The sequence below is a fragment of the Engystomops pustulosus genome, chromosome 7 (genome assembly GCF_040894005.1).
Source record: "Engystomops pustulosus chromosome 7, aEngPut4.maternal, whole genome shotgun sequence".
Taxonomy (NCBI): Eukaryota; Metazoa; Chordata; class Amphibia; order Anura; family Leptodactylidae; genus Engystomops; species Engystomops pustulosus.
The window spans coordinates 38370968-38659325 of record NC_092417.1 but is presented as its reverse complement, the minus strand read 5'-3'; the positions used below and the strand labels follow the sequence as shown (position 1 = coordinate 38659325).

At 42.6% G+C, this 288358-nt stretch overlaps 13 protein-coding genes and 2 long non-coding RNA genes across 18 annotated transcripts; 7 read left to right on the top strand and 8 right to left on the bottom strand.

Annotated features, from left to right (window-relative positions):
- Positions 1 to 5532: 5532 nt before the first annotated feature.
- On the bottom strand, positions 5533 to 13296 carry LOC140069621 (uncharacterized). The gene is made up of 2 exons (XR_011848824.1): positions 12952 to 13296; positions 5533 to 7648 (listed from the first exon to the last, which is right to left on the bottom strand). It is a non-coding gene; the product is annotated as an uncharacterized lncRNA (long non-coding RNA).
- A 5994-nt stretch (positions 13297 to 19290) lies between these two features.
- BAZ1A (bromodomain adjacent to zinc finger domain 1A) lies at positions 19291 to 44768 on the bottom strand. Of its 2 annotated transcripts, none has more exons than XM_072115513.1 (28): positions 44625 to 44768; positions 44241 to 44371; positions 40920 to 41198; positions 39322 to 39438; positions 37977 to 38078; positions 35986 to 36073; positions 35440 to 35565; positions 35275 to 35353; positions 34323 to 34489; positions 33375 to 33470; positions 32683 to 32821; positions 32441 to 32587; positions 31096 to 31191; positions 30534 to 30758; positions 30104 to 30269; positions 29614 to 29721; positions 28608 to 28726; positions 27135 to 27665; positions 26784 to 26944; positions 25821 to 25966; positions 25414 to 25562; positions 24408 to 24500; positions 24073 to 24320; positions 22752 to 22939; positions 21491 to 21993; positions 21113 to 21258; positions 20897 to 20984; positions 19291 to 20141 (listed from the first exon to the last, which is right to left on the bottom strand). In XM_072115513.1, the coding sequence occupies exons 2-28, from the start codon at positions 44351 to 44353 to the stop codon at positions 19957 to 19959; spliced, it is 4605 nt and encodes a 1534-aa protein (XP_071971614.1). In that variant the 5' UTR covers positions 44354 to 44371; positions 44625 to 44768; the 3' UTR covers positions 19291 to 19956. The 2 variants fall into 2 exon arrangements, with proteins under 2 accessions (XP_071971614.1, XP_071971615.1); XM_072115514.1 differs by lacking the exon at positions 44625 to 44768 and adding an exon at positions 44487 to 44511.
- Positions 44769 to 56320: 11552 nt separating this feature from the next.
- On the bottom strand, positions 56321 to 68211 carry LOC140069617 (uncharacterized). Its single transcript, XM_072115510.1, has 8 exons — positions 67823 to 68211; positions 66746 to 66867; positions 65706 to 65844; positions 64465 to 64586; positions 63374 to 63484; positions 61502 to 61608; positions 59976 to 60066; positions 56321 to 56486 (listed from the first exon to the last, which is right to left on the bottom strand). The coding sequence occupies exons 1-8, from the start codon at positions 67986 to 67988 to the stop codon at positions 56370 to 56372; spliced, it is 975 nt and encodes a 324-aa protein (XP_071971611.1). The 5' UTR covers positions 67989 to 68211; the 3' UTR covers positions 56321 to 56369.
- Positions 68212 to 68239: 28 nt separating this feature from the next.
- Positions 68240 to 79331, top strand: SRP54 (signal recognition particle 54). Of its 2 annotated transcripts, none has more exons than XM_072115509.1 (16): positions 68240 to 68459; positions 70617 to 70718; positions 71750 to 71841; positions 71981 to 72065; positions 72199 to 72303; positions 72389 to 72455; positions 72910 to 72967; positions 73077 to 73227; positions 74880 to 75028; positions 75632 to 75732; positions 76359 to 76445; positions 76863 to 76936; positions 77564 to 77672; positions 78272 to 78442; positions 78626 to 78721; positions 78848 to 79331. In XM_072115509.1, the coding sequence occupies exons 2-16, from the start codon at positions 70641 to 70643 to the stop codon at positions 78937 to 78939; spliced, it is 1515 nt and encodes a 504-aa protein (XP_071971610.1). In that variant the 5' UTR covers positions 68240 to 68459; positions 70617 to 70640; the 3' UTR covers positions 78940 to 79331. The 2 variants fall into 2 exon arrangements, with proteins under 2 accessions (XP_071971610.1, XP_071971609.1); XM_072115508.1 differs by having other exon boundaries at positions 68241 to 68459; positions 70612 to 70718.
- A 9568-nt stretch (positions 79332 to 88899) lies between these two features.
- On the bottom strand, positions 88900 to 93338 carry LRRC14B (leucine rich repeat containing 14B). The gene is made up of 2 exons (XM_072114144.1): positions 92393 to 93338; positions 88900 to 90662 (listed from the first exon to the last, which is right to left on the bottom strand). Exons 1-2 carry the CDS (start codon positions 93310 to 93312, stop codon positions 90020 to 90022), a joined length of 1563 nt encoding a protein of 520 aa, XP_071970245.1. The 5' UTR covers positions 93313 to 93338; the 3' UTR covers positions 88900 to 90019.
- Positions 93339 to 103241: 9903 nt separating this feature from the next.
- LOC140068744 (TOG array regulator of axonemal microtubules protein 1-like) lies at positions 103242 to 105175 on the bottom strand. Its single transcript, XM_072114143.1, has 4 exons — positions 104692 to 105175; positions 104506 to 104611; positions 103662 to 104163; positions 103242 to 103436 (listed from the first exon to the last, which is right to left on the bottom strand). The coding sequence occupies exons 1-3, from the start codon at positions 104727 to 104729 to the stop codon at positions 103813 to 103815; spliced, it is 495 nt and encodes a 164-aa protein (XP_071970244.1). The 5' UTR covers positions 104730 to 105175; the 3' UTR covers positions 103242 to 103436; positions 103662 to 103812.
- Positions 105176 to 118677: 13502 nt separating this feature from the next.
- Positions 118678 to 120743, top strand: LOC140068743 (metallothionein-2-like). The gene is made up of 3 exons (XM_072114142.1): positions 118678 to 118890; positions 119738 to 119803; positions 120315 to 120743. The coding sequence occupies exons 1-3, from the start codon at positions 118860 to 118862 to the stop codon at positions 120404 to 120406; spliced, it is 189 nt and encodes a 62-aa protein (XP_071970243.1). The 5' UTR covers positions 118678 to 118859; the 3' UTR covers positions 120407 to 120743.
- Positions 120744 to 125794: 5051 nt separating this feature from the next.
- LOC140068742 (metallothionein-1-like) lies at positions 125795 to 127149 on the top strand. The gene is made up of 3 exons (XM_072114141.1): positions 125795 to 125924; positions 126206 to 126271; positions 126783 to 127149. Exons 1-3 carry the CDS (start codon positions 125894 to 125896, stop codon positions 126872 to 126874), a joined length of 189 nt encoding a protein of 62 aa, XP_071970242.1. The 5' UTR covers positions 125795 to 125893; the 3' UTR covers positions 126875 to 127149.
- Positions 127150 to 134417: 7268 nt separating this feature from the next.
- Positions 134418 to 137198, top strand: LOC140069614 (metallothionein-1-like). Its single transcript, XM_072115507.1, has 3 exons — positions 134418 to 134603; positions 136825 to 136890; positions 136981 to 137198. Exons 1-3 carry the CDS (start codon positions 134573 to 134575, stop codon positions 137070 to 137072), a joined length of 189 nt encoding a protein of 62 aa, XP_071971608.1. The 5' UTR covers positions 134418 to 134572; the 3' UTR covers positions 137073 to 137198.
- A 2317-nt stretch (positions 137199 to 139515) lies between these two features.
- Positions 139516 to 146904, top strand: FAM177A1 (family with sequence similarity 177 member A1). Of its 2 annotated transcripts, none has more exons than XM_072115511.1 (5): positions 139516 to 139702; positions 141121 to 141297; positions 141714 to 141789; positions 143616 to 143713; positions 146136 to 146904. In XM_072115511.1, the coding sequence occupies exons 1-5, from the start codon at positions 139688 to 139690 to the stop codon at positions 146340 to 146342; spliced, it is 573 nt and encodes a 190-aa protein (XP_071971612.1). In that variant the 5' UTR covers positions 139516 to 139687; the 3' UTR covers positions 146343 to 146904. The 2 variants fall into 2 exon arrangements, with proteins under 2 accessions (XP_071971612.1, XP_071971613.1); XM_072115512.1 differs by having other exon boundaries at positions 139524 to 139702; positions 141723 to 141789.
- Positions 146905 to 152738: 5834 nt separating this feature from the next.
- On the bottom strand, positions 152739 to 163389 carry PPP2R3C (protein phosphatase 2 regulatory subunit B''gamma). The gene is made up of 14 exons (XM_072115505.1): positions 163250 to 163389; positions 162015 to 162083; positions 161066 to 161187; positions 160694 to 160798; positions 159837 to 159949; positions 159656 to 159753; positions 158585 to 158655; positions 157226 to 157358; positions 156405 to 156460; positions 155649 to 155724; positions 155297 to 155433; positions 153570 to 153707; positions 153421 to 153480; positions 152739 to 153240 (listed from the first exon to the last, which is right to left on the bottom strand). The coding sequence occupies exons 2-14, from the start codon at positions 162061 to 162063 to the stop codon at positions 153052 to 153054; spliced, it is 1347 nt and encodes a 448-aa protein (XP_071971606.1). The 5' UTR covers positions 162064 to 162083; positions 163250 to 163389; the 3' UTR covers positions 152739 to 153051.
- A 156-nt stretch (positions 163390 to 163545) lies between these two features.
- PRORP (protein only RNase P catalytic subunit) lies at positions 163546 to 213992 on the top strand. Its single transcript, XM_072115504.1, has 7 exons — positions 163546 to 164736; positions 168533 to 168580; positions 173441 to 173573; positions 190035 to 190142; positions 204262 to 204410; positions 212480 to 212675; positions 213789 to 213992. The coding sequence occupies exons 1-7, from the start codon at positions 163775 to 163777 to the stop codon at positions 213918 to 213920; spliced, it is 1728 nt and encodes a 575-aa protein (XP_071971605.1). The 5' UTR covers positions 163546 to 163774; the 3' UTR covers positions 213921 to 213992.
- Positions 197442 to 276153, bottom strand: LOC140069613 (uncharacterized). Its single transcript, XR_011848822.1, has 3 exons — positions 275859 to 276153; positions 251932 to 252047; positions 197442 to 197707 (listed from the first exon to the last, which is right to left on the bottom strand). It is a non-coding gene; the product is annotated as an uncharacterized lncRNA (long non-coding RNA).
- On the top strand, positions 221584 to 236431 carry PSMA6 (proteasome 20S subunit alpha 6). The gene is made up of 7 exons (XM_072115503.1): positions 221584 to 221743; positions 228777 to 228871; positions 231919 to 232000; positions 233587 to 233742; positions 233980 to 234158; positions 234970 to 235064; positions 236280 to 236431. Exons 1-7 carry the CDS (start codon positions 221668 to 221670, stop codon positions 236335 to 236337), a joined length of 741 nt encoding a protein of 246 aa, XP_071971604.1. The 5' UTR covers positions 221584 to 221667; the 3' UTR covers positions 236338 to 236431.
- On the bottom strand, positions 245917 to 249000 carry NFKBIA (NFKB inhibitor alpha). The gene is made up of 6 exons (XM_072115506.1): positions 248547 to 249000; positions 247581 to 247689; positions 247263 to 247470; positions 247084 to 247172; positions 246703 to 246963; positions 245917 to 246406 (listed from the first exon to the last, which is right to left on the bottom strand). Exons 1-6 carry the CDS (start codon positions 248789 to 248791, stop codon positions 246356 to 246358), a joined length of 963 nt encoding a protein of 320 aa, XP_071971607.1. The 5' UTR covers positions 248792 to 249000; the 3' UTR covers positions 245917 to 246355.
- Positions 276154 to 288358: the final 12205 nt, after the last annotated feature.

Here is a 288358-nt window from a genome sequence, read left to right as displayed (position 1 = left end):
ACGAACGCACCATGGCCAACGAATGCACCATGGCCAACGAACGCACCATGGCCAACGAAGGCACCATGGCCAACGAAGGCACCATGGCCAACGAACGCACCATGGACAACGAATGCACCATGGCCAACGAACGCAGCACAATGGCCAATGTATGCAGCACAATGGCCAACGTACGCACCATGGCCAACGAATGCAGCACCATGGCCAACGAACGCAGCACCATGGCCAACGAACACAGCACAATGGCCAATGTACGAGCACAATGGCCAACGTACGCACCATGGCCAATGTACGCACCACCATGGCCAACGTAAGCACCACCATGGCCAATGTACGCACCACCATGGCCAACGTACGCACCACCATGGCCAACATACGCTCTATGACCAACGTACGCTCTATGACCAACATACGCACCATGACCAACGTACGCACCACCATGGCCAACGTACGCACCACCATGGCCAACGTACGCACCACCATGGCCAACGTACGCACCACTATGGGCAATGTACGCACCACCATGGTCAACGTACGCACCACCATGGCCAACTTACGCACCACCATGGCCAACGTATGCACCATGGCCAACGTACGCACCACCATGGCCTACGTATGCACCACCATGGCCAACGTACGCACCACCATGGCCAACTTACGCACCACCGTGGCTATCATACGCACAATGGCCAACGTACATACCATGGCCAACGTACACACCATGGCCAACGTAAGCACCACCATGGCCAACGTACGCACCATGGTCAACGTACGCACCATGGCCAACGTACGCACCATGGCCAAGGAACGCACCACCATGGCCAACGTACGCGCCACCATGGCCAACGTACACGCCACCATGGCCAACGTACGCGCCACCATGGCCAACGTACGCACCACCATGGCCAACGTACGCACCATGGCCTACGAAAGAAGAAATTGACCCATTGCTATGAAATTATCAAATGGTCCTATGACGCTGTTGAATGATTGTAAAACAGCTCAGCATGTAACCGCCCTTCTTTTGGGTATATAAGAAGATGTATGCTTAATAAAGTTTCAATTTTATCCCGAGTTCCACCCTGTGTTCTTTTTTAATTACTCCCGAGCTTCTTGCCGAACACACACACTGGCAGCCCAACACAAACACACACTGGCAGCCGAACATACACAGTGGCAGCCGTGAGATAGTCATAAGAATATTGATAAACTGACCAAGAACCTGTAGTGTAGCTTATATGCTTGGCTTACTTAAAATGGTAAAAAACATATTTCTTATTTCTTTGTTACTTATTTTATTTTGTCTTTTGTTCGAGGCACGTTGCTCAAATTGCTACAGTTGACAATATGACATAATGCCATTTCGTACTCAGGAAACCCACATACTTCCACCCTAGCTTGCAGCTGCAGAAATAGAGAAGTAAAGAAGATTGAAGATTCCACCCACTAAGATTTGTTCTGCGCATGATAAGAGGAGAATGGCACCCTCCATCAAGGACAGCGCCCTAGAAGTTTGTTAACTGTTGTGATTGGATAATATCTGCTGTGCTGTGACGTGGGAAACCACAATAGGCTTGTGCTTAGTATAAGATGCACTGAATACAGGAAGTAGGCACTCTTGTTGACTGCAAGTGTCTGGGAACTAGATTACTGGCTTTGTCTAGGTATTGAGGTTTCAGGTGCACACAGACACATAATATAATTTGATCTCCCAAACTGAGAGGATAGTTCATAGTTCTTGATCTGGTTGAACACAACATGGCCAACGAATGCACCATGGCCAACGAACGCACCATGGCCAACGAACGCACCATGGCCAACGAACGCACCATGGCCAACGAACGCACCATGGCCAACGAATGCACCATGGCCAACGAATGCACCATGGCCAACGAACGCACCATGGACAACGAATGCACCATGGCCAACGAACGCAGCACCATGGACAACGAACGTAGCACCATGGCCAACGAACGCAGCACAATGGCCAATGTACGCAGCACAATGGCCAATGTACGCACCATGGCCAACGAACGCACCACCATGGCCAGCGTACGCACCACCATGGCCAGCGTACGCACCACTATGGCCAATGTACGTACCATGGCCAACGTACGCTCCATGACCAACGTACGCTCCATGACCAACGTACGCTCCATGACCAACGTACGCACCACCATGGCCAACGTACCCACCACCATGGCCAACGTACGCACCACCATGGCCAACGTATGCACCACCATGGCCAATGTATGCACCACCATGGCCAACATACGCACCACCATGGCCAGCGTACGCACCACCATGGCCATCATACGCACCATGGCCAACGTACACACCATGGCCAACGTAAGCACCACCATGGCCAACGTACGCTCCATGGTCAACGTACGCACCATGGTCAACGTACGCACCATGGCCAACGTACACACCATGGCCAACGAATGCACCACCATGGCCAACGTACGCGCCACCATGGCCAACGTACGCGCCACCATGGCCAACGTACGCACCATGGCCAACGTATGCACCATGGCCTACGAAAGAAGAAACTGACCCATTTTATCAAATGGTCCTATGACGCTGTTGAATGATTGTAATACAGCTCAGCATGTAACCGCCCTTCTTTTGGGTATATAAGAAGATGTATGCTTAATAAAGTTTCAGTTTTATCCCGAGTTCCACCCTGTGTTCTTTTTTAATTACTCCCGAGCTTCTTGCCGAACACACACACTGACCAAGAACCTGTAGTGTAGCTTATATGCTTGGCTTACTTAAAATGGTAAAAAACATATTTCTTATTTCTTTGTTACTTATTTTATTTTGTCTTTTGTTTGAGGGACGTTGCTCAAATTGCTACAGTTGACAATATGACATGATGCCATTTCGTACTCAGGAAACCCACACACTTCCACCCTAGCTTGCAGCTGCAGAAATAGAGAAGCAAAGAACATTGAAGATTTCACACAGAATTGTTCTGTGCATGATAAGAGAAGAATGGCCCCCTCCATCAAGTGTACTGGGAATTTCCAAAGGACAGCGCCCTAGAAGTTTGTAAACTGTTGTGACTGGATAATATCTGCTGTGCTGTGCTGTGGGAAACCATGATAGGCTTGTGCTTAGTATAAGACGCACTGAATACAGGAACTAGGCACTCTTGTTGACTGCAAGTGTCTGGGAACTAGATTACTGGCTTTGGTTATTGAGGTTTCAGGTGCACACAGACACATAACATAATTTGATCTCCCAAACTGAGAGCATAGGTCATAGTTCTTGACCTGGTCATACGTACACCAGTCTACGATAGGGATGGATTCTATAACCCCTTATACATCCTTTTATTGAGAGCCTATTTGTCTTATTTGCCTTAGTTGTGCTGAATAAATAAGGTTTCATAAAGAACATGAATAATGATCTGTGTAGATGAACAGAATGAACTTTGATCAGTTATTAATTTGGGAACTAGCTGAACCTGGCTCTTAATGGAAAAATCAATAAGCTACTTATTAAATATAGTGAAGAAACTGACCAATTGCTATGAAATTATAAAATGGTCCTATGACGCTGTCGAATGATTGTAAAACAGCTCAGCATGGCCAGCGTGCACACCACCATGGCCAATGTACGTACCATGACCAACGTACGCTCCATGACCAACGTACGCTCCATGACCAACGTACGCACCACCATGGCCAACGTACCCACCACCATGACCAATGTACGCACCACCATGGCCAACGTACGCACCACGTACACGCCACGTACACGCCACCATGACCAATGTACGCACCACCATGGCCAACGTATGCACCATGGCCTACGAAAGAAGAAACTGACCCATTGCTATGAAATTATCAAATGGTCCTATGACGCTGTTGAATGATTGTAAAACAGCTCAGCATGTAACCGCCCTTCTTTTGGGTATATAAGACGATGTATGCTTAATAAAGTTTTATCCTGAGAACAACCTTCTGTTCTTGTTTAATTACCCCAGAGCTCGTTATCATCCTGAATATGGCTACTCTCCAATATACTGACTTGTCCCTTTGAGGGCGAGCAAACCCTGCCCCACACTTGGCAAACTCTGCCCCACACTTGGCAAATCCTTTCGTACACTTGGCCAAACCCTGGCATAGCACTGGCACACACTTCTGCACACTCGGCATACCACCGGCACACACTTCCGTACACTTGACATGCCACCAGCAAACACTTCTGTGCACTTGGCATGCCACCGGCAAACACTTCCGTGCCCTCGGCATGCCACCGGCAAACACTTCCGTGCCCTCGGCATGCCACCGGCACACACTTCTGTACATTTGGCATTCCACCAGCAAACACTTCTGTACACTTGGCAAACACTTCCGTACACTTGGCATTCCACCGGCAAACACTTCCGTACTTTTAGCATACCACCAGTATACCCCCCTGTCCCCTATACAGAGGATCCTTTATATATAGATTACACCCCCTGTCCCCTATACAGTGGCTCCTCTATGGGTAAATTACACCCTCCCCTGTCCCCCATACATTAGCTGCCTCTGCCTTTCTATGTATATATATTACTGTTGAGGAGTGACGAGTGTACTTTTTTTTCCCCTCCTGCTGCCAGCAAACCTTTGTCTCTGTCCACTATTGTTTCAAGACAAACTAGTTCAGCAGTCACCACTTAGCATTACCTAATCTCACCCGTGTGTGCAAAACCTGAGCAGCAGGTGAGCTGAGGTTATATAGCTGCACCTGATTAACCCCTTCCCGACGCGCGCCGCACTAGTACGGCGTGCGCCGGGTCCCGGTGCATGGAGAGGGCTCGCGGAACGAGTCCTCTCCATAGCCGGTAAGTCTTTGCTGCATATTGCAGCAAAGGCTTACCGGTAACACCCGCAATCGGTGCTAGCACCGCTCGCGTGGGGTTTTCACGTCGATCGTCGCCGGCAATGCTGCCGGCGGCTTCAAAGGGATGGCGTCACGGGGAGCGGCAATCCGTTGCCATGACAGCTTTGGGTCTCACAAAGGCCCAAAGCTGTCTCGTTTTAACCCATTCATTACAATGTGCCAATTGCTTATTGTAATGAAATTTTTTAAATTAAAATACCTAAAAATTCAAATCACCCCCCTTTCCTTAGAACTGATATACTGTATATATGAATAAACTGCAAAAATTACAAACACATTAGGTATTGCCGCATCTGAAAATGCCCGATCTATCAAAATATAATAACGGTTTTTCATTGGAAAATAGCGCCCAATGACGAAAATGGCAATTATTTGTCATTTTGAAAAATATTAAAAAATTTATAAAAAGTGATCAAAAGACCGTACAGTCGTAAAAATGATAGCAATGAAAACACCATCAAAAGTCTCAAAAAATGACACCACCCTCAGCTCCGTACACCAAAGTATGAAAAAGTTATTGGCGCCAGAAGATGACAAGATCCAAAAAAAAAATTGTACAGTAGGTTTTAATTTTTCAATCCAAGAAAAGCACAAGAGTGAACAATGGTTCCTACAAATCGAATCATACGAAGAGGTTCCTTAAAATATTCCATTCTTTATTGAGAATTAATATTAAAAATAGACAAACAATTTACAACATTTGTGAATATCTACAAGTTATTAGTTTGGATCGTTCTTAAAGGTCCAAAAAAGTCCATCACTACAATACCAGTGTTTGTAATTACATGAGACACATGCTTGTGTGTGCACTGCGATAACTGCCAGTATTATGTCAAGTGCAAAAAAATGCAAATGTAGATTGTCGCTCAACCCCCCAGAATAGAAAAGTGCCCATGCATGAAAAAAGGAGTCTATATATACCAATGGGTACAGTAAAGGTGCAAAGTTGCAATAATTATATGTCTAGAAGGAATCAAAAATAAATTCGCTTACCCATGGTATACGTGGTATGTAGAATGGAGAACCCCGACGCGTGTTTCGCGTGCCACCGCTTCCTCAGGGGGCCTGTGTCGGTGTGTGTGCACTCTCTTGTTTTTTATGTGAGGGCAGCGTGTCACGTGAGGGAGTGGGAACGCCCGCCTTATCGGCCGGAACCAGACACACGGAGACCACCATGCCCACGACCGCGTCATCGTGGGGGCGGAGCCACCGGTGTCACATGATCCCGCCGAGTGCGGACGTCACTCGCATCTCCCGGCCTGTCTCCTGGTACCGCCCCAGCATCAGTGGTAAGCGTAATCGCGAGTCTGGGAACATGTTACCCAGAGATCGCGAAGCGCCGCCACAGACCGGAGGGCAGAAAAGCAGGAGACCAGGTCTAAGTGCACTCTGCATTTAAAAGGTTTCTATGTGGAAGAATGAGTGTGGGGAGGGAGGGGGAACCCTGTGAAGAACAGGGAAAAACCAAATATATCAACGGAGGGGGGGGGGAGAGAGGGGGAAGCCTAAAGTGTATCCAAAATCCATTTAAAGTTCTGGGTGAAAAATGAAGAATGTACGGTGTAAGAATATTAGTAGAGAAATGAAAGAATGTAAGGGGAATGTATACCAATGGGAAAGAAAAAGAGTCTTTGAAAGGATTTTAAAGTGACAGTGCATGATTTGACCACAGTGTAATAAAGTGCAATAAGTGTAGATTGTGAACTGTGATTCACAACCACAATTAATGAATTGTAAGACTGATATTAGGATCCATAAAGTGCCTAGTGCAGTGATGGGAAACCTTTTAGAGACCGAGTGCCCAAACTACAACAAAGACCCACTTATTTATCGCAAAGTGCCAACACAAAAATTTAATTTGTGATTTATACTCCCTACTCTGTCACAGTTTTCATTGATACCAGCACCTGAGGACACCAATAAAGCAGAAAATAGTCCCAGGTAGAGCTGTCACTTTAAAATAGCTTTGTGCACAGCAAGTCCTGGGCTGTCTGGGACTGTAGGAAGATACCTGGAGTCATCTCTGGTAATGGCCTGAGTGCCCGCAGAAAGGGCTCTGAGTGCCACCTCTGGCACCAGTGCCATAGGTTAGCCATCACTGGCCTAGTGCATAGTGTACATAATGTAATCTGATAAACATTAAACACAGTATTAAAAAAATTCAGTTAGGTGAACGAAATTTATATATACAATTGTTGCATTCCATGCTGTGCAAGGTGGCCACCATAAATTATGGTCGGCCACCCAACCCAGCAGTAGACATGCTCTGAAGCATATGTGTGTGAATCCAAAAAACATTTAGTGCAAAAATACAGTGATTTCATTAAAAGTGCATGTGCAGAAAGGTGCGATAACGTGCAATGAAGTGCCTTATTTTTACTTATACATTTTTGTTAGACTACCACTCATACTACCACACATACTACCACTCATACCTTAGCATGAACCCTATATTTTAGAGTTGGTTTATAAATTCAGTTAATTCATAAGTCCATAGCAAAGGGGAAAAAGACTAACAATTTGGAACCATATATAATGCAAAAAAAGAGAAAGATATTGAAAAGGATATTGATGAGTCCCAGGTTATTGCAACCAAAAAAGTCCATGATTATATAAAAAGGTTTTTTTTTCCTTTTTTCTTTTCCCACTTCTTCTTCCACTCCACCGGTGTTCGTCCGGTATTAGTTCTTCCACAACTAGATCGCCACACACACGACACAGGTAAGTACATCATGATGGTGTTTTCATCTATCTACAAAGGAGATTTCCAAATGTTTTTAAAAATTAATATTCATATAAAAAAACACACATAAAAATAAAACCAAAACACAAGCGTGGGAAAGGTTTCAATGGTCAATATAACATAGTTGGAATTCTGAAAAGCGAGCGGTGGAACAGGGCAGTCCCAGATATAGTACCCAAAGCAAAAAAGGCAATATTCAACCCTACGCTCTATAAAAATGGGGAAAATGTTAGTGTCTCATTCAAACCTTTTGGGATCTTAGTATCCAGGAGTACAATCCAGTTGCATTCTCTCTGTGCTAGCAGTTTTCTAGTGTCGCCGCCTCTAATACCCATATGGATCATCTCGATCCCGCGGACTTTGAAGGACTGAGGGTCACCATTGTGGTGTAATTTAAAGTGACGGGGTATTGTTTTTAGTTGACTTATCTCCAATGGGGTCATGGTTTTTTGGACTTTAATTATGTCCCTCACATGCTCTCGTGTGCGAACACGTAGCTCCCTGGTAGTCAACCCTATGTATATTAAAGGGCAGCTACATGTTGCATAATAGATCACGTTTGTACTGCTGCATGAGATGTATTCTCTGATTTTAACCTCTTAACGTTCAGCGTCCGATATATCGGACGCTGAGCTCAGTGACTTAGCGCTCAGCGTCCGATATATCGGACGCTGAGCCGATGCCGGTTCGGCTCAAGATTTGAGCCGAACCGGCATCGGGAAACACGGGGTGCCGGCTGTGACTGATAGCCGGCACCCCAGTGTAACACCCGCGATCGGAGTTGTCTCTGATCGCGGGTGCTTAACCTGTTAAATGCCGCGGTCATCGCGACCGCGGCATCTAACATGCATCTGGGGTGTCTTTCCCCCACGATCGCCCCCCCCGAATCATTTTCGGGGGGCACCGATCATTGCTACAGTATCACTGGGGTCCGATCTGGACCCCAGTGTTACCTGCAGGAACTGCCGGTAAGATGGCGTCTGTGACGTCATCTTCCTGGCAGAGTGCCAGCCTATGCAAGTGCATAGGCTGACACTGATAATGCCCTGCAATACATAAGTATTGCAGGGTATTATTATGAACAAGCAATCAGATGATTGCTTGTTCATTTCCCATGGTATAAAAGTGAAAAAGTAAATATATTCAATAAAAAAATAAAATAATAAATCACCAAAAAGCCCCAAAACATATAAAGAGACATATAACTAAAAAAAAAGTCTAAATCATAACACAAACCCCACATATATAGTATCACTGTGTCCGTAACAACCCGTAGAATAAAAATAAATAATTATTGAACCCGCACGATGAACGCCCTAAAAGAAAACTGTTATAAACCCTCCAAAAATTATGATTTTTACCTATTCAATCCCACAAAAAATGCTATAAAAAGTGATCAAAAAAACATATGTACTCTAGAATGATACTGGTGCAAAGTACAACATGTCCCGCAAAAAACAAGCCATCAACCAGCTCCGTAGCCAAAAACGTAACAATGTTATGCCACTTGGAAGATGGCAATACAAAAATGATAGATTTTTCCCCACAATAGGGTTTTATTTCACAAATTAAGTAAAACGTAAGAAAATATATTCGTGTCTGGTATCCCCGTAATCGTATCGACCCATAGAATAAAGATAACATGATTATTAGTCTATACGGTGAACACCACAAAAAAAAGGAAAAAAAACCAGTAGAGAATTGATGCTTTTCTACTCCTGCTCTCAAAAAGAAGTTCCTAAATTTTCAACAATAGGGGATACCAACCCCAAAATGGTAACACTGGAAAAAGCATCTCGTCCCGCAAAAAACATGCCGTCACATGGCCCCAATAACGCAAAAGCGAAAATTTTACAGCCTTCAAAAGAGGCCAATGAGGAAAGTAAAATCCTGGCAGCTGTAGGGCGCTCCTTCCCTTCTGCGCCTCACTGTGCGCCCATAAAACAAGTCACAGCCACATGTGGGGGGTCTCTGTACTCGGGAGAAATTGTTGAACAAATTGTATGGTGGGTTTTGTATTTTTATCTTTTGGAAATGTGTAAATTTTAGGGCTAAATGAACGTATAACCGGCACAATTTGACTATTCTAAATTTCGCCTCCATTTTGATGTAATTACTATGAAGATCTCAAGGGGTTAACAATCTTCGTAAAATCTGTTTCTGATAGCTTGAGGGGTGCAGATTTGAAATTGGGTTGGTTATATGGGGGGTTTTGTTGCTAAATATGTAAATTTTCATTCAAAACTGTATTTATCCCCAAAATAGTCAATTCTGAAAATCCGGAAAAGCGATATTCAATTTGTAAGCCGCGTGACATCAAAATAAATTATCCAAACATTTCAAAAATGGTGAAAATGTAAAGTAGACATATGGGAAATGTTATTCAGCAATTTATTTAGGTGGTAAATCTATCTGCCTGAAAACGCAATGATTTCAAATTTCAAAGATGGCAAATTTTTCAAAAAATTCATCATATTTTCTTTTTTTTTGTAAATAAACGCAAAACTTATCAGTCAAAATTTACCACTAAAATGAAGTACAACATGTGGGTAAAAAACAATCTCAGAATCGTTTTGATAAGTAACAGTGTTCAAAAGTTATAACCATATAAAGCGACGCATGTCAGAATCCAAAAAATGGGACTGAGCCATAAGCTGTAAAATGGCTGCGTCCTTAAGGAGTTAAAGGTTCTATTCCCATCCGAGGTAGTGAACTCATGTGTTCTGAGAATGTTTCTGCAGGACAGGCAGTCTCCACAGGGGAAACACCCCTGTCTCTTATTTCCCTCTCCAAATGGTTTTTCAATCTTGGGCATATAGTGACTCCTCACTAATAGATCTTTCAGGTTTCTGCTACGTCTGGCAGTCAGGGCTGGTCTGTCTTGTAAGACTTCCCTCAATGTGGTGTCAGTCCGCAATATTGGCCAGTGTTTTGCCAGAATCGATCTAATCTCTGGCCACTTCTCATTGTATGTTGCAATAAATCGAACACAGTTGTCTTCAGTCGATTTCTTCTGTTTCTGTGCGGAGCCCGATATCAACAAGTCGCATCTCGATTGTCGTCTTGCCCTATTGAATCCTTCTTTGATACATCTATTACTGTATCCTCTATCCCTAAATCTGTCTGTTAGGTCACGGGACTGCCGCCTAAAATCTGCGTCTGACGAGCAGAGACGACGGGCCCGTTTTTGTAAATGTATGAAAGCATTATAAAACATATACAAATTTGGTATCCCTGTGATTATTCCGACCCAAAGAATAAAGTAGACCTGTCATTTGTAGCGCACAGTGAAATCCGTAAAATCCAAGCCCACAAGAAAACGTTGCAAATGTGTTTTTTCACCATTTTCACTGCATTTAGAATTTTTTTTCCTGCTTCCCAGTACATGGCATGGAATATTAAATACCGTCACTTTGAACTGCAATTTGTTACGCAAAAAATAAGCCATCACACAGCTCTTTTTGTGGAAAAATAAAAAAGTTATAGATTTTTGAAGGTGGGGAGTGAAAAATGGAAGTGGAAAAAACTAAAAAGGGCCAGGTCGTTAAGGGGTTAATGGCCGGTGATGCAGAGTTGCAGCCATGAGATTTCTGATATATGTGTTACCGTACCTCCCAACATTATTACTAATAATCATCATCTCATCTCCATAATACTAAGAATAAAAATCCTCTCCATAATAATAATAAAAAAAGCTTTACCCAGCTTGAGATCTGATCTCACAAACTCTACAATCCACATGCAATAGAAATCCAGAGCCTCTATCCACTAGACTAGGCTATTGGCTTAGAAGATATCCATAGTGGGAGTTTATGTAACTAAGACTTTTACTGTTACACTGTGACACAGGCTCCATGCACTGGTAAATACATCTTCTCAGAGATTATTATTGTAATTATTGAGACGACTATTATTATTATTTTTATTATTAGCATGGAGATGATCATTATTATTATTAGTTTATGATAAACTCAATAATAATAATAATAATAATGAAAATAATCATCTCAATCTCAATAATCTCAATAATAATAATCTCAATAATCTCTGAAAAGATCCCTCTCTATATATCAGTGTGCAAGAATATCACTGTAACAGTGAAACTCTTAGATACATAAAATCCTCTCATTGACATCCCCTGAGCTTATGGTCTAGGTCAGGGGTCAGGAACCTTTTTGGTTGAGAGAGCCATGAACGCCACATATTTGAAAATGTTATTCCATAAGAGCCATACAATATGCACATTCCCCCCAGTAGATGGGTAGCCACAGCAAAAAAATAAAATAAAAATGAATATACACCTACCTGCGCTCCCTGCAGCCAGCTCCTCATCGCTCCCACGCTCTTCTCTTTGACCCAAACTTAGACGATGGCGGCGATGGGTCGCACAAAGGACACACACAGCAGCCATCGTTATTTATTAAAGATCTGTCTGAGAGCCAGATGCAGCCAACAAAAGAGCCACATCTGGCTCCTGAGCCATAGGTTCCCTACCCCTGGTCTAGTGGATAGAGGCTCCTATCTCTATTGTAGAGGCTGTGGGTTCAAATCCTTGGCTGGGCATAAATTTATTAAATTAAATAGAGACCTTGTGGGGGGAGCCCTAGGAGATGTGGAGACCATTTATGGACAGATGGTGATGTCTCCGTGATGATGTGCTCTCTGCTAAACTGACACATCTCTCAAAGTATTCCCTGCCCAACGTCTGTAGAAGTCATTCAGTATCGCAAGTTCTGGCTTTGAAAGTATATACTAGGCAGGACACAGACCCAGGACAACCCTGGAGGGAACATTCTCCCAGCTGCCTGTGACCACGGGAAAGAGATAAACAAATGGGAGTGTCCCGGCCAATCTGGGACAGTTGGGAGCTATGTGGTTACTTGTGTATATTGTAAATTCCCCTTTATTTTAAACAGGGAGACTGTATTGTGATTATTTTTTAATATATTCTTCTTGTAAGAAATGTATCTTTTGATGTTTATTGTTTAAGGTGCAACCCAGGGGTGTATCCCTTTAAGACTTTAGGAGTCTGGGGAAATAGTTGGGTATTTAATGACACCTGTGTGTACATAGATTGTCTCTAGGTCAGAGTGTCTGATCTGACCACAGGGGAGCTGCTTGTTCCAAGGTAGCTGCAAACTGACCCCTGAATTATCAACATTTTTGTTATTGGTATGTTCTGTTTAGTTTAGTTTTTTTGTGCAAATAAATACTAGCTTTTCCTTGGACCTGAAGCCTGAGTAAAGACCTTTTTTATGGCCAGAAGATCCTACATCTCAACAATTACTTCAAAATAATAAAAGTTCACTCACCTTTCCAGACGATCCCCCGCAGAGCTGACAGGATGATCTGCTTGCAGTGTGGAGACACAGACAGCGGCATCTATGAGTGATAGACCGGCGGTCTGTGGAGGACAGCTGCTAATAGAGTTTAGCAGCCCCATACTTAGTAGCAGAATCCTATGGGGGCCACGATCTGACCGAGTGTGCAGGGCCGGATCTATAATGCCAGATGCCGGGGCCCATAGAGAAAGGACAGATCCCGGAGCCAGGCGCAAGTGTTCCAGGAGCACCGATGTAGATCCGGCCCTGAGCTATATGAATACCTCTGTACTGCAGACAGAGCAGCTGTAGGAAAGGCTAAATAACCTGCAACAAAGTATCAGTTGTTATTACAAAGTGAGCGCCTGGTTAGGGGAGAGTCAGCGAGATGATACTCTGTAGCTATGGGAAGCATAATAAATGTTGTGATCAACACTGACATCTAGTGTCAATATTTAGCTATTGTGCATCCAGTGTATAATCCAGCTAATGAGCTTTGCATTTATACCTCTCTAGCGCTACCAAAGATAGAAACAGACACTTACACCGAAAGGTTATATATAAAAAAAATAAAAGATAATCACTTTAGTAACAACTGTATTAACTCCACACAACACATTGGGCTTTTAAAACTTTATTTACCTCAAAATCTTTTATCTGAGATTGAATAAAAGTTATATTTTATTTTACTTTTTTGGCACTTGGATATGGGATGAAGCTTCCAGAGACTGCAGATGGATTTTATCCAGCTACCAAAAAGTGGTACGTAGGAATACGTGCCTGTGTGCATTGATCTCTTTCCAGGGTGGCCAGAAGCTTTTCCCATGACTAAGGCTACTGCCAGAGCTGCAGCCAAGAAGTTGGTGAGTGAGATTTTTCAGCAGGTTTGGACTCCCAGACCATAGAGTCCGGTCGCAGAACCCACTTGACTGAACAGAAAAGACTGAAACCTTGTCCCTCCTGTGTAGAACAGGCCCTGCACACCCCTTTTCTTTCCCAAACTAGTGGTGGTGTTAAGAGACAAAATGGCACTCTTAAGTTAGAGATCCGGAAGGCCATAGAAGTGACAGGGAAACCATGGCCCAAGTGCCTTCCTGCTGCCCACCATTCAGTCAGGACTGCCCTCAACAGAGAGAAGGGATTGTCCCCTTTTGAGATACGTTTTGGCTGTGCACCCAGACTAGGCCCCTATTTTCCACAGACCCTATAGCTGACCAGGTGGAATATGCCATACAGTTGAGCCAGGCCTTGGAAAAGGCGCAAAAGTTTCTCTGATTCCTTTCCAGATCCAGACAGAGACCTCAGGACTCATAACCTGAAGCCTGGAGAATACTTGGTGGTAAAGAGACATCAGAGAGAGAGTCTTGAGCCTCGCTATGACGGTCCTCTCCAAGTCCTGCTGACCAGCTCCATGTCCATGAAGCTAGAGGGAAGCCAGCACACTTGCATACCTCCCAACCGTCCCGGTTTCAGAGTGACAGTCCAGTTTTTTGGGCTCTGTAACGCTGCCACAGGAGGCTGGGAGAATGTCCTGGGCCCCGCCCACTTTGTCCCGCCTCCTTCAGACCCCGTGGTTTAGAGCTGCAGAGCAGCGGAGGCATGGGGGCCGGGAGGAGGCAGGACCAGCCCCTGCTACCTCCTCACATGATGTCTGCACGAGTCATGTGAGGAGGTAGCTCCACCCCATCTGACCACGCCCCCTCCGTGAGTCAGTCGGACTCCAGGGGAGAAGATGGAATGACTGCAGGTAAGAACCTGAGGGGACAGGGGGCCACAGGAAGAGGAGCCAGGAGGAGGCTGGGGCACAGGAGGAGGACAGGGGGGGCTGGAGGCTACAGAAGGAGGACAGGGGGGGGTGGAGGCTACAGGAGGAGGACAGGGGGGGCTGGAGGCTACAGGAGGAGGACAGGAGGGCTGGAGCACAGGAGCAGGACAGGGGGGCTGGGGCACAAGAGGAGGACAGGGGGGCTGGAGGCTACAGGAGGACAGGGGGGCTGGAGGCTACAGGAGGACAGGGGGAGGCTGGAGGCTACAGGAGGACAGGGGGAGGCTGGAGGCTACAGGAGGACAGGGGGAGGCTGGAGGCTACAGGAGGACAGGGGGAGGCTGGAGGCTACAGGAGGAGGAAAGGGGGGCTAGAGGCTACAGGAGGAGGACAGAGGGGCTAGGGCACAAGAGGACGACAGAGGGGGCTGGGGCACAGGGGGAGGACAGGGGAGGCTGGAGGCTACAGGAGGACAGGGGGGCTGGAGGCTACAGCAGGACAGGGGAGGCTGGAGGCTACAGGAGGAAGACAGGGGTGGCTGGGGCACAAGAGGAGGACAGGGGGGCTGGAGGCTACAGGGGTGGCTGGGGCACAGGAGGAGGACAGGGGAGGCAGGAGGCTACAGGAGGAGGCTGGGGCACAAGGAGGACAGGGGGGGCTGGAGGCTACAGGGGGGGCTGGGGAGCAGGAGAGGAGGCTGCTGGGGAACAGGAGGAGGCTGCTGGAGGACAGGAGGAGGCTGGAATACAGGTGGAGGATGCTGGAGGACAGATGGAGGCTGAGGACAGGAGAATGCTTGAGTAGGCTGGAGGACTGGAGAAGGAGGAGGCTGCGGGACAGGAGGAGGCTGGAAGGCAGGTGGAGGACAGGAGGAAGAGGCTGCGGGACAGGAGGAGGCTGGAAGGCAGGTGGAGGAGGCTGGAGGACAGGAGGAGGAGGCTGGAGGACAGGAGGAGGCGGCTGCGAGACAGGAGGAGGAGGCTGCGGGACAGGAGGAAAAGGCTGCGGGACAGGAGGATGAGGCTGCGGGACAAGAGGAAGAGGCTGCGGGACAAGAGGAAGAGGCTGCGGGACAGGAGGAGGCTGGAAGGCAGGTGGAGGAGGCTGGAGGACAGGAGTAGGAGGCTGCGGGACAGGAGGAGGAGGCTGGAAGACAGGAGGATGCTTGAGGAGGGTGGGGGACAGGAGGAGGCAGCTGGGGGACAGGAGGAGGCAGCTGGGGGACAGGAAGAGGAGGCTGCGGGACAGGAAGAGGAGGCTGCGGGACAGGAAGAGGAGGCTGCGGGACAGGAAGAGGAGGCTGGAGGGGGAGGACAGGAGGATTCTGCAGGGGACTGTGGGACTGGAGGAGGATGCTGAAGGAGGAGGCTGGAGGACAGGAGGCCACACCATGTGAGAAGGTGTGGGGGTAGGGGTACAGATAATATTATGTGTAAGTTTGGGGAGAAACGAAATGTAAAGGGAGGATAAAATTAAAGGGGGGTATTATACGGGTCCATGGGGGGTGGCCAAAGTAAGGGGCATTGTACTATGCCGGGACCGTCAAGGTCTTTATTATACTATGCTTGTGGGTGGGACAATGGGCGTGGTTTAGAAAAAGGGGGAGGGGCTTTTGTCCCTCTTTCTCTCGTCCAAAAGTTGGGAGGTATGCACTTCCATGCTTACTATTGCAAACTTACTTATTCTTCTTGCTAGCCGATCTCTTCTGACTGACTGTATGCTCAGGGACACCCCAACCATGTAACTAGAGGGCTGACCAGGATGCCCCAGGGTAGGAGACTTTACCTACAGTTGGTGCAACAAGACAATGACCTTCTTCAACATTGACAGCACAGGTAACCCTGTATTAGCAGTGTCTGATGTGTACTGGATTTGTGGGGATAGGAGAGTCAGGTCAGGCCTAGAGGCTGGGAAGGTGAGTGTACGGTGATAACTCTTCTGCATTCCTTCCCCGTGACCCCAGGGATAAGTTTGATTGGACACCAAAAAAAGAAAAAGTATCCCAAGGGATTCTGAGGATCTGCGAGAGAAGCACCTAGATGACAATTATACAGATACAGTAGGAGTACTAAGAGGGGTCCCTGATGGGTACAAGGCCCACAATCAGATATGGGCAGGTCTAGAGTCCATTATTCCCCAGAGAGCTATGAAAACAAATGTTGATTGGGTTAATGGTTTTTATTGTAAATCAACAGAGATTTGTGAATTATATCCGAGATGCTTCCCAGTCCCGCATGGCTTTGGATATGACCCTTGCTGAGAAGGGAGGAGTCTGTAAGATGGTGGGAGCGGCTTGTTGCATGTACATCCTGAATTATACTGTCCCCTATGGATCCATTACCCAATCCTCTCGAAAAGTTTGAAGGACTGTCCAGGGAACTCAAGAGAAACTTTGGAGTGGACATTTGTCCTTCACTTTGTGGTTGGGAAACTGGAAAGGAATCCTCTTCCAAGTAGCTGCAGCTTTGTTAGGATTTCTGATTATATTGCTCCTGATCACGGCCTGTACTCTCCCGTTTCAAGAAGCTGCTAACTTTGCTCTGTGGATGGCCTAGCCCCAACGATGCCCCTTCTGTATGATAATATAGAGACACTAGAGAACCCCTTGGAGGACATACTGATGAGAGGGAGCCGTGAGTCTGTGTATTAGATGTAAGGATGAAAGGCATAACCCACTGAGAATGGCCAGACCCTAGATAACTCAAGATGAGGGATACCGAACAAGTCTTTAGGTCTTCCCGTTCAGAGAGCCAGGAGCTGTCAGCCGCTGCTTCTGGTGTCAGCTCCATTCGTGTGCCGGAGCCAGAAGCGGGACGTTATAGCATGTCGCGGTGTGCAAAGTATTTAACGTCCAGGTGCGTGTAGGGGTTAAAATAGTAGAAAACATAATTTCTTCATTACTCATTTTGTCTTTTGTTTGAGGGACGCTGCTTAAAGGGAACCTGTCACCAGGGACCTAATTTTCACTAAAGACAAATTGCAGAAGCCCATGACACCTGCAGTGCACATCTGCCTTTCTGCATTTTCTAAGCATCTGAAAAGGTCACACGAACGCTGGTATACTATAGGGATGCATTCTATTTCTCTTATTTCCCTTAGTTCACTTTAAGAGAATTGTGCTGAATAAATAAGGTTTCATAAAGAACATGAATAATGATCTGTGTAGATGACCAAAACAAACTTTGATTAGTTATGACTAACTTGTTCCCCTTATGGGCGAACCTAATATATAGGTACACGTGGACACTGGGCGCGCGCACACACACACACACACGTATACATAGATATATTTTTTGTCTTTTCACCTCAGAATATAAAATTACATTTTATACATTTTTATGACTACATTATTATTACTATAATACCCCGTATCTACAAGAATATAACTACTAACTATAATACTACTCTCTATGTACATGAATAACACTTCTATAATACTGCCCCCTATGTACAAATACTATAATATTATATAGCATTGCACAGGGTTTATAAATCCCCGCTTGACGATACAATAATTCTAAGAAAACGCATTGAGCATCATGATACTTCTCTGGGGATCGTATTGCACTAAAAGTTAGGTACAACCCAACTTCAGTATGAAATGCAAATACTATTCAGTAATCCACAGACTAGGAAATCTCCTGGGGTGTAGTCCTAAGTGTGCACTCAATAAGTCTGCTCCAATGTGTCATGCCACATAACACATCTCTCCCTGTGTTTGGGATTCCTTAGAAGTTGAGAGCATATAACACATTAAAAGTTCAGTTTTGCTCAGTGGTACAAACAGGTATAAACAGAGGTTAAAAAAAAAAAAAAGTGCCAAAAAATTCAAGTGTCACTGACGACAAAAAAAGGAAGGGTCCAGTGGTCAAAGCAGGCCACCATTAAAGTGGGTCCCATCATTTTTGGCTGGGATAGAATGTCGAAGAGGAGAAGTACTGGAGCAATGCAGGAAATGGGCGTTGTGTCACAGCAAATACGCTTTCTTTGGCAGCAGAATTCCTGGAAATGCTCCTTAAAGGGGTTTTCCCACAAACTTAAGTTAGGCCCCATCCAGGGGATAGAGCCCAACTTGCTGATCAATGGGGCTCATAATGCTGAAACCCCCACAGATCACAAAAATGAGGGGTCCGATATGGTCCCATGTACCTCCGTTGGACTCCTGGTCGCTCCGTCAGACTAATGGAGCATACGGCCGCGCATGATCATTCTGCTCCATTAATCTCTATAAAGCTTACGGAAATTGCTGAGCGTTGCACTCACAGATCTCCATCAGCTCCATGGAGATTAATGGATCAGAACGGTCATGCACGGCTGCCTGCTCCATTAGTCTGAAGGAGTGACCAGGGGGGTCTGACGGAGGTACGTGGGACCCCATCAGACCCCTCGTTTTCACGATCTGTGGGGGCTTCAGCACCGAGACACACCACCCCACTGATCAGCAAGTTAAGATAGGGCCTACCTTTAGTTTGTGGAAACCCTTTAATGGACTAGCACACACATACGCACTGTAGGATATAGATAGTGATACATTTTTCCCCTAAATGAGAAAGGCATCAGAAAAATGGGAAAAACAACAAACATTTTTATTGCTTTTAAACACAGGTATCTGCATAAGAAGACCTCCCTGTGCTAGTAACCTGCAACAGCCCTCAAATATGTTGGTCACATGGGGGGGAACAAAAGGTAGAGAGAGATTTATATCTGGAAAAGTTTGTCATAACAAACAGTTAAACCTCAAATACAAAAGATTCATAAATACAAAACAACTCAAACATAGGTTGTAAATGCTAAATAAATAGCTAGGATTTGCAAAATACTCTTTTAAGTGTGTATCGTCCATCCCACAAAAATATACCCCAGTCTATTCAACTCAAGTAGTGTTCAGGTAGAAAATCTATAGTCACTTTTTTTTTTCTTCCTCCTCCTGGATATAAACAGTAAAGTTTCAACGAGAAAATAACAAAAAAAAACCCTACATGAACAAAGTAGAAAAAGACATGGCAATAAACAGTACGCTGTACCTCCGATATACATATAGATACGTCTATAAACATACATGTATGTGGCTTGGACCATATTGAGCAGTTGGTGCTTTTGCCCTGAGTGCTGAGGTGTGAGGAGTCAGTGCTTGTTATGTGGATGGCCAAGTGTCTGGCCTGGCGATTGAGTTCAGCAGGACATCAGTATTATAAATAACCTTGCTCGCCCCCGACACAACTTGTCCCAAGTCAGATGCGAGACCTTTTAGCAGGTGGAGCACCTGGGGTACTTTTAGTGATCTCCAGGCCCAATTTCTGAGCTTCTTCAATGAAGAAAGATTGCAGCCGAACTCCAGCTTTAGCCTCGTTGCTAGTCACATGGTTATACTCAAAGCAATTGGAGAACATCAACTCGACGTCAGCTACAAACTCCGCTGTAGGCAATAGAGGAAAAAAACAAAACAAAACATCAAGCATAGTTTATACCCAAAACAGAAAAGTTACAAAAAGTATGAAAGCAAGATGCTTATGTCATTATTTGCTACATGAGAATGGACCCATGTCCTAGTCATATCCCACAGACCGAGCACTGTGCCAGGAAATATGATGCAAGAACTCCATGTTTGTGTCAACGCATCTGTTCGGCCAGCAGATAGTGACATATGATGCAAGGACTCCATATCTTCTGGCCGAACAGTTGCGCTGACACTATCAGGGAGTCCTTGCATCATAGTGAATTGTATGCAAGGGCTCCTTGTCTAGTTCACTGCGCACACAATTCCGTTACCACGGAGAGAGTGCCTTTATTCATTATATTCCGCATTATATCTAATTGCATGGCATATTACATTGCATTGTATTCCACTATGATGCAAGGACACCCGTCCAATGCACTGAATACACACGTCTGTTCCCGCAGAAAGAGCACCTTCATATAGGTAACCTGACACTTGTTGGTGCCAAAAATAGGCTGCCGTGGTTAGATGCCACGAAAACACCACTGAAGCCTGTATGCCAAGAGTGACCACCAACAATAATAGCTGTGTGATATGACGGAAGAGGTAAAGTTTTGATTTTTTTGTTTCACTGCATCCCCTGTCCGTGCCTAGAAACAACTTGGTCCTGGACAACTTCTACAAGTCAACCAGCCATTGTCACATTTTATGATACGATAGGTTGATAAACTTACATGCCGTCTTATATTCACATTTGTTCACTTTCTCACGGATTATATTTAAGGCAATGGGTCTCTTGATGATGTCGAAGTAATCTGGTACCTATAAATGAACAACAATGGGGTGAACTACACTAAGCTACCTCACAGAATGTACAGTAATAGTTCAATGGAAGCCAAATGGAATGAAGCCAATGAAACCACAGAACTTATATTTTATATTTTACTTACCTGGACCTTGGACACTAGTCTCATGAAAGGCCAGCTGTCATCGTGCCTCACCAACTCTACCACCAGCTGCTCACAAGCTGATAACTCATGGACGCCCTGGTGTCTGCCAGAACTCCTCCTGCTTGCTGCATCCACTGGGGAAATCTCTGGAGATACAAGCGGGAACAAAGGTCAGGAACATAATCCCAGGCCCAGAGTATGACATAACACACGGCTTATTATCTGCTAGTAGCAGGACTATCATCCCCACGGTTGAGAGAGAGTGGTCATCTCGGTCCACAACCGAGTGCCTACTCGCTTATCTCATATTGATAATCCAATAACATCAACTCCTAACTATCTGGATCAGTCCCTCTACTCCAAATCCAAGGCACTTACCAGTGGTTATAAGTCTCTTGCCCCTTCCTCTGGTTTCTCCAGGAGTAGGGGTTGAATTCTGGGATTGCGACCTTCTTCCTTTGGGCGTCTGCTCGGCATTATCAAGGGTAAAAGGACGGAAGGCGAAGGGGCTTCCTACAGGCGTGTTATCAACAGACGCCATCTTTTTTCCCCTGCCTCGGCCTCTGCCCCTTCCCCTGCCCGGTCCATTATCCGTCACCAGCTCCACAAGGGAAGCCTCGTGCATTTCTGCATTTGCTTGTGAAGTGCTAAGGGATAGACGTGAACTTGTCTTCCTTTCCATTGGGGGGGCTGAATTGGCCTTTTTGCCTCTACCTCTTCCTTTCGGAGACTGCAAACTGTTTTTGGGGGTGACTTGCTGATTTTTAGGTGTCTTGCCAGGCTCCTTTTTGCTGGTCCCCTTTTTGGGTCCTGGTTTTCTACCAGGTTTGCCTTTAATCTTTAGCGGTAACTGTAATTTTCCTTTCCCCTTCTTTGTTACGCTGAAAGAAAAATTTTGGACTAAAATTAATGCAAAGCTTAAAAGGAAAATCGCCATCAGAATCTATCAGGATAAACCAGGGGCGCTTACTCAGACTCGTGAGCTGTGGTAATCTTCATGTATTTGTTATCTCACATAAAAGGGGGAATCCTCCTCTACATTATAACATGGATAACAGCAGGCAGAGGGAGGGAGAAGAGCTGGGAGAGGAGAGGGTGAGAACAGTGTAACAGCCTGTGAAGCTGCAGTGAGAGGCGCACTGGTAAAACCCCCCAGAAGCCCTTCTACCTCATTAGCATAATGTTGAAAGTTTTTTAGTTGAAATTTTAATAGGAAAGAGGTAATGGATAACAAATATAAGATAAGCACAGTCACAAGTAAGTAAGTATCCCTGGTATAACATGCTTTATTTTGATGGAAGATTTATTTTAAGTGATGAATAAATAGATTTTTAAAAAAATCATGGAAAACCCATGTAAGCATTAGCCTTTAGTTACATGCACAATGCCCTTTCCCAAATGGATAGGAGATTGCAAAGTGTGAACAGAGAAAAAAAAAAACCCTCAAATACGAAGTCGGCACCGAAAAGTCTGCAAGAATGTGCACAGACAATGGGACACATTCATTGAAATGGACCCATTTCACAAGCAGACATTAAATCTGTTGCTATAAGAAACACATCCAGCTTTAATTTACAAGGTTCATTGCATTTTAGGTGCTAATGCACATGGGGACACAAACCACTCATCTGGTTCTGACCTTTCTTCTTCTGACACGTCCATCTCCTCCTCATCTTCAATTTCAGACTGCTCCTCCACTTCATCATCTTCTAGCAGATCTTCTTCCTCCTCCTCCTCACTATCCATTGAAGGTCTCTTACGATTAGGCCTGCGTGTCCTTTCCCTCGGTTTGCAATCTGGACAGAACCAGTCGCCATCAGGAATAAACTGAAGCAAAAAACAAATGGCATCAAAGAAAAAAAAAAAAAAAAGGAAAGTACAAATGACAAATATATCTAATCAATCTATGCGCATATTTTCTAGAAAACGCAGACCTCAGCTAAATAAGACCATGGGTACTGCAAAACTCCATTACGCTGACGGAGCAACGAGGGGTCTGACGGAAATAAATGGGACCCCTCGTTTTCTTGATCTCTGAGGGTCGCATCACAGAGACAACCTCTGATCACCAAATTAGGCCCTATCCTCTGTTCGTGGGAAAAATCCCTTAGGAGTGCATTCACACGTGGCATTAAGGCAGGCGTTTAAAAAAAAAAAAAACACATCACAGCAGCTGTGTAGAGGAGATTTGCCCAATTACAATGCTGTCAACATAGCGTTTACAAAACCCTTTCTAGAATTTGTGAAATGTCCCTCATTTACCTATAAAGGAACTCAAAAGTCATATGAAAATGCACAGAGGAAAGCCATACTTTGCCCGAGATGAGTCAAGTTTAGAGATTAGAGGGAGAGAGCCACTTCAGATGCCCCCACCTTTTGTTCTTTAGCACCTAGAAACATGCTTTTGATGCCATATCAAAGTGTGAAGAATTTCATCAGGTTTGTGGATCTGAACTAAAGAACCAGAGATAACCAGGCAGTTAAAAGCTCACATTCTCATCTTATGATTTTACCTGCCAGTATCTCTGGTTCTGCCCACAATCCTGAAGTGATATGAAAGACGAAATTATTTTTATCTTAAAAATGACACCAAAAGCTCCGCAGCCTCTAAAGAGGACCTGTCACCTAAATTTTCGTCACTAGGAGCTGCTTACTAAAGGTTTTCCGGTAACGCTATCACTATAACACTGCGGCGTTTGATCGAGCACTAGGAGCTGCTTACTTTAGTAAGCAGCTCCTAGTGCCGATAAATTGGGTGACAGGTCCTCTCTAACATGACTCATCCTGCATAATTCTTTTCTGCTCATTTTCACATGACTTTGGTTGAGAAACAGCCTGAGATTTCACATAATTGAGAATTCTAGAAAGGAATTTTCATACCCTTACTGAGGACGCCCATGACCCCCATTTGACACATAACTGGAGCTAAACTATATTCCAAATGCGGTGAGACCAATTACCTTCAGCTTAGGCCTCACGCAGAAAATGTGGTGCCCTCGCTCACAGCCGTCACACAGGACCATGCTCTCGTTATCTCCTTTCTTGCGGCAAACCTTGCACCTGGCATTACGAATGGATCGGGACCACAAGATGCTGCGATCCAATGTGGATAAGTGGAGAAAGATCTGAGATAAATTGCTGGACGAAAGTAAAGACTCTCTCCAGCGGTCCAGCACTGTTCTCTGAACGCGACCGCTCTCACCTGCATCTGAAATGAAACAACACAGTCAGCATTTTTTTTTTTTAACCGAGGTTTCTTCTTGTGAAGCCTTATTTCCAACAAAATGTTGCTTACCATCTCTTTCACTAATTTGATCTTCATCCTTCTTTTTTTTGTCATCCTTCTTTTTATCTGATTTAGAGCTCTTCTTATTGTCTTCCGCATCACCTGTATAAGAGATGACCACCAAAAAAAAAAAAGTGAGTCTACTAACAATATAATACACGAGGCAAAGATTATGAAAAATATAGATATAACATATATTACAATATGGGAAATCTCAATCTCACAATTTAGCCATTTGTACACTGTGTACAGTGATTTCCATTAAAAGGAGTTGCCTTTGGGCACACAAATCAAATTGAAGTTTTTGCCCCCCCACCTCCCCTATGAAGGAGGAGAACAGCCACCCAAAGTGTCCCTCAAAGTTAACCCTGTGGAAACACCTGTATAAGGCATATATTACAAAATACTGACCCGAATCAAACCATGAGAAAAAGGCCAAAGAACCAGTAAATCTTTATAGACAATAATATACTAAAAATACTAATCTAATAAAAAGAACAAGCTAATTACTATAATGCACAATAGGGGAGATATTTTAAGTCAGGCTTAGTGTGTCTGCTTTTTTTTTTTTCTGCTGGACACCCGAATATTGGCTCAGGTAGATGCTTCCGAAAGCAAGCAGCTGCCTAACACTACCCCAGCCTTATTGGATCATACCCATAAAGCTAGCAAACACTGCACAGCATATCGCTTCATGAGGGGGTGGCCCGAGGAACTCCCCCCCCCCCCCCTCTGCTTTTCCTTGGACAGCCCCTCCCATACCATAGGACGGCGGTGACTGCCAGGCTTTATGAAGCCTCGGACCGTCCCATCATGAATACGCCGGACCGCTGTGAGCTTGGTCTGTTGTTCTGAGGGCTATGTAGTGCAGCATTTCCTAGCTTTATCGGTATGTTCCGATAAAGCTAGCGGTTTAATACTGCTATGATCTCAAGTACAAACAAACAAAATAAAAGTCACAAAAGAAGAAAAAAAACAATACAAAATAGAAGAAACATGTGCCCAAGTAACTTACCAAGAGGAGCTTTTAGGTATTTGCGCTCCACTCCTTGCTCTATTTGCAGTAATGCTTGTGCCAGATAATGCACAGAATTTGTGGCTGGCTGGGGAGTGCTGGCATTCGTAGATGTGGCACTTTGATTTTCTGTTTTCAAACTCTGAAGCCTGGAGGAAAAAGATCAAATTATTAAGTTTCTTTTTTCAGCATCATGCAATAGGCCTAGAGTATATGGTGATGCCAACTAATGGTGATACCATGGGGCAGATATCATGGACATGGGGGGGGGGAGGGGGGTGACATAGTGCCCATGAACAAATAAAGCTTCTGGTTACATACGGATAACCACTTCATTCATTATAATAGTGGGTCACAGCATTTAGACTATTTATTTATTATAAATATTTTTACTAAGAGTGTCAAACCTGTCCTTGCCACTTTGACTTGTGTCATTTTCCACCTCCATGCCATTATCCTCAAATTTTATGCTCCCATTTTCTTTTGTTTCATTATGCAAAGGTTCATATGAGCTGTTCTGAAGAGCTGACCTCCATGTCTGTCTGTCAGGCACCTGGATTATTAAAAAAAAAAAAAAAAATAATATATGATATGGGTCTTAAACCGCCAAAATTCACTTAAAATGCCCTGGTAATTAAAAGCTTTTTGAGGCCACATTGCTAAGGAGTTAAAAATCACGAAGAAATCAAAATATGAATAATATGAAACGTTCCTGGTTGGTCACATACAGGCAGAGAAAACACTGCTCCGCTACATCCATACACTCACACACTGCACTACTTCAACCAGGCAAGGACCTTTTAGTGATGCAAATAATAACACGTGTTCAGTCACCTGCTTCTGACATCACTCTAGGTCCTGCAGTAAGGATGTATTCACACATGGCATTAACGCGTGCGGTTTCAAATGCATCACAACAGCTAAGAGATTTTCCCCGATTACATTGCTGTTAACATTGTGGTAATCTTATATATCTTAGCCATGGCCTCTTATCTTCTTAAAATCAACTTTGAAAATGATGCTTATAAGCCTGAGGAGCTTTACAGGCTGCTACACTGTCTCACCCTCCCCCTGCTACCTCAGCACTTGTGCAGGGAGAACTTCCTGTTGTGCTGAGGGAGCAGGGGCGTGGTTGAGACAATGTAACGGATCGATCACAAAGGGGCTAGGGCAGCCCCTCAGGCTCATTATTATTAGTACGATTATAAAAGTTGATTTTAGAAGGAAGGAGGCTATGGATCTAAGAGTAAGTGTCCTGGGTTTATCATGATGGATTTTGATGGTAGATTTCCTGTTAAGTATATAAAGATTTGAGTAAAAAGCCTATTTAACAAGACAAATGCTGGGATCTTATCAATCAGTTCTAATACCTTAACAGAACCAAGAGTGCCCTGGTAAATCCGTTCTTCAATGTCCAGGAGGAGCTCACAGAGTCTGAGTTCTAGTTGCTTTTCAGCAGAGGTCTGTGTGGGTTCATGCACCTTTGATGGTCTTCCCCTTGCAGGTTTAACCTCTGTTGGGCCTGGACTGTCTACAGAAGTGACAACTATTATAAAATCTGCAATCCACACATTTACTGAAAAAGTTAAAAGAAAACTTTACAGGTACTATAATAAACATAAAAACTCTGAATTGTGTTATTAACACTGAATCGGCAGTAATAGTTCACAAGAATAGAGTCTCAAATTCCCCATATGAATGGACTTCAGCTAAAGCAATACCTGATATATGGAAACGACTTGCTGGGAAATTGTTCAGTCTCTGGCAGATCCTTATCTTTTCTTGTACCAGCATGTCTTTCAGTGTACTCTCTCTGTATCCTCGTGTGTTCAAGCACTCAATCAGTTCATTCAGCTGTTCTTCTGTGCTGTAGTAGCTCCAGCGATTCGGCTTGTCTACAGGTTTAGGGACCTCCACTTTCTCCTCCTCCTGCTCTTCTTCTTTTACAGGAGAGTCATGACCATTCACTTTAGGGCTATTTTCAATTTCCCTTTCAGAAAGTGGTTTTAACATATCCTCAGTTACACCAGTATAATCCTCCTCCACAAAGAGCCCGGGTATGGAAAAGAAAGTCCAGAATCGCCTGTACCAGCGGTCCCGACCCAGAGGGATTATGTTGGTGCAGGATGTGACAAGTTGCATCTTTTCCAGCAGTTCCTGCTCCTTTTTCTCCTGTTTCTGTCTCAGGATTTCTTCCTCTGCTGCTGGATGCCCTTTCTTTCCCAAAGATTCTGTATTTTTATCTTTCTGACCTGTGAGGTTTAAGCAAAAGACAATATTTATAATACCAAAAAAATTGGAATCTGCAAAATCAGCAACAAAAACAACATGTCCTGTGCGACAATACTGCTTTCCTAAGTCCTAATTCCTAACAGGCAGCTTAAAAGACTTTGCAGGAGCATCTGCTATGGATCCAGATGTGGAGCAAGGGAAATATATGCCAGATTAGAATCCAACTGAAAATCTGCTGGAATTTTACACTACAAAAAGCAGCACATAGAATTAATGCAGACAATTTTCTGCCTTATACAAGGTGTGTATTTTATACTGCACAATGCATGCTTAGGAACGTGCGCATGCTAAACACACACCTAAACAGAATGGCTCAAGAACTTACCCCAGCGGTAATTCCACAAGCATCACAAAAACAGCTGAAATCCTCTTGTTTATGATGTGTTTTTATGCTTCGAAAGGGACGCAGAACTCAACATTTGCATGGAATTGTACAGGTTGAGTTCTGCAGAAGGATCCATAGCAGCTGCGGATCAGGAATTCGCACAAGAAAAAAAAAAAAAAACAACCCAGGTTTCTCTGCAAAGTGTGTATGGGATTTGGATAAGTCCTATACACTACACTGCTACAGTATTAAACTACAGATTTTTTAGTTTCAACAAGGTTTTATTGAAATGAAAGCATAACAGTGCCTTACAATAGGTCATGGCATAACATATGCCCCTCACAGGGGGATCTCATAGAAGCGATTTCAGAATGATGCATAATCAGCAACTGTATTAAGCAAACTGAACAAACTACAGATTTTTTTGAGTGTGAATTATGGTGTGTGTGGGCACACATTGTATAATGTATGCAAATGAGCTCTCAATAAGGAAGAAAAAGGTCTTTGGGGATAGGCACATTCTGCATAGAAATATGGTTGGTTGGTTGGTTGTATGATAGTAGCCAAATGCATTTACCTTTTCTTTTTTTGCCTCCAGGTGCTGAACCTTCTTCATCCTCCGCAGGCATTTCCTGGTCTCCCTGCTCAGAAGTTTTATTGTCTGCGTTTTCCTCCAAATCTTCCTGTTCTTCATTTCTAGGTTTCAAGCAAAAGGACTGGTGTGTTACGAAATGCATACAGTATCATACATAAAATATACATTGGTGGGGGTGAGGGGCAATTTTAACCAAAGCCAAGTAAAACAGTGCTGGAGGACGGTTACACTAAACCTCACACCAAGCCCATGATGCACCAAAATGTTCATTTGCAGAGAAATATATATTCTCTCTACATTCAGACCACAGAACTGTATTGTTATACTTGTGTAAAAAGGTATCATTATAATTATGGGTGCTCCATCTATGACACCCCAGGTTTTGTTTAAGGATGAAATGGGAACTGACATTCCCCCTTTAAAGGATCCACCATCAGAATCCATCATGATACGCCAGGGACACCAACTCAGATTTAGACACGGTGAATGTGGTAATCTTCTTATATTTGTTATCCATGGCCTCCTTCCATCTAAAGTAAATTTTTAAAAATAATGCTGAATGAGCAAGAAGGGCTCCAGGGGGAGTTACCAGAGGCAGAGGGAGCAGGTTAATAAAGTGTAACACTCTGTGAAGCCAGAGCATAGAGGGGATAGGGTGGTCCTTCAGGCATATTACCATAATTTTAGAAGGGAGGAGGCCATGCACAAATATAAGAAGAGGGTCTTAGCTGATGCTCACAGAACCCCTCAGGTTCATTCACATATTTTATAAATCGTTTTTCAACAAAAACACACACTACGAGAATGCACCAGATGAAACAAACATGTAAGAGTTCATTGATTCTCATGGTAGATTTTCAGTGTAATTGATAACGCAGATAACCCAATCTGTGCAGATTTACTATAATATCTATATAATTCATGTTAACTTGAGACAATTTTGAGTTTTTCTCAGTATAGAAGAGGCTTCAATATCCATGGTGCTCACCCTGCACTCCTAGCCGAACTGCTATTTTCATCTTCTCTCAGTTTATCCTCCTTCTCCTTCATCTTCAGCTCTTGCTCCTTCAGCTTCTCCTCTTTCCGTTTTCGAATCCTTAAATAACATTTGATGTATTTATTATCAGTTTATGGTTATTTCTGGCATACACAGTAATCACAATTTTAAATGCACTGTTAAATATGTGTTCACATCACATCCATACATACTTTTTGGTCTGCAGATGTCAGGGACATCTATATATTCACTTAGATGGTCAATTACATTTTACTGGAGCAATCAATAGGTAGGTACAGAGAAGACTTAGATTGATATAGTGAATCTAGTGTTTGAAGCTGAAGTGACAGCAGCTGATTAGTAAACCTTTACAATGATCAGCTTCTTTGCTCTTGACTTCTCTGTACTGTAAATGCCTTAAATCTTAGCTGTTTTGTTTAATGTTTCAGTATGTTGCGATTTTCTTCATTTCTATACAAACCTAGCAGCAGCTTCTTCCCTTTCTTTACGGTTCTGTTCAGCTTTTAGTTCTCGGAATTCCTGTTTTGCTTGGCGCAGCTCTTCAAGACAATCTTCAATGTAGTCTCTGGTGGAAACTAATGTAAGCAACTTTCCACACAGGGCATGGAGAATTTTCAACTTTTCATCTAAAAACATAGATGAACCAATATAAAACAACCAAATATGACAACACAGCAATATCGGCAACACAGAAAAAATTTCTAAAGTTATGGCGGCCGTGGGTAGTAATTTTCTGTAAATCCCAGAACTTGAAGGACCTTTTTTTCCCTTTCTCGATTGTTGTTACTTTTAACAAATTGATTGAACTATAAAACAACCAAAATATCTTTTGTTTCTTTGTTAATGAAAAGAAAAAAAAAAAAAAAGTCAGTATAATCAGCATTTCTCACCAGGTAACAAGTCATATACTGATGTACTGGACAGCTTCTTTAAGACTGCAGGGTTACTGATGCGAAGCTCCAGACAGGCATCATCTGTTGCAATAAAGCCGCCCTGCTTTTGGTACCGATATTTCGCATTGGCAGAGTTTGATTCCGTTCCAGAAGCCAAAATGTGTAAACGGAGAATTTCTGAAAGAGTGCAACTGTCTAAATCCAGTTCTTTCAGGCTGCAACCTGAAATAGAAAAGCAAGAAAGTCCTCTCTCATATAATAATTCTATAAGTGTTCTTTTGAATATATTATTTATTCATAACCATCTTATACTTGCAACCTAAGATGTATTTAACAATGTCTTTTAGGGAAGGGGCCTTATCAAGAAAATGGTCAGGTTCAATAACATTGTGCAAGACTAAATCTGTAATAAGAATTTGTCATAAGGTATTTCATTGTATAATTTAAATTCGTTAGTACCTTCAATGAATTTTAGTTTAGTGACTTGTATGTAATGAATCAGTCCAGGGAAATAAACTTTCTTGACGATTGTACACACGGTCGAGCACAGAAAACCTACCATGATTTAATTGGGGCCAAGCTGCTGCTAAAGAGGCTACGGCGTAAAGAGCAGACTTCGTTGTGTTGGCGTTTTCACCCAAAGCCTCCATTAATCCTGTAAAAGATAAAATACAAAAATCAGTCTAAGGTCTATTGCCCACAAGAGAGTTTGATGAAAATAACTTGCGTTGTAAGCTTGCCTGAATGTCTGTCCTGAACCTGCACTGACATGCGGAGTTCAGTCCCAGTCTAAGCGTTTGGGCTGGACATTCAGGCAAGCTTACGATGCGAGTAAATCACATCAACTTGTCCGTGGGCAATAGGCCTAAAGGAGAACAAATTAATTTTAGTAAAAAGTTAAAAGAAAAACAAAAAAGCAGGTTTATGGGCGTTACAATGGACTAACACCCATTTAATCCAAGGCTGTAGCTGCATCTGCAAGTGCTACATGCAGGGGGGCTTCATCTTGAAAAGCTTCTAGAATCTGCTCAAGTAAAAGATGAGGGAATCGGCTGTGAAACTTCCCACTAACATTTGCCCGCCGTTCTGTAGCACAGCGGCCACACGTCGGCGCTGGGGAGAGAATCATGGGGCACGGCACCGTTCCGTAGCCGGGGAAAGATAGGACATGTCCTATCTTTCCCCGGCTACGGAACGGTGCCTTGCGCCCATTGCCGTCTATGGGGGACGTATATATGCTATATATACAACCCCCATACGGCAATGTGAATGCAGCCTAAGGATGCAGAATTTACTTAGAGCCGCCTTTTACCTCAATTGAGTTTAGCCCAACTAATTCTCACTCTGTGCGATTGAAAACAGAAATGCGATTTCAGTTCAGTGATTTTATGTTCAGACCAGTAAATCCAACATGTGCACATAGAAGTTTGTTGGACCAACCAATGGGCTTAAAAATTTCTTTTTTTACGGACCTGCTACTATCACCTATGTACATACAGGTACTTCTATTTGCATTGTAAGCAGCCGTGCATGGTTAAAAGAGCGGACAAATTCACAAGAAAACTGCGTTCACATGATACACTTGCTTTTCTCCCAATGCATTTGGAATGAATTTCAAAACCAAATGTATGCACTTGGTAAATAGCATCTTGTATTTTGCCTTTGGTAATAATAATCATTATTATTAATGTTCAAACACATTTGCTGACGCGATTCGCCTGATGCATTATGCAATGTAAGCGCATCATGCTGTGCATCTTCAATAATTGTGAGCAGAATGAGCATACATGAGCTTGTTCAGCCAGCAGGTACAGAATGTAACAGTCTCAAAGTACACATTTAGCCTGGCCGAGAAGGTGTAGATTACCAAATGTATGGGTCTTATTAATGAGCATATCAAATACTTTTTGCTTCTTTGTCTGTTATTTGGTCATTGGCCACATCCTCCTCTTCTTCTGCCAAGGCCTGGAATATGGCACTCAAGAAAAAGAAAAGGATCTCACAAAGTGGCCCTTCGGGATCATTGCCGACCAAAGCCTCCTCAAGGACTTCTATCAAAGGAACAAAATACAAAAAAAATTTATTCAGGGGGAGAAAAAAAAAAAAATTATTTTAAAAAGTTACTTTGGGACTAGATGCCACTTACCAAAGCTCACTCCTTCTGGAAACTCATCCTTAAGGTCAAAAAGATCACCAAATGCATGAAGAAATTCTAAAACCATAACAGCATCCCCAAAACAATCAGGAGGAAGTTTCGTTTTCACTGGAATAGGAGATGGAAGATCCTAAAGATAAAAGAAAAAAAAAGGTAAATACCATGCATGCAAACTATATGTAGGCTGCAGTTTTGGTTTGACACCAGAACAGCTGAACTGAAAGGACAAGGAGTTGGGAGTCTAAGGGATGAGACATCTACTGATTACAACAATGGAGGTCTGTTGTACCCCAGATGAATAGAGCAGAAAGTCTTGCATCTGACCTGTTGCTCTTTAAATCTCTATGGCGCTGATGGAGATAGCAGAGCATCGTACTAGGCTAGATAATTAATAGAACATCAGCACTGGGGCGCAACAGGGGGTACAACAGACTCCAGTTCTCTTGATCAGTGGCGTTCCCTTCAATGCGATAGGGGCTAACTTGTCACAAAAACCCCTTGAAGCCAAGTCCGTCAGATCAAACTTTTCTATATACAACCACCCTAACTTAATTTATAACTTCTAATGAAATACAAATGCCCATTTTATCCTAAGAATGTTCTTGTCCTCCATTAAGTCTAATTTCTAGCTAGCTCCACTTTCTGTGTGCTGGATCCTCACCGTTTCACTTCAAGAAACTTACCTTTAAGTCGTCACACTCTATGTCATCTCGTCGCTGATTCCACATTTTTAAGCGTTCTGCATATTTACGTTTTTCTTCGCGTATTTTCTCTCTTTCCTAAAACAAGAACCATATAGATTTGAAAGTGTATATAAGAGCTAGTGAGCCATTTACCTCTTTTACCAAATATACATGACACAATCCGAGTCAGAAAACCAGGCTCTGAAAGTGAGACACTTGACTAATTTTCTGTCGATTAGGCCATAGATGTCCAACTAGCGTGGTCTGGACTCCTACCAACCTCAAGAGCTGAAAAGAACCTGCACAAATGTTTTTTTTTTTTTTATTGCTGGGACTCTGACTAATTGAATGAAGCTGTAGGTTAAGCATGCGTCATGCCGCTCCTTTCAATACTAGAGGAGCATCAAGTATTAAACACAGCACTTGGTTATCTCCGGCACTCCCACATGTTTGACCTGCCACAACTAGCGAGAATAGGATCCCCCATTCCCATGAAATGCAAAGGTCCTTTCTCATGATCAGTGATCGATAACTCTTGTTAACTACTCATAACTCTTTCCACAACAAAGAGATGCAATTACAATTTTTCCCTTGTAAAGGAGAAAATAATAAACAAAAAAAAAAACAAAACAGACAATTAACCACAGTAGCACGGAGTCCGACCTTTTAAGCGCATTATGGAAAAACTGGTTAGGCCCAAGTTCATACTTGCATTGAATTAAATAGGGAGCAGAAGGTTTTTAGGATTTGTTACACCCTAATAAAAAGATAGTGTTATGGAAGCCCTCGACAACAACATAAACTAGGTCTTAGTTTGCTCAACATTCATAAGTGGTATAGCATGGTAATAAATCTTTATTTACTGTACATAGCGCCATCAACTTCCGTAGCGATTTACAAATACAAAGAGCTTTCTGGGTTAGCGTTTGCTCCAAAAGATTGTGTTACCTTTTCTCTTTCGAGCTTTATCATCTGTTTTTCTTCTCGTTTTTTTAGCCGTTCTACCTGGACGGTTTTCTTAAATTCTTCCCTCAGTACGCCTTTATCCTGCTTTTCTTTGTTCCTGGATTGTATACGTTCAGCGCGTTCCTTTCTCAACCTTTCTTTTTCCAATTCTAATTGAGAGAAAAGTTCATATGATGAGAAGGTCGGCCCACGTTATATATATATTTTTTAAGCAAACGTTGTTTTCTATGACTACCAGGCTGCTCTCATTAAAGCTAGTTTAGCTCCTATAAAGCATCTTTTTTTTTTTTTGCAGTAATGGTATGCTCAATGGTGGAAATAGCTCGAAGACAAGTCTTCTCGAAGGCCAGAAATTTTAGTATCTCTCCAACTTAAATAAGGTGAGCTTCACTCTGGAACTTTTAATTTGCCAAATATTTCTTGTGGGTATAGCAAATAGCTGGGTGGAAAAAGGGAGGCGGAGCGAGTGCAAGCCAAGACAGCAAAATATAGGACATGCCCTATATTTATGGCACAGCCGAGTCATGCTGTAGTGCTACACTGCGTGCTTTCCGCAAGTTGTGTGGTCGTATCAGCGGCCCCCATACGGTCGTTTGCATGGGGACTCACTCCTTTACATGCGATTCTATAGAACCATAATACTCAGACTGTCTAGTAGTCCCAATGATAATTCAGCCCTTTCCACACCTCTTTGCTCCTCCAAACTCTGCTGTATTGACAGCCTGGGTGCCCACAGTGAAGGCTCCCAGTGCCAACTCTGGCAGCCATGTCATATGCCAGTCTGGTATAAAAGTATACTTAAAAATTACTTGGGGAAGTTTGTTTTCTTCTACAGATATATAGGGCTCCATAGTTTGCATTTCTTTTAGTGGTTTATTAATGTGATGAAAGGATGGAGTGCAGGATAAGAAACAGGAACTAGCAGAAACCCTACCCATTGCTTTCAGCTCTTTCTTATGCTGCCGTATCCTCTCTCGTTCCCTTGCAGCTGCAGCCTCTCTGGTTGCATGTTCCTAAAGCAGCAAGAATAAAACAATAAGTTAAGAAGTGATATTGCTCGATCACCAAAACCAGTTCTTCCTTTACATTTACCACTTACCCGTCTCAGGTGCCTTCTGGCAGCTGCTGCTTTTTTTTCTGCCGATAACACAAATCTTGGAGGCTCGTCAGGAAAGAAATGGAAGAAATTTTTCCCCAAGATCTGATATTTTGCAATACTGCTTGCCTACAAAATAGGAGGAGATATTGGGGTCAATAATCAGTGACATACGTGGCGTTGCTCTATTCTAGAGATTTCCAGACTTTCAATGGGAATCTGGTAAAAATCAAGTAGCTGCAAAACTATCCCCCACACTAATAGAGCACCAAGACTTGACGCAGAAAGTAAAAAATGTTGTATTCTGTAAATATAGTTGGTTACCAATTTGCAGTCAGGTAAACGTATATAAGGATAATAGAACTTCAGGGTTAAGAATTGAAGAGGTACAGCGAGATCCACAAATAACACAAGCGAAAGACGCTTAGAAATGCTCACATGCCTTCAGGTGACGAATAAAAAGTGGCACAAACTTTGCTACATGAAGCACAGGAATAACATTTTAGGAAAATGAGCACACTATAGATAATACTAAGTAAAATAAGTTACCTTGGGCTTTACCATCCCATTCTGTATTTCGCAGTGAAGTTTCAAGAACTGTTTTAGTCTCTCTTGTGAGAACATAGATGGTTTACGACTATGTAGAAAGAATGAACACAAATAGTCACATTTAATCAAATTAAATATTGTTTTGTGGTCGTTTACGTTTTAGATTTTTAAATAATGAATAGAACATCAGAAAAGACAATATATGTCTTCCCTGAAATGAATAAGGCATATCTATCAGCAAATCACATAATATCCAGAGGGGTAATACCACCCATGGAAATGTTGACCAATACAGATATGGTCCTGAAATACCATAACATAATTGCTCACTGGACTATGCCATTTCCACCATCATTTACCTTAATAAAGTTACAGAGAGGGTCTTAAACTCCTGACCACCTTTAGTAGTGCAAAGATAGGGCTATTCCTATGCCATACACAATGAGTGGCTGAGTAAGAAACAAGTTAAAAACCAAACTTGAGGCAAAACTTGTGTAGACTTGAAGACACATAGAACCACATTTATCAAAAACAGTGCAAACTGCCTGTAGAGGGTGCAGTGTACGACAGATTCATGAAATGTGTTGCCCAGTCTTCTTGAATCTGGCGCCCCCGCACCGTTTAGGAAGTGTGCACCATTTTTTTTTTGTGCCCTTTGTTCATGCTGCAGAATTGTGGCGCACGTCAGTAATAAATGTGGCACACGGTCCGACTAAGCTGTAATAGCCCCTGTAGGTGCACGTTTTTTTCTGTCTTGTTGGACACAGTGCAGCTTCAACACAAAACTGGCGCAGACACTTTAGAAATACATGTACAAGCAGTGTGAACATTCTTTCTAATGTAAAGCCAGACAGAAAACAGGCACTAACACTTTAATAAATTTGGGCCATAGATTTAGATTTTATACATGTTTAGCTGTACAATTACAATTTACATAGTTCCACAGATTTGTACATGTGAGCCATGTCGGTCTTGTCAGCAGGAATTCATAAATCACAAAATGTACCTATTTTCTACTACATCCTATGCAGACAGTTGTTTAATCATGATTGACAGAGATCTATACATACACACCTGATACGTGTAGTTATTTTCAAAAGTTCAATTTATCCATAATAATGCCCACAACTCCCCATTAAATGCAGTCACAATTCTCAACATACATCAGAGTCCCATAGGGGGTATCGACATCGGGAAGTTGTGGCATATCCTATTATGGAATAAATGTCCAAGAAAGAATATCCCTTTAAGACACATAATGGGCCAAGAGGCTGCCATAATATAGATTTTACAGTGTAGCTACCGTATATTCCGGCGTACAAGACGACCCCCCTACTTTCCTGTTAAAAATATAGAGTTTAAGATATATTCGCCGTATAAGACTACCCCTTTTCCAACAGCCAGCTCCCCCTGTATATTGCCAGCCTGTACCCCCAGTATACAGCCAGCCCCGCTGTATATAGCCAAACTGCCCCCCCCCCCTAGTATACTGCCAGCCTGTACCCCCAGTATACAGCCAGCTATTATACAGCCTGGCGGCCCCCCAATTGTGCAGAATGCCAGCCCCCCCAGTTTGCATCCTGCCGCCTCCCCCTCTATATAGCCAGCCTGCTTGGCACATTAATAATACAACAGCTTCTCACCTTTCCCGCGATCCACCGAAGCTCCGCTGCTACACTCCGGCCGGCGGTGACAGCTCATTGAGCACTGGCGGCTCACAGAATATGACGTCAGCCGCGTGCCGACGTCATATTCTCTGCGACGCCGGCACCCACGGTGCTGTCACCGGCGGCCGGAGAGTAGCAGCGGAGCTTCGGTGGATCGCGGAAAAGGTGAGAAGAAACATTACCGGCGTATAAGACGTCACCAGACCAGACTGAAGATTTTTCAGTCTTCAAAAGTCGTCTTATACGCCGGTATATTATAATGTAATGTAATTTCTGGTTAACAAGTAAATATACTTCAGTTGTGGCTTACAGCAGTATACATACCTCACTTGGCATTGTCTGACAGTAACAGATTCATACATTTCCTGTACAACAGGTTTAACTTTGTACTTTATTAAAGTTGGATCAACTGGCTCCTTTTTCTTCCTGCATGGGAGGAGAAAAATCAATTACCATTTTTGTCAGTTTTATACAATATAGTGGGGTACATTTACTAAGAACAGTGCAGTTACCTGTGTAGTGCACAGAGGGCACCAGATTCAGGATGTCTGGTGCACGTTTCTCATGAATCTGGCGCCCCATGCATTGTTCTGACAGAGTGCACCACTTTTTTTTTTTGGGTGCACTTTTAACATGGGTCGTGTGACACACTCCTGTCGGATTTTGCATCTTTAAACACAACAACAGCTAGAAATACCCACCTCCACTAGTCTTGACATACTGGGATCACCTAGAAAAGAAAATTATAATTAGCAGTACAAAGCACATGGACAAGATGTCCAGCGCTCCGGGCCGCTAATTATACACGCCCTCGCCCCTCCCTCTCCAGGAGGTGAACTCAGTCCTCTCGAGTAGGGTCACCTCGCTCTCCCATGCGCCTAGCATGCATAATTAGCAGGCTTGAGCCGTGGACATCTTGTTCCTGTGCTCCACAATGCCAATTATAAGTTTATTTTCTAGGTGATCCTGGTGGGTCAAGACAAGTGAAGGACAGCGCCAGGATACAGATGAAGTAGAGGTGAGCATTTCTAGCCTTTTTTTTTTGTTTAAGTGGTTGATTCACTTTAAAACTATTGAGCTGTAAGCCCTATAAAAAGAGAATTAAGTGACAACATGCATGCATAAAGTATATTTAAATGTTTTTTTTGTTTTGTTTTTTTTTTTTAGAGATGGGGGTCTCAGCAATCAATCACCTATCGCATATATAGGTGATAAATTATGAATGTTGGGAAAGTATCTCATATGAATTACACTAAACTGTGCACTTGAACTACAAGGACTACACAAGGCCAGTGACGGGCTGCAGCAGTTTTATGTCATCGATAGCAGCCTGTAAACTTAGGGTGCGTTCACACGGTCAGTTTTTCAGATGCTGTTTTTTGACACCAAAAGCAGGTGTGGATTATAATGGTTAAGAACATAAATGAGAAGAGTTACCAATCCTATTTTCTGCTCTCCGCTCCTACTTTGGACATCAAAAACTGCATCTGAAAAATTGAACGTGTGAACGCACCCTTAAGATTGATATGAAACCAACCAGAGCCTCTGTTCGGGATCATCAATTTAGGACATTTGCAGAATGTCAAAACAATTGATAACCCCTTTAAATATAACATGCCAGGATCTTTATATAGAGACACCATTATTATATTTAGAGGTTTATAATCACCAGCTGTCTGTAACTTCATCATCACTGTCACTGATGACAATTGTGTCGCTGTCGTGTCCATTCGTCATCCCGTTCTCCTGCGGTGGAAGTTTAACTTCCAAAACGGTACACTCCAACCTAACAAAGACAAGAAGATCGGTAGTAAACCCTCCACGGAAGGCAAGTTTTAACAAGTTGTCTCTGCTGGAGGCATGCTCACAAACACACAAAGGCTGCTAATATAGCATACAGCTGGCACTGTTGTGTCCTTTGTTCTGTACCACGTGCAGCACGAGGGGGGGAAACAACAATGAAGACTTTCATGAAAACTTGTTGCACATCATGTTTTAGCTTTCTACTGTGATGAATGTGAAATTAGCTTGTTCAAGGCTGTAAAATCAACTACAGGGAAAGGGTGAGCAGAAAACCATAAAATATGCTGTTTCCTCTATGGAAACTAAAAATGAGAGATCACGTCTGCATGTCTGATATATGATGGTCAGAAAAATTGTTTGTCCTCATACACACACTGTACTTCTGCTTCATGACAAATCTTTGTTGAAAGGTAAAAGGGTTTGTCCAGTTTAGGTACATAAAAGTTATTGTTTGAATATTAAAATGTTGTACAATTTCCCTGTAGAATTTGTGTATCAATTCCCTACAAATTTCTAGACCGCTGCTTTGTCATTTAATGTAAACCTCCATTGCTCTTCTCCACCGTCATGTAATAGACACAAAGGTGCACAGTTCCTCAGGAATGAGAATTGTGGGCTCCGAAACGTCACATCTATTCATCCTGCAGCTGCCAGGCTGGAGGGGGGCACAATTCATACACCTACATCTCATGAACCGCCGCACCTAGAAAAAATTCTGGAGTCATATTAAACAGGAGAATCTCTCCTATGATATAGATAGCAGGATTGCATACAGAGGCTTCACATAACTGGAGATAACCACTCTTAAAATTACAAACTGTCATTTTGGAAATAGAAAGCTGTATATAAATATCAAAAGTTTTTAATACAACTTTAAGGGCTCTTGGACACTAACACGCGTCCACCCGGCCTAAGCTGTACGGGCACACTGGAGAGGAGAAGAAGCGAGCGCTGCTCGACCCTCCTCTCTCCATAAAACCACACGGCCGTTATTACGGCCAAAGATAGAGCACACTATCTTTTTTGCGGGCACAGCACAGTACGACGAACACACATTGTATAAGCGGCCGTAAATATGCCCCCCTTATGTTAGTGTGCATGGACCCTAAGAATGGATCTCTCTGGTTCTATGATCCATACACAATCCACATATTAAAGAGGAGGTTCTGTTTAATATGACACCAGAATTGTGTTTCTAGCTCCCAGAGTACAGAAGACATAGGTGATTAAAGTTTCTAAACGTCCTTTATGCACTGGGCATGTGCAAATAGGACGTATATAGTCATATATACCACTTCATACCCTATACGAGGATGCTTCTAGTTTTGTGGTGTAAAATCTGGGGATAGGTTGCTTTTAGTAACTTTTTTAGCTTAACCTGACCAAGCAAAAAGTTGGAGGGTCAATGCATATGACAACATTGCAACAGGTAACCAGACACTTGTATTCACAGTCGCACCTCACCTTGCACCACTGTTTCTCACTACAGTCACAGTTTCACCGATAAAGAATCGCTCCTTCACATAATCATAGATGTCATCAGACAGATCTGACACCCTCTGATGGTTGGCGAGTGTGGCGAGGTATAACACGGGCACGACTATAGGCTCAGGGAAATTCAGCAAACTTTTTTTCACTTTCTTCTCAGATTCCAGTGCCTCTTGGTAAGTAAGTCCAGATTTCCCAGTGAAGGAGCAGCTCCATACGAGACTGTTGCATAGGATTGTGCGCTCGAAAAACTCGCTGTAATAAAGTAAATAGTTTAAATGTATAGATTATAGCAAATATTGCTAAAATAATCATAACAACGACCTGGGCCAGTGCCAAGTATTCAAAAATATCTCTTACAACATGTGCAGTCAAGCAATGCTGTATTGGAAACACATGGCAAGATATCAAAGCACCAAAGAGGTCTCCAGGAAAACATATAGATCCTCATGTGTGCAAAGTGTGATAGTAAGGTAGTATTGAGGTTAAGAGCCGGTTCACACCTCAGTTACTGCATCAGTTATTGTGAGCCCCCAAACCAGATGTGGACTCTACACAGAGATCCAGAATGATGGAAAGATTTCCCTTTGTGCTGTGTATTCTGGATTATCCCCTCATAACCGATTTTTAATCTATACTAAACTCAGTTAACAAATACAAAAAACCCAAAAGATGTGCAAAAGCTTTAGAGTATATAAATTGAGCATACCTTACAAAAACCCTAAAAGAAACCTCTGGCCCCGCAGTATATCTGTGAGTTTTAGAAGCTGTATTTTATAATCCACAAGAGAAGAAAAAAGAAAAAAATCCCACACAGATTAAGACACGGAGGTCGTGTTCACACGTTGCACTTCAAATGCAACGGGAAGAGGTTTGTCCCAGTGACAAATATGTTTCCATAGAAACAAATGTGTTCGGTAATCGCACCACATGTTTTGTTTACACGCACATCATGTGGTGCGCACTCCCAATTGCATGGGTTTCAGTGGAAACGCATTTGTGACAGGAACAAGCCCCTCCCCGTTGAACTGCTTAAAAAAATGTCATTGAAAACACAACATGTGAATGGGGCCTGAATGACATACTTATGGGAATAGAAAGAGGTAGTTAAATTGAATAAGTGTTCTTCAATACAAAAAGGGTAACATGAATCGGAACGTTCATGCAACAGGTAATGTCAGAAACTAAATATAAGAAAACTAGTTACACAGGATCATGGGCTTTACCTGAACATGAAAGAACTTTTACAGATAAAGCGCTGTCCAGATTTGCTTTTCAGTTTTTTTTTCCCCTTAGGTAAAAGAATCAAAATATTGTTGGAAACGTCAATGGAGGGCATTGGGGCAGCTGGTGCCAACATGTGACATGCAGCATTGCAATAACTTTTATTTAATGCAGGTGTTAAGCTACTGAAAAGAGCAAAGAAAAAAAAAAGAAATGAAATCTAAAAACCCACATGAAAACCAGACTCTCTCAGAAAACAAAAGAAAGCAGAGCAAACAATAAGTCCTGTCTCCAATTACACCCGGGCTTTGTGCATTCAGCTGCTTTTCTCCCCAGCACTAGGCTGCAGCGCTCCCTGCATGTGTGTCCCTCTTAAAAGAAGCAGCAGACAGTCGCGGGGATCTGTCTGTCTGAAACAAAAGCTGCTGAAAACAAAAGGAGCAGAAACATGGCCAGAAGGAAAACACAAGGGACTCTCAAAGTTTAGAGGAAGCAGAACCAAGACTGAGTGCAAAGAAAAACTATTCACACAATGAGACTAAACATCCCCCGTCACATGTCGCTGTATTACTTCCCTGGAATTGTATTGTTTTTCTTAGTGTCATGTAAAATGACCAAGCATTTCCATTAGTTAGGGTCTTAGTTGTTTATTACCCAATTCATATTTTTAAGCCTACGTGCACACAAACTTTTTTTTGTTGTGGATGATAAATTACCCCTTAATGTGTCAATGTATCATTATGTGCCTCCTTAGGACAGTTCTATGTCTGCCTTTGTAGCTGCTGCCGACCGGATTTATTAAAGTGGTTTGTACCCTTTAATAAATTAGTTTGAAGTGTTCTTGTGCAGTGTCAAAAAAGTTGCATAGTGCATAAAAAGACACAACACATATGTCACTGAGGAACTGGAGAGCTTCAAGTCAAATCTTGCTCTGCATGGCAGTGCACCAGATGTGCTTCTATCAGCGCAGCGCTCCAATCACAGCCTGACATGGTAGTGCCTGACTATATACCATCTCTACAAGGACACAGAAACGTCATTGCTGTGTCATACTTTTACTTCTACATAACCAGTAGCTGTGTGCAGTCATGGGACAAGGAGGGGTATTCCAATCTCCGCTATGATCGGAATCAAAGTATCCAAGTATGTGCAGCTGGGGGTTAGCCCCACATCCACTGGGAGATGAAAATCTGTCTAGAAGTTTTCTGATTCATTCTAACACTGATGGATCTGATCTGTCATCCATGAAGACTTTGTCAAGTCTCAAAGGAGCAATAGATGTAAATCCACTTGTGGCAGATGTTTATACAACTAAACGCGCACATGGATTCTACAAGCTCCATTCAAAGTGATGGCAAGTTTGCAGAAAATCTTGACCAATTAAACTTAGCAGTTCACCTGACAGATTTCCGATTGCACTACGTTTGGAGAACACCATTGTTTGAGTTTCTGCTACAAAACCCATGTTTACCTTTGCAGATTGTTTATTTTGCTTAGGATCCGACAGGAAATTCCTCATTTTCGTGCAACATTTGGATGAAATTTTAGAGGGGTGGTCCATTTTCAGCAAATAATAAATATTTGTGTAATAAAAAAAAGTTATACAAATTTTACATTATACTTTCTGTATCACACCCTCACTGTTTTCTAGAGCTCTGCTTGCTGTCATTCCACTTGCTGTCAAGTCATCTACCTGTCTCATCCCATGACCAGGGACTGGTGTTTATCTACAGGAAGTAAACAATGAAACTTCCTATATAGAATGACAGCAAGCGGAGATCTAGAAAACAGCAAGGAATTGATAAATGAAGTATATTGGAAAATTGTATAACACTTCACAACAACAGCCCTTTAAGTCTTAAGCATTGTAATGTACCATACCATGTAATGTAACCCTGTAAATCCACATAAAACAGACACATATAGTGATGAGAGTAAAGACTTTGGAATAACTCGCACAGTGTGGACAGAGCCTAAAGAGTGGGACATAAACACAGTCCTAACAGAGAACATGATGCATGTGACCGGCACCATAACAAAGAGCGGTGCGGCCAGGCGGCTCCGGGCTCTTACTCATAGTCTCTGAAGATCTCGTTGGTGACCCGGCAGTAGAAGAGGCGCTCGGCGGGGTCCAGGTCTGCCGGCGGCGGGGCCCGGGTGAAGGGCTTGCGGTGGAGCAGCGGCATGTCCTCTCCGTGCTCACACTGTGGAGACAGACAGCACAATCAGCGCCGCCACAAGCATCAACAAGCAAATCTTTATTCATAAAACTCAGCACAGAAGCCCGCACGTAATGTCACTAATAAACGGGCAACTGACCGGCCGCTACAAGGCCCGGGATCCGAGCATACGGGGTATTACGGTAAAGGACCCCGGACCGGGGAGCCGGCCACGTGACTCCGGGAAGACTAAGAAGAAAGAGGGTAATGTGAGAAAAACCCGCATAGAGGCCGCTACCCATGTAAACAGCTGCCAAGTCCTCCAGTCAACCGCCAGGCGTTATGGGCGCGCTGTGTGTCCCGCCGCCGGGTACTTCCGGTTGTGAGGAGGTGGCGGGAGCGGGAAGTGAGCGCCGGATCTTCCCCTATTGTGTTGTGTTGTGTGTGACACCGGCGCCGCTGATTGGTGCACGATACAGTATGAGGACGTGGGCTGTGCCCACACTGACTGGAGATATAGCTATATATATCTCTATATAATATAGGGGGACTGGATATATATCTATACATATCATTTACAGGAGATATATATAATAGGGAGACTTCATGTAGATCTATACATATAATATACAGGATGCCCAATGTCCCCTCACAACAAGAAACAGAAACTGAAAAATACTGCCTTTAGTTTTATCATAAAATCCAAATAATTTAGGAAAAAAATCAGACCTACAACGCGTTTCATGCCCACAGGATGTGCCTGGTGTTAGTATTATATTTCCAGGCTGAGAGGAGCCTTCATCAGAAAAGTTTGGCTGGAGAAGGGGCCGGTGACATTACTTGGTCTGATGGCAGACCCCTGACCTGTCCATCTGCTGCCTTTCTTACATCCAGCAATGGCCGCTGTTTGAAGGGAATTTTTTTTTTTTATATGCAAATGAGACTGTGGGGCTCTGGGGGTGTCAACGATGGCCCTCCGCACTTGGCTGTCATTTCATTTATTGCTCTTGATTTACTTGTCTCCTCCTTTGCCTCCATCCTCCTCTCACTCACACTCCACGTCTGCCAAGTGTTTTATGTCACCTTTTCATCACGACGATCACAGGACGTTTTGCAGCTCCAATTGCTCTTCTTTAATATTGGAGGGAACAAGCTGGGCTTTGCTCTTCATGAACATTTAGGCCTCGAGGGTCCTGCTGTCGGACTTTCTCTTAGTACTGACCACAATGAGGCCTGTCATCAGGAATTTTCTCACCACACTTTAGAGTTTTGAAGACCCCTACTGGAAGCTACTTCCCGCAATCAGACGTACTATTATTTCCAGCTTCTGACACCTCCTCACAATCTGTCTCCAACCGCCCAATGTCTTGCCCCTAGGGATTGGACCCACCGCGTCGCTAACCGGGGGGATTCGATCCTCTTCATAGCAGCCCTGAGGTCTACAGCGGGCCCCAGGGCTGCCCTATGTCTCCTGCAGTCAGATCCCTTTCGGGTCTGACTGTAAACTGTCTGCGCTTGCGCCTGCATGGTCAGACAGCTTACCTTACACTGCAATACATAAGTATTACAGTGCAGTGTCTTGGACTTGAACTAGCCATCAGAGGTCGAAGTTTGTATAAAATAAGTTTAAAAAAAAGTGAAAAACATTAAAATAAAAAAAATAAAGTTTAAGTCTCGCAATCATACATTTCCATATAAAACCTATTCACATAGAAGAAACTTTACAATTTTATTCCTGTTTTAGCATTTGTAACGCTTTAACATATCCAGGGTATTATGAGATTCTGGTCACACAATTTACTTCAAACTAATAGAAAAATTTTAATTATATCTTTTGTGATGAAAAAAACTAAAATTTGGCAAACATTTCTAAAAACTATTCATCTTCAAAGTTCTACATTTTCTGCTTTTCAAGCAGATGGTCATAGCACCCAAGTAACTGTATAACTAACATTTCCCAAATGTCTGCTGTGTATTGGCATAGGGGTTTTATGCATCCTCTTGTATCTACGTTGTTAGGAGGTTCAGAATTTTGGGTGCAATTTTTCTCATTCTTTAGAGCAGTGGTTCTCAACCTTTCTAATGCTGTGACCCCGCAATACAGTTCCTCATGCTGTGGTGACCCCAAACCATGCAACTCGCAGTAAAAACACAGTAAAATTTCTGCTCCGATGGCTTTAGGCGACCCCCGGTTTTGGTCGTTCGACCCCCGCTGGGGTCCCGACCCACAGGTTGAGAACCACTGCTTTAGAGGAACCTGCTCAAATTTTGAGAAGTTTGTTAAACCTTTTAGTTTTTTTTTTTTTTTTTTTATATAGGAGTTAAAACTAAATGGATGTGTGGTTTAGAAATTGTCATTTTTTTCTGGCCATTAAATAAATTTTTTGCAGATTTGCATTGTCACATTTCACAGGCTATGATTTTTTTTCGTTTAATGTGGACATATGGGGTCTTATTTTTTTGCTGGACGAGATTCAGTTTTCAGGTACATCATTTTGGAGCATCCATAGCTAATTGATGAGACTTTATTAACTCTTTCTTGGTGGAGGAACTGAAAATCATCAATTTTTGTTTTGGCCATTCACCATACCATAAAAATATGTTATTTGCATTCTATGGGTCACCACGATTACGGTAATATCTCATTTATATAGCTTTTTTCATTTAGTCCCAATTTTACTGAATAAAAACTAATTTGGAGAAAATCTTGTTAATTCTAGCATCACCATCTTTTCAGAGGCATAACTTTTTTTTATTTTTTGGGTGACAAATCTGGTTAAGGGCTTATATTTTGCGAGAAGAGTTTTTTTTTTTAGCGGTCTTATATTTGGGCGTGTAACATTTTGTGAGCATTTTTTAAGGGTATAAATGAAAAGTAATTTTTTTTTACGGAATTAACTGTGCGGATCCAATAATGATTCTGTTTTATTAAGTAGATTGTTATTGACGTGGCGATGCCAAATATGTGTGTGTGTGTGTGTGTGGGGGGGGGGTATTTGTGTTTCTTCTATGTGAATAGGTTTTATATGGAAATGTATGATTGCAAGACTTAAACTTTATTTTTTTTATTTTAATGTTTTTCACTTTTTTTAAACTTATTTTATACAATCTTAGAGTTTGTATAAAATATGCAAAATGTGCACTCATATATGCAAACTATATACATTTATACCCTTATACAGTCTAAGGCTGCATTCACACGACTGTATAAAAACGTCTCTATGCTACCCGTACCGTACCGTCTTTTTAGGGGTTCCATACGGTCACATTCATGTCAATGGACAATACGTCTGACCATTTATATTGCCGTTGTTAACTCCGTTCCGTACCGTATACTAGCCGTATAATAGTATAGAGCATGTCCTATTTTCTCCCGTATTTCAGTTCCGTATGCCCTAGAAGTCTATGGGAACGTATAAAATACGGGTTACATAAGTGCTGCATACGGATGAAAAACTTCATGTACATACGGGCTCATACGGCACGGAAATACGGCACTGGAGAAATCACACGTTCGTGTGAATGCAGCCTGAGCCTTTTGTTCTTATAGGAGAAAAGCCTCTCCTTTCCCTTATAAGGATAACTCGGCTAATGTGTGTGCTCAGCCTAACGGCCGGTTCCCATTTACGCTTTTGCAGTTTACGCTTAAAAACGGATGGAAAACGGACCACTTTTTCCCATTGTTTTCAGTGGACTTACAATGGTGTTCGTTAGTATCCACTTTTACATCTTCCGTTATTTGAGCGCATAGTTGGATGCAAACTTCTGTAATTTCCGAGGGCTAACAGCAAACTCCTTTTCATCATAATTTTTACTTTGTTTTCTATGTAAGACGGATGGTCTTGATTTGTATCGGTTTGTTTTATCAATTATCCATGCGCTTTTTCATACTGAGGATTCTCTTATTTTACATTTAAGAGTTTCCATGCTCTCGTAGCCAAAGCAGAGAAATTAAAAAAAAATGGATGGCTATCAAATATTGAAAAACGTAATCTAACTGACATTCATGGAAACCAAGCTGTCCTTTAAAAAAAAACAAAAAAAACCTGATCCGTTAAAGGTATCTCTTATGAAAATGGATACTTTGCTATTAATGGTTTGGTCCTGACATTTGTTTAAATTACAATCCGAATCTTTATTAAAAATGTTGGAAGGACACTTCCAAATTACACTCCTGGTTACTACGGTAACTCCAGGACTTTCGTCTTCTTCCGTAGTTGGGGCAGTGTTTATTTTGATGCAGGGTTGGGGAGATATGTCCCCTAATTGTGTGCTCCTAGATAGTAGTACAGTGATTTTTTTTTTAGCTTGTAAGGATTCTTGTATCTACTTCTTTTTTTAGGTCCCCATTGGTATTGGGTTCTAGGACACTCTCCACCACAGGAAAGATTGAATTAGTTACTCACCGGTAATTCCATTTCCATTAGTCCACCATGACGGCCCACCTGGAGGATGCCCCTTGACCTCTGTAGGGACAGGAAGAATAGAGGTTAAATTCTTCTCCCCGCATCCTCCCACCAGTGACTTCAAAATAACCACACTGAGGAAGATGCAACAATGATTTATTTATATGTTTTTATCACATACAGTTTCATCATTGTGAATACCACATAACTTATAACAAGCAAGGGAGGGAAACTATAGGCCGTCATGGTGGACTAATGGAAATGGAATTACCGGTGAGTAACTAATTCAATCTTTCCACTTCGTCCCCCATGACGGCCCACCTGGAGACTTACAATATGAGTAGTCTTTTTAGGGCGGGATCACTGCTTGAAGCACCTTTCTCCCGAAGGACAGATCCTTCGAGGAGGGCAAGTCAAGTCTATAGTGTTTAGAGAAGGTAGAAGAGGAAGTCCAAGTTGCTGCTTTGCAGATCTGTTCTAAGGAGGCCCCTCTTTTCTCTGCCCAGGAGGTGGATACGGCTCTTGTGGAATGTGCCCTTATTCCTGATGGTACTGGGATCTCTTGGGTGTCGTAACAAGAAGATATCGCCATCCTTAGCCATCTAGCGATGGTTGCCTTGGACGCCTTCCTCCCCTTATTTTTCCCCTGAAATTGGAGAAATAGGTTAGAATCAACACGCCAGGATTCAGTTATTTCCAAGTATTTAACGACAGAACGTCTTACATCTAGAGTGTGCCATTCGCGTTCTCTCTCTGAGGACGGATTCTTGCAGAAAGAAGGTAATATGATCTCTTGACCTCTATGAAACTCCGAGACCACCTTTGGGATGAAATTTGGGTCCAGCGTGAGAATAATTCTATCATCAAGAACCCTCATATAGGGTTCCTTAATAGAAATTGCCTGGAGTTCACCTAGTCTCCTTGCTGAGGTGATTGCTACCAGGAATACCGTCTTTAGTGTCAGGTTTTTTACACTAGCAGAGGAAATTGGTTCAAAAGGCTCCTTAATTAAAGCATTTAAGACCAGAGAAAGATCCCATGAAGAAGTCCTTTTAAGGACCCGAGGTTTTAATCTAGAGGCTGCTAGAATGAATCTTTTCACCCACCTGTGCTCGATGAGGGGTTGATCGAAGAAAGCACTTAGGGCTGATACTTGGACCTTTAGAGTACTTGTGGAAAGTCCCAACTCCAAACCCTTTTGAAGGAAGTCAAGAACCTGCAAGATATTGGGGTTAGATTGACATGGTGGATTATCTGCACAGAAAGAACAAAATTTTTTCCAAATCTTGTGATAAATGGCAAAAGTGACAGGTTTTCTACTTGCCTTCAGGGTGTTTATAACAGCAAGGGAGAGTCCTTGGGACTTCATATAGTCCGATTCAGGATCCATGCTGATAACTGGAGTCTTCCTGGATCTGGATGGGATATTGGACCCTGTACCAGGAGATCTTCTGATACTGGTAGTATGACTGGATCCTGAGTGGTCATCCGCTTCAGAATCGGGTACCAGCTCTTTTTGGGCCAATTTGGGCACACAAATATGGTCTGCGTCTTCTCTAGATAAATTTTCTCTAACATTCTGGCGATCAGGGGGATAGGGGGGAAGGCGTAGGCGAGAGTGGTGTTCCAAGAGTGGGAGAATGCATGCAGACGATTTCTTGTCTCCCCTTTTTCCAAGGAAAAAAAAAAGTGTCGACACTTGGAGTTTCTTTTTGTCGCAAACAAATCTATTTGAGGTTTCCCCCAAAGAGAGGACAGATACTGGAATATCTCCTCTTTTATGCACCACTCGTTGGGAAGTATTTTCCTTCGGCTGAGGAAATCCGCCGTGGTGTTCTCTGTTCCCTTTAGATGGGTAGCCGAGATTGATAGGACATGGTCCTCTGCCCACAAAAATATTTGCCGTGTTAAGGACATCAGTAATGGGGATCTGGTTCCCCCTTGCCTCTTCAGGTATGATACTGTCGTGGTGTTGTCGGACAGTATCAACAGGTGATGTCCTGCTAATTGAGCAGTGTTTGAGCTGAGTACTTCCCAAACCGCCCTCAGTTCTCGATAGTTGGACGACCTTCTGGAGATCTCCTCTGTCCAGGAGCCCTGCGTCAACCTTTGAGGAAGCACTGCTCCCCAACCACTCTTGCTTGCATCTGTCTGTATGGTGATATACGGACTGTTCCTCCAGAAGATTCCCCTGTCTAGATTTGTGTCCATCAGCCACCACTTGAGATCTTCCTTGACTGACGAGGGGATTGATACTTTTTTGTCCAGTCCTTCCGAACTCCTGTTCCAGGACCTTAGGACCCATTTCTGGAGAACTCGAGTATGGGCTTGGCACCAGGCCACTGAGGAGATGCATGCTGTTAATAGTCCTAGGACCTTCATAGCGCCCCTGATGGAGATAAGAGACCTTCTCCGGAATCTTCTTAACTCCTCCTTGATATGAGCCCTCTTTTCCGACTCCATTCTGAACTTGTTGTAGACGATGAAGTCGTTGAGTCGTTTTAGGTTGATTATCAGCCTGTTCGATCCGTTCGGCTTCTTTACAAGAAAAAGAGAAGAATAAAATCCTTGCTTTTTTTGTTCCTGAGGAACCTGGGTAATAACTCCGGAAGACAATAAGGAGGATATTTCTTGCCAGATTAGATAGTGGGACATTTCTGATGTATGGGGAGAGGGTGGTAGGTAACTTGTAGGAGGAAGCTTTTTGAAGTCTATCTTGTATCCTTGAAGAAGGATGTCTAGAACCCAAGGATTTGAGGTGATTTTTAACCATTCCTCTCTGAACTTCAATAATCTTCCTCCTACTATGGCGTCACTGTTTCTTGTTTCTGTTGGGATCGGATGATGTTGAAAAGAGAAACCCTTTACCTTTTCCTCCTTTCGGGTAGCTCCAGCGACCCCTTTTCCCCTTATCTTTGTATTCCTCTCTTTGGCTTTTAAAGTCCCGAAAGGGCTGCTTCCTGGGTATTGGCTTATTCTCCGGGAAACCCTTTCTCTTATCTGATGCCCTTTCCAAGATGGTATCAAGTTCTGGGCCAAAGACAAATTCACCTGAAAAGGGAAGACCACATAACTTTGTTTTTGAGCGGATATCCCCATTCCACTGCTTCAGCCACAGCGCCCTTTTTGAAGCATTTGTCAGAGCTCCTTCTTTTGAAGAGAAACGGACACCTTCAGCTGCCGCGTCTGCTAAGAAAGCCGTTGCTGATTTTAATAGAGGGAAATTTTCTAAAATTGTAGTTCTGGGAGTTCCTTCTTTAATATGAGATTCGAGCTCGTTCAGCCAATACAGGAGATTCCTCGCGACTGAAGTGGCTGTTAAATTTGACTTCAGACCCCACATGGATGTTTCCCAAGCTTTTTTCAGCAGAGAATCAGATTTTCTGTCCATGGGGTCTCTAAGCTGCGCTGCGTCCTCAAACGGCAGGTCTGTCTTCCTTACTATTTTAGTAACCTGCACGTCCACTTTGGGACAGGAATCCCATAGTTTAGAGTCTTCAGGCTCAAAGACCAATCTCTTCCTAAAGTTTTTTGATATAAGGATCCTCTTCTCCGGTTCCTTCCATTCTTCAGACGCTAACTCTTTGAGGGTGTCATTTAAGGGAAACACCCTCTGGCGCTTTGCTTTTAACCCACCAAACAGCTCGTCCTCTTTAGATTGGGGTACGACCACATCCTCAATTTCTAAGGTCTGTCTGATGGCCTTCAGTAAATTATCCAATTCATCTATTGGGAAAAGATGTCTGGATTCAGCAGATTTTATAAAATCCTGGGGGTTTAAGGAGTCTTCCGTCTCTATTATAGAACAAGAAGGAGTCTCCGAATCACTTCCTGCCTCAGATGGTGATGACCCCGGTTCTAATCTGGGCTTTTTACACGGGGGAGCCCTAGATGTAGCAGCAGCAATAGATGAGACCACCTTCTCTTCTATGAACCCTTTGAGCTCGTCTAGGAAGGATGATTTCTCCTCTCGCATGAAGTTATCAATACACACTTTACAGATTGGTTTCTTATATGAATCTGGCATAGAGTGGTTACACATGTTACATTTCCTGGTCCTGGTTTTATCCGATTTCTCGGGTCTTTCAGGCCTGCTAGCCTTATCCCCCTTCTCCTCCTTGCCTTTCCCCTTAGACCCCAGGTCTTTTTCCTAAAAGGCAAATATAGGAGACTAGTAACCCACTAACATTGCATACACAGTGGCAATATCCCCTGCATTAGCCCCACTTACGGATACTGGAGGGTGCAGGAAGATTGGGTTAACTTCGTCAGTCATAGTAGACAGCAGAAGATTTAGATGCAGATACTGGAGCCGTAGTCACATGAACAACTAGACCTCAGATCATAGTGATCTACCTGCTTTAAATACCTTAATGGGGAGCCCATCCCCCTTAGAAGCGGCTGTGGTCCGCGTCCCACGGCTCCCAGCGATGCTGCACGGTTTTCCCCCGTCACTTCCGGTCGCGGACGGAAGTCGTCACCAGACTACGGGCTGCTGGGAAATGTAGTTTTCTTCGGCCGCGCGCGCGCGTGTAATCAGAATTGCAGCGCGGCGGCCAGTCAAACGGACCCCTGGACGGCTACAAGGAGGACCCCTGGATCGACCAAGAGCCGGGGTCGCCGGGATTTCACCCGTGAGTAATTCTTCGTCCCCCCCCCCCCCACCTGGAGGAGAGAGGGCACCTCTCTATGACCTGCCTCGGTAGGGACAGGAAGAACACTGGTGGGAGGATGCGGGGAGGGGAATTTAACCTCTCTTCTTCTTGTCCCTACAGAGGTCAAGGGGCATCCTCCAGGTGGGCCGTCATGGGGGACGAAGTGGAAATTTTGTTTGGGGGTAGGGCATAGTGTTATGGGGATTCTTGTTGTGTCCATGTATGTTTTATCTCTATGTTTACTTAAAATGTATGAAACAATAATTTTGATAAAAATTACTTGGATTAAAAAAACAAAACAAAAAAAAAAAACAGAACTAAATGCAGATGGTAACTGGCCCCAAGAAGAATCTAGTATATGCTGGCACCGATCGTAGGTGTTAACTCTTCAATTCCTTTGGTAAAATGCCTTAGCCGGTGACGATCTGCCTCCATGACAGCCTCTGGTCTTTGTAAGACCCAAGGCTGAATGTTTTCTGGCCATTTGATACAATGGGGCTCATTTACTAAGGGTCCGAATCGCACACTTTCGTCGGGTTTCCCGATGATTTCCGCCGAATTGCCCCAGGATTTTGGCGCATCGGGCATGGCTGTCGGATAATCCGACGGATTCTGAAAAACCGAAGAATTGAAAAAATAATTTGTGTCGCAAGATCAAGCACTCCGGCGGACCTCGGCGCAGCAGCGACACCTGGTGGATATCGGGCGCACGAACCTTAGTGAATCCCGGCAGACCCGAATCAGCACCGGAGAGCGCGCCGCTGGATTGTGACTGGACCGGGTAAGTAAATCTGCCCCAATATGCCAGACGGACATTGTAATAAATGGTCAGTAAAATCAGTAGATCAATCAAACAACCCAAATAAATAAAAAGAAACATACAAATTCAAATCAACCCCTTTCCCTAGAATGGATTTAAAAATAAAACAGTAAAAATCATAAACATGTTAGGTCCCAAAATGTCCGGTCTATCAAAATATATTAACGATTATTCATGGCGTTTAACACCGTAACGGGACGTAGCGCCCAAAGTCGAAAATGCCACGTTTTCATCACTTTGCAATATACAAAAAAGTGTAATAAAAAGTGAACAAAAGTCCGTACATCCCTCAAAATGGTAGCATGAAAATGTCATGACATCTTGCAAAAAATCTAAATAGAAAAGGACCAGCACCCCCCAAATTATAATATCTTGACCAACGCATTGGTCCAGATACTGGTTTACTTTACAGGTAATATTGGACATTTGTTTAGCCTGGGATTGGACTTTTTTATACATATCATTTTACTCTTCAGACTTTGGATTTATCTGTTTTCTGTGTTGTCCTGTGCAGTTTATGTCCCTGTCTTTTCTCTATATTACATTGGTTTAAATATATACTCCCATATCGGCTTTCGGCCAGGAGGGGGAGCTGTTTTTTTTCAGGTCAGCCAGCACTATCATATGCTGAGCTCCTCTCTGGGTTGAATATTTTTGGTAACTTTGTTCACCTTTTAAAGGAAATCTACCACCAGGATCAAAGATTGGAAACCAAGCACACTGACATACTGGTGTATGTCCCTTTAGTAGGATCTGCTCTTCTCTTAGCTTCTTTTATCCTGTTCTTTACAAAATAAAGCTTTACAAATAATGCAAATGAACCTCAGGGGCTCCAGAGTCAATTAACAGCCATGGAGCCTAGAGCCCCTCAGACTCATTTGCATTCTTTTTAAAGCCTTTTATTTTTGTTTAAAAACTAGGGCACAAGAAGATAAAAGAAGAGCAGATCCTGCCAGAGGGCACACACACCAGTATGTCAGTGTGCTTGGTTTACAATCCTTCTACATGGTGGTAGATGTCCTTTAAATGTTTTTCCACTTTCTTTGTATTGTGTTATTGTGTGTATTTATATTTAATAAAGTGCGTATTCTTTTGGTCCATTGATCACACACAGCTCCATACATCGAAGTATGAAAAACTTATTAGCGCCAGAAGATGGCAAAATTAGGATTTTTCTTTTCTGCAGGAGGTTTTAATTTTTGTAAATGTATAAAAACATTATAAAACCTTTTAGTATCCCCGTGATCGTACTGACCCAAAGTATATAGTCGACATGTCATTTCGGATGCACAGTGAAAGCTGTAAAAACCAAGCCCACAAGAAAATGGCGCAAATGTGTTTTTTTTTTTACCATTTTCACCACATTTGGATTTTTTTTATCCTGCTTCCCAGTACATGGCATGGAATATTAAATACTGTCACTATGAAGTTCAATTTCTAACAGCCTGTCACACAGCTCTTTACTTTGAAAAATAAAAAAAAAAGTTATATATTTTTGAAGGTGGGAAGTGAAAAATGGAAATGCAAAACGAAAAGGGGCCTGGTCAATACGGGGTTAATTACCTAATGTAATACTTCTAAAAACCTCCGGGAGGCTACCCGTACCTGTTGTGACCATGCTGAGTAATGTACTGCGGATTACTGGTAATCACTGCTGTGGTTTAACTTGCAGGTACATTCAATGAATAAGCCTCTCCCTAGATTATGACCATCTATATCACTGCCAGAAGTTCCTTGCTAAACATAATGGCAATGTATATAGATATATATATAATGCTATCTACTTACCTAATGTGCATCATAGATGCAGTGTAAAGCTGCATTCACATGGATGTATAGGGGATGTATATATGGCTGTATGCTTGCAGCTGTACATACCTTCCCTATAGACAACATTAGGCACACGGAGTGATACTGCTCCATAAACTGGTAAAAGATAGAACATGTCCTATCTTTCCCCATGTGCACGGCTGTACACCGTGCATCTCTATGGAGAGGTGAGGGGGTCACCCCTCCTCCTCTCCAGCGCGCCAGATGTGTGCCCGCCCCAGCTACGACCAGGCTGGCACACGTTAGTGTGAATGTAGCCTAAGTTTGCAGATATAGAGCCACATTTGTTTTACAGTTAAACTTTATTTTCTTAAAGAAACAGTCACCTTTTTCTATAAGACTTTATATAAATGAATGTCACTGAGAGCATCTTGGTCAGTGTCCGGTCCCAAGAAGATATCTGTATCCAGTTCAATTTCTTCCACCCACTCACTTAGTTGTATATTGACCTGTGAAGACAAGAATACTATAAACTTCCTACTTGTAGGAAAAGAGTACAAGAAAACATACAGCCTTTCTGAATTCATTTGAAGAGAAGCATTCACCTCCTTTACCCCACTAAACTACAAGCCCCACGGGTAGGGGATGACGTGTCCTTTCTAGAATTCCCTCTTTCTGACTGCATTCACATGTGACGCTTGCCTTGCATTTTGAAATGCAAGACAAACCCCCATGGGCGTTGCTTGTCCTGATCGCATATATATTTCTATAGAAATGCATAAAATCAGTAACCATCACCACCTGAGTGAAGTTGCCCCCCCCCCCCACCTTGTTCAAATCAAACAAAAATGGCATTTGTGCCGCTATTGTTTTTAAGATATTCATGAAAGTTTCCAGAGGTCAACCAGCCCCCCCACATTGCCCAAACCAAACCGGTGCCGAACAATTCTGCTACGTTTGTGCTGCTTTTGTTTTGAATAAATGAACAAAAAATTAAAGGTCAAAAGTTCAACCAGCCCCACACATTAACCAAATCAAACAAAACTGGTGTTAGTGCTACGTTTGTGCTGGTTTGTGCAGCAAAGATTTTCGTTTGTGCCGCTGTCATTTTTAAGGTTTGTTCAGGTGTTTACATAGGTTAAGGATGAACTGGTAAAAAACAAACTTAGTGACACTTCCCTGGTTTGATCACCAGGGGGAGCTAGCAAACACATTGTAATTTGGAAGAAATTAACTCTGATGACCTCTGGAAAAAAAGTATGAATATCTTAAAAACGATAGCGGCACAAACAGTGGTGTAACTACCTCTGGCGTATATTCTGTATGTATATGCAGCATGTGTGTATATGGTGTTTTTATCCTGCATGTATGTGTATATATGGTCAGTGTATACTGTATGTGTTTGTGTATTGTATATGTATATAATGTGTATACTGTATGTGGGTATATACTGAATGAGTTTGTATATACTCTGTGTATTAGTGTATAAATGTATATGAGTGCATAAATGTGTGTATAAGTGTATATTTATGTATATGGGTGTGAGTATACGTGTGTAGAACTTTATGTGTGTGTATATAAAGGTGTGTATATATCAGTGTATAAATGTGTGTAATTGTATAAACATGTCTGTATAGGGGTACATTCACAAGAACGTAGGGGGGACGTATATCTGACTGAAAATGTGCTGCCGGATATACTTCCACCATAGGCTTCTATACCACCTGTGCTCGGTACGGTGAGTACAACAAGTACTCACTGTTTCAAGCAAAAGAGATAGAGCGTGCTCAAACTTTGTCCGTAAGAACGGCCATGTGGCTCTATTCTCTATGGAGAGGGGAGTGGTGTGCCGTGCTCACCTCTCCTCCTCTCCAGACGTGTGCCTGCTATATATATATATATATATATATTTTAAGGGTAAGGGGGGCCCCATGCAGAAATCTGCTATGGGGCCCAGCCTCTCCTAGTTACGCCCCTGGGCACAAACGAAAATTTTTGCTGCACAAACATAACACTAACATTTTATACCAGTTTTGTTCAATTCGGTTAATGTGGGGGGGCTGCTTGAACTTTTGACCTTTAATTTTTTTGTTCATATATTCAAAACAAAAGCAGCACAAACGTAGCAGAACTGTTCGCCAACCAGTTTTTTTTTGGTTTGGCCAATGTGGGCGAGGGGGGGGGGGCTGGTTGACCTCTGATGACCCCTGGAAACATTCATTAATATCTTAAAAACAATAGCGGCACAAACGAAAATTTTTGCTGCACAAACCAGCACAAATGTAGCACAAACGTTTGACACCAATTTTGTTTGATTTGAACAAGGTGGGGGGCCAACTTCACTCAGGTGCCATCACCTGCTGTTTCACATTTAAACAATGCACAACAGAGGGTACTGGTTACCGATTGCATGCGTTTCTATGGAAATGCATATGCGATCGGGGGTTTGCCTTGTGTTTCAAAAAGCAAAGCAAACGTCACATGTGATCACAGCCTTAAAGGAAATCTACCATTTTCCTTTATGCATTACGAACCAAACATACCTTGAGAATGCTGTAGCTACACTGATGCAGAAACATATCTTGTTTAATCCCTGAATTGAATGGTTTTGCTGAAAAAACAATAATAAAATATGATAATGAGGTTCTGTCGCTCCTGTGGCTGGCTCAGCGCTTCTCCTCTTACCCCAATTATGCTGTGCACCAGAGAGTGATGTATTCACTGTGTTGTCCATGACAGGCAGAAGTAATCAATTGGTGCATCATCTCCCAGCTGCTGTGTATGAGTCATCCAGCTCAGGTTGATAAGTCCTGTCTTGACAGTTCAGGAAGCTCCGTGTAATTTACTGCAGCCAACAGCACCCAGCTTTCCCAAGGTCTTTTATTTTATTTTTTCCAGCAAAACCACTCGGATCAGAGATTAAACAAGATATGTTTCTGCATCAGTGTCGCTACAGCATTTTCAAGGTATGGGTGAATTTGATTTTGAAGGAGAAAGGTGTTCCACAAATGTCTTTCACCTGTTGATTTGTGATGCAGTTTTAACTGCAACGTGTGACCGCACCCTGAAGGCTCTTGTGTCACCCCCTCATCCTCATAGACTGTAAGCTCTTGTGTCACCCATTCATCCTCATAGACTGTAAGCTCTTGTGTCACCCCCTCATCCTCATAGACTGTAAGCTCTTGTGTCACCCCTCATCCTCATAGACTGTAAGCTCTTGTGTCACCCCTCATCCTCATAGACTGTAAGCTCTGTGTCACCCCTTCATCCTCATAGACTGTAAGCTCTTGTGTCACTCCCTCATCCTCATAGACTGTAAGCTCTTGTGTCACCCCTCATCCTCATAGACTGTAAGCTCTTGTGTCACCCCCTTATCCTCATAGACTGTAAGCTCTTGTGTCACCCCCTTATCCTCATAGACTGTAAGCTCTTGTGTCACCCCCTTATCCTCATAGACTGTAAGCTCTTGTGTCACCCCCTTATCCTCATAGACTGTAAGCTCTGTATCACCCCCTCATCCTCATAGACTGTAAGCTCTTGTGTCACCCCCTCATCCTCATAGACTGTAAGCTCTTGTGTCACCCCCTCATCCTCATAGACTGTAAGCTCTTGTGAGCAGGGCCTTCACTCCTATTGTTCCATATGACTGTTTGTGCTCTGTAATGTAATATTATATTTGTATATGTCCCATATGATTTGTAAAGCGCTACGGAATTAGACAGCGCTATATAAAGATTATTAATATTGTTATTATATGTTGGGTTCTATAGCAGATAGAACCATCATCAGAATTAAAATAACATTCTCATCTTTCAAATAACATCAGCAGATACAGACATAGAAATTGTTGCTAGCTGGATCTTGATCTGCAGCTCACATTCCCAAGAATTAATTTACCAGCCCACATCTCTGGTTCTGTAGCTCTAGCAGCACAAGCCTGATGTGATCATTTATTTCAGGGCATCTTGTATTTTCATTTTGGGTTCTGTTCAACCAACCTGAAGTTTGCTGAAGGATTCCTTTAAACCAGGTACTGTCACTATAAGACTTCCTTTCTTCCTTAAGTTTTCATACATAAACATCCAGGCTCTAGAAAGTAATAGACTGTTACCACAGAGAGAAGCTGAGACCACAAAGAATAAGCTAATCATACCATACAGTTTTTATTCTATAACAACTAAAGTGTGGAAATTTACAATGAATGATAACAGTGAAAGAGCTGTTAGTCGCTGCAAAGGGAATGTGACATACTTCTGAAAATGTCCAAGTTAAAAGACCATGGAGTACTGCATCTAATTTGTTCTAAAGGTTGGAGGAGGTTTTTAAGGGGGTATTGAACTCATTTTGAACAATCACTAACATGATAGGGGTTAACCCATCAAGGGTGTTGTCTTCTTTTAGCATATAATTGATATTTTTTTGTATATTGAAAAGTTATACAGAAAATCTACTGGAAAATTGTATCAATTCCTCTCAGTTTTCTAGATCTCTGCTTGCTGTCAATCTAGAAAGAGCTTCATTGTTTACTTCCTGTGCATACTAACCTGTCTTTGGTCATGTGATGTCACACAGGTGCACAGATCGTTATATCACAGAGAGCAATCAGAGCTGTGTGATATAACGAGCAGTGCACCTGTGTGACATTACATGACCAGGGATATAATGAGCCGTGCACCTGTGTGACATTACATGACCAGGGATATAATGAGCCGTGCACCTGTGTGACATTACATGACCAGGGATATAATGAGCCGTGCACCTGTGTGATATCACATGACCAGGGATATAATGAGCTGTGCACCTGTGTGACATCACATGACCAGCGATATAACGAGCTGTGCACCTGTATGACATCACATGACCAGGGATATAACGAGCTGTGCACCTGTGTGACATTACATATCCATAGGAAATAAACCATGAAGCTTTCTTTAGAAGGACAGCAATCAAAGTATATTGGAAAACTAACTTTTCACCACCCAAACAATATTAATTATTTGCCAACAATGGACAACCCCTTTAAGGTTAATAATTAAAGGGAACCTACCACCACAAATCTACCTATAAAGGAAGATCGGGTGGTAGGTGGGTCAATGGGACGTGAGGATAGCCCTTTTAAGGGCTAATCCTCACGTCCCCACACTTTTTTGTTAACTTTTATTAGACTTTTATGCAAATTTACTTATGCGGCTACTGGGGCGTGGAGTAGCCGCATCTGAGGTTACACGAGGCGGCTACTCCACGCCCCGGTAGCCTCTTTTCCCCTCCTACTCACCATCTTCGGCGCGCAGCTACGCCTTCGTCCGGCGATCCTGCCATCTGCGCATGCGCAGAAGAGCAGGCCCGCGCGGTCACTGCTCCGAAACAGGCGCGGGCTATCCTCACGTCCCATTGATCCACCAACCACCCGATCTACCTTTATAGGTAGATTTGTGGTGGTAGGTTCCCTTTAACAAAGAAAGTATACTGTATGTGTTATTATATTGATTTCATGAAAATAAGTTTAGAAAAGTAGATTGCGTACTTTATTTGTTCCTCTTTGTTCAGGAAATATTCAAAAACATTGTTTAGTACAATCACATCAGCTCCTTGCAGGAGGGTCTTCTGACTGCAGATATCTGCATGATGCACCTGAAGGAAGGAAGGTAAAGCTGATGATAGCAGCTCGTACACATACGGAGGTTTCCCATGAAGGTAATACTGATCACATCTCCTTAGTATAGGTCATTAATATCAGATCAGTGGTGATCAGCTGTTCAAAGGGATTCGTATCCCTCAAGGAACAGCTAGAGGAACTTCATGGCTTCCAGTGCTCCCTACACTCAGTATAAAGTACATATAGAAAGCACTTGCTGGGTGCTGCAGATTTGGCACTTCAAGTCAAATGGACAAAGTGTTGAAAACACCCGATTTATAAAAATATAAACTGAAGGTACCGGCCCAAAGTGTAAGGCTACAGCTATTTCAACGCAACCAAGTTCATTTGTGTACGTTGATGTATATGGAGATATAACCCAACCTAATGTTTGTAATTTCGAACTTCCCATCTTGCTTTTTCAGTAGTTTTTGGAAGATCACATTCAATATCTTTGCTCTGAACTTTAGAAAATACAACAGACACAGTCAATAAACCTTTAAAGGGGCTAATTTTCGCAAAAACCATGTCCACGTCTCATAGGTTGTACTGCAGCTCACCCTTATTTACTATAATGGAACCAGCTGCCATACTATTGGTGGATGGAGGAACGCAACAATGGGATGTCATCTTATTTGTCCTGAAAACACAACTAAATAGGTATAAACTCATAGAAACATACTAAATAAGGTTAGAAAAAGACTTCAGACCATCAAGTCCGACCTATTAAATTATACCGTGTTGAACCAAAGGAGTGCAAACACCCTGCAAGGCAGATGTCAATTGCCCCAAAACAGTGGAAAAAATCCTTCCCATCCTGCCTGGATCTTTTTTTCTAAGATGAATAACCCCAAGTTTAGTAATCTGTTTTTGTATTCTAATCCCCCCATTCCCCTAATAATCCTGGTTGCTCTCCTGTGCACCTTTTCCAGTTCTACTATATCCTTTTTGTACACTGGTGCCCAAAACTGTACACAATATTCCATGTGTGGTCTGACCAGGGATTTGTATAAGGGAAAAACTATGGGGGATATTTATCATACGCTGGCTCCTGCCTCTTGCTGTATCGGGCTGCCAGTAGCGCAGCGTTCATCCTACGCCAGGCAGGGCCTGGCGTAGAAAAAAACGCAGCCGTCGACTTTTCATGTCATGTATGAAAAGTCGCCGGCAGCAGCGAGTGCGTAGGCGCGGGGACAGTAACGCCCCGCGCCGACCGACCCACTCCCGTCCGGCCGTGCCCCCCGCTCGGCCGGCTGCGCCCCCCCTTCACGCCCCACTGGCGTGAAGGTGGCGGATTGGGGCAAATAATCGCAAAAGCTAGCAATAAGCTAGCATTTGCGATTATTTCAGGGCCTCTGCGCCACTGGCGGTGCGTAGAGGTCCTGATAAATATGCCCCTATGTCCTTATCATGAGAATCAATTCCTCTCTTGATACATCCCATAATTTTATTTGCTTTAGCAGCAGCCACCTGGCTCTGATCACTAAAATTGAGTTTACCATCCCCAAAGTTTAGAACATAATTATACTTTTTATTTCCATGGCCCAAGTGCATAATTTTACATTTATCTACATTAAACCTCATCAACCATTTCTCTGTCTACTCCTGAAGCTTCCACAAATCCCTCTGTAATGCTAAACTATCAACCTCAGTATTAATTACTTTACACAGCTTAGTATCATCTGCAAATATTGAAATTCTACTGTGTAAATCCTCTAGGAGCTCATTAATAAAAACAATATTAAAAAGTGTTAAACTCACCTGTATTCTGTCTAAAAAATTATATTTATTGATGATCTTCTCTTGCAGATCACAGAGTTCAGGGTTAATTTCTACTCCATCCAATCTACTGGCTGAACTGTAAATGTAACCCTATAGTGGAATATATAGCCAAAATAAAAATGATACTTTAAATATTTGATTTGACTCACATTATTCAAATTATTGGGTTGCAAAACATGGTTAGAGTAACCGTATTTCTAAAACTGATGTGAGGGCTATACAACACACAGGACAACATAAATTATGGTTTTAGGCAATTTACTGTGTTTCCCTCAAAATAAGACATGGTATTACGGTATATTATTTTTTGCTTGGAAAAATGGGTTAGGGTTTGTTTTTCCATTAACAAAAATCCTGTTTATTCTTAAACAAAAAAATCTACATTTATTCAAATGTAGTCATATTTTTAATTTTTTGAACAACATCACAAGTCTCCAAACATTGAATTCCATTGAATTTCCTCTTCCTCTGCAGCTCTCTCCATTCTACCTTCAGCTGACAGACTGGAGGAGGGCAACCAAACAACTATATCTTCTGAACATGGCACCTATAAACACAGTTGTAGTGTAATTTTAAAGTGGATCCCGCTTTAATATTGCATCAGTATTGTGTTTAGGTGCCTCGGACACTGAGATATCCACTGTTAAAGTTACAGTGGAGAGTGGAAGCTATATAATTACACTTTCAAGTGTACCTTCAACATCTGATATCTCCAGTTCTGTGTCACCTAGAAGCACAAAAATTGTATCACATGATATTAAAGGGATGGTTCTCCTCTTTAAAATATCACCTGTACTGTGTTTCTAGGTGCCACAGTTTAGAAGATATAGCTGTTTGTATCTAGGTCTTATTTTCTGGGTTGATCTCTTTTTTTTACAGAATCAAGGGCTTAGACACGTGGCTATATATTGTGATAGGGTTCTGCTGTGTAGCTATTTCTCACACACTATTTCTTTGAGAGAAACAAACATGCACAGAATAACCTGAATGGATTCAACTCTTTTAATCTTATAAATGGGGATGCTCCCAGAGATGACAGGTCAAAGTACCCATTTAAGTTCATTCCTTACCGCAAATAAGACTGCTCCTAGACGAGACCCAACGTCTAATAAAGTTTTACCGCTCAGGTCAGGTAAAGCATGGTGAAATAGAAACCGGAGCTCCGGTATGGAGAAGGAATGGGATACAAAATCTGCAAAGTATAACATAGACAGTCAATGTTAATATCTGAATTATAATACATATACTACACATTGTGCGACAGAAAATTGGGACAGCAACCAATTTGACCATATTGACATCTACTTACATTCTTGCAGGTGCACGCAGCAGATGATCCAAGATGCCATGATCGAGATCAGATGAAGCAGATCAGATGAAAAAGCAGCAGCACTCTAAAGGGAACCTGTCACCAGGAGACCCTTGGAGGAGCGGTTTCCCAAGGGGGGGGGGGGCTGCTCCTCTATAGCCACTCCCAGGTGACAAATGCCTAGTCACAGAGCACATGGCATTGAAGGTACTATATAACATTTCTTTTTTTCTGTAAAACCTATTTTTTTTATAAGAAAACTCTGTGGCAGTATATCTACTATGCTCGGTGGGGACTGGGGGAGTGCTAAAAATGGGTCTCGAGGTGACAGGTTTTCAGTGAATCAGAGACTTCCTTTGTAAACCATGTAAAACATGTTTGGGAAATAAAGGAATTCTCAGATTCGCTGAAAACTTACGTAGAGCTGCTGCTTTTTCTTCTATTCTGAGATTGTTCATGAAGCAAAGCTCACTACACTTCTTCCACATTAATAGAGAGAAATGCCTTATAACTGTACAACAACCATTGTAATGTGCGACAGAAGCAGGAAGGTACAACTAACTAACTCTCTTACGTAATTTGTAACCAAAAACGAATGTTATGAACAGGGCCGACGCCAGCACTGGGCTTACCCGGGCAAGTGCCAGGACCCAGGGCTGCTGGGGGGCATACAAGGCTGTACATAAGAAATCCATATGGGGTCTTTATATAAAAAGAGGGGTGTGTTTGGTATGAATAAATAGGGAATATTTTAGGGAGCAGAAGACAGGAGGAATTTTAGTTTCAGTAGTTTTAATGCCACCACGAGAGCTCACTGCAAAGGGGCACACGGAACAGTCTCTGTTGCCCAGGGGCCTACGGAAACCTGTAGCTAACCCTGGTTAGGAAGTACCCAAGCAGCAACCTGTATATCAGCTTTATAGACTGTAGTAAAAAGGGGTACTAGGGTTAGCTGCAGTTTTGAAAGGGTCTATCTTCTACATTATGCAGCCAGGTACTCACCTAGAGGAGCGGTCTTTGTAGAACCACATGACATGCAGTAATTACGGCTCATCTTTCCTTCCTCACATAATATGTCAATTGTATCGTCATTATAAAGAAAAGCATCTACATGAATTGTCGGCTTCTGGAGCCTCTGAATCTGAAAATACATAGGAAAAGGAAAGTGAATATATGGGAGAAAACTTCACTAAATAATCAGCTTTATATGTACTGTATATTAGAATATTTATGGAAATGTTTTCCATAACAAATTTATGGCATTTAAAAAAAAATAAAGCTGTACTCACCTGCTCCGGCGCTCCCAGAGTCCTGCACCGTGCCCGCTGTATGAGTCCCGGTTACAGGAGAAGGTAAGGCATGCCAGGCTGCCCAGAAGGTGTTGGATTTGAGCTTCCGTGCCCCTGTTAACAAACAGGGAAATGGATCTAACAGACAACGGCGTGGGACACCGGGAACGATGGAGGAGATGAGTACAGCTTTAAATTTTCAGAATTTAAAAGCCTTTTTTTGTCTTAAAAACCAGAGCATAACCAGCTAAAAGAAGAACAGATCCTGCCAGTGGGGGCACACACCAGCATGTAAGTGTACTTGGTTTACAATCCTTGATCCTGGTGGTAAATGTTCTTTAAAGCGAGAGGTCAAGCGCTGAAGTCAAGCTCTCCCCACCTCAGATTTGATGCCCATTTGCCCAGAATCATCACTAATCAGCTCTCCTGAGTTCTGGTGAATGATGTCAATCACAGCAGAAGGGGTGTTCTGAGGCAGGGAGAGTTTGACTGTAGTGCTGCACTTTATGCCTACAAGACTTTATACCAATTCAATCAATCAATTCGAGTTGATTTATCGTTGATGCCTCCATGCTGGGCCATGAAATAAAGATGAACGAGAATGCATGGAACCATACTGGTAATATATCACTACAGTATTTTACTAACATATATCCTGCCACAAAACCTGTAAAATATGTAATTACTGAAGAAATATAACCGCTGTTGAACATGAAATGTACCATGATCATTCTGGGGCAGTACTTATCTCACATTTTCCACAGCTTGTCTCTCTGATGCTACCATTGCTTCTACTGGTAAACAATTTCGTAAATCATCAGCAATATTCCGAAGGAGAACATCTGCATTACTTGTGGTTAGCTCTTCTATTTCACCTAAGAAACAGAGAAGACTTCATTGAAGAGAATGATGTGAGGGAACAATAACCATCTCTCACTTTGCATATCTACTAACTTACCATTAGGAAAGATCAGAAAAGGACCTCAATGCAGACTACCCCAACCTTCCTGGGGAAAAGCCACTTTCATAGGCTTTTTTGTTTATACAGCCTCACTGATTTTGTCAGGATAGTGTAATAAATTTCAAGACAATCTAAGAAATTGTGAGTGGTTTGCTTTTTTTGATATGATGTTAAAGAAATTCTTTCCTGCAGATGTAACTGATCAGCTGTTAAAGAGGCTCTCACTGCATACCTAACACAGTGCCAAACATTATAAAAGGCCAAGCTTTGCGTTGCAGCTTAACATAATGACAAATGTATGAGATGTCAGTAGCCTGTAACAGGGCCCCCACCAATCAGCTTGTTATCTTGTATCCTGTGGATAGTAAATAACTTGAAAGCTTAGTACACAGTGTTGCCTTTTAGGACACCTTCTTGCTCATATTCTCATGATCACTTGGGGACCCAGATTGTTGGACCCCTACAGAAAAGACAATTAACCCTTTTCAAATCTAAGTACAATTTACAACATGTTTGTTTCTCCAATGCAGTTAAAATAAAAACACTGAAGGGATTTTGCACATAGTCTTTTCAATTCCTGTGTTCAGATCTTATGCAGACCTTTATGTCGCCATGGTTACGGACAAGAAACTGTGTGTGTAATAAACCTACAGACAGTTACCATGTGAGTTCCTGGCTTTTTAGAGCAACATTGTTACTTTGTCAAATTAAAAAACTTTTAGAACTAGTAACCAGTGTAATAAAAGTAAATAACACAAATTCTCACAACTGAGCCAGTAATAATAATTTCATTGATCAGCACTAGTCAGATGTTGAGATTGCATTTCAAAAATTTTGGGAAAGGGTCATTCTGCAGTGCCTATGCTTACTGCCGTTTTTCATCCACTGGATAACCTTAGGCAGGTCTCTCGGGGACACCTCTCCCAGCAAACTGAGGATAGCATTCTGGGCTTGAGATTCATCCATCGACCAGAACCTGGTGTCATTCAGAACCACTTTACAATCACTGGGTGTACCAAGATGGCCGCCATACATATAATAGTCTTTCAAAGGAAAGGGGGACTCGTTGCAGCTTTAGTACTTCTCTCATGTTACTTATTCCCGATTCTCCCAGCAGTGTTATATAGAAGGAATTTTTTCTGATAAACTCGGAAAGCTGCGCAACCACCGGAACCTAGAAAGCAGGAACGGCTGTAAACTTCCACTGTGACGGAGGGAATTAATTTTAGATGGCACCGGATGTCTAACTCGATGGCTGAGCCGGAAGCAGAATTCGAGTCAAAGGTTAAAGGTTGTCTGTATATGGTGACGTTTCCTATAGACCGGAAGCTGCTGGGATCTACCGTCTGGCTCTGGGTTTCCGTGCGGTTCTGTTTAGAATCTGGTTCCCGGTTTCAAGAACTGGAAAAGGAGGAGGTGGAGTGGAGGCGCCGGCCCATAGGGGGCGCAGGATACGACTGGATTACATCTCCAGGATACCCGGAGAGGGGGCTTTTTATAGGACGGGTAATGGCCATATACAGCATATATGTACAGAGAGCTGGAGGGTAACAGGGGGGTCTCCTCTTACCGCAACCGTGTATGTGAATCCGATGTATAGAGACTGTGATGGCTCCAGGACAGAAGGGGAAAGTTTTCTGCTTGTTTGGGGTGAATCCTCAGAGTCTCTGTAAATGTCCCATTACAGCTCACACCATTGGGCTGAACACAAGCCTGATCAGGTATAAGGCCGAGTTCACACATTCGTATTCGTATTGTAAATCTGACAAGATCCACGTCAGATCTGAGCGCACTTGATCTGTCCAGAATAATCCTCTGTCTGTACCAAACACAAGTAACACGCTGCTTAATTATACGGAGGACGTTCTGTAGGGTCTTCACATCTAGGTGATGCAGATTATGCTCCAATCTGATGTTACCTACATGTGTGTCACATTTCCTGAAGGTTACCATGTGTATGCGCAGAACTCGGGCTCTGGGGAGGGAATGTTACTGATCACCATACCGAGGGAAAAGGTGCACCAGCAACTTTCATCGACTACAAACGCCTGTACACTGAATAACTGTGAGACAACACAAGACTTCTAAAACTTCTAGTTCTAGGATAGAAATTTTCCATAGTCCCCTAGAAGCAGATGGAGAGTTGGTCAACTGTGTGCCCCAGCTCTACAGACACATGAATCGTTCTCCTGTTCACTGTGATTGTCACAAGTAATCAGATATTTAGTTAATTGGATTACTGTAATTTTAAAAAAGTTTTTTCAAAGAGTCCTCTAAACCCACCCGGGACATAAATATATGTATTAAAAAATAAAATGTGACGGCTCTGGTCCAGGCGTCACAGTCCTTATTGGTTTGCTTACTCTCACAACTGGACGGGACCTAACCAGAAGGGATCTGACAGCAGACGTATCCCCAGTGAATTTTCCAGAATTCATATCGTCAGTCTGAGCCTTTCCACAATAAACTTGAGACAATCCTGCTGGAACACTAGGTAGAGGCGCACATTTGTTTAGTGTGGCATGGAGTAGTCTCTATACTGGAGATAAGGGGTCCAGGAGGTACACTTTGTGCTAGCATCTTTGTCTGATGGATGGTTCTGTGTGACTTGTTGCCCTAGTAAAGGGCTTGCCACATAGTCTAATGGCTTAGGTGATATGTGGCTTGTCTATAGTTATTTGGTTATAGCTATCTACTGCATGAAGTCCTTGATAAACAGTAGTTCCATGGTTCTTCCACTAGTGACCGATAAGCTGACATCTTGCCAAATTGGCATCTTGTACAGTCTGATCATAAGGTAGAGATTAAGAAAAGTCTTATTTCATATGGGACAAAAATACAATAGGTTTATACAAATGATATCTGAAGCTTGTTACAAGAGCAGGCCGGTGGTTTAGATATTAACAGATCTCATCCACATGCTGCATATTCCTTCCACATAGACATTGACCTGCAGTGGGGATTTTTAAATCCATGGATGTAAAATTTCTGCAGTGGATTTAACCCCTTTCTGTGATATTTGTGGTAAATTTACAGAAAAATGTGCTGCACTTGCGACCGTTCCCTTCACACAGTAATATACTCTTCAGATTCTACATGCCACCTGATAAGAGGACTCACTGTATTAAAGAAGAGAACTGGTTTACACATGTGATGTAAAACTGAGGCAGAAGGAATATGGCCTGAATCTGTATTTAATTTCCACAGTTTGAATGGGGTGACAGCAGACACAGGCAACATCTGCCCCATACAGATGGGGGGAGGGGGGCTTCAGGGGGCGCTGTTCTTGCTTTTGTTCACAAGTAAAGGAATAAATGTTCCTGGTATTACTTATTTAACTTCAGGAAAAAGTGTGTGTGAAGAATACAATCCATATCACGTGCTTCAGATATTGACAGGAGGCAAACACACAGCCTAGAACTTCACACTCTGAAATCTCCTCAGATAGCTTTTATATTATAAAGTCCTGGCTGCTACATGTAGAGATCAGGAATGTTTTTTACTTGGCCTGACAAAATCCCAATCAAGATCTATGGTTAATGTTTGACTGTTTTGGGTTTATGTAGAAGTTTTGATCTAAGTTCCTATAGTGTTTTTTTTTTTTATTTTTTTTAATACATTTTTCTCTCTGAAATACTTTACTTGTTCTTTGTTGCAGAATAGTGTGTGTAGCTGACAGCCGCCAAAATGGTTTTGGCAGACCTCGGACGGAAGATCACCTCGGCTCTGCGCTCTTTGAGCAATGCCACAATCATAAATGAAGAGGTGAGTTCTGCTTATACGCGCACTGTGATCGAATTGTAGAGTGTGTGTACAAGCTACTAATGCTTCTCGGATTTGTTTGGCATATTCGGCTCGGGACACTCTCATAGAACTGAATGCAGTGGCAGGGGGCTTGTTCGTCCTGCAGATCCACCCAATAGTAAAATTGGGATTCCTGGGTGGGGCGGTGGAATGCCAGCTGTTGGAACCTCGTCGATTAGGAAGTTATCCCCATTCCACAGGATATCAAAGTCAATGCATGATAAACCAGGGACAATTGACTGTGGCAATCTTCTTATATTTGTTATCCATTACCTCCTTCCTTCTATAATCAAAATTATGCAAATAAACCTGTATGTCTATTAGCGAGGCACAGAAAACCTTTCTGCTCTGGCTTCACGAGCTGTTGTTACACTTCAGCAGCACGTCTCAGTCTCGCCCTCCCCCCTACTCTTCCTGAAATCAGCAGCAGTGACCACACAGTGAATTTTCAGCATGGTTGAGCTCTGATAACACAAATATAGCCTTCCATGCTCATTAGCATAATTGTAAAAGTTTATTTTTCAAAGGAAGGAGACCATGGATAACATATGAGAAGATTACTACAGTCACAGTGCCTGGATCCATGATTTAGTGTCCCTGGTTTATCATGATGGATTTTGATGGTTGATTTCTTTTAACAGTGCATGTAATTTTCAGTAATACATTGAGTAAATTTAATCTGCACTTTGATTTGCACTATTGTTAAGGGTAATTGCCTTCTCTTGTACTTATTTCCATTTTGGAAAAGAATAACAAAAAATATATACTGATTGTAAATAGGAGCCTTACCTTTTTATTATTGTTCTGTTATTCTGCTCTATAACGGGTAAAGCAACAGAAATTGCTATTGGGGATAAAACTTCCTGAAATCTTCACCAATGTGAAATAAAATTTTTATCTGACTCAGCTGATGCTCTTTTATGTTTTACTATATAAGAGTGAACTAGTACTGACACCCGTAGGTGCTCACGTTTGTTCTCTTTGTATTTTAGGTGCTAGGTGCTATGCTGAAAGAAGTATGCACAGCCTTACTGGAAGCGGATGTCAACATTAAGCTTGTAAAGCAACTAAGAGAAAATGTCAAGTAGGGTTCCATGACTTTATTTTAGGGGTTTAATAATTTTTATTGCTAATTTTATGAACAATATGTGCATGGACCTAAACATGGGTTTTGATTAACATATATATTTTTCTGTTACATCTCATCATCCTCATCTCTTTAGGTCCGCTATTGACTTGGAAGAAATGGCCTCTGGTCTTAATAAGAGAAAAATGATTCAGCACTCAGTCTTCAAGGAATTAGTCAAGGTATTGTCCAATATCTTTGAGAGATAATTGGTAACTTCATGATTTAGGTCAATACTCTTAAACTACGGGACACTAGGTTTTTTTGTTCATGTTCCTAGCTATTTATGCTAATTATAGCTCTTATGTTCCTCAGCTGGTAGATCCTGGAGTTAAGGCATGGACACCCACAAAAGGAAAACCAAATGTCATCATGTTTGTAGGGTTACAGGGAAGTGGAAAGACAACAACTTGTTCAAAGGTAAGCTCCCCAGGTGACTTTATTCTTTTATGTAGTCTTTTGTGGTGTAAAAACAAAAAATTCTCAATGTGTTTTTATTATCTAGCTGGCATATTACTATCAGAGGAAAGGGTGGAAGACTTGCTTGATCTGTGCAGATACATTCAGAGCAGGTGAGTGGGGAAGTCTTCTAGTTGGCCCAGTTAGATAAATTCCAGGTTTCATGGCAGCAATGCACATTCGGATCCTTTTGAAGGTGTTTTTTTAAAATGTGTAGAGCAGGTGATTAATAGTACAGTTAACATGTAATTCTTCTCAGTTGTCAGTGGATACAGGACAGAAAGCTGACTTACACAAGCTGCTTATATAAGGAAGAATGAGGCCACCAATTTCTAATATAAAGTGTATTACAAAGTTTACTATTATCATCTGCACTATTCATTTATAAACTTAAGTTAATACTTTAAGAATTTATTATAAATGTAGTTTGTCTAGAAGGGTCTGTTGCTATCAGAGGAAAAAGCCCAGATTTATTGGAACACGTTCATTCTAACACAACAGCAGGCTACAACTTTTTTTTCTGGGACAACTTGATGTATTAATATTTATTTATCACTTGTTTTGTAGGTGCCTTTGATCAGCTGAAACAGAACGCTACGAAAGCCAGAATCCCATTTTACGGCAGGTTAGTTGATTTATACTTCTGAACCACCTTTGTCATTGGAGAGTAATCGATGGTGAGGTTTGTTAATGATCTGGCCAGTTACATGTATTATTTTCTCCCCAACGTACAGTTATACAGAGATGGATCCAGTAAACATCGCCTATGAAGGTGTGGAGAAGTTCAAGAACGAAAACTTTGAAATCATTATTGTGGACACAAGTGGTCGACACAAGCAGGAAGATTCTCTGTTTGAAGAAATGCTTCAAGTTTCTAATGCCACAGTAAGGACACTTCTCTTCTCTGGTAGCTGTGCACATAACAATAAAACAGTCTCCTCTTTATTGTGCCTCCTGGGGCGCACTGACCTCTGCAAAATGTCTGTATTTAGCCAAGATACCTGGACTGTACACTGCCTTCTATCACATGAACACATACACACCACTACGTAGTAAGCACGAAATCTATTCTTTATGCCAATATTATTTCTATTTTGATGCTTTCACCATTATGACACAATGTCCACGTTCAGTAAACATATGCTGGTAAAACAAATAGGACCAGAACGTGCAAATGACTTCCACGTGTATTTATCAAGTGTCTGTGCCACAAGATTCTGCACCTAAAGGGACGTGTTAGTGAACAGTGCGCCACATTTATTACAGCGACTTGACAGAAATGTGGCACACGCACGCTAAACTGCAATGCACACACAAAAAATATCTGGTGCACTCGGATTATGCACGATCAGTGTGTGCAAGGCGTGCCAGATTATTGTAGATCATGTACCGGTCTTTAATAATCTGGTGCATCCTACACATTACTGAGGTAAAAACTGCATATGATGCAGTTTGCCTCACTATTGATAAATCTGGCCCATAGTGTTCTCAAAGTTTGTGGCGTGCACCAGTGTCCAGATGAGCGAAGCACAGCAGCTGCAATGGTTCGGAAGTGGAGCTCATTCTTCATGCCAGTACATGTGAGAAACTTTGAGAACACAATGCAATTGGCTATAGCATGTGGATGGGAGATTATAAGGATAAGGTCTTTTTATTCTACACTGTTAGAGATGTTTCACACTGCTGAGGTCAATCTGTGAATCATGGGCCGTGCAGCATACTGTGTCAAGCACTGACCACAGTGCAGAGGATGGGACTCTTTTGTTTCAATAGTTTTTATTATTTTCAAAAACTTTCATACAACCAATACAAACGGTATGACAGTTATAGGTATACATACATAAGTGTTACATATCATATTTACGTTTAACTGAACATTGGTGTATCATATTTAATTCCTTATACTGGTACATATTTGTCAACCTAATAGGACTAGTTTAGTAGGCTTTTCTCGACTTTTTTTAATCATAGTGACGTGATACAAGTCCTAACCTCTGCACCGTGGTCACAGGGTGAAAAAGGACCTGCAATTATATTATCTACTTTCAAGGCCCAATATTAGTCTTTCCTTTGTATCTTTAAGGAAATCTGCAATCCGTATCAAGCATGATAAACCAGGGACACTTAACCACAGTCACAGTACCTGGGTCTATGAGTATCTGAGTATTTGTTATCCATGGCTGCTGTCCTTCTTAAATAAAATTTTAAAATTATGCAAATGAGCCAGAAGGACTTTGGGTGTGTTATAATAGCCCATCTGTGCTGTAGTTTCATGGGCTGTTACTGTCTCGCCCTCCCCTTTGCTCATTTGGAACTTCCCCCTTCTCCTGCCAGCTGTAATCTGGCGCAGTGGGAGGGGAAAGTGTAACAGCCTGAGATTACCAAAGTCAGTGTCAGGGTTTTCGTGTAAGTGTCCCTGGTTTATTATGCTTGATCTTGATGGTAGGTTTCCTAATTGAAAATTTTTTATTTAGCCATAATTGAAAATAGCCTTAGGTTCATCAGTTATTCTTCCATTCTTTTCCCGATTTATGTAGCAACCAGATAACATTGTGTACGTTATGGACGCTTCCATCGGTCAAGCTTGTGAGTCTCAGGCCAAAGCTTTTAAGGATAAAGTAGATGTAGCATCGGTTATTGTGACCAAACTGGATGGTCATGCGAAAGGAGGAGGAGCCCTTAGTGCGTAAGTCTGGTTTTCTATTTTTGTACATAATGGCTATAGCAGAAAGTTGATTCTGTATTGTAAATTAATCTACATCGATATTTAGCACTTTAGATCAGCAGAATGGCGGTGGAGGACACCTGGCACCCCAACAATCAGCACAGCATTTTGATGTGATGTCCCTCAGTCACATAACTTTCTTTGCATCTAAGTCCCATTGAGGCTGCGGTCACACATGGCGATAACAAGTGCGTTTTCAAATGCATCACAACAGCTGAGAAAAGGAGATTTGCCTGATTACATTGCTGTTAATGCATGCCCTTGCAAACGTCTTGAACACCCCATCAGTGAGGCCGCATTCACACGTAGCATTTTGATTGTGTTTTTTTTTTAACATTGGGTTTCCTGAGCATTGAGTAAATGTGCCCGAAATGCAATGTTAACTAAATGTGTGACCAGGATGGAGCCTTTCAATTGGTTTTAAAAACCTATTTTTAAAAACCTTTTTTTAATGAATGTGCTCACATAAATTTCCATCTAATGCTCAAATAAAAGCTGCATCCTATTTATGCATTTTTAAATGATTTGGGAATGAGAAAACAAATTGTATTTATTTTATTTCAGTGTTGCTGCTACAAAGAGCCCAATTATTTTCATTGGAACCGGAGAACACATTGACGACTTTGAGCCATTTAAAACACAGCCTTTTATAAGCAAACTTCTAGGTGAGGTTATCATATGGCTATAAATGCTTCCTCCCTCATGACTTGGCACTGCAATAATGTAATTTTTATTTTCAACAATTTCCATGCTCCTTCTGCCACTAAATCAATCAGTGAGAATGGGACCTCTGTTCGCCAGATTACTCGAGGTCCAAGCAGTCGATCTCTCACCGATCAGCATGTTATCCCTAATTTGTAGCTTACGAAGTACACCCCTTTAAAGGAAATCTGTCAAAAAATTGTAACCCTATTCATCTTCCTTAGTGCCCTATAGAGTTTAGCAGCGACTGCCATACCTTTTTATATAGAGTATTGTTGCACTCCTTCACTTATGAAATGTTAGTGATAAAATTTCTTGATTCGGTTTCCTTTTTACGTAGAGAAAAGCTACTAATGGGTGAAATAAAGTTGAACTAGAGAATCTGAATGTGTGCAGATCGCAGCGGCTGATGCTAGATGATTATTCTGGCACATTTTTACACCGTCCAATCTCTGGCTCTTACTGTATTGGTTTATCTACCCCTACTGTCATAGAGAAAAAAGTCTGTTTCTGTAGTTTATAAAATACTATATATATTTATTTATTTTTGTTTGTTTCTAATTTTCATTTTACCTTCTGTTTCCTGTAGGAATGGGAGATATTGAAGGTTTAATTGATAAGGTGAATGAGTTGAAATTGGATGACAATGAGGCTCTTATCGAGAAATTGAAACATGGTAAGAAAACTGCAACAACGCCTGAGGTTTTTGGGATCTGTGAGCAGTGGGGGTCACACATTTGGATAGAGGGCATTGTTTTATGGGATTATGGATTACAGACTAGGGAGAGAGATTTTACCTTCATTGTACGTTTACAGTTCTCAGCAGTGTATTCCTGTATTATTCAGGAGTTATATTGTTGGCAAACGATGGTACTATTATTCCTCTTGGCCTGTGGTTATGTCGATTATCTCCTCCTATCTTGTACATATAAAGGTGTTCACTATTGGCCAATAACCCAACAAGGATGCTCTGTTTCTTTCTGTTAAATAAAATGTAGGGCATCTAATAGTGAAGAAATTCCTGACAGCTACCCTGGCTGCTACAATAAAAGTTTAATCTGCTTTTCTATTTTTTTTTTCTTCTAAATCTTAGGTCAATTCACACTCAGAGACATGTATGAACAGTTTCAAAATATCATGAAAATGGGTCCGTTTAGCCAGATTTTGGTAAGTGTTTTTATTCCAGTACTATGTTTATTATGACCACTGGGACCATCATCTTATTTACCATTGTAAGACTAACCTAGATCTGTTTCATTATAGATCCTAGCTTTTTATTTCCTAATTCCTAAATGGAACCTGTCACGAGTGCTATTTTTATCAGGGGACAGGTTGCCATCGAACAAGTACTGTATATGCCAAATATGTTTTCTAAAAAATGTGTTTTAAGGTGTTTGAAATAAAATATGGTAAACTTTACCTGGCTCACTGCCACATGTTTCAGCGCGAGTCCCACACAGGTAAATTTCAAATGACAACTTCCATCTGCTGTATAATATTCACTGCTCTGCTTATCACTCCTGGCTTCTGCAACCCCCTCCCAGCAGAGCAGTGAATATATTATACAGCAGACAGAAGTTGTCATTGGAAATTTTCCTCTGTGGGACTCGGGGAGCAAGGTTAAGCCTTGCATACTTCCATATAACACCATATACATACGCCATATAACACAGACATTTCTTAAAAAAAACTGTTCAACTGTGGTGACCGGTTCCCTTTAAAAAGCCACATGTTTTGTACCTGCTTTGAGTTTTATAAATGCTTCAAGTTAATTGTTTGTGTTTTTGCTTAAAGGGCATGATTCCTGGTTTTGGACAAGATTTTATGAGCAAGGGTAATGAGCAAGAATCAATGGCACGACTTAAGAAACTTATGACCATAATGGATAGCATGAATGATCAGGGTAAGATTGGATACTGGGGAATTCGGGAGTTTGGGTTGAGTGCAACGTGTGGGAGATTTACTAGTGGCAGTATTCTTGTTTATCAGGTGCTTTAAATGCTTGAACAAGTTTGGCAAGTCATTGGGAGAGGAGAAATGCCTTGAGAATCCGATGTGAAGTTCAGGCGGATTTGGCACAAAATTTGCACCAAATTTTATCTATGCTTTAGGCATGCAATCATGTGCATGTACCTTTACTGTACACTGTCTTAGATAATGTCAATGAATCTGCTGCATTGATTTCCATATGATATGTGGCTATAGTCCTGCTCTATTTAGATGTATGATTAGCCTATTATTAGGTGTTACAAATGTTCAAATGAAGCGTGTTCCTTTTAGGCTGAGCTCGCCCCTGCGTTTGTCAGGTTCTGTCCCCCCCCCCCCCCCCTTCCACTATTGTAACCTTCCATACATGGATATCGCTGGGGTGAGGAAGATGAGCAGGAACTTTTCTCTAAAATGGAGAGTGTAACAAATTTCCCAGATGCAGACTTATACTGGGACATGATACAAACCAAATGTATATCAGAGGTTGTAAACAGTTCTTTATGTTCCTTATAGAACTCGATAACACAGATGGCGCCAAACTATTCAGCAAGCAACCCGGAAGAATTCAGAGAGTGGCCAGGGGGTCTGGAGTATCTACGAGAGATGTACAGGAACTCTTAGCACAATACACAAAGTTTGCACAAATGGTTAAGAAAATGGGTGGCATCAAAGGACTCTTCAAAGGTATGTGATCATTGTGTATATGCATGTCCAGCACGTGCAGTATTCCAAGCCGCCACTAGATGGGGTGGTTATAAAACCATGTTCATACAATGCATCATACAGTGTAGCTCAGTATCCTCAATTTTATTGCACTAGATTACTGTGGTTTTTCATTACATACAACGTGCGCTGTCTAACTTTTAGGTGGTGACATGTCGAAAAATGTAAATCCTTCACAAATGGCCAAACTAAATCAGCAGATGGCAAAAATGATGGATCCCCGAGTTTTACAGCATATGGGTAAGTGCTTCTTTCTACATATGGAGCCTTCTGCATACATAGTGTAGTAATCCTGATTATATTGTGTTCCAGTAACTGATCGCCTGTCCTCTTAGTCTAATTCTATATAATATTTGTGATTTGCAGGTGGCATGGCCGGCCTGCAGTCTATGATGAGACAGTTCCAACAAGGAGCAGCTGGAAACATGAAAGGAATGATGGGATTTAACAACATGTAGCCGAGGCTTTAGCCTTTCTGTGTAGAGGATGGCACAGATAGCAGCATCTTTCTCCCAGAGACTTTCAGAGCTCTGCTAGAAAGGTAACATTGTCCCTTCTGGAAAACCATGAATAGGATGGAGGTAGAGACTATAAGATAACATGTGGTCCTTGTGCCGTGTCATCCTTGTCATTTTATTCTTTTCTTGGCTTTTTACATCCACTTGAAATAATGACAAGGAAGTCGGATTTTAAATTATATGGCAAATTAATTTAAGTTTTGAAAGAAATAGATGTTAAAAAAGAGAGAGAATATTTACAACCAATGTTTAACCTCTTTGTATACTTCACCACTGACAGTTTCCTGGCAAATTGTCTGCTGTAAAATAAAATAAATTTCTTAATGGTTGTAGTTTGATGGTTCAATGTTATTTTGTGCAATAATATGGCAGGGGCTTATTGGGTCTATAATGTGCCAGTGTTCTGGGGTCATTTATAGGGATTGATTTTGCTGACTTTTGAGGATGTTCTGAGCTCTCCTCTATCCTGTGTAGCGCACACCGATGCAAGGAAATCCTGGGTTAGGGCCAGTCAGTAATCCGGTAAAGTGTATCCAGCACATGGAAGAATTAACCCTTTAAGAACCACTTCTTCATTTTTTATTTTTTTTTTTTTTATTCATTCCGCGTCTTCAAAAAATCCTTAAAGGGGTTGTCCACTTTCAGCAAATGGATATGGTTTGGGTAATTAAGTTATACAATTTTCCAATATAACTTCTGTATATATTTTCTTTCAGTGGATAGAAATCTGTCCATGGTCATGTGATGTGCACGAGATGTTATCATACAGCTCTGGTTACTGTCTGTGATACTAATGAGCTGTGCACCTGCTTGTTCATCACATCACATGGACAGATTTCTATTAACTGGAAGAGAACAGAGGCTTTCTATGGAATAACAGAAGGCTGAGATCTAGAAAACCGTGAGGAATTGATACAGAAAGTATATTGGAAAAATTGTATAACTTATACAAACCATATCAATTATTTGCTGAAAATGGACAACCCTTTTTAACTTTTCTGTTTACAGAGCTCTTTTTATCTGCCTCACAAATTGTAATTCCTAGTGACGGCATTTCATATTCAATGACAATGAAATTGTAAAAAAAAAAAAAAAATTCATGACGTCAATACTTGGGGATGTAGTTTTAGGGCTTTCACAGTGCTCTCCAAATGACACTTCTATTTTATTCTTTGGGTCTGTACATTCATGACATCAATACTTGGGGATATGGACCTGTGTAAGGTGTAATTTTATTAAAGGATGTGATGAATTTCACCTTGCTACCATTGGGGGACTGCCTGACCTTTTGATCACAAAAAATTTTTTATGTGATGCAAAATTGGCTAAATTGTTTTTTGGATATTTTGGGCACTATTATCCCATTATAGGGTTCACCACCGGGAATTTTTTTTTCTGTTTTTATTATTATTATTATTTTTTTTCATCTATTGTATTAAGAGGGCTTATCCATACATCCTTTACGGGGATAAAATCACATTTTATTCCATATATTTTAGATATAAAATATATGGACAACATTTGAACTCTATATTAAAGCCAAGGACAGTAGAACAAGCTTTCTCTTATGGCCTCTTGACTGGGAGGATCAGGAAGGCCACTGACCCATGACTGTGGTCTGTCTGCGAATCATGGACAAGGGCGCTGGCTAGGTTTTGGGAATTGAACACAGTCCATAGGACAGGACTCAAAGAACCATGATAATATATGATGCATGACTCCATGTATCATATATCACTATGAAGAGTTCCATCCTCTGCCTTGCGAAACAGGGCATGGCCTGTGATTCACGTTCACCTAACAAATATAATATAATTAATACAATGGGGGTCATTTATCTTTATTTTTCTTCTTGTTGTTTCTTTTTTTCTTTACTTTTTTGGTGAATTGCAATTTTTGCGCCTATTTGGGGACATTTTGAAATATCCGCAAGAGATTTGTTTATCCTCAGTAAGACGCATACTATTCTAGATGTACTAAATGTCGCAAATCATTTAATTTCAAATTGTCTAAAATTTTCCTACATTTTTTGGCGCAATAAACTGCAGACGAAACCATACTTAAGGAAAACTTAGAAAACCGAAAGAAATGACTTGAGACATTTGTGCGACATTTGGAACAAATATCTCAGTCAGCGATCTAAGAAAATAAACATTTTAACACACGGCGAAAGTTAGATTGATAAATCACCAAAGAAGCAGACGGAAAAAAGACGTGCAAAAACTATCCAAAACAAACAGATGAGATAAATGACTGCTCAAATTCTCCCACAATGACTGGTACAAACAGGCACTAAAAATATGAAATTATTTTTTTTACTCACTTTTCACCCATGTGTGTGAAAAAATATGAAAACAGCCTCATATACTTCTGCAACAGAAGTGTAGATATTAGCGGGGCTCAGCTAGATTTAAGCAGCTACACATTGAACACTGTTTTACACATCACACACAACATGATCAGATTGTAAATCATTGTACATGGTGCAGATTGTAACAGATGAGCTGCTCATTCCTTGTGTGGTGCCGGTCACTGGCAGCAGCTGCAGGTCTCACATCCACCTGTGCACTTGCATCCCTGGCTGCATCCACTGCACTCAGCCGGACAGCAGGAACAGCAGCCTGCGGAGGAGGAGAGTCATGAGAGGAATGAATTGTAGAGATATAACATTGCAAGTTTTAAAGGAGTATTCTTATATCCAGAGGTCATATATGTATTCAGTTGTTAAAGGGAACGTGTCACCAGGGACCCCATTTTCACTAAAGACAGGTTACAGAATCCCATTACAGCTGTAGTGCAGATCTGCCTTTGTACCTTCTCTAAGCATGTGCATTACAATATAAATGTGTGATATAACTTACCTTGCATCCTGACAGAATCCTCTGTGTAGTCCCAGGGGTTGGGCTTTGAATGCATTTCAAATACAGTTGTGTACAAACTGCATGAAGTCTAGTTAGAAATGGTTTATACAGGTCATGCATATAGCTGAGGTGCACTCACTTTTTTTGCATGATGCACATTTGCAGTTCTTACATTTGCAGGATTCTCCACAGCCACAAAAAGCCCCTAAGAGACAATGAGGGATGTGTTATAGAGCAGTGGATACAGTATTTACAAAGAACATCATATATCCTGTACATCAGCTAGACACTACCCCCATAACCTGCTGACATGTTACTACTCAATACTAGATACTGCACAGTGTGAATAGTGTTATCACATTAGGCCTAGTCAGATATATTATATTCCATCCTGTATTCACTTATTCACTTCTTTCTGTATTTACTTTTCTGATAAACTCAACTCTTCTACATCTACACATTTCGATATCCTTCATCTAATGTAAAGTCTCTGTATCCAGAGCACATCCTTGTCTTACCTGCTGTGCAGTTACAGTCCTGAGGGTCCATGATCCCTATGGATATAGATGTTCTGTAGGATTGATGGATTCTCTGTGTGATGCTGGATGATGTGGGTAGTTGTCCTCTGCCTTATATACACGAGATACAGTGCGGAGTGCAAACCCGACCCATAAACCTCCCACGTGACACAAACACCAAGTGTAAGGACAAGTTATATACAGGGACGAGTGCAAAACCTGTAAGACAAGACTCTGACAATTACTCGTCGTCACTCACCTTCTTATAATTTATACATTTCCAGAATTTAAACGTTAAGTAAATGTTTACCCAAGATTTAGTATATGTTTTAAAAAGCAGATTACTTTGACATGACCCAGGACTGTAAAAACACAGAAAATTCCATCTTATTAAACAGGACATGGTGCTTCATGTTTATCCGTTGGCAAAACTTCCAGGTTTATGTTGTTATGTTTGACAAAAAAATCCATGTTTTCCTAATTATGGACAGTGCTTTATTATGAAGCGAGAATCCGGCATATGCTGTGCCAATATCCTATAGATGGAATGTAAAATGACCTGGGTGGCTGAGTGAGTAGCACTTCTGCCTTGCAGCACTGGGGTCCTGGGTTCGAATCCCACCCAGGTCAACATCTGCAAAGAGTTTGTATGTTCTCTCCGTGTTTGCTTGGGTTTCCTCCGGGTACTCCGGTTTCCTCCCACACTCCAAAAACATACTGGTAGGTTGTTTAGATTGTGAGCCCCATGGGGACAGGGACATGCTTTGTGCAGCGCTGCGTAATCTGTGCACGTTATATAAATAAAGAATTATTAGAATTATTTAAAGTAGGGGGCTAGGGGGTCTTTTGACCTTTAAACCCTATGCCTCCAGTGAGAGTCAGAAAGAGGGAACAAAAAGACCGGGCGCTCTCCTTGTAGTATTGTTACAAAGATGATTAATGTGAACAAATCTAGCACTTAGGTGCTCTCCTGGTAGCACAATGAAATGTGCATGTAATAAGATTCCTGGCGACAATCTTTGATTCTTCTACCTTCCTCCGTCCAGTGATAGACTGATAGGTACGGTAGTTTTGAGTAGTGGGTAAGACGCTGAGCTCCAAACTGGAGTGAGTTGAAGTTGCGCAACTTCAAGTCACTCCAGCTTGGAGGTCAGCGTCTTACCCACATGGAATATGTCACATTTATATTACACACAATTTTTTCATGGTTGCGTAGTGAAGACATTTTTTGTCAGTTTCTATTAAAAAAAGGAGTTCATTTATTAAGGGAAAAGTATTGCAACAACCAACAGGATATATATATAGGAGAGAGAGAGAGAACGAGAGAGAGAGAACGAGAGAGAGAGAACTGTGAATCCGGATTAAATCCAAGGGTAGGGTGCAGGCTTGTAGAGGTCCGACTCCAGGAACCCAGGAATCCAGTAGGCAAAACATGGAAATGCAGCACTCTGTGACAAATGGGTGTTTATTTCACCAGTGGGGATATATATATATATATATATATATATATATATATACACACTCACCGGCCACTTTATTAGGTACACCATGCTAGTAACGGGTTGGACCCCCTTTTGCCTTCAGAACTGCCTCAATTATTCGTGGCATAGAAGCAACAAGGTGATGGAAGCATTCCTCAGAGATTTTGGTCCATGTTGACATGATGGCATCACACAGTTGCCGCAGATTTGTCGGCTGCACATCCATGATGCGAATTTCCCGTTCCACCACATCCCAAAGATGCTCTATTGGATTGAGATCTGGTGACTGTGGAGGCCATTTGAGTCCAGTGACCTCATTGTCATGTTCAAGAAACCAGTCTGAGATGATTCCAGCTTTATGACATGGCGCATTATCCTGCTGAAAGTAGCCATCAGATGTTACAGGGTACATTGTGGTCATAAAGGGATGGACATGGTCAGCAACAATACTCAGGTAGGCTGTGGCGTTGCAACGATGCTCAATTGGTACCAAGGGGCCCAAAGAGTGCCAAGAAAATATTCCCCACACCATGACACCACCACCACCAGCCTGAACCGTTGATACAAGGCAGGATGGATCCATGCTTTCATGTTGTTGATGCCAAATTCTGACCCTACCATCCGAATGTCGCAGCAGAAATCGAGACTCATCAGACCAGGCAACGTTTTTCCAATCTTCTACTGTCCAATTTCAATGAGCTTGTGCAAATTGTAGCCTCAGTTTTCTGTTCTTAGCTGGAAGGAGTGGCACCCGGTGTGGTCTTCTGCTGCTGTAGCCCATCTGCCTCAAAGTTCGACGTACTGTGCGTTCAGAGATGCTCTTCTGCCTACCTTGGTTGTAACGGGTGGCGATTTGAGTCACTGTTGCCTTTCTATCAGCTCGAACCAGTCTGCCCATTCTCCTCTGACCTCTGGCATCAACAAGGCATTTCCGCCCACAGAACTGCCGCTCACTGGATGTTTTTTCTTTTTCGGGCCATTCTCTGTAAACCCTAGAGATGGTTGTGCGTGAAAATCCCAGTAGATCAGCAGTTTCTGAAATACTCAGACCAGCCCTTCTGGCACCAACAACCATGCCACGTTCAAAGGCACTCAAATCACCTTTCTTCCCCATACTGATGCTCGGTTTGAACTGCAGGAGATTGTCTTGACCATGTCTACATGCCTAAATGCACTGAGTTGCCGCCATGTGATTGGCTGATTAGAAATTAAGTGTTAACGAGCAGTTGGACAAGTGTACCTAATAAAGTAGCCGGTGAGTGTATATATATATACATATAGGGAACACTTAAATCAATCGATACAAAGCTCAATCCCATACAGAGCTTTGTTCCTAATAATGGCATTAGATATAAAAGGAGACTGGGTCAAATTAAGTGTTTTTGTGCAAACCCTCTAAGTGTATGTGTACATTAAGATGAGTGCAGTGTTATTGTATGTAGGGATGTAGCAGGAGGATTGTGGTGACAGTGAGTGCACTGCGGGTGGTGACAGTGAGTGCAGAAGCTGGAGGATCAGGCTGAGTGCACACTACACATGTTCTCATGCTGAGATCCAACTGCACACTGCACTAATACTGCCTAACTCATCTCCCTGAGATAACAAAAGAAGACCTAACCATGATATAAGGGGTTAACCCATTAGAGTCATTTGTCACCTATCCACAGGACCTGTAATAAATGTATAATCACTGGGATCCTCGTGATTACCAGTCCCCAAGCCCTTAATGCAACAAAACAAGTGCAGGCTCACACTATATAATCTCCATGGGACTGAAGGAGGAAGCTGAGCACTTTACTATCAGAACCCTATAGGCTATGTATATAGAAGAGAAATGCAGATCTGTTACTAATGAACATTTACCACACGTATTGTAATATACATTGGCCCACATTTATTAAAGTGTGTACTGAAAATAACGTATAAAACTGCTTGTACATGTATTTATGAATTGTCTGCGCCAGTATTGTGTCAGCTGCGTCACAAAATTCTGCACATAAAGGGGAGTTCCAGTGCAGAGTCGGACCGTGCGCCACATTTATTAATGCAGCTAGACAGAATTGTGTTAAAGGTGCACCAAAAAAGTTGGTGTATGCTTCCCGAGCTGTGCAGGGGACGCCAGATTCATGAAGACCGTGCTCCAGTATTCCATAATCTGCCGCACTCTGCACAGTAGTGAGGAAAACTGCACTTTTGAGAAATCTGGACCATTGGGGGGAATTTATCGCTGCGTCTACACCAGTTTTATGGTATAGAAGCAGTGAAATAATCATACATGCTTGCACACTGCAATCATTTCCAATTATTATCCCAATACACCACCTCCATGCCATGCAGAGAGGGACGGCAGCCGGCAGAGTGGATGGGCTCTGAGCCTTCCTGCCCCGTCGTGCAGACTTTTTAAAAACCTGCAAACCTGGATTTGCAGGTTTTGCTCAAAACTACACCAGGTTGGCGTTTTGGTGTAGTTTTGTCTCTTCTGCAGACCCCTGCCCTCTCATGATATTTCTCCTGCAGACCCCTGTCCTTTCCTCATATCTGTCCTGCAGACCCCTGTCCTCTCCTCACATCTGTCCTGCAGACCCCTGCCCTTTCCTCAAATCTGTCCTGCAGACCCCTGTCCCCTCCTCACATCTCTCCTGTAGACCCCTCTCCTCACATCTCTCCTGTAGAACCCTCTCCTCACATCTCTCCTGTAGACCCCTGCGCCCTACTCACATCTCTCCTGTAGATATTTCACCTCACATCTCTCCTGTAGTTGCCTCACCTCACATTTCTCCTGTAGATGCCTCACCTCACATTTCTCCTGTAGATGCCTCACCTCACATCTCTCCTGTAGACCCCTCTCCTCACAACTGTCCTGTAGACCCCAGCTCGCTCCTCACATTTCTCCCATAGATCCCTCTTATCAAATTTCCCCTGCAGACCCCAGGCCTCTCTCAACATTTCTCCTGCAGACCCCTGCCCCTCCTCACATCTGTCCTGTAGACCCCTCTCCTCACATCTCTCCTGTAGACCCCTGCGCCCTACTCACATCTCTCCTGTAGATACTTCACCTCACATTTCTCCTGTAGATGCCTCACCTCACATTTCTCCTGTAGATGCCTCACCTCACATTTCTCCTGTAGACCCCTGCGCCCTCCTCACATCTCTCCTGTAGACCCCTGCGTCCTCCTCACATCTCTCCTGTAGACCCCTGCGCCCTCCTCACATCTCTCCTGTAGACCCCTGCGGCCTCCTCACATCTCTCCTGTAGACCCCTCTCCTCACAACTGTCCTGTAGACCCCAGCTCGCTCCTCACATTTCTCCCATAGATCCCTCTTATCAAATTTCCCCTGCAGACCCCAGGCCTCTCTCAACATTTCTCCTGCAGACCACTGTCCCCTCCTCACATCTGTCCTGTAGACCCCTCTCCTCACATCTCTCCTGTAGACCCCTGCGCCCTACTCGCATCTCTCCTGTACACCCCTGCGCCCTACTCACATCTCTCCTGTAGACCCCTGCGCCCTACTCACATCTCTCCTGTAGACCCCTCTCCTCACATTTCTCCGTTAGACCCTCTCCTCACATCTCTCCTGTAGACACCTCTCCTCACATCTCTCCTGTAGACCCCTCTCCTCACATCTCTCCTGTAGACCCCAGCTCGCTCCTCACATTTCTCCTGTAGAACCCTGCGGCCTCCTCACATCTCTCCTGTAGACCCCTGCGGCCTCCTCACATTTCTCCTGTAGACCCCTCTCCTCACATTTCTCCTGTAGACCCCTCTCCTCACATTTCTCCTGTAGACCCCTCTCCTCACATCTCTCCTGTAGACACCTCTCCTCACATCTCTCCTGTAGACCCCAGCTCGCTCCTCACATCTCTCCTGTAGACACCTCTCCTCACATCTCTCCTGTAGACACCTCTCCTCACATCTCTCCTGTAGACACCTCTCCTCACATCTCTCCTGTAGACCCCTCTCCTCACATTTCTCTGTTAGACCCTCTCCTCACATTTCTCCTGTAGACCCCTCTCCTCACATTTCTCCGTTAGACCCTCTCCTCACATCTCTCCTGTAGACCCCTCTCCTCACATTTCTCCTGTAGACCCCTCTCCTCACATTTCTCCTGTAGACCCCTCTCCTCACATTTCTCCGTTAGACCCTCTCCTCACATCTCTCCTGTAGACCCCTCTCCTCACATTTCTCCGTTAGACCCTCTCCTCACATCTCTCCTGTAGACACCTCTCCTCACATCTCTCCTGTAGACCCCTCTCCTCACGTCTCTCCTGTAGACACCTCTCCTCACATCTCTCCTGTAGACCCCTCTCCTCACATCTCTCCTGTAGACCCCTCTCCTCACATCTCTCCTGTAGACCCCTCTCCTCACAACTCTCCTGTAGACCCCTCTCCTCACATCTCTCCTGTAGACCCCTCTCCTCACATCTCTCCTGTAGACCCCTCTCCTCACGTCTCTCCTGTAGACCCCTCTCCTCACATTTCTCCGTTAGACCCTCTCCTCACATCTCTCCTGTAGACACCTCTCCTCACATCTCTCCTGTAGACCCCTCTCCTCACGTCTCTCCTGTAGACCCCTCTCCTCACATTTCTCCGTTAGACCCTCTCCTCACATCTCTCCTGTAGACCCCTGCGGCCTCCTCACATCTCTCCTGTAGACCCCTCTCCTCACAACTCTCCTGTAGACCCCAGCTTGCTCCTCACATTTCTCCTGTAGATCCCTTTTATCAAATTTCCCCTGCAGACCCCAGGCCTCTCTCAACATTTCTCCTGCAGACCCCTGCCCCTCCTCACATCTGAAGACAAGGGATCAACATCTTCCATGAAAGTCACATTAATCAGTCATAGTGGGGGAGGGAAACCGATAAAGAAAATGAACAATTGGCAAACATTTGCAAAAAATTGTGGAAAATGTACTACCCCAAACCGGGAATCTAGGGAAGAAGTGTCGCAGTGTGCTTTGCATCAATGAAAGTCATAAAATCTCACAGAATTGTAAGAGGAATAACTTTATTACTTCTGTAAGGAGGCTTGACATCTGGATTAATCCGTACTTGCCTTGGCCAATATTCTTTTCTTCCTTCTGTCTTCCAAGAGTCATGATAAAAAATCCTTCCATTATCATATCCTTAGATGCATAAATTGTTTTTTTTTCTTAACATTCCCGCATTGCTGTGTGAGGGCTTATTTATGGCGGGGGAAGCTGTAGTTTTGGTGCTAGTGAAGTCCTCAGCTAATACAGCATAATGCATCAGGGCTGATGTTGATGGACCTACATTTGTCTCTAAAGGATTAAGTATTAAACTTAAAAACATATATGCCGCTACGACTGATATTGACAAGCTTGGGATGCTATACCAACATACTGATGATTTTGTTACTGAAACCCAGGGATTTGTTATGTTACTACTATTTGTTACTTCTGTCCACTATAGTACAGAACCCCTTCCCCAGCTTCTTTTTGTTTCCTAATTCACTTACTCATGGAGAAGGGGGCTTTGCAGCAGTACAGTAAAGATCACACAGCAGTGCACCAGAGTTCTCTGAATCCAGCTACAATCATGGAATACAAATCCATTTTCACAGCCCTGCTGCTACTAACGGCACGCGCAAACGTATGGTTACACACATCTCCAATAACTAACACTGCAGCTATTTATGGAACCTTTAATAAGCGCAGAAACATATGTGGCTACAAAACGATGAATCAATGCAGAGATAACCATAATTTTATGGATATGCAAATACTCCGCAGGTTCAATGGTGTCAGACCCAATTTACTAACATCCGTTGCATTTGTTTTCTTTGTTATTTGGAACTGTCATGACATCATTTAGTTTGTAGCATGATAGCTGTTTGTAGGCAAATGGGACCCACCCATAGTGCACTTGTAGGCTGATTTGCATTGCCATAAAAATATGATGTTTCTTCTCTTATTAAAGGTTCTTATTTTTGGTCGAGCTGGCATTTTGAGCTTCCGAGACTCCCTTTACGTACTAGTTAATTTTTTGCTTCAGCAATGTGGTTTTTACATGATCCTCAAGGCCTCTTGCCAGGCTCTGTAAAGCTCTCTACGGGTTCTGTAAATCTACGGAAAGTCATAAATAGAGGCTTGAAGACAATAGTAACCTTTATTATAATTACTTTAGTCCTCGAAATGAGTCTCAAAGGTTTTGTAGTGATATTGTAAAACTCTGCAGAGCATCTCTAAATGAATTCAATAATCCTGCCCCCAGTTCCTTGCTGGTCTCTTCAATCGCAGAATCAAAGCTGCCAAAAAGAGGAGTGACAGCCGATATATCATCTCGAGCAGCCTGCACCAAAATCCGCTGTAGAGATTCCTTGACCGTGTTATATTTTTGATGATCAAATTTTATGAGGGTAACTTCATCAAGTGGGTAGCTGACATCAGGTGGATAACAGTCTTTCGGTACCGGAAACTCAACATATTTCAACATGGGCAAATTAACCAGGACTCTGAATATACGCCTGAGACTAATAGAGGTCATAGGATTCTGGAGGAACTTGAAATCTCTGAGTTTGAGGCAATGGACCAAGCCCATTTCAATGACGTGGATATTCATATCTCCAATATCACATTCTTCTAAAACCAGAGTCTTCAGTGTTGATGAAGATTTTTGGAGAAGTTTGAAGAATGTTGAGGGGAAGAGTTCTGTAATGTTGTGACCACTGAGATCCAGGAGCTCCAGGTGTTCAGCATGCAGGCTGTTGGCCAGGTACGCCATGTCTACCTGGTTCAGAGAACAATTGCCTACTTCAAGAACTTTCAATGGGGTCTGCAACGGGCTGAAAAACAAACCATAAATACAATATAGGTTATAAGTGAGCACCAGAATATGGATAGACCTTTCATTAACACAATCCAAGCAGGAAGTATAAGGCAGAAGTGGCCTGGTGTGTAGTGGGTCATGACTACTCTAGCAAATCACTGGAAATCTTACTTGCCTGTTCAGCACAGGACCGATCAGGCCACAGTTAATGTTGTCTAATGCTAGGTGCTGATGAGGGCTGTTTTCTTGTCCCATCAGCCACTGGTTCAATCCAATTATTGACAAGCCAATAGCGGTCCCTACCCTAAAGAAAATTCCACCACAACTTGCAATAATGTAAAGAAAAGATTCTGCTCACTTGCATTCCGGACCACAGAAAGGTAACACCATGGTTCTTTGTTTGTGGCTGGTGTCATTGCATTTGCCTTTAACAGGTTTCATTATGAAAGGTTTCTGTTATTTATAGTGGGGAAAATACGGCACAAGAAGACATTCGTTTTTGGCTTTAAAGAACGGAATAGAATGGGTCTAAACACAATGGGGCTTATTTACTAAGGGTCGCGGATCGCACTTTCGCCGTAATTTGCACTGTTTTCGGGATCTGCGCGGCTTTAACCGGTATTTAACAGGTGTCTGCGCTGGGCTTGTGTCTCAAGCGATCGGTTTTTGGCGCAGCTGCGCTGGCTACCATGCGACAGAAATTGGGGGGCATGCCGTTGGACGATCCGTCTGATTTGCTGGATTTAACTTTAAAATTGTGTCGCCAGTGTCAATGCGCCCTTAAAATTGTTGATGTATTCAGAATTTGATTAGTTCTGAATTTAAATATTTATCAAATTATTTATTACTTTAATTTTTTATTTAACCCCTTAATAAAATATGCAACCATTAATTTCCAGCGTAGTTGATGACTTTATTATTTTTAAGTTGAATTTATTAAGGGTGGATCTGTGATGCCATCATCTCCAAACTTATATTCAAATTCAGAAGAGTCACTTTTTGCTTGAGATGAGACACTTTTAGAGTAACATCCCATCAGGCACCCCAATCTTGGGTTGTGTAGTACCTAGAACCATGCTTTTGGTATCATACATCATGCTTGATGTTTTTGTGAGTAAAAGAGCCAGAGATTCAAGCAGTTAACAATGAGGTGGAATTAGGATATTTATTTGTAGCTTATATTCCACCAAAAGCATAGTTTAAGTATTATACCATCAAAGACAGGTGCGTCTGAAGTGACATTCGTCTTCCAGAAATTCAAAAGTGACTCATCTCAGGCAAAAAGTGACTCTTCTGAGCTCATTTGCATATGAATTTGGAGGAGATTTTAACACAAAAGAGGGAATGTGATATAGACATTTCATACTCTACCTGAGGGGGCTGGTAGTTTAGTGGTATAATTCCTTTATTTATAGTGCACACAGATTCCGCAGTGCTGCACAGAGCTTGTCAGATCAGTCCCTGTCCCCATGGGGCTTACAATCTAATCAACCTACCAGTATGTTTTGGAGTGTGGGAGGACTCGGAGGAAACCCACACAAACATGAAGAGATCATACAAATTCTTTGCAGATGTTAACCTGAACCGAGGACCCCAGCGCTACCAGGCTGTAGTGCTAACCACCGAGCCACCATGCTGCCTTTATATTAGGCTTTAGATTTAGTACACCAGAAATATATACGATTACTTGCATAAATACTGTTATTAAGAGATATATATATATATATATATAAAGTAAATATCTACCTGAGCAGCTTCCTCAGCCTTCCTGTAAGTGTGGAGAAAGAAAGACTTAGCTCTGTGAGATGGACCATGGTGCTTAGTTTCTCTCCAATGGTACTTAACACAGCGTCATCCTCCGATGTATAATGTGTAACATTAAAGGTCCTTGTTGGTAGAGTAAGAGATGTAAGTTGAGGGAAGGTGAGATTATTTAGAAGTACCTCGAGATGGTAAAGTTCTAAGCGGACATTGTGAACAATTTCTAATTTGTGGATACCATTGGGATCGACTATTTTTAGGAGATAAAAGAGCTTTCTCAAGGCTAAATTATCTACCCTGATATCTACACATCTAATCTTCAGCGGGCAGTGACTACGCATGAGTAGAGCCTGGACCACAAGTTCATAATTCTTCTCTGTGACGAACAGGTTGCAGAAGATATCGACGTCAACGTCAAATATGGAAGGGTCAAAATCGAGTTTCTGCATCTCTATCAGGAGTTCAAAACAAAGCCGGGCCATCATTTCTGTTCTTGCCCATCGCCCCAATGACTTCTTACATTGGCACGGCTGAAATTCAATGTCTTGGATTGCTGTCAGGTCTACGACTTTGAGTCTTTTTGAGTAAGTGGTTGAGGGATTCAGTACATAGTTCTTCAAGCCCTTTAGACAAGCGGTCAAGCTCCGTTGACAAGCCCAGTGGCTGATATCTTCAGGGTAGTCCACCGTTTGGCCTAGTAGTTTGCTGAAGTTGAAACTTTGCTGAGGCCAGTTCTCCACTAAAATAACAAGTAATTCTTCTTTTTCGTGTAAGTAACAAGCCTTCAGTAAGAGCGGGTAGAGATTATGTGCCACACTCCGGATATGTTTCTTTGCATACTCCTGGTTGGATATAAAGTTCTCTGCCCCGATAAATCTCAACGTTTTCATGTTGTATCTGATCATTTTCCTTCCTGTCGTGGTCGCTGCTCTCTAGAGCTCATGTCTCGCTGCTTTATTTTTAGTTGCAGCTGACACTGGAATTTGTTAGGAGATGAAAACCTCCAGCCACATGTCAGTCTCTCACTTTTAGAAGTTGGATTATCGCAGTAATTTTGTTATGTGAGGGATAATAGCAAACGTGTATAGGAACAAGCGCACGTCTTACAATGGAGATAAAGCATGATATTATATAAAATGTTTTAATTTTATTTGGAAAATAATATCAGAATACAGGTGTACTAAGGTGCCAGATACAGGACATGGACAAGACAGCGAGCCCTAATTCTGAAGCCACCAATGTCGCCCTTCGTGCTTATTAGAAACCCCCTTAGGGGGTGGCCATTGACTGGTTGATGATCCCTACCTATTCCAAAGTGCATAAACATGGAGACAACCAGATTACAACGACTGACAGAGCCAGGTCATAACAGAGGGCAAATTAAAGGGGTTTTCACACAGGATAGGGCCTAAATTGCTGATCGGTTTGGGTCTCAGTGAACTGGGGCGTGCATAATTAGCAACCTCTCTCTAGTGAAACAATTCTGTGCCTTCGCCGCCATCTTGGTTTTGACCCAATTCTGTCCAACTCCACTTGTTTGTCTGTATCTATTGTTTGTCCCTCTGTGTCCTAGTGTGAATACAGCTCTGTCTCTGACTGCTCTACCATCCAGCAGCTGCCAGGATAAGTAAGTTTTCCCTGTCACCTTTCAGGGTCTCTAAGGGTCCGTTAGCTAGGTTCCCTAGGTTCCCTTTAGCAGGGCGGCTTATCTGCTTCATGCAGTTTGGTAGCCTGCACGGACATTGCAGGGTGAGTTCACCACCGCTTACCCACTGACATCTATCACCAAGTCCGGTTGTGGGTGCGCTTTTTATTGGACGGGTATCTGACACCCTCTTCCTTATCTCTTTTACCTTCCTATCTCCTACAACATTGATATAGAAATACTGTGTGTGTTTGAAAGTGTCCCCTGAATCATTTGCAGGTTTTGACCATTTTTATCTATATACTTAATATTACAACATGCCATGCTTACGTTGGTCTGTCTTTGCTTTTTTCAAGTCTCATTATCTAATTCTTTGACCTTGAATGGATTATTGAAGTTCCTTTACTAGAAATGACCTATCTGTACTAATAGCTGTAAAGCTGTAATTGTAGTGAATGAAAGCTGTATTTGCAGTGTGGCTGGATGTACTATGGATAGTACTGTACTATCTGCATCCTACTCCAACCTTTATTTAGAAACCACCAGCCCCATAGCTTAACCCCTTAAGGACGCAGGGTTTTTCGGCTCATTTCTCGCTCTCCAACTTCAAAAATCCATAACTTTTTCATTTTTCCGTGGACAGAGCTGTGCGAGGGCTTATTTTGTGCGTAACAAATTTTACTTTCCCGTAATGTTATTTATTTTAACATGCCGTGTACTGCGAAGCTGCAAAAAAATTCCAAATGTGGAAAAATGTAAAAAAAAACGCACGTTCTTGTGGGCTCAGTTTTTACGACTTTCACTCTTCGCTCCAAATAACATGCCTACTTTATTCTTTGGTTCGGTGCGATCGCGGTGATACCAAATTTATATAGGTTTTATTGTGTTTTAATACATTTTCAAAAATTAAACGAATGTGTACAAAAAAGTGCCATCTTCTGACGCTAATAACTTTTTCATACTTTGATGCACAGAGATGTGTGAGGGGTCATTTTTTGCGAAATGAGGCGACGTTTTCATTGCTACCATTTTGAGGTCTGTGCGACATTTTGATCATTTTTTATTTCATTTTTTATGTTATGTAAAAAGGTGTAAAAGTCGCATTTCGGACATTCGGGCGCCATTTCCCGCCTCGGAGGTCACCGCCGCCCGTAACCGTTTTTATATTTTGATAGATCGGACATTTTGGGACGCGGCGATACTTAATATGTTTGTGATTTTTACTGTTTATTATGTTTTATATCCGTTCTAGGGAAAGGGGGGTGATTAGAATTTTTAATATTTTATTAATTTTTTTTATTTTTTAAACTTTTTTTTTTCTTTTTTTTTTCACTATTTTTTAGACTATCTAGGGTACATTAACCCTAGATGGTCAGATCGCTCCTACCATATACTGCAATACTTCTGTATTGCAATATATGGCATTTTTGCAGGTCATTCATTACAATGAGCCACTGGCTCATTGTAACGAATCTGCAGAAGCCATGTAGCCTCGTGTCAAGAGAAGACCTGAGGCTACAATGGCAACTGATCGCCGGCCCCCGATGACGTTCGGGGGCGCGGCGATCGCATTAAAGATGGCGGCGCCCGCGCGCAATCACATGGTTAATAGCCGCAATCGGTGCAAGCACCGACCGCGGTTATTAGCGGTGGGGGTTTTCTGCAAAATGCAAAAACCCCCACCTTTGTATGAAGAGGACTCAGCCGTGAGCCCTCTTCATACATCCCTTCATACCATGCCCATGCCACTACATCTAGCCACCATACTAGTATAACTTGTATTATACGGGCCACTGCTCGTTTTTGATTCATTTTAACCCTTTGATGTGGAGCTTTTGCAGCCATACTTAGCATCAAGACTGCATAGCCCACTACATTACTTTATTCCCCTGATGAGTGCGTCACATGACGTACGAAACGCGTAGGGATTACATATTAGGGACTAACAGGGTCTGTAAGGGACCGTCCTTGTCAGGGCGGGAGCAATATTGCGGGGTCAGGATACTAACCGATTGTAGGGCTTAATAGGTCCTGTACCTCCGGACCAGTACCGCTCGACCAGGAGACGGAGCATCGAAGACTGGTGAGATCCACCCTATTATTCCTTACTGTCCGGATTTATGTTGGTCCGTGGTTTTGAGATGGTGCACCGTGTCATATGCTATACAGGAAAGCACTAAGGCATGGTGAGGTATTACTGGGGACCGTGTCAGACGAGACATATTGGAGGTCTGAACGAGCTCCCTTTCTGATGTGTTTTTGCTGACTAGATGGTTGATGCGTATACTATTGTGGTTCACTGTGAACTTATTTTATCAGTAATTATTAAAAGTTACGTTTTACTTATGGTACTGGTACATTCTGCTGGATTTCTTTACATCCCTTCATACAGAGCGTTAAGGGGTTAAAGGAAACCTACCATTTAGAATGGTAGGGGTAAGCTGTAAGTACCGAGCACCAGCTCAGTACTTACTTTCGTTAGTGTTATAAACCGTGGTATCGCGGTTTTAACACTTTTTAAACTTTAGAGCAGAAGAGGCTTCGGCGATGCGTGCGCAGGTTTCCTTTAAATGGTGATGCTCTTTCTTTTCTGTTCCCTTCACTTTCTCTTCCATCTTCTTCACTTTCTCTTGTGTTCTCTTTACTTTCTCTTGTGTTCTCTTTACTTTCTCTTGTGTTCTCTTTACTTTCTCTTGTGTTCTCTTTACTTTCTCTTGTGTTCTCTTTACTTTCTCTTGTGTCTCCTTTACTTTCTCTTGTGTTCTCTTTACTTTCTCTTGTGTTCTCTTTACTTTCTCTTGTGTTCTCTTTACTTTCTCTTGTGTTCTCTTTACTTTCTCTTGTGTTAGATTTACTTTCTCTTGTGTTAGATTTACTTTCTCTTGTGTTCCCTTTTCTTCCTCTTGTTTTCACTTTCTCTTACAGCTTTTATCATTCTTCTTAACTATTCACTTGTCTTCTGCATGGCTGAAGACTCAGAGGAAAATAGTAAGAAACACATAAACATATATAAATCCCCTCCCTTCTTTTCAATTTTCTTTGTTATAGATCAACTTATTTCTGTCTTCCAATCCTGATCACTTGTTTCACATCAATAATAATAATCTTTATTTATATAGCACCATCATATTCTGCAGCGCTTTATAGATTCTGGGCAACATATACAAATAAAATAAGACATTACAGAGTAATAGCAGCCATATGGAACAATAGGAGTGAGGGCCCTGCTCACAAGAGCTTACAGTCTATGACCAGAAACCTTGGAACAAAGTGGCGTGTGCGTGTATGCTACACTCTCCCACTGTGATAGAATAGAAAGCCAAAAGGACAAAAGGAGCGCTCTCCTCGTACATTAAATGATAACCAGTGGATTTCTCCTATGGTGTAAATCAACTCTCGCCTGGTTCCACACAATGATTGGCATATAGGATAATGTATTAAGGATTCCGGCAGCTCTCCACAAATATTCACGTCCTCCGTATTCCAGGGGTTCCAACGTAAAAAACTCCCACTGATACTCCATGTACGATCAGCGCTCAAGGGATATTCCGGACTCACAGTAATTAAATTAGTGTCCAGTTTTATTAATCAAATTGTGACACGTTTTAGTCCAGTAACTGGAATATCCCTTGAGTGCTGATCGTAAACGACTTGGAGTATCAGTGGGACTTTTTTACAGTCTATGAGGAAGGGGGAGACACAAGAGGTTATGTTATGTGGATGGCAGTTACTATTACAACACTTACCTGCCAATGGGTGCTTCCATATTATGCCACTATTTCAAGCTATTTAGCTTCATTTTGGCATGGGTAGTACTATATGAATTAGCCATTATTCCTGTGATCCACTCTCTTCATCTCATTTGAGAACATAAAGAGAAGAAGAAAAAGCAGAGTCAGGCTCGGGCTTCACTGGGATATGTGAAGGAGAGGAGCTGCATGCTGCCCATTTCAAAGTCCTGGGATTAATCAAACTTTAGTAATCGGCGCTATAGCATATGACAAATAACATACTTGATGTCCGATCGACGGACAAGCAGTCCGGCTTATTCATTAGGGGGCCGTGCAGGCACTCCTCTTCTCCGCAGGCCGCCACTCCCCCGTGCTCTAACCGTCACGCTTGCGCACTGGATGACACAATCGCCGGCATCTAGTGCATAGGAAAAGAACTGGTGCCCGGTGGAGAAGAGGAGTGCCTGGACGGCCCCCTAATGAGTAAGCCCGCCCATCGATCGGACATCATGTATGTTATTTGTCATATGCTATAGCGCCGATTACTAAAGTTTGATTAATGCCAGGACTTTGAAATTGGCAGCATTAGAAAGGGGCCGGGGAGTAGATTCATTAGGTATGTTTGGATGGGGGCACTAATTTGGGGTGACAGGTCCTCTTTAAGCCAGCCAGGGAAGGTGGTGCAGGCGTAGATCTGACGTAAGAATATGCATCAGCCATGTTGAGAAAGAAAAAAATAACCAAAAAAATCCACTGTTCTGCATCTGTTTGTGATGGCAAAGTAGGTAATGGAGTGAGTGTGAATGTTAAGAAAAGGAACTACTGCTGCTTAGTACGAGGTGTGTGTGAGGGTTGGGGGGAGTCGAGTATAACCATTTGAAGGGACCCCCTCAGTGCTCAAGGGTAGCAACCTTAGGTCCATGGGTTAAAAAACTCCAAAAATCCACATTCCTAACCACATACTTAAAAGCCGACCAATGATCTCGGAAACATTGCATAATTAAAATACAGACCAATCTAAAGACGTCCAATTAGGAAGCGACACTGATTGACAATCAATTTCAAATGATGTTTTGCAAATTAAATAGACAACAATAGGCCACCAGAGGCAGCCTGACTGCCATTAGGTAGCGAGATGAGATCCTCAGACCCTTGTGAGACCATATGCTTGGCCCTGGGGCCCTCCTAATGCAGGACAATGCTAGACCTCATGTGGCTGCAGTGTGTCAGTAGTTCCTGCAAGTTGAATGCATTATAGTTATTGACTGGCCCGCTTGTTCTCCAGACCTGAATCTGATTGAGGACATCTGGGATATCATGTCTCGCTCCATCCACCACAGACTGTCCATTAGTTGGCAGATGCTTTAGTCCAGGTCTGGGGGAGATCCCTCAGGAGACCGTCCGCAACCTCATCACGTGAAGGCCACGCACAATACTGAGCCTCATTTTGACTTGTTTTAAGGACATTACATCAAAGTTGGATCAGCTTTTCTACTTTTCCAAATCCAGGCCTCCATTGGTTAATAAATTAGATTTCCATTCATGATTTTCTTGTGATTTTGTTGTCAGCACATTCAACTTTGTATTCAATTAGAATATTTCATTCAGATCTAGGATGTGTTATATGAGTGTTACCTTTATTTTTTTGAGCAATGTATACAAAAGGGAAATTACTTTTATTAACATTGTCGGTCACTCCAGACATTCCTGCCGCCTCATCCTTTCTCTTGTGTGACTCTGCAGGTTTTGCACTCGTCCCTGTATATAACTTGTCCTTACACTTGGTGTTTGTGTCACGTGGGAGGTTTATGGGGCGGGTTTGCACTCCGCTCTGTATCTCGAGTATATAAGGCAGAGGACAACTACCCACATCATCCAGCATCACACAGAGAATCCATCAATCCTACAGAATCTATATCCATAGGGATCATGGACCCTCAGGACTGTAACTGCACAGCAGGTAAGACAGGGATGTGCACTGGATACAGAGACTTTACATTACAATTATTACAGGTGCAGCATCACTGGGGTTGTTACATGTAGTATAGCTGAGTTTGTCATTAGTATCACAGAGTAATCAGAGCTGTGTGTTATAATGAGCCGTGCACCTGTGTGACATCACATGACCAGGGATATATAACGAATCATACACCTGTGTGACATCACATGACCAGGGATAGAACAAGCCGTGCACCTGTGTGACATCACATGACCAGGGATAGAACAAGCTGTGCACCTATGTGACATCACATGACCATGGATATAACGAGCCGTGCACCTGTGTGATATCACATGGCCAGGGATATAACGAAGTGTGCGCCTGTGTGACATCAAATGACCAGGGATAGAACGAGCCGTGCACCTGTGTGACATCACATGACCAGGGACCGGTGTATATCCACAGGAAGTAAACAATGAAGCTTCCTATGAATGACTTGAATGACAGCAAGCAGAGATGTAGAAAACAGCAAGGAATTAAAACAAAGTGATATATTGAAAAATGTTCAAAATTCTCTTTATACAAACAATATCAATCAATTGCTGAAAGTGGACAACCCCTCTAAACTCATACATAGTCCTGTTTAGAAATGCAGGTAAATATGTCTTAATTCCCAACATCAGAGGGTGATGAAAATAACGTTGGAAGTATGAAAATATATCTCAATTGATGTGGTTTATATGTTACATTGTCTGAGTTTCCTTCCAGCGCTGAGCTCTTCTGCTTGTGCCTAATATGATCCAGTATTCACACTGTGCTGTATGTAATATGATGTACATGGCAGTATATGAGCAGTAGACGTCTGTCTGCAGGTGCTGGGGGTAGTGTCTATGTGATGACTACATGGATATATGATGGTGTATACTGTATCTACTGCTCTATAACACATCCCTCATTGTCTCTTAGGGGCTTCTTGTCGCTGTGGAGAATCCTGCAAATGTAAGAACTGCAAATGTACATCATGCAAAAAAAGTGAGTGCACCTCAGCTATATGCAGAGCTAATATGTATTATGGCAAACACGTAAAAGAAAGTAACGGCACTCACCCACTTGTTAGAAAAGTGTAATGTCTAACAAGTGGGTGAGTGCCGTTACTTTCTTCTACGTGTTGCCTATGGACTTTTATGTTTATTAACTGAGCACCACCGCATGGTCCTATACCGCGATCTCTGGTTCCAGGATTGGTCTGTGGCTTAATGTGTGTCGAGTGGGGATACTGCTCTGATGGAAGATAGTGCCTGCCAGTTTTCCTTCATGTGAACTTTCCACACTAATATGTATTATTACTGTGTTATAGACCTAGAAGTTCTTTGTATTATGCTTATGTTTATTGTATATTTTTTACAAGGACGATAATAACACAGCATTGTTTCTTCTACCATTACCAATAAATTGTAAAGAACTTTACAGAAAAGCACTGAATAAATAAGGATTATTTAATTATTATTGAATAATAATCACTAAAACACAAAGGTCCATTTGGTCTATATGGACCTGTAATGTACTCTGTCTTCACTTGCAGCAGAGAGCCGACGCATTGAGCTTTTATTGAGCCTAAGTAGGAACCTCATACGGGGGGATTCATGACACTAAACCACCGGTCCATAAGGACCTGTGGGTGGTTAAGTGCCGGAATCACCTTGACAGGTTCAATTTAAGTTGGGGACCGTCTATACTTATCTATACTATGGAGATGGGTACATCTCTTTGTACTTGAGTTTTGTCATATAATATCAGATGTCCTCTCTCTATACTCCAGTTTTCTCATGACTCTCCTCCTCCTCCTCCGCAGGCTGCTGTTCCTGCTGTCCGGCTGAGTGCAGTGGATGCAGCCAGGGATGCAAGTGCACAGGTGGATGTGAGACCTGCAGCTGCTGCCAGTGACCGGCACCACACAAGGAATGAGCAGCTCATCTGTTACAATCTGCACCATGTACAATGATTTACAATCTGATCTGTGTCCTGATTTCTGCTTAGTAACATATAAGATGATTCTAGCTGCCATACATATCAATTAATATTATTGGCCCATTTCTGTGCAACATGTTATATTATGTCTCTATATGAGTCTGTTTTTGTATTCTGTCAATGGTAAATCCAATAAAAAATGTATTGATCGTTACCAAAAATTTATCTGGATGCTGCATTATTATGGCCTCTAAACATTCAGTAAAATTTGCAAAAAACTGTTTTACATATACAAGTATACATAAGAAACTTTGTAACTCATCTTAGAAAAGAAATATGCCTCATTCTCCAACCCTTTGCTTCTTTTCCATCTCCTTCCCTCCTGAACTGTCTTCTCCAAAGAAATCTCATCTGAATCAGCAACTAATAATGGTATCATAAGAGTAAGTTATGGGGCAGATTTTCTTCTACATCCCCCATGCAGTGTTTGAGCAACATCACAGTAGTTAGGAATCTTAGAGGTGTTGTTTGAGAGCACTTTTTAATTTTTAATGGATCCAGGGGGTGTAAAAGTAAGAATCCCCCTCTACTTACCTCTCTCTGGTACAGTATAGAGCCTCCCGTCACAACTGACCTCTGTTTGCGCCGTCATCTTTTTCCTTTGGGGATCGACAGGATAACACCTGTGATTGGTGCTAGTAATTTGTAGCAAAGACTTACAGGCTTTGGACAGTGTTCAGCCCGTGAGCCCTCTCCATGCTCCCGCACCAGTTGCGCGCCGTACTATTACAGCGCGCATCATTAAGGGTTTAAAGCTTTTAGAAAAGAGCTTTTGCCTACGACTCTTTTACTCTAGCAATGTTCTTTCTCCATCCCCTTCTTACCTACATACTTGTGATTGTCTTAAGCTTTCTTAGTCCCTTCATCTTCCTAATAGTCTTTATTCTCCTCACCATTGTGTCCATTCTCCTATGTTACCCCTGGGTCTATACTTCTAATAGACTATATACCTGTATCAGTAATGGGGTCTATAGCGTGACCTCAAATTACCCAACGCCATCCTCTGTGCCCTTCCCTACCCCACTATTCTCTCTCCACAGGAAGCACAGGAAGTTTTGAAATACATTAATGTCATCTTCTTGCTGCTACGGCCATCAGAAATATTTGTACTTTGCCCCTTTACTATCAGAAGGGAGGAAAAAAAGAAAAGTAATAAAACAGCCAATTCTTGTAATTCATGATCTGTTTATTAGACAGAAATGCAATAAATAGAACAATGGAGGATTTAGAGAAAAACTCCAGAGTAAGAGATATGTGATATGTGATATGTTGGTCTTATTGTTGGAGATTTTCCCTTTAGTCTCTCATCAAAGTCATCTTTTTAGTAAGGGAAGGAGGATGAGAGGACAGAAGGAATCCTGTATTCTCACAAGTCTTTTATTCCCAAAAAGTTCTCTTGTTGGTAAGGGAAGGGGGATGAGGGGATAGCGGGAATCCTGTATTTGAAGTAGGACTAGAGGATTGTCAATCCCTGATTTCCAAAAAGTTCTCTTGTTGGTAAGGGAAGGAGGAGGGAGGGGGGGGGGAGTAGGAGAGAGGAAGGAGGGGGATGCTGGGAGGTCTTATATGATCTTATTCAGCACCTTCTTAATGCCAGGAAGATTCTGCGGTGTCACATATTTCCTCAGCATGGGCATCAATTTAGGGTGATCAGCAAGTAGCTGTAAACTTTTTCTGCCATGTAGCCTGTAAAATATCAAAGATCATGGTTAACTAGACACCGATTGTTATATTTATATAAATCTATCAAAAACATGAATGATATGTTTCAGATCTACACTGATGATATACACTATATACTTCTACAGTCTATGAGGTGTCTTATATCTGTCAGTGTCAGCCAATATGGCCGCCATTGCAGATGGCCTTATGTACAGCTCATAGACTCTTTGTGTATAATCTATATCTCACCTGGCTTCAGGGCAGCCATCTTGGGCACATCGTGCAATGGCTGGGATAGCCCTATCTGTGATGCCTTTGCCTCCACCCAGGATATAATCCGCTCCGCTCTTCAGGATGATGTTATGGAGATGCTTGGCTGCGCAGGATCTAATCGCCGGGTTCAGGTGACTATGAATATAAGAGAAGAAATTGTTAATATGGTGAATATATATGGACAACTCCCCGAGCTGTCCTGTATGACCATGTGACATGTATAGGACATTGTATAGAAGTACCTTATTCCGCCATCAATGAGGGCAGCGAGGGCTCTGCCTGGGTGGATGTTGAGGGCCATGGAGGACAAGGCCTCTTCTGCAGCGTCACGGAGAAAGCTATTACAATCTCCGCTCTTCTGCAGAAGGATACGGGTGGAGGTGGTCAGTCCGTACAGCATCTTGTCCTTTAGTCCCTCAAACATATCACCCAGGCAGACCATGGCGGCTCTGGAGACCGCTGATCGCAGATTCTTCACCTGCATGAAAAACAGAGAAGGACGTGTCAAATTATCAGTAATTATTACAGTTTCTGTCCAGGATAAAAATAGTTTGAAACATTTCTATAAACATCTTAGTGTATGTCTATGCTTATAACCTGCAGTACCAGTCCTCACCACATGGCGCGCTAGTGACAGGAATCATTTCATGAGGGGCATAGAGATGACATAGTTAGTTTGGCATAGAACTGCTTTTACAATTGAGATCCCAAATAATATGGGTGAGTTGGGTGATTTGAGGTTTCATCACCTTCATCCTCCACATATACATGAAATCCGTATTACAGTGTGATATAAGGGATTATATAGGAGTATAATAACCTCACTGATGACGGTGGCGTGCAGCTCCTGGATCTTGGAAGCAGCTATTTCCGGATGGTGGCTGGAGAGTGAGCGGATTATCTGGAGGCCATTGATCTTCTTCTCCCTGTAGATGATACATAGGATTAGTGATAATATTATGTACATGAATCTGTTACTACCCCAGCTCTATGTCACTCTTCTCACCAGTCGTTCTTCTTCAGGAGCTCCAGAGCCTCGCACATGGCGATCCTGGGCTTGGGGAGGCCTTTGGTGTCTGATCTCTTTGTGGACTGAACTTCTGTAACTGCATAGTAATAAATGAAGAGAGAATGTAATTATATAATCTGTGATGACATCATCAGTATAATAAGTATGTCATCATTCACTGAGCCCTGGACAATGTCTAGACCCTCTGTATACAGGACATCTGATACTTATAGCTCCAGGGGCCACTATCACTACTCTTGTTATTAATATAATGAATTACCTGCATGGCGGATGGATGAATAGTTTTGGGTCACCAAATCTTTCCCTGTCGCTATTGCCGGCAGCATGTTCATATCTGGTCTTGATCTGTGAATATCCACAGAGAAATATAATACCGGCCATTCTATAGGATCACAATACATTTATATATACCCGTACATACTCAAGTATAAGCCGACCCGAGTATAAGCCGACATACCTAAATTTACCACAAAAACTGGGAAAACCTATTGACTCGAGTATAAGCCGAGGGTGGGAAATGCATTGGTCACAGCCTCCCCAGTGTATAGCTAGCCAGGCCATGTATATAGCCAGCCAGGTCCCGGTAGTATATAGTCATCCAGCCCCCTGTAGTATACAGCCGGCCCCATGTCGTATATAGCCAGCCATCCCCCTGTACTATATAGCCAGCCAGCTGCTCTTCTGTCTTCATGTGCGCGGGTACCAGCTCCAGGTCTGCGACAGCTTGGTGAGCACGGCCCAGCCAGCGCACATTTGTGATGTCAGCAGCGGCACATGAAGACAGAAGAGGAGCTGCCCGGACATTGGAATGGTGAGTACTATGTTTATTTTTTTTATAAAAAAAGTTGTGCTGAAAAAATTGGCCTATACTCAAGTATATAAAGTAATTGTACTCAGGATTGTGGGTTGTTTAATATCACACGTCACTTACATGATGGTTGTATTGGGGACAGGAATACGAGATTTCTTGGGTCTCTGTGTTGGTGGAGGCTTCGCAATGTAAGCATGATGTGCTCCATCTATCAGAATGTAGAGAGTTATTAGGATATTATAGAGGTCTCCATTACTGGACCTGCAGTGTTATACATGGGTGACCAATACTGACTACTTACATGGGGCTGCAGACCTCACGTCCACCAGCGTCCCCTGCCGACCGGTAATTGGGGGAAATGTCTGGATGCACGGACGCTGGAAAGAGAAGAGCAAACAATGGTCATCGTGTAGTATAGAGATTCTACTATCACTGTGGCTAGAGTTCTCCTTTACCCCTTGTTACGATACCCTTTTCCATTTTGTGTTTCAGGTTTTGTTCCCCTCTTTTCATAAGCCATGACTTTTTTATATTTCCATGTACAGAGCTGCATGAGACTTGTTTTCAGTGTAACAAATTGTACTTTCTAGTGTCAGGGAAGTTGTGTACTAGGAAGCTGGAAAATATTTCCAAACGTAGTTAAACTTCCGCAAAAACACATATGCTATTTCCTTGAGGCTCTGTATGTATGTACCGTATTTTCCGGGCCATTAGGCGCACCGGAATATAAGGCGCATTAGTCTGATGTGCCTTATATATGGAATTTATCCATATATAAGGCGCATCGGACTATAAGGCGCAGGGTGGCCGGGGGCGTGGCGGAGTTCCGGGGCGTGGCAGAGCGGAGACGGAGCGACCGGAGAGGTGAGCGGGGAAGGGGGTCCTTTCAGGGGGGAGGATGGCAGCGGACCATACTTACATGGGTCCCCGCTACCAGAGACAGCAGATCTCCTGCGGGAACTGCAGACCGACACGGCAGAAGTTGTTCGTGCCGCGTGGTCTGCAGTTCCCGCTGGAGATCTGCTGTCTCCGGTCTCCGGTAGCGGGGACCTATGTAAGTAGGGTCCGCTGCCCTGCGCCATACATAGGGCGCACCGGACTATAAGGCGCACTTTGGATTTCTAAGGAAATCCTAGGCTTTTATGTGCGCCTTATAGTCCGGAAAATACGGTATCTTGTGGGTTTTGTTTTTATAGCTTTCACTGTGTGCTACAAATGATATCTCCCCTTTATTATTTGGGTCGGTATGATCATGAAGACGTCAAAGTTACAGAAGTTTTAATATTTTAATTCCATTTAAGAAAAGAAAAAAAATAAAAGTCATCATTTGAAAATGTTATGAAAAGTCAAATAAAAAAGTGGTCATTTAGAAATTAAAACGGTAATTTAGGAATTTTCCATTACGATGTTCACTGACTGTAATAATGGGTTTTATGTTTTGATAGATACCTAATGTGTTCATTTGTTTGTGTTCATTTGTGTTCAATGGAAAGAGGAATGAATTGAACTTTTTTTTTTTTTTACTTTTTTTCACTGCAAATTTAGGGCACTTAATACAACTTAATACTAAATACAACTGTATTGCAGTATAGGGAGATTTACTGCTGATTTGTATCTGTTACAGGTCCTGTAGAATGACAGGCCTAGGAGTCTCAAAGAGATGTCTTAGAAATGGATCATCACCCCTGATGCTACCGACCACAACAACCCGACAACCCATGCCAATATGGCGGCACCCACGCTGCATTCAAACTGGTCACTGATCCTGGTAGTGATTGCAGGGGTTAGTGTTTGCTGCATAATGCCCGGTATGTATGAAGAGGATTAATCCCATGAGCCCCCTCCATACATCCTAACAACTATTCCATCACTTGTCATTATTGAGTTAAGAATGAATACAGAAGATGACAGACACAGTCGTCTGAATTTCTTAAAGGAAAAATAAATACAGATATTTTCATCTTTTTCCCCCCCAGTTTTTCTTATATTAAAGGATGAGAGGAGTAACTGATAAAATCTTTAATGTGAACAGGACTTTATAGGCTGAGTCCTCATACTGTAGATGATTCTATTCATCAAGGTGAATTATATGAGATATAGAAGTGAAAGAAAACCTCCTGTATTATTTTAGCATGAGCTACGCCAAGTGACACACTCAACTCTGCTGCACCCCAGCTCTACTGTGAAATGATATTCGGTAGAAAATTGGTCCATGTGATGTAAGGTCATGTAATATAACACAATATATGGTGGGTTCCTTCTTACCTGTCCTGGTGGTTGATTTGCGCCTTGTTTCCCCTTAGTCGTGGCTTCGGGCTTAGTATAACGGGCAAATACTTTTGCCATCACTGTCTCGCGACAGAATTGGAGGCCATTTGGGGGACTCAAGGATTTTAGGTCCACTATCCCCTCACTATCCAGATAATCCTCCAGGCTGGACCAGCCGCTGCCCAGCCTGGAGGAAGATGGCCTGGATCCTGTACCATCCTGGTACCAGATGTGCTCTCCTGCCATTATGGCAGAAAGCTAGAGAAAATTCGCAAAAAAACTCAACACTCAGAAAGTCTGATAATTGAGAAAATCGCTGTCAATAAATGACGAAATCCACTGTCTTGTCACCTTATTCAAGGCTATAAAACAGTGGTACAGAGCAGACAGGGGAAGCGTTCTAGAGCAAAGGTCTCTGTATGACATCATAGAAACATGGCAACACAGCGTTCTGACATCTTCATTGACACATCAACTAAAGCTTTTTTTTTTTTTTTACTTTTTTTTTTTAAATCTTTATTATAAATTCATAGTAAAAATGTGAACTATGTGCGTGTAATTTAGTACTGACTATAATAAAGACACAAAGGGGCAGATTTACTTACCCGGTCCTATCGCGATCACGCAGTGCATTGTCCGACGAGGATTCGGGTCTGCTGCGATTCACTAAGATCGTGCGCCCGAGTTCCTGCATCCGTTGCTTCTGCGCAGAGGTCCACCGGAGTTCACCTTCTTCTTCCCGGTGCATGTGAGTGCTTGATCTTGCGATCAAGCAATTCCGTTTTTAAATTCGGCGGTTTGTCCGAATCCGTCGGGTTGTCCGACAGCCACGCCTCCGATTTCTGTCGTATGCAGGCCGGAGTCGATGCGCCACAATCCGATCGTGTGCGCCAAAAACCCAAGGCAATTCGGCGCAAAACGGAAATAATCGCAAAACCCGACGAAAAGCGGCGTTCGGACCCTTAGTGAATGAGCCACAAAGTCTTTACAGGAGTGAGTATTATCTAGTGGTGGACTACATTACATTATCACCTGTACCCAACCGCTGGACCATAACCCAAAATCGGACCGTGGAACACCTGATCCCAGAATGGGGCCAAAAGAACTTTAAAAAAAACTCTATACTATGGGGGCTGTACTAGGGACATTACTACTTTGTGTCACATGTGACCCTTTTTGTGCCGTGACTGCACTAGTCTTCAGGCAACACAAATTAGGGGGGAGCGGTTCTGGTGCTCAGTCAGACCATGTGCCACATTTAACATGCAAAGAGCGACATAACTGTGTCGCACACCCAATGTTAAAAGTGCACCAGAAAAAAGTGGTGCACTCTGTCGGTGCTGTGCAGAGGGCGCCAGAGTCAAGAAGAAAGTACGGACGAAATCTTGAATCTGGTGCCCTCTGCACTATCCACAGGCAAACTGCATTTAGTGGAGTTTGCACTGCTCTTAGTAAATGTGCCCCATAAATGTGTCCCATACACAGCTCATGATTATTTTATATACAGCCCCCTAATGGTTATTTTATATAAAGCTCCTTTATTAGTTACAGCCCCCCTCAACCTTCATAGATTCCTCATTTACAGCCCTATATGGGCCCCTCCAGCAGCTCTGGGCCCCGGCACTTGCCCGGGTATGCCTATGCTGGCACCGGCCCTGCCTATAGAAAAAGGAGCACTATTAGGAGGAGATTACATAAAATGGGGCACTATAAAGAGGGACTACCAAAAAGGGTCATATTAGATCAGGGGCTGCAGGAAATGGTTAAGGGTAAGATATTGGGTATTTTCGGGGCGCACTATTTTTTTTTACCAGTGACCATGGTAAGGGGGTTATCTGACAAAATCCCTGAAAAAAAATTTTGGGTTGGGGAAAATGATCTGACACTGCTGGGTGATGGGTCCATTCCTGTTGAGCATCTAAGCAGGTTCTTAGTAGTGGAGGATTAAGTGTCCCATGGGCCCGGGATTTAATGAAATGTCCACAGCAGATTCCCCCCTTTACATAAATCCTCCCCCATCATAAATGTAACATCCACTCCAAATGAAACGACGTGGAACCGGCACGACAACGAAACACTCCACAGGGGTAATATGCCAAATTCTTCTTCTTTATTGAATAAAATTCAAACAACATGAGGAGACAACAACGGTTGACGCGTTTCGACGGTTCCCCGTCTTAATCTTAACCTGGAGACAGGTTAAGATTAAGACGGGGAACCGTCGAAACGCGTCAACCGTTGTTGTCTCCTCATGTTGTTTGAATTTTATTCAATAAAGAAGAAGAATTTGGCATATTACCCCTGTGGAGTGTTTCGTTGTCGTGCCGGTTCCACGTCGTTTCACTTATGCTACATGGCTATGGTTTGCCTTTTCCGAGCACCAGGACATTGCCACAGTGAGAGTACGGCCAAGACGGTCTGAAGGTTGGGTGAGCCGGCTTTATTTTCGTTACCTTTTACTATTCATAGTGGAGGTGAATCCTATTTTTATCCACTCCAAATGCCCCAATTAAATGTAATATCCACCCCAGATGCCCCCGTTAAATTAAATGTCCACCCAATCACAGTTATTGTGACTATTGGCTAATATGGTTCTGGCGCTGTGATTATTGGCTACTGTGTGGGGGTATTGTAACTATATTGGCTACTGTCTGGGTGCATCTTTACTATAATGACTAATTTGAGGGCATTGCGGGGAATATTATTCCTAAATATATCAGGTTTGTGTCTATTTCATAACATAGTAGGATGCCATATTTTTTTTTTTAAACATTTTTTATTAGTTTTATAACCATAAGAAAATTAACAGACAATGGGGGTCATTTACTAAGGGCCCGAATCGCGTTTTCCCGACGTGTTACCCGAATATTTCCGATTTGCGCCGATTGTACCTGAATTGCCCCGGGATTGTGTCGCACGCGATCGGATTGTGGCGCATCGGCGCCGGCATGCACGCGACGGAAATCGGGGGGCGTGGCCGAACGAAAAACCCGACGTATTCGGAAAAACCGCCGCATTTAAAAACCGAAAAAGTGTCGCTTGGGGAGCGCTTACCTTCACCTGGTCCGAGGTGGTGCATTCCGGCGCGTTCAGATGATTTTCAGTGCAGCAGCGCCACCTGGTGGACGGCGGAGGAACTGCCTTCATGAATCCCGGCCGGACCCGAATCCAGAGCAGAGAACACGCCGCTGGATCGCGAATGGGCCGGGTAAGTAAATCTGCCCTAATATATGCCCCGTGGGCACCTATTACAACCTTTTTAAGTGACAAATGAACAGAAAGCTCAAAGAATATCACTGCGTTTCCCGACGTCACACTTCTTGCTCATTTAGTTCTGGACATTTGTATCTAAGTTCTGCAATAGTTCGGAACGTAATAACAATCCATAGAAAACATAAATTGTAGGTGACTACAAAGCATATACATACAAATAGAAAGGAGGATGACCTAAATGACAGGGGAGATATTATGAGTCGTATAAGTCATAGTGTTGATTATTCGTCATCGACTCCTGGTTTAAACAATATAACAATAAACAGTAAAACAGTATAACATGGCCTAGAGTATTAATCATGGAAATATGTACTTTTGATCCAAGTATCCCATTGTTTTATGTAAGTGTTATAATTATTGTTTTGTAAAGAAATAGCCTTTTCATAAGAGCATGTGGTGTTTACTTGGGTGATGACTTCTTTGATGGATGGGCTATGAGTATCTTTCCAATATCTCGTGATTGCCAGTTTTGTGGTCATTAGAACTTGTGCTACTATAGCACGAGACTTGAAAGGGATCTCTTTTAGATTCATTAGCAGAAGTGCTGTTGCTGGGGAAAAGGGAATATTGGTAATTCCTAGGTTGTTGATCAGTTTGTATGCTTCAATCCATAAGGGTTGTATCTTAGGGCATGCCCATAAGATGTGGATAAGTGAGCCTTTTTGGCCACATAGTCTCCAACATCCTGGTGGTGTAGTGGAGAATATTTTGTGGAGGCGGACAGGGGTGAAATACCAGCGCATATGTGTTTTGATTATAGCTTCAAGGTGGGATACACTGTGAAAGGTAGAGTGTATTAAAGATAAAGCGTTCGACCATTGTTTGTTACTAAAATTACAACCTATATCTTTCTCCCAGGCATTCATATATGGGAGTTTAGATATTGACCTTTTGTTGTTCAGATACGAATAAAAGAAAGAAATACCTGTTTTATTTGTTGTTTTATCTTGTAAAAAGTTAAGAACCAGTTTGTTGATTAGTAGGTTGTCAATGTCAAGATTCAGCATAAATTTGTGAATTTTAAGATAGTTAAAGATTTCCCCCTGAGGGAGATTGTAATTGTTATTAAGGTTAGTGAAAGTTACCAATTTTTGGTTGTTTAGTATATCTGCCAGATTAACAATGTTATGTGAGCGCCACTGGTGGAGATTTATGTTTGGAATATTGTATTCGAGTATATTTGGAGGGATAGATTCCGGAAGGAGTTTTATTAGATCTTGACTTTTAGTGGATAACACTTCGTTCCATGCCTGGTCCGTGGCTTGCATGGTGCTTAATTTTGGTGTTGCTGTTTTTATCTTCCATAGAGGATTTATAAGTCGAGTTTGTAAAGGGTGGTCCTGGTTATAATGTTTTTCTATCTCACACCATCTATTGTTAGCATTATTATGCCACCAGGGGCTAACATGGCTTAGAATTGATGCAGTGTAATAATCTTTTAGTTCTGGAACCCCTAACCCTCCCGCCAATTTTGGTTTGGAAAGTGTATGCAGAGCTATTCTTGGGCATTTTCCTTGCCATAAAAATTTTCTTAGTTGGGATCTGGCTGTTCTAAAGAATGGTTCTGGTATTGGGACAGGGATAGTTCTAAAAATATATATGAATTTTGGGAGGGTCATCATTTTATAGGACGCAATACGTCCACACCAAGATAAGAGAACTTTAGAATATTCTGCTAGTTCTTTATCTATTTTGTTTAATAAAGGGATATAATTATATTTGTATAAATTTTTAGTCGGGAAAGCCAATTCTATCCCTAGGTACGTTATATGCTCTGGTTGCCAGTCAAAATTAAATTCTTGTTTTAGTTTATGGGTAATTTCTGTTTTTACATTAACTAGGAGGGCTTGGGATTTGGAGTTATTTACTTTATAATATGAGATTTCCCCAAAATCGTGTAGGGTTTTCATTGCCTGTGGGATAGATTGTTCAGGTTTTGTTAATGATAGAATTAAATCATCCACGAATAGCGATAATTTGTATTCTTGCCTTCCCACTTTTACACCTGTGATTAGGTGGTTATTTCTGATAGCCTCTGCTAACGGTTCTATGGAAAGGATGAAAATAATGGGGGACAGGGGACATCCTTGTCGCGTGCCGTTCGACAGGGTGAACTTTTGAGACAACCTGCCATTGATAAAAACCCTTGCCGTAGGGTTGGAGTAAAGCGCTTTAATAAGAAAAAAACTGTCTGCTCACCCAATCACATGAAGTCTCCTTTCCATCAAAAGTGGTGGGGGAATGGTGCACGCTCCTGAGAGACCCTCGACCTCCAAGGCCATAGAAATAGCAAAGCACGGTTTGGCAGCACTTCATACACCTCCACGTTAAAAAATGTTCTTTATTTAGGCAAAATCGCAATACAAAAAAATGGACAGAACAAAGATCTACGCGTTTCGACGCAACCGCGTCTTAGTCATGATCAGACTAAGACGCGGTTGCGTCGAAACGCGTAGATCTTTGTTCTGTCCATTTTTTTGTATTGCGATTTTGCCTAAATAAAGAACATTTTTTAACATGGAGGTGTATGAAGTGCTGCCAAACCGTGCTTTGCTAAAGCGCTTTAATAGCCTTCAAAATGGGTCCCTTGAGTCCAAATTTGTCTAAGGTAGCAAAAAGATAGTCCCAGTTCACCCTGTCGAATGCCTTCTCGGCGTCGATTGTTAAAAACGAGGCTGGGCTATGTTCTAGCTCACATACCTGTAGGAGGTCTATTATTTTCCTAGTGTTATCTGAGGCTTGTCTCCCTGGTGTAAATCCTGATTGATCGTGGTTAATAAGTAAGGGGATTACATTTTTAAGTCTGTTCGTTAGGATTCTGTCATAGATCTTAATGTCTTCGTTTAATAACGATATCGGACGGAAGTTTACGGGGTTATCTGTGGTTTTATTAGGTTTTGGGAGGGCAACTATTATGGAGGAAAGCATGGCTTCAGGGAATTCTCCACGTGATGATGCTGCTTCGTAGACTCTGGTTAAGTAAGGAGCAATGGTATTTGAGAATTTTTTGTAGTATGCTCCTGGAAGGCCATCAGGTCCAGGTGCTTTATTAGAGGGAGAGAGCTTTATAGACTTCAATACTTCGTCCTTTGATATAGGAGCGTTAAGTTTGGAGAGCTGTTCTGGGGATAGTTTTGGAAGTGGAAGGGAGTCTAGATATTTACGGATTTGATCCGAGGTAGGTATATTAGTAAGGCTATCTTGATTAAGATTATATAATTTCTCATAAAATCTCATGAATGAGTTGGCTATGTCTCTTGGATTCAAAATCTTATTTCCTGTCTGTGGATGGTAAATGTATGGGATGTTGGCTTTTATTCTCCTTTTTTTGAGTTAGTTAGCTAGAAGAGAACCAGCTTTTTGGTCTTGTGAATAGTATTTTATTTTGAGTTTGTGAAGCATGCGTGCGTGTTTGTGGAGTAACAGGTTTCTTAAATGATTTCTTTCATTATTTTGCATTTCCGTTGTGGCTGTGGAAAACGCCTTTTTATTAATATTTTCTAATTGTTGAATTTTTCCTAATGATAGATTTATTTCAGCTTCTCTTGCTTTTTTTAATTTTATGTTCTAATTTCCTAAGATCATCTTGAATATATCCTTTATGCATCAGCCAAATAGAGAAAATATCTGCCTCTCCATTATCGTTAAATGTTAGAAACTCTCTTAGTGCGAGTTCTATTTTAGCGCAGTTAAGGGGGAGAGCAATGGCAGTCATGTCTGCTTTCCAGATATAGTCATTGTGGTTTGATTGTTGGTCTAATAATGTAATTTTAATGGGGTCATGGTCTGATCATTTTATTAAGCCTATAGAAGAAGATTTCACTTGATCTATAAGATTTTTGTTAATAATAAACATATCGATGCGTGAATATGTTTTATGTCTAGGTGAAAAATACGTGTAGTCCTTTTCGGAAGTGTGTTGTAACCTCCATATATCATATAGATCGTATTCCCAGAGGAGATTACTTAAAATCTGAGGTCTGTATCTTCTGTTTGATGTAGTGTCTTCTGTGGGATGTAGAGTGGTGTTAAAATCCCCGCATAATATTAGATAACCCTTTTTAATTTTGTCTACTTTTTTCAGCAAGTTCCTAATAAAAGAAGTTTGCCCTACATTAGGTGCATACAGGTTAACAATAGTATATAGAACGCTGTTGATTTCGCATACCAGTATTATGTATCGGCTGTCTGAGTCAATTTCTAAATGAGACACCGTTACAGATAAAGTCGATTTAAGGGCAATAAGGACCCCTCTTTTTTTCTGGGTGAATGTGGACATAAAAATATGGGGAAATAATGGGTTAGATATTTTTGGTGGGTTTATAGAATTTGCATGTGTTTCTTGTAAACACATAATGTCGCATTTTTCTTCTTTGGCTTCTTTCCAAAGAAGAGATCTTTTGTATGGGGTGTTCAGTCCGTTTACATTAAGCGACAAAATTGTTAGCCCCATTGTACTTTAATCTTGATAGCTATATATAATACTATGGGGGTCATTTACTAAGGGCCCGATTCGCGTTTTCCCGACGTGTTACCCGAATATTTCCGTTTTGCGCCGATTGTACCTGAATTGCCCCGGGTTTTTGGCGCACGCGATCGGAATTTGGCGCATCGGCGCCGGCATGCGCGCGACGGAAATCGGGGGGCGTGGCCGAACGAAAACCCGACGTATTCGGAAAAACCGCCGCATTTAAAAAAAAAATTGTGTCGCGAAAATTTCACTCACCTTCATCCTGGGTAGGCCGGTGTATTTCGAGGCATTCCAGCGGACTTCAGCGCAGCAGCGCCACCTGGTGGACGGCGGAGGAACTGCATTGATGAATCCCGGCCGGACCCGAATCCAGCGCAGAGAATGCGCCGCTGGATCGCGAACGGACCAGGTAAGTAAATGTGCCCCAATATGTTCCATCAACAGCTGTAAAGGCATCGTTATGGGATACATTGGAGCATTTTTTGAGTAAAAGACTAGGCCTGTAGGGTTAAACATATACCAGAGGTACAAAGACATAAAAACTGTTAACAAATTTTTTGGTACCGGTAAAAACGAGTACATCTTTGGGGTGGACAGTTCAGGTGGAAACGTGGGTAGAGGTCGCCAGTCTCCAATTTTAAAGAATGTTCTTAGGGACTGCTAGTTGGTAGACATCTCATTTAGTATGCCAATCCGGATCCAATCGATTTTGGCGTTGTGGTTTCGGATTGTGAAGGTCCTCCTCGTTGATTAGACCCCAGGTTTTCATCAATTCCAGGCCCTCTTCTACGGATTTGATAGCTTCTATGGTGTTTTTCCATTTCACCAGAATTTTGGTAGGAAAACCCCATCTGTAGAGAATTCCTTTTTCTCTGAGGATTGAAGTAATAGGGTACATCTTCTTCCTGGCTTGCAGTGTTGCTGCAGATAGGTCTGTGAAGAGTTTTATCGACTCATAAGGAGCCGGGAGGGTTTGTAGTTTTCTTGATTCTGATAAAAGTTGATCTTTTACGTGGAAGAATGTGTACCTTGCTAGGACATCTCGAGGCACTGAACCGGGGAGATTGCTGGGTTTGGGCTCTCTGTGGGCTCTGTCTATACAGAGCTCATATTCTGCCAGGTTAGGGAGAAGTGATTTAGTCAGTTGTTGGATATAAGCTTTCAAATGAGCATTAGGCACGGATTCTAAGATGCCTCTAAATTTGACATTATTGCGTCTGTCTCGGTCTCCCGAGTCGATGATTTTAGCCTGGATTGCAGATATTGATTCTTCACGTGAGTTATGGGAGTCCACTAATTCGTTGTGAGCTTGCACAAAAGAGGATAGCTTATCTTCTGTATGAGATACTCTGTCTCCCAGCTCATGGATGGATGTTTGAATAGGTTTCACGATTGATATAATATCCTTCTGTAGTGAGCTACGGAGGACTTCCAGCATGTTTTTAAGAGTGTATTCTGAGACCAGCTTTTCTGTCGCTTGAAAAGCAGCAAATCTATCTATTTCTTGTTTATTTGAATCTGAGTTTTCATGCAATGAGGTATTAGACAAATCTCCCTGTGAGGGGTCTTGGTGCTTCATTCTTTGTTTAGCAGGGCTGCTGGAAGCAGATCTTGTTTCCTCCACTAACTTCTGTTGGAGGAGAGAGCATGAGGACTCAGTGCTGCCACTTAGCTGCAGAGACAGGGGTAGCATGCTGTTCTCATCTATGATGTGAGCTGGGGATAATTGAAGCTGAGGACGAGTGGCCGGTAAGTTCATTCCCCTTCCCCCTGGTTGATATTGCTTAGGAGGGGGGATCTTTGTCCCACTTCTGGTGAAGGGTACCTGTTTAGTAGGCAGGGTTGGGGTGGCCGATTTTCTGTTCGCGGTCCCGCCGCGCTCCTCGTCCGCTCCATGCTGTTCGGCGCCATCTTGGGAATGGCCCGCCGCTCCGTCTAAGAAGTGGGCTATCGGCTTGCATGCCGAATCTTTCGCCCCTCTCTTCCTCCCTGGGGCACCGGGCATCTGGCCGGAGGTTCTGCCGGGCATATCGTCCCTAGTTGCTGGGCTTTGTCGCTGCTTGCGGGAGAACTGGCCGGAGCTCTCCTCTCATGCGGCCATTCGTGTCAGCGCCCAAACCACGCCCCCCCGTAGGATGCCATATTCACCAGGACCATGCGGCATCGTCTGTACATCTATAGTATACACTGAATGTGTGGATGTGTCTGAAATCCACAGTGGGAAAAATTCCACCAAATCATTGGATTCTTATTGTAGATTTAGTGCATCATTTCCTTTGATTTTTCAATGAATGCATTGCAAATGTTAAAATCTGAGATAAAATTCTGCAGCACCGATGGGTTTCCCATGTGGTAAATTCTCACATGTCGTACCAGTTGAAAAGAACAGTAGACCAAAAACTGTGATCCACATCAGTGATAAACAGAGGAAAGGCTTCAAAAATTGGCGCATGGCGCTGAGGTCCTGATAAATATGCCCCTACATGTCTATATTGTTCATATGGCATTTGTTGTTCTTAACCTGGAGATTAAAGTGTGACAAGTATTTCCCCGTCACTGGGATAAATAAAATATTATTATTATTATTATTATTATTATTAATAACTTTGCTACTTGTGTAAATGCTGTGGATTATCCTCTTACATTAGGTAGCAGAAGGTCCGTAGTGCAAGGAAGGGATTTATATACAAACACAATTACACAAATTCCAAAGTAGATGATATATTATTGGGTCCTGTGCGCCTATAAGGCCAGTGCTACAGGATGACTTACCCCTCACACAGAGACATATTACAGGATATCGCTGAGCTCATTACTTTGTGTTGTGTCTCACACATCAAGACAAATACAAACAATAGTAAATCTCAGATTCTGTTTTTTGGGGATTATTAGGGAGTCACAATTCTACCTTCTCTGAAGTGTCTATATATGTGTCACAGCTGTAGTTATAGCTGATAGGTAACACACAGCAGTGTCACATTGCAACAAAGGAAAGTACAATAAATAAAAACCTTGAAAAACTTGTGTTTATTCTATATGTGTAATATATATAATGGGAAATGACTTGTAGTAACATCATCCGTCGCTCCAGACATTTCTGCCGCCTCATCCTTTCTCTCGTGTGACTCTGCAGGTTTTGCACTCGTCCCTGTATATAACTTGTCCTTACACTTGGTGTTTGTGTCACGTGGGAGGTTTATGGGGCGGGTTTGCACTCCGCTCTGTATCTCGTGTATATAAGGCAGAGGACAACTACCCACATCATCCAGCATCACACAGAGAATCCATCAATCCTACAGAACATCTATATCTATAGGGATCATGGACCCTCAGGACTGTAACTGCACAGCAGGTAAGACAGGGATGTGCACTGGATATACAGACTTTACATTACAATTATTACAGGTGCAGCATCACTGGGGTTGGGGTTGTTACATGTAGTAGTGACATCACATGACCAGGGATATAACGAGCCGTGCACCTGTGTGACATCACATGACCAGGGATATAACGAACTGTACGCCTGTGTGACATCACATGACCAGGGATATAACGAACTGTGCGCCTGTGTGACATCACATGACAGGGACCAGTGTTTATCCACAGGAAGTTAACCATGACACTTTGTATAGAATGACAGCAAGCAGAGATCTAGAAAACAGTGGAGAATTGATACATCCATTATATTGTATAATGATTTGCTGAAAGTGGAGAAACCCTTAAAGCTCAGCCATGGTTCTGTTTAGAACTGCAGGTATATATGTCATAATTCACAAAAGCAGATATCGGAGGCTGTATATGCATTTCTAATATAATGTAGTTAACTACAGTCAGGAAAAAGTTTCATATGGAAATAAATTATGATTTTTTTATATAGTTCAATTGGCTGATGTTACATTGTCTGAATTCCCTTCCAGCACTGAGCTCTTCTGCCTGTGCCTAATATGATCCAGTATTCACACTGTGCTGTATGTAATATGATGTACATGGCAGTATATGAGCAGTAGACGTCTGTCTGCAGGTGCTGGGGGTAGTGTATATGTGATGAGTACATTGGTATATGATGTTGTATGCATATACTCTGTATACTGCTCTATTGATTTCTAAGGTGTTATGGAATATGATGATGCTATTTGAATAAAGATGATTATTATTATTATTATTATTATTATTATAACACTTCCCTCATTGTCTCTTAGGGGCTTCTTGTGGCTGTGGAGAATCCTGCAAATGTAAGAACTGCAAATGTACATCATGCAAAAAAAGTGAGTGCACCTCAGCTATATGCAGAGCTTGTATGTATTATCACTGTGTTATAGACCTAGAAGAATGATTATTTAGAGAAATTGTATGAATTATAAGATAAGTCTTCATTTTACAAAATGTTTCTATCATCGGATAATATGTTTTTCACAAGGACGATAATAACATAACATGATTGTTTTAGCCAATAACAACTAAAGAACTTTTTCACTGAATTTTTGTTACATGAAAAAACCTGTGTATAGTCAGTGAAATGTAATCATAAGGATGATGGTCAGTTATAAGAGATGTTCTCATCTCAGTTATTTATCTATATCAACCCTATGTCTAACCCGAAAACATGCCGTGCCATGGTGTGTGTGCCCTCCACTATCTTATACATTAATAACCCGGTACATATATATCCTACAGGAGATGGATTTATCCCTTTTTGCTTCAGTTTTGTCATATAATGTCAGATGTCATCTCTCTATACTCCAGTCTTCTGATGACTCTCCTCCTCCTCCTCTGCAGGCTGCTGTTCCTGCTGTCCGGCTGAGTGCAGTGGATGCAGCCAGGGATGCAAGTGCACAGGTGGATGTGAGACCTGCAGCTGCTGCCAGTGACCGGCGCCACACAAGGAATGAGCAGCTCATCTGTTACAATCTGCACCATGTACAATGATTTACAATCTGATCTGTGCCCTGATGATGTCATGTGTGCAGTATAATGTCATGTGTGATACAGTGTTCAGTATGTTTCTGCTTAGTAACATATAAGATGACTCTGGCTGCCATACTTATTACTGGAGCCTGGTGACATTGACTTCTCTTACCCCCTTTCTGTGCATAAAATGTTATTATATGTTTGTATTCTGCCAATGGTAAATCCAATAAAAATGTATTGATTATTAAGATGCATTTTTATGGCCTTGAAACATTCAATAAACTTTGTAAAAACCAATAGTACAAGTTTATATGAGAAACTTTTGTAACTCTTCTTAAAAAAGAAAAATGCCTCATCCCTTTGGTTCTTTCCCTCTCTCCTAATGGTGATGGCAGACGTGGCGTTTTTGGCCCGTTTTTAAGTAGTCCGTCTGCTTAAAAACGGGCCAAAAACGCCGCTTGTGCCATCATCCTAAAGTGTCTTTTACTAAGAAATCTCTTCTAAATCAGCAACTAATAATGGTATCAGATTCAGATTACATAGAATTCTGTGGACTTGGAGGGGGCGAAGTGAGTAAAAGTTGATTGAGACAGTAGAGATCCATTCCTGGTGAACAATTTTAAATTTTTATCACCCCCCTTGTTCATTTATGTGGATCCAGGTCAGTTCTTCTCATTAATGTCCTATCACAGTGCAATTGTAAGTTATGGGGCAGATTCTCTTCTACATCCTCCATGCCATCAGACCATAGTAGTTAAGAAACTTAAAGGGGTTGTCTAAGAACACTTCAGGGCATGTAAAAATAACAATCACCCTATACTTACCTCTTTTTGGTTCAGCATAGCGCCTCCCATCACTGGGAGGTTCTAAATGGGAGATAGGTAAGAATTGGGTGTGTAAAGGAATTAGGTCCTAGATAATCGTCTCCTGCGGTCACTTTTGTAGACACACAAGCGATTCATAGTCCATAGTGTACGGTTTTGGTGTAACTGTACATACAAAACAAGTAAAAATAAATCCTATACCTCTCCAACCTCACCAGTCGCCGGCCTACTGCTTGGAACCAGCAAAATACTAAGTTCTGCAATCCACAACTGCCATAGCTCCAAAGACCTTTGTTGACCAATGATGTTGTAGCCTTGTAAAATGGAGTGTGATTGGAGAGGTGCTATCACCTGACCAGGGGAAGTGATAAAACCCCTGTGCGTTGGGATTACCGGCCTCTTGGACCTCATGCTTCTTCTCAGGAGCCTGCTCTTTCTCTTTCTAGCAAGGTCCAGACCTCATGGTCAGTCAGATAGAGTGAAGAGAGAGAAACAGTGTCAGTCCACCATCAGCGCTGATACTCCGCTAAACCCAGGACAAGAGCTGCAGCTTCCACAACTGGACACAGCTCCATACCAGCCTGCATCTACTTCCAGGCTGGTGAACCAATTCCCGAGGAGACCTCTCCATGACCACTCCAGTACCAGTTCTGCTGTAATACCGTTTAGGCCCGTTTTCCTGCTGTTGTTCAATAAAGAACCGTGAGTTGTTTTGCACAATGTTGCCTCCATCTGATCCCTGGATACAGCTGTCTACCACCACGGACTCCCCATCCATCACCCAGAGACATATCTTACGGACACTCAGGGGTTGCCCCAGGGAGATCCAGTACATCAGCCTCTTCCTCCATATTTCTTACACATACCACCCCCTGGAGGACAGCCCTCCAGTCCCCATACCAAGCAACGTGACATCAGCGTGCCTAGGTCGCAACCGCCAGCCACTCCAGTCTTACGCTGAACAAATCCATAGACTTATGATTCAGCTTCAGACATGTAGTACAGTCATGGCCATAAGTTTTGAGAATTATATAAATGTTAATTTTTACAAAGTCTACTGCATCAGTTTTTATAATGGCAGTTTGCATATACTCCAGAATGTTATAAAGAGTGATCAGCTTAACAGCAATTAATAGCAAAGTCAGTATTTGCCTAGAAAATGAACTTTTCCCCCAAAACACATTTCAACTTCATTGCAGGCCTGGCTTAAAAGGAGCAGCTAACATGGTGTCAGTGATTGCTCCAGTAACACAGGTGTGGGTGTTGATGAGGACAGGGCTGGAGATAAATCTGTCATGATTAAGTAAGAATCACACCACTGGACACTTTAAAAGGAGGCTGGTGCTTGGCATCATTGTTTCTCTTCTGTTAACCATGGTTATTTCTAAAGAAACACGTGCAGTCATGATTGCACTGCACAAACCTGGCCTAATAGGGAAGAGTATTGCAGCTAGAAAGATTGCACCTCAGTCACCAATCTATTGCATCATCAAGGAATTCACACAGAGAGGTTCCATTGTTGCCAAAAAGGCTCCAGGGCGCTCAAGAAGGACTAGCAAGCGCCAGGGCCGTCTCTTAAAAGTGTTTCAGCTTCGGGATCGGGCTACCAGCAGTGCAGAGCTTGCTCAGGAATGGCAGCAGGCAGGTGTGAGTGCATCTGCACGCACTGTGAGACTGCGGAGACTCTTGGAGAAAGGCCTGGTGTCAAGGAGGGCAGCAAAGAAGCCACTTCTCTCCAGGAAACACATCAGGGACAGATTGATATTCTGCAAAAGGTACAGGGAGTGGACTGCTGAGGACTGGGGTAAAGTCATTTTCTCTGATGAATCCCCTTTCCAATTGTTTGGAACATCTGGAAAACAGCTTGTTCGGAGAAGACAAGGTGAGCGATGCCACCAGTCTTGTCTCATGCCAACTGTACAGCATCCTGCAACCATTCATGTGTGGGGCGGCTTCTCAGCCAAGGGAATCGGGATCAGAATGTTCTCCAAGAGCAACTTCTCCCAACCGTCCAAGAGCAGTTTGGTGATCAACAATGCCTTTTCAAGCATGATGGAGCACATTGCCATAAAGCAAAGGTGATAACTAAATGGCTCAGGGAACAAAACATAGAGATTTTGTGTCCATGGCCTGGAAACTCCCCAGAATTTAATCCCATTGAGAACTTGTGGTCAATCATCAAGAGACGGGTGGACAAACAAAAAACAACAAATTGTAACAAAATGCAAGCACTGATTGTGCAAGAATGGACTGCTATCAGTCAGGATTTGGTCCAGAAGTTGATTAAGAGCTGCCAGGGAGAGTTGCAGAGGTCCTGAAGAAGAAGGGTCAACACTGAAAATACTGACTTGCTGCAGTATCTCATTCTAATTGGCAATAAAAGCTTTTGTTACTCATAATATGATTGCACTTGTATTTCTGTATGTGATAAAAAACATCTGACAAACCAGAGGGCAACAGATCATGTGAAAATATAATATTTGTGTCATTCTCAAAACTTATGGCCATGACTGTATAATGCTGTCTGTGTCACTCTTCTTCTCTTCTTATCCTGTATCTATGTAGTAACCTTGGCTGTACTACATTACCTATGTAATATTTCTGTTCTGGTCCTGTATCTATCTAGTTGGCTGCTTGGTTCTGGTACCTATAAAGTAATATTGTTCTGGTTCTGTATTTATGTATTAAGATTGGTTTGGTTACTGACCCCATGTATTTCATTTACATATGTAATAGTTTATATGGAACAGGTTTTGTTATATTATTGTTTTTATTCTCTAAATGTAAGATCATCTAAAGCCTCTAGACACTTCGGATGGCTACAATATCTTTACAGTCCAGGGCCCACGATTGTCATTAACTTAAATATGTCATGTAGTAGTATACGATGAGAAACTATTGCACACATGCCCACAAATGTGCCTTTTAGGTTATACTAAAATTCCTTGTGTCTCCCTGCCCATAGTTATGTCAGTAATGTCTACTCTGCACACAGATCACACTGCAGGGCACAGCGCTCTCACATCACTGTCCACATAACCCATTTATCACATGTCCTGGGGATCGGTAACAAGTGACGCTTATGGGTTAACCCCTTATATCATGGTTAGGTCTTCTTCTGTTATCTCAGGGAGATGAGTCAGGCAATGATTAGTGCCGTGTGCAGTGTGACCTCAGTATGAGAACAAGTGTAGTGTGCACTCAGCCTGATCCTCCAGCTAGGAATTTGCATAAAATTCCATATATTAGAGTGAAAGGGAAGTAAGTAATGGTTAATTAGATCTTGTTCCAGAATCTCAGGAGGATAATTCATGCAATGATTAGTGTTGTGTGCAGTGTGACCTCAGCATGAGAACATGTGTAGTGTGCACTCAGCCTGATCCTCCAGTCACTGCACTCACTGCTTATTTACTAAGGTCCCGCGACACATGCAGGATCTCTGGCGCACGATCTTGTTGAATTGCAGAAGACTTCATCCTCGTTGGACAATGCACCTCGTGGATCGCGCAGGGACCAGGTAAGTAAATGTGCCCTACTGTCACCACCCGCAGTGCACTCATTGGGGCACATTTACTTACCCAGTCCGTGGAGTTCACAAAAAGTGCATTGTCTGACGATAACGCACTGTGCCGCGATTCACTAAGATCGTGAGCCCGATATCCTGCATGTGTCACTTGCAGGAGTTCACCTTCTAAGTGCTTGGTCTTGCGACACAATTTGAATATTAAATCCCGCGCTCAGTCCGAATCAGTCGGATCGTCCAACAGCGTGCCCCCCCCAATTTGGGTCGCATAGAAGCCGGCGCTGCTGCGCCAAAAAACGATGGTGTGCGACACCTGTTAAATACCTGTCACAGCTGTGCAAAACCCAAAAACGTTGTAAAGTCTGATGAAAGAGCAGTCCGCCACCCTTAGTAAATAAGCCCCAATCTCATAATGGACCCGGACAGGCGGTGACTATCTAACCTGTGCAGTACTATTATGTCATGCTTCTGGCACCAGCTCACAAGCTGACACCCTCCTGTAACACCCATGATCCTTCGGTGTTAACCTCTTACATGCCACAGTCATGGATTAGACCCCCTATCCACGTACCAGGAGGATGAGAACCTTCATCTGTCAGCCCGGGGGGCTCAGTCAGTTACATTACACTACATTAGTATTGCAGTGCAGTGATTTGGACTAGAATATGCAACACCAGCATTGCCTGTTCAAGTCCAAGTTTTAAAAAAATGTTTAAAAAAACTACACTGTGATATGTTATATACAGATCATTGTCTTATTGCAACATTGGGAAATACTTTATGTAAAAACCTTTAAAAAGTTGTGCTTACACTTTTATATATAAATAGTATACATAGGAAATGACTTGTAGTAACATCGTCCGTCACTCCAGACATTCCTGCCGCCTCATCCTTTCTCTCGTGTGACTCTGCAGGGTTTGCACTCGTCTCTGTATATAACTTGTCCTTACACTTGGTGTTTGTGTCACGTGGGAGGTTTATGGGTCGGGTTTGCACTCCGCTCTGTATCTCGTGTATATAAGGCACAGGACAACTACCCACATCATCCAGCATCACACAGAGAATCCATCAATCCTACGGAATCTATATCCATAGGGATCATGGACCCTCAGGACTGTAACTGCACAACAGGTGAGACAGGGATGTGCACTGGATACAGAGACTTTACATTACAATTATTACAGATGCAGCATCACTGGGGTTGTTACATGTAGTAAGGCTGAGTTTGTCATTAGTGTCACAGAGTAATCAGAGTTGTCCAGTTGTGCTGTATGTAATATGATGTATATGGCAGTATATGAGCAGTATAAGTCTGTCTGCAGGTGCTGGGGGTTGTGTCTATGTGATGACTACATTGATATATAATGATATATGATCTACTGCTCTATAACACACCCCTCATTGTCTCTTAGGGGCTTCTTGTAGCTGTGGAGAATCCTGCAAATGTAAGAACTGCAAATGTACATCATGCAAAAAAAGTGAGTGCACCTCAGCTATATGCAGAGCTTGTATGTATTATTACTGTGTTATAGACCTAGAAGAATAATAAGAGAAATTGTATGAATGTAAAGACATTTCCTATGATAAGATCAGTCTTCATTTTACAAATTGTTTCTATTATGGGGAAATATGTTTTTCACAAGGACAAGAATAACTTAAAATTCATGTTTTTGCCAATAACAACTAAAGAACTTTTCACAGAATGAAACCTGTGTATAGTCAGTGAAATGTAATCATTAGGATGATGGTCAGTTATAAGAGATGTTCCCATATCAGTTATTTATCTATAACAGCCCTAAGTAACATGTCTAAGCCAAAAGCATGCCATTTCATGGTGTGTGTGCCCTCCACTATCTTATACATTAATAACCAGGTACATATATATCCTACAGGAGATGGAAATATCCCTTTATGCTTCAGTTTTGTCATATAATATCAGATGTCATCTCTATACTCCAGTCTTCTGATGACTCTCCTCCTCCTCCGCAGGCTGCTGTTCCTGCTGTCCGGCTGAGTGCAGTGGATGCAGCCAGGGATGCAAGTGCACAGGTGGATGTGAGACCTGCAGCTGCTGCCAGTGACCGGCACCACACAAGGAATGAGCAGCTCATCTGTTACAATCTGCACCATGTACAATGATTTACAATCTGATCTGTGTCCTGATGATGTCATGTGTGCAGTATAATGTCATGTGTGATACAGTGTTCAGTATGTTTCTGCTTAGTTACATATAAGATGACTCTGGCTGCCATACTTATTATGGAGCCCCACTTAAAAGTGTATTATCTTTGTGAATGAGGATATTTTTTGTAACATGTCATTGAATAATCCAATAAAAATGTATTGATTTCATGAATATTTTAACATATATTTTATAAATCAATAAGATACTTTGTAGTAAATCTTATATTAAAATAAAAACATGCCCATCCACCTATCTGTAGGCTGGGAATAATTTCACAGAAGTATTAGAGTACATAGAATATATAGAGGGGGTACGAGGGGGAGAAGTCAGCAGCACATATAGACGATTCTGGAGCTGAATATGAAGTTTCTATCTCACCAGAAGTGCTTTGTCTATATGACACGCCCTATGTAAACCTGCTACAGCTGCTAAGTAAGTAGGGAGATTTATGGAGTGGATTCCCCTCCTGTTTCTCTATGCAGTGTATGGTGAATATTATAACTTTTAGGGACTTTAATAATGACGGCCTATACTAAGCATAGGCCACCATCAGAATGTTGGGGAAAGGATTTCTGGCATCTCCACCAATCAGAAGTTCTGGTGAGCATTCAGCCTCATTACTGTGTCATACATTCTGTAGTGGCCGTACCTAGTACTACAAGTAATTCTGCCCCATTCACATGAATAGGGCAGAGCTGTATACATCTGCAGTACCAAGCACTGCCACTACAGAATGTGCAGCACTGTGCAAGGTAAGTAGGTGGCAGCACATACATGAGCACCACAGTCCAGTCAGACAGCTGATGGATTGAGGCGCTTGCAGACTGTTACCGTAACAGCCTGTCCTTGACATGTTTCATCCCATTGTAATGACATGCATGGTCTATCCTAATTTGCATGCAGATTACAGACCAGTAATATTTCCTTTTTGTAATCATGCAGGATGTTTGCTGCTGTAAATACGTCTGCCATGACAGAGGTACCATATATAACTATGTCATAGGACCTTCCGAGTACGATGGCACAGTGGTCTGGGCAGCGACCATAACTATGGCCTCAATATTAGTCCTCCATAATGATTCACAGAAAAACCAAAAGGTCAAACAATGGGGCTCATTTACTAAGGATCCGTCGGACGCATTTTCGTCAGGTTTTCGTCAAGGAATTGTGTCGCAAGATCAAGCACTCACAAAAAAACATGATAAAAGAAAAGTGCATCAGTGTTGAGGTATAGGAGAGGGGAGAGAGAAAAAAGGGGTGAGTAACACGCATGAGAAAGTCACTTGCTCCAAGTTGTAAGTCAAACTACAGATGGTCAGGAGGGAAAGAGATGCCCAGCGGAATCATCAGTAGTAATAATAATAATAATCTTTATTTATATACCACCATCATATGCCGCAGCACTTTACAAATCATAGGGGACATATACAAATATAATATTACATTACAAATCACAAACAGTCATATGGAACAATAGGAGTGAAGGCCCTGCTCACAAGAGCTTACAGACTATGAGGATGAGGGGGTGACACAAGAGCTTACAGTCTATGAGGATGAGGGGTGACACAAGAGCTTACAGTCTATGAGGATGAGGGGGTGACACAAGAGCTTACCGTCTATGAGGATGAGGGGGTGACACAAGAGCTTACAGTCTATGAGGATGAGAAGGTGACACAAGAGCTTACCGTCTATGAGGATGAGGGGGTGACACAAGAGCTTACAGTCTATCAGGATGAGGGGGTGACACAAGAGCTTACAGTCTATGAGGATGAGGGGATGACACAAGAGCTTACAGTCTATGAGGATAAGGGGTGACACAAGAGCTTACAGTCTATGAGGATAAGGGGGTGACACAAGAGCTTACAGTCTATGAGGATGAGGGGTGACACAAGAGCTTACAGTCTATGAGGATGAGGGGGTGACACAAGAGCTTACAGTCTATGAGGGTGAGGGAGTGACACAAGAGCTTACAGTCTATGAGGATGAGGGGGTGACACAAGAGCTTACAGTCTATGAGGATGAGGGGGTGACACAAGAGCTTACAGTCTATGAGGATGAGGGGGTGACACAAGAGCTTACAGTCTATGAGGATGAGGGGTGACACAAGAGCTTACAGTCTATGAGGATGAGGGGGTGACACAAGAGCTTACAGTCTATGAGGATGAGGGGATGACACAAGAGCTTACAGTCTATGAGGATGAGGGGGAACACAGGAGCTTACAGTCTATGAGGATGAGGGGAGGACACAAGAGCTTACACTCTATGAGGATGAGGGGGGTGACACAAGAGCTTAGAGTCTATGAAGATGAGGGGAGGACACAAGAGCTTACAGTCTATGAGGATGAGGGGGTGACACAAGAGCTTACAGTCTATGAAGATGAGGGGATGACACAAGAGCTTACAGTCTATGAGGATGAGGGGGTGACACAAGAGCTTACAGTCTATCAGGATGAGGGGGTGACACAAGAGCTTACAGTCTATGAGGATGAGGGGGTGACACAAGAGCTTACAGTCTATGAGGATGAGGGGGAACACAGGAGCTTACAGTCTATGAGGATGAGGGGGTGACACAAGAGCTTACAGTCTATGAGGATGAGGGGGTGACACAAGAGCTTACAGTCTATCAGGATGAGGGGGTGACACAAGAGCTTATAGTCTATGAGAATGAGGGGATGACACAAGAGCTTACAGTCTATGAGGATGAGGGGGAACACAGGAGCTTACAGTCTATGAGGATGAGGGGAGGACACAAGAGCTTACAGTCTATGAGGATTAGGAGGTGACACAAGAGCTTACAGTCTATGAGGATGAGGGGGGTGACACAAGAGCTTACACTCTATGAGGATGAGGGGGTGACACAAGAGCTTACAGTCTATGAAGATGAGGGGATGACACAAGAGCTTACAGTCTATGAGGATGAAGCGGTGACACAAGAGCTTACAGTCTATGAGGATGAGGGGGTGACACAAGAGCTTACAGTCTATCAGGATGAAGGGGTGACACAAGAGCTTACAGTCTATGAGGATGAGGGGATGACACAAGAGCTTACAGTCTATGAGGATGAGGGGGAACACAGGAGCTTACAGTCTATGAGGATGAGGGGAGGACACAAGAGCTTACAGTCTATGAGGATGAGGGGATGACACAAGAGCTTACAGTCTATGAGGATGAGGGGGAACACAGGAGCTTACAGTCTATGAGGATGAGGGGAGGACACAAGAGCTTACAGTCTAGGCGGATTAGGAGGTGACACAAGAGCTTACAGTCTATGAGTATGAGGGGGGTGACACAAGAGCTTACACTCTATGAGGATGAGGGGGTGACACAAGAGCTTACAGTCTATGAAGATGAGGGGATGACACAAGAGCTTACAGTCTATGAGGATGAGGGGGTGACACAAGAGCTTACAGTCTATGAGGATGAGGGGGTGACACAAGAGCTTACAGTCTATGAGGATGAGGGGTTGACACATTAAAAATGCCATCTTATATACAAAGTGGATTTCAGAAAAGCCTGGAGCTTGGTATCTGGTGTTTGTCGGATAACCGACAGGAGGAGGACATGGGATGGGTTAGTAAAGAGAGAGTTGAAATTTCATGCAGTTAGTGAGTGTGGTAGCCTGCCTTAAGAGCATGTTTGAAAGTTTGGATGTTTAGTATTAGTCTAATAGTCTAAGTAAGGGCATTCCAGAGAATTGTTGCAGCTCGGGAGAAGTCCATGAGACGTAAGAGGTTTGAATTAAGGTAGAGATTAATCTAATATCCCTGGCAGATCGAAGAGCACGGGTTGGGAGATAGACTGAGATGAGAGAAGAGAGATAGGGAGGTGCAGCAATATGCAGAGCTTTGTGGATGAGGGTGATTATTCTATATACATAAGGAGACAGGCAACCAGTGCAGTGACTGGCACAGACTGGAAAGATGAGCCTGGCTGCTGCATTAAGAATAGATCGGCGACCTTGTATCAGGAGTGGAAGGAAATTCTCTCTCACTGGATACAAACCTCTCCTCCTACCATGAGAGAAGATAAAAATTTGAGGCGATTTAGGGATGCTGGTTAGCAACATCGGGGTTACTATCACGGGCACTTCTCTCCATTAAACAAAAACTGTCACAGCTCACTGGTTAAGCTGAAATGTCTACATATGGCGATATTAGTCTCATGACGCGATAGTCAAAGTGTTTTCCGTACAGGAAGAGACCTACCATTTTTATAGGTGTTGTATTCACTAGACTCGGGCGCCAGACCGGGGAAGCTGTCTGATGGGGAGGGATGGGAAGGGTAAGCAGGCCCGTTATACTATGCGTCCGGTGAGAATATGTCTACAGTATACTTAACCCCTTCCCGACATGTGACGTAATAGTACGCGGGCCGAGCCCTCTCCATGGCTGGTAAGTCTTTGCTGCCTATTGCAGCAAAGGCTTACCGGTAACACCCGTGATCGGTGCCGGCATTCGGGTGTTTTACCGCTGATCGCCGGCAAAGACGGCGGGCGCCGTCTGTAGTATGGCAGTATATGATAGGATCGTACAGACACCCTAGGGTTAAAGTACCCTGGGGAGTCTGGAAAATAGTAAAAATAAAAATAAAAAAAAAGTTAAAATAAAAAAATTATAATAAAAATACCTAAAAATTCAAATCACCCCCCTTTCCCTAGAACTGATATAAATATAAATAAACAGTAAAAATCATAAACACATTAGGTATCGCCGCGTCCGAAAATGCCCGATCTATCAAAATATTATAACGGTTTTTCACTGCGCTTAACCCCTTAAAGGAAAATTGCGCCCAAAGATGAAAGTGGCACTTTTTTGCCATTTAAAAAAAATGTAAAATTCTATAAAAAGTGACCACAAGGTAGTACAGTCCTAAAAATGATAACTTTGTAAACGTCATCAAAATCCACAAAAAACTGCACCACCCACAGCTCCATACACCAAAGTATGAAAAAGTTATTAGCGCCAGAAGATGGCAAAATCCCCCCAAAAAATTTTGTACAGGAGGTTTTAATTTTTTTAAATGTATGAAAACATTATAAAACCTATACAAATTTGGTATCCCCGTAATCGTACCGACCCAAAGAATAAAGTAGACATGTCATTTGGGGTGCACAGTGAAATCCGTAAAATCCGAGCCCACAAGAATACGGCACAAATGCATTTTTTTACCAATTTCACTGCATTTGGAATTTTTTTCCCGCTTCCCAGTACACGGCATGGAATATTAAATATCACCATTTTGAAGTGTAATTTGTTACGCAGAAAATAAGCCATCACACAGCTCTGTACATGGAAAAATAAAAAAGTTACAGATATTTGCATGTGGGGAGTAAAAAATGAAAACGCAAAATTGAAAAAGGGCTGCGACGGGAAGGGGTTAAACTCCGGCTGCGTCCGGGAATTGGGTGGTATGCTGCATGCCCCTGATTTTGTTGTTTTACTTTTGTTTTTATTGTGTCTTTAGTCAAAAATGGAAAAATGTAAGGCTCTGTTTTTCTCTGCCTTAATAAAAAAAAGTTCTGATGAAAAAAAAAAAGAATAGGTCGGGAAAGAAAGAGTTTAGTAAATGGAAGAGCGATTAGTAGGGAGTTACAGGAGTCTAGATGAGCCTGAATGACTGCAGCAACAATTAGCATTTTAGAGCAGTGATGGCGAACCTTTTAGAGACGGAGTGCCCAAACTACAACCAAGACCCACTTATTTTGTGCAGAGTGTCAACACAGAAATGTAATTAGTGATTTATTTCATTCATATCAGCACCTGAGGACACCAATAAAGCAGAAAATAGGAGAAATTTGGATGATCATTGTAGCTTCCCTCCAGGGTCCCCTAAACAAAAAGAATTGTCAGGGCCGGAGCAGGAGCTACAATGATAATCCAGATAGGTCCACACCTTCCCACCCCTCCAGTAGTCCCAGGTAGTCCTGTCACTTTAAAATAGCTCCTGGGCTCTCTGGGACCGCAGGAAGATAGTCCTTTCTGGTGATGTCCTGGGTGCCCAAAGAAAGGGCTCTGAGTGCCACCTCTGGCACCCGTGCCATAGGTTCGCCACCACTGTTTTAGAGGTTTCAATTGTAAGAAACAAGCGGATTCTGAAGGTGTTTCTAAATTGCATGCGGCAAGAGCGGGCAAGAGATTGAATATATGGTGCAAAGGAAAGGTCAGCACAACCCCTACAGAGGGGCCTGCTGCCTCAGTGCTATAGTGATCCCACATACCGAGGTGGAGATGCAGTTCAGTCAGCAATTTGCATCAAATTGCATATATCAGAGTGAAGGGAAAGTAAGTAATGGTTATTTAGACGTTGTTCCTGTATCTCAGGCACATGAGTCAGGCAGGATTAGTGCCGTGTGCAGTGTGACCTCAGCATGAGAACATGTGTAGTGTGCACTCAGCCTGATCCTCCAGTCACTGCACTCACTGTCACCACCCGCAGTGCACTCACTGTCACCACACTCCTCGTGCTACATCCCTACATACAATAACACTGCACACATCCTAATGTACACATACACTTAGAGGGATTCCACATAAATAGTCTGAGATGAAATGAAGATATGTATTTCTATGTATTTATTTAGTTCTCCATATTCACTTCTTTTTTAGATTGCTTTCTGATTATTATTAATTTAATAACTTATATATGTTGGAAATTACTCTATTTGTATCAATTTTTTTTATTTTTAGTATTCTCACCCAGGATTATACCCACTTTGGTGTTCATCACACATTATAATACCCCTTTACTGGCCCCACATAGTAAAATTCCCTTCTCCTGTGACAACTCACCATGTATAATGCTGTCATTTCTGGGTCCTTCCCATACTGTAGAATGTCCCTTCCTGTGGACCCCACTGTATAATACCTGTTGTACTGTAACCATCCCCCAAACTGTATAAGGCTCTTCGTGGACCCTTATATAATACTTCCTTATGTGGCCCACCGACATATGATGCCCCTCCTTCTTGTAGCACCCTCACAAATAATGCCCCCACTTATAATACACCGCCTTTCTGTAGCCCTCCACTGATGACCCCTTTCCTGTAGACCCCCTCCCCCCCACTCACAATTGCTCCTTTTCTGTTGGCCCCACATATAATACTCCCCTTACTTTAGATTAGCATTTAGTGAGCCCTATTATTTTAATGCTCCTCTCCCCTTTGATAAAGCCCTATCTTTCTTTAGTCCCCTCACATTATTCCCTCCTCTGCTCTCCCTTTACTTTCTGCAGGACAGTGGAGCATGCCCCTATAAGGCAATTTGAGAAATTTTGTTTTTAGAACATATACAATTCCCTGTATAAATACTGGTTGTAGGATAACATTGTTGTATTTGTTGTAAAATGACTTGTAGTAACATCGTCCGTCACTCCAGACATTCCTGCCGCCTCATCCTTTCTCTCGTGTGACTCTGCAGGTTTTGCACTCGTCCCTGTATATAACTTGTCCTTACACGTGTCACGTGGGAGGTTTATGGGACGGGTTTGCACTCCGCTCTGTACGTTGTGTATATAAGGCAGAGGACAACTACCCACATCATCCAGCATCACACAGAGAATCCATCAATCCTACAGAACATCTATATCCATAGGGATCATGGACCCTCAGGACTGTAACTGCACAGCAGGTAAGGCTCAGTTCACACTTATGTTATATTATATATTCTGTATATAACATCTAGTAAGATGTATATATGGCATGATGATATACTGTATATCTATATGATATATCCATACATATATATTCCACAAAACAGAAAGCAAGGCAGCACTCCTGGAAAATCAAGGTGTTTATTCACCCATGATGGCAGGTGCAACGTTTCAGCCCCTCAATGGAGCTATTTTTAAGCATACACGTGAATGTTACAAACGGAGTATAAATACACTCCAAGGAAGTCACATAGGCATTTAGTAACATAGTTTGTTACAGGTGTATAGTAATTACATATCGTACAAAAAAGAGTTTTTAAATAAATATAAACATCAGTGAGCAAATTTATTACATAGTGTACAGTAGTGAACAATGAATACATTTGTGTACATAATGGACTGATTCTCTACTACCTACGGGTACCCTCAACCGGCATGCATGGAGTTAAGTCTGCGTCATCATGTTGCTATGTAACCATATGACGCTATTAGTCATTAGTCAATTTTCTATATTCCATACATATTGTTTCAAAATATTTTAGGTTATTATGTTTACATCTGCATCAGAGTTTACATTACAGACCATTAAAAATATCTGATGAAATAATGCAACAAGATGTAATACATCATCTGGCAAAATTTACACCGTAACAAAACTTATAGTCAATGGGATCTATAGGGCTATGTGCAGGTCCATTCTGTTTAAAGGACATCTACCATCAGGATTATGGATTATAAACCAAGAACATTTACATGCTGGTGTGTGCCCCCTTTGTCAGGATCCGCTCTTCTTTTAGCTTTTTATGCCTTAGATTTCACAAAGAAAGGCTTGAAAATGAGCCTTAGGGGCTCCACGCTCCATAGAACTTAATGGAGCCTGGAGCCCCTCAGGCTAGTTTGCATAATGTTTAAAGCATATTTTCTTATAAATCGAGTGCATGAGAAGTTAAAAAAAGAGCAGATCCTAATAAAGGGGGCACACTCCAGCATGTAAGCTTATTTGGTTTATAATCCATGATCCTGGTGGTAGATTTCCTTTAAGTTTTCTTTTTGTTTTTCTATTCCGATATCATATCAGAAATCCAGACATCCAGAGATGTGAGCCTGATTTATAGTAATATCCCAAAACATTACTGATTTTGAGATACAAACTGCATCTGTATTTCCAAAACTTTGCTCATTGAAAAAGTTGTCTAGTGACAATTTCCAGAATGCAAATCAGCAGAACAAACCATACATAGACTCTGAGCCTCCAGGGGCATGCTGGGAGATTTCAGTTCAGAATCCTGTAGAACTGTCCTACAATAAAGGCTGTGAATTAGATTATTTATACATTCATCAGCTCTTTACAAATCATCATGTAGGAATACAGATAAAACTGGACATAGCACAATAATAACTTAAATCAGAATCTTCATATATTCAGCAGCTCTTTACAAAAAATTGTGTACAAATACAGATATAATTAGACATAACACAATAAAAACTTAATTAACTAAATCGGGTGTAAGGGTGCTGGTTACAATCTAAGAGGATAGTACTTGTACAATGGCCCCTGATACAAAAGAGAAAATCAGCAGCACTTCAGAAAAACTTCTTACATTATGAATACTTTAGATAGATAGAGGTTGTATGTTCGCTCCGTGTTTGCGAGGGTTTCCTCCGGGTCCTCCGGTTTCCTCCAACACTCCGAAACATACTGGTAGGCTGATTAGATTGTGAGCCCCATGGGGACAGGGACTGATTTGGCAAGCTCTGTGCAGCGCTGCATTATCTGTGTGCGCTATATAAATATAGGAATTATTATTATAGATGTGTTTTCTAGAACAGTATGTAGCTCATTATATGAGCCATTATCATTTACATAATCCTTACTTCTTCCACATGAACAATTCTACTTATTTGGATTACATTAAAAGATTAATCCAAAATTGGACAAAACATTGCCAAGGAGCTAGAGGAAAATTGTTTTTAAATAAAATTATAAATTTAATTTCCACCATAACAATTTCTTTAAGATTACAATGTGCGGGTCACTAGATAACATGTTGTAGTTTTACAAGTGCAGATGAGCCTGCTTGAAGAGCAATGGTGTAGATATATTGTATGCTTGTCATTCTGAGACTTTTTCTGGTCCAAAAATAATAACAGATCTACAAGTAAGAAGAGTTTATTCTTTCATATTTCTTTCTTTTATAGGGGCCTCATGTACCTGCAATGTAACCTGCAAATGTAAAAACTGCAAGTGCAAATCATGCAAGAAAAGTAAGTACAGCGAGACATTAAGTGCCATGAAGCACTCCATCACAGCATCGATATCTACTGACCTTGTCTCCTCCTCCTCCTCCTCCGCAGGCTGCTGTTCCTGCTGTCCGGCTGAGTGCAGTAGATGCAGCCAGGGATGCAAGTGCACAGGTGGATGTGAGACCTGCAGCTGCTGCCAGTGACCGGCACAACATGAGGAAGACTGATCATATACATCACACACCTAAAAGAGTGAAATGTTCTACAAGTTTATATATGCAGTATTCACATCATATTTAATTTATTAAAATAAAACCATTTATATACAACATGTATCTCTATAATATTATGAATGTCTTAATACACATTGCGGTTTGTCCATAGATGTCTTAGGTAAAAACTGAAATGTCCCCCTCCCAAAAAAGCCTACCCCTGATCCCCTGCCATATTTGACCCATGGACTCATTAGATACAGCCTTCTCAACCCCATGGATTCCTACTGTAAAGCCTTATGTGGACCCCAGCAGCTCTGGGGCCGGCATGCCCAGTGCTGGTGCCGGCTCTGGCCTATATACAGATAGCCCCCTATGTATTTATATACAGCCCTTTATACACAGATCCCCACCCCAAGTTCAAATTTACACATCATCCTTTAAACAGATCCTCACAGTTTAATTAAATTGTGCCTCCTTTATACAGATCCCACCCCCTAGTGTATACTGTATATACATATATACAGTACCCCATAACCCCCCATTTTAAAGCACAAATAAAAAGCACTCCCCCCAAATTTAGACACATAGAGAGCCACTTAAAAATCTTTCCAACGATCAACAAGTTAAGCCCTATCGATAGGGTCTTACTTGTTTCTTGGGAAGACCCAGAACCCATAGGCAAATTCCCCCAGCTTAATTACGAACAGAGCCCAAGAAACAGCCCCACTCCCCATTTGATTAAGCTCAAAAGTATAAAGTTTCCCCCTCCCCAGTATTATTATGTACAACCCCATGCTAAATGTTTATAGTTGACATGGCTAGTTAAAAAAGAAAACAAAACTAATATTCACCATCAATATTCCCATAGAGCCCAATCAACTAAAATTTTAGCTAAAATTTTTTCCTTCACATCCCAATAAAATCAACTTTGTTATCTTACCTGCAAAAAGACAGATTGACCTTCTTCTCACCATTCAGCACGTCATGCGACCAAAGTGGTGCTCTCATAAGTCTTTTACTCATGATTTCATGTGTATACCACCAATAAACAAATATCTGGCTGATAGAGCCACCACCAGTCACCACCAGTGAGACAAGAATACCTACTTTCTATGTGCAGAAAAACCAAAACAGCACATATAAATAATTACAAAAATCATAATCTTTATTAATTATATCATTATACTTAAAGGAACATACGGTAATAAGGCTGACATAAAGGGACAGACAGACTAAAATGCAGTGCACACGGTTCAGTGTGAAACACATAAATAGAGTTTTCCATACATAAGAAAGCTGCTAATGTGAGTATGGATCACAATTCCACAAGTCCACACACACCCGTACCTCCCCCAGAAGAAGCCCAACGTGCGAAACATGTGTCGGGGTGGTGCACACGACTTTGGTCTGTATTAGTGATAGGATTCCCTCTTTTTTTGTCCTTTTGTATCTGGGATTTACTGGTTACCCCTATACTTTTTCAGTAGGGCTCCTGGTTATGTAATTGTGGTTTTGGCTGCTGGTACAGGTGTGTGTGGACTTATTGGGATCCATTCTTATATTATCAGCTTTCTTATGTATGGGAAACTCTATTTATGTGTTTTACACTGAACCGTGTGCACTGCATTTTAGTCTGTCTGTCCCTTTATGTCTGCCTTTTTATGTTCCTTTAAAGATAATGATATAATTAATAAAGATTATGATTTTTGTAATTATTTATATGTGCTGTTTTTGTTTTTCTGCACATAGAAAGTAGGTATTCATGATTTAAAGGAAACCTACCACTTGAGGTGGCAGGTATAAGAGGGAACTTACCGAGCACCAGCTGAGGGTGAGCTGGTGCCGGAGATTATTTTTGTTAGTGTTTTAAACCGCAGTATCGCGGTTTAAAACACTTTTTAAACTTTATGGCCGAAGCTGCTTCGGCGCAGGGAGGTACGCGCTCGGCGCACCATGCGCGCGACCGTGCCCGCGGCTCTCATTCACTTCCTATGTAGCCGCGTGCACGGCCGCAGTCATGTAAATACTTGTAATAGAACTGGATTAGAGCTTGAGCGCCCTGTCATGGCAATAAGAGTATAAATAAGATAAAGCCTAGTGTTTTCTGGCTAGTAGGTGTCAGTAGTATACACATAACATGGACACACTCCTAATATATGAAAAATATGGATCTATAAGTGTCTGAGAGCAACACTATTCTAGTTACCAATGGTAGCTCAGCTTGGATTTTCCCAAAGCAGTTTAAAAAATGAAAGCTGAGCTCTCATTGGTTGCCATGATCTCTAAAGCCTGCGTCAACCTGTCTGCTGACTGCTGACTATTCACAGGCGCCCTCTAGCGGTTAATTGCCAAAATAGGTTTCAGCTCTGACGTCACCCGACACTCTACAGCGACATCTAGTGATCGACGTGCACAATTACAGCTGCTGTAGCGCAAGGCTTTGGCTGAGATGAGAGACTGAGGCGTGACACGCACGGAAGCGTCTGAGGCGTGGAACGCATACAACAGACTGTCTCGCACAGCAGGGAGGAGCCGCTGGATTTCATCTCCGTGTCGTTGCCCGGCAGCCTGGGGCAGGGAGCGGCCACCTGAGGTCTCACACCATGGCATCCGGAGAGGTGAGTGGTACCAGATGTGTCATGGCCACGTCACTGGTGGTCTCGGCAGTCGTGTGACTGTATACAGGTGGCAGCTGCCATAGTGTGATGTATATACTGGAGCTTACATTACATACATCTCAGGATCAGCACTGACAACAACCTCAGCTCTGCTACATTAGCACTGAGGACTAAGCTGTGGCGCTCTACTAATGCACATCACAAAGATCATATACATATGTATACATTGTAGCCAAGAGCTCAGCACTACAACTCCCAGCATGCCCTGAGAGCCGCAGCACGGAGTGTCACTAGCCTCTGACCTCTGCCATGAAGTTGTCACTCTCCAGATGGTCACATATGTCATCAAGTACCGGGAATACGAATGGAGCGACATAAACGCATCCTTATCCGTTCCCTTCATTTTTGGATACAGGAGACCCCATTCTGGTTATTAGTGGAGGTCACACGTTCACTAAGTTATCTCTTAATTACCTTTACAGGGGTGTAAATCTTATCCCAGAGTTCTCTGCACGAATAGACAAGCACTGCAGGATGGACCATACATATTATTTATCAACATTTAAGGCTAAGTTCACACTACCATTCTTTATCTCCGTTTAAAAAATAAAAACCGAATGATAAATAAACACAGATAAACTGACAGTAACTGGTAACATGGTGTCCCTTAATTTAACTGATACCCTAACGTTTCCTGTCTAAAAAAAACCGGACACTTGTCTTTCAGGTAGTGTCAGTTAGTATCCATTTTTTTTTCTGAAGAATCTGTTTTTTTTTTTTTTTCTTTATTGGCTGCATATCACAGTTATTTATACCTTTTCCTTTCACTTTCAATACAATATCTATCTATCCATCCCTCAAAATAGTTACCATCTATAGATGTAGATGTATAGATATAGAATTTTCACCTACCTATCGATCTTGCTTATCTATCGATCCATCTACCCATCTATCTAGCTCTCTCATTTGTATTTGCCTACCTATCTTTCTGTCTATACCTTACATTTATCTATAATCTGTCTACCTTCAATTTTTCTATCTATATATTTACTATTTATGTCTATATGTTTAAAAAAAAAAAAAAATACTGCAAGCTCCATCATTTTTTCTTTTTTGAAAATAAACTGAAGAATAACGGATCACTGTACAACTAGCCTGGCCGTGCACTGGGAGCTAAGGCTCCCAGGATTATTACATTACAGATTAGGGCAGAGGCAGGAAGGAGGATTCTACCATCTACTTCTAATGGTAGATTCCTCATGGTAGGTTTCCTTTAATATTTGATGGAATGTACTTAGAATTATTCTTCCTGTGGAAATGACGCACATCTTTTTCCAGGCACAGGGCAGCTGTTACATAAGTAATATATATTTTTCCCTCCCTCCTTTTTTTTTTTTTTTTTTTTTTTATCGGCACAGGTTGTGGTTCATGGTGACCGGGAGTTTGAAAGTGTGGAGCTCGGAGATGTACGGAAGAAGAAGAAAATTCCTCGAAGAATTATTCATTTTGCCAGTGGTGAAACAATGGAGGAATACAGTACAGACGAGGAGGAAGAGCTACAGGAGAAAAGAGACCTTTTGCCAACTGTTGACCCAGTAAGTGACCCCAGATCTGTACATTTTATAAATGGGTTCGCTGGGCCATAGCTATCCATTGGAAACCATTGTCACCTGGTAGCTTGCTCTTCATCTGTCTACCATGGCTGACATGCATCAACCACTTCCTCTGTAGCCCTTATAATGCTTATCTCTATAGACAGTAGAGCAGATAAGTGTCTGATTGCTAGAACCCTCTGTGATCATAAGAAGGAGGGTTCCTGCATCCGAAATGTTAATTGTAGTGCTGGGGCTGTGAGAGCCGCTCCCATAGAAGTGATTGAAGCAGTGGTCTTACATGTGCACTACCTCCGCATTTACACACTGGACTCGGGGACTCATTTTGTAGATTTTGTGCAGTGATGATATAATAACCATCACTAATGAACCAATAACAAATTCTATTCTTTATATGGTTCTTGCAGACAAAGTTAACCTGGGGGCCATATCTCTGGTTCTATATGCTGAGAGTTGCAACCTCCACATTGTCAGGTAAGTCGTCCATTTGCAGGTTTCCAAACTTTATCATGAGTGGGGATTCTCTCTTGAGAAGAAAGGATTGTTCATATTTTACATGCCTGATCCGTATTCCTCCTGAATGAATATTGGAGGAACATCTGATTAGTTGACCAATGCGGGTTTAATGTGTATAGGCATCATAAGTTTAGAGACCTTAACAGTAAAGTAAAAGGAATTGGACGGGTGGATACACATTCTTGATGTAAATCACCAAACTAGAACCATGACTTTTATAAGGAAGTGCATATATATGTCCTATGAGATTTCCAGGAACAGTTGGACCAGGTGGCAGTGGGGATCACATGGTCACATGACCTTTATTATGTATTCAAACACTTCCTTGTTTGTGTTTTCTACTATATCTTGGTCCTACTTGCTAAGTCCCTCAGGACTACAACCACGTACTGAGAACATGTTCATTTGACAGCCTAGGTTCATATCTGGGGTGCTAAAGAAGGGGCTCTTCTGAGGAGGGGGGTCATAATAAATGATCTATTGAGATAATTTAGTTAATGTATAAGGCCACACACAATCTCATAGGTCCCATGTCCCACTGTGACTGTGGTAATCTACTTATATTAGTTATGCATTGCCTCCTTCATTGTAAAATCAACTGGGGGTGTTACCAGAGCCTCTCTCTCAGCACTTTCCCCTCCCTCTGCCTGCTGTAAGCTTACAGAGTGGGATGCTACTGCACAGTGTAACAACCTGTGCAGTTACAGTATGAATGGGTTCTGGAAATGCCCCCTCATGAGCCATTCAGGCTCTGTAGCATAGTTCTAAAAGTTTATTTTAGAGGGAAGGAGGCCATGAATAAAAAATATTACCACAGTCACGGTGCCTGGATCTATGAGTAAGTGCCCCTGGTTTATCATGCTTAGTTTTGATGGTAGATTTCCTTGAAGATTATTAATTAATAAATGATTGATAAATCTATTCTAATAATGATTACTTGTTGGAGTGTCATGGTTGTAGAAGGGTTTTATTGCAGGGGTCCAAACATGTTATATATAAGTATTACCAAAACTGAGCACACAATGTATACTGATCAACACCTCCAACTATAATGTGAATTAGATGACATCTTAACAAGCTTCTCCCTCCAATACGTCCAACTTTAAAATATGCCCGAGCTCGGGACCTCTACTGATCAAACATCCATGACTTGTTCTAGGGTTCAGTCATCAGTGTTTTATTCTTGGAAAACACTTCCTGTTCCATATCACATTTCAGGTGCTTTTAGAAAGCTCCGCTCTATAATGGTCACACCTCACAGAGAAATGCTCATTGTTTCCTGTAGTTTGTCCTTGTGATCATGGTAACACGATGAACATTAACACTTGTGTTTGTCTTCTAGTAAAGGAACTGTCTTTTTATAGAACATGGTATAGCACAGGATCATCTCGTATACCTGGACCCAATGACTGATAGTTACCATGCAATGGAGTGATCCTGTTCTATAGATGACGGCTTCACCCTATATAGATATATAGATGTTCTATAGATGACAGCTTCCTCCTATAGCCCTTACTTTTAGATTGTAAGAGTCTGACTTTTTTGTTGGGTTTGGGGTTTTTGTGTTTATGAATGTTTGTTTAGACTCTTAAAACTGAAAAAATCTCAAAAATATGTAGATAAAAAAAAAAGTGTGACTTTTTATAAAAAGCTGAGCTGTGTTTTTGCTTTACAGCTTTTCCTGTTGCTTTTTATTGGTCAAATAAAGTCACCTTCTTGAGATTGTGATAGCTTTTAATGGCTAACAGAAATATGCTTACATGTCTCTTCTTCTCTTCTTTCAGTCTGTGACTTTTTAGGAGAAAAAATTGCCTCCGTTCTGGGTGTCAGTACACCTAAGTACCAGTATGCGATAGATGAGTATTACAGAATGCAGAAAGAGGTAGGTGCGGACTGTGTCCTTTGCTCAGACCCTATATAAATTCTGCTTTATAGAATATAATAGTTATTGCATTGTTTCAGCTCTTCTCTAGTTTTCTATTACTGACTGTAAACAGATCACGTTACTACAAGGATATGCAAAACCAAAAACTACCGCTTGTGTAGCTAGGTAACACACTGTCCTTGGGCTAGGTATGTAAATTTGGGTGCATTGTCTTCATACATCTATATAGACGTTCATGTACAATGCACATTGCTGATTCACAGAGGAATCTACCAACAGGGTGCAGAATTGTAAACCAAGCACACTGACATAGTGGTGTGTGCCCCCTCTGACAGGATCTGCTCTACTTTTAGCTTCTTATGGCCTTGTTTTTACAGAAAAAAAAGTTTTTAACATCTATGCAAATTAGCTTGAGGACTCCAGGCTCCTCTCACATCTATGAAGCCCCTCAGGCTAATTTGCATAGTTTTTAAAACGGAGATAAGAAGCTAAAATAAAAGCAGATCCTTCCAGAGGGGGCACACACTAGTATGTCAGTGTGCTTGGTTTACAATCTTTCATCCTGGTGTTAGATGTCAACAGTTTGATCTATAGTGATGCCAGGACACTACAGCAAGATTTGGTACTTGTGGTAGGGTCATGGCATTCCCAAATCCTGAACATAAGATGGTGAAGGAAGATACTACTTTTATAATTCCAGTCATCCTGCCGACAAAAAGTGGCATAAGTAGTGATATCCGATCATGGGTCGTCGCTGCCCAGGGATTATCGATGTGATGGCAGACTTAATGCTAGTCCATTTGGTCTGATCCCTATACAAGGCGGTCTACAAATTAAGGGCACCTGATTTACAGACAACTCCTAGTTATAGACAGACCTCTGGATGTTGGTAATTTATTGAACTTTAGCCTCAGGTCGCAATGATCAGCTGTAAGAGTCATAAAGGTGTTAATAATGAAATTTGATCATCCCAAAATTTTGAAAATCCAATCCTCAAAGGGATTGACACAATTTTGTATGGAATTGCTTATACAAATTCAATTTAACAAACCAACAGACCGGGTCGGCTCCAGATTTCAATAGGCCCCTGGGCGACAGAGTCTCAGTGAATTAATGTGGTGGCATTAAAAGTTCAGAAACTAAAACAGTCTCCTGTTCCCTAAAATATTTGTTAGTTTATCATCCCAAACAGCCCCTCACGATTACTTTATATAAATCCCCCCTCACTGTCATAGATGCCTTATATACAGCCTTATGTGGGCCCCGGCACTTGCCCATGTATACCCAGTGCTGGCGTCGGCCCTGCCTACAGACCCTATCTTGTATGTAACCTGGGGACCACCTGTATGTAATGCTAATTCTGAAGTGCAGCCACAGAATCATCAGGATGTTCATATTGATCCCAAACCATCAAAACTGGAATATAGAGCAGCAGATTCAGTGCCTGGGTCTGATGAATGCTTTCTTTCACATCATTTAGGTGTGGGTGTACATTACATACCTGGGAAAGGTGAAGGTACAGAACACAAGCTGAAGGAGGCATTGTGTAAAGTTAAAGGGGTTGGCCACTTTAAGTCAAGTTTTTTTTGTTACATGTGAGGGCCGGGAAATTCTGCACCGCTTTATTGAAATGTAAAGGGAAGTCATATCAGATCTCATAGGCTGTAAGCTCTCACTAGCCAGGTCCTCATTCCTATTGTTTCTTCTTTGTTATGTCTTCATTTATCTGTAAAGTATTGCAGAGTATGATGATTCTATATAATGTTTTATTATTATGTCAGTATCTATAGCGCCTACAACCATATTGTTGGCCACTTTACATATCAAGAAAGCGGAGCAGGACTTTTACACACTTATTACAAAAAACATGATGTAAAGTGGCCAACCCCTTTTCACATAAGAATCTTATCTTTAAAATAACAGAGCTACAGATCCTTAGATGGGTAAAGTCTTGGTTTTAAATACAAGTTGCAGATAATGGGCAGCTAAAGTGATGCTACTCTTCAAGCCTCTAGAAGTGACTGTTCTCAGCTCAGCTCATATGACTGATCTGCCAAGCTCTGTGCAGCGCTGCGTTATCTGTGAGCGCTATATAAATAAAGGAATTATTAATACTTTGTAGGTGATTTTAGATTTATAGAATTCTAGAACTTGGATAACAATCTACCTAAGGGTTTTGGGAGTTCAGTGGTGTAAAAGCAGATTCCCTTTAATATCTCTGTCAGATGTAACATTTGTGGGAAACACATACAGAACTTCTGCTTACATCTTGGAGCCAGTTACCATTTGTGATCTCATGGTGTGGTTGGGACAGGACATGTTGTCAGTTTGGAGGGGAACATACCCAATACTTGTGTTATTTTAGGCAGTATGTATGAGACTACCTATTTCTTGTAACAATGAATACATCTATCTCCAGGTTGAAGAGGAGGAGGAAGAAAATGAAATGTCGGAGCAGGCAGAGCGCCAGTACCAGGAGCAGCACGGTCAGCCGCAGAGCGAGGCCAGCGCCCAGTCACAACAGCCCGAGGCCGCCAGCTCTTTCGTCAACATCAGTTTTGTAATGGAAGGAGAGGACTCTGTGAACTTGGCACAGAAGCAAGAACTGTCCGCTGTCCCGACTTAGAAGACTGGATTTACTAGGAAGAGCAACCCCTGCCAAAAAAAACTGTGCCTTTCTATGTTACCTGCAGTCCAAATGTCTGGTAATACCATTAAATTCCTAAAACTCTGTGCCTGGGGAGCGGTCTGCATTCACAGGGAGACACACGAGCGGTCAGGGCTACTTGTCCATGTGTAATATGTAGTGTGTACAATATTCCCATTTATCCTATGTAACCTCAGACTAAGCATGTATGTGTCTTCAAGTGACGTCCTCATGTCTGAAAGTAAATGGCCCCCATCGAACACCATCACCGTCGAGCCAGGGCTAGTATCTAGGGGCATCAATTTGCCGGATTGGCTGTCTATCATAAAGTGTTGCTCTGACCACAATAAAGATGTATTCAGAAATTATTCACCATAGGATTGTAAATCCCAGAACAACTTTGTGTTAAGATGTGGACATTAACCTCAAGCTTTACAAAGACGGCCCCATCACTGTGAGTTTCATTGCTGTCTTATATACATATATGTAAAGATGGTCCCACTGAACAAAAGCACTTGAAGGGAACCTGTCACTGCAGGTTCCCATAGAGCTTTATATGTCTAAGGGCCCTCTTTTTTTTAAACTAACTTGATCGATGGCCACAAGTGGAGAATATGAATTTCGATTCTGTGCCCGGTAACCAGGCAGAGAATCCAGCGAGTCGGACTGGGCGTATACTCACACTTGAGTCTAGCAGCCGCTTTCCTCAGCATTTCATTAGTTACTCCTCAATCCACTCCCCCTTTCCAGTATGTCACTTGGCTGTCTCGGCAAAATCTCGCGCACGCGCATAGGCCGCTTGCAGCTGTCATGTGCAGTCAGGGTCTTAGCAGTCCGTGCACCCTGCCGCCTCACTGCGCATACTCAGCTTTTCCCCTTCCATACACGCAGTGAGGCGGCAGGGGGCACGGACTGCTCAGACCCTCACTGCACATGACAGCTGCAAGCGGCCTATGCGCGTCCGACTCGCTGGATTCTCTGCCTGGTTACCGGGCACAGAATCAAAGTTCATTTTCTCCAGTTGTGACCATCGATCAAGTTAGTTTAAAAAAAGGGGGCCCTTAGACAGGTTCCCATAGAGCTTTATATGCCTAATGCTCATTTTTTTTTTCAAACAGTAGTGACCGGTTCCCTTTAAAAATGTATTTCTTTTCCATACAAAAATATGGCGGAAAGTTGTTCCAGATTAAATCAAATCAGAAGACGAGGGGGCACTGTCTCCGTCAGGAGAAAACAAGGCTTATCACTAGAGGCGTGAGGGCTTTTTTTTAGTATTAGAGTTGTCAATCTGTGGAATAGCCTGCCTCAGGCGCTGGTCACAGCAGGGACAGGGAAGAGCTTCAAGAAGGGTCTAGATGCCTTTTTACACCTAAATAACATTGATGGTTATGTTATATAGAACTGTTTCCCCTACATCCCTTGCCTTTCTTGGTTGAACTTGATGCACAAGTGTCTTTTTTCAACTGTATAAACTATGATACTTACCGTACTAGAGTTCTTTTGTTTTTTACATAAAATAATAATACAGAGCATTATCCGGGTTTAAAAAAAAAAATGACCCAAATTCCGCTAAGACCAAGTTCACACCTTCAGGTTACGTTACACAATCAGTTATCAATATTAGACACAAATTGCGCATAATGTATGTGGTATGGAAAGTGCATTGAAGGCAGAAAGGAGAGGACTCGGAGCAGCAGGGCTGAAGTTGGGATATTTGAGGTTGGCCATTACTTAGGTTTCTGTTAATTCACAAAGCTGAAGCAAGGTAAAGAATATTGCAGGAATTTATCAAACTTTGTACACAAACTGACAAAAACAAACATTGCTCTTGGAATGGTTGGAATGGGACATGATTTTGTAGCCCAATCAAAGTTATGCCTGAAAAGTGGTGTAAATAACACACAAGTTTATGCCACACAGTCATCCCAAATGTACCAGAATTATTGGGGGATATGTCTCTACATTACTAAATGCCTTGGATCTCACCCAGAGCCACATTGCAATCTTATTAAATCAGTCCCAATATAAAAATACAGAAATTTTTAATTGTTTTTGACTCCGCAAGTTGACAAACTGAAATAAAATGTTATTAATGTACAGTTAGTAGTAGTAGTAGTTTTATTTTATAAGCTAAGGAACTGAGCTCCTTGTGGTCCCAGTTCATAGACTGTAAGCTCTTGCGAGCAGGGACCTCACTCCTTTTGTTCCATACCAATGTTTGTGCTTTTTCATGTTTTATTATATTTTTATTTGTCCCCTATGATTTGTAAAGCGCTACGGAATATGATGGCGCTATATAAATAATAGTAATAATTATTATAAGTACATGATACAGGTATACAGCGGATAAGGGACAGCAGTATACGCCTATTTTTGTTTTAGGAAACGATATAATTTAACAATGTTCTTGTACGTCATCCAGAAATCCTGAACTATGGTGTTAGTGTATGTAACTCAGGGATGGGCCACATTCAGTATCTGCAGATAGGGGGACGTGTAGTTCAGTAACATCCCAGGTCTTTTATGGTGCAGCATATTTAATGGGTCCTGACTAGAGATGAGCGGACCCAACGTTTGTGCTTTGGGTTACGATTCGGATGTGCAATCCAGACAGTTTTCTGGCCGAACCATCAATCCATCAACTTGACACCCCATCGACTAGCCAGGGTTAGGTGCCTCAATTTTCCAGATTGGCTATTCAGCCCCCAACCTGGAAATATGTCCGGGTCACACAGCCGCAACCAAAGTCATGTCTGCTCATCTCTGGTCCCTACTACAGATGAGACGGTAATTGGAAGAGGACCCTTTTATGTTTGTTTCCTAACCCAGTGGCCTTTTACATGAATGTTTATACCTGATGTGGTTCCATATCCTAATGCAGTGTGACACCGATATGTCTCCTGTGTTTAATATGTATTTATTTATTGTATCACTATTAAAGCGGATGTTGCCACATTCTAATACGGCTGATTTTCTTGGTTTCTCATAAAGGACACTTTTACCATATTTGCCTATGATCACATACACAAAGGGCCATTTCAATAGATTTAGCTTGACACAATACAGGCAGCGTACGGCTTAAGGGCTATTGTTAGGAAGAGGTGTTTGATGACGTTCACACACACACGCAAGCCCAATATAGAGGCAAGATCGTTAAGAAAATGATAATATGTAGAGCCGTGTTTGTGAGCGGTTGCCATAGGGGTTACGATGACACAATACAATGTTTATGCTGTGGATAAATGGGAAGTGAATGATTAAAAAATGAAATCGGGGAAGGCGGTATAACAATGTGGTCCGAAAATAAATAGGCACATCCGTAAAAAGTAAATTCTTCTTTATTTCAACTTGGTTAAAACATGAGAAATGGTAGGGGTATTATCTACGCGTTTCAGGCACTTGCGTGCCCTTAGTCATGACATATACTCCTACAAACAAATACTGTATATACTCGAGTATAAGCCGACCCAAGTATAAGCCGAGGCCCCTAATTTTACCACAAAAACCTGGTAAAACCTATATATTTTTTACTCGAGTATAAGCCGAGTTTGGGTTTTCAGCACATTTTTTTGTGCTGAAAAACTAGGCTTATACTCGAGTATATAAGGTACAACTTTTAAAATAAATGACTACTAATCCCTCGCGCCACGGTGACGTCACGTGAGAAACGGAAGTCCAGTACACCATGGCAACGGGGCACGCATCCTCCAGGTAAGCCTAATTAGGTCTTTAAGTTGAACAAAAATCAAAGAATACATTAGTCAGTAAGACATAGACTTAAAGTTATACAAGTAGTGGAACATATACAGGACACATCAATGAATAAACGGTCACATATAAAGGATGTTGATAAGTAAAGGGGACTTACTATTAATGTTACGAGTCTGAACGATGTTCGATGCTATTGTATTAAATCATGGTGTAAAAAGAAAAGAAAGGGGAATAGAGGGGGGGGGGGTGAGGGAAAAGGAATGGATCGGGAACAGACAAAATATATCAATATTTATTGATATATTTTGTCTGTTCCCGATCCATTCCTTTTACCATTCCTTATACTACTTGTAAAACTTTAAGTCTGTCTTACTGACTAATGTATTCTTTGATTTTTGTTCAACTTAAAGACCAAATTAGGCTTACCTGGAGGATGCGTGCCCCGTTGCCATGGTGTACCGGACTTCCGTTTCTCACGTGACGTCACCGTGGCGCGAGGGATCACGCACTCTAAGGTTTGGGATTGATAGTCATTTATTTTAAAAGTTGTATTTGTTTGTAGGAGTATATGCCATAACTAAGGGCACGCAAGTGCCTGAAACGCGTAGGTAATACCCCTACCATTTGAAATAAAGAAGAATTTACTTTTTATGGATGCACCTATTTATTTTCGGATTACTCAAGTCTCTGCAGACCCAGCAGAATTCGCGCACAGCACTCCGGCATCCATGGGATTACTGCCACAGCAAAGAAATTATGGAACGAAACAACTAAAGGGTGAGCTGAGAAAGGACTATTTTCTTTTCTTGCCATTTTTGTATAACAATGTGGTACATATTTTGTAGAAAGTATTTTGTTTTTTGTAAACTGTTGTTTTTAAATAGTGATATCATTGTGTATGAATAAAAGGGGGCGTAGTGTTTGGGAACAGGTGTTACAATTAGGAAAACACCCAATAGCCCTTTTGGATGCTTGCCTTACTATTTGCAACACAGCCACGAGGAAAGACCCATAGTGCGTTTGAAACGCGTTTCTGATTTATGTATTTTTTCAGCGTATAAGAATTGAAAAATTGTGATTATGGTCCTGAAATAAAAGCATGAAGTTTTATCTTTGAAAAAAATCGGGTTTGGAGTCACCTCTTTGTTGGATTGCAATAACCTTTGAAGCTTGTGTGTGGTTTTTCTCCAGTCCAGGAGGGATCCACAGCACGGATCAACCTGCATGCTACAGATCGCTGAGCTGACTCTATGGGGGAGACTTATTATTAGGCAGGATTTTGCGCAGTTGTCTATGTGTTAGACTGGCAGGTTTCCAAAAGTGGGATTTATAGTCCGGTGTTTGTGCAGTGTTATATGCCCTCTGATGTGACTATCAGCCGTGTGTGCTCTATGCGGATAGACTCCACCAGTCGCACGTATGTTAAACATCTGCTCAATTTCTGCCTTTTTGCGATGTTTTTGCACAGAAAATTCTTAGATCCCTCAAATATAAAATTGAGCAAAAACTAACCCTAATGGACCCACATACACCACCCCCTATGTGGTGTAGTTTTGCGATTAAATTTGCATTCTTTTGAAAATTCTCCGTTGATAAATGTGTTGCACACTCTGTGGTGTATTTTTTCCGCCATTGCGCAAAAACTATGTCTGCAATGAAGTTATTTTGATAATCCTTGTTCTGATGACTGCACAAGATTTTGAACATCCAATTATCACAGGGACATACAGTAAATAATTTTGTCTGGATCTAAAATATATAAATAAAAACTTAACATACAAATTCAATTTAAGAACAAACCTTAAGGCTACATTCACACTAACGTATGGGGGACGTATATACGGCCGATATACGTCCTCCATACACTTCTATGGGCGCACGGCACCCTACGGGAGCGGTACGGTGCAGCACGCGTGCGGCACCGTTCCATACCCGGGAAAAAGATAGGACCTGTCCTATCTTTTCCCGTAATACGGCGCCGTGCGCCATAGGTTGCTATGGAGTGGGTTGGGGGTTATATGCGCTCACCTCCTCCTCCTCTCCCCGTACACTGCCGTTGCCCGCTACGGTACGGTACGGGTGGGCAACGGCAGTGTGAATATAGCCTAAGAGTGTATCTTGTACATAATCTGGGGTCAAGCGCTTTCTCCTCCTGACGATCTGGAACGTGTGTAGACTGTTTAGTCTAACTTTACACTAAGGGAAGACTTTTTTTTTTTTTTTTTCACTGAAGCCATTTTGGCCCATGGACACGTACAGATTGCCTTTAGTGATTCTTGCCTTTAGTGATTTGTCACTGATGTCTTACTAACTAAACCATTCTTTTCAATTGGCTTTTTCACAGTTTAGAACCTGTTCAGTTTTTTCACTGTTGTCAGTGAACTCAAAAAGAAGTGTGAAAAAGTGCATTAGAAAGAATGGACCAGTAATACATCAGTGACAAATCACTCAATCCGGGAAAAGAAAACTAATTTGTACGTGTCCAGAAACCAAAATGGGTTCAGCGAAAAATCACTGATGTGAAAAAAAAAACCACGCCAATTTGAAATGACCCTAATATGTAAACTATGCAGGGAGTTTCTCCCCTGTTTTTTTTTAACCAATAACTGAATTTCTGTGTAATACTGTTGTAGAGGACGTTACAACTGAGGCTCAAGGCAAGAAAAATGTGTAAAATAATTATATTTCAAAAAGTCAAATAAATAGGAAAACACTCATGTTCTATAATCTGTTGCTCCACCTTCAAACCAAACCTTAGCAAATTACATTATTATGTACATGTCCTTTCCGATATACAAACAGTCCAAGCATCGGATCCCCTGAGACCAGCCAATTGGATGCAAGACAATGCAATGTACAGTAAAACCATGTGAGGCTGTGGCCGCAGGGTGTGCACTTACTATATGTAGTAAGTGTTACTATTGTAGAAGTCTCGTAACATGGTAAGTGGGGATACGTATGGACAATACAGGGATCCTTATGTATCTTCAATATCTGCAGGGTTTTCTCCATCTGTGGCTACCAGGACTTCCCGATTTTCATAGGTCCAGAACCCATTCAGATCTATAAGAATACTGCACACGGTGTCCCCTTGGCTACTTTGGATAAGATCTTGGAGTGAAATGCGAAGGGGATCTTTCGGTTTTACCATGTCAAAGATTTCATCCTAAAGTTAAGAAAAAAAATGTGCCAAATTGTTGAATTGTGTACATCTACAAATATGTCATCATTCTGCAGAAGCTAAGATATATGTGCAAAGGCAAATTTCCCAAAGTGGATCTGCAAGTATCATTATCACGCTGGCCTTGTGTACAGCAGCCCAGGATCCTGAGAATAGAGGATTTACCTTTACATCTTGGAAAGAGACTGGATCTTGAGAGTGAATTTTCATTTGTTCCTGAATAGCCTATCAAGAGAATTATTATATATAATAAACCATTGATCATTGCATATATTATATTACATTCACTGAGGAAACTACAGCTGCCATCGTACCCGAAAGAAGTAGTTCAGGGAAAACACATTCAGGCTGCCTTTGTTCTCAATATCCAGAAGCTTGAATATATACTGCAGGGCAGCGGGCTCTTTCCTGTTCTCCAGAGCCAAGACAAAGTCCAAATATGTCTTGTAGTCCTGAAAAGGGAAGAGAACAGAAGAATGCACATATCAAGAAGACAACATTCTTAATATACTCAGGATGACAAAATAATTATGTATTATGTATTTTTTTTGGTTGTCCTTGGATCCGACCAGAAACTCAGTCCCGGCTATGGTTGGGCAGGTCTTCCTATCTGGTAAGATTCCTCTCACATGAACATGCATCTACTGTACTGCAAGGCAGGGATCACTAGAGCCAGAGACACCTGTCCAACAGCATGCTGGGGGGGTCATAGCAGTGCTGAGTGTGTATTTGATTGATTAGGTTAGATGGCAGAGCTGAGTGTAAACTAAACCCAGTACCATGATAATCTAAGCATATTGTCAGCACACAGCAACAGTATAGCATAGAGCAGTGGTGGCGAACCTATGGTACAGCACAGAGTTTCCAGATAGGACTCCTGCAGTCCCTGGCCACCCAGGACATGCTGTGATCAGGGCTATTTTAAAGCTACACATCCTTAGCAGCCTGGGACAACAGGAGGGGTAAGGAGGTGCAGACAAGGCTGTGTTATTATTGTAGCTACTGCTCCTGGCTCCGCAATTCATCCTATTCAGGGGACCCTGGAAGGAAGCTACAATGATAATCTGATTTTTTTCTCTTTCTCGCAACTGTTTTGGTGTCCTCAGGATGCTGATACAATTCAAAGCCTTGACAAAACTGGAAACAACACGTTAATACTTAAATTGCTAAAAGGTTTGCCATTACTGGCATAGAGGAATCAGGGAGTGCCTGCCCACAGAGCTGAATCTTACAGTGAGCAGCTGGTACAGAGATAGGAGCAAAAGCAGCAGTAAAATTAAGTAAGGGGTCAAACGTTATCTTTATCAGGTTAGCAACACTGGGGGATTAAAGGAAACCCGCCACAACATTTTTCACAAATACAACTAGTGACAGTTTCACATAGAGCCCTAGTAACTAAATGACAACCTTCTTTTGGTTAAAAATTGTTTCCCTCAGATCCTGATATAATCAACTTTATAATCTTGCCTAGTATCCTAGGATATCTAGAAGGAGTCAGATGGGACGTCTGACTCCAGTAGCCCCTCCCCCAGCTTTCCCAGCATTCAGCAATAATATCATGTGACCAGGGTGACAATGTCCAAGGTCCTTTAGCATCCTAACATAAAACTGTACCCCATGTATGCATCTGATCACACGAAATCACATCATGCCTGCATTAAGGCATGCAGAAGAGTAGAAGTCCATGCAGGCTGCTGTGATTTCAGGTGATCAGATATATGCATGGTATACAGTTTGCTAATGTTAGGAGGGAGGCTTAAGGACCTTAAATTATGTCACCTTGGTCACATGACATTACTAGCTGAATGCTGAGAAGGGATGGGAAGAAGCTGCTGGATTCAGCCTGAGGAGACCGTGCCCCCCCCACTCGCTCTAGATATCCCTGGATGAGCAAAACTATGGGTGCTATTAATAAACTGTTCTGCTACCCAGCATCAGAAAGATGATCCCAAGAGAAATTAAGTGAGGAGACCACTTCATAGCATAGGCACTTAAAGTGTTTTGTGCTATATAAGGAAGGGGAGGTCTTAGAGGGACTTACCATCTCGCCATCATAGGTCAAGCATTCCTGGAAGACCCGATCCAAGAAGACGCTGGTTAAGGTGCCAGTTCCGTATCGCGACAGCTCTTCCTTGCTCAGCATCCCATTGTGGTCCTTATCAAGATTCAGGTACTGACCTAGATATATGCAGGTTTATGTGCAACATTGTATAATAACATTTATTAGTTCACTTCATTTATGGTCTAAAGAATGTTAAAAGCCCTGTCCAGAGTTACAGAGGACGTGAGATGTATTCTGGGCAACTGGAGGTTTGTAACTTTCTACACATTTGTACTTTCATGTTTGAAATTTTTCAGATTTTACTGTATAATCAGCATTAAACTGAACTTGCCATAAACCCTCAGGGCAGAGGGAGCAGAAAACCAGTTGGATTCTTGACTTTCTTTAGAAAGTTCTTCATCTCGAAGCTGTAAAGGCAGAACAAGTCACTTACTGGTTGTGGTGAAGTGTGAAATAAAAACTGAAAATACAGATGACACCGTTGTTTGAGAATTCTCCAAAAATAGCAGGACATGTGACAAACCTTGACAATCCACAATCAAAATCCATCAAGATAAACCAGAGGCACTTACTTATAGATCCGGGCACCGTGACTGTGGTGGTCTTGTTGTATTTGTTATCCTTCCTTCTAAAATCAACTGTTAGCATTATACAAATGAGACGGAAGTGTTACCTTAGCCCTCTGTGCTGTATATTCACAGGCTGTTACACTGCCTCCCCCTGCTCCCTCAGCCTGTGAATCTGAAGCACAAAGGAGCACCCCCTGAGCCTTTCAGACTCATTCGCATAATTTTAATAGTTGATTTTAGAGGAAAAAAAGTCCATGGATAACAAATATAAGAAGATTACCACTGAGCAGACATGGTCCCTTCAGATAGACCATCAATTATAATTCCTGACCATCCACGTTAAATTATAATGCCCGACCATCCATTGTCCAAAGAACTATTTTTCATTTTTTTCTCCCCTTTTTCAAAACATTTGTGCCTACTTTTAGACTTGAAAATATAATAATAAAAACATCCTCATTTCATCCTTGTGCAGAAATCTAAAGTAATGTTCAATTACAACGGTTGAAAACACTTACCTCAAGTAAATCATCCAAAAAGCTGCAGGCTAAAATATCCTGGATTTTTATTTTTCCTACAAAAAAAAAGTGACAGTTTAATTATCAGTCTCTGTGCAATTTTTCATTGTGGATAAAAGCTCCTGGAATTGCTGCACCTCGGGAATCACATGAGCTGAGGTCCTACAGGCACTATAGCTCCATCAGTCATCTACACTGCCAGTAATAGTGTGGGACTGATGCGTCCACAGAGGCGGACGGACGGAGAGACATTGTTGGATCCAAAGGAATGGAAAAGAAAACAATCACTTTTGGACTGGAGGTGGTTGACAGTCCTCAAAACCTGAATAACCACTTCAATAACCTAACAGGAAAAGGCCTTAAAGGAAATCTTCCATCAAAGTCAAGCATGATAAACCAGGGACACTTAATCCAGGCACCGTGACTGTGGTCATCTTATATTTGTTATCCATGGCCACCTTCTTTCTGAAATTTACTCGTAAAATCATACAAGCTCTGGAGGTGTTACCAGTGCCTCTCTGTACTGCAATTTAACAGGCTGTAACACTGTTTCCCCCACTGAATGTACCCCCTCTCTCAGCCTGAGTAATCTTACTGCAGCAGAAGAGGTTTCAGTGCACAGTAGGAGGGGGAAGTGCTCCTGCACAATGACCTCCAGACCATTGGTATCCATGACCACGAGGCTGCAGTAAAGTAGAACACTAAATGCTGTTACTAGCCCCCAGGCAAGATGGTATCCCTCATAATCATAGATACAACATTAAATTTTAAAAAAAAGTTTAAAACACACATACACAGACAGGTAAATCACTGATTTTTACCTGTTCTTAGAGGATCAAGGAAAAAGAAGAATTTGCGGACAGCAGTGCAGACATAGAAGGAATAGAAGGACTTCTCTAATCCGTCCAGCTGAGGCAGGGTGGGGATGAGCTCAAGAATATAATTCTCCAAATCCTGTATAAGAATAATAACAACAACACTTGTACTTAATACATAGATTAAAGATAACCTACCATCAAAATCCATCATGATAAACCGGGGACACTTAGTCATAGTGCCTGGATCTATGAGTATGGTAATCTTCTTATATTGGTTATCCATGGTCTCCTTCCTTCTAAAAGATACTTTTAAAATTATTCTAATGAGCCATAAGGGGGCTTTTCCATGAGCCAATCTGTGCTGCAGATTTACAGGCTGTTACACTGTCACCCCTTCCCCCTGCTCCCTCAGCACATCCCCCTTCCTTCTGCCTGATTTAATCTCACAGGGTGGGGGGATGCTCATGCACAGTTGAACAGCCTGCTAAGCCGCAGCACAAAGGGGCTCTAGTAACACCCCTCCATGTTTAACTAGCAATTTTAAAAGTTGATTTTAGAAGGAATGAGGCCATGGATAACATATATAAGAAAAATTACCACAGTCACAGTGCCTGGATCTATGAGTAAGTGTCCCTGGTTTATCATGGTTGATTGTCATGTTAGATTTCCTTTAAAAAGAACCTGTCACTACATTTTCAAAAATTCCCATAGAACCCTATTAACTAACTGACACTTCTTTCCCTCACCATTTAATCAACTTGTTATGTTATGATACCTGGCGTCAAGGGTGCGTGTCCTGCTCAGACGCCCCCCTCCCACCGACTCCTCCCTTAGCCATATGCCCCCTACCATTCAGCACTTCATGTCATGTGACCAGGGTTGAAGTCATCGAAGATATTTTACCCAGTAACATTAAAATCACAGCAGCCTCCATGGACTTCTACTCCTCCCCATCCTCCATGGAGGCATGCTGTGATTTCATGTGATCAGATACATACATAAGGTAGATGACATAACCCTTGGCATGAACTACTCAGTGATTTAACAAAGCTCTCTCCAACATGTTCCAACAAGGCTCAGTGTAAAACATTTGACACAGCTTCCTTTAACCAAATGACAAGTAAACAGAGCTGTATATGTCTTTGTTTTATGAAAAAACTAAATGGCAGGTTCCCTTTAAGTGTTTCATGAACAGAAGTCTGACCCTTCGGACTTCAACTCATCATAAGACTGAGGGTTACCAAGATATCTTTGTCTTTCACTTAGGACAAAATTAGTACATTGTGCCATGTATTCTGCATTTGGGTATGGAGAGGTATAAAGGCAAGTATAAGCTAGTATACTATATTGAGAACAACTTACCGACTCTCTCAGGTAACCTTGTCCAGCCACATCATACAAGCTTAATCCGATCCTTGTTTGGTGAAGCCATACTAAAAGATAAAAGAAATACAGCTATTGATTTACACTTAATTTAAACACTTACAATGTTCAGTCACTAGGGGGCCACAACTCACCATACACAGAAGATTTTGATTGCCCATAATGTGGCCAATCAGATGCCAGAGAGATCACTCATACGAATGATCCCACCAGTGACCTGACCGACTAAATGGGTCGGATTTCCCATCAGCATCAGTCACTGTGATAGTTCTGGCACATATTAAGACCATCAATTCTAGGTGTGCATTGCATTGGATCAATGATTGATTTTGATGAAATATTTCCTTTCCGATGTGAAACTTAGAGTAAATGTTTAATCAGAAGTGAAAAGGAAAAAGTAAGCAGGTGGAGGACTGTCAGCGTCTTCTGTGTCATAAATACCCTTATTATTGACTATATGAGTCAGTGACATGAAAAGACACCTTTATAACCTGATCAAAGTCACCCTGCCTCACCCCCGTCCCATTTATGACAGCAATTAGAATCTCACAAACTGTTACTAATCCCCCAATCCACACCTACTCCTGTACTTATACAGTATAACAGAAGCAAAATGACAGGACAGGTTTCTTATATATGTTATATATGTTTCTAACTATTGTTAAGCTTCCTTTCCATCGCTGGAGACATAATTAAGTCATAATTTATTCAGTATATTGCACCAGTATTTGTAAGCTAAAACCAGAGGTGGGTCCAAAAATCTCCCCATTATACCTTTTTTTCTGTGTAGGTTCCCCTTGTGGTTTGGCTTTACAATACTGATGAAATACTGACAGTGTGAAAGTGACCATAGTCTAAAGAACGCTCTGCTTCCCTCTTTATTGTGGATGACTATAATAAAGTTATGGGCACAGTATTTGATATAAAAAATGCAGCCCCCCCCATATGCAATTGCTTAAATTTTAGAAATCTTAATATATGTGTGCTGTTACTACAATCCAAGTAAAATCTGTATATTAACCAGAACCTAAACTTTTGCCCCTATCTTACCTTTTCTCATGACATAGTTGAAAAACTGCATGATGGATATCCTGCCGTACGGATCATTGTGAACAAGCTTGCTGAAGACTTTAGCAGTAAAAAATGGTCTAAAATAATATACAGGTAAGTAGAAATAATGACTATAATTGGTCATTTATTAATAGTAAAGGTGAGTAGAACAAGGACTTACTGGCACTTAGGCCCGGCCTTTTCACCAACAATTTGGAAGTTACTGTAGTTGATCATGGCTTCCTCACCAATCATAGGAGGGGACTGATGCTTGTCCAGCAGAAACCACAAGTTCTAGAAACAAACAGAAAGAAAAAAAAAACCTTACAGGGAACCTGTCATCAGAAGTTGGCCTAATAAAACCACTACCAATATGTTGTCAAGCAGTTGAACACCTTCCAGGTGATGTTTCTTTCATGGCCCAGTGTGGTGGCATCATCCAGAAAATCAACTTTGAATGTATACATTATATGTATGTAAGTCCCTGAAGTCAAGCTCTCCCTGCCTCTGAACATCTCCTTCCATGTAAATGACATAATTCACAAGACTTAATTAGATCTGGTTAAAGAAGTCCCTGGATGCAGGACCATCAATTACAGTAAAGGGGGTGTTCTTAGGCAGGAAGAGCTTGACTTTAGTGTTAAACTCTCCGCCTCCTTGACTTCATGAAACCAATTTACATCTCACTTCAAAGTTGATTTTCTGGATGATGACCACCACACCAGGCCATGAAAGAAACATCATCTAGAAGCTGCTCAGATGCTCCACAACATACTGGTGGTGGTTTATTAGGGCAATTTCTGATGACAGGTTCCCTTTAAGTGTAATTTAAGAAAAAATACATTTATTTTAAAACGGAACAAAAAAAAACATGAAATACAATAGCACTGTAATAATGGCATCAGGTGAGCTAGTTGTACGCTGCAAGTGGGCTTATCCAGCCCCACGGTATTGGTAGTAGTACATATGTTACTAATCATGGGTTACCATGCGTTCCACATATTTGCATTTACACATTTAGAACAAGTCTCTTCCTACCTGCAGCTCCTCATTGTCCAGTAATTCTCGGCTCTTCCTCTGTAGGAATACAGCTCGGGACTCTTCTCTCAGCTTCTGCTGCAGCACCTCGTCCTCTGCTGGTAACTGTGTGCAATCAATATTCAGGCCTTTAATAGAAATCTATTCAATGCCAAATAAAGATAAAGTATCTAGAACTTTAGGAAAGGGTAACAGTAAGTATAAAAAAAACCCCATTTGACTTATCATGATCCCTTTATAAAAAGAATAAGACACAGACACTTTGTCTTCTACCTTGCAATATACAAATATATTCTGCATTTCAACTTCTATGGAGATTCCTTGAAGTCCTATGGGAGTTCACATATCATCAACCCTGCAGGATGTGCTCACCCTGTAGTAGAATCGAGGGATGTTTTGGGAATTTGTGTCCTTCTGCCCTCCTTTCCATTCTGTATAATACTTGGTGAACATGGTCATTTCTTCATCTTTCATCTCCTCCTCACTTTTTCTAGCTAGTAAACAGAAACATATGTTATTCAATAGAAACATCTACTGCAAATGTTGCGCCCTGTGACCACTAGAGAAGCAATTTAGAAATATATTGGACACCATATCTATACAGGCGGTCCCCGGGTTACATACAGTATAGGTTCTGTAGGTTTGTTCTTAAGTTGAATTTGTATGTAAGTCGGAACTGTATATTTTATAATTGCAACCGCAACCAATTTTTTTTCTGGTCTTTGTGACAACTGAATTTTTTAAATGTTGGATTGTCATAAGAACCAGGATTAACAATAAGGCTTATTTGTAGACATCTTTTATAACAGTTATAGCTGTTTATTGTAGCCTAAGGCTAAAGTACAGTAAATTACCAGTTACCAGAGGTGCGTTTGTAACTAGGGGTGGTCTTTAGGGCGGGTGTTCTTAAGTAGGGAATCACCTGTATATGGGTTCAACTAATTCAAGAGGAAAGCCCATCGCCGAAGATTGTGAGCCCCATTGGGGACAGGGACCAATTTGACAAGCTCTGTGCAGCGCTGTGTAATTTGTGTGTGCTATATAAATAAAGAATTATTATTATTATAATGGAAAGACTTGCTCCTGTTCTGTGTGTTCAATCACTTCTGGTTTTGGCTTAATATAATGAAGGGATAACTGAAGACCTATCAGAGATGTGAATTAGGCCTAAGCCAACTCTTCCGCTTCATAGGAGATGCCATACAATGACAATCTGTTTCTATAGGCCTCTAGAGGCACACTGAGAAAGCAGAGGGAACTCCTCTTCAACATTCTGATGGACCTGGCGTCCCCCATAACATATAAGGCGTATTAATGATACCTTTATTATCTTTTTCCAGCTTTTCTTTGAGGCTTTTCTTCCAGTCCATTTTAATGTGATGTGATTTTTCTTGAAAATAAAATACAAATACATAATCATCCAACTGTTTAGACTTATTTCTATGTTTATCATTCGTAAACCTAGTGTCCAAAAACATTATTAGAAACTAGGTATCCACCTTTGGTCTGTATATACCTGTATATGTGTTCCTTGTCCTCTGTTATTCCTCTGGGTAATGTGCAATACTAGTTCTGAGGACTATGCCTTCTATACAAGCTTATTTTTTGCTTTATTTATTATGCATATTTAGTTATTTTGACCTATGCTGGACCTTTTCTTTGTATATTGACTTTTTAAATGGATTTATTTTAATTGATCTAATAAAGTGTCATTTTATGCATTCTACATTTTTGTTTTTTTTTGTGGTGTTGTTTGATTTTGGAAACGACCCATTTGATTTGGTGGGGGTGCATTGTGTCCGTGCCCCCTATTACTTGTATCGGTGGTCATTATTAGAAACTAGTAAAACGCCCCAGAATCAACAAGCAAGACCAACACACGTGGTAGGTGATAAGTGTCCATATCTGGACCAGTGATCATGGAGGTCACAGTTTTATTTATCCTGTGGATAGGTGACAGATGTTGATCTTGAAATAAGTTTTGTATATTGTGGACTTTACATCTGAAACCTGCACGTACCACACAATAGCAGTGAGAACTGTACAAAATCACCCTCACAACAGAAGAGGAATATTTCAGAAAAATTTGGGGAGACCGTGACTTCGTGGGTTGGGGTTAAGGGTCTAAACCTTTGTGTCTTATAGCTGTCAGTCACCACATTCCCAGAAGGGAAATGTGTTGGGGGTCCAATGCCTGAACTCCACTTCAGACCACCCGGACATCCAACACCTGTAATCCCAGACGTTATAAGGTAAAAAGCTTTGGAACCTCAATCCCCAGTTGCACAAAGAACCTACTGACAGGTTCCCTTTAAATCTTTCACTGCTATGGATGTATGTAAAACATGTTTCACTAGATCAATACTGTGTAACCTGTTATGGGGCTACAACTGATATCATGTTCAGACAGGGAATGCTGAGAGTTGTAGTTGTTGTACAACAGGTTGAAGAGCAATGGACTAGAGATGTCCTGATCATCTGTCTTCCCCACAAAGTATAATAAACCAATGAATCCCAGCTTAACCAGGCTTCACACCATCACATAAAACCACTTACCGTTATAAAAAAAAATGTCCTATAAGATTCCCCGCATCACTTTGTAATCGTTACCATAGCACAACACAGCACAGACCAAGCTCCTCAGCCATTCACAGCGTCACTTCCTAATCTTACTGTCGTTTTCCAATAGTGTCCTCAATTCCCTACGTAAACTTAAGGCAGAGACGCCATGTTTCTGTAGACCTCTACTATACACGTCAGCGGATGTTCTATGCCAAAATGGCGCCTATAACTGAAGACATCAGGTAAAAATCTTGGAGCGCTCTAGCGTTGGATGAAATCTAGTGTTTCCAATGAACCCGGAAGTGATTACAAATTGACACAGACATGTGGTGTACAAGGAGAGAAGCTGCGAGTCCAGTGTGTGATATGGGAGCCGTTGCCTGATCTGTCTATATTATAAGTAGTGGATTTATTATTATGTGTTATCTATGATGATGAACAGATTATACTTGTAGTTACTACGACATTTATAAGGGGAAGAACATTCCAAGTTTGGGGGGATCAGGGCCACCCATCATCATGTTATCCATCCAGCTAAGCTGCAGGTCACTGTATAGGACTATATGTGCCAGTAAGTTGCCAGTGTGTCATGCCACTGCAATTTCAATGCCCTGCATAAAGCCGGTGTACACCCCTGTTCAGACTATAAGCGTAACATGTACTGTAAGTGCGCGTGTAGACAGAGACAGTCCCCATGTAAAATACCCAAGACAGTCTGAAAGAAAGGAATACATAAGAGGATCCTCTGTGTTCTCTGCCGGAGCTGCCAAAACAAGATCCGACAAGAATAAGGATTTGGAAGGGTCAAAGCCGTCAACACCACGTACAAAGAATAGTAAAATCGTTCTACCCACTGAGCCGCTAAATGCTGATGGTTGGAACAAGCTTAAATTGGATAATAAAAGTGATGGAAACTTTGAAGATCATGTAATAGACCAGATGATTAAAAAGAACAGCGATCTGGACATTGCAAAATCCTTATTGTCTTTTGTAGCGGTGAGGGACGGTGATGTGACTTACAAGTTACTCCTAAAATACCTGGTCTTATGTGTTCAGCAAAAACGGAGCGCTGAGATCTACGATGTGTATGAGATCCTGAGAATGAAATTTGACTCTTTGGAAACTGGCGCTCACAGTCTTATTATTAAAGGTCTAAGTGAAACTGATCACTGGAGGGAAGCCATAGCCTCTTTAGAAACCTTAAAAAAGGCCGGCACCCCGTCATCCAGGAATTATGGCGAGTGTGTTAAAGGAGCTATTGAGCACCGCGAGCCTCAGCTGGCCTGGAAGCTCTATGACGAGATGTTACACAGGGATATGACCGCCCCTGAAGATACCATCCAGAGTCTGTTTAATGCTGATCAGGACTTACAGGATGAAGATTTCAGGACCAGGCTCTTTGGTATCCTCACATACTTTAGAGAAAATCAGATCTACCCTGGACAACCGCTGATGAAAACCATAAAGTCCTGGTTTGAGAGGTAACATTGTTGGATTGGTTTGTTATATCTACCTTAGTGTATGTACAGATCTTACAGGTATTTTACAATGAAAAAGTCATGGCAATATGTTTAACAGGTGAGGTGTTCCTTAGACCAGCTTCACACTGCAGTATTCCCGTCAGTATTTTGCATCAGTATATGAAAGCAAAAAGCAGATGTAGATTGTACAGATGTACATTTTCTCAATTTTGAATCCAATTTTTATTCTTGCTTGTAAATACTGATGCAAATTAGTCATCAGAATACTGACTTGTGAGTATTTGAATTTTGTTTTGAAAGGCAATTCAAAGGCAGTGGGAAGGAACTTAGTCTGATAGCACTGAACTGACATTAGCATAGTGTTTAAAGGGGTTGTCCAAGTGCCAGACAACTTTAGGAGTCAGGCTGGGGAGGGCTTTAAGAAAAAAACAAAAAAAAACCTGTGCTTGCTCCTGGTGTCACGAGCCAAGGTCCATCTGATCCATTGTATGTTTACAGGGGCATGAAAGCTCCACTCCAACTACTTCCAGGTGAACTGGCATACCCACCCATCTCCTGTACCAGTGCTGTGTCTGAGGCTGGACAGGAGGGTGTGGCATGGGACACCGGGAGCCACGGAGGAGGTGAGTACATGTTTTTTTTTTCTTCCCTGCCCAACAACTTTTCTAACACTCGGACAATCCCTTTGTTGCGAACCCAATGTTTATGAAATGCAATTGGTCCAAACTCCTCCTCCCAGCCTTTGAATTGTATCTCAAAATGCAGTTCAAGCGCTACATGTGAGCATGGCCTGAGGGTGAATTAACCATGCATTGGAGGCTATGTCTGGAGCCTCCGTCTTAGATGCGTGACGTATGACTTACAGAAGAGCATTGCACTTATGAGAGATCTGTGAAAACCATTCTGACTAAGACATACTCTACATTTTAATGAATGGCAAGATTTGTTAAAATAACGGAAACGGGTAGTGATCCATTAATAAGTATTGCATTTAGTGCAGCCGTGTGCCATCTATTTTAAATATGGGCGGCACATAGTTGATTTTCCCTGTTGTATGCATCTAACCTAATAGGTGACCCTTCACAGATTATGGTACAGTTAGAATATTATCATTTGACTCCGCCCACCTCGCAGAACCTAAATGGCATGTAATGGCATCAATTGGTCTGAAAAAGGTTGGTGCTAGAGAAAAAAAACAATGCAGATGGGAACACAACCGTTATGGGGACTGTGATCTGGCCGCAAAATTTGTGGCCAGATCACAACCCCCATGGAGGTCTATGGCACCCAATCATGGTGCAGTGAGCACAAAGAGTCTCACATAACTCTTTCGGTCGATCGGTTTTCCATGGAGAGGGGAGGCGTGAGGAGAGCTCACCCCTCCTCTCAACCCTGTGCTTACCCAGGATACAGGCGAACGTCCATATAATAGAGAAGATGTTGTGGTAAAGCCTGTGGATAAGGGCGGCAATGTGGTCCTTATGACCCGCACTTACTACATCCAAGAAGCCATGAGACAGCTAGGAGATAGTAACAGCTACAGCAGATTAGAGAATAACCCCACTCAGAAATATCTTGAAAATTTACGTAGCTTCATTAGACGCAGGGTGGAAAAAAAATACACAAAGAACCGCGGAAAGACTACTCCCTTCTAAACCCAGATACCCAGTATGGTATTTCCTCCCTACGGTCCACAAGACTTTAATCAATCCCCCAGATCGCGGGGATAGGGTCTGTAACTGAACCTCTTTCTAAGTATATTGATTGGCTCTTACGCCCCTTATTAGCGGAAATCCCTTCGCATTTGAAGGACACTAATACATTTCTTGCAGCGCTTGATACTGTAAGTTGGCAGGAAAATTACAACTTGGCCTCGATAGATGTCTATAGACGTCCAGAGCCTCTACACCCGAATCCCCCAGGACCAGGGTGTGGAGTGTGTACGCTCTGTTCTAACTGATATTCGGCAAAATGATGACTATACTCAATTTGTGTTTGATGGTCAATAGTTTGTGCAAAACACCGGAACAGCCATGGGCACGCCGGTAGCCTGCACCTTCGCCAATATTTTTCTAGCTGTTTTCGAAAATAGATATATTTTCTCTACAGAAAACCTTTTTGTCAAACATATTATTACATTTTTCCGCTATGTGGACGACATCTTTCTAATCTGGGGAGGTACTAAAGTGGAGTTTTTTGATTTTGTGTCGTTCCTTAACAAATATAATACAATAAACATGCGTTTCACTGCAGTCTTTGGAGGCAAATATCTTGAATTCTTGGATGTTCAGATAGAAGTCAGGGACAACCAACTTACCACCACTGCGTTTAGGAAACCCACGGCCACTAACGCTCTTCTTCACTATCACAGTTTCCATCCGCAACACACAAAAGAAGACTTACCCTTCAGCCAATTCGTTTGGCTGAAAAGACTCAATAGTAGCTCAGCTAGTTTTGAAGTACAGGCGGCCGAATTGAAACAAAGGCTAATATACCGTGGCTATCCCATTTTGCTTTTAGAAAAAGCCCTGACCAGAGCATGAGACACCCCTGTAGACAGACATACAGTACATTGGGCCGAAAAAATAGACACAGTAGACATCAGCAGAAAAAGAATGAGGAGTGCATGGCCTTCTCCTTTGGGTACATCCCTCATGTGCGATCCGCAATGCTATCCATATGAATTGGAATATTTTAGAACAAGATGACCAGCTGTCTGATATTACGAAACATAGACCACTGATTACCTTTAGACGTAGTCCATCCATCCGCACACACTTAGTATCGAGTGGTTTCTCTACGACAAATCCGAATTGGATTCAGAAATGTATTCCAAATGTGGGTCTTGCAATTTCTGTCGGTTTAATTTGCAAAAAGATATGATCAAGCTTGGGGGAGCAAACCACAAAGTCAATTCATTCATCAACTGTCGAACTTCATTTGTAGTTTACACCATTCTTTGCCCCTGTGAATTTTTCTACATCGGCAAAACTATCAGAACTCTCTTCACTAGGTTCCGGGAGCACTAGAACTCCATCAATACGGGCAAAGGATGCCCCCGCCTAATCAACCATATTAGAGAGAGCCATGGAGGCGACCCAGAAGTATTAAGATTTGCAGGTTTCGATAAAGTGGAGATTGATTCTCGCGGCAGAGACCGTTCTTAAAATTTGTTCCGCCTTGAAGCTAGATTAATTTTGAGGTATAATGCTCTGGGGAACATGGAACTTAATGACAGAAACGATCTTAGTGTGTTTCTATGAGTAATTATATCCTTAGTGTATTCTTAATGCGTTACATTCATCTCTGTTAGACGATCCATGATGTTATGGTGCTTTACCGATGCATACTGTCTTCTACTTGTATTGATGTTGTATCGTGTGTAAGTGTGTTGTTTACCGCTGCCAAGGCAACGCACGCTCGGGGCAGGTATATTACGTCAGCCCCGAGTTCTTGCGTTGTCCGAGGCTTGAGAAAGCGCTTAGTGCGTGAAACGGCCCGTCGCCTACTCGTGGCGTGCATCCCCCCTGTCCTGGAAATACTTCCGCAATAAAGTTTACTGCTCTTAATTCTGGTGAGTTCCACTCTGCTTTTCTATTTTATACATATTACCCAGGATACAGGCCTTAGTCTGAGTAGATATCAAAATCTCTCCAGATGCCTTTATATTGGTGAATTTACATATACATAAAATAATTATGTATTTTTATATTGGAAGTCAGTTATTAATGATTAAATAGATTAAACATGACAGATTGTAGAGCCTGGAATCATCAGACGCTTTTTTTATTTTCAGAAATCCCAATGAAACTTGGAAGGGGCAGCTAGCCAAAGTTACAGACAGGTAAGTGTGCCATGTATAATCTTAAAAGATTGGATTTCTACAATATATGTAGGTCTACATTGCAGCTTTTGGCTGCACAACATTAACGTTTTTTCTCCTTATTCTTATTTTTGCCTATTGCATTTATAAAGAAACTAAATTCAATTTACCAATCGAGATGTATTTAAATTTCCCTACCTACCCTTTGCATGAATGGCTTAAAGAGAACCCGTCATGCAAAATAACCCCCCTAAACTAAATATATTTTCATAAACTGCCATTAGAGAGCATTGCCTCTATCCCTTCATTGTCCCTCTACATGCCTGTAAACCTAAGCAATGAGGTCCTAAAGCTTCATGCAAATGACCTGTGAAATGTCCAATGAAGCATTAGCATATTCAAGCTGTCCACTCTATTCATGAGTGGGAGACACAGCCACACCCCCAGTGCATGACTGACAGCCTGTGTAATGATGTGCTTCCTGGTGCTGGTGGCCACACCCCCTGCAGCCTGTGTGTGCATGTGTGTGTGTTTAGGAGAGATACAGCAGCTCCAGGCAGCCATGTTACAGCAGAACATGTCAGATTCATGTGTAGCTGATGTCTGTGTCTCTCACCTGTATATTAGGAGGATGCAGCATGTCAGCAGATGCAGCACACACACTAGCCATGCTTTACTATACATTACACACAGACATGAGCAGGGGGAGGAGAGGGGAGGGGTAACAGGGGTGACATCACTGCCTCTGACCATGTGACCAGCCTCAATTACATGATAAAGAAAAGATGATTTTACAATGATTAATGTATGAAATAACTAGATAAAGGCTGGGATGGGATCCTTGTGAGCTGCTCCAACAGGTAGAGGTGACAGGACAAGTGACACAGACCTGATACAGCATAGCTGAGTAATGGTCACCAAATGGTCAACTCCCTCTCACCACTCATGCACAAGCCTCAGCTACTTGTTCCAGCAATCCTTCCTGCTCGGACATGCCCCCTCCTAATTTACAACAGATGACTCCGTCTGATACAGCAGGTCCTGCTGCCTCCCTCCCTCAGTGACACACCCTATCTCACAGTAGACAGCTCAGTCTGTTACTACAAGTCCTGGTGCTTCCCTCCCTCAGCGACACCCCCTATCTCACAGCAGACAGCTCAGTCTGTTACTGTAAGTCCTGCTGCTTCCCTCCCTCAGCGACACCCCCTATCTCACAGCAGACAGTTCTGTCTGTTACTGCATGTCCTGCTGCTTCCCTCCCTCAGCGACACCCCCTATCTCACAGCAGGCAGCTCAGTCTGTTACTGCAAGTCCTGCTGTTTCCCTCTATCAGCGACACCAATTTTCTCACAGCAGACAGCTCAGTCTGATTCTGCAAGTCCTGCTGCTTCCCTCCCTCAGTGACACCCCTTTTCTTGCAGCAGACAGCTCAGTCTGATTCTGCACGTCCTGCTGCTTCCCTCTCTCAGCAATGTCCCGCCCTATCTCACACAGCTAACACAGGGCAGAATTTACCAACACTAGGGGGGATGTATTAATTTCTGTGTCTTTAGACCAGTGCAGAGTAGAACCAGACATATATCTGCTGCACCAGATTAATGATTGTGTCTGATGCTGGATGATTAATCTGGTGCAGTATAAAACTGGGGAGTCGTACTTTGCACCTCCTTTTAGTTGGTGTAGTTTGCTTCACCACTTTATTGAATTTTCTGTCGCACAGACTGAAGTCAGGCCCCCTAGTTACTGCGGACATCCCCCCTTTTTTTAGGGGAATCTGGAAAACATCCTAGAATGGTCTAAAACCTTCATTAAATGTGACACACATATTTTGAGGTGGATATTCCTCCAGTTTTCTGGCGTAGACAGATAATTACATTCCCCCCCTATCTATTGACATAGTAGATTTGCTATGTGATAGGAGAAGTGAGCAAAGCGTAGGAGCATGTGAGCAACATATGTAAGTTTCTGGGGGAAAAGGGGGAATAGATCGGGAAAAGTGGCACGTTAAAATATAACTTTTATTCTTTGTATTTAAAATTCCAGCGACTCACAGATTAAAATAATAGACTTTTAGGGCACAGTACCAGGGATCACTGGCACCCGGTCTCAGTGCACACATTCAGGACCCCTGTCGGCACTACATTTGTTCTGCATATTAATGCACACGTTGTAATTTAAAGGAAACCTACCATTTAGAATGCAGCCTCTTCTGCTCTAAAGTTTAAAATGTGTTAAAACCGCGATACCGCGGTTTATAACACTAACGAAAGTAAGTACCGGCACCAGCTCACCCTGAGCTGGTGCTCGGTACTTACAGCTTACACCGACCATTCTAAATGGTAGGTTTCCTTTAACAGTGTGAGTGCTTACACCTAACAGCAATAGACAGATAATACTGAGATGGCGGACGCTGGACACTATGAGCGATGGCATTATATATGACATTATGCACAAGCTATAGCACTCAGTGTCATTACTCTACCGCCTTGTGTCACAATTTGCAGGTTAAATACAGCGCTTTGTCTGAATCAGTCGGACAGACTGACGGCACGCCCCCTAATTTCTGCCGCATGGTGGCCAGCGCACAAAATAGTTGTGTGTGACACAATGTGGACACACCCTTAAGGCCGCAAACGTTAGGCCAGCCATTGCACTTTTTATTATCTGTCCAACCCGTTCATGCAAACCTTCACAATAAAATCGCCGTTCTAGGACGCAATGCGCTAAAATAATGACATTCTTACTGTATAATTTATGGACTGTTCAGCCTTATGTATATTTACTAAAGTTGTTATTGTCAAATAATTAGACATTATTACCACTCGTGAGCTGTCACTCACGCTCCATGATCAGTGGGGGTCCCCGCAGTCAGGTCAGATAGTTCACATAATAGGGGATAACAATCAAAGTTATTACAACCACTTCATTTAACCTCAACACAGCACCACTTGTGGTTTGTAGAGGCTAAAATCTTTACTGCAGGCATACCTTTATAAGTGATATTAGACGGCTTGTTTTTTTCTAAAAAATACTTTTATATTTATGTAAATGTGGCTGAAGTTCTCTGTTACCAAAGCTTTCAGGGCTCCTGAATCATGCCTCCTCGAACAATTCTACCATTCCACCTTATACAGGAGACCTTGTCATAGGTCATAAATATGAGCTCTGAGCTTTGATCATTATTGTGGTTATTATTGTGGTTATTATAGGCAATAAGTATAAGACGTTTATGAGTGAGGTAAAATGGATAGAGACAAAGACATGCAGGGAGTGTGAGTGACATAGAGCCAGGCATGGAGTGCTAGTGACATAGAGCCAGGCATGGAGTGCGAGTGACAAAGAGACAGGGAGGGAGTGTGAGTGACAAAGAGACAGGGAGGGAGTGTGAGTGAGTGACAGTGAGACAGCCAGTGAGTGTGAGTGAGAGACGGATGTGGAGAGTAAATGAGAGACAGACGGAAAGAGTGAGTGAAAAACAGAGAGAAAGGCAGGGAGAGTGAGTGAGAGACAGGCAAGGAGAGCAAGGGTACATTCAGACGGCCGTCTGTGGGGATGTATGTGCGCTGCAAATTTGTGGGTACATATACGTCCCCATAGACGGCAATGGTGGGCCGGTGGCAGCACAGTGGCACACGTGTGTGGCACCGTTCGCAGGGAAATAAAATATCGAGCATGCTCTATCTTTCCACGTGTGTGCGGTCGTGCGCCGCTTTTCTCTGTAGAGGGGGGAGGGGCCACCTCCTCCCCAGCGCACAGCGGTATGTGGGCATACGGCTGTGTAAATGTACCCTAACTAGGAGACAGACAGGAAGACTAAGTGAGTGAGAGACAGAGAGACCGGCAGGGTGAGTAAGTGGGAGACAGGAGAGATAGATGCATAGATATATATACAAATATATATTATTTTTTTGTTGGTTCTATTTTGTTATAGCTAAGAGCAGTTATTTACTATCCCGGGCAACTCCAGGAGCTACAGCTAGTTTAGTACAGACAGACCCCTCTGACCTCTGGTGAAGCTCTCTGGATGTTACTATAGTCCCAGACTGTAATAATCAGCTGTAAGGTGTCTGTAATGAAGCTTTATTGATAATCCTTGATCCCATTACATCAAAAAATGTTTAAACTCCAATTGTCACTGGGGCCAAATTTTTTTTTGTCTGGATCTACAATTATTAAATATACAGTTTCGACTTAAGAACAAACCCCCTGGACCCTTTCTTGTACGTAACCCGGGGACTGCCTGTATATATTTTGCATTTCCTCTTTGAAAAGTACCAGGTTGTTGAGAGCCAGATCTTAACTTCTGTCTAATCTGCTATTAACGGGCTTTTTTAGACTAAGGTAATGCAGGACATGTCCGGAATTTAATTTTAATGAATAAAATGCAATGCATCTGACACATGGGTGCATATAAGGCCCCTTGCAGACGGCTGTGTACTCACCTGGGCCGTACCTGGGTGCAGCACACTGCCGGTTGCAGGAGGGAGGGGTGGGTAAGTGCTCCTAACCCCTCTCCAGAGGTAGCCGGGGGGCACCTTGTCAATCTATCCAGAGATAGGCCACCGGTAAGACTCGCCTCCTGTGTGGTGGGCAATAGGGCTGTTCAAATGAATGACTTGTTGATGATCATTTCTCTTGGAATATCCCATTAATCAGATGAAGTTGTATGATCTGAGGTTTGGAGATGTTTTACAGAACATTGGCTGCTCCATCTAATTACTGTGTATTGCAAAAATTGCTCTTCTGAATAAGCCCTAAAATCTATATTACCCATAGAATATGTAATCTGTGTGGATTTTCTAGACTGCTCTAGCTAGAATTGTTTTCCTTTATCTCTGGTTCTCTGAGTTGTGTCAGTAATGTCTTGATTTAACCCTTCAGTGGTCACTGTCAGGCGTGTAAAGAACAGCTGGAGTCCATTCACCTGACACCGGAGGAATACGACACCTTGAAAAAAGCCGTGATTGACAGTGTGATCAAGGGGGAAGATACATATCGGAAGACCACCCCTGCGGTAAGTGCTTCTGCTCTATGACTGGGCTTTAGTTGTCAAATATCTCTATGGTGTGCAATTCACAAACAATATTACAGGAAGACCTACATAAGCTATATACATTATACATATACATATATATATATAAATGTCAGGTAGCAGCTGCAAGAGCAAGTAAGAGCCACATCACATCTCTGTTATGTCATCAGTTACTTGCATCAGTTATTGTGAGCCAAAACCAGGTGAGGTGACTATAGACAGCTAAAGTATAATGGAAAGACTTGCACCTGGATCAAAATAACTGATAACATAACAGTGATGTGAATTGGGCCGTTGAGGTGAAAGTGTTTTTCTATCAGTAGAAATCCATCCCTTATACAGCACAGGACACTAAACCAACTACAGGTCCTTATGGACCTGTGGTTTAGGGTCCCTATTTTACACTGTGGGGCAGATTTACTTACCCGGTCCCGCGTCGATCCTGCGGTGCGTTCTCCGACGAGGATTCGGGTCCGAGGCGATACACTAAGATTGTGCGCCCGTGTCGCTTCTGCACCGAGGTCCGCCGGAGTTCACCTTCTTCTTCCCGGTGCATGTGAGTGCCTGATCTTGCGACACAATTCCGTCCGTCCGTCCGACCGTCCGTCCGACCGTCCGCCCCCCCGATTTCTGTCGCGTGCAAGCCAGCGCAGATGCGCCACAATTCGATCGCGTGCACCATAAAAATAGGCCAATTTGGCACACAATGGAAATATTCGGGAAACCCGACGGAATTGCGGTCCCGCGGACCCTTAGTAAATGAGCCCCTGTGTGTGTCTGACTGTGTGCTTTATACTTGCCTAGAGATGAGTCCAATAAGGAGCATTGGACACATCTCTGGTTCTTCCCGTGCCATAGCATTGCTTCAGTGAAGCTTTCATAGTACACCTCAGCCTTATGTCACATGCGCAGGGAAGCCGGGTTGAGCTCCAGATCGAGATAAGCACAAAGATTTTTTATTTTTATTGCAGGCCCAGTATAGGGCAATTTGGGACACTACAATAATAATAATAATAATAATAAAAATCCCTTTATTTATATAGCGCACACAGATTATGCAGCACTACACAGAGCTTGCTAAAAATAATGGGGCTAATTTACTAAGGGTTGTGGATTGCACTTTTGTCAGACTGTTCGCTGGTTTCGGGATTTGCGCAGCTTTGACAGGTATTTAACAGGGGTCTCCGCTGGGATTGTGTTGCACGCGATTGCGGCGCTGGCTTTCATATGACAGAAATTGGGGGGGCCGTCCGTCGGTCCGACGGATTCGGAGTGGGCGCTGGATTTAACTTACAAGTTGTGTCGCAAAACAATGCACTTACATACACCAGGAAGAGGAAGGTGAACTCCAGAGGACCTCAGCGGGGAAGCGACACATGTAGGATATCAAGCGCATGATCTTAGCGAATCGCGCCAGAGTGCATGATCGTCGGACAATGCACTTACTCCTCGGACCCCGGGTAAGTAAATGTGCCCTAATGGGTCCAAATTGTTTTGAGTGGTTCCTTTAAAGAAAATCTAACATCAAAATCCATCATTATAAACCAGGGACACATACTCATAGATCCAGGCACTGTGACTGTGGTATCTTCTTACATATCTTCTTACATATTTTATCCATGGCTCCCTTTCTTCTAAAATCAACTTTTATAATTATGCTAATGAGACAGAAGTGTTCTGGGAGGTATTCTGCAGAGGTGTTCTGCTGTGGCTTCACAGGCTGGTACTATCTCAGCTCGCGGTAATCTTACACAGTGGAATGGAGAACAGTCTTTGAAGCCAAGTTATGTTTGGGCTCTGATAATACCCCCTGTCCCCCAGAGCCCTTCTGGCTCTTTAGCATAATTTTTAAAGTTAATTTTAGAAGGAAGGAGACCATGGATAACAAATATAAGAAGATTAAAACAGTCCGGTGCCAGGATCTATGAGTAAGTGTCCCTGGTTTATCTTGATGGATTTCTTTAAAGGCAAAGTACACCTTTTTCTTATTTTTTGCCTATTGAGTTGGGTGCCACTCACATTGCAGAAATTATTTCCCAACCTCCTGATCGAATTTCTCTTTGTCCATTGAGTCTATTTTGACTAAAATGCAATGCAATAAAAAAGGATGCAATGCAATAAAAAAATTCCTATGCAGTTTGCATGTATGGCTATGCACAGCACAGCACCGCTCTGCTTCCGGTTTCAGACTGGCAATTCCCCTCCTCTCTCTCTCCTTGTGCATTAGCCAGAGAATCTTCTTCTCACCCCCATCCCCTCGTCATATTACCCCTCTATAAATCCCTTGTAAGCCCACGTCTCAGGTGCAGAATACAGTTTTGGGATCTATAATCTGAAATGAATGTGGGAGAGCCGAGTTCTTGCTGTCACTTTGAATACATTGTAAAATAAATCAGAAAACCTACCATTTGATTTGATGGATTATGAAGCAAACATACTTTGAGAATGCTGTAGCTAAACTGATGCAGGATCATATCTTGGTTAATCCTTGAGCTGAGTGGTTTTGCTGAAAAAACAGTTATAACATTCAAGACCTTGGGAAAGCTGGGTCAGGCTGGCTGACATAAACACATTACACACAAAGCTTGTAATTACAAATGGAGGTTAGTCAAGACATGACTAATCAACCTGAGCTGGATCACTCATACACAGCAATTGATTATTTTGTCTGGCATGGAGAGGAATGTTTGCAGCATCCTCTCCTGCAGAGAAAAACTCTCCTGCTAGGAGAAGCGCTGAACCAATGGCTGAAGGAGCCAGGGATTAACCAAGATATGATCCTGCATCAGTGCAGCTACAGCATTCTCAAGGGATGTTTGCTTCATACTACATCAAATCAAATGGTAGGTTTCCTTTAATGTCTCGCCTTTTTCCAATTTTGGGTATATTGGAGGATCTTATCTTGAAGAAACAAAAAAAAAAATCTTCTGGTTCAGTCAGTAATTCCCCTCCGCAGTGTAGCTGATAAGTAGGTGGGAAGCAGGACACTAATTTTGTTATCTATTATGTCTTTTTAAGATATGACTCATTTTTACGTACTGAAAGAACCCACATCTTTTCACTGCCTCTATCTCCTTTACTCATTTATGTAGCTCCATGTGGAACATTTGATGTGACCTGATAAGTTGATACCACATCATATTTAGGATAGTAAAAAAAAATAAAAAATGGTGATGAAAGAATATAATATACGTGAAGATGTGAGCCGTATTTGAACACTATACATCCGCTATAGGGGAATATGAAATTCCCTGGGTGCCCGGACATATTAGAAAGGTCCCTTGCACGGGGTCAGATCCTTCGCAGATGAAAATAATAGCTATTTCTGAACATCGCCTCAAGGGTGTGATCGAATAACATGCCTGAAAGTAAATATCTTTTTATAGTCCTTGAGGGCAGTGTATTTGGTGGGCAGACTTAATCGCTGGTCAGCATGTGACTGCTGGTTAACCTCAAAATTCCCTCCAGAAAATCCCTTTCGGATATTTATATCTGGGCAGATAGGTACTTTTTAGTTGTCGCTTCATTTTTTTTTCCCCATAATAATACACATAAAAGGCGGCCTGTGATTATAAAGGAGTATTTTAGGAGCGTTGGCGCCTGGCACTGATGACATTTAGGAGCGCAGTCATGGCAGTGGGAGTGCAGCGCCTCGGTGCCTTTATTTTCATAGAATGGGGAATTTCCAAAAGTCAATAAAAGGTTTTTACGTTCCATTATTTTTGTAAATATGTAAGTGAATGACACAATGTTAGAATAGTGATTTATATTACCTCATCTCTAATGAGTCAGATGTGCCCAGGACATGCCCAGGGAATTATAGACAGTCGCATGATTGGAGATTTGTCCTTTTATTTAAGAGTTTATCAAAGTCTGGAACAAGGATCTAGTACAGTAATGCCCCTCTGACATCATGGGGAAAAAGTTACACCAGTAAAAGTTTTAAAGAAAGTCTTCTAGATCCGATATCATCTCAGAAATAAAAACAGCACAGTGTTTGGCACTTTATAGTTTTTCCAGAAACAATGTACATATTTCAAGAGATTTTTTGTTTTGTAGAAATATCCTTTATCTGTATGCATTGTGATGTCATAGTAATTGGATAATGTGTACATTTATGTCACAGTCGTGGTATAATGTGCACAGTGATGTCACAGTAAATGGATACTGTACACAGTGATGTTACTCTACATGGATAATACACAGTGATGTCACAGGATAGAGATAATGCACACAGTGATGTCACAGTACAGGGATAATACACACAGTGATGTCACAGTACAGGGATAATACACACAGTGATGTCACAGGATAGTGATAATGCACACAGTGATGTCACAGTACAGGGATAATAAACACAGTGATGTCACAGTACAGGGATAATAAACACAGTGATGTCACAGTACAGGGATAATACACACAGTGATGTCACTCTACATGGATAATACACACAGTGATGTCACAGGATAGATATAATGCACACAGTGATGTCACAGTACAGGGATAATACACACAGTGATGTCACAGGATAGAGATAATGCACACAGTGATGTCACAGTACAGGGATAATACACACAGTGATGTCACAGTACAGGGATAATACACACAGTGATGCCACAGTACATGAATAATACACACAGCGATGTTACAGTACAGGGGTCATACATGTACAGGGATAATATACACAGTAATGTCACAGTACTGGGATAATATACACAGCGATGTCACAGTACATGGATAATACACACAGCGATGTCACAGTACAGGGATAATATACACAGTAATGTCACAGTACTGGGATAATACACACAGTGATGTCACAGTACAGGGATAATACACACAGTGATGCCACAGTACATGGGTAATACACACAGCGATGTTACAGTACAGGGGTCATACATGTACAGGGATAATATACACAGTAATGTCACAGTACAGGGATAATATACACAGCGATGGCACAGTACAAGGATAATACACACAGTGATGTCACAGTACAGGGATAATACACACAGTGATGTCACAGTACAAGGATAATACACACCGTGATGTCACAGTACAGGGATAATATACACAGTAATGTCACAGTACTGGGATAATACACACAGTGATGTCACAGTACAGGGATATGTAATAAATTGTGTAAGGAAATGCATTTCTTTTGGTTAGTTGGAAGTGTGGGTGTAATAACTCCTTATTACCTGCAGGTGGAGCCTTTGCTGCAATATTCACTTTTAAAAAATGAGTACTACATGTAATGTAATCTACATAGTGTATTTTACATGATAGAATTTGGGTGCTACCTCAGAGGGCTTCCTCCATATATATAGGAGGTTGATACGACTTTTTTATGCAGAGCTTCAAACCTCTTGATTTTTGGCATAGTGAGGGGTTTCCCCACAAACACAAGTTAGGCCCTATCCACAGGATCTCCGTCAGCTCCATAGAGATGAATGAAGCAGAACGTCATGCACGGCCGTCTGCTCCATTACTCTTATGGAGCGACGAGGGGTCTGATGGAGGTACGAACCCCCCGTTTTTGTGATCTGTGGGGGTCTCATCACTGAGGCCCCAACCAATCAGCAAGTTAGGCCCTAACTTGTATTCGTGGGAAAACTCCTTTAATATTTTTGAGACATTTGCCATTCATGGGGGGAAGAGTTCTCATCATCTTGACTTATACAGCTCCTATTGATTTTAATGGGAATGCAGTGTTAATTATAGCAATTTAGGTTTTTAAAGACGCAATACACAACCTGCAATGTGAACAAAGCCTAATGCACCTGCTCAGTTCAGTAATAAATGAAGGCCCAATAGACGGACGCACTACATAGGAAGGATAACACACAGATCATTTCATGTGACCTTCCAGATGGCGACTATTTTGACAATTCCGGTTTTGTGGCATCCATATTCTGACTCACTATTCCTCGAGACGGAAGCTGCGTGCATCAGTTTTTCTTGCACATTCTTTAGATTGTAAAATGATTTACAAGGACATTCTAGTTTAGGATTGAGGTTGTGTGTGACCACTGATAATAAGATAGGAAGGTTACAGGATATTACTGCACAAGGTGACGCGAGTGTCAGGTTTTTTTTTGTTTTTTTCAGTTTTTACTTCCTGATCTTCTTGCAGACTAACTGTAGAAATTCTGGGAAATTCAGAGAATGCAATGTACACGACACCTTCTGTATGGAGGCCACGTGTAAATGTGAACAATGAGGTGTTAGAAGACTATGCATGTGTTCTCAGTAGGGAATAAAGGGATGTCCTGGGCACATTTTCCTTATCCATATGATAAGAGATAATTTGCTGATCGGTGGGGATCCCAGTGTTGGAACCCCTACAGATCACAAGAGAAGGGATCCATTGTACCCCCAAATGCATAGAGCAGAAGGTGGCACGTGTGCCCTAATGCCAGGGGCGTAACTTGAGTGGGTGTGGTCGCAACTGGGCCCAAGAGGTTTAGGAGGCCCATTAGGTGTTACTTTCCCATAGGAAACTATAAACTATACATTATAATCAGGGGCCTGGCACAAGCTTTGCACTGGGGCCCATCAGCTTCAAGTTACACCACTGCCTACTGCTCTGCACACAGTAATCAAGACGGTGCCATAGACAATGAATATATATGATCGCTGTTTGTTTGCTCCTTTAGGGCTCATCTAGGCACCGTAGGCCGTCACTATAGGCATTTTTACATTTTCTTGAAACTTGTTTTTTTGGTGATATGTGGGTGTAACTAGCCATTTATATATGTGTTTATGTCTATTCCCTATTGTAGTGTCTGATGAAGATCCTTTAAGGATCAAAACATTACACTAATGGATTGCTGATGCATCATATCTATAGTGTGCATCAAAAGGGAGTGGGGAAATTATTTTTGCTCAACTGATTTGAAATAGGCTGGTTCCCCATTCTGTGCACCCGAACACTACTAGGAGTGATGTGTAACATAATATAGACAATGAATTGAGCCTTAATCTGATGTTAAATTCATTTTGGGTACAACGGACCTCCACAGATCAGCAAGATTAAATTTTCGTGACCCCCCCCTTTAAGCTTTTCCTATAAAGCAAGAATTTGAAATGTATCATACATGCCCAGTAGTGGATTATAATATAGGCAGTTTGGGTGCTAGCCAGGGGCCCAAGCATTCTAGGGGACCCGTGGCCACCCAAACCACCCACCAAATTTTATACTTAGAAGGACCCTCACCAATGGTCCTCAAACTGCAGATTGAAAGCAGGCAGGAGGGACACATCTTCCATTCCGCAGGAAGCTGATGCTAGTACCAGATGTAGGAAATTATTTCCAGACCTGCAGGGGCTTATATATATATACATACAGGAGGTCCCCAGGTGACGTACAAGATCGGTTCTGTATGTTTGTTCTTAAGTTGAATTTGTATGCAAGTCAGAACTGTATATTTTATAATTGTAGATCCAGCCAAATTTTTTTTGGTCTCTGTGACAATTGGATTTTAAAAATGTTCGATTGTCATAAGAACCAGGATTAACGCTGAAGCTTAATTGCAGACATTTTTGATAACTGTAATAGCTGTTTATTGTACCTAAGGCCAAAGTACAGTAAATTACCAACATCCAGAGGTCAGTTTGCAATTAGGGGTCGTCTGTAAGTCGAGTGCTCTTAAGTAGAGGACCGTCTGTATGTATATATAATATATACACATGGGCTCCCATACTATTGAATAGAGCGTCAGGACACCCGCTTGTCCTGCCACTCCACCCATTGGTGAGAACGGGACCACCCATTACTGAGGATCCATTCTCCGAGATGTTGGACCCTCATCGATCGGTTTTATTCCATATCCCATGCGGATTCAGACCACATCCCCTTCACTTTGATGCTAATACCTGTATTTTCTGTTTTCAACACTTATACATCAAGAACTTGCTATTAGTGGATCCCATCCTGTTACAGGTATTATTAAAGGGAACCTACCACCACAAATCTACCTATAAAGGTAGATCGGGTGGTAGGTGGATCAATAGGACGTGAGGATAGCCCTTTTAAGGGCTAATCCTCACGTCCCAGCACTTCTTTAGTAACTTTTATTAGACATTTATGCAAATTTACTTATGCGGCTACTAGGGCGTGGAGTAGCCGCATCTGAGGTTACACGAGGCGGCTACTCCACGCCCCGGTAGCCTCTTTTCCCCTCCTACTCACCCATCTTCGGCAGAAGAGCAGGCCCGCGCCTGTTCGGGAGCAGTGACCGCGCATGCACAGACGGCAGGATTGCCGGACGAGGGCGCGGAGCTGCGCACCGAAGATGGGTGAGTAGGAGGGGAAAAGAGGCTACCGGGGCGTGGAGTAGCCGCCTCGTGTAACCTCAGATGCGGCTACAACACGCCCCAGTAGCCGCATAAGTACATTTTCATAAATGTCTAATAAAAGTTAACAAAAAAGTGCGGGGACGTGAGGATTAGCCCTTAAAAGGGCTATCCTCACGTCCCATTGATCCACCTACCACCCAATCTACCTTTATAGGTAGATTTGTGGTGGTAGGTTCCCTTTAAGAGATTTGCATGCAATATAAGGCACTTTGGTTACAGTCCGGTTATGGCGCCAGCGGGGTAGAGGCAGGGGATTTCCATCTCCCGTAGCCATGCAGGTTTACTGTTGAAGAAGAGAAGTGACATCTATACAAAAATGAGAGGCGCTTGTCAAACCTGCTGGTCTCTGCTTCCTGGTGTCTCGGAGGGGTTATGACTTTTTAATTCTCTGTAATCAACGTAAAAGAATGTACGAATGTAGTCACATAGTTTTCTTCCCTTCTCACGGGTATTCTGAGTATTCACACAAAAGAAGCGGGTATTTCCAGGCTATGAAAACTCTGACTCTGTACAAAGGGACATACACAAAACTACATGGATTGTAATTTGACATGTTTATGGGTACACACCTACTTTTTTTATTTTGCTTTGTAAGCATTGCAATTGTCGGCTAGTAAGGATCAAGATTCTAGAGTAACTGCAATACTTAAAATTTCAGCCAAGATCAGATATTCTTTCTTCAAGTGGTTTATAAAATTGCTGCTCTAGTTAGAGCAAAGCTGTTACAGGAGCAGAACGTGATATAAAAAGAGAAGCTGAGCTCTGTGATGTATAGTTTGATATCATTTGGAGCAGAATTTGTGAGTAAGGACTAAAATAAATCCTGACAGGACTCCTAGTGATTGACAGTGAGAGTTCTGATTGCTCCAACCACACACTGTGGGGCACATTTAGTTACCCGTCCCTGCGCGATCCCTGATCCGGAATGTCTGGCGAGGATGCACTCTGCCGCGATTTACAAAGATTGTGCGCCCGATATCCTGCATGTGTCGCTCCCCAATCAGGTCCGCCGGAGTTCACCTTCTTCTTCCCGGTTTGTCTGAATCCGTCAGATTGTCCGACGATTCAGCCCCCCAACCCCTCCCCACCCCCCCAAGAATTGTATCGCTTGAAAACCGACACGATTGCGTCAAAATCCGATCGCGTGCAAAACAATGTCCTTCTAAATAATTGTCCCGGCAGCGCGATCCCTGAAAAGTTGGAAAACCAGACTGCTCCTGACCAGGCGTTGAAATTAGTTTAGAATTGACTGCGAAATTTGGAGACTTACAACTGGCTGTTACTTTTGTTTTATAAAAGACGCAAATTCACCAAAGACAAAACGGTATTAGGAAGGAAAAACTGCTAAGATACATCTGACCAGCAGAAAAGCCAAGAAAAGTCTCATAAACCAGTATTGAATGGAGCGGCGGATACGCGCCGGGAATCGGTAAAAACAGGATGAGCGTTCTCGTAATTGGGGAGGGTTCGTTCTCAGGATCGATAGTGCTCCCAGCATTCAGACTTCCATCTATTAGATTGTTGTTCCACAATTTCATCCAATTTATTTTATATAACTAAAGTGTTCGATGGGGTTGGGAGGGACAGGCAGAGGAACTTAGGGAATTTTTAGCTTACGTTACACTATTTGATCAGAACAGTTTGTTCTTGTTTACATTCTTTTCCTTGTCTTTCTCTTCATTGAACTCTCGGGTCCTGGAATCCTAAGGTTACCTGTCCTCATGTGCCAAAGCTATGAGTCATACATGAAAGGCTCTGCTTTTATAGCCTCATTAAAGAGACTCTACCACCTCCACCAAGCGTTATTATCTGCTGTGATTTCCAAAATACCTTTTATTATTTCTGTACATTATGCCATTTCCAAGATATTCCCAGTTTAGTCTGTATGAGGATAAGTAAGTTGGTGCCAGTAGTAGTGATCTGGATGATAACTACAGGCTTATGTGCACCAATTATCGCATTAGCGAAGGGAAGGGAATTTTGCAGAAACAGCATAATGTACAAAAATTGTATTGCATTTGTTTACATTTGTTTACTGCTTGGGGGCGGTTGTACTTAAAGAAAATCTACCATCAAAATCCATGATGATAAACCACCTTCTCAAAGATCCAGGCACCGTGACTGTGGTAATCTACTTATGTTTTTTATCCATTGCCTCCTTCTTTGTAAAATCAACTTTTAAATTATGCTAATGAACCTGAAGGGCTTTAGGGTTTTTGTCAGAGCCCCTCAGTGCTGCAGATTCACTGGCTTTTACAATGGGCAGGACATGTCTCACCTTCCCCCTGCTCTCTCCATCCTCCCTTTGCCTGTGTAATCTTGCAGCACTCGAAAGTGCTGGGGGAGGGGAGAACTGCAATGCTCATTGTTACAGCCTGTGATGCTCCAGAGTCTCTGGAAACACCCCCGTTTTGTAAACTACAGATATTCTATTTGTATACTTTATTATACAAGAAAGTACCTTGGGTATACCAAAATTACCCTCGTAGTTCAGTGATCCATCAAAACAATGTCCATGTAAATATTTTCTTATAATCCCCACAATACGTGACTGCACCCCCACACCATCAAGAAGCCTTCTACAGGAGATTGATGCTCAAATCTCAGATTCATTCATTTATTCTCTTTAGCCACAAAACCCCTTATTTTTCATTATTTGCAGAAGTTTTGTGGCTTCAGCTTTGACATCATGACACCATACTGTGCATACCTCCATGCTTCAACTTCACAAGCTGTTACACCGTCGCTCATTCTGCACTCCCCTCCCACTTCCTGTTGAAATGAAGGGTAAGGCAAGGGTAGAAACCACTGCACAGGATCAGATGAACAAACTCCAAGGAGTGACGTCGCAATGGTGAATAACGACACATCTGAGCCAGTGCTGTGATGCGATTTTTCTGTACTGTTGCTGTAATCTCATAGCGGCAGTGAGTCTCGCCACACAGTGGGCGTGGGAATTGCTCCAGCACAGTGTAGCAATCTTAGAAGCTACAGCATGGAGCAGCTCTGTTAACTTCCCCAGAGCACTTCTGGCTCATTAGCATATTATTTAAAGTTGATTTTAGAAAGCAGAAGGCCATGGATAACAAATATAAGAAGATACCACAGTTATGGTGTCTGGATCTAAAAGTTGTACCGTATTTTCCGGGCCATTAGGCGCACTGGAATATAAGGCGCATTAGTCCGATGCGCCTTATATATGTAATAATTCCATATATAAGGCGCATCGGACTATAAGGCGCAGGGTCCGGGGGCGTGGCGGAGGTCCGGGGGCGGAGCGGAGACCCGACGGGACGAGACGCGGCGACGGGGAACGCGGGGAAGGTGAGGGGGAGGTGGAGGAGGGCAGCGGACCATACTTACATAGGTCCCCGCTACCGGAGACAGCAGATCTCCAGCGGGAACTGCAGACCACGCGGCAGAAGTTGTTCATGCCGCGTGGTCTGCAGTTCCCGCTGGAGATCTGCTGTCTCCGGTCTCCGGTAGCGGGGACCTATGTAAGTATGGTCCGCTGCCCTGTGCCATACATAGGGCGCACCGGACTATAAGGCGCACTTTGGATTTCCAAGGAAATCCAAGGCTTTTAAGTGCGCCTTATAGTCCGGAAAATACGGTAATCATGCTTGATTTTCATGGTAGATTTCCTTCAAAGGGGTTTTCCCCACTATGAGCACATATCATATATCGGATATGTTATATGACTGGTGATGGAGACTGGTGCATAGGAGCTCTAAGAACAGAATATAACGCTAATAAGAATAATTATTCTTTTATTGTTTTACACAATGAGGATTATCTTTTTAAGAAACGCATTATTTCCCATCTGGGTATTTACATTTAATTAATTTGTGATATACATAGATTTCTTCAATTGCATGTTCTTAACAACAATCTACTTGTGTGAAGATAATTTTCAATAAACCTAGCTATATTGACTCTTAGAAACAAGATTGTTGTCCTTGGATATGACAAATGTTGAAGTGAGTGCACAAAAAAACAAATAGTTTTTCTTCCTATGAAACGTTCCAGGAGTTACTGCATGTCCCACAGCCGTCCTGTGGTAGTGAATGCTGAATCAAGGTGGCCAGGCAAGGCTTCATGCCCAGAGTTCAGGTGGTGGTCGTATCCAAGGACAGCTATCTTGGTTGTAACGGACAACATGGCCACATGTATGGCTAATTATCTTCCTGAACTGTAGCCCAGTTCAGAAAATTTTTTTTTAATAACTTGTAACTTGCAATGTTTATATTGGATTAACTAAAACGTTCTGCTGAGGGGTGTATGGAGAATGCTCACGGGCTGAGGTCTCTAAATACAATGCAGATGTCAGTTACATGACTGTTAAGTGCTGACTGCGGCACCTTATAGTGTTGCCAGATGGCCGGTCGGTGCGTGAAAATTTTAAAAGGTATTGCTTTTTAAATGAGAGGAGTTAAAAACAGAAACGCAAAAACAAAGAAGGGCTTAGTCCTGAAAGGGTTACAAGTGAATGCCAAGAAAGGAATACCCCTTTAAGGAGATTGGAGCCCTATAGAATTTGTGTGGGGAAAATTTCCACATGCGTAATCTGTTAACAGATTGGGCACATTACACGGATAAAACATGAATGCCGCAGATTGCGTGTAAAAATCCAAAGCTTATTCAAGGGGTTTTCCCACGAAGGCGAGTTGGGCTCTATCCATGGGATAGGTGCTTTCTGATCGTTGGGGGTCTCCGTGCTGAGACCACTGCAGATCGCGAGATTTATGGATCCGCCGCGCTCGGCAATCTGCATAAGCTTCATAGAGATTAATGGAGCAGAACGCGGCCGTCTTCTCCATTAGTCTGAGGAATGGCGAGGCGTCGGTCTGACCCCTTCTTCTCGCGATCTGCAGGGGTCTCAGCACTGAGACCCCCACTGATCAGCATGTTTGGCCGTATCCCGTGGATGGGGTCTAACTTGCCTTAGTGGGAAAACCATTTTAGAGTACAAGCAAAGTGCATGAAATTTTTCCCAATCTCACACAATCTTTGCAGAGAAGTGAACATTGATCTGTAAATTTTGATCTGCTGCATATCCGTTCTTTCCTATGGATTTGGTACAAATTTTAATGAATATTCCCGTAACTAAATTTAGGTGCGGGGGATTTCGGAAACTTTGTTTGCAGAAATTACTTATTACTGAAGCAGCCCCCATTGGTATGAAAGGTACCCAATTGTGTCTAATGTGACCCCAGTGATTGTTACTACCAATCATTGCTGTGATCAGGACGGTGACACATGGTCACACGAGTGAAAGCAGCTTCTAGTGATTTCTCCAAAATCGTTACGTAATTAATGAGTTAATAATGGTGTCAGCGCCTTGTTTATTATTCTGGTTGCTGAGCATCTGGGAGATTACCAGAATTTGTAGCACAGTACATGTTCCTTATACAACCACACCCGATGAGATGTGAGCCCAGATATCGGGGAATCCCCACGCGTTTTACTCTGAATAGACTACAGGGAACCGGTGTAGTGACTCTCTTTGTGCCAGTTCTGTTCGGCTGCAGGGCATTTACACTTTGTTCTACATTTTTCTTATTTCTAGCCTTACGTAGGTTTGCGCTTTGCAGATGCTACTCTGTACTTTTTCTGAAATTCTCAGATATATTCTCAGACATTTCCTTCTTCCATATTAGAAAATAGATGTTTTTGGTGTCATTTTTACTATTTTATGTTCAGTTGACTGATTAAGTAAGTCTTGTTTGCAGACGCGTACTTTAAGTATTGTGTTTGACAATTATGATCGTCAATTTACCCCTGAAGTGCATCCATCTACTGTATAAAGCGTTGTCATACCTAAAACCTATTGTTGTAATATTGTTCAAGGTGACAAAAAGGTATAGATAGTAGCTCTGAGACATAACACAGTGACATCACGCTCTTAGTATCCCTATCATTTATTTCCATACTTTAGTCTTGTTTTCCATATAGAACTAATAGGAAGAGATAGCTGAGGGAAAGCAGGTTAACCAATTCTTGTGCTGTGTATCAGAACACAATGGGGCACATTTACTTACCCGGTCCTGGTGCGATCCCCGAGGTCCATTGTCCGACGAGGATGAACTCTGCCGCTATTCACTAAGATTGTGCGCCCGATATCCTGCATGTGTCGCTTCCCCCGCTCAGGTCCGCCGGAGTTCACCTTCTTCTTCCCGGTGCATGTGAGTTCTGATCTTGCGACGCAATTTGGTTTTTAAATTCCGCGGTTTGTCCGAATGAGTCGGGACGTCCACACCCCCGATTTGCATCGCATGCACGCCGCCGCCGATACGCCACAATCCGATCGCGTGCGCCAAAAACCCAGGGAAATTCAGCGCCAATCTGAAAAAAATTACCAAACCCAATGGAAATGCGTCCGACGGACCTTTAGTAAATGTGCCCCAATATCTGCAACAATAGAATGAGTAGAATATCTGACTTGGTTGGTCTCTGCAATGCAGCATAAAGGCGGCTTTACCGTATAGCCTTGGCCTTTATCTACTGTGTTATTTCCATGCAGCAGATGATTGTGATCATATTATACTATAAAGTGACTCAGTGATGAACCATAAACTGCTAAATAATGAATAAAATATTAGGAAAAATAGAAGAGTACCTAGTGATGTATATAGTTTAAGTGTCTTGTAAAATGTGGGTTGTTAGCCCACATACACAGGAGCGGTAGTGCTGTGGTTATATGCCGAATCTCGTGACTGGTCATGATCTGCCATAGGGGCCTGTGTGCCCCATCAGTTTTTTTGCTCCTATATGAAAAAAGAGCAAATTATAGATTTTTTTTTTAAAATGTAGGTTGAAATCCAAATACCGTAGTTGTGGTATTTTAAATCCTATGCCGAAACCAGTGCATTGTCGTCTCCGGGTCAGTTCTTAGACCTGCACATTCGCTCTATAGATGCTTTTGATATAAAAATTGCTGCAGCATCAAGTTTTGGGTCCATATTAGTTCATGAGCTTTATTGCTGAAGTGTGTTTCCTTATTTACCTACATCTGGGTTAACAATGGGAAAGTGAAAGGCTTCAACTGAATCCTAAAGGAGTTTTCGACATTCGGATTATAGCTGATTGGTGGGGGGCCCGCGCTGTAATTGTTGTAATTGGGCTGTTAATATTCTAAAGCTGGAAATTTTTGTTGTTCCTGTACTTTTAGGTGACCTGTGAGAATTAGCGATTATGTGGGTGTACAATAACACTAGATAAGACCATGAAGATGAGGGTTTACCCTTATTTAGCTGGTTTTCCCTAAGCTTATGCATTAGATTATAATTTCTTCCACACACTGAACACAAAAGGAACCAAAGCCGCTGCCCCACTTTCTATAGATCCCCCCTCAGTAGCAGAAGCAACATTGCGGATTTACCTCAACTGTGCTGAACGATGTAGATCATAATTCGGCACTAGGGTTAGATAAAACACTCACTACAAGCAGAAGCAGCAGTGTTGCGGAATATGATGCTATATGAACAAAGATTGTTTCTTTATATGTCTCCCTGCTTCTCTTTCATTCAACTCTTACCCCTTGACCCTAGTCAAAAGTCTCTCACTAGGACAAAACCGTTCCCTACACTGTACTAAAGAGATGCAACCACAACAAAACAGCACTGTCTACAGTTGGGAATCTGTTCCTTCACAGGCTGTTACAATGAGCAGAACTGGTTTCCCCTTCCCCTGTTCTTTCTGCTGCTGCTAGATTACACAGGCAGAGAGGGGAGGGGGAGACATGGTTTGCTCATTTTTAACAGCCTGTGCTTCTGCAGCACTGAGGGGCTCTGGTAAAGCCCCTAGAGCCCTTTTGGCTTATTAGCATATTTTTATTATTTTAAAAGTTGATTTTATAAGGAAGGAGGCCATGGATAACCAAAATAAGATGATTACCATGTGCCTAGATCTATGAGTAAGTTGATTTTCTTATTTTTTTTTAATTCTTTGTTGTACTCCTTGACTATTACTGTTATGTTCCCACACATAATGCTATGAAAAGTGTCTGACACCTGTGATTTCAGGGAAAGCAATGAATGATATTGTCACATGTAATTGTAATCTTGTTTTTGGTCTTTGTAGGAACTGCAGACGTTTCTGAAATTTGTGGATTCGCGACCACCGTATGACATTGTGGTGGATGGCCTGAATGTTGCCTATCTCACCAGAAATAATCCGCTGTCAACTCCTGTAAGTATTGAATATTTCACTGAATCACATGGTAACACAAATTCCAATTACACAATACACATATTTAAACTCTAAAACCAATAGTTGATAACCAATTTTGGGATAAAAAGGCTTTATATAAATAGGCTTTATTAAGGGGTAACTAAGTAGATAAACATTCGTTTATTGCTGCCAATCAGCAATAATATTTTGCCTAGAAACATTGGGGAACATTTACTTGCCCGGTCCTGTCGCTATCCCTGATCCAGACGGTCCGATGAAGATGAAGTCCGGCGCTATTCACCAACATCATGCGCCGGAGATCCTGCATGTGTCGCTTCCCTGCTGAGGGTCTGCCGGAGTTCACCTTCTTCTTCCCGGTGGATGACTTGCGACACAATTTGCTATGTTAAATCCGGCGCATTGTCTGAATCCGCCCCCCGATTTGTGTTGAATGAAAGCCGGCGCCGATGCGCCAAAATCCGATCGCTTGCGACAAAAACCCCTGTTAAATGCACGCCATTTGTTTTGAATAATTGCAATGCCTTGCAGACTACCAGCAACTGCGATTATTATCTCTTTACACCAGCTCTACGCCAACAGGACATGAAGTGGGACACAGCCAGTGGTGGAGTGGTGCAGGGCACCTGCGCACTACCAAGACTATTCTAGATAGTTCACAATAAATGTTTGCATGTTTTTGGAGCAAAACTACTGCAGCTTGTACCTGGAGTAGTTTTTCCCGCCAAATACATCAGGATGCCTAATCCCTTTGATGTATCCAACACTTGGGGGGAGGATATGATCATTCACCAGAGCACAATAAAACTCCCCCCTGTTTGTTTTTTTAAAAAAAACAGGATAATCCAATGAATTTAATATCGAGTTTACACTCACTGGACACTGCTTGACAGATTTCTACCTATTGGTGCACGTAGGAAGAAACCTGTCAGGAGTCAAAGGGGTATTCCCAAATTAATTTTATTGTTTGAATGATGAAAAGTTATACAATTTTTCAATATACTTTCTGTATAAATTCCTTGCTGTTTTCCAGATCTCTGCTTGCTGTCCTTCTATAGGAAGCTTCTTACTTCCAGTGGACAGAAATCTGACCATGGTCGCAAAGGTGTCGCGGCTCGTTAATATCATAGAGAGTAATCAGACATGTGAGTGCTAACAAGCCGTGCAATGAAGCTTTCTATAGAAGGACAGTAAGCAGAGATCTAGAAAACAGTGAGGAATTGATACAGGAAGTATATTGGAAAATAGTATAACTTTTAATTATTCAAACAATAACCTTTATTTGATGAAATGGGAACACCCCTTTAAGGATGGAGGTTGCTACTTATGAATATGAGGACTCTACACCTTACAAAGCGTGATGCATTGCTGATACATAGTCTGCGCTTATGCCTCATATAGGCATTGCATATCTTTTACACTGCTTGCCTATGTATGACCACTAACATATACTTAATGTAAGATAGAACAATCAGACGGGGCGAGTATTCTCAGCACTCAGACTGGTGTGCGCTATTGCTGAGCGGGCACTTGTTGTATCCTGTTCTTCCTGCTCACCTTTGCACAAGTGAGTTTATGTTATGCAGAGGTTCCGTTACTTTGGTAACAGACGGTGTCTGAGCGAAGTTCCATGGGGTTGTGCGTAAGCGTTCTTTCTTCCTCGTGCACTCGTTGACACGCGTCACACATGATAATTCTGTACAGGAGTCCCAGCCCATGTTACTAAACCCTTGACGTAAAAGTCAACCAAGGGAATCCCTGCACGCGATGATTTACTAACGTGTTTCACTATTATGTAACTTATCTATTGTCCTGTTACTAATAAATGTGTCATTCAAGTTTCCTTCCATCTTTTACAGTCATAGCATCAGAATATTATTAAGGGCTTATTATTAGTAATCTGCTAGAAATCTTTTTTTTTTAAAAAACAAATAACAACATGTCATAAGGAAGATGTTAAAATATAGAGAACGTTTTAAAGGGTTTCTTTTAAGGGTGTGAATTGGGTCCCAATTCCGTGTCAATATATTACAATGATCCGGTCTCTCTGATAAATGTTGTGTCCAGTTAATTTTTTTTTTGTTGATACAGGCGAAAACAGTAAAAAGTGTGACATTTTGGTGAAAACTTAACCTTCTTCAAAATGCACATAGGAAACACTTGTTCACCCCTCAATGTAATTTAGCGCCAAACTACATAGCGTTTTCTATAGGCGCCTCTTACATCTAATAGTAGCTATATACCACCTCCCTTCTCTACCTCATTGGGCAAGAAGAGATGAGACAGCGTCATTATGTTATAGGGGGAACCAAGAATTTTACATCAGCATCTGTTACTTTATTTACATAATTATATATAATTGGATTATTTTAATTATTTTAGGGGAAAGGGTGTAGTTTTAGAATTAATTATATACAAACCAGTGCCATTACTTATAGATCCAGGCATTGTGACTGTGGTCATCTTCTTATATTTGTTATCCATGGCCTCCTTCCTTCTAAAATCAAATTGTAAAATTATGCTAAGAAGCCAGAAGCATTCTGTGGGGGTGTTGTCAGAGCCCCTCTGTGCTGTAGCTTCACGGCCTGTTACACTGTGCAGGAGCACTTTCCCACCTCTCACTGTCTGAAATTACATCAGGAAGAGGGAGGGGGAAGTGCTGAGGGAGCAGAGGGTAAGTTCCCCTGTGTAACAGCATGTTAGCTTCAGCATGGAGGGGCTTTGGTAATGTCCCCAAAGCACTTCAGGCTCATTAGAATAATATTAAAAGTTGATTTTAGTAGGAAGGAGGGTTAACAAATATAAGTAGATTACTACAGTTACCTGGATCTATGAGTAAAGTGTCCCTGGTTTATCCTGATGGATTTCCTTTAAGCTAAAATCCAGGATTAGGAAACTGTATGGAGATATTGAGCTCTTCTTTATGTTGTAACAAGCCCTATATTCACTTTCTGTATGAAAGTAAGGAAGAAGGAAACACTGGTATTTCTGGTTTATGTATAAACAATTTCCCCATGGCAACCATACAATAAGAGATTTTACCTGTGAGGGACTTTCCAGCATTGAAATAGATAAGTTCTACTTTTAAATGGGTTTCCTGGTAAACTATGTTATAAGGGTTGTCCCATCATAATTTTTTAGAATATAACCCGAGGACATGTCCTAAATACTTGATAGGCTCCTACATTATGTTGACAAGAGAGGTCTATCGTCCCGTGTCCATCGCCTTCCTGAATGGAGCGCTGGGAGCACCGAAAATATTCGGGGCTGACCACTAGTCTAATTTCAATGACTTGAATACACTGTGTACAGTCAGTACTCTATTCTCATCATAGGTGTGGTTTCCTAAGAAATTGTAATAAATAACTGGGAAAACATGTCCATAGTCCTACACTAGGCAGTCCCCGCTATACTATGGAATAGAGCCAGAAGTTGGTCCATAGTGTAGCAATGGTTACAGGTTACTTCAGAATCAGATGGGAGCTGCAGTAAGCCTACACGACCACAATGCAATGGATGGAGCTGTCGTCTTCTGGCTCCGTCCACTTTTGGCGCAGTATTGTCAGAATTCAGGGAAATTTTGCTAAGTACATTTCCCCCAGTGATGGTTTGTGCACTCCTGACTTCCTAGTGGTATATTATAGTTGATTATGCTTTATCTAGTCTCTTATCATATCTTTTATTGCTTATTGGAAATAGTGTTATTTATTATTTTATTATTATACCTTGTGCTTGCCAGAAGCGACAGGATTTTATTGCTACTGGGAATCGTTCATCTCTATCATTCTTCTTACCACTTTCATTCTTTATTGACCTGAATGGAAGAACTCAGGATTAGGCTCCTTTCACACGATGTGTGTGCACCCGGCTCTATACACAGTACAGTCACCATGAATGCGGTGTCTATAGGGTTAAACAGCCAGGATCGTGAATATCGTGACCCCAGCTGTTACTGCGGGATCCCGGCTTCTGATCCTGGGCGATTGCTATGATGTAATTGTATGTCACGGTGTGGTGACTACCCACATCTTATGATATACAGTTATGTCAGGGTGCAGGAATGGGTTAAATTATAATTCTTTTCTTTTATTTAAAAAATGAACCGAAAAACGCAGAAGGGACTTTGTTCAAGAAACGCTCTGTCATGGGTTATTTCATGTTTGATATATATAGGGCAGCTTCACAACAGACTTCATAGCTCGTGCAGAAACCACACTTGTCGTGTCGTCAGGGCGGCAGAGTGGTTGAATGAGTAGCACTTCTGCCTTGCAGCGCTGGTGTCCTGGGTTCTAGTCCCACCCAGATCAACATCTGCAAAGAGTTTGTATGTTCTCTTCATGTTTGCGTGGGTTTCCTCCGGGTCCTCCGGTTTCCTCCCACACTCCAAAACATACTGTTAGGTTGCTTAGATTGTGAGCCCCATTGGGGACAGGGACAGATTTACCTAGCTTTGTGCAGCAAATAATCACATTTGTGGTCATAGGATCTAAATTATGACAAAGAGACTCTTCTTCTTCTTCTCCTGCTATTATAAACACAGGTCAGAGGTCAGGACAAAACAGCAAAACTCACCCAGATCCCCTCATACAATCAATGGAGTAGGGAGAAGAGCCCTTCTACATTTTTTTTACCAGTTAACTATAGGTTATGGACTTACTAAAGGTCACAGCTATAAATCCCCACCTTATAGATTAAAGGAAAGTGTGGCCTAATCCATATTTCAGCTTCACCAATGTCCCTAATAATTACAGACAGGCTTCTACAGTGTCCATGTCAATGGCTAAGAGGTGGCTTCACTACAACAGGAAGTAATTACCTAATTCCTAAACTATTACCACTAAACTCATCATACCTAGTGTGCATGTGTGCGGACATTATGAGGGAAGAACTGGAAATAAAACCAAGTTTATACGATGCCTACAGGGCAAGATAGCAGCCAAGAAAGATGCTGAGGCAGACAAGGTTAGGTTACAACCTAGTGGTAAAGGCCATTTATCCTATGCCAGGGCTCCTGTCATCACAAGCTGGCTGGTGGTCAGTGAATCTTGTAATCTACTTACCGGTAGATGAAAGTCTCCAGCTAAAAAAATTCCATTCTCTGGGGGTCCCAGGTGGACAGTTTTTGCTTTCCCAGGTGCCAAACTTATAACGTCACGTAATGTTCTGTTTTCTTTATCCCTTTTTATTATACCAGAGTGTTATTTTTTTTCATTGTACGTTTATGTCTGTTTAATGTGTCACTCTTTTTGTATATTAACCCTTGTTAATTGTAAGCACTGCCTTTTGATATTAAACGACCATTTTATAAGAGCCTTTTTGTGTTCTAATGATTCCATAACTCTGAGGAGATGTTACTTACATTGATTGCTTAATTTGTGACTGCAATCTAATATTGGTGCATAGTATATCCTACGTGTCTTGTTTGTGTGTATATGTATATATATATGACGAGTGCTGCCAGCGGAGAGCTGTTATAGCCTGGTCCAGTGAGACCCCAAGCAGGCTCCCTTCCAAAGTCGGATCTAAGCGAGCAGCAAGGTTCCTAACAGCAATAATTGCAATTATTTCCCTTTTACACTTGGCACGGAGGTGCCAAAAGGGGGGGCGCTGCCAGTGATGGGCATTCCTGTCCTGCGCCTGCACACGAAATAGGCAGAGAACTTTCATATGTGAAAATTTTCAGGCTGCAGAATAATTTTACACCAGGCAGAGCACGGCAACCACACCAAATACATCCGGATACCTTCCCTGATGTATCCATCGGCACCAGAGGAGCGGGGTTTCAAGCACAAGGTCCGGCATATGATAAATCTACCCCTATGTGGCTATGCTGAGAAAATGGATTGGATGCATCACTGCAAACTCCCCTTTCTTGAGCTCTATAGCACTTAGAACTATGCTTCTGATGCAGTTTTAAAGATAAGTATCAGCTGCAGCACAGAAGATACGGGCAGTACAAGAGATAGTTGGGAATACAAGCTGCAAATAAAGTCATAATTGTGAATCACATCTTTAATTTCTTGTATCTTCTGTTCCATATAACACACAGAACCACAATCCTGAGACACTCATCCACTGTAGTCTGAACCTTATAAGAAAACCAGAAACACAGAGGAGATCTAGTAATGTAATTTTGAGTTTAAAATATACAAAACCCAAATAGATGGCACTGTAAAGAAATTGTGGTGACACAAACTGACCTTGCTTTAAACCAGTGACTCTTCTAATAGTGGTATTAAATTCTCCTACTGAGGTCAGAAAGCCCCTTGAATAATTGCAGCCATATCACACTGGTTTAGGTTTTCCGCAGTAAAATTTCCCTACTGACACAGAACCCGATCAGCAAAACATCTGCCCACAGAAACCTCCCTACAGCAAGATCCCAGCAGGACCCGTCATTCAGGAGACTCGAGCTGTGTCATGGGGCTGCAGGCCATTTTTTCTGCAGCAGATGCATTTGATTCACCTACGAAGCGTGTGTGTATATTCATACAAAGGAGATCAAAATTAGAGAACAGTGTATGATGACTTGTTTTTTTTTTTTTAGAAATGATGTAATCTCCAACATCTTTAAAGAGTTTGTATGTTCTCTCCGTGTTTTGCGTGGGTTTCTTCCGGTTTCCTCCCACACTCCAAAACAGTGGTGGCAAACCTATGGCATGGGTGCCAGATTTGGCACTCAGAGCCCTTTCTCTGGGCACCCAGGCCTTCACCCCAACACAGAGTTTGCCAGCTAGGACTCGAGGCTTCCTCTTGTGGTCCCAGGCCCATGACGTGCCAAGCTCAGTGATATTTTAAAGCAACATCCTAAGCTGCCAGGACTAGAGGAGGAGCAAGAAGGTGTGGATAGAGATGGATTGTCAATGGAGCTCCTGCTCTGGGTCCCCTGATTCTGCCTCTTCAGGGGACCCTTGAGGGAAACTACAATCCAAATTTCTCCATCATTTCTATTGTATTGGTGAACTAAGGAGGCCAATACGATTAAACTCTGTGATACAGCAGGGATCAATAAGTTACTGTTTAAATTGGAATGATGGCACTTTGCGACAAATAAGTGAGTTTTGGTTGTGGCTTGGGCACTCTGTATCCAAAAGGTTCGCCATCACTGCTCTAAAACATACTGGTAGGTTGATTAGATTGTGAGCCCTCGGGGGACAGGGACTTATTTGGCAAACTCTGTGCGGCGCTGCATAATCTGTGTGCGCTATATAAATAAAGGATTATTTATTGATGGATTTTTTGTAAGGGGTGCACCATGGTTTACAAAATTACCAGAGTATTTCCACATAAAACCTTTATTTTGCAAAAAAACATTATGATCATAATTAGAGAACAGCAATGACTGTAGCACAGAGAAAGATAATAATTACATTTTCTTACAGTTGTCACCAATCAGTAGGACGGGCACAGGCCTTTGCTGTGAATGACTTCACTAGTCTCACACGGCTCTGCTGGGATTTTGGTCCAACCTTCCTCCAGTCTCTTCCATAGTTCTGTGACTTTTGTAAGTTTATTGGCCATAACTTGTGTATATATATATGGTAAGAAAATTTCTATATTTCATCCTGTATGCAAAAAAGATTAGAAATCTGTAACACCAGTGTTGGCCACTAGGGAGACTCATCTTTCAAGTTATATGATTGCCTGCTTTGGTGTACAATGCAGTCATAATTGTGCAGAATAGACTATGACACCAGCATGGTTATAAGTAATAAACTTGTCAATAAAGGAGTGCAGATCTTAGGTGTGTTGGGCCTTAGTACATGTGTACACTGAAGGACTATAGTGCTATATGACCTAGGCTAGTTTTGGTAGGCTTGTTTAGGATCTCAGCAATTTTTCCAAAAATAACCCAAGATTCTTAGTATACATTGGATTATACTATTAAAATCCCACTAATTACATTACAGTACCCCCTGTCTAGTGCATCCCTCCTCTAATAAGTGTGATACTGCACTGTGAACCCCACCAAAGTACAGCGCCCACAAGTGGAGGGGGATGTATTACAGCAGCCCGAGAGCATGTCTGCCGTGCCCCATCCCTATTTGCATTGTCTCTGCACAGATTTTAGATCTTTATTTTGGAGCCTTCTTCTTTATTTTTTCTACATCTCCTTTACATTATTCTTGTATATTTTCTAGTGGTGTAATAAATCATACCTAGTTGAGTGAATACGCAGATACCAATGTTTCATGTTATTGTGGGGCACTGAGAGACTTGGGCCAGGCATGAGCTGTCTGCCTCCTACCACGCAGCAGACATGACCTATTTTTATAGCTCGCTCCTAACACCTTACACACTTTCACCCTTAAATATTCTTAGGGGGTTTCCCACACTCCTCTTTTACGCTAGATCTGTGCTTCTTGACCCAGACAGGGTCCCATAAAGGGGACGTCCCATTTGTAAGTATTTGAATATTGCAGAAGTTCTGCATCTCTTCTAGTTTATCAGGGTCATTAGTCATATGTTAAACAAAATAGCATTGGTAACAAGTCACAATAAATATTGGGATAACATGATAATGGTTATAAAAATCTCTCATGTAATTTGACATCTGCAAAGCTCCACCACAGCATTTTAATTTGAATGCTCCTTTCCTTATAAAACTTTATTTAATATTTATTTAAATGAGGCAGAAGTTCTTTGGGGAGCATCCTCAGAGCCCCTTAGGGCCCCTTGAAGCACTTCTATCCGGCCACCTGCCTCCTCCCCTAATGCCCCTTATAGCAGGTGCCATCACCGTTCTTGCTGCAGATTTCATTCAAGAGTAGAGATGAGCTGTTAAGGAGGTCGCACTTGTTTCGGACGCCATCTTGACTACTGTCCGCCATCTTAGATACAGCGGCCATGTTCCCTGACCATTGTCAAGTTAATGTCATGATTCAAACTTCATTTTATGTAACCTGTTTGCTCGCCTGTCAGCTAATACCCTTTGACATTTAATGAGAAGCCAGTCTGTCCTCGATGCTGCATTGCCTCCTATGGATCCATTACCCATGCACTTGAAGAGATTAAAGGACTGTCCAGGAAACTCAAGAGAAACTCTGGGGTGGACACTTTGTCCTTCACTTTGTGGTTGGGGGATTGGAAGGGATTCCTTTAAGTGGGGGTGATATTGGGGATTGTGATTTTGCTCTTGTCACTTATTGCGCGTTGTGTGGTCCCCCTCATCAAGTCCACCATGTCCCAGATGGCCGTCCAGGCGGTAAGAACCACGACAGGAGAAGTGCCCGGAGCGGAGGATGATGCTGCCTGTTTACAAACCTGTGGACTATGGGAACTCAGTGATGTGATTTGAGTGTGCAGGCCTGTAACCCCTGAGTGACTGGCCTCCAGGGGATCTGGTGAAGAGGTAACAAGTCCAGCAGGTAAAGGCTTAGCCTACCTGTGGGTACCTGGAGCTTGAGGAGGTCGCTCAGGATGGAGTTACAGGCCAGCAAAGCTCAAAGGGGGGAATTGTTAAGGAGGTCGCACTTGTTTCGGACGCCATCTTGACTACTGTCCGCCATCTTAGATACAGCGGCCATGTTCCCTGACCATTGTCAAGTTAATGTCATGATTCAAACTTCATTTTATGTAACCTGTTTGCTCGCCTGTCAGCTAAATACCCTTTGACATTTAATGAGAAGCCAGTCTGTCCTCGATGCTGCATGATATTAGGATTCTGGAGCCACTTATCATCTCCTTCTCAGCATTAATATAAACAATATCTGTGTACAAGGTCTCTGAGAACTGAGCACAATTAATTCACTTTTTTCCCAGAATGTGCTGATGACCAATAGCTTTGGAGTATACTATTCACACCCCTTTGATGACTCTTCTGTCTGATATATATTATGCATTTTGATTATTAAACGGGTAGAAGATCTTGACTAAGAGATTGATGTGTGTGGCTTAGTCTTTATGTTCAATCATGGGTTAATTAGGACTCACCTTACAAAAGTCAAGAGGGCTGTTGGGGCCCTGCATAAAAATCCCTAACATGAGCGTATCCGAATTTTAAGGTTTCGGGTGTGTCCTGTGCGACACGGACAGATTGCTTTTTTGGGAGCCATGCAGCCAATCCGGGAAATTGACGCCCCTAGCTAGCAGCCATGACTGTGATTGGCCATTGGGTACACCCCGATCACAGCCATGGACGTCAATTTGCCCGATTGGCTGCATGGCACCAATACTACAGCAACATGTCCGGGTCACGTGGGATGCACCCGAACTTGTTGTGTGAGATTTGCGGCAAGAACAGTGACGGAGACAGCCGGCCTGCTGAAAGTGCTTTGTGGGGGCTTGGAATAGGTAGTGAAGCCAGAGATTGGACGGCCGCCAATCTAACAATATGTCTGGGTCACTGGGGACGCACCCGGACCCAAACTTAGAGTGAGACTTGCAGTACAAACTGTGGTGTCACCTGCAAATCAGAAACTTTGGAGGAGGCAAGTTCTTTTGGGGTGTGGATTATTTGCTAAAGCCCAGAGGGGCTCTGGTAATGCCTGCCAAAGCACTTCTACCTAATTTACATACATATACAGGTGGTCAACTTAAGGACACCCGACTTACAGACGACCCCTAGTTACAGACGGACTCCTCTGCACCCTGTGACCTCTGGTGAAGCTCTCTGGATGTTACTATAGCCCCAGGCTGCAATGATCAGCTGTAATTTGTCTGTAATGAAGCTTTATTCATAATCATGGGTCCATTTGTCACTGGTGCAAAAAAAAAAAAAAATTGCATAGTACTACAATTATAAAATATACAGTTTCGACTTACATACAAATTCAACTTAAGAACAAACCTATGGACCCTATCTTGTATGTAACACGCGGACCCCCTGTATGTATGTATGTATATATGTATGAGAAAAGTTCGATTAGGAAAGGAGCTTTCAAATCGCTGTTATAAAGTTGTGACCACAGTGTAGATAATGACCTCTTGTCAAAACGGTGGTGGAGCTTTGTAGATGTCAAATTACAACATTCCCTTTAAATACTAACAGGAACAGAAAGTATCATTAAAAGAGTAGCGAAGAGGGGGTAACCCCAATCAATCCTGCATGTAGTGAGTGGCAACTTGTGAAAGAAGTAGGCAAGTTGTGAGGTCTCCGCAGTGATTCACCTCAGAGGAATTCTGTCATCAGTTTTGACCATGTAACACTGTTTAGTTACAGATTCCTGGACAGTAGCTTCTCCGGAATCACGGGAACGGCCTCACACTGCTGTGCACTGTGCATTGAGCTGTCCAACAGTGCATCCTCTGTGCCTTGAGTGACGGAAAAGACCTGTCTTTTCTACGTCCTCACCCATTTTATCTAAAATCAGCCCCACTTTTATCTTCTATTTCTGGGGCTTTAAGGACATGTTTTTGTCTGCACTTGCTCTTGTTCTCTTCTAGCTGAAGGCATTGACGTACTTTGTGGTATCTCGCTAGGCACTTCCTGTTCATGCCGAAGCTGAATGATATGTCTGCAAATGTTGCGAGATTATCATATGACTCTAGTTCTTATTAGGTAAAACCCTACAATATTCCCAGCCGGGGTCTTATTGCTTTGGTTAGAAAAATTCTGTTGAAATCCCCATTTATTAAAAAGGTAACAGATATATATCCACCAATGTCACAGATTTTAACAATATAATGCGCCATTCTTTATGACTGCATCCTGTCTGAAACTTTTAAACTTTTTTTTGTCCAGTCCATTGTATGTGACTGTGGCACCTGGTGTCTGGAGACTCTCCCCTTCCTGATTCTACCCCACAACCCCCTGTATTTGGGCAGTCCTTACACGGGCACTTCCCCAGGCACCAGCACCTGATCCCAGGCTCTACTCCAGCTTTAATGGATGGCATTGAGGAGGCCCTGGGCAATGGACTACAACAGACTGGACCTATATATATAGCACCTGCAGTAACCAGGCCACAATCTTAACAACAATGCCCCAAATTTAAGCTCTGAGAGAGAGTGACCACTGCTAGGCAGACACTGGGTTACAGGAGAATCCAGTACGTACCTACAGTATTTTTTGGACTATAAGGCGCACCATCAATAAATGCCTGCTAAAACGTCTAGGTTCATATATAAGGTGCACCGGATTATAAGGCGCACCTTTGATTTCTGAGAAAATCAAAGGATTTTTTGTGCGCCTTATAGTCTGAAATATACGGTATTTTGTTTTATGGAATAGTGCCCCTACTTTTTGTTTTTGTATACAGACGGTCCCCTACTTAAGGACACCCGACTTACAGACAACCCATAGTTACAGACAGACCCCTGTGACCTCTCTGGATGTTACTATAGTCCCAGGATGCAATAATCAGCTGTAAGGTGTCTGTAATGAAGCTTTATTGATAATCCTTGGTCCCATTACAGCAAAAAATGTTTAAACTCCAAATGTCACTGGGGCCCAATTTTTTTTTTGTCTGGATCTACAATTATAAAATATACAGTTTCGACTTACATACAAATTCAACTTAAGAACAAACCTCCGGACCCTATCTTGTATGTAACCCGGGGACTGCCTGTATAATAAATGAGATTGTACTAACTTTGCAAGTTATCCACTATTCACAGGATTAGGGATAACAAGGTGATCGGTGAGGGTCTGACTGCTTGGACCCCCATTTATCATGACAATGTGTCCCACTGCGTTCGGAAGAACAGGGGTCTCGTTCTCACTAATAGTGTAAGGCTCAATAGTGCATAATGTGTATACCCCTTTAAGAATAATTTTAGAATGAGAAAAAAAATCGGATGTGCACTTAGTAATATTGCGGCTAACTACGGTTCTTTCTAGTATTCTCCGAGTACAAGGGAACAAGACTACTCTAACATTTCTAGATCTTAGTAGAGGAAATCCTGTGGAAGTTCCCCTTTCTTAGACATATTGCCCAACCTAACTATTCAAAGGCAAAAAAATAGGTATGTTCCTTTCTATTCGCCTAAGAGGGTCTGTGATCTGTCCACCATATTGGTCATTAAACACCTCATCACCTTACTACCAGACGAAATAGTAATTCTTACACTTAGTTTAAGGAAAATATCAACAAGATATTCTTTAAAGGGAACCTACCACCACGAATCTACCTATAAAGGTCGGAGCCCGAGGATGCGCGATCTCGGGAACGAGGCCGGAGTTACTGCGCATGCGCAGAACTCCGGCTTCTCGGACGAGGGCGCGCAGCTGCCAGGAGGCGGGGAAAGCGGCTACTGGGGCGTGGAGTAGCCGCGCCGTGTAGCCTCGTGTCCGGCTACTCCACGCCCCAGTAGCCGCTTAATTAAATTTACATATTAGGGCAATAAAGTTTATGCTATGCTAGCGGGGACGTGAGGATTAGCTCTAAAAAGGGCTATCCTCACGTCCCATGCATCCACCTACCACCCGATCTACCTTTATAGGTAGATTCGTGGTGGTAGGTGCCCTTTAAGTGGGTCAAAAACTTGTTCAACTGTAAGCCAGGCTATACAACATTCCATTAAAGTGGTTTCCCACAAAGCAAGTTACGCCCTATACACAGGGTAGGGCCTAACTTGCTGATCGTTGGGGGTCTCAGTGATGGGACCCCCACGGATCACGAAAACAGGAGTCCGATGTACCCCCCATCACAGCCCTCGTAGCACCATTAAGATGGTCGGAGCAGTCAGTCACGCATGCTCGGTCCTCCCCGTTCCCCTTTATGGAGCTGACAGAGATTGCATAGATCTCCGTCAGCTTTATAGAGATAAACGGGGCAGCCCGGCCTTCTCAGTGGTGTTATGAGGGGTGCGACAAGGTACGTCGGACCCAAGCTCTAGTGATTTGTGTAGGGGGTCCCATCGCTAAAACCCCAACTGATCAGCAAGTTAGGGCCAATCCTGTGGGCCTTACTTGCTTCAAGGGGAAACCCCTTTAAAGATGTAGGCCTCATGCGGTCTGGCAATGCTTATCTTACCTGGAAGACATCCAGACATCTGCTATAAATCCATATGTATGGATTACATGCACATCCAAAATTATGTTTTTACGATAAACTAGGAAAAGATAATGCATAATTATTAAGTTTGAAGAGACAATACAAGTATTTACTGAATTACAAGTGTCAGTAAAGATGACAGATCGTGTTTAATTCAATCTCTCTTGTATCATGTCTTCCAGCTCCTGAATATAGTGTCATGTCTGGCAGCAAGGGGCAAGAGGATCTTAGTGCTGGGTAGGAAGCACATGGTGGTCCCCTCTAAGAAATGGCTGAAAGACGACATTCGGCGCTTGCAGGCATATGCCGATTGTTTTTTCCTGGACAATATGTGAGTACGGTTTTACTATACCTCCGCACCCAGATAGTACTACATTTAGGAGTTTTCCAACAGAACAGGGAATCTCCTTATTGTTATGCATCTGCTCGATATGAGAACGGGGATTATCACCTTATTTGTGTGTATAAAGCTGCAATGAACATGTGTGGCCACTGTGGTGGATTTGATGTTCATGCATCTACACTATTGCTCTGTTCACACTTGGGACTCCAGAAGCCCCATTATTGTTTTGTTGGTGATCAGACCACCAACAGAGAAGAGACTGTATTGGATATAATAAATGTGGGGCTACATGCACACTGCCGTGTGCCCGCCGCACCGTAGCACGGCGGGCACATGGCAGCACGGGGGGAGGAGGAGGAGGTGAGCACCGCTCATCCCCGCCCCTCTCCATAGGAAGTTATGGCGCACTGCGCCGTAATACGGGAAAAGATAGGACATCTCCTATCTTTTCCCGGGCTACGTAGAGCGGTACAGGGCCGTGAGCCCATAGAAGTGTATGGGGGACGTATATCGGCCGTATATACGTCCCCCATACATGTGTGTGAATGCAGCCTTACTGTAAGGATTTTCAACCAAAAATTGTAATCCATCAATTTTGATATGTAAAGCGCTACGGAATTTGGTGGCGCTATATAAATAAAGATTATTATTATCAAATACTCAAACATGGCTTTTATACTCTGCTATAAATACGCCCATTGTGGATACTTAACCCCTACGAGACTTTAGGACGCGGTCCCATTTTACAAATTTACAAAATCCAGGGGATTTTGAGATTGTTTTCTCGTGACACATTGTACTTCAAATTAGTTTAAAAATTTGGATGAAATCTTTTGCGTTTAGTTATGAAAAAAAACTACATTTGGCAAAAATTTGGAAAAATTCTTTATTTTCAACGTTCTACGTTCTCTACTTTTGATGCAGATAGTCATGATACCCAAATAAATTCATAACTTACATTTCCCAAATGTCTGCTTTATGTTGGCATGGTTTTTTAAGATTCCACATATTTTACTAGAATGTTATGAGGCTCAGAATTTAGGTATCATTTTTCACATTTTTTGTAAAATCACCAAAACCCGTATTTAGATGGACCTGCTCAACTTCTAATTGACACTGAGAGGCCTAAATAATAGTGAGACTCGTAAATTACCCCATTGTGGAAACTACACACCTCAACGTATGAAAAACCACTTTTAAGAAGTTTGTTAACCCTTTAGGTGCAGTCTGCAAATTGTAATATTTTTTCACAATACACTCATTTTGGGTGGAAAATTAAACATTTAGAATGGATTAAATGAATAAAGGCTCCACAAAGTTTGATACCCAATTTCTCCCGAGTACAATGATACCCCATATTTGGTGGTAACCTGCTGTATGGGCGCAGGGCCGGGCATAGAAGGGAAGGAGGCGCCATCCAGATCAGATTTGCTATGTCACATTGTACAGGCTATAATTTTTTTCTTTTTTTTATTGAGGACCTATAGGGGCTTATTTCTTTTGCCACATGAGATGCACTTTTCTGGTACGTAATTTTGGGGCATCTATAGCTAATTGGTGAGATTTTATTAACTCTTTGTTGGCGGAGGAAATGAAAATCGTCAATTTTTAGGAAATTTTTTTTTTTTTTTTTTTGGGCCGTTAACCATACCATAAAAATAGTATATTACTTTTATTCTATGGGTCGCCACGATTACGAAAAGACCTCATTTATATAGATTTTTTATTTTTTCCCATTTTTACTGAATAAAAAGTAATTTGGCAAAAATGTTGTTAATGTTGTTGTCTTTCATATGCATAACTTTTTTATTTTTCACCTCATAAATCTGTTTAAGGGCTTATTTTTTGCGAGGAGGATTGTTCTTTTTAGTGGTCTTATTTTAGAGTGCATAACATTTTTTAAATCACTTTTTAGAGCATTTTCTATAGGGTATTAATTAAAAATTATCTTTTTTTGGAGCTTTTTTGGGGGTTTTTTTTACGGTGTTCACTTTGCGGATCTAATAATGATTCTGTTTTATTATGCAGATCGATATGGATGCAGCGATACCAAATATGTGGGGGTTTTGTGTATTTTATTCAATTTTACTGAATAAAAACTAATTTGGAGAAAATCTTGTTCATTTTAGCATCACCATCTTTTCGTATGCAGAACTTTTTTATTTTTCGGCTGACAAATCTGGTTAGGGGCTTACTTTTGGCGAGAAGAGTTGTTCTTTTTAGTGGTCTTATTTTAGAGTGTGTAACATTTTTTAAATCACTTTTTAGAGCATTTTTTATAGGGTATTAATTAAAAATTATCCTTTTTCGGATCGTTTTTTGCGTTTTTATCTCCGGCGTTTACCGTGCGGGTCCTGTAATGATTCTGTTTTATTATACAGATTGTTACGGATGCGACAATACCAAATATGCGGGGGGGGGGGTGTTTATTATGCTTTATTAAGTGTTTTTATGGGAAAGTGACATTTTAGGGGCTTATATTTTTATGTATTTAGTTTTTATTTATTCTATGTGTAGTGTTCAGTGTTTTTACATTTTTTTTTACTTTTCCATACTTGCACTTGAACCAGCAATGCTCTGATCGCTGGTTCAAGTTCAACACACTGCTCTACAATACTTTTTCATTGTAGAGCAGTGTAAACTGTCTGAGCATGCTGTCTGACCCGGAAGGGGTCTGACTGCTGCGGACATCGGGCAGCCCCAGGGCACATGGCAGTCCTCGGAGCTGGCCAGAAGTGGATCGGATCCCCCGGTAAGCGACGCGGGGGATCCGATCCATAGCAGAAACACCCTTACACGCCGCAGTCATGCTTGACCACAGCGTGTAAGGGGTTAACACCCGGTGTTAGCGCGCTGTGTCAGGTGTGATTGACAGCTGACAGTCGCTGCTTCTAGTGCCGGCTCCGTTAGTGAGCCGGTGCCAGAAGCAGGACGTTATAGTGCGTCCTGGTGCGCTAAGTATCTAGCCAGGGGGACGTACTATAACGTCCTGGTGCGCCTAGGGGTTAAAAGGCCTGGCCACTTTACCTCATGTTTTTTGCATTGTGTTTGTAAGTATATTATAGCAGGATTAGGGCAAGATACTAGGTAATTTCAGAATATACATCTATTAACCTACTAAGCACTTTTTCATTTTTTGCACTTCTATTTTTTACTCCCCTCATTCCAAAAGTGATAACTTTTTTAGTTTTACGTTTACAGAGCTGTATATGGGCTTGTTATCTGCGGGACAAATTGTACTTTTTAGTGGGAAAAAAAAATTCCAAGTGCGGTGAAATTGACAAGAAATTGATATTTTTATGGCTTTCATTCTGTGCTTCAAATGACACTTTCTCTTTATTCTTTGGGTTGCTTCGATCACAGGGATCGGATTTATATAGGTTTTATATAGCTTTTGTAAAAAAAAAAAAAAATATTTGCCATTTTGCCAAATTCTGAGGCCAATAACTTTATCACACTTTGGTGTACGGACCTATGCAAAGTGTCGTTCCTTGCGGTACGTGCTGCCATTTTAACTTGTATCAATTTGGGACCTACAGTGGTGGACAAAAGTATTGGCACCCCTGCAATTCTGTCAGATAATACTCTGTTTTTTGCCAAAAAATGATTGCAATCAGAAATTCTCTGGTATTATTATCTTCATTTAAATTGTCTTCAATGGAAAATCACAAAAAAATTGTCAAAAAGCCAAATTGGATATAATTCCACACCAAACCTAAAAAAAGGGGTGGACAAAAGTATTGGCATTGTTTGAAAAATCATGTGATGCTTCTCTAATTTGTGCAAGTAACAGCATCTGTAACTTACCTGTGGCACCTAACAGGTGGTGGCAATAACTAAATCACACTTGCAGCCAGTTGAAATGGATTAAAGTTGACTCAACCTTTGTCCTGTGACCATGTGTACCACATTGAGCACGGAGAAAAGAAAGAAGACCAAAGAACTGTCTGAGGGCTTGAGAATCAAAATTGTGATGAAGCCTGAGCAATCTCAAGGTTACAAGTCCATCTCCAAAGACCTCAATGTTCCTGTGTTTACCGTGCGCAGCGTCATCAAGAAGTGGAAAGCCCCTGGCACTGTGGCGCCTCCCTAGATGAAGAAGTGTAAGCCCCTGGCTCTGTGGCCCCTCCCTTGATGAAGAAGTGTAAGCCCCTGGCTCTGTGGCCCCTCCCTAGATAAAGAAGTGTAAGCCCCTGGCTCTGTGGCCCCTCCCTAGATGAAGAAGTGTAAAGCCCCTGCCACTGTGGCGCCTCCCTAGATGAAGAAGTGTAAGCCCCTGGCTCTGTGGCCCCTCCCTAGATGAAGAAGTGTAAGCCCCTGGCTCTGTGGCCCCTCCCTAGATGAAGAAGTGTAAGCCCCTGGCTCTGTGGCCCCTCCCTAGATGAAGAAGTGTAAGCCCCTGGCTCTGTGGCCCCTCCCTAGATGAAGAAGTGTAAGCCCCTGGCTCTGTGGCCCCTCCCTAGATGAAGAAGTGTAAGCCCCTGGCTCTGTGGCCCCTCCCTAGATGAAGAAGTGTAAGCCCCTGGCTCTGTGGCCCCTCCCTAGATAAAGAAGTGTAAGCCCCTGGCTCTGTGGCCCCTCCCTAGATAAAGAAGTGTAAGCCCCTGGCTCTGTGGCCACTCCCTAGATAAAGAAGTGTAAGCCCCTGGCTCTGTGGCCACTCCCTAGATAAAGAAGTGTAAGCCCCTGGCTCTGTGGCCCCTCCCTAGATAAAGAAGTGTAAGCCCCTGGCTCTGTGGCCACTCCCTAGATAAAGAAGTGTAAGCCCCTGGCACTTTGTAACCTCCCTAGATGTGGACGGAAAAGAAAAATTGACGAGAGATTTCAACGCAACATTGTGCAGATGGTGGATGAAGAACCTTGACTAACATCCAAACAAGTTCCAGCTGCCCTGCAGTCCAAGGGTACAACAGTGTCAACCCGTACTATCCCCAGTGTCTGAATGAAAAGGGACTGTATGGTAGGATATCCAGGAAGACCCAAATTCTTTACACAGAAACATAAAAAAAACTGAATGGAGTTTGCCAAACCTTACCTGAGAAATCCTAGAACGTTTTGGGAGAATGTTCTCTGGTCAGATGAGACAAAAGTAGAACTTTTTGAGAAAAGGCATCAACAGTTTACAGGAAAAAAAAGAGGCCTTCAAAGAAAAGAACACGGTCCCTACAGTCAATCATGGTGGAGATTCCCTGATGTTTTGGGGTTGCTTTGCTGCCTCTGGCACTGGACTGCTTGACCGTGTGCATAGCATTATGAAGTCTGAAGACTACCAACAAATTTGGCAGCATAATGTTGGGCCCAGTGTGAGAAAGCTGGGTCTCCCTAAAAGGTCATGGGTCTTCCAGCAGGACAATGACCCAAAATACACTTCAAAATGCACTACAAAATGGTTTAAGTGAAAGTACTGGAGACTTGTAAAGAGGCAGCAATGAGTCCAGACCTGAATCCCATAGAACATCTGTGGAGAGATCTCACAATGGCAGCTTGGGACCTGGAGCAGTGGCCAAAGAAGAATGGTCTAAAATTCCAGCAAAGCATCGTAAGAAACCGGAAGAGGTTGTTTGCAGTTTTGTCTAAAGGTTGTGCTACCAAGTATTAGGCTGAGGGTGCCAGTACTTTTGTCCGGCCCATTTTTGGAGTTTTGTGTAAAATGATCAATGATTTGACTTTTTTTTCGTTCTCTTTTGTGTTTTTTCAATGCAAGCTAAGTAAATGAAGATATTCATACCAAAGAATTTGTCATTGCAATCATTTTCTGGAAGAAAACGAGTATTATCTGACAGAATTGCAGGGGTGTCAATACTTCTGGCCACCACTGTATATGTCATGTATATGTGACCGGTTTTAGTGCAAATTGATAAATGTGCCCCACTGTGTATTGACTCCTGCCATGGACACAGATTTTGAGTATAGTCTTTTCATGCCTTTTAACCCCTTCACGCTCCGTGGCGGATATATCCGCCACGGAGCGCAGTGACTTAGCGCTCAGTGGCGGATATATCCGCCACGGCGCTTATGCCGGCTCGGCTCTGGATCAGAGCTGAACCGGCATCGGGAAACACGGGGTGCCGGCTGTAACTAATAGCCGGCACCCCAGTGTAACACCCGCAGTGGGCTCCGATCGCGGGTGTGTAACCCGTTAAATGCCGCGGTCAGCACGACCGCGGCATCTAACATGCCTCTGGGGGTCTTTCCCCCACGATCGGCCCCCCCGAACCGTTTTCGGGGGACGCCGATCGCTGCTATGGAAGTGCTGGGGTCCGATCTGGTCCCCAGCACTGCCTGCAGGCACTGCCAGTAAGATGGCGTCTGTGACGTCATCTTACTGGCATAGTGCCAGCCTATGCAAGTGCATAGGCTAACACTGATAATACCCTGCAATACATGATTATTGCAGAGTATTATCATGAACAAGCAATCAGATGATTGCTTGGTCATTTCCCATGGTGGAAAAAGTGAAAAAGTAAAAAAAAAAATGTTATTCAATAAAAAATAAAGTAATAAATCAATAAAAATGCCCATAAGCCCCATAACATATAAAGAGACATATAACCCCAAAAAAGTCTAAATCATAACAAAAACCCCATATATATAGTATCACCGCGTCCGTAACAACCCGTAGAATACAAGTAAATCATTATTGAACCCGTACGATGAACGCAGTTAAAAAAAACTATTGAAAACCCACCAAAAATTAACATTTTTACCTATTCAATCTTACAAAAAATGCCATCAAAAGTGATCAAAAAAACATATGTACTCCATAATGATACTGCTGCAAAGTACAGCATGTCCCGCAAAAAACAAGCCATCAACCAGCTCCAAAGTCAAAAAAGTAAAAATGTTATGCCACTTGGAAGACAGCAATGCAAAAATGATAGATTTTTTCCCACATTACGGTTTTATTTGACAAATTTAGTAAAATGTAAGAAAATATATTCAAGTCTGGTATCCCCGTAATCGTATCGTCCCATAGAATAAAGCTAACATGATTATTAGGCTAAACGGTGAACACGAAAAAAAAAAAAGTCAAAAATCCAGTACAGAATTTATGCTTTTCTACTCATACCCTCAAAAACGAGTTCCTAAATTTTCAACAATAGGTGATACCAACCCCAAAATGGCAACACTGGAAAAAGCATCTCATCCCGCAAACAAAAATGCCGTCACATGGCCACAATAACGAAAAAGCGAAAATTTATAGCCTACAAAAGGGACCAAAGAGGAAACTAAAATCCTGGCAGCTGCAGGTCCCTCCTTCCATTCTGCGCCTTGCTGTGTACCCATAAAACAAGTAACGTCCACATGTGGGGGGTCTCTGCACTCGGGAGAAATTGCAGGACAAATTGTATGGTGGGTTTCCTATTTTTATCTTTTGGAAATGTGTAAATTTTAGGGCTAAATGAGCATATAACCGGAACAATTTGACCAATCTAAATTTCACCTCCATTTTGATTCAATTACTATGAAGATCTCAAGGGGTTAACAATCTTCCTAAAAGCTGTTTCTGATAGTTTGAGGGGTGCAGATTTGAAAATGGGCTGATTATATACGGGGGTTTTGATACTAAATATGTAACATTTCATTCAAAACTGTATTTATCCGCAAAAGAGTAAATTCTGAAAATATGGAAAATCGCTATTCGATTTGTAAGCCGAGCGACATCAAAATATATTATCCAGACATTTCAAAAATTATGAAAATGTAAAGTAGACACATGGGAAATGTTATGCAGCAACTTATTTAGGTGGTAAATCTATCTACCTGAAAATGTAATGATTTTGAATTTCAAAAAAGTGAGATTTTTCAAAAAATTCATCATTTTTTCTTTTTTTGAAAAATAAACGCAAAACTTATCAGCCAAAATTTACCACTAAAATGAAGTACAATATGTGGGGAAAAAACAATCTCAGAATCGCTTTGATAAGTAACAGTGTTCAAAAGTTATAACCATATAAAGCGAAGCAAGTCAGAATCCAAAAAATGGGGCTGAGCCTTAAGCTGTAAAATGGCTGCGTCCTTAAGGGGTTAATGTGTTTCATATTCTCTCTCGGCAGATCACTAGATGACCCTTTCCTGCTTTACGCCTGTCTAAGCTCTGGTAGTCACTGTTGCTTTATTACTAGTGACCTTCTAAGGGACCACAAAGCATGTCTACCTAACAGAGAAATACAACAGCTCTTCTTCAAGTGGCAGCGCGGACACCAGCTAGTGCTTCCTTTCTATTCCGGAAAGGGGGATGTTCATTTGAGGGTAAATCAAATTTACAATTATTCGCTTTATTTGTAAAGAGAGTCTGGTTTTCCCAATTTTCTTATCATCATGAGATTTTCTAAGAACATGGTTTTCATACTTTTATTATGTTTTGCATTTTTAGAACATTTTCAATAATAAACTAAAAGCTTTTATTTTTTAATTACGGTACCTTCATTTTCTGCCCATAGATACTGTAAGGTTGTTACCTTATCCCATGTTTTTCTGTTTACCGAGGGACCAGGTTACAGTTGCCCATATTAATGGTCCTTAACATATTCCTCTGCCTATTTCTGCACTGATCACTTGTTCTCTATTAAGTGTAGAGGTCGAGTAGAAATTTGTTTTTCCGTTTACTGAGGGACCAGGTTACAGTTGCCCATATGAAAGGTTAACATATCCCACTGCCTATTTCTCCACTTACGAGTCACTTCAGTGTGTCAGTTCACCTGTACTCATCACTTGCTCTCTAACAAGTGCAGAGGCAAAGTAGTAACCAATTTTTGTGTTACTGAGGGATCAGGTTACAGCTGCCCATAGAAGTCTATGGGTGAGGGAACATCTACTTTTAATTAGTGCTCTCTCTTTTCAACACTACTCAATACTTTTGTATAATGTACCCCATGCTGTTATGTATGAGAGAGAGAAAGGGCAGCACAATCTATTCATCTCTTTGTGTTGTGTATTGGCAACAAGACGGCAGCTTGTCTCTTCCCATTCTCTATTTAAATTCATGAAATATTAGCTACTAGAAGTGGGGCTCACAGAGGGAAAAACTGACAATTGTAAGATACTTGCTATGCCCATAAGTAATCTTATTCTGATAAGTCAGATATACAACAAATTTAATGGCTGACATGGAGAGAGCAATGCATTATGGTCTATGCTGATAAAATATATTAGAAGTATACTGTCACACATAATATATAAACCATTATGGCGTACACTAGATTTCCATATTGCACATAACTGCTGTAGTGATCACTAAGCCATATATAAGGGATGGACATTTTTTTTTGGTAGACGCTTAGAATACATACAGTTTTCCATCTTAACAGCAATATAGAAATATGTATTAAAAAATGACAATAACTCTTTATTTTCTTCCCGCAGCCAATCCTGACATATGATACCATCCTGCAGAATACACAGCTTTCCTGGCACATTCCTTATGATGAAGTTGGGGTAAAGAGAACTACCTATGAGGTCCCCAAGACTTGGCTGTGTCTGAGGAAGTCCACCTAGTAGTACTCACCGTCTTATGTTCATGTGCATTATATCTTTCTATTATGTCATAATAAATCTTATCAATTCTTGCTTTATGCTGCCTGTTTAAAGTTGCACAGTTAACTTTTTGGTGATTGTATTCCAAAGAACTAGCTGATTATGGAGTGTCCTGATGTTAGGCCTCCCAGTAATCATCTATAACTTGTTAGCAGGGAATTTCGTTCCACAAAACCCCACAATAAACCCGAACGTTACCTTATAGGTGGCAGTGGGACTCCTCTGTGTTGCTGCTTCTGAGATCCAGTCGTGGAACGTGAAGGGGTAGATTTACAATGCAGAGCGGCTGTGAGGTGGTGGAGGACACCTCTGGGTCCAGGAGGTCTCCCATCTCCTTGACTGGATCTCAGAAGACAATAATGGTAAATACAGGCGGTCCCCTACTTAAGAACACTCGACTTACATACGACCCCTAGTTACAAACGGACCTCTGGATATTGGTAATTTAGTGTACTTTAGTCCTAGGCTACAATAAACAGCTATAACAGTTATCACAGGTGTCTGTAATGAAGCTTTAGTGTTAATCCTGGTTCTTATGACAATCCAACATTTTTAAAATCCAATTGTCACAGAGACCAAAAAAGTCCTGGCTGGGATTACAATGATAAAATATACAGTTCAGACTTGCATACAAACTCAACTTAAGAACAAACCTACAGACCCTATCTTGTATGTAACGCGGGGACTGCCTGTAATAGTCTTTTTTTGTGCTGAAGCAGCAACACAGTGACTGTAGGGTACTGTTCAGGGTTTATCATGGGGTTTTGTGGTAACAGCTTCCCTGTAAATCTACCTTCAGTACCACTGCAAGGTAGAATTATCTTAGGGACCACTGTGAAAATTAAAATATTTAAGCAGCCTACCTGTATTTAGCAGAAATCCTATGGTTGTGCATAGAAAGAGGGAGATAAGTCCATCTTTCCTCCGTTGGAAAAAAAAAACTAAATTATTGGACGGTTTCCACACAAACGTCTTTTGCGGCCTGTATGTCAACAGCATGTGAGGTCGGCTAACAAACCGATAACAATAGAGAAACTTCCCAATTAGTGCATACACAGGGCTATGGAAACAGCCGCCATGTGTATGAGCCCATTGAGACGCATGGTGACTTGTGCTAGCCATTAAAACATTGGCTAAAACCCGGCCAAAAAAAATACTTTTGTGTGAATGTATTCTTACACCAGGAGCTTACGGGAAATATACCGGATATGTTTGATTGGTTCAAAATAGGTTTTGTAGAAAAAAAAAATAAAAATTAAATTGTGACTCATAAGTGATAGTCTACTCTAATATTTTTAGGTTTTAACCAGATAACTAGATTTTCACTTCTATAGTGGTACTCGTTTTACCGTAAGAGGAACTTCCACTTCTGTATCTAACATGGTCATGGTGAAACTGAAATTTGTACCTGTGCAGTTCCCATCTGTCCCCACATTTTTGGATATGATCTCAATTTTGGTTAAAAAAAATATGCTGGGAGCTTCACCTCTACGAACTGACATATTTTATATCTACCACTTCTGATATAGCAGAATCATGTAGAGCATTTCGGACGTAACTTTCATGTTTCCCAGCAATTTGTCATTTTCAAAGTGAAAAATCAGTTTTTATCTTTATGCAAATAAGGTTCGGGGTGTCTCGGGGCTGTGGTGGTGACTGCTGCTGCAACTTTACAAAACACTTGACTTCCCATGTTAAAGGAAGACCTAGAAAAGCTGTTAGTACAGTGGTAGCAGCCAGTGCAATTGCTATGGGGACCACAGTGTCAGGGGGGCCCCGTCATCCAACCTAACACTAAAGAATAGAGGATGTGCACCATTATATACATATTTTAGTGCACATTTTACAGTATATTATGTATATAACATATATATGCTGTACATCTGTATATGGCACTATATGTGGGTGTATATGTGATGTACAGGCGGTCCCCTACTTAAGGACACCCGACTTACAGACAACCCATAGTTACAGACAGACCCCTCTGCCAACTGTGACCTCTGGTGAAGCTCTCTGGATGCTTTACTATAGTCCCAGACTGCAATGATCAGCTGTAAGATGTCTGTAATGAAGCTTTATTCATAATTCTTGGTCCAATTACACCAAAAATTTTGAAACTCCAATTGTCACTGGGGCAAAAGAAAAAAAATTGTCTAGAACTTCCATTATAAAATATACAGTTTCGACTTACATACAAATTCAACTTAAGAACAAACCTCCAGACCCTATCTTGTATGTAACCCGGGGACTGCCTGTATATATATGCTCTATATGTTGTAAGTATAAATGTGTGTATGAGTGAAGAACTGTATGTTTATGTACATAAATATATGTATATATATGAATGTAATATGAAAATTTTAAAGTGGGTAGGGGGGCCCCATTCTGAAGTCTGTTATGGGGCCCTGTCTTTCCTAGTTACACCCCTATGTTAGTACATATTTTAGCATGTCCGACCTTATTGTTCCAGTGCACAGGAAAACTGCCAGTGCAGCAGATTTTACACAATCCAAAAAGTGAAGCGATGCAGAACATTGAAGAAAATAACCTTCCTGTAATTGGTGATCCATTCCCAGCTTTATTCTAACACACTTCAAACATTTAGGGCTAGTTCTGGGGCGCTGCTGAGTCTTTTTCCTCAATTTCATGCAGATGGTGCTTGAATATAGGACATGACGGTCAAAACCTGAATTGGGAAGTCTGGCACTGCCGTGTGAATATACCCTTACACTATCTGCACACATGGCGGATTATGTGCAGATTTTTCACATGGATTTTATTGCAGAAAATCTACAGCATAATACAGTAGCATTAAAGGGCTCCTTACCACTTGGAAAAAACTGTATACACTCAAGTATAAGCCGACGTGAATATAAGGCAAGACTCCTTTAAAGGGAACCTGTCACACACAATGAAATGGCAGCGGTAGCTATTCAGCCCCTTGCCCCCAGTATATAGCCAGCCAGCATTCTCCCAGTATATAGCCAGCCAGCATTCTTCCAGTATATAGCAAGCGCTCTGCGCCATTATATAGCCAGTCAGCTTTTCACCAGTACCAGTTTGCCCAGTTCATAAAAAATAGAAAGTCAATACTCACTGTGGTTCTGATGCCGGCTGCCGCTGCCATAATATTGTGTGTGCCGGCACACTCTCTCATGTCAGTGGCGGCTGACGTCACAGCTTGTGCGCTGAAGCGTCACATGGACCTGCTGCTGCCTGACGGATCTCAGAGAAGACATGCGGGGGTGGGGGGGGGCGTCGCAATGGTGATTATTTCTTTTATTATTATTTTTTTACTCTAGTATTACTCAAGTTTGGGTTTTTCAACATATTTTTTGTGTAAGCAGATTTACGTTTTTTTTTACATTTTTTACTTGCAGAACATCTAACACTAGTGTGAATTTCGTCCAATACGGTTACAAAGTCTACTACATGTTGTTTTCAAATGGATTATTTAAAAAAAAAAAGATATTGGCTGCCCAAAGAGCAATTCTGTAGAACTCTGGGAACTTTACATCTCTCCTGTCGCCCAACCTCAGAACTCGATATGGGTCTAGTAAGCAACGCCCCTTCCCTCATCAGAATCTCTGACTTGTCACCATCTTGTCAGAAATATGATCAATAAAAATCAATCCATACCCCCCCCCCCCTATCTGGTGGAGGAATGACTTCTCATGACTTATCATTCCAAACCTAAGTCGTTTGTAATACATAGCTCTTTCCTGTGCTTAGCCTGCCCATTCTACTGACTGATAACATCCTGTAATTAAGAACAAGCTGAGAACATTCTGATCCGAATGTGTAAAAGGGAACAAGAGGGATTACATAATCATGTTTGGTGTTCAAAGTCAAGAAGATCAAATAGTTCAGGATTAATCATGCAAAAAATATATAACCACAAAACAACATAAAGTCCCATAACACATATGAAAGAGCATGTCTCAGGCAAGGGACACACATGCCTGCAGAACATCCAGAGGCCTAACCTACAGTGATTTATCCTGATCCTATCTTACTATTACATCACATGTCGGCTGTGGGTGTATGGAGATGGCTCACGGGTTGAGCCCTCTTCATAAAAGGGTTGGTGTTTGCTACATCTTGCAGCAAACACCCACCGGTAACACTCGTGGTCAGTGCTGACAAAGCTGCCGGAGGCATTTCAATCCCGGTGGTGCATGGACGGCGCCATCTTGGAGTCTATAGCCGCCCCCTCTGAAGTCATCGGGGGGCAGCGATCAGTTGCCATGACAGCTTCAGGTCTTACGAGTTGCACATTGTAACAAATGATGTGGAAAATCCCCAAATACTGCCATACTGTTGTACGGTAGTATATGGTAGGATCAATCAGACAACCTAGGGTTAAAGTACCCATGACATTTTTTGGCACTTTAAAAAATCATTAAAAATGCAACTAAAAAGTGATCAAAAGGCTGTACAGTACTTAAAATGGTAGCATTGAAAATGTCATCAAAGGTCACAAATAAATACACCACACGCAGCTCTGTACACCGAGGTATAAAAAGCTATTAGTGCCAGAAGATTGTAAAATGAAGAATTTTTTTTGTACAGGTTTTAATTTTTTTAAATGTATGAAAACTTTATAAAACCTATACAAATTTGATATCTCCGTGATCGCACCATCCCAAAGAATAAAGTAGATTTGTCATTTGGGGCGCACAGTGAAAGCAGTAAAATCCAAGCCCACAAGAAAATGCTGCAAATGCGTTTTTTCACCATTTTCACTGCATTTGGAATTTTTTCCCTCTTCCCAGTACACGGCATAGACTACTTAATACCAACGCCATGAAGTGCAATTTGTCATGCAGAAAAGAAGCCCTCAGGTCTTTACATGGAAAAATATAAAGTTATAGATTTGGGGGGGAGTAAAACATGTGGGGAGTAAAAAATGGAACACAAAAAGTGAAAATAGGCCTATGTGTTAATATCATAGTGTCTAATTATTACTCCTCAAGGCTGCAGAATGTCTTATATTGCTTTGAATTGCGATTATTTTCCCCAGAACGCCACCTCCATGCCAAGTGCCAGGCAGGGTCTGGCGCAGAATTGTACAGGGCTCATTCACACGGCCGTTCATGGGGACGTACATGCGGCCACATATACGTCCCCATAGGCAGCAATGGCGGTACCGATCCTGGCCTACACCACAAAAAGATAGAGCATACTCTATCTTTCTTGGAGTGTGCGGCCCTGTGCTGTATTTTTCTATGGAGGGAGGAGGGGTCACCGCCTCCTCACCACCATCACACGGCGGTATGCCCGCACGGCTGGCATACCGCGTGTGAATGAACTCTTACTATTTCTGGGATAAGTGACAGCTGACCCAGGCAAAACATACTTGTGGTATCAAACTGGCACATGGTCTGGGGATAATCCAAGGTCAGGGCAGATGGAGATGTTTTTTCCCAGGTTGTGAATCTGATGTAATCAATAGCAGTGTATGAATACAGGTCTCATAGTTACATAGATAGTACGGTTGAAAAAAGATGCATGTTCATCAAGCTCAAACAAGGAAGGAAAAAGAAGTTATTTGGATGTAAAAAAAAGGCATCTAGGCCCTTCTTGAAGCTCTATGCTGTCGCTGCTGTGACCATCTCCTGAGGCAGGCTATTCCAGAGATTCACAATTCTTACAGTAAAGAAGCCTTTTCAACTTTGGAGATTAAAGGAAATCTACCATTTGATTTTATGCATTGTAAAACAAACATACTTTGAGAATGCTGTAGCTATACTGATGCAGAAACATATCTTGTTTAATCCCGAAACCAAGTGGTTTTGCCCAAAAACCAATTATAAAATTCAGGGCCTTGGGAAAGCTGGGTGCAGACTGGCTGCCGTACAGAAAAGAGCTCCCAGAACTGTTCATACAGGACTAATCAACCTGAGCTGGATATCCCACACACAGCAGCTGGGGGATGGTGCAGCGATTGATTACTTCTGCCTGTCAGGGACAACACAGTAATTACAGCATTCTCTGAAGCAGTGCATAATTAGGGTAAGATGAGACGCCCTGGAGCAGCTACAGGAGCGACAGAGCCTCATTATCATAATTTTATAATTGTTTTTCCAGCAAAACCACTCAACTCAGTGATTAAACAAGATATGTTTCTGCATCAGTGTAGCTACAGCATTCTCAAGGTATGTTTGGTTCATAATGCATGAAATCAAATGGAAGATTTCCTTTAAACATTGTTTTCTCCAGATAGAGACAGCGCCCCTTTGTCTTTTGATGTCATTTTGCCTGGAACAACTTTGCACCATGTTTTTTTTTTGTAAGGACCATTTACATAAATTAATCACGTCACCCCCTAAGTCATTTCTCTTTCAGACTCAATAAATATTTTAATCTTTTGTGGCTCTTTACTGTACCCTAGTGCCATCATATTTTGCAGCGCTGTATAGATCATGGGGTACATATACAAACAAAATAAGAAATCAAAGTAATAACATAGTGATATGAAAAAATAGGAGTGAAGGCCCTGCTCGCAAGAACTTACAATCCACCTCTACAACATGTTCATATGCAGCCATAATTTTAAGTACCCTCACAAGAAAGCACAGTGCAGCGCCTCATATTCTTGGGCCAGAAACAATGGGGCCGTGTGTCATCAGTGTGTAATCCTTTTCTAAACTGTATGTTTGCTAACAAAAGATCCATGTGCAGGAATGAGCAGTCCCGATGGCGAGTTTTGGCGTTCGGAAAATTGATGCCCCTAGCAAACTCGCCCAATCAAAGCCATGGCTAGCTGCTAGGACATCAATTTTCTGGATTTTCATAAAAATGAGCATATCAAATTCTCTAACGGGACGCAAGGGGCGGACGTGAGGCTAGTGTCCCGTTGGAGATTTTGATATGCGCATTTTTATCTTTAGGTTTGTGAGTATGATGAATTGCAATACATTTTAATCTGTTTGAACGTACCACACCATCTGCATGCATATTTCTTCCAGTAATAACCCATAATAAAATACTTGAAGAAAAAGCAAAGAGACGCGGTGGTGCTGGTCTGAACAGTGGCATGATTTCATCAGGAGGATCTGTGGATTTGTGCGGCTTACTGACACAGAACTTCATATGAGATGGGCCGTTTATAAAAGAACCATTGGGAGCTCTGGTTAGAGTAAAATGTTGTTTTTTCTCTTTATTACTATACTTTAAGTCAAAACTTTTTTGGACTGGTCTTGTACCGCTCTGAGAGGCAAATAGTGCACCACAAAAGATTGTCATTCTATTAAAAAGTATTGTATTTTGGGGAGCCATGTTCGTGTACCGTCAGTGACTGATTGGTTGTGTGCTATCCCTTGTCATTAACAGGAGAAAAAACTTTTTTTTAACTTATACTTTTAATCCATAATTCCCCCACAACAAATGCCAGTCACAGTAACCCATATAAGTGCTCGGAAAATCACCCCATAATTATGGCAGACATTTCATACATTTTATAGTCTCCATAACCATTATTACAATGTACATAGTGAACAACACTACAATTCATTCACTTTCGGTTTGCACCTAGTTTGGGCAAATTTCCCTACTAAAATATGTCTGCCGTCGGAGGCTTCGTAGGTCATGTGATCGGTTCCGTGGCTGGTGATTGGTGCAAAGGGAGCGCACAGTGATGACGCAGAGGTCACCGCGCCGCGCTATCCATTGAGGGACTGGGAAGCAGCCGCATCATTGTCTAATCATGTCTCGGGGGTCGAGCGCAGGGTTTGACCGGCACATCACCATCTTCTCTCCCGAGGGGAGACTCTACCAAGTGGGTGAGTATTGTGCGGCCTCATCCTTCCCTTCTGTGCCCGAGTTCCGGGCCCTGCAGCTGCTGTGTCATGCCCGGCCTATGGGACATGGCTGCTGTGTCACCCGGCCCTGTCATAGAAACCTCCAGCAGGCTGTATACAGAGAATCACCCAGCTTTCCCTCACCCTGATGGACAGTCCGGCTGGATACTGATTGCGGGGTGACATCTTATAAAGGGGCGATGCTCCCTGGTCCGGCGCACAGTCTCTCAGCTATCACCAGCAGCTCCATAGGGGAGAGCAGGAGGCAACATGCCTCCCCCTGTACATATGGCAGACCCCCATTCACCTGATCAGAGGCACCCTGAGCGATAACACACTTATCCTTTTCCCTTATCTACAGGTTAAGAGAGAGAATATTTTTGTTGAAAAATCTTTATATAAGCAGAATATCAAATTATAAATCTGGTATCTTTTTAATCAGTTACCATAGATCTGGAAGGAAGCTGTAAACACAATAGCGTAGTAAAGCTGTAAATGATCACTTTTTTATTTACCTAACCTGTTGTACATGCTAGGACTTTATGTACAATCTGCTCAGCACCTTCTCTATAACATGCTGCCTGCAGATAGGACACTGCGTACAATCTGCTCAGCACCTCCTGCTCTATAGCATGCTGCCTGCAGATAGGACACTGCGTACAATCTGCTCAGCACCTCCTGCTCTATAGCATGCTGCCTGCAGATAGGACACTGCGTACAATCTGCTCAGCACCTCCTGCTCTATAGCATGCTGCCTGCAGATAGGACACTGCGTACAATCTGCTCAGCACCTCCTGCTCTATAGCATGCTGCCTGCAGATAGGACACTATGTACAATCTGCTCAGCACCTCCTTCTCTATAACATGCTGCCTGCAGATAGGACACTGCGTACAATCTGCTCAGCACCTCCTGCTCTATAGCATGCTGCCTGCAGATAGGACACTGCGTACAATCTGCTCAGCACCTCCTGCTCTATAGCATGCTGCCTGCAGATAGGACACTGCGTACAATCTGCTCAGCACCTCCTGCTCTATAGCATGCTGCCTGCAGATAGGACACTATGTACAATCTGCTCAGCACCTCCTTCTCTATAACATGCTGCCTGCAGATAGGACACTGCGTACAATCTGCTCAGCACCTCCTGCTCTATAGCATGCTGCCTGCAGATAGGACACTGCGTACAATCTGCTCAGCACCTCCTGCTCTATAGCATGCTGCCTGCAGATAGGACACTGCGTACAATCTGCTCAGCACCTCCTGCTCTATAACATGCTGCCTGCAGATAGGACACTGTACAATCTGCTCAGCACCTTCTCTATAACATGCTGCCTGCAGATAGGACACTGCGTACAATCTGCTCAGCACCTCCTGCTCTATAGCATGCTGCCTGCAGATAGGACACTGCGTACAATCTGCTCAGCACCTCCTGCTCTATAACATGCTGCCTGCAGATAGGACACTGCGTACAATCTGCTCAGCACCTCCTGCTCTATAGCATGCTGCCTGCAGATAGGACACTGCGTACAATCTGCTCAGCACCTCCTGCTCTATAGCATGCTGCCTGCAGATAGGACACTGCGTACAATCTGCTCAGCACCTCCTGCTCTATAGCATGCTGCCTGCAGATAGGACACTGCGTACAATCTGCTCAGCACCTCCTGCTCTATAGCATGCTGCCTGCAGATAGGACACTGCGTACAATCTGCTCAGCACCTCCTGCTCTATAGCATGCTGCCTGCAGATAGGACACTGCGTACAATCTGCTCAGCACCTCCTGCTCTATAGCATGCTGCCTGCAGATAGGACACTGCGTACAATCTGCTCAGCACCTCCTGCTCTATAGCATGCTGCCTGCAGATAGGACACTATGTACAATCTGCTCAGCACCTCCTTCTCTATAACATGCTGCCTGCAGATAGGACACTGCGTACAATCTGCTCAGCACCTACTGCTCTATAACATGCTGCCTGCAGATAGGACACTATGTACAATATGCTCAGCACCTCCTGCTCTATAACATGCTGCCTGCAGATAGGACACTATGTACAATCTGCTCAGCACCTACTGCTCTATAACATGCTGCCTGCAGATAGGACACTATGTACAATCTGCTCAGCACCTACTGCTCTATAACATGCTGCCTGCAGATAGGACACTATGTCCAATCGGCTCAGCACCTACTGCTCTATAACATGCTGCCTGCAGATAGGACACTATGTACAATCTGCTCAGCACCTACTGCTCTATAACATGCTGCCTGCAGATAGGACACTATGTACAATCTGCTCAGCACCTACTGCTCTATAACATGCTGCCTGCAGATAGGACACTATGTCCAATCGGCTCAGCACCTACTGCTCTATAACATGCTGCCTGCAGATAGGACACTATTTACAATCTGCTCAGCCCCTCTGGCTCTATAACATGCTGCCTGCAGATAGGACACTGTGTACAATCTGCTCAGCCTCCTGTTCTATAATCAGCAACCCTAAGGTCATTGTTACTTTGCACATGTTTTAATAAAACTGGAAGGCTTGATTTTCTAGGCTTAAAGAGAACCCGTCAGGCAAAATAACCCCCTAAACTAAATATATTTTCATAAACTGCCATTAGAGAGAATTGCCTCTATCCCTTCATTGCCCCTCTACATGCCTGTAAACCTAAGCAATGAGGTCCTAAAGCTGTATGCAAATGACCTGTGAAATGTCCAATGAAGCATTAGCATATTCAAGCTGTCCACTCTATTCATGAGTGGGAGGCACAGCCACACCCCCAGTGCTTGACTGACAGCTTGTATAATGATGAGAGGCTGTATAATGATGTGCTTCCTGGTGCTGGTGGCCACGCCCCCTGCAGCCTGTGTGTGTGTGTCTGTGTATAGGAGAGATACAGCAGCTCCAGGCAGCCATGTTACAGCAGAACATGTCAGATTCATGTGTAGCTGATGTCTGTGTCTCTGTATATTAGGAGGATGCAGCATGTCAGCAGATGCAGCACACACACTAGCCATGCTTTACTATACATTACACACAGACATGAGCAGGGGGAGGAGAGGGGAGGGGTAACAGGGGTGACATCACTGCCTCTGACCATGTGACCAGCCTCATTTACATAATAAAGAATAGATGATTTTACAATGAATAATGTATGAAATAACTAGATAAAGGCTGGGATGGGATCCTTGTGAGCTGCTCCAACAGGTAGAGGTGACAGGACAAGTGACACAGACCTGATGACAGGTGTCCTTTAAAGGAAATCTTCCATCAATCCCAAGCATGATAAACCAGGGACACTCATAGATCCAGGCACCGGGACTGTGGTAATCGTCTTACATTTGTTATCCATGGCCTCCTGCCTTCTAAAATCAATTTTGCCAGACCCCCTCCCTTCTGCAGCTTCACAGGCTTCAAGCAGGCAGAAAGACTCAGCTCACTGCTAATTTCCCATGGCTTCTCCCTTGGGTGCACGGAATGATTCCTGAAGCCAGGCACGCAGCATGGAGAAGAAAAGATATGCACGTACTCCAGGGATAAGCAGTCAATACTCTTTATTGTGTAATAGTAAAAAGCGTATCCAGCATACACATTCAGCTTCACATACTGTTACACTGTTCAGGAGCAAATTTTGCCATGCTCCCGCTACATATTCCCCTTCCTTTGCCTCCTGTAATCTCACACCATGGGAGGGGAAAGTGCTCCTGCACAATGTAATGGCCTTTGAAGCTGGCATCATATAGAAAATCATGACCATCCAATCGGTTTTAGCCAAACATTCATTTATCTTCATAAATAGAAAATACAATGGGATATCGGTGCATCTCCAATCTTCATTCCAATAGCAGTCCATTGCTTGGCTTCACTGAGACCGAAAACCTTCAGGCTGGGCTGTGTACTGCCTTCACTGAGTACACAGCCCAGCCTGTCTCGGTGAAGCCAGGAATTGTAGAGTGATTACAAGCAATGGACTGCTTTCGAAATGAAGATTGGAGATGTACTGATATTCCATTGTATTTATGAAGATAAATGAATGGGTGGTCATGATTCTCTTTATGTCTGGAGAAAACTGAAGAGTGAGAGACTTCACTGATAGACCTCCGTTCACACTGCAATGTAAAGGGAGCTAACTGCGTGTGTTAAATTGATTGGCCTTCGATGCTGCAACACAGAGGAGCTCTGGTAATGCCCCTAGAGCCGTTTGGTCTAATTAGCATAATTATTTACAACTTTATTTTAGAAGGAAGGAGGCCATGGATAACAAATATAAGAAGATACCACAGTCACGGTGCCTGGATCTATGTGTAATGTCCCTGGTTTATCAGGATGGATTTTGATGGTAGATTTCCTTTAAGCTATATGACCAGTTCTTAAGAGTTTACAAACCCAAGTTTTAGAAACCCAGGAAACATCCTCAGCAGAGGTCGCACTTACATTTTTCCCATAGAGTAACAAACTGACTGAGTGAAATTTTCAGGTAATCCAAATATACAACTCCTAAGCGTATATAGTGTTATCTGTGCCTAAGTAAACGATTGAGACAATTCTAGTACTTTTACATCATGTATTAACGGAAATCTACCTTCTGTGTGACTGATAGTAGATGTCCGTCCAGCATTAGATGCCTGTTTCTTTATGCACTAGTTGAAACAGTTTTGGCATATTGGCTCAGAAAATGACTCTTAAAAAAATATGCAAATGAACCGGTGGTGCTCAGACATAGGTCACCTGAGCTCCTCTCGGCTTCCCCAGGTTTTAATTTATTCTGCCCCCCCTTGCTGTAAGCCTACTGCTGCTCCTGGCCAAGGAGCTAGAAGCTGGCTAGTGATGTAACAGACGGGGCGTGCGCTCTCTCTCTCTCCTCTAGATCCTCAGCTGTCTGATGGAAGATCTCCTTTAAATAAAGGTTGCACAACCTTACTTTTCGTGTCTTTAGAAATTGCCTGCATCCGCAGTGGTGGGTCTTGTGACCGAGTAACTAAGCTGCAGCATTGAAGACAGCTCACGGGGACTGAGGGACATGGAGAGAAAAGTTCCACGTGGATAAATCTGCATGGGACTTTTTTCTTCAAAAGTAAAACTGCTTGTACAAGCATCATAGACACCTGTACAGGTATTAATGTGACCTCTGATCCAAAGGATGTGCCACACGTCAGACTTGTGGAGTCCCTTCTGTAGGTCACGATGTCCACCAGTTGTTGAGAATTGGCTCAGTATGTGCTCTACTCTTTGTCTATGTATAAGGTCACTTTTACACATGTTCCTGGATACATTTCTTTCTAGAACACTCTTCATACAGGTTGGTTCTGGTACAGAAAGACCCTCAACAGGTAAATTTAAAAATCTGAATCTGTGTAGAAGTGAAAGTGAAACTGGTGCAGTCTGTACACAGGGCATTTCCCGTACACAGTGTATATGTAACAGTGCGGTGTAACTAGGATATGAGAAGGGGAATCATCCGGAAAAAATACCTGTCTGGTGGATACAATGTTATTGAGATCATTAGTGCCCATAAGTTACATCCGTGCCCTGTATACGTGATTGGACCACGTGGAACAATGTATATGTGATGGAACCGTGTGGAACCATTATATAGGTGAGCCTATAAGCTCCCTGGTCCTTTCTCTCTATTTTTCTGCTCCCTCTTGAACCCCCAGGAAAATAAAGATGTTTATTTAAAGATAAAAAAAAACTGCTGCACGTCATATGTGTGAATGCAGTGTCTGAAGCTGGTCATTGCTGCTCAGCTCCCATTTAAATATAGGACCCACTACTGCGGGTCAGTCCTATAGTATGTTAACATACCCCCCCAATATAGAAGAGAATCCATTATTTGGATGTTAACAATCTATATAGCAGTGAAAACCTTGTATCATCTGACCTCCTGAGAGTCCCCAAACAAGGATCACCCCTCTGTTCCTCCTCACCATCTGTAATGATGCCCTTAGGCGTGGCATGAGCCTGGTACACACTTATAGAGTAGTGTTGGGCGCGGACGTTGGCCTGCAGGGATGAACATGAGTCTGTAGTGGTGTGAATATGCAGTGCAGTAAAATGTGTGTTTTTGAACAGTTTTGGAAAACCCCCTGGTAAGACGCCAACAATAAGCAGCAGTTCAGGACTAGGAAGTACATTGTGTTCCTGTAGTTCTGATGGGGTAACCAGCGGTGCTGCATTGTTTCTGTCACATAGGCAGATCTCTGCTACTACCCATTTATTTCTCAAGTCCCCCTTTCTGCATAATCTTTTACTACCAACTCCTCCGTCCTGTGGTGGGGACCACCCCACATTTACAGTGGGTAGAGAAATTATTCAGACCCCCCTTTACATTTTGCACTATTTGTTTCGTTGTAGCCAATTGGAAAAATCCCAAAAAATGTTTCACTACTGGGATTGTATTTGGCAGGTGATGAGCAGTTCCTGGTTTTCTCTACACATACTCCACCATAAAGCCCAAACTGGTGGAGGCTGCAGGGATAGGTGACTTTGAGGAACTTTCTTCCATCCCCCCAACTGCATCTCTGGAGAAAACCACAGTGATGTTGGGGTTCTTTTTTTTACCTCTCTCCCCAAGTCTCTTCTCCTAGGACGAGTGGTGATCGTCCCAAATTTCTTCCATTTAAGGATTATGGAGGCCACTGTGCTCTTAGGATGCTTGAGTGCTGCAGAAATTCTTAATTAATAACAGCTGGACTCCAATGTAGGAGTAGAACCATCTCAAAGAGTATCAGAACAAAATGGAAAGCATGTGATTTGAATATGAGGGTCACAGCAAAGGGTCTAAATACTTATGATCATGTGATATTACAGTGTTTTATAAATTATTCTGCCTCCCCCGTGTGTTGACAGAGTGTACAATAATGAGGGAAAATTACTTTTTTGATCTTGCCAATTGGCCGCAATGAAACAGAGTGAAAAATTCAAAGGGATCTGAATACTTTCTGTACCCACTGTATGTTACCGATTCTATCCAGCTTCATTAATCCTTTTTTTTTTTTTTTTTTTCCTCTCTCTCTCTTAGAATATGCATTTAAAGCCATCAACCAAGGAGGCCTCACATCAGTGGCCATCCGGGGCAAGGATTGTGCCATCATAGTCACACAGAAGAAAGTCCCTGTAAGTAAATTCATCATTTTGTGTCTTGTTCTGTACGATATAATCCACTTGACATTATTATTTCAGCTTTTCGGTACAGGAAATATCTGGTTTAAAAACAATAAAGCTTTATTTATATAGCGCCATCATATTCTGCATCGCTGTACAGATTCTGGGCTACATATACACATAAAATAAGACATTACAGAGTAATAACATGAACATATAAAGCCATAGAAGCGAGAGCACTGATTACAAGAGCTTACAGTCTGAGGATGAGGGGGGGGACACAAGAGCTTACAGTCTATGAGGATGAGGGGGGGGACACAAGAGCTTACAGTCTATGAGGATGAGGGGGGACACAAGAGCTTACAGTCTATGAGGATGAGGGGGTGACACAAGAGCTTACAGTCTGAGGATGAGGGGGGACACAAGAGCTTACAGTCTATGAGGATGAGGGGGGGGACACAAGAGCTTACAGTCTATGAGGATGAGGGGGGGACACAAGAGCTTACAGTCTATGAGGATGAGGGGGTGACGCAAGAGCTTACAGTCTATGAGGATGAGGGGGTGACGCAAGAGCTTACAGTTTATGAGGATGAGGGAGTGACACAAGAGCTTACAGTCTATGAGGATGAGGAGGTGACACAAGAGCTTACAGTCTATGAGGATGAGGGGGGGACACAAGAGCTTACAGTCTATGAGGATGAGGGGTTGACACAAGAGCTTACAGTCTATGAGGATGAGGGGGTGACACGAGGAGCTTACAGTCTATGAGGATGAGGGGGTGACACGAGGAGCTTACAGTCTGAGGATGAGGGGGGGTGACACGAGGATCTTACAGTCTATGAGGATGAGGGGGGGTGACACGAGGAGCTTACAGTCTATGAGGATGAGGGGGGTGACACGAGGAGCTTACAGTCTATGAGGATGAGGGGGGTGACACGAGGAGCTTACAGTCTATGAGGATGAGGGGGGTGACACAAGAGCTTACAGTCTATGAGGATGAGGGGGTGACACAAGAGCTTGCAGTCTATGAGGATGAGGGGGTGACACAAGAGCGTGCAGTCTATGAGGATGAGTGGGTGACACAAGAGCTTGCAGTCTATGAGGATGAGGGGGTGACACAAGAGCTTACAGTCTATGAGGATGAGGGGGTGACACAAGAGCTTACAGTCTATGAGGATGAGGGGGTGACACAAGAGCTTACAGTCTATGGGGATGAGGGGGTGACACTAGAGCAGTGGTGGCGAACCTATGGCACGTGTGCCAGAGGTGGCACTCTGAGCCCTTTCTGTGGGCACCCAGGCCATCACCAGAGAGGATTCCAGGTAGTCCCAGACAGCCCAGGACTTGCTGTGCATAGAGCTATTTTAAAGTGACAACGCTACCTGGTACTACTGGAGGAGTGGGAAGGTGTGGACAGATCTGGATTATCATAGTAGCTCCTGCTCCGGCCCTGACAATTCTTCCTGCGATTATGAATGAAAGATGTGACGGAGCAGGGAGTATAAATCACAAATAAAATTTCTGTGTTGGCACTTTGCGATAAATAAGTGGGTCTTGGTTGTAGGTTGGGCACTCTGTCTCTAAAAGGTTTGCCATCACTGCACTAGAGCTTACAGTCTATGAGGATGAGGGGTGACACAAGAGCTTACAGTCTGAGGATGAGGGGTGACACAAGACCTTACAGTCTATGAGGATGAGGGGGTGACACAAGAGCTTACAGTCTATGAGGATGAGGGAGTGACACAAGAGCTTACAGTCTATGAGGATGAGGAGGTGACACAAGAGCTTACAGTCTATGAGGATGAGGAGGTGACACATTAGCTTACAGTCTATGAGGATGAGGGGGTGACACAAGAGCTTACAGTCTATGAGGATGAGGGGGTGACACAAGAGCTTACAGTCTATGAGGATGAGGGGGTGACACAAGAGCTTACAGTCTATGAGGATGAGGAGGTGACACAAGAGCTTACAGTCTATGAGGATGAGGGGGTGACACAAGAGCTTACAGTCTATGAGGATGAGGGAGTGACACAAGAGCTTACAGTCTATGAGGATGAGGGGGTGACACAAGAGCTTACAGTCTATGAGGATGAGGGGGTGACACAAGAGCTTACAGTCTATGAGGATGAGGGAGTGACACAAGAGCTTACAGTCTATGAGGATGAGGGGGTGACACAAGAGCTTACAGTCTATGAGGATGAGGGGGTGACACAAGAGCTTACAGTCTATGAGGATGAGGGGGTGACACAAGAGCTTACAGTCTATGAGGATGAGGGGGTGACGCGTGCTCATTTAGTATTACCTTCTCTGTAGATGCTGAAATAAGAGAGTATAGATACATGCACACACACGCTCCATTCACTGTGTAGAGGTCCCGACAAATGATCTCCTATTCAAGACTGGACCTAATCCTTAATATCTGTCACAACCTCCATTTTACCACCGCAGATCAGGATGTTGCTCAATTACAGTGAATGATGTTACACTTTGACCCCAAGGTTATCGCTACTGTTGCCTAAAGAAAATTGATCAGTGAAGAACAACTCATTTCATTAAAATGACATCATTGGCAGTGTACCTGGAAGGGGTTGTACCAACTATGCAAGTTATGCCCTACCCACAAGATGTGGGATAAGAATCTGATCAGTGACTGCCTGACTGATGGGACACACACTAAACTCAAAAATGGGGGTCCTGTTCTCGCTTATGCCTCCTGACGCTCCATTCAGTTCTATTGCTGTGGTGGAAATTGATGAGCACAGCGCTCAGCTATATCCAGATCAGCTTGTTATGCCCTATCCTTGGAAACTTGGTACAAGCCCCTTATGTTGTATTTAAAAAAGCAGTGGGGGTATGTTTTTTTTTTAAGGTCTGTTTGGAGAGACCTGCTACCATTCACACCGGACATTTGACACCCTCTCCTTTTTAGTTAAATTTCTGTCTCCTATTAACATTTAAAGGTTAGAGACCTTTATTCGCCCCTTCAGCCACTGTTCATGTTACACTTACTCCTGATATTACTCTACTTGCTCTAAATTCTTTTCTGTGTTCTGTTACAGGACAAGTTGCTGGACTGTAACACCGTGACCCACTTATTCCCGATAACCGAGAACATTGGCTGCGTGATGACCGGAATGACAGGTAATGGATTACAATGTCTCTTTGCTGGTATCTATTGCTGTATCCTGTCGCTGAACATTATTTTTATCCCGTGACGTTTGCAGCACTGGAGCAGTGTGAGCATAAGCCAGATTATTCCTACAAAGCCGGGTTATCCCCAAATCCCTGCAGCTGTGGAAGGATGTGGATGATTGCAGGCAGTATACAGGTCACTGCTGCGATATATACTACACACTAGCAACCTGTATACTGCTTGGATATGTCCTGTGTGTAGTGTAAAATCTTGACTTACGGCCGCACAGTACAGGATCGCAATATTGTTCTCCTACATCACAGCTAACACTGCGATGCTACCCACTACAGATGTCAGAAAAAGAAACCTGTTCTACCACTATTTCTCAGAATGTCTCTATAAATAAAAGAATTCATGCATTTACAAGAAAATCTTACAGAGCGGCTTCCCCATTATTCCTGGAAACACAAATACTTTATAAATTGCACCATGGCTACATTCACGAAAAGGTTTCAGGCCGTGTTCAATACATCTTACGGTGTGTTAACATTGCATTAACGTCGTGTTAACATTGCATTAACGTCGTGTTAACATTGCATTAACGTCGTGTTAACATTGCATTCACGTCGTGTTAACATTGCATTCACGTCGTGTTAACATTGCATTCACGTCGTGTTAACATTGCATTCACGTCGTGTTAACATTGCATTCACGTCGTGTTTGTGTATTGTAAATGCAACTCAAACACTGTGTGTGAACACAACCTTATTGTTAGAACTTTGCACAGCCTTAACCCCTAATCAGTGGGGTTCTCAGTGCGCGGCGTTCGGCAATTTCCGTTAGCTCCATAGAGATTAGTGGAGCAGAACGGTCATGCGCGGCCATCTGCTCCATTAGTCCTAAGGACCCCTCCTTTCACGATCTGTGGGGGTCTCGGCTAGTTGGGCCCTGTCCCGTAATCCATAACTTTTCCATTTTTCCATGTACAGAGCTGCGTGAGGGCTTATTTTCTCAGTGACATTTATTATTCCATGCGCCGTGTACTGAGAAGCTGGAAAAAATTTCCAAAAGTGGTGAAATTGGTGAAAAACTATTTGCATTACTTTCTTGTAGCCTCCGTTTTTACAACTTTCACTGTGCACTCCAAATGATATGTCTACTTCATTCTTTGGTTCGCTCAACGGTGATACCAAATTTATATAGGTGTTATTATGTTTTAATACATCTTCACAAATGAAAACAATGTATATGGAAAAAAAAATGTGGTACTTTTCTCACCTGCTGATACTAATAACACCAACTCCATTGGTGTATGGAGCTGTGTGAAGTGTCATTTTATTTGGGACATGAAATGACGTTTTCATTGCTACTATGCAACCTTTTTGATCACTTTTTATAAAAATTATGTTATGCAAAATGGTGTAAAAGTCATGTTTCGGACATTTGGGCGCTATTTTCTGTCATATGGTAACCATTTTAATATTTTGGAACTTGGCAACTCCTAATGTGTTTGATTTACTACTCATTATGTCTGTTGCTATACTTTCTCACTTTGGTGTGAATGAATAAAATATTTCTTCTTCTATATTCGCAGCGGACAGCAGGTCTCAGGTTCAGAGAGCACGATATGAAGCTGCCAACTGGAAGTACAAGTACGGTTACGAAATCCCAGTCGATATGCTGTGCAAGCGAATTGCCGATATCTCTCAGGTGTACACACAAAATGCAGAAATGAGGCCTTTGGGCTGCTGTAAGTATTTCCTTATGACTGGATGGTGTGACTAGTCTTGTATTCATAGATCTAAGGTTATTGTATGTAGATAAATCCATTTCACGTCGCATTCACGAGCAATTTGAATTCTTTTTACAATGTGGTAACATCACGTTAACAAACATGATAACACGTTGAACAGATTGCGTTAACTAAGCGATAGCAAACGCTGGGTGTGAACGCGGCCTCACCGTTCGCTTTATTTGTGTTTTTCAGGCATGATCCTCATTGGAGTAGATGAGGAAAATGGACCTCAGGTGTATAAATGTGACCCCGCTGGCTATTATTGTGGGTTCAAAGCCACCACTGCTGGTGTGAAACAGACCGAAGCCACCAGCTTTCTGGAGAAGAAAGTCAAGAAGAAGTTTGACTGGACGTTTGAGCAGAGTATTGAGGTGGGTGCAGTATAAAAAGTGGAGGGTTTGGAAGATGCTGCACTTGGAACACAATAGATAGCCAGTAAAGATGAGCGGACTCAAACTTTAGTTTCTTTGTCATCCATTTGCCAAGTCCGCCTAACCCGGACGTGTGGCTTGATGGGCTGCAGAGCAACCAGTCGGGCCGCTTTACCCCCCTATCCAGGCATGGCTGTTATTGGCCAGGTGGACACTTGTTGGGCACACCTGACCAATCGGACAAGTCTGGGTTAGTTGCAGGTGACAATCCTAAAGTTTGGGTCCGCTTGCCTCTAGTTGCCAATCGCCAGTAAGTGTGGACTCCATTGCTTTGCATAAGCTGGCATCCAGCACTCATCTTCATCGATTGTTAGAACTAAGAAATGAATGTTCTCCTTATGGTCCTGAGTCATAACTTCCTACAACCCGAGCTAGAAACGGGTACGTGCTCCCAGGGGTGGTGCTCTTTATGCGTACATACATACATTCATGACTGATCCACTCCTTTACTTTGATGGGTCATGTTCCCAAAAATACTTTAAAAGTAATGTAAATTTCATGATGGTAGAGGAAATGTGGGGCTTTCCATTACACTCCCCACTTTAAGACAGCGTAATGAAACTAAAAACAAAATCATCTATTCGCCTTCCTTTAACATCTATAATTTATAACGGGGAAAAAAAATGCAAACTGCTGAACCATTTTTTCAGCTATTCCAAGTACAAAGTGCAAATGATTCCCGGTGTGACCTCCACTTTTTATGCATAAAGAATCCCATATAACATTACTTCTTTGTTTTCTTTGACTCTAGACAGCCATCTCCTGTCTCTCCACCGTTCTCTCTATTGATTTCAAACCATCCGAGCTCGAGGTTGGCGTAGTGACCCTTCAGGATCCAAAATTCAGGTTTGTGTAGCGCACAACACATTCATGTGAAAAGTTGTGATTGTACATGTGATTACTGTATATGAGCTGCAGGTAATGATTGTTTTCTGATGGCACAATGAATCTGTCACTTATTACTCTGCTGAAGTTAAGGGCATCTACCACCAGGATGAAGGATTGTATGCAAATGAGTCTGAGGGGCTCCAGGCTCCATAGGTTTAATGGTGTCTGGAGCCTCTCAGGCTCATTTGCATACATTCTGGTGGTATATGTCCTTTAATTGCAGTATATTAAAAGCTCAAGTTTATAGATGAGCGGACCCAAACTTTAGGTTCGGATTCGGTGTGTCCCGCGTGAACCAGACATATTGGCGGCCGTGCAATCACTCCTGTAAATTGATTTATGTAAATTACCTACTAGCCATGGCTGTGATTGCCAGGGGGGACAGGAGCTGCACTGCCTGTATATCCTGGACTCATCCGAACTTAAAAAGCAATCCCGCTGATCTCTACTCAAGATCACTCCACTGCTTCGGTTTTATATCAGACTATTAGAAAGTTCTGTGCAGTGATTCTATCACACCAGTTCCTGGTCAAGGTTTAGAAGACATCTATCAGCAGTTTTTACCCATCACAACTGCTGACAGCACATGTAGGTCACATGTAAAGGGGTTTCAATGTAACCAGGCAAATGGTTGGGTTGGAGACTGCCACTGTTCAGGGGATTTAGGGGTGAGTCCAGGACACTGCATAGGAACATATTGCTTAGTGTTGCAACTATCATGACCGTTCACCTATGTAAGTTTAGACATCCACTAGTGCTGTCAGCTGTTTTTAGGAGTGAAAACTGCTGATACCAAAAAAAAAAAAAGTATATCCCCCACACTGAGTTTTAATGTTGCCAGAGAAATGGTCAAGGGTAAGGATTTGCATCTTTCTATATTCTCAAGAAAAGGGAATATCAATATAAGTGACACCATCTGGTCAAACCATGAGTAACAGACCTAAGATCAGTGTTTGGGGCTGAATGTGCATAATGGTGATATATGATGCAAGGAGTCCTGTACTCGGCATTGTGGTCGGACCTTGAAATCCATCCACCGAAATAGCAGATTCTATACTAGCAATTTATTTGTGCATGTTCACATTGTGATATATTTTTGGCCTTGCTAATATAAGATTTGGTTCTTCAGTTATGAACTCAGCGTCTAATAGTATAATATTTTCTGTATTACAGAATCCTGACAGAAGCGGAGATTGATACGCATCTGGTAGCATTAGCAGAGCGCGACTAGCATATCGCCACGTTTGACAAGTGACCACAAACCTATTGCCTGTTGTTTTCCCCTCTTATCATTTTCTCTGTATGAATAAAGAGATTTTTGAATATTCTTTCTACATCATTTGGGGCTGAGAAAAATTGACACTGGTGGCTCTGTATTATCATGAATGTGGGGTAATAGATGCAGGGATCCATTATCTTATAGAAGGGAGAAATGCTTTGGCGGCTGCATATCCTGGGCCAACCCCAACCATGTGAGATGAACTCCATGCAATGTACTGAAGCGCTGGTGCAGTGATATCTCCTAAAGATTGTGTCCATCAGTGATACTACTTTACCAAAGGGGGAGATTATCAGAAGTGTCTGAGAGCAGAACTATTTAAGGTGCCTATGGCAACCAATCAGAGCTCAGCTTTCATTTTCCCACAGCTGTTTATAAAATGAAAGCTGAGCTCTGAATGGTTTCCATGGGCAACTAAAACCATTTTACAGTCTGAGAAATCTTCCCCCATAGATATCTTTGCATCATCCACCTATAGGTTGTCACACATTCTGCTAGTGTCGTGTTCATAACATTGCGCTAGCACACGGGGTGGGCTCGGCCCGATCACATATGTGTTTCCCGAGATGTGAACATTTGAAAAAGTCGCAAATTTTGACGCAAGCCTGCTGAAGTCCATTTTTTCCACAAACTCTAGTCCTGGGCAGGTGGGCGAGGGGTTGCTTAAACATTTGAAACTTTTGTGCGACTTTTCAAAAAAAAAAAGTGTCTCAAAAAGCCCAACAGACTTACATGCCTCATACATTAACCACGAAGTTATATCAGGCCAAAAACTAGACGCACGTTTCTAGACATAAGATAAATGACCCCCATGGTGCTCGTTTCAGGTGCGTCACAGTGGAAACACCGGTGCGTTCTGGCAAAGCTCCTCCCTATTCTGTTTTCCACTGCAGTCAGAGCACATCCAAAAACGCAAAGTGTGAACACGACCTCAGTAGTAAAGAAGCCGCCTGGTGCTGCAGCTGTGTCCGGCTCCTCTAACTCCCTGTCAGGTGTTTGTATAGGAGCCCAGCTGAGGGACACTCCCAGAGATGGGGAATTCCAGTCCACATAAGGTCAGGTAGGTATAAGGCAGACTTCAGACCTAGCAACCCCACAGTCCTGAGTCATGCTACACAGACGTCATTAATGCATGAACAGAGTATATGTTATTTGTAGTACTAAAGCTTGTGCTTGCTGTTCCCCTCCGTACTGTGACTACAGGGGTCCTGCCCGGGATTTTACTCTATTCATTTATTTTCCTCAACCAAACCCAAGAATGGAGGCTACAGACAGAAAGTAATAGATTTGTAGGGTAACTGGAAAACCCCATGCGACAATAGGTTCTAGTAAATCTTCCTGCAGCACATCCCCCCCAGCTCTACTGGACGTGTTGGTAGTCAGGTGACGGCTGCAGCTGGCCAGTGGCCTGGGGTTATCACAGGAGGGAGAACTGTAAGTTAGGTCAGTAAATGAACCCCCCAATCCTTTGAAGGGAATCCATCAGCAGTTTTGGCAATACAATGCTGCTGCCAGTGGTAGGTGGCAGCCATGCAGCTCTGTGTAACCATATCTTTGTGTATGTTGTTAGTGACCTGACAGTAAGGCCGCGGTCACACGTACCGCTAGCGCACAGGGGGAGATCCTCGGCCTGAACGCACATGCGTTTCCAGAGAAACGCATGCAATCGGCTTAAGCGCATGTACGTTCGGGCCAAGGACCTCTCTCGCGTTATGACGGATGACTAGCGGTACGTGTGACCGCGGCCTATAAAGTAAAGTTGCAAGGGCTTTGGGTTGGTCTTTCAGCCTGAAGAGCTTTCGTCCGGAGGCACACGTGGCGTTTTTTGGCTGTTCTTAAGCAGTCTGTTAAAAAATACATCCGTTTTTGACCGATTTTACCAATTATCTTAATTAAAATGGATGCGTTTTCTAAAAAAGGCATGCTTTTTTCAAAAACCCGACTGCTTAAAAATGGCCCAAAAAAAGGGTTCAAAACGCCACGTGTGCCACCGGCCTTCTTCTCTCTGCACTGTGCTGTTCCATAGCCCTTCCCTTTTACTAAAAGTAGCAGCTGAAACAAGATTTTGATTGTATACTTACAGAAGTCACTCAGAGCAAAGGGGAGGGGCTGTGGAACGCTGTGCAGGTTGATAGACTCATCCAGAGCACATGCACCTTCTGTTCTACTTCCATTACTTATAGCGGAAAAATGTATGCGGGGTGATGCACTACTTTCTCCACTATCAATAATTGAGGCACATAACGGGACCTGATGAACGCAGGTGTGGGAAATAAGCCTTAGGGTGATGTCACACATGGCGTTTTTGGGCCGTTTTTAGTAAGTGCGTTTTCAGATACGCATCCGTTTTTAGTGCATTTTTAATTGCCCAAATATGGAATATGCGTTTTTTACGATCTGAAAATGCCCCAAAAACTGCGTAAAAACGCCCTGTGTGACATCACCCTTAGCTTCCCTCATACAGATACACACACATCCAGCTCAACTCAGCCAAAAGTACATGTGTAGTGAATAAAATGCACCTAATTATCTTCTAACAACAAACGATAGTTGAATCGTAACTTTCCCCATCCTTATTTCACCAGGCCATGGCAAGTATATAAAAATGTCAATATATGGCTGTAGGAGCGCCAAAAGTCAGTCAATGGTGCCTATAGACATACAGCAGCAACTAAAGAACTTCTCAGGGTACACCCTCCTTGGCTGGATCACTGGAAGGGCGAAGGGGGTGATCCCGTGCATCCTGCTTTCCCTTCTAAACCGCCTTTCCAGATACCAATCCAGGAAAAAGTCACCAAGAAGATCAAAAGACATTGCTGAAAACAAAGAAGAAAGAAACCAATATGCAAAAACACAAAGGAAAACAACCGCACTGCAAACAAACAGAATAAAATTGAGTCAGAGACTTTTTAAAGGTGGTGTAAGAAGCCGATGCCAGCCTTCTGTGGTTGTTGCAGACGGCAAACCCGTGGGACATATGTCTGCACGTGCGCCTTACGGCTCATAGCAAGATGGGACCAAATTACAGGCTACGGACCTGTTGTCTGCATATAGTTTCCATCACGTCCAATGTACAGGTTGCCAGCTTAACTGAGTGCAGCACATCATTCCCTCTGTACTGGATTTGGGTCAGTAAATACATCTGATACACGGGCTGAGTATGATGGACCATGTGTCCCCGGCCTAAACGGGATTTTCCAAAATTATCACATGTCCAATTGATTGCATTGATCCTTCAGGGACCTCCAACAATAACCTATTCTGTGGATAGAAGATGAACTGTCTTTGAAACACTGGCTGGTAGTTGAATTAATCATAACTAGTAAAAACATGGCTACTAGTACTGTATTGGTGGGTTACCTGAGTAGCTGAAAGCTACAGACAGTTTGGTCTGGCAGGGGTAAGGAGTTGCAGGCGGGTCCAATTGGAACACTTGCACTGAGGCTTGTGAACTTCAGCTTTGCTAACTGTGGTATGTTATGGTCCATAGACGTCCCCATCAAAATTTCAGTGCTACAACCTGTAATTTTAAAGTGAACGTGTCACCAGGAATGTGATTTTTAGCTGGTGACAGGTTCCAATAGCCTGCGCTATGCTGATTTTTTTTTTTTTTTTTTACTGAATCATTTCAGCAGTTTATATAAGTTTAATTCACATTACCTGGCTCCCTGCCAGCAGCACGTGGTGAGTCCTTGAGGAGAGGCTGCTGCAGCCTGTGTGTGCCTATGTGAGTCTCCTCCACACTCATCTCCCTCCCCCCCCTCCAGACTTCCCATCATGGATGGTGTTGAGTTGAAGAAGAATGCATGAGGAGACAGAGGCACACAGGTTAGCAGGGAGCCAGATAATGTGAATTAAACTTATATAAAGTACTGAAATAATTCATAATGCTGACAAAGGCATTTTTAAAATCAGCATAGCACAGGCTATTGGAACCTGTCACCCGCTAAAAATCACATTTCTGGTGACAAGTTCACATTACTTCTGCTACCTTAATTCATCAATGATCCAAACAACGTGATCCTTTAAAATTTTAACTACAGTGAAACCGCTCTGAGACGGCAAACCCTTATTTATTCTGAATGGTGGTCTTCTGGGGGGTATCCAAGTGAAATAGTTCACAGTGAAATAGTTAATCTGTCACAAGAAACCTAGATAAATGGAAGGTTTTTTTCTATGTGGTCTTAGGTTTCAGTAAAGTCACACTGCAGCCCAGGTGACGCTCACATTGGGGATATGCAGATGAGGCATTCATTCACGTGTCGGCACTTAAACACATATTTGTCTTATGTTAAGCGTCTGACTATTATCATGATTCATGATGGAAGCTTGGGAATGTATAAGTGCTGGGACACAGGGAGACGCACCCAAGGACTACACCTATATTATCCTTACCAGGGCTAGAAAACAATGTGTACGAAGGTTTCTATGGAAGGGAAATTCCCCAGCACATGCATAACACAGGAGCACAGAAAGCTCTGGAATTAGGCTTTTGTTTCAGTTAACGCTGGGAAATTCTGCTGAGGAAGAGCAAACAGATAGTATTCAGATAGTATCAAACAAAAAAGGTGAAATCCATTGTATACCTGAAGTATAAATCAGATTTTCATGATGTTGTCAGCTTCAATTTTCTCAGTAAAAAAAGCCTTAGGGCCCTTTCACATGAGCCGTTTTTAAGACACAGGACTTGAATAGGACACTGACCCATTATATTAAATGGCTTTTTTCACACATGTGTTTTTTCTTTGGCCGGCGCCACACAGGGCGCTTTGTCTGCGCTTGCAAACGCAAACGCAGACAAAGTCGCGCCCACCGGGGCGGGCCTCGGCCCGATCGCATCGGCGTTTCTATGGAAACGCCTGCGATCGGGAACGAGCCGCCGGTGTTTCGCGTTAAATTAACGCAAAACACCGGCGGCTCGTTCCCGATCGCAGGCGTTTCCATAGAAACGCCGATGCGATCGGGCCGAGGCCCACCCCGGTGGGCGCGACTTTGTCTGCGTTTGCGTTTGCAAACGCAGACAAAAGCGCCACGTGTGGCGCCGGCCTTTGCCCCGCATGTCACTTTAGGGAGGGGTGAGGCCTGAGGGTGAAGACACACATGGCGTTTTTGGGCCGTTTTTGGGCCGTTTTTACTAAGTGCGTTTTCAGATCATTAAAAACGCATGCATTAAAAAACGCATGCGTTTTTGTCCGTTTTTCATTGCATAATTTCGGAAAAACGGACAAAAACCGCATGCGTTTTCAAAAAACGCATGCGTTTTTAACAATCTGAAAACGCACTTAGTAAAAACGGCCCAAAAACGCCATGTGTGTCTTCACCCTGAGCCTCTTAGTATATCACAGAGAGAAGTGATAAAGTAATTTCCTCGGATTAAAAAGATCTCCCAAAAAGAACAAGGCTGTACATTTTGTCCCATCTTAGACAGTATAGTGGACATCTCAACCAATTCAAAATTTTAAGTGGAATATCCCTTGTTGCCCATATATCAACCAATCCCAACACATCTTTTATTTTTAAACAAGGTTAAAGTTATGTTATAATAAGTGCTGTAGTACAATGTAATGCATTGGGCATTATGTATACGACCTGATGAACATCCCCTTTAAGTTACTTTTATTAATATGCACCAGTGCCTGCATAGCATGTTAGTAAGCATAACGTGCTGCTGTTTTATAAACTGCTGAATGTACTTTGGACTTCTGCTTCTATGCTCTATACATAGAGTCAAGTGCACTATATAAGGAAATAAAAATTTGGGATTTTCCCAGAACTTGGTTCCCAGGAGGCAGCACAAATATGCAGAATGTGCTAAACATAAGCTGCAATAACAGCGACCATTGGACATTTAGAGTCTATTGCTCTCAGCCTTATAATGTCTGTACACGTTATTTATTGGACATTTCACCTTAAGGCCCCTGCACATGAACATAGTTTTTTTTGCCATGTGCTATCTGTTGTTTCCATGGCCACAGATCTCCATGTATTTCTATGGCCTCATATACACAGAAGAGGTTTCCAATGCCCCATGTAGGAGCCTGCTGTCTGAGCCACAAACCTTAGAACAGGTTCTATCTTCATTTATATAGTGCCATCATATTTTACAGAATTTGGGGAAAACTAACAGAGTCATATGGAAGTGAAGGCCCTGCTCACAAGTTAACAGTCTACGAGGATGAGGGGGAGGCAGAGGGCACATTCACACTTTGCGTTTTGACCTGCGTTTTCATTGCGTTTGAAACACATATACAACAGCTGAGGAGAGGTGATTTGCCTAATTACATCACTGTTAACATTTCCGTTTACAAAACGCATCGTAAACGCGATGTTAACGCTGCTGTTGTATATGCGTTTCAAACGAAATGAAAACGCAACCAAAACGCAACGTGTGAACGCGCCCAGAAGAAGGAGACGAGCTTGTATAATGGTCCAGCCATTCTTTATAAGGCTACAGAATAAAATAGCTGTTTTGCGTACTGAGAGGTTCTGCAGCAGTTGTGTTGTGTTCTGTGAGGTTCTGCAGCAGCTGCAGTGTGTATTGGGAGGTTTTTCAGCAGCTTTTATGATGTTCTGCACCAACTAAAATGTATATTAGGATGTTCTGCAGCAGCTGAGGTTTAATGATGATGCTGTGCAGCAGCTAAGCTGTGAATGTTCTGTCGTTGATAAGTTATGATTTTTATTCAGTATCAGTTTAAGGCTTGCACATCACTGTGTTTATCATATCTGTACTGTGACATCACTGTGTGTATTACCCCGTACTATCCCTGTGTGTATACAACATTTTGTATTGAGGTTCACAGCAGCTGTGGTGGGTACTGAGAGGTTCTGCAGCAGCTGCAGTGTGTATTGGGAGGTTCTGCAGCAGCTGAAGTGTGTATTGGGAGGTTTTGCAGCAGCTGAGGTTTTTTTATGATGTTCTGCAGCAGCTGAGAATTGTTTTATGATGGTCTGCAGCAGCAGAGGTTTAAAGAAGTTTACCCGAGAACACAAGTTCTATTCAAACGTACCTCCGCCAGACCACTGGTTGCTTGTCAGAATAATGGAGCAGAAGGCCACACATGACCGTTCTGCTCCATTAATCTCTATGGAGCTGACAGAAATCATCACTGAGACCCCCACTGATCACTGATTTAAAGGAAACCTACCAGTTCAAATGGTAGGGGTAAGCTGTAAATACCGAGCACCAGCTCAGGGTGAGTTGGTGCCGGTACTTACTTTCGTTAGTGTTATTAACCGCTGTATCGCGGTTTTAACACTTTTTAAAGTTTGCAGCTGAAGCCGCTTCGGCGCGCGTGACGTCTCCGGCATTTCCTATGTAGCAGCTATAGCTATAAACTTTAAAAAGTGTTAAAACCGCGATACAGCGGTTAATAACACTAACGAAAGTAAGTACCGGCACCAGCTCACCCTGAGCTGGTGCTCGGTACTTACTGCTTACCCCTGCCATTTGAACTGGTAGGTTTCCTTTAATGATGATGTTGTGCAGCAGCTTAGCTTTGGACGATTCAGGCTGCGGTCACACGTACCGCTAGGCGTCCGTTCATAACGCGACGCTAGCGCACAGGGGCCAATCCTCGTCCCAAATGCACATGCATTTCCATCGAAACGCATGCAATCGGCTTATCAAACATTCGGGCCGAGGATCGCCCCCTGTGCGCTAGCGTCACATTATGAACGGCCACCTAGCGGTACGTGTGACCACGGCCTCAGTATCAATTTAAGGCCGAATTCACACGACCGTTGTGGGGATTTTTATCTGATATACATTCCGATAGACGGCTATGGCGACTCAGCGACAGAATACGTACCGTACACAGGGAATAGATTGAGTATGCTCTATATTCTCCCATGATTGCGGCCCTGCAGCACTGTTTCCTATGGAGAGGGGTAAACAACTCTCATCCCACCTCCTCTCCACCGCACAACGTTTGCTCATCCAGGTTACAGCCAGGCGAGCAAACATTTGCGTAAATGTAGCCTGAGGACAATTCTGTTATCTGGGATTTCTGGAGAAGCAATATTATTTTTGGGGAGCAACATTTACTTCGGATTATGCTTCTTCCTACTGGACTATTATAAAATCCCATTGACAGGTAGTGCTGTTGCCAAATAGAAGTTTTGCCTATGATGAACCCACTGACCTATCCTGTGGATAGGGCCTAACTTATTTGGTGGAAAACCCCTTTAATTACATCACAGGTGTGATTGAACGTGCCTTATCCTGGCAAACCTGCGGTTTGCTAGGCTTTAAGTCGGGCCATTTAGGAATTACTGTAAGTATTCAACAAAGTATTATTGAACAGGGATTTTTTTTATCATTGCCTAAAACTGGAATTTCTATGGCATCACAATTACTTAAAGGGGTTCTCCAGAGGTTGAATAACTGCTTCCTTAAAATAACAGATCCTCCCCTGACCAGGGGTAATGTCTGGTATTGTAACGAAGCTTCATTCATCTATGCAGATGAGCCGCAATACTGGCACTGACCATAGTCAGGAGAGGCGCTGTTTTTTTTTCAGGCTCCCTTTAATTTTCCATAGGTTTGATGATTTCCCAGCAGGACACCATTTAATATAAAATTTTGAACTTATATAAAGAAGTTCCCTACTAAATGATTACAAAAAGTGAATAATTTTACTACTGACAAAACTGGAAGATCTAGTGTTTGCGCTTCCTGTCTCTGCTGGTATGACAAGTGTGTGGAAACATACGTAGGAGGTAAGTATTTGTAGAGGACAACTGATTTTCATATGAAAACATCTTCTACTAGAAAAAGGTTACAAAAGTTTTCCTTAGTAAACAGGATTGTGGACCTCTGCTCATTCTTCAAATAGGAGTCTGAAGGGCAGGTCCATTAGAAGACTGATGAAAACTATCACTGGATGTGCACTAATCGGAGAGAAAAAAGAACTCACTGGACTCATAAGCCGGGAATAAGAACATATTTATAAGTTATTGCTTTGTTGGGGAAGGGGGGGTTTGAATCAGTATATTAATCTGCTCAGCCAATATCAACATGCTGCCATCAGATAGGACACTGTGCATAATCTGCTCGACTCCTTTTGCTCTCGACTCTATTTGCTCCCCCATGCTGTAGGGGAAAAATAAAATCAGTATATCAATCTGCTCAGCCCCTTCTGCTCTACAATATCCTGCTCAGCCCCTTCTGCTCTACAACATCCTGCTCAGCCCCTTCTGCTCTACAACATCCTGCTCAGCCCCTTCTGCTCTACAACATCCTGCTCCGCCTTTTCTATAACATGTTGCTATCAGATAGGACCCTGTGTATAATCCATTCAACTCCTCCTGCTCTATAATATGCTGCCTGTTGTTACATATAATTTGACATGTTCCCTATTAAGAAAATACACATATTAATTCAGCACGCGAGAACAAGTTTTATGTTTAATTTTTTTTTAATAAATAGATCACTCTCATATAAAAAATAAATCATGTACATTATTTACAATTTGTACATTCTGTAGTTTTATTTTTTTGACCACTTTATGTTAGATAAGAGGTCCAATATTTATCTGTACGAGTCTTCTCAGCTGTAGGACAACCCTACATGTCTGTGACATTACCGCTAGCCTTGTTATTTACTAGCTACATAGCACGATAATAAAATTCTACTCTTCACCAGTAGATCAGTGATGAAGATGTTTTCTCATCTCTGGGAAGTAGTCACAATGGTGACAGGCCCTTGTATTCTATTTATAGCCTTCAAGTTCTTGAATTTTGAGGCCTTCCGATGACTTTAGGCTCTTCTCATCCACTTCACTGCTCTTGTAGAACATCCGATGCCTTGGAACAACACAAGCACCTCAAGCTCAAACCTTCTACAGTGGAGACACGTCCACCGGTTAAGCTTCAGTAAGAGGAATCACCGGTCCCCGTGCTGTTATATCTTGTACTTGGCAAGATTCTGTCCATATATATTATGCTTTAGGATTACTGCTGCATGGGCCTAGAGCACCCTTGGGCACCCTACAGATATGCAGACGTCGTCATACATGTACTGTAAAAAGAAAAAAAAAATACAAAAAAAAACGTAAATACAAAGACATATAGAGATGCATGATCTAGGCCTACATTGGGTCATTCATTCCCTTTCACTATAAAGAGAATAACTGGAAAAGAGAAGACCTGTGGATGTTTGTATAAACCACAGGAGAAGAGGATGGCCTAAGCTTGAGTTGGGGCCTTCACCAATCCCCAGACAAAATACTATCTACAGTTCTGATCTGGGCAGGTATCTAACGTCACAATTCTACAGATGCACATTAAAAAAATTCTATCAGTAAAAATAATTACCTCATCATCTGAATGTTCTGATTCGGATTCTGAACTGTATTCGTCTTCACTTTCTGGCAGGTACTGAAGGCTCTTTTCTGTCACGGATAGTAGGTGTTGCTGGATTTGGAGGTTATTTCTCCCCCAGGTAAGTTGGCACGGTGAGTAGCCTTGGTAGGTGACTCTATTCACATCTGCTCCGTATTTCAGGAGCAAGAACATGAGGGCAGCGTTCTGCTTGTCAACAGCCATGTGCAGAGCGGTGCGCCCATTACAAGGTTCCTAAAATAAAGATGATGAAATAGATTTAGTTTCGAGGTCATATGCGGTCTCAAAAAAATTAGTTGAGTAGAGACATTAAACAGAACAGGTCGCCCTGGCCGGAAAAAGAGTGAAACTCACCTGTGCATCGACATCTGCTCCCAGATTAATCAAGTTTTCCACAATAGCCAGGAAACCATTACTAGATGCCAAGTGTAGACATGTGTGACCTGAGGAAATAACACCACCATTAGTATTCTGCCATTTTATTTTTGTTTTTTCTAACTTTAATAGACTATACAAATTTCTCTTATACCTACCATCATAGTTGGTGAACTGTAGGAGAGGTGCTAGGTGGGATTTACAATTCTGGACAATAACTCCGACCCCACACAGAGACCCCTTTTCGCAGGCAATGTGCAGCGGCGTATTTCCCCGATAATCTCTGACTTCTGGGTCACATCCGGCTTCCAGAAGCATTGCGGCTATTTCAGACTGTTCTGTTATAATGGCCAGGTGAAGTGGTGTCTGTGAATAGAAATGAAAAAAAATTATTAAAAAATTCATGATTCAAAAAAAAAATAGTATTTTTTTTTTTTTTGAAAAATGTATAAATATTAGTTTGGTCTTTTTTTTACCTGGTGGAGGTTATTCTGTCGGTTCAGGTAGAAGGAATCTCTGTAGGATCTTTTGATGGCTTCTGTGGTCAGTTCTTTTTCCTCATGAATAATTGCCAGATGAAGAAGCCTGTGGAATACAAAAAAAAATATTTTTAAATAACTTAAAAATAAAAATCAAGTGATACTGATAAAATGATTATGGAAGGAAATAATGCGTCATGATTTCATCAGCTTCTTTTAGTAGTTAGTAATATATGTAGTCATTATACTGTGTCAACTCTGAGTTATTTCCCCTCCCCTTCAATAAGTCCAGGATTGTGTAAGTTGGGTTTTTTTTCTTCTATGTGTTGTCTCTAGATATGCCTGTTGTTTTCCGCTTTCTCATGTATGCAGTTGTGTTCTTGGCTAAAAGCCAGGGACTTTCCGAATAGCTTCAGAGCTCCACCTCTCCCAGCCAGCAAGTCACATCACAGTGGCCTGGCCTACCCTTCCCCCATGTCCTTCCTCCCCCTCCTCCACCCTTCTCAAAGCTTACAAAGAGAGGAAGGGAAAACCCAGAAAAGACATATCAACGCCATAAAAAAACCCAAGTATTTAGTTACCAAATAGTTTAAAAAAAAAAAAATCTCCTTTCTTTTCGACACACTAGCAAAAGCAAAAATCTGATGCAAAACTGGTGCAACATGCAGAAAAAAAAAATAAAAACATTTAAATGCAAAAAAAATAAACAAACGCCCGTCTGCAACATTTACTCTGCAAAAAGCTTTGCTGTGCATTGCATTATTTTACCCGATTATTTCCGGTTATTTTGCTATTCTTGCGCACTGTTGTGTAACAGGCGGTTACCAGATCTGCATCTGTCTTAGTTAAGAAGATTGAAGCCCATTCCTTAAAGCTTATTGCCATAGGCCTATAGGACTAGACCGAGGACGCATATGTCATCGATATAGAAAATACACATAAATAAGACATGAAAGCACTTACGTATCTCCATCCTCGTTCGCCTGCATTTTCCATGCCTCAGGTTCATAGTCCTGGATGCTTTGTTTTTCGGGGATAGACAGGGTTTGCATATCTTTGAGCATCATATTATATTCCTCGTCTTTCAGAGAGTCCAGTCCGCTGTCATTTCTGTCTTCAGTGGCCTGCAACAGCTTGTCTTTCCCAGGCATCCTGATATCGCCATCCACCATCACATTCCCAGAATAATCCATGTATCTCGTAGTCATCTTGAGCAAATCTCCTTTGAGGATTTTTAAAAGTTTCCTTTTAAAGTATTTTTAAAAGTAAAAAAAAAAAAATCAGCCCACAACCAGCAATCAGTAGCCGGTTGTCTGGTTTTGTAGAACAAAAATAATCCCGGAGTATAATCTGTAGCGAGTGTGATGGGATGAGCAGTGTGAGAGCTGTGAGTGCTGTGCCTGTGTGCAGGGCTTTTTCAATATAGAGATTACACATATGGGGATTTTTTTGGAGGCGTGGCGTAGTCAATGCACCCTGTGCTCAGGGCTGGGAAATTCCAAGTAGTCACACTGCAACTAGCACACGTTGAACCAGACCTATCCTGTTCTGAAAAAAAAAAAGTTTAAAACCAGAAAACTTCCAGAGATACAGAGAAATTCCCTGCTCTGTGGAATCTTCTTTATTTCTTAAATACAAAGCGATGCCTTCTTATGAAGGTCACCAAGTACAATCTTGAAGAACGTACTCCAAATCTCTGGTATTAAGAGGGACTATACGGAATATTTTAGATTTTTTTTATACCCACACAAGTTTGGTATATGGTGCAGCCTTTGTTATTCCGTTTTGTAGCAAGCACTGGCAGCATAAATCAAATAACCAAACATAGGATGCAGACTGCAGGACCCTGACTTGGAATCCGGCAAAATTGCTAAATCTAGGATGCACTCCAAGAATAAATTGTATGCAGAATCTGCTCCAAATTCCTGGTATTTAGAGGGACTATACTGAATATTTTAGATTTTTGTACCACACAAGTTTGGTTATTTGATTTATGCTGCCATTGCATGCTACAAAACTGAATAATAAAGGCTGCACCATATACCATAGGGTGCAGACTGCAGGACCCTGACTTGGAATCCTCCGAAATTGCAAAACATAGGGAGCACTCCAAGACTTCTGTAAAACTGTATCAAAACTAGAGATTATTTTAGAAGGGATTTAGTGCATGTTTTGTTACTGGAATGTCCACAAGATACTCATATTTTGGGCATTAGCGGATTATAATAAAGGCAGTTTTGGCAACAGCCCAGGCTTCTAGGAGGCCCATGTCCACCCAAACTACAAACCAAGATTGAAACTGCCCTGTAGAAATAATAAAGAAATCCCCTTAGCTCTGGAATCCTTCTCTTTACAGAAATATATATAGGAGCACTTCCAGGACCTTTGAAGGTCCTTAAACTGGCAAACTGAAAGCAGACAGAAGAGAGCTCCCATTCTTTTCCAAGAAGCTTGGTTCTGGTTCTGTATGTACACAGTAAACCATTAAAAAGAAATTAGACTTGTAGAAAGTCTCCAATTTTTATGCAACGCAGGTACAATGATCATCTATATCCTCCCCGAATTGCACGTCAGCAATCAGTGTAGGGGATTAGATTTTACCAAAGGTCATCCACGCACTACAAGACAAACCTGCACCTCAAACTGACCAGTAATGTGTATTTTACAGCTGCAGGATGCCAAGTGATGCTGCAGGTTGGTTCATCCGATGGCTTCCAACCTTTGCACTGTAATAAGTGGAAGCTGCAGAAGGACCCTCACCGATGGAGTTTTTTTTGTGGCAACAACTTTAAAAAACACCTAACTTTACATTTTTTAAAAACCTACTGATGTAAACTTATCTTACGCTCTATTGCATGTCGGATTTGGACTTCCCTGCAGGTTTATGGATCTTTCGTGCTGTCCATTTTATCTGATAGTACAGTCAGGTCAGGGTCTGGGTGTTACATCCTGCTATATTAGGGAATGTAGGGCCTTGCAGCCGGACCCCTGCCGTCCAGACAGAAATCATACACCAAATTTCTCAAACATTGTGCAACACAAGGATAAAACTGCAATAAAGCCCAGAAATTAGTTTCATCATAAAACTCCTAAAAACTGAAAAAAAATTCCAACCCGTCCGCTGCGGCACACAAGCCGAATGTGGTTGCCAGAATAATTTCCCTGTATGTCTGAAGATAGATATCAGTTTTCAGGTGTTTCAGGTGTTGTTGCATGATATATTTTTGCATATTTTGTCTATTTTTGAAATTTAGGTGATCTTTTCCTTATTCTTTTGTTGGGTTGACCACTAGGGGCGCTGTGCATTTTGCATTGCATCTCTCTGGGGAACACTATTTATAGCAGTTCTTTTTTTAAGTGAGGGCAATTACTTCAAACCATGTTTATGAGCTTGTAGGGTATAGCATTATGCAGAACTGTATGATTGTGTGTATACATCTTGTATGTTGTGTCTTTGTGGTTAGCTTTTAGTATAATGCGACTATCATTACTCTACATCTAGGTATTAGTCTATGGCAGTGATGGCGAACCTATGGCACTGGTGCCGGAGGTGGCACTCGGAGCCCTTTCTGTGGGCACTCAGGCCATCACCAGAGATGAGTCCAGGTATCTTCCTGCAGTCCCAGACAGCCCAGGACTTGCTGTGCACACAGGTATTTTAAAGGGACAGCGCTACCTGGGACTATTTTCTGCTTTATTGGTGTCCTCAGGTGCTGGTATCAATGAAATCTGTGACAGAGAAGGGAGTATAAATCATAAATTACATTTCTGTGTTGGCACTTTGCGATAAATAAGCGGGTCTTTGTTGTAGTTTGGGCACTCGGTCTCTAAAAGGTTCGCCATCACTGGTCTATGGTGTATGGGCATGCTGGGAGATATGGTGTTAAAATATATTCCATGCATAGTTGTGATATTTGCACATTATTGTACATGTGAATATTCTCCTATAGCAGATGCACTGAGCAACGCTATGGATAAGTGTTGCTTATGTATTGTTTCCCTACCAGGATCTAGTGTAGTGATGATCATATCATAACAGATACAAAGTAAAACTAAGTCCATCCATGAAATTGCATTGTTACATTAGTATCTGATACAAGAAGATTCATAGGAGTGTGAACCCAACTGATCCGCTGTGAAAAATCCCAGATTTTTGGCTGATTTGTGATAGCTGGAGATCCCCTGCTGTAAGATCCCCATCTAAAACTCCCTGCTGGACATATATAGAATTGCTGAAGTTAAAAATACCCATTTTACCACACAAAGCGCAGTGCTCTGCTCACTTCCTACTATATGCAGTGGCGTTGCTAAGAGGATTATACTGACAAAACATTTTTTTGGTGTTTACCATTAACCGCACTGTCGCTTCCTTCCCCCTGCGGCAGATAACCTGTAGACAAGTCAGGGCAATGCTGGGAGTTATAGTTTTTCAGCAGCCGGAGAGCAAATGATAGAGGAAGTATTCTGCAAAAAACAAGCAAAAACTCTATTAAAACTTATAGAGATATAATAAAGCAGTTATCTCTTTTTAAGATGAAAACCACAGCACACATTTCCCACAATTTAAAGGGATTGGCACAGTTATCAAGTTATGTAACGGTTAACTGTAAAGCTGATAACTTACTAAGGCTCTCCTGATTATAGATATCGATGACATATGCATAGGATATTCTTGATACCTACACAGACTTTATGTTTGTAGAAGACACACTGGAGCTTGTTTACTAAGAACAGTGCAGTATGTACTAGGTGCAGTTTGCCTGTGTAGTGTGCAGGGGGCGCCAGATTTGGGATTTCTGGTGCACGATCTTTACGAATCTGTCGCCCTCTGCATTGCTCCGACAGAGTGCACCACTGTTTGTTTTAGCGCACCTTTAACATAGGGCGTGCAACAAGACTCTGTCGGACTTTGCTTGTTAAATCTGGCGCACGGTTCGACTGAGCACCGGAACGCCCCTTTCAGTGCAGAAATTTGAGTCACATTAAGAATAGTGCAGCCACGACACAAAATGGCACATATGTGTCTCAGACACTCCATAAATACCTGTGCAAGAAGTTTGCACCTAAACGAACATGCAAGTCAAGTCCAATAAGTCCAACAAAAACTGGTGCAAAGCCCTTTTGAAAATTTGCCCCACTGACACATCAATTTCCATGGGCTTATCCACGTGTTTTTCACTGTTATGTGTGGACGCTGGAGAAAATTCAGGGCCGGTCCATTTCCTACTCATGTATGTGGCTCAGACCCTTAGAAGCCACCCTTAGAAGCCACCCTTAGAAGCCTATGGGAACGTGAAAAAATATGGACGCCATAGATGCTACACAGGTGTCATGCGCTTAAGATCTATATTTACAGAGCACTTGATACTTTGTATACTTGTATGCTTGTATACTTGTATATTTTTTTTTAATTGATTGGATATTAGTTATTACTAGATGTTGTTTATACTTTTCATTGTGACCATAGAGATTGATATTTGATTTAATTTTTGTTCAGATTTTGATTAAACTCAAAGATCTTTGGGTTGAACACATTTGGGGGTGCTTGTGGAAATAATAATAGCTGATTATCTGCATCAATTTAAAGTTGTAGGATAAAATCCCATCAACAGTTGCATAAAAATTCACAGTACAAAGTGAGTAAATCTGCAGGAGGTCCATGTATATTACGGATTGTATTGTATTTTATAGACACCTTCAAACAAGTAGGGAGGTGGTGGCTTTTGTGATGGCTTTTGGTGTGGTCAGTCTGAATTGAGAAAGGCTGTGGAATGTCCCCATGGATATGGAGAATTTTTTCATATGTCCTCAGCCTGGGGTTTTCCAGGAATAACTATTTTCCAGGAAAGCTAGCATTTACTTACACATTTACTTACCCGGTCCCTTCGCAATCCCCAATCTGGAATGTCCGACGAGGATGAACTCCACCGCGATTCGTGAAGATCGTGCGCCCGATATCCTGCATGTTTCGCTTTCCCGATCGGGTAACCTTTACTTCTTCTTCCCGGTGCATGTAAGTGCATGACTTGTGACACAATTTTTAAGTTAAATCCCGCAGTTTGTCCGAATCCATCAGATCATCTGACGGCCCGCCCCCCAATTTATGTCGTGTGAAAGCTGGCGCGATAGCACCAAAGTCCGATCGCGTGCATCAAAAGCCACTTTTAAATACCTGTCCCAGCGGCGCAAAACGGAAATAATCGAGATGTCTGACGAAAGTGCGGTCCGCGGAGCTGACCTGTAGTGAATAGGAGCTGACCTGTAGTTATGTCACACAGCCACATGAATGGCACAAAGCTGCACACGCTGCACAAAGCTGCACTAAATGCAATCATTTTAAAGAGAACCTGTCACCACATTTTTCACAAATGCATCTAGTCGCAGGTTTCCTTCACATCTCCATTAAATCAGAATCATAAACTTGTCTATTATCCAAGAGGTATCTATAGCAAATATTTAGGGTGAAATAATCTCAGGTCCTTTAGCCTCCTAACATTTGTAAACTGTACACCATGCACATATCTGACCACATAAAATCACAACATGCCTGCATGGACTTATATTCCTCCCCAAGCGATTTCATGTGCTCAGATATGTGCGTGGTGTACAGTTTGATAGTGTTAGGAGGCTAAAGGATGTGCAATGATGTCACCCTGGTCACATGTTGAGCTGCTGTATTCAGCCCAAGGAGGCCATGACCACCTCGATTTTCTATAGATATCCCTAGATACCAGGTAAATGATAAAGTTGAATATATGGTATGAGGGAAACAATTTTTTAGCTAAAAGAAGGGTGTCAGTTACTAGGGCTCTATGGGAACCTGCCACTAGCTGTATTATGTGAAAAATGTGGTGCCAGTTCCTTTTAAAAGGTTCAGTTCCTCTTGGCGTTATTTCAATGTATTGTTCCATCAATCTGTTAAAAATGACTAGTCAGAATTGCTTTTCATGGATCACTCATAGGCTTAAAGTGCTTAAAACGGACTGCAATTGGCCACAAACATAGCTCCGTGCCAATGCACAAAAGACCTCTCTGGGCGCCGTGGGCTGGGTGCAGTTTGTGGGCCCAAATATACAGTTGTGTGCACTTAGCCATAGACTACTGTATAGTGAAAAACACATTCCTTATGGAATGATGGGAATTTGTAGTGAAAAACGGATGTAATGTATGATATTTGCATTGGGTTTTCAGCATGTTCATGTGTAGGTTGCCTTAGGCCGCGGTCACACGTACCGCTAGGCGTCCGTTCATAACGCGACGCTAGCTCACAGGGGGTGGTCCTCGGCCCGAACGCACGTGCGCTAGTGTCGCGTTATGAACGGACGCCTAGCGGTACGTGTGTCCGCGGCCCTTTGAGGGCTGACTTTTTAACTTTTCAAAAAAAAATGGAGATAATCTCATGCCAGGTCTGCATTTACACCTATATGATTGTCCCCATCCACTATTAAAGAGGGTGGAAATCACCTGGTTTTTTTTTATCACAATCGTCAGATCGTTCAGAAAAAAACATATTTCTCTGAGAAACTAAATTCATTTATACTTTTCATTAAAGTTGGCAAAAGTTTGTAAAATTTCTCTGCATAGATCCTTATTGTGGAGGCAAATGTGATGTGAGCCTGGACCATACATGGGTATGAAATAATGGAAAGTTTATTTTCTACCACTGATGCTGATCCATACAAGTGCGGTCTGTCCAGCAATGGCTGTCAATCACAAGCAATATCCTTAGTCGTGAAGTTACAAGTGAACAGCTGCTTGTTGGATACTGGCAGGTGGTGTAAGTGTAAGGAGTGGGGGGAGCACATGTGTTATTTTCAGGAATATTTTATGGCAATGTTTATAAAGATATTCTGAATAATTGTTCTTCTTCTCTTCTGGGGTTGAATATATTCCATGGAAGTTCCTTCTTGCTGCTTCCTCCATTGTCTCTTTCCTTTTCTGTGCAGTTCTACCCGCTGATTCTGAATCATAAAATTCCAGACTATTGGGAAATTTGGGCTCTAATTCCTAAAATTTTTCTGTATGTTATGAACTTAGATAAAAATACTGGCCAAAATAAGTTGTTTTTTTGCATAAACAACTATTGGACCTTTGCAGTGGTGACACAGACCAATTGCTGCAGATTTGACACCTGACAGTCCCCAAAAAAAGCTCATTTTACTAGCAAAACAGCCTGGCAGTTAAGAAACGTAGCATGATATGTACTAGTATATTCTTCAGAAAATACAGTCATCCCATGAGATACAGATCTCCTTATCCATGTCTGATTGCATGGGATCCAACTACTGGGACCAGCAGCAATTGAGAGTACGAGAAACAGAAAGTCCCTTAAAGAGAACCTGTCATCAAGAAGGTCATTTTTCAATGATGACAGGTTTTAATAGCCAATTGTTTGTTTGAAAATTTTAAATATGCCTTTGTCAAAATCCTGAATTAAAGTAGTGCTTTATAATAGTTTATTTTACCTTATCTCCTTGCCAAAAGTCCCAGTTCAAACTTGTGTAGCCATTTATACCTAAGTTCCTCCTCCCTTCCTCCTCAATTTGGTCCCTCACTCACGAGGGAGTGTTTCACCCCTATCTATGTTGGGCCTCTAACTGGTGCAATCTTTCTATTTCCTTTTTGTAAATTTCTTTTATGAATTATCCCTTGTAGATGTAGGCTAGCAGGGTTATTAAGGGTGTTTTCCACCATGAGGTAAAAAAAGCTCCCAGCTGTTTCCATGCCGCTCTGGTACATCCAGATTTGGGCACTGCACTTGGCCAGAAGTTTTGGCAGGTTCAGAGGAGCCACTTCCTCCGATGACTGGCCTCCTCGGATACAGGACGGCACTTGCAAATTCAATTCCTGTGTTGTGCCCTGGTTTGCGGAGGCTGCTCATTGGATGAAATGGGTCCTGTGACGCCTTGGAACTTGTGGTTGCTACAGGCCCAAAACTGGAAGTACTGCAGTGAAATGGAGCTGGAGTGTATGTTTTGTTTTATTTTTAGCCCTCTTCATATACATGGAAAACCCTTTAATACAGAGAGAAACATTGGCAAAGCATATGATATATACTCAAGGATGTAGGTACACTGAGGGGGGAATTTATCAATCGCTGGTGCATTAAGTATTGGTCAGAATTAGTGTGATCTTAAAGGGGTTTTCCAACAAACTAAAGTTAGGCCCTTTCCATGGGATAGGGCCCAACTTGCTGATCAGTGGGGGTCTCAGTGCTGAGACCCCCCCAGATTGCGAAAACGAGGGGTCAGACGGATTTGGTCCCAATATAGTTCTGTCAATGTATTCCTTTATAGTCAGTACTAGTTTCAATGACTACATAAACATTACAGTAATGCTATGCTTATACAAACATCACCACGGAGCACATACTAAGGGAAAACTAAGGGGATTTTTTTTTTGTTGCAGTATCCGGAGGGAGTGATAAGGATCTTGATGATGAAGGTTTATTACAAAGAAATTGATGTCCAGCTTATCCTGTCAACCTTCACGTGGCAACATCCAGGAAATACGGACGGGGCCTAAAGCTGCTGCTTTTTTACATAGAGACTGTTTGGTAAGATTGGACACGGATCAGGAAATCTTTGTATTATTTACATACTGAGACACACACTGTTAGTTCAGGAAGAAGGAAAGAGAACAGAGAAGCCCAGACAAGGAAGGTGAATGTGAAAGAATATACAGGAGATATACACAGGAATGTATACACACACTATAGCTTGGAAACAGAGTTTGGCTTATTACTGGGATCAGGAGACTCATCTAGCAGTGGGAGACTTGTTTTATGAAGTGACTTGGGCCACTTATCAACTATTAAAAGGGGTGTCTGGAGGTGGAAAAACATGGCTGTTTTCTTCAAAACAGTGCTCCTCTCCTGACCATGGGTAGGGTAGGTATTGCACCTAAGGGTGATGCCACACATGGCGTTTTGAACCTGTTTTTGGTCCGTTTTTAAGCAGTCCGTTAAAAAACACATGCGTTTTTTTAAAACAAATCCATTTTTGACAGGTTTTACCAATTATCTTGATTAAAACTGGTCAAAAACTGATGCATTTTCATAAAACGCATGCATTTTTGGACAGACTACTTAAAAACGGACCAAAAACGGGTTCAAAACGCCATGTGTGGCATCACCCTAAGCTGCGTCCATCTCTATACAGCTGAGCTGTAATACCAGCACAAACCATGGTCAGGTGTGGCGATGTTTTTGGATGAACAACCTCTGGACTACCCCTTTAATGACCTATCCAATAGATACTGTAGGTCCAGGGGCGGGTTAAGACCACAATGTGCCCTGGGCTGTATGAATATTATAGCCCCTACAAGTCTGGAATCACTTCCTACATATGGTACTAGCACCAGCTTCTTGGGGAATGGAGGATGTGTCCCTCCTGCTGTGCTTTCAGGACCTTACGATCTTCAAAGGTCCTGAAGTGGTTCTTGTGTACATGTGTATTGAGAGCAGGAACAGATGTATGAGGATTTTATGGATGAAGATCCTTCTCAGTATAAAATTTGGTGGAAAAAAGTTTTTTTCAGCTCACCCATTCCTTGTAGCCACGTGTTGAAAGCCGGTGCTCAGACAAACTGAGCCGATTCAGTACAGGTGCAGAGGAAGAATGAGTGAATCCAGCAACCAGGCAGAAGACATAGTAGAACATAAGTATAAAACTTGATTTGATTTCATCCCTTTAACCCCTTAACGCTCTGCGTATAACGCTCTGCGAGGTATAAGGGATGTATGAAGAGGGCTCACGGGCTGAGTCCTCTTCATACAGAGGTGGGGGTTTTTGCATTTTGCACAAAACCCCCACCGCTAATAACCGCGGTCGGTGCTTGCACCGATCGCGGCTATTAACCCTCTAAACGCCGCCCGCAAAGTCGCGGGCGGCGTTTAAAAGACGGCGGCGCGCGGGCGCCGCCATCTTTTTTTCGATCGCCACGCCCCCGAACGTCATCGGGGGGCGGCGATCGGTTACCATGGTAGCCTCGTGTCTTCTCTTGACACGAGGCTACATGGTTTATGCAGGTTCGTTACAATGAGCCAGTGGCTCATTGTAATGTAAGACCTGCAAAAACGCCATATATTGCAATACTGTAGTATTGCAGTATATGGTAGGAGCGATCTGACCATCTAGAGTTAATGTACCCTAGATGGTCTAAAAAATAGTGAAAAAAAAAAGAAAAAAAAAGTTTAAAAAATAAAAAAAATTAATAAAATATTAAAAGTTCAAATCACCCCCCTTTCCCTAGAACGGATATAAAAAATAACAAACAGTAAAAATCACAGACATATTAGGTATCGCCGCGTCCCAAAATGCCCAATCTATCAAAATATAAAAACGGTTACGGCCGGCGGTGACCTCCGAGGCGGGAAATGGCGCCCAAATGTCCGAAATGCGACTTTTACACCTTTTTACATAACATAAAAAATGAAATAAAAAATGATCAAAATGTCGCACAGACCTCAAAATGGTAGCAATGAAAACGTCGCCTCATTTCGCAAAAAATGACCCCTCACACATTTCCGTGCGCCAAAGTATGAAAAAGTTATTAGCGTCAGAAGATGGCAAAAATTTTTTTTCTTTTTTGTACACATTCGTTTAATTTTTGAAAATGTATTAAAACACAATAAAACCTATATAAATTTGGTATCACCGCGATCGCACCGAACCAGAGAATAAAGTAAGCATGTTATTTGGAGCGAAGAGTGAAAGTCGTAAAAACTGAGCCCACAAGAACGTGACGCACGTGCGGTTTTTTTTCAATTTTTCCACATTTGGAATTTTTTTTCAGCTTCGCAGTACACGGCATGTTAAAATAAATAACATTACGGGAAAGTAAAATTTGTTACGCACAAAATAAGCCCTCACACAGCTCTGTACACGTAAAAATGAAAAAGTTATGGATTTTTGAAGTTGGAGAGCGAGAAATTAGCCGAAAAACCCTCCGTCCTTAAGGGGTTAAAGGGATGAAATAAAATCAAGTTTTATACTTATGTTTTACTACACTCACCGGCCACTTTATTAGGTAAACCTGTCCAACTGCTCGTTAACACTTAATTTCTAATCAGCCAATCACATGGCGGCAACTCAGTGCATTTAGGCATGTAGACATGGTCAAGACAATCTCCTGCAGTTCAAACCGAGCATCAGTGTGGGGAAGAAAGGTGATTTGTGGCCTTTGAACGTGGCATGGTTGTTGGTGCCAGAAGGGCTGGTCTGAGTATTTCAGAAACTGCTGATCTACTGGGATTTTCACGCACAACCATCTCTAGGGTTTACAGAGAATGGCCCGAAAAAGAAAAAACATCCAGTGAGCGGCAGTTCTGTGGGCGGAAATGCCTTGTAGATGCCAGAGGTCAGAGGAGAATGGGCAGACTGGTTTGAGCTGGTAGAAAGGCAACAGTGACTCAAATCGCCACCCGTTACAACCAAGGTAGGCAGAAGAGCATCTCTGAACGCACAGTACGTCGAACTTTGAGGCAGATGGGCTACAGCAGCAGAAGATCACACCGGGTGCCACTCCTTTCAGCTAAGAACAGGAAACTGAGGCTACAATTTGCACAAGCTCATCGAAATTGGACAGTAGAAGATTCTACTTTCTTAAACATAACAATGAGGTCACTGTACTCAAATGGCCTCCACAGTCACCAGATCTCAATCCAATACAGCATCTTTGGGATGTGGTGGAACGGGAGATTCGCATCATGGATGTGCAGCCGACAAATCTGCGGCAACTGTGTGATGCCATCATGTCAATATGGACCAAAATCTCTGAGGAATGCTTCCAGCACCTTGTTGAATCTATGCCCCGAAGAATTGAGGCAGTTCTGAAGGCAAAAGGGGGTCCAACCAGTTACTAGCATGGTGTACCTAATAAAGTGGACGGTGAGTGTATGTCTTCTGCCTGGTTGCTGGATAAAATTTGGTGGGTGGTTTGGCCATGGGCCCCCTCTAGAAGGCTTGGGTCCCCTCTAGAAGGCTTGGCCCCTGCCACCCAAACTTATAATCCACTACTGTGTAGGTCATTAATTAGGGACATAAACTCCTGTGATGAACTGCCATCTATCTTTCTTAGTTTTTTATTTTAGCTGTAGATTAGAGAAGAGAACAATGGGGCACATTTACTTACCCGGTCCTGTCGCGATCCCCCATCCGGACGGTCCGACGAGGATGAAGTCCGGCACGATTCACCAAGATTGTGCGCCCAATATCCTGCATGTGTCGCTTCCCCACTCAGGTCCACCGGAGTTCACCATCTTCTTCCCGGTGTATGTGAGTGCATGTCTTACGGCACAATTTGAATTTTAAATCCTGTGCTTAGTCCGAATCAGTCAGCCACGCCCCCCGATTTGTGTTGCATGAAATTCGGCACCAAAATTGCGGCAAAATACGATCGTGTGCGCCAAAAACCCCTGTTAAATGCGGCGCAAATCAGAAATAGTCAGGAAACCTGCCGGAAATGCGTTCCGCGGACCCTTAGTAAATGTGCCCCAATATCTCAACATCAACACTAGATACATAAGGCGGGTGACCGTGTTCCTTTATATTATACATAGTTGATATACTGCATTTGTATATATTACTGTATAAAGCAATTAATTATAATGCAGCTCTGTGTAAAAGTGTATTGTTTACCCTATTAATAGTAATGAATTTTTATGGTCACATTTTGGTGGTAAAAGAGGACCTTGCATCCTGTTATCAGAGAAATGAAACCATGGCCTAAATTTTCTAACATTTCACAGAGTATTGGTAGGTATTTTTTCACCACTGTAGGATTTCTCAATTCTCTTTATATATATGTAAATTTTAGGTATAACGCCAGATGCTTTTACATAGAAATGCATGTAAAATTCAGGAATGTCATATTTGTTACAGCTAGAAAATATAGACTGATCAGGTGCAGTAGTGACATAGGATGTACAGTATTAGGCCACACTTCTGCAAAAACTGTGGTGTGATGATATTTAATGATGTTTTACAAAACCATATTGTGAATCCCTTTTTAGGCATTATTCTTCTTCATTGATATAGCTGTCTACATTATCTATTAGCTATGACATCAGCGTGTGCATTATCTATAAGTATGACATCACTGTGTGCATTACCTATAAGTATGACATCACTGTGTGCATAACATATTAGCTATACCATCACAGTGTGCATTATCTATAAGTATGACATCACTGTGTGCATAACATATTAACTATACCATCACAGTGTGCATTATCTATAAGTATGACATCACTGTGTGCATTACCTGTAAGTATGACATCACTGTGTGCATAACATATTAACTATACCATCACAGTGTGCATTATCTATAAGTATGACATCACTGTGTGCATAACATATTAGCTATACCATCACAGTGTGCATTATCTATAAGCTATGCCATCACTGTGTGCATTATCTACAAGCTATGCCATCACTATGTGCATTATCTCTCTAAGCTCTGACATCACAATGTGCAGTATATTTCACCTATGTACTCTCTAAGTGCATTATCTATAATTATGACATCACAGTGTGCATTATCTATGAACTATGTGTGTCATCATTGTCTATTTGATGCACCATCACTGTACAATACATTATATGTTAACTACCGTATGTATGTCATCATTATCTACTAGCTATGTCATTACTGTTTGCATTATCTATAAGCTCTGATATCAAATGTGTATTATACTTTACCTATGTAATCACTGTGGGCATAATCTATAATGATGACATCACAGTGTGTAATATCTATACTTCAGACATCACAGTGTGCATTATCTATGAACTATGTCAGCATCTAGTAACTATACACCACCATTGTCTATCATTATCTATCAACTATACATCACCATTGCCTATCATTATCTATCAACTATATGTCACCATTGTCTATTTGCTGTACCATAACTCTGTGCATTATCTATTAGCTCTGACACCACTGTGTGCATTATCAAATAGCAATGTTTTCATTGTTCCTTACAAGAGCAAGAGGGATGTCATCACAGCTAATAAATGTACAGTAGGATAATAATGTGATGTCACAGCGAATGCACTTGTGTAATTGATAATGCACACAGCAATATTAGGGCATGGTACAGAAAAAAACTCCTCATCATTTAATAAAAGAATACCTTTTAGTAAAAGAAAGATATGTATACAATTTGGTTGGTTCATTTCTTACAAGTTTTAACCATTAAATTAGTAGAAACCTATTGTTTTTCCTTTTTTTTAAGAAAAGCCACAGTCCTCCAAAGCCAAAACCTCCAGATATGTAACTTTATAGTGATTGTTAGGGGGTTGGTGCAGGGAAGGAGACGGGAAATTCCTATCTTCTATAATGGAAACAAGAAGGTGATACAGAAAGTCTGGGGATTTGTAAACCCGTTCAAATCTTCTGCACATTACAATTACAACTCAGCATGATAAGATTACATCCACATCACCTGCATAGACAGGCACAGCAGGGATTTACAAGTGCCTAAAACTCCATTAACACCCTCTCCGCCCACTGTAAGATTTTTACACCCTGCCACGGTATCACTTACACCCGGCTGTAACACAGAGTATGTGAATTATTACAGCAGAAAAACAAAGAGGTTGTGAGTTGTGCAATAATCTGATTTAGTTTCTAGTTTTCTTTTCTTTTGCTTTTCCTCTACATAATCCATACGTGTAGCACAACGCCTTCACGACCATTGGTGGCTTTTCCGACAGCTTTTGACTGGCTCTTGCTCTTTTCTGGCTCTTGCTGTGCCTTGTGCGGCATATTTATGAAGTTTTGGCCCCACAACGGGGCACATTTACTTACCCGTCCTCCGCGCTATCCCTTATCCAGACTGTCCGACGATCCTGCGTTGTGGCATGATTTACGTAGCTAGTGCGCCCGATTTCCTGCATCTGACTCTTCCCCGCTCAGGTCCGCCAGAGCTTACCTTCTTCCCGGTGCATGTAAGTGCTTGATATTGCGACACAATTAAAATGTTAAATCCTGCGTGTTGTCCGAATCCGTCGGTTCGTCTGACGGCCCGCCCCCCCGATTTGTGTCGCGTGAAAGCCGGTGCCAATACGCCAAAATCCGATCGCATGCGCCAAAAACCCCTTCTAAATGCGGTGCACATCGGAATTCATCGGATATTCCGACGATAGTGCGGACCGCGGACCCTTAGTAAATGAGCCCCAATATTGCTCCTTTTGCTCACTCTTTTATTTTTTTGGGCGCTCAGTTTGGGTACAACTTAGTAATCTTGACACTTTTCCTGCACTACTAGGTTCCGGACACTTTTTTCGGCACAATTTTTGCCGAACCTATAGACAAACTAAAAGTTGATCTAACAGGTTCTATTTCACCCTCATGAATGTGGAGTCAGTTCAGACCCTTTTCGGTCATGCGTCAATTCATAAAACCCTTGCGCAACAATCTAACATACCTGCGTAAATTACCGTGCACCAAAAACACTAATTTCTGAATGGCCCAGATTGGGTCATACACAATCTACTTGTATTATATGACATATAAACAACATAGTTTAGGGGTCCCCTGCTTAATAACCTCTTCTAGGAGATCAAAATGAGGGTCGCATTGTCAAGTATCAGCCATAGTGGCTGATACTGGATGGTCAGATGCAGAATGGGAAAAGCCTTCTGCCCACGGTGTCCTGCTGCAAAATCCTGTGCTGTATTCTGAAAGGGGTTGTATTTCTGTAACATCCCCTTTAATACTGCAGTATGCATCTACCCTATTGGTAGACTCTGCCCGCACCTAGGAGTGAAAAGCGATTTTACTTGCTATCAGTCTTCAGTATTCATAACTCAGGGAAATGGACTTGCATGGACCTCAGTCACTCTCTTCAATGTGTATACAGATGCATAACATACAGGGGCGGAAAAGACCGCCATGTGCCCTGGGTTTATGAATATTATAGCCCCTATAAGTCTGGAATTGACTTCCTATGTATGGTACTTGAATCAAGTGTCTTCGGGAATGGAGGATGTGTCTCTTCTGTCTGCTTTAAATTTGTGGTTTCAGGACCTTTAGAGGACCTTCAAAGGTCCTGAAATGGCCCTTGTGTATTGTGAGCAGGAACAGATGTATGAGGAGTTCATGGGTGAAGGTCCTTGTTAGTATAAAATTTAGTTGAGTGTTTGGGTGGCCATGGGCCCCCTAGAAAGCTTGTGCCCCGGGCTACTGCTTATATTATAACCCACTACTGATAACATATACTAAATAACTGCCTCCCTAATCATAAGTGAACAGTCTTCCATTGTGTCTGCTCTTGACCTCCCTCCCTGCAGAAACACAAGATGTATATAATTATTTGTACATTCAGGGTTCGTAATTGTTGCCTGTGGAATTATTCTGGAAAAATGTGGAAAATCCCAAAGATGCACGAGCTTGCGGGGGCAGGGATGTAACTCTAATACCAGCACATATTGTTGAGCGGTGGGATTTCCCTACAATTCCACTTCTGTCTGAGTAAACCTTCCTGTTTTAACATTTTTGCAACTGTTAAAAAGACTCTGGAACTCGATACGTGCTTTATCCCTATTGATGCAATGAATCCATTTCTATGTTATCACTTTTTTTCACACATATTATTATATGTATATAATAGGTCCATTTTATGTTTGTCTTCAATTACTGGATGCCCAATAAAACTATAATGATTGCAATTTCTAGAGTTGTTCTATTTCAGGAGATTTTATTACATTAAAAAGGTGTTTTCCTAGGAATAAAGTTAGTGCCTAACTGATTGGTGGGGGTCTCAGTGATGATCAAGAGAACGGGGGGTCCAATGGGGTCTGTGCAGGGGCGAGGGGATGCAGAGGTTGCAATCGCACGAGGGCCTAAGAGGTTTAGGGGGCCCTTATGTTGTCACTTTCCCATATGAGAAGACTGTTACTATAAACCATACATTATAGTCGGGGGCCTGGCACAGAATTTGCACTGGGGCCCATCAGCTTCTAGTTACCCCACTGGGTCTGAGGTACCTCTGTCAGACCCCTCGTCACTCCCAGAGATGAGCGGAGCAGAGGGCCGCACATCACCGTTCTGCTCTATTCATCTCTATGGAGCTGACAGAGATTGGCGAGCGCTGTGAACCCCATCGGACCGCCTGTTCTCGTGATCAGTGGCAGTCTCATCACTAAGACCCCAACCGATCAGCAACTTAGGCCCTGTCCTGTGGATAGGACCTCACTTGTTTCCCAGGAAAACTAATTTAGAGGGATTATCCATTTTTGAACAACCCACATATGTTAAACTAGACCATTGAGAATATGATGATCACAATGCAACATTGATCATATCTAAACATTGGGGAACCCTGGTAATCCTGGCTGTTTGCGGCATGTTTGTCATCGGGATGTGAGGTCCGCTTGTGCACCAACAACAGTAGGAAAGACTTCTCTAGTTGCAAAAATAGGCAGGAATAGGACCTGCTCTATAATTTGTAGCCCAAGCATCGGCTCATACACAGGACCATAGAAACCACAGCCACGGGTGCAGTAGCCCATAGAAAACACTCCCTTGGGTGCAGAGCTGCATTTGACTTTGCTCTATTGATTTGTCTACTTCTTTGTAATTGGGTTGAAATGTACTATACATTTTTATTGAAAATGGGTTTGTAGAATATAACTTTTTTTTATGAGGGATCTCCATCTACCCAGTAGTAACGAAAGAGAAATTACACTGATTTGTAGAACACTGTACTGTTCTGATTAATAATGAAAATCGGCCACTATCAAATGAGCAGGAAGTGGCTGTTTTGAGAAAGAAATTAAAAAAGAAGATCCAGAGGCTATTAATGTATTACATGAAGAAAATTACACAAGTTGAAACAAGAGTGTAAAAGACTAAAAGATCTGTATACAGCAGGCCCTGTTCTATTGCTATTGATGGCTACAGGTCAGTGTATTACTGTACTTACAGACTATGGGGGTTATTCATTATTGGTTTTGCTAGGTTTTTTTTTTTGCGTAACAAAAGTCTCCAAAAAGTCACATTGAGGTATTTTGGGACTTTTCAATGCTAGAAAGTCTCACAGGGCTATTTCCACCTCTTCAGTAATTTGGTGTAAACACAGAACTACTGCTAGTTTAATGCCAAAGCCAGATTCATGACTTCGGACTTGCACAAAAAGCTGCATAAAAAGTGCCCTGCTGGTGTATGTGCTGGAACTTTTTAAGCATTTAGAAACTTTTTTGGGACTTTTTGAAAAAAAGAAAATTAGAGCAAATGGACATTTATTAAAGGGTCAAAGCAACTTCAATGAATTTAATGGGCAGCAGAACTCCAAAAACAGACAAAGGGGCACATTTACTTACCTGTCCGGAGGATTTCACAGAAAGTACATTGTCCGATGATAATGCACTCAACCGCGATTCACTAAGATTGTGCGCCCAATATCCTGCATGTGTCGCTTCCCCACTCAGGTCCAATGGAGTTGACCATCTTCTACGTGGTGCTTGATCTTGCGACACAATTGGAAATTTAAATCCCACGACATGACCCCTGATTTCTGTCGCATGAAAGCCAGTGCAGCTGCGACAAAATCCTATTGCGTGCATCACAATCCCCTGTTAAATATCTGTCACAGCCGTGCAAGACCCAAAAACCTTGGAAAGTCCAACTAAAGTGCGACTGCGGACCCTTAGTAAATAAGCCTCATAGTGCCACACGTAGCGATTTTGGTCCGTTTTAGAGTATGCGTTTTCAGTCCATTTAAAAATGCATTCATTTTTAAAACGCCTCAGTTTTTGATAGTTTATTATGTGTTTGGCTGCTTAGAACCTGTTTGTTAAGATAATCGGGAAAAATGGTCAAAAACGGCCAAAAACAGATGTGTTTTAAAAACGCAAGCGTTTTTAACAGACTGAAAACGCATACTTTAAAACGGACAAAATAACGCCATATGTGGTGTCATCCATAGGGCCACATTTCTTAAAGCCCCTGCACCAGTTTTCTGTCAGACTTTGTACATTTAAGAAGTGTCTGCGACTCATATGTGACGCACCCGACACAAATTTCAGCACATAAAGGGGCGTTCCTGTGCACAGTCGGACCGTGCACCACATTTATAATGTAGAGTTCAACAAAGTGGTGCGCTCCATGTTAAAGGTGCACCAAAGAAAAGTTGGTGCACTCTGTTGGATTTCTGATGAACGGGCGCCATAAATCAAGAATCTGGCACCCCCTGCATGTTTCAATGAGCCTGCCTAATGATAAATAACCCACTATGTATCCTTTAAAGGGAAATTACCATCAAAATCAAGCATGATAAACCAGGGACACTGATGGCGCGTTCACATGTTCACTTTTACAGATGCAGTTTTTGAAACTAAAAGCAGGTGTGGATCATAATGGGTGAGGATTATCATTAAGAAGCGCTGCTCCTCCTTTATTTTCACATCCACTCCTGGTTTTTGCATCAAAAACTGCATCTGAAAAACTGAATTTGTGAACGCACAGGCACTGTGACTGTGGTAATCTTATAATATTTGTTATCCATGTCTTCCTACCTTCTGAAATCAACTTTTAAAATTATGTTAAAGAACCTGAAGGGCTCTGAGGGGCATTACCAGAGCCCCTCCATGCTACCGATTCACAGGCAAAGTAAAATTGTGCAACTGGCACTTCCAATGTACAAAAAACAATTGTCACGGACAAAAAATTTGGCTTTACAGTAGAAACATATGGAAAAACGTCAGCTCACCCTTGTTACGCCATGTGTGTCTGATCAGGCATGGGCCACCTTTTTGCCAAGGTATGTAGAATTCATGAAATAAAGTGGGGGTCCAGCCAGATTCCCAACATCAAACATTTTTATTTGGGTCACCAATAACAATCCATAGTAGTATAGAACGTCAACGCGTTTTAAGCGGAACGCCCGCCCTTAATCATGACATACGGGCGTTCCACTTGAAACGCGTTGATGTTCTATACTACTATTGTATTCGGTGATTTTACCCAAATAAAGATGTTTGATGTCAGGAATCTGGCAGGACCGTTACTTTACATCATGAACTATACAGTAGGAACACTTACAAAATAAACCTTTTTCCGACTTATATACAAATTCAACTTGAGAACAAACCTACAGAACCTTATTCATCTCCCGGGGACTGCCTGTAATTGGCAAGTAAAAAGAAAGCTATGAAAAAGGAATTAATAGCCTATTAAAATCCAAAAGCTATGTAAGATATAAGAAAATTCCAGTCCTGATTATGTATTTATATGTCCAGTGTGAAGCTGGGGAAATGTTGGAGGTCAGAACCAGTTAGAATTACTTTAGGACGGAAGGACTTGTGCTGTGAATACATTTTATTCTGGGAACTGCTCCATGACGTATGTTTGCAGTCACATGGAGATGTTTAGTAATTTACATACACAGACTTCAGGATGTAGGGAATTTTATGACCGTTTCCTAGATTTACACTATAAAAATACATCATGCCTGACGACAAAGGAAAATGAATAATGCTTTATTCCCACAGTATTATAATAATGCTCGGAGATCCTTCTGATTTCTGTGGGATCTATGTCAGAGGAGACATATTGGATAATGTGCCCAAACAGATGAGCCACCAACAAAGCTCTCTTACTTCCCTCTCCCCATTTAGCATATGCATGGAGGCCAAGCATGCATGTGTATGGGGAAGTACAAAGGAATAGCTTATATGACCAACAGTTACTTATCACATTTGGCCATTACGATGGAAAACTGATGTAGAAATGTTATTTCTCCAATCCCTATCTCAGTTAAACAAAGGTTATCACTTCTCAATGACTATCCTACAAGTGATATTTTCCCCCTGACATCTACAAAGCATCATCTGTGTAACATGATCAGATGAAACATTGCTCTGCCGGGTTGGCACTAGGTCACTTGGGTATTTAGAGCGACTACATCATCCAGTCTGGGGAAGGCTGCCAAGCTGCAGACGCTTGGGTTACAGTAGGGGAGGGGAGATTCCAAATAAAGATGGTTATTTTCCACCACTTCAGGGGGGATCCCTGACCCACCCATCTTATTCATAGTAGACAGAGATTTCTAAGTGGGGACTCTCACAGAGGTGGGAGTAGGAAATTATTCTGAATATAAACTTGAATTAAGTTTCCATTCAAGATTAACCATCCGCCTTCCTGTTCACACCCACGCCTGGTTAAATGTTTGGTTAACAAAAGTGCAATTATTTTTTTTTCTTCACAAAAAAAAAAAACATAATGTGATATTTAATTTGTAGAATCTTGAATAGATAGTGTTTTTCACTAACATGATGAGCATAGTACAGGCAGTCCCCGGGTTACATACAAGATAAGTTCCATAGGTTTGTTCTTAAGTTAAATTTGTATGTAAGTTAAAACTGTACATTTTATCATTGTAGATCCAGACAAAAATATTTTTTTGCCCCAGTGACAATTGGAGTTTCAAAATTTTTTGCTGTTATGGGACCAAGAATTATCAATAAAGCTTCATTACAGACACCTTACAGCTGATCATTGCAATCTGATTGGCTGCACAGGCATTTCCTGTGTGTTAAGACAGAGACAGGAAGTGCATGTCAGTGACGGGTTCAGTTCTTGCCCATTCTTCTGCTTTGCTAAAATAACAATTAAGTGATGGAGCATAATATAAGGGAAAAGAAATAAACGCCTGTGGGGTTCACATCCTCTCCCTATTTTGAGGACAGATAAAGTAAGTTATAAATTCAGCATATTGGTTGCAAATTGTAACATGTCAATAAAAACACTGCACAACATGTGTATGAGTATGGTGTGACGTGATCATATGCCGCGTGAATCATTGCAGGTTATACCTTATTGATTAGCGTTCAGTCTATGGGACATGGTTACCGCCTTATCCGTGATGGATCTTAGAATTTTTGATAGTAAAAAAAGGAATGGTGTAAACATTTGATGAGTAGAATTATGTGAGGGGTTACGGCAGTCCCCTTTGTAAACACAATGGGGGTCATTTACTAAGGGCCCGATTCGCGTTTTCCCAGCGTGTTACCCGAATATTTCTGATTTGCGCCGATTGTACCTGAATTGCCCCGGGATTTTGGCGCACACGATCGGATTGTGGCGCATCGACGCTGGCATGCACGCGATGGAAATCGGGGGGCGTGGCCGAACGAAAACCTGACGGATTCGGAAAAACCGCCGCATTTAAGAAAAAAAATGTGTCGCGAAAATTACACTTACCTTCACCAGGTACAGGCCAGTGAATTTCAGGGCATTCCAGCGCGCCTCCGGGAAACTTCAGCGCAGCAGCGCCACCTGGTGGACGGCGGAGGAACTACCTTAGTGAATCCCGGCCGGACCCGAATCCACCGCAGAGAACGCGCCGCTGGATCGCGAACGGACCGGGTAAGTAAATCTGCCCCATTGTGTTGTAGGTTTTTCACAGACCAACCACGGCGCCGTGGACAGGACTCCATAGATTATTATGATGCATGGAATCCCCTTCTCTGCACTGTAGTAGGTCAGTGAAATTCATCTCGTAGTTGAGGACGCATAATCATATTAGACTCTAAATGTGGCTGAAAAACGGTCCTCTCTGGTAGAATACTGGTATAGTGGCAACTCTAGGCGAGGTTTAATTTTGACCATATGAGTACTTTCATTTTCTAACCTAAATTCTTACTAGAGGGACTGACAGCAAAGTATTGCTGCTGGTGATGGATGTCGAAAAAGAAAGGTCAAGAAAGTAATATAAAATGGTAAAAAGGGAAAGTGTTCTGAAATATCTTACTTTCACTTTTACAATCACAGATGAATTGCTTTTGCAGAATGGACACCCCACACTAACAATTCGGCCCTGTCCTCCATTATTCAACTCTTTATATATAATTCATAAAATCAATAAAAGGATACATAAAAGTATACAAAACATAGTATGAACAGGACCACATAATGAACCAGGAAAACAGTGGGAGTATCAAGTCACATAAGAAATTAAAGGGGTATTCCAGTATTTTACATTCAAATGTGTCCTTAAAATATAAGATAATATGTAACTAGTTGTTATTTAAAATTTTGCTCCCCTTAGCACAAAAATGCTGTGGACATAGACTGTAATCAAAAATTTAAATACGGTACCACTAGCCCTTTAATCAGTCCATTGCTTTTGTCCCTCTGGAGACGCAGGACAGAAGATGGCCACTGGTCACATGTCCACAGCAGGTGTCCTGCACCTGTCTGGGCAGGTCATGTGATCAGCACTAAGTTTGGCTGTAGTTGGTTGGTTGCAGTGTTTTCCGTATGGTCAGTGTGGTGCTGAGGCATATCTCAGTGAGGTAATGTGCAGTGATCATTACTATCAGGGCCGATTCTAGCCTATTTGCTGCCTGAGGCGAAAATGGAAATTACGCCCCAAGCCACTCCCCCACTCTGTGCAGGAAATATTGCAGCAGCAGAGAGCTTATTGCGCGCTCCATTACTGAAAGTAAAAGATCCCAAACAAGTGCAGGTGTGCTCTCTGATTATTTTGGGTAGCATGGAGTTAATAACCTGAACATAAGTGTTGTCAAAGATAAGAGTCCACACAAGGATTGTAATGTGTAAGTGCCACAGAACTGGAGATATTAGCAGTTGAAGTGACAGTTGCAAATGGGGTCGGTATATGAAGATCAAATTGCTGAATGTAAATATAACGGTACATGTCTCCTATTCTCCTGCACAAAGAAACAAAACTTCTTTAAACACAACTCTTCTTTCAGATGACACTAAGGCTATATTCACACTGCCGTTGCCCGCCCGTAGCGCATCGTAGCGTAGCAGGTAACGGCAGTGCACGGGGAGAGGAGGAGGAGGTGAGCGCATATCACCCCCGCCCCTCTCCATAGGAAGTAATGGCGCACGGCGCCGTATTATAGGAAAAGATAGGACAGGTCCTATCTTTTTCCCGGGTATGGAGCGGTACGGTGCCGCACGTCCTCCATACGGCAGTGTGAATGTAGCCTAAGACTGTGTTTCTAGGTGCTACAAATCAAATGTTTTGGGTCTCAATATCCAGGATTTGTTAGACACGTCCCTGGCTACAGAGGAGCCACCATGTCAGGGTGTAAGAGATGCGTTCTTGGCAGCAAAAGGGTAGGTATATTATATAGCACCCCTTCATTAAATTATTGTTTGTTTTTTGTTGTCTGTATCAGGGCCGGATTATAGGCGGGGCTCACAGGGCTAGAGCCCGGGGGCCCCCACCATCTTGCCCCCCCCCAGGGGGCCCCCACCAGATCGCGCCCCCGGGCCCTGACTCCTCAGCTGCCACCTCCCTCCTCAGCCGCCACCTCCCTGAGCCGTCCGCCCGGCCCCCGGCACAGGTGACCGCCTCCCCGCATATCCCCCTGCATCGCCGAGCCGTCCGCCCCCAGGCACAAGTTACCGCCTCCCCGCCCGCCCTTCAGGTGCATGGCCGAGCCGTCCGCCCCCCGGCACAGGTTCCCATCTCCCTGCCCGTCCATCCCGCTGCATGGCCAGGCCTTCCCGCCCGCTCGCAACCCCGCCTCCCTCCTCCCCCGCCTGAACAAGCGTCCGTCCTCCGCTCCCCAACCCCCCTCCCGCCAGAACAAGTGGCCGTACTCCGCTCCTCACCCCCGGCGGAACAAGCGGGCTTCCTCCATCCCCCCCCCCCACCGGAGCAAGCGTCCGTCCTCCACAACTCCCCCCCCCCCCCCGAAACGAGCGCCCGTCCTCCGCCCCGGCGGAAAAAGCGGCCGTCCTCCACCCCCCCCCCCCCCAACAAGCAGCCGTCCTCCGCTCCTCCCCCCCGGCGGAGGAGAGCAGACGTCCTCTGCAACATCCTCCCCCCCTCGAACAAGCGGCCGTCCTCCGCTCTCTTCCGCTCCTCCCCCCCGGCGGAAACAGCGGCCGTCCTCCGATAAAGCGCCTCCCCCCCCTCCCTTCCCGGAACAAACGTCCGACCTTCGCTCTCCCTCCCCCCTGGAACAAGTGGCCTTCCTCCGCTAGCCCCCCCCCCGTCCGAACAGGCAGCCGCCCCCCCCCCTCCCGTCCGAACAAGCAACTGGAAGAACCCCCCCACCCCGAACACCCGCCTCACGCGACTGCCGGTCACCCTAAAAGGATAAGTATACATTACATTATGTATTTATCTGTGTGTATATAAGATGTATATTCTGTGTATATATGTATATACAGTGTATATACTGTGTGTATATGTGTATATATGCATCTACTGTCTATATGTGTATATATGTATATATGCATCTAATGTCTATATGTGTATATAGGCATCTCCTGTATATATATATATATATATATATATATATATATATATAATATATATACACACACATACTGTGTATATACGAATCTACTGTCTATACGCATCTACTGTCTATATATGTATATACTGTATTTATTCATATATAAATATGATTTATGTTTATATGCTGTGTATGTGGTATGTATGTATATGCTCTGTATACGGAATGTGTGTGTGTGTGAGAAAATGCTGTATATACTGAATGTGTGTGTATTTGCTGTATGTGGGTATATTCTGTATGTATATGCAGCATGTGTGTATATGGTGTTTTTATACTGCATGTATGTGTATATGTAGTCAGTGTATACTGTATATATATATATATATATATAGTATATAATGTGTATGCAGTATGTGTGATGTGTATATACTGTATGTGTGTATATACTTTATGAGTTTGTGTATACTCTGTGTATTAGTGTATAAATGTATATGGGTACATAAATGTGTGTGTATACTTGTGTATATATATGGGTGCAAGCATACGAGTGTAGAACTTTATGTGTGTATATATCAGTGTATAAATGTGTGTAATTGTATAAACTGCGGGACTGCATGTCTGGTGCGGGCTGAGGTGTATGTTAAATGGGACTGCAAATCTGGTAGGGGTGAAGGTAGATATAAAGATGTGTTACTGGGGGCGAGGCGGCTGTACGTAGCTGTGTTACTGGGGGCGAGGCGGCTGTACGTAGCTGTGTTACTGGGGGCGAGGCGGCTGTACGTAGCTGTGTTACTGGGGGCGAGGCGGCTGTACGTAGCTGTGTTACTGGGGGCGAGGCGGCTGTACGTAGCTGTGTTACTGGGGGCGAGGCGGCTGTACGTAGCTGTGTTACTGGGGGCGAGGCGGGTGTACGTAGCTGTGTTACTGGGGGCAAAGCGGCTGTACGTAGCTGTGTTACTGGGGGCGAGGCGGCTGTACGTAGCTGTGTTACTGGGGGCGAGGCGGCTGTACGTAGCTGTGTTACTGGGGGCGAGGCGGCTGTACGTAGCTGTGTTACTGGGGGCGAGGCGGCTGTACGTAGCTGTGTTACTGGGGGCGAGGCGGCTGTACGTAGCTGTGTTACTGGGGGCGAGGCGGCTGTATGTAGCTGTGTTACTGGGGGCGAGGCGGCTGTATGTAGCTGTGTTACTGCGGGGTTAGTGGATAGTGAGCAGGAGGACATGTATACACGCTGCACTCAGTGGGGGCCTCCACCAGATTTTGCGCCCAGGGGCCCCCACCAACCTTAATCCGGCCCTGGTCTGTATGGCTATCTGCAATGATGGGCTAGGATCAAAAGTGCAAACTATTTGAAGTAAGTAGTCTTACTACCCTAGCAAATAGCTGAATAGCAGGAATATTTTCATATTCCAGCGTTGTGGCTTTCTGCAATGTGGAAGGAGGAAAATATTATTGTCATGCATTTATCTGCAAGAATGGTAAAAGGTTCTTGGTCACATGGCTAAAATATTTTCTTCTTTTAACACCCTTGCAGAAGTATTCAGCTCATATTTATGTAATCTGAAAGGTGGCAAAAGTGGAAAATATTTAAGGCACATAGCAAAATACTCTCCTCTTTACCTCCTTTAGTGGCACATAGCACTATAGTAGGAACAGCAGTCTCACAGTAGCGCCCATAGGAGAGGGATATGGGAAAGATTTTACAGATTGAAAATCTGTACCAAAAGCCACCTAATCAACATACATTAAGGGAGCAGGGGACCAAGACTACTAGGCTACTGAATAGAGGAAAAGACAAACATGGCTGGAAGGGGAGATAGGGAACTTCATAAGCAGCAGGGGAGACAATAGATATCAGGAAAAAACAAGTACTACTAGAACCATGGATTGGGGGATTTTTTGTTTCTGTGTATGCTATTTTGTATACTATATTTTTGGCCTGAGCAGTAAAATTACAGTCACTACATATAAGCTGCTGTGAAACTACAACATTCCTTGATCTCTCCTCCACATGTAGTGAACAGACATGGCAGGAACTTACAGTGTGCCTCTCTGCTATGTCTCACACCTTCACTGGCTTCTATTCACACTCCTTTGCTCCGGACTTGGGACTGCAGCTCCAACCCCACTTGTCAAGCTTCAGCCATATCGGAGGAGGAGGAGAGGGGCTGCTGTCAGAAGCTTCCCTATGCTCTGGAAGCATGACAAATGTGAGTGGCTGCTAGATACTGCAGTGCTGGCTTCAGCTTTCATGTCAGGAGCAGTCAGAGTGGCAAGTACTTGCAGTAGATGGCTGTACTGCTGACTGCTTTCACTGCACTCCTGCAGTCGGTGCCGGCATGTTGTGGGAGGAGGCAGAAGGAGGATGAGGATCATGTGAGAGACAGGAGGAGGATCTGGTGATAAGCACACAGCTGAAACGGTCGGTCTGTGCATCAGGATGCCGCCCTGCTTGGGGAGCCGCTATCTGCCGCCTGATGCAAGATTTTCATCTTGCCTCATGGCAGATGCGGCCCTGATTACTATGGTAACATAGCAGGACAGTCTGTTACATCATCACTGGGATCAGATCACTGAGGGGTCATGGGACTTGCAGTTATAGATGGTGGCCATCTTGAAGATAACTCCACCTACTTTAGAAAGCACATAAAAGCAAACTATTTAAAGGGAACCTGTGAGGAACCTGCAGGTATTGTCTTGGTCATCAAGCCCCCCCCCCCCATCCCCCAGCCTCAGTAAATTAACCTAAATGAGCCAGTTTGTTGACAAAACCAGCATGTGGCCGGGCTTCAAAGACCTATACAGACAAACCGACTGCAGGCCTCACCCCCCCTCGCCTCCCCAGTCGCAAACAAAGAGCCATTAAAACTTTCACATCACCAGGTTGTATAGAGACAGTTATGAAGTTATGGTCCGTCTCACCAGAACACCAAATACATTTTTGGATCAGTTATTCTCCATAAATCATAACAACCCATTGTTCATTGCTCTAGGATACTCAGATCCAGATATATCAATATCTCTGGATAGGACCATAGCAAATGGGTCAGGTTTGGTATCAATGCGATCCTGGGATTCACCCGGATCCAATGATACCAGAACCATGACCCCAGGACCTTCCCATGGGGTAGCTGTGGCTTCTCCAGGGCTCTGGAGGTAATATCAGGTAGGAGGGACCATTGACCCCCCTTAGGATGGGCAGAGGTGTGTCCACACCTGATATAATCGGGCGCCCTTGAAGGGGCCGGGGTCTTTGCCCTGGGGGAAACTAACATCAACTAAGCGCAGGGAGGATCTAAAGGTGTGGACTATCCATTCCCATTAGGCCACACACAAAGGTAACTAACTAACTAACTAAACTGCTTAGACTTGTGGTGCTACCCGTGTAATTTGTACTCTGCTTACTGTATATATCTATTGTGTGTACTGTATTGTCTAGTGTGCCCTTAAGGCAATTAAATATAAAATCTAATCTGTGTTGCTCTTTTATCTCGATCACGAATCTTACGTCCGGGTTTCTCGCTTATATACATGCTACCGGGTTGGTTCCTCACCCTATATAATCCCGTTACGGACCGGGCTTATATTAAAGGAGAACTGGTGGCAGCATAAGGCTGATAATATTCTGTCTCACTGCGGCTAGTGAGAGGGATCTTATAGCCATTCAGGGATTTGATTTAGGGTTGTGCCATATCCGGAAGTTGTGTGGACAACTTTAAATCACTTCCTGCGCCTCTCAGAGCCCGTGCGTTCTGGGAGTGTCTGTAAAAGGATAACTGAGTGACCTTACGTACCCTTCAGGGGTCCGGAACGTTGCGGTTTCCTTCACATTGGTGGCAAGCGGTGGGATAATCGAGATAATAGTGTTTGATTGTGTAAACCATACTATCAAATACTAAAGATTGCCAACAGCAGCGTTTGTGTTGGGATCTTAAGACCAATTCAGCACTAGACACAAGCAGAGTGCAATTACAGTAAGGGTGAGGTACATCAAGTTGCAGTTCTTTGTTAGTTACCAACAGCTGTGATAATGGCCGGTAGGAACAAAGGCAGGAAGAATGCTGCCAGTGCTGTGGACATTACAGAGGACGATGCAGTACCGCAGTTGGACCAGGAGGAGGTGGGGGGCGCTATTGTTCAAGGCGAGGGGGAGCTCTGCCCAGACTCCCCAAGGAGCCAGTCGCCAGTGGTCAGTCCCACATTGGACCGCCCACTGCCCGCCCACCCACATGGTCTGATGGGCTCGGCGGCCATCTTTCAAGCTGCCTTGTCCAGTTTACAGGCGGGGAACCATGCTACATACGAGACCCTCATGGCTGCTGCAGAGCGGCGAGAGCGAATGGAAGCAGAGGCGGCAGAGCGACGAGAGCAAGCCCAAGCTGCAGAAAGGCAACGGGAGCGTGAACACCAGCTGCAGATGCTCCAGCTACAACAGTCTGCTCCTGCTAGTCCAGTGTTGCCGGAGAACCATGTCCCAAAGCTGCGGACTGAGGACTTTCTCCTGCTGGATAAGGGTACTGACTTGGACACTTTTTTGCTGGCTTTTGAAAAAACTTGCCAACAGTACCATGTGCCTGTGGACCAATGGGTTCGGTACCTTACCCCTCGTCTCAGAGGGAAGGCCCTTGAGATATTTGGCTATTTGTCCAGTGAGACCACCCTGACCTATGATGATATCAAGCAGGCTCTGGTCCGTCAGTACAACCTGACCCCTGAGACTTACCGGAAGAAGCTCCGGAGTTTGCAGCGGGGGTCTGCTGACAGCTGGACTGATCACATGAGGGCTCTTCTCCGAGCAGTGGACCAGTGGACCTCAGGACTGGGACTTACCACCTTCCAGCAGCTGAAGCAGCTAATCGCCATCGAGCAGTTTTTGTGGAATTGCCCGGAGGAATTACAGCAGCACCTTCGTGACCGGAAACCCAAAGATGCTTTGGAAACAGCTGGCCTGGCAGATGAATACAGCAACAACCGGACGCTGGAGACCAGGAGACCTGCTGGCTGGAGAGGGGGTAAGACGAACACCATCCCTCTTACCCCTGCCCCTGCACCCAAGGGGGCACCTGCCCATGCTCCCCTCTTCACATCAGTGGGCGAAAACCATCTGTGTCATTTCTGCAGACAACCAGGACACTTCAAGGCCATGTGTCCACAGCGCCAGAGAGGCCCAGGACCGTCCCTGACACCATCTCCTGTTTTGTTTGTGGGTGGGGGTGGTGGGAGGTCCCCTGATAATTTGCAGCCCGTCACCATAGGCCAGGCTAGGGCCATGGGACTGAGAGACACTGGTGCTGGGTTGACCCTCGTACGGCCTGAACTGGTGTCCCCACAGGATTTGATACCTGGGAAAACACTCACGGTTTCTGGAATTGGAGGAACAGAACCAGCACTGCCCATTGCCAAGGTGTATTTGGACTGGGGTGCGGGGAGGGGCATGAGGGAGGTGGGCGTGTCACCTGACCTTCCTGTGAGTGTTCTGCTGGGAACAGACTTGGGCCGACTAGTGTCACAGTATGTGACCCCAGAATCATCAGGGACTGATCGCTCAGACAGCAATATGCAGCCGGCCGCTGTAACTGTTGAGATTGATTGTTATGACTCTGATGTTGATATTGTCAATGATAATACTGATGTGTGTGACCTACCTACTGCCAGGAATGTGGGGGTGGGTAGGGTCATGGGTCCCACTTTGCCCTTGGGGGAGGGGACCATCCAAGCAGAGGGTCAGGCTACTATGGGGAGTGGCCTGTCATTCTCTGGATACCTGTTGTCCTCTGACACTCCTAGAGTAGGGAGAGACAGGGGGCTAACAGCTGCGGGGAAAAAGCTTGCAGGGGAGGACGGGAAAATACCGGGACTAGTGAAGTGCCCAGGTAAGGACTCTGTGCAGAGCTTATCCCCAACCGGACTGTCTCAGGACCGGGCCTGTCCGTCTGCCTTGGCGACTGGGTCAGAGGTGGAGAGGAAGTGGACGCTACCTGCGGTCACAGCAACCATCGCTGCTGGGACGTGCGGTCTAAGCGTTGTAGCCCCTCGGGGGCTCGCCGACTTCCTCCCTTCTGATCAAGTGGCTGCCAGGTCAGATGGAGGCCAGGAGACAGATCCGGGGGAACTGGCAGAAGACGTGGGGGTTTCTTCTACTCTCACCACGTCGAGTCAGTGGTCTCAGGAAGGAGGGCCTGTCAGCGAGGACGGGAAAGTGCCGGGAGAGGTAGGTCTTCATGGCAAAGACTCGCTACATGGCCCATCCCCAACTGAACTGTCTCAGGACAGGGCCCACCTGTCTGCCCTGGCGACTGGGTCAGAGGTGGAGAGGAAGCGGACGTTACCTGCGGTCACAGCGACCATTGCCGCTGGGACACGCAGTCGGAGCGTTGTAGCCCCTCAGGGGCTCGCCGACTTCCTCCCTTCTGATCAAGTGGCTGCCAGGTCAGATGAAGGCCAGGAGACAGATCCGGGGAAGCTGGCAGAAGATGTGGGGGTTTCTTCTACTCTTCCCACATCGAGTCAGTGGTCTCAGGAAGGAAGGCCTGACAGCGAGGACGGGAAAGTGCCGGGAGAGGTAGGTATTCACGGCAAGGACTCGCTACATGGCCCATCCCCAACTGAACTGTCTCAGGACAGGGCCCACCTGTCTGCCCTGGCGACTGGGTCAGAGGCAGGGAGGAATCGGACGCTACCTGCGGTCACAGCGACCATCGCCGCTGGGCCGCGCAGCTGGAGCGTTGAAGCCCCTCGGGGGCTCGCCGACTTCCTCCCTTCTGATCAAGTGGCTGCCAGGTCAGATGGAGGCCAGGAGACAGATCCGGAGGAACTGGCAGAAGGCGTGGGGGTTTCTTCTACTCTCACCACGTCGAGTCAGTGGTCTCAGGAGGGAGGGCCTGTCAGCGAGGACGGGAAAGTGCCGGTAGAGGTAGGTCTTCACGGCAAGGACTCGCTACATGGCCCATCCCCAACTGGAATGTCACAGCACCAGGTCAGTCTGTCTGCCTTGGAGACTGGGTTGGAAGCTGAGAGGAAGCAGACACTACCTGCGTTCACGGCGACAATCGCCGCGGTGACGTGCAGGCGTAGCTTCGAGGCCCTCTGGGGGTCCACTGCCTTCCTCCCTTCCGACCAATTGGCTGCCAAGTCAGACAGAGGCCAGGAGATCGATCCTGGGAAGCCAGCAGAAGATGGGGCAGTTGCACCACTTCTTGCCACGTCCAGCCAGGAGTTTCCGGCAGCATTAGACGCTGGCGCTTGCCTGGAAATTAAGGAGAAGCAGGTGGTAGAGTCTCCCTTGGACTCCGACTCCAAGCGGGCCTGGGACCAAGGGCGACTGTACCAGAGGACAATTCAGCAGGGTACACCAGAGGTATGGCCCAGTGACCCACATGCAATGGTACTCTGTCCAGTTTGGGCAGAGGAACCCATTGCGGATGTAGAGGCTTGCCAGCAGCTCTGGGCGGACCAAAGGTCCCAGCTGTGGGCAACCCTTCACCCCTTCCGGGAGTTGCTCAGCAACCAACCTGGGAGGAACCCGTTGGCAGTCCATCACGTGGACCCCGGGGACCAAACCCCATCCCAGCTTTCAGCATACCGGGTGTCTCCTGAGGTGCAACAGCGCCACAGCTGGGTGACTGACGTGATGCTGAAGCTGGGTATCGCTCAGGCATAGAGAGGTAGTGAGTGGGCGCATGGGGAAACACAAAGGTATTACCCCTTAGCGCCCTCTATAGGAGGGAGGTGTGAGGAACCTGCAGGTATTGTCTTGGTCATCAAGCCCCCCCCCCATCCCCCAGCCTCAGTAAATTAACCTAAATGAGCCAGTTTGTTGACAAAACCAGCATGTGGCCGGGCTTCAAAGACCTATACAGACAAACCGACTGCAGGCCTCACCCCCCCTCGCCTCCCCAGTCGCAAACAAAGAGCCATTAAAACTTTCACATCACCAGGTTGTATAGAGACAGTTATGAAGTTATGGTCCGTCTCACCAGAACACCAAATACATTTTTGGATCAGTTATTCTCCATAAATCATAACAACCCATTGTTCATTGCTCTAGGATACTCAGATCCAGAGATATCAATATCTCTGGATAGGACCATAGCAAATGGGTCAGGTTTGGTATCAATGCGATCCTGGGATTCACCCGGATCCAATGATACCAGAACCATGACCCCAGGACCTTCCCATGGGGTAGCTGTGGCTTCTCCAGGGCTCTGGAGGTAATATCAGGTAGGAGGGACCATTGACCCCCCTTAGGATGGGCAGAGGTGTGTCCACACCTGATATAATCGGGCGCCCTTGAAGGGGCCGGGGTCTTTGCCCTGGGGGAAACTAACATCAACTAAGCGCAGGGAGGATCTAAAGGTGTGGACTATCCATCCCCATTAGGCCACACACAAAGGTAACTAACTAACTAACTAAACTGCTTAGACTTGTGGTGCTACCCGTGTAATTTGTACTCTGCTTACTGTATATATCTATTGTGTGTACTGTATTGTCTAGTGTGCCCTTAAGGCAATTAAATATAAAATCTAATCTGTGTTGCTCTTTTATCTCGATCACGAATCTTACGTCCGGGTTTCTCGCTTATATACATGCTACCGGGTTGGTTCCTCACCCTATATAATCCCGTTACGGACCGGGCTTATATTAAAGGAGAACTGGTGGCAGCATAAGGCTGATAATATTCTGTCTCACTGCGGCTAGTGAGAGGGATCTTATAGCCATTCAGGGATTTGATTTAGGGTTGTGCCATATCCGGAAGTTGTGTGGACAACTTTAAATCACTTCCTGCGCCTCTCAGAGCCCGTGCGTTCTGGGAGTGTCTGTAAAAGGATAACTGAGTGACCTTACGTACCCTTCAGGGGTCCGGAACGTTGCGGTTTCCTTCACAGAACCCGTCACCACTATTTTCACAAATACAGCTAGTGACAGGTTCCTATAGAGCTCTAGTAACTATTTGACACCCTGCTTGTAGCTAAAAATTATGCCCCTGAGATTCCCATATATTCAACTATATATTTTTATCTGGTAACTAAGCATGGCTACATGTAGTCCAGGTGGGCGTGGCCTCCTCGGGCTGAATCCAGCAGCTCCTCCCCATCCCTATCTCTGTATGCTGCTATAATGTCATGTGACCAGGGTGACATCATCGCAGGTCCTATAGCTTTTGTAGCATTAGGAGCTGTACACTAAGCATATATGTCATGAAATCACAGCATATTTTATCACATGAAATCACAGCAGCCTGCATGGAGAGGAGTAGAAGTCCATGGAGGCTGCTGTGATGGTTTTATGTGGTCAGATATGTACATGGGGTATAGTTTTCATATTAAGTAGCTCAAGGACCTTTGATGATGTCACCCTGGTCACATGACATTAGGCCACGCCCCCGTGGACTCGCTCCAAAGCTGCATAGATACCAGGCAAGATTATAACTCTGATTTTATGGGGATCTGAGGGGAACAATTTTTAGCTAAAAGCAGGAGGTCAGATAGTTACTAGAGCTCTATGGGAACCTGCCACTACCTGTATTTGTGAAAATAGTGGTGACGGGTTCCCTTTAAGCTCTGTTCTGTGATTTATGACATTGGGTTTTGTTGTATTCATTTGTTTATACAAGTTTAGGATGTATAAGGCCAAGTCTAATGGTATTGCAAATCTGAGCAAAAGTTTAATACCCGACCAGTAGGTGGCGAGCAAAGGGTAATAACAGAGAATACTATGCAACAGTTACAGAGTATGAGACCAGGTCGTGATAATCTTTACTTGTCTTGACTTCTGACCCGTGCCACGCACATTTTGCAGATAAGTTTCAGGCTTTAGCAGGCAACAGAGACTGGCAGTAACGGGGGATGCTGCAACTGAACGGGAGTGGGGAGAGAAGTGAGTAGAAGCTCTTCTTTATTTTTAAGCTCCCACCCACTCCTGGACAACCCCTTTAAGAACTGCATTGTGGTTTCGTTTCTAAATTTAAAGCGAACCTGTAACTAGGAATGTCATTTTTAGCTGGTGACAATGCTATGCTATGCCGATTTAAAAATCATTTCAGTTTATTTCACATTACCTGGCTCCCTGCCAGCAGTGTGTGGTGAGTCCCAGGGTAGGGGGCAGCTGCAGCCTGTGTGTGCCCGTGTCTAGTCATGCATTCATCCTGTACTTCACACCATCCCCCTCCCTCCCCTGCCTGCCCAATGCACATGGCAGGAAGGGAGGAGGGGTAGCTGCAAGAGTGTGGAGGAGAGGAGACTGACACAGAAACTGCTGGCAGGGAGCCAGGTTATGTGAAATAAACTTAAACTACTGAAATGATTCAGAATTCTGACAAAAGCATTTTAAAATCAGCATAGCATAGGCTATTGGAACCTGTCACCAGCTAAAAATGACATTCCTGTTGACAGGTTCCCTTTAAGTTTACTGAACTGCTTCAATAAGTAAAATTAAAAAAACTGCACCAACAGCAGCATGAACACTGAACACTGTTCTGTACAATAGTTTTGAAGCACCATGTGAATGCTCCATAATAGGAAGGAGAAAACAGTACGACAAAAATTTGTGCTTGTTGTATTTGGATCTTGCTTGCGTGAGGAACTCAAGGAGAATCATGGAGGGGGATGGGGAGCGATATTGTATGTGGTGGAGATTGGTTACAAGTAAATTAAGACACGGTAAGGGGGGGGGGGCACGGAAAGAAGTTTCTAGGAAGGGGGAAGTGTACTGTAGTGACTGGCACTAGATTATCCAACCCTGTTCACATATTGCAAATGTTTACAATTACACAGTGTGTAGTTTAATGCAAGTTAATGTTTTGTTTTTTTTTGTTTTTTTTACAAAACAGGGAAAAATATCTGCAGAAAATTCTACAGTGGAAATCCCTCATGGCAATGAATTATGCAAATAAGCTTGAGGGGCTCCAGGCTCATTTGCACAATTTTTAAAGACTTTAAGAAAAAAAAAATAGGGCATTAGAAGCTAAAAGAAGAGCAGATCCTGCCAGAGGGGGCGCACACCAGTATGTCAGTGTGCCTGGTTTACAATTCTTCATCCTGGTGGCACATTTCCTTTACTATAACCAAGTCACTGTATATCCAATCTCTCAGGGGGATTAAAACAATTAATTGGGGGGGGGGGGGGGAGAATTTATTTTATTAATTTGAAGGCGCAATTCAATTACTTCTGGGGTTTTTTGTGAGATCATGTTAGATCATTCCTAATTTTTTAAAAATGCTAAAATGTGTTAATACATTACATTACAGCCTTGCAGCGCTGGGGTCCTGGGTTTATGTCCCATCCAACATCTGCAAAGAGTTCATATGTTCTCTTCATGTTTGAGTGGGGTTCCTCCTGGTCCTCTGGTTTCCTCCCGCACTCCAAAACATACTAGTAGGTGGATTAGATTGTGAGCCCCATGGGGACAGGGACTGATTTGGTAAGCTCTGTGTGCGCTTTATAAATAAAGTAATTGTTATTATTAACATTACAAGTTTATGCAAAGCCACAAGTAAATCCAAAATTGTGTGATACATCAGGCGTGTCTCCCAACAATTTGTGCACCCACAGAAATATATTATACCATAGAGACTTCTGGTTGTAAATCGGCAGGGACAGGACCACAACCTAGGGCAGCTGTACTGAATGCAGCATCACTCTTATATAACGCTGCAGTACATTACAGCAGTGTGGACTCCCATAAGGAAGTAATATTTGCCGGTATTCCTGGCTAGTCACCTCCATCATGTAAAAAGTTTCATCGAGCTGCTGGATTCCTCAAACAAAACTGCCCCAAGTAGTCAGAATCATATGATCCTAGTTAACCTTGATAGAGTGACTCACTGATTGTTCATCGATTCTCTCTCATAGAAAAACTGGGAATTCCCAAAGTCATATTAATCTTATCATAGAGTGAAATACTCGTATCTCCCTTAGTTAGGAGGATCAGCACTGCGAGTCTGATTCAGGCATAAAGCAGAGCTGCTCTTTGACCATCAGGGATCATAGGGACAGTTTTACCTTGTCACTGCAGGTCATTGATGCATCCTCCACCTCCATAGATTTGGCAGGACACCTTCTAGGGGACAGTGCACATTTGGGTATTCAGTTGAAGCTTATTAACCGATCTATTTTAGTTCTGATCATATCCACATACGGTAAGGCCCCTTACACACTAGTGAGCAAGGTACATCAAATTCTCAGCCTGTGCTTGCTGGAACTTCTGTCCCGAAATGGAACTGACGTGCGGAATTCACTTCCAGTTGCTCAGACTAGACGTTCCAGCCAGTACACGCTGCAAACGTGATGCGAGTTAGATGTATCACACTCACTAGTGAGTAACAGGACTAATACCGATTTATACCCATTATCGGAATTGCATTTTCTTGCACTTTTCTCCTCCGCAAGCTCAGAGTAATTTTCTGTTCTCCCTTTGCTGGAGACCTAGATTCTCTAACTCTTCCAACCTAACTCTCAGTAAAGCTTGAGCAAATAACTGATATTGTTTGTGTAATGAAAAGTTACAGAAAGTATATTAGAAAAATGTGTATGTTTTCTCGATCTCTGCTTGCTTGCTGTCATTCTAAAGTTTTTTTATGTCTACTTCCAGTGGATAGAAACCTGTCCATGTACTTGTGATGCACATGCAGGTGCACGAGCTGTTAGTAGCACACAGAGAAAGGCCTGCGGCACACATGGCGTTTTGAACCCGTTTTTTGGCCTTTTTTAAGCAGTCCAATAAAAAAAACCCATACGTTTATTTAAAGCATTTGTTTTTGACCGGTTTTACCAATTATCTTGATTAAACCGGGTCAAAAATGGATGCGTTTTCAAATAACGCATGCATTTAACGGACTGCTTAAAACGGCCCAAAACGGGTTTAAAATGCCACGTGTGTCGCTGGCTTAATGAGAGCCGTGTGGTACTAATAGCTGACAGACGTTTATCCACTGGAAGTAAACATAGAAACTTTCTATAGAATAACAGCAAGCAGAGATCTAGAAAACCGTAAGGAATTAAAACATAAGGTGCATTGGAAAGTTGTATAACTTTTTCTTACCAAACCATATCAATTATTTGCTGAAAGTGGACAACCCCTTTTAAGTAATCAACTTCTTCCACAATGCTTTTATTTTCTGTTTTACTCATTAGAAGGAATTACAGAGTGACAAATTATCGAGAAGAGAGAGAAAACGAGAGGTGCAAAGTGACCGGAAAAAGGATGCACTTTCCTGTGATCATTTAAAGAAAACCATGCATCAAATTTTACCTCTATAGCCCCCTTCACGGCTGCCATGCGGCTATATACGTCCCATCTGCACATGCCCTGTGCAGTAAGGATGTTTATAAAAGGATATGGCAGTGGCCAACTTCAAACAGCTGTATCTCCTGAACCATGGCACCTAGAAACACAATTCAGGAGATTCCCCCCTGTAATATAGCTTGATTATGTTTGGATGCTTCCTAGAAGATGCTTCCAGAGATATCCACTGGAAAAAAAAAATTTTTATTGTAGCTTTTAAAGTGGCTATCTTCGGACTACATTAAGGGGGAGATTCTGCTGTTTAGTATGACATCAGTAGTGTGTTTCTAGGTGCCAGGGTTCAGGAGATACCGGGGTTTGAAATGTGCCCCCCTGGGCCGTCATCTGAAGGCAGAATATAGGATCTGCAGGAAAGAATTAGTTACAGTTTTCAGATTGTAGAAGTACATGCACCCTCTGCATGTGTAGTTGAAGTTGGAGAACGGGTGATGGAATGATGCTGTACATATTTATAACATATTCAGTTTTACTCATTATTTAGAAAGCTGTAATTGGTGCAATGCCTGGGGGGTCTCACAACAGTCTAATCTGGGGCCTACATCTATATGGTCCGATACAGCTAGTCTCCCATTGGTAGGGCATATCCTATCTAAATCATAAGGGCAACAATTTTTCGAGATGGATGTCATGGTTGAATTATAGAGTCTGTAATTTTGCCAGGAAAGATAGTGCTCCACACTTTGCCACTAAAAAATGAAGTCTACAAATCAAGCTACTCATGTGAACAGACCCTTCCCTCCAGACTTCTACTGCCATCTAGTGACCATTATAAGAGTTACATTGTTCAGTTGCTGACGTCACTTTAAAATTACACTTGGCCTTTTTACATGGTGCTATTTGCCATGTGCGGACACAGCCAAAAGGGGTTTTCCAGTGATTAACAAAAATAAATAAATAAATAAAGATTGGGGTGGGATGAGTGTCCTGTTCTTGCTCTCCTGTAAGCAGGAAAAGAAATTTAGAAAACTATGGAGGCTGTACAAGTGTCTGAGCAGACAGAGCTGTGTATGAGACACTACACCAACCAGAGCTGGACTGACAGATCCCCAGTCATGTCTACATTACGGGCCCCATCAAGTCCTTCAGCATAGGAGATCTGCTGAGAGATTTTCTGAGCTTTCCCATGGTATATTCCCCATCCGAGCAGCAGCTGCATCCAGTTTCTCACAAATTCAGGAAAGTTTAATGCTTACATTTATGAATCAATTTCTAAGGCTACTGGGGGCGTAGAGTAGCCT

Bases quoted from the DNA above. Each gene is read 5' to 3' on its own strand.
- BAZ1A (XM_072115513.1), bottom strand. From the start codon at position 44,353: ATGCCGCTGCTCCACCGCAAGCCCTTCACCCGGGCCCCGCCGCCGGCA. The intron at 30,759-31,095 runs GTAGGTTTTCTG...TTTCTATTTCAG, and splicing joins TTGGCCCCAATTAAATCATG to GTTGCAGCCTGAAAGAACTG. The intron at 21,259-21,490 runs GTAAGTGCCTTG...TTGTATCTCCAG, and splicing joins CAAGAGACTTATAACCACTG to AGATTTCCCCAGTGGATGCA.
- LOC140069617 (XM_072115510.1), bottom strand. From the start codon at position 67,988: ATGTATGGCGGCCATCTTGGTACACCCAGTGATTGTAAAGTGGTTCTG. The intron at 60,067-61,501 runs GTACGCAATCTA...ATTACTTTCTAG, and splicing joins AACAAAGAGGAACAAATAAA to AGCCTGGATGTTTATGTATG. The intron at 56,487-59,975 runs GTTGGTTGAACA...TTGTCTTCACAG, and splicing joins AATCCTTCAGCAAACTTCAG to GTCAATATACAACTAAGTGA.
- SRP54 (XM_072115509.1), top strand. From the start codon at position 70,641: ATGGTTTTGGCAGACCTCGGACGGAAGATCACCTCGGCTCTGCGCTCT. The intron at 72,456-72,909 runs GTGAGTGGGGAA...CTTGTTTTGTAG, and splicing joins TGCAGATACATTCAGAGCAG to GTGCCTTTGATCAGCTGAAA. The intron at 78,443-78,625 runs GTATGTGATCAT...TCTAACTTTTAG, and splicing joins CATCAAAGGACTCTTCAAAG to GTGGTGACATGTCGAAAAAT.
- LRRC14B (XM_072114144.1), bottom strand. From the start codon at position 93,312: ATGATCAGATACAACATGAAAACGTTGAGATTTATCGGGGCAGAGAAC. The intron at 90,663-92,392 runs GTAGATATTTAC...TTTGTTTTTCAG, and splicing joins AGGCTGAGGAAGCTGCTCAG to CCCGTTGCAGACCCCATTGA.
- LOC140068744 (XM_072114143.1), bottom strand. From the start codon at position 104,729: ATGTGCGAGGCTCTGGAGCTCCTGAAGAAGAACGACTG. The intron at 104,612-104,691 runs GTGAGAAGAGTG...TATCATCTACAG, and splicing joins CTCCTGAAGAAGAACGACTG to GGAGAAGAAGATCAATGGCC. The intron at 104,164-104,505 runs GTTATTATACTC...TTTTTCATGCAG, and splicing joins ACGCCACCGTCATCAGTGAG to GTGAAGAATCTGCGATCAGC.
- LOC140068743 (XM_072114142.1), top strand. From the start codon at position 118,860: ATGGACCCTCAGGACTGTAACTGCACAGCAG. The intron at 118,891-119,737 runs GTAAGACAGGGA...ATTGTCTCTTAG, and splicing joins GGACTGTAACTGCACAGCAG to GGGCTTCTTGTGGCTGTGGA. The intron at 119,804-120,314 runs GTGAGTGCACCT...CCTCCTCTGCAG, and splicing joins ATGTACATCATGCAAAAAAA to GCTGCTGTTCCTGCTGTCCG.
- LOC140068742 (XM_072114141.1), top strand. From the start codon at position 125,894: ATGGACCCTCAGGACTGTAACTGCACAACAG. The intron at 125,925-126,205 runs GTGAGACAGGGA...ATTGTCTCTTAG, and splicing joins GGACTGTAACTGCACAACAG to GGGCTTCTTGTAGCTGTGGA. The intron at 126,272-126,782 runs GTGAGTGCACCT...CCTCCTCCGCAG, and splicing joins ATGTACATCATGCAAAAAAA to GCTGCTGTTCCTGCTGTCCG.
- LOC140069614 (XM_072115507.1), top strand. From the start codon at position 134,573: ATGGACCCTCAGGACTGTAACTGCACAGCAG. The intron at 134,604-136,824 runs GTAAGGCTCAGT...TTTCTTTTATAG, and splicing joins GGACTGTAACTGCACAGCAG to GGGCCTCATGTACCTGCAAT. The intron at 136,891-136,980 runs GTAAGTACAGCG...CCTCCTCCGCAG, and splicing joins GTGCAAATCATGCAAGAAAA to GCTGCTGTTCCTGCTGTCCG.
- FAM177A1 (XM_072115511.1), top strand. The intron at 141,298-141,713 runs GTAAGTGACCCC...TTCTTTATATGG, and splicing joins TTTTGCCAACTGTTGACCCA to TTCTTGCAGACAAAGTTAAC. The intron at 141,790-143,615 runs GTAAGTCGTCCA...CTCTTCTTTCAG, and splicing joins TGCAACCTCCACATTGTCAG to TCTGTGACTTTTTAGGAGAA.
- PPP2R3C (XM_072115505.1), bottom strand. From the start codon at position 162,063: ATGGACTGGAAGAAAAGCCTCAAAGAAAAGCTGGAAAAAGATAATAAA. The intron at 161,188-162,014 runs GTATCATTAATA...TCTGTTTACTAG, and splicing joins GCTGGAAAAAGATAATAAAG to CTAGAAAAAGTGAGGAGGAG. The intron at 153,481-153,569 runs GTACGATGGCAG...TTCTCTTGATAG, and splicing joins CCCTGAACTACTTCTTTCGG to GCTATTCAGGAACAAATGAA.
- PRORP (XM_072115504.1), top strand. From the start codon at position 163,775: ATGTTATCCATCCAGCTAAGCTGCAGGTCACTGTATAGGACTATATGT. The intron at 190,143-204,261 runs GTAAGTATTGAA...CATGTCTTCCAG, and splicing joins ATAATCCGCTGTCAACTCCT to CTCCTGAATATAGTGTCATG. The intron at 212,676-213,788 runs GTAAATCAAATT...TTCTTCCCGCAG, and splicing joins AGGGGGATGTTCATTTGAGG to CCAATCCTGACATATGATAC.
- PSMA6 (XM_072115503.1), top strand. From the start codon at position 221,668: ATGTCTCGGGGGTCGAGCGCAGGGTTTGACCGGCACATCACCATCTTC. The intron at 234,159-234,969 runs GTGGGTGCAGTA...CTTTGACTCTAG, and splicing joins CGTTTGAGCAGAGTATTGAG to ACAGCCATCTCCTGTCTCTC. The intron at 235,065-236,279 runs GTTTGTGTAGCG...TCTGTATTACAG, and splicing joins CTTCAGGATCCAAAATTCAG to AATCCTGACAGAAGCGGAGA.
- NFKBIA (XM_072115506.1), bottom strand. From the start codon at position 248,791: ATGACTACGAGATACATGGATTATTCTGGGAATGTGATGGTGGATGGC. The intron at 246,964-247,083 runs GTGAGTTTCACT...TCTTTATTTTAG, and splicing joins GAGCAGATGTCGATGCACAG to GAACCTTGTAATGGGCGCAC. The intron at 246,407-246,702 runs GTAATTATTTTT...TTCTTTTTACAG, and splicing joins CAGAACATTCAGATGATGAG to TACATGTATGACGACGTCTG.